The sequence below is a fragment of the Cyrtonyx montezumae genome, unplaced genomic scaffold, assembly GCF_038088225.1.
Source record: "Cyrtonyx montezumae isolate F1298 unplaced genomic scaffold, pur_monq_1.0 scaffold_6, whole genome shotgun sequence".
NCBI lineage: Eukaryota > Metazoa > Chordata > Aves > Galliformes > Odontophoridae > Cyrtonyx > Cyrtonyx montezumae.
In genome coordinates this window covers 6,533,586-6,750,140 of record NW_027072067.1, presented here as the reverse complement: position 1 = coordinate 6,750,140, position 216,555 = coordinate 6,533,586, and the positions used below count along the sequence as shown (strand labels likewise).

Sequence of the window (216,555 nt, the reverse complement as noted above, 5' to 3'; positions counted from 1 at the left end):
ACTGCTAGAGAGGTCAGTGCCAGCTGGAGCTGGTTGAGCAGCAAAGTACACAAACAAATATAAAAATAATTGCTTGAATTTGAAAAGCAGTGGTTCAGCAGCGTGCTGATGCTGCTTCTGCTCAAGGGGGCTTCACCAGACAGGTGAGCTTTGTGAAACTCTGAATATGTGCTGTGCTCTTGAGGTGGTACAAAAGCCTTTCCAGTAAAAATTGTAATCCAGAATATGTCATTCACTCTTTCTTAACAGTCTGTGTGGCTTAACTGACCCCCAGAAAGGACACCAATAAGTAACTATTTAAATGAGAGAGAGGAAGATGAGAAAAGGACAAAGTGAGAGAAGCACTCCTATGTAGAGTTATTCATCTTTAGTGGAAATGATTTACATCATTTTAAAATAGATTACACGTAGCTTTTGCTCTGTTCCTCTATGATAATTGCAAGACTGTTTTCTGAGCACAGTCAGCTGTCTGATCACTGGAACACATCATTTTTGGTTGTCTTTAATATCCAACTTTAAGTGAAGAAGCAGTACAGTTGTGCCTTACCTTTGGAGATTGTTCATGATTGAGAGGTAAGTGAACATGTCCTGAAAGCACTGAGGCCTGGACACATTTCAGGCTATGTAGACAAAAGGATGAACCTTCCATTTAAAAGGTACGTACAGCCCATGTAGCACAGTCATCTTTCTTACCCCCTGTAGGCACGCATTAGAAGGAAGAATCACTGACTGGCACAGTGGCTTCATCTCAAGTATCATCATCACAGGCTGAGACTCTCTCTCCTCATCCCTAAATTAGCTTATATTTAACCTAGCTGCTTGGAAGAGAGCAAACATTAATCTGAAAGAGCTGGGAGAAGTACTGGACATGTTACTGCCACTGAACTTAGAAAATACAAGTAGAAACAATAATTTGCTACAAATACAAGATCACTTGATCAGTTCTAGATCCAGTGGAGCTTAGTGGGGTTTCATTCTTTCAAATTTGCCTTCTTATTTAGGAAAAGAAAAGCTGAGAAAATGCAGAGTAGTGAAAGAAAAGCATAACCTAAAAACAGAGATGTTGCAAAGGACAAATTAAAGAATCTGGGGAAGGCAACATCTCACCAGATGAGAAAGCAGCAGAGGAGTTGCAGGGCATCTCTCCTCCTTGTATTGGAAAAGCGATCGAAGGAAGTGATATGCATTCATCCCTTGAGGAAATATTTATGTGTTGCTGGTTTTGCTTTCCTGCAAAAAATGACTGCAAGAGCTCTGTCAGCTGTAGCAGCAGTGAAGTTCAGCTCCCTCCATGCACTCGGCCCCGACCAGCTGTGCCTGTGCAGGGCCAGCCATGGGAAGCACAGCAGATACAAAACGCTCAATATCACTGTTTGATAGAGCAAATTCTCAGCTACAAAACACTATCTTCCAACATAGTCACCACTGTGAGCTCTGCATTTTCACCAGTGATGAACCACCACCCAGGCTGGGAACTGTGCCTCCTCCACAGCAGCCAAGCAGAGCCCTTAGAGCAAGGGTTTCTCTGGGCCACGAGGTTCAGCCTCCATCACACATTTACAAGCAGGCATTTTCTTTTTGTAATTTTAACTTCTATATGAGGAATAGATTCACTCCTATGTACTCAAAATACAGTTTGAAACCGATAAAAAATAGTTTTCTGTAGAGGTAGATGCACATGCATTCATACAAATAGAAATTCGCATTGCAGCATCAAAAAGGAGTGTGGCATCTAGATTAGGCACATAAATATGGTGGTACTTTGTGCTTGCTTGGTTATTTAAACAGCAGAAGAGCAAATTCCCTCCAGCTCCAGCATAGATGTTCTTTAAGAGGCTGTTCTACTTCTGTAAGAAACAATAAACTGAAGAGAACAAGATGATTTCGTATTTTACTTTAAAGCCAAGTAGAACATAAAACGAGTATTTCTCCCGGAAGAGGTTTTTTGGGTTTAACTAATTCACTGCAGTAAAACAAAGGAGAAATAGATAATCTTTTGTGTCCTGTGGGAGCTTGTGTACTCAGGTCAGCTCCTCCAGAGTGCTGAGCTGGCAGGGAGAGTATCTGGAACCAGAGAGAGTAAAACAAGAGGGTTGCAAGGCTTTCACCAAAGGAAAGAGCACTGCAGGCACTCTGCATGCTGACATGGTCCCGCAGCACTTGTTTGCTGTACTTACTTGAAAACCTAAAAGAAATGGAGCTTAAAGGAAACTCCATGTGATAACTTTGCTCACACGGTCTGTAGTGGCATTTCCATCCTGGCATTTCAGCCTCCCGTATTCAAAGATGGCTCTGATGTGGGAGTTTCAGCAAGGTCCAAGTGAGGTTTTTAAAGCAAAAAGGCCTGAGTTGTCTTATTCTGGCATACACTTAACTCTTGCAACAAAACCCAGCACCCCCGGGAGATCGGCGAACACTTATCCTTCCCTTCCTTCTGCTCTGCCCCCGGTGTTCCCAAACAGAGAGCTGTGGTTGAGCAGAAGCCACTGCAGAGCCAGAGACTCTTTGAGGCTGCAGGGAGAGCTCTCTGGTCCTCATGCTTTCAGGCAGGAGAACACTGCGTTCAGAATCCAGAAGTGCAGCCAACCCAAACCGTACGTATCACCCCGCGACGAATGCTGGAACAAACAACAAACCAGGCCCCATGCCTGCATCCGATTCACCCGCTGCTTTCACTTGCCCAGGATTGCCCTCCAAGGATCCCTTCCTTCCCACCCATTTCCTTCCTGGCTCATGCTGCTGCACACACCTTCCAACCCGGACCGGTACACACTCACGTTGGATCCTGATCCTGTTCTCAGTGATGCTTTGTTCAGAGCCACTCTGGGGGATATCAGTACCGTGATCGCACACGAAGCTGCTAGATACAGTGCCATTAAACCAGCGCATCCCATAGGCAGTGTGCCAAAACAGACATGCATCTCACCTCTGCTCCAAAAGGCTGCCCTGAACTCCTTGCAGCCCATGAGGCTGAGGACACTCCAAGGTGCTGCTGTGCTCCAGCATGTTGGCTGGGAATGAAGGGAAGGAATCCGTGAAGACAGAGGCTGGCATCTGGCTGCCTCCCAGAGGGAGCAGCATCCCCAAGGGCACTGTCGTGCAGCTGCATGGGATGAAGGCACTAATGACAAAGTTCCTTCCTAACCATTCTATTTGCTGCTATTAAGTGTGTAAGATCCATCACTGCTCCCCTGCTACTGCTGCCAGAGTTATCTGGAAACCTATCTATAGCTCCAGGTCAGGAATTTCAATTGGCAGTAGATAGAATTGGAGGTGAAAAGAATGAGTAAATGAGGACGTTTCCCTGGCTCTTACAAAACCCCTGCCTTACTTAGAATGGGATGTGTTGTCACTCCCGGAGCAGGTACACATGGAGCACAGCAGCTCCAGTTCCTTACACTCCCTGTAGTTTCCTTAGGTTCACAGACAGGGACATGCTTTCTCTTTGCAAAGCCCTGCTTGCTCTGCACAGTGCCTTGCCTTAGCAGCCACTATCCATGGCTTTTCCTGTGAGCATTTTACCAGTTTTATATATCAGTAACCTTATCAGAAAGCAGCAAAACAGCTAAGAAAGCCTCGGTCTCTCCATCCAACACAGATCAAGAAATTCTAGCTGACAGGAGTTGGATCTGGCCTCTATTTAGCGAGCATCGCATTATAGCACAGCAATCATTTTTCTCCTGCTCTCTGTAAAGTGGGAAGCAAAGTCACCATCATTCTCTTCACAACGTGAGGGATCAAGGAGCTCATTTCCAAATTGCTGCAATAAAACACAATTGGCAGGCAGGAAGAGAATGAGAATTAAAAAATAAAAAAAAGAAAAAGAACATACGAGGAGCATGAAGAAGGAACAAATGGCACTTAGAAGCAAGGCATGGCACTTGGCTACCTGAGCTGCACAGAGGGCTGGGGAGGGGGAGCGCGATGCCCCTCCCCTTTCACACACCGACAGCTCCTTCTCACTGCCTCAGCCGGGCTATAAATAAAAGTGTCCTGTCATCATCTTCTCTGATCCGCCCCCTCTGTTCTCCTTCAGGCTGGCTCTGCCTTCCCTGTGCTAAGCCAGCCCAAGGGGATGCTCAGTCCCTCGAGGTTGCCCCCCTCGAGCCAGAAATGCCTCATGTCCTGGGGATGGGGGCCGGGAAACCACTGGCTGAATGTGGAATATTGGAGCTGTGCTCAGGTGAGGCTCAGCACACCCTCAGAACACAGCACAGCTGTGCCTGGTGCTTTCAGGTGGGGGTGCAGCCTGCCCCATGTGGTCAGCTAGCACCGTCATCTCCAGTCTGCTTCATCTTCTCTTTTTTCCTTTTTCTTTCTTTCTTAGAAAACAAAGCAAATTTTATGTAGGCACAGTGTGGATCCCCCTTGCTTCAACCTCAAACTCCAGATTTTTACTGGGGTCAGAAGAAAAATGTTCTTCATGAGGCACACATGACTCAGCCCCATGCTGTTGCCTAACCCTGTGAGGGAAGCTCCCTTCTTGCTGCAAGAGGCAGAATTGCTTGGTGCCACTTGGATGGAGCTCTGGCTGTCAAGCTTCTAGTCCTTAAATAACACAACAATACCAGGGAAATGGCAAGAGACGAAGACTAATGTGCCCCTCTTTGTCCCCATTTGCCTTCTAATTTGCTATCTTGTCCGTGCAGAATACAAACCCTTCTGGGCAAAGGCTCTTTGTTCCCATGCAGTGCAGTAACACAATGGGACCCGAACATGCCTACAGAAGTTGCTCTGATATATTTGTATTACTCAGTATGTCATCCTGGGGGTTGTTGACATTTGTATTTCTGTTTTTAACACAAGAATTCAGAAAAGGGACCATAAAAGTGTAGAACCACCTCAGAATGCATTTTTAAACCATTTTTCATTTCACACATCCCAATCTTCCTAGCACATGGAAGAGCACAAGGAAGCTGGGGTCAGAAGCAAAGCCTTTCAGGTTCTCTTCCAGCAGACACCAAACAATGTAACTCCCTTTTTTTCTAGATGGCTGCATCTGCCTGGCATGGGCTTGATTTATATCAGGCATTAGAGCAGCGTGCTCAGGAGCTTGCTAACCTTCCAAAAGCCCTTTAGTGCATCAGCTCTATCCATACACATATCTGTGTTTCTTTCTTTAGACCTTTCTTTTTCTTCCTTGCGAGAATGCAATACTTTTGGCACAGGCTGAAACTATTATTCCAGTTATTGTGGGCAAATAAGTGTGATGGACAACATGAATAACACATACCAAGCATGTCACTGAGTCAGAGGTCACTGAGGACACACTGGAGATGCCTCTGCTGGGTCCCACAGCAGCACTCAGCAGTTGGTACTGGGTCTAAAATTTTACTTTTCATCTCAGACAAAACTTAGAGCTCTGTTATACTGAAGGAATTAGAAACCATGTGCCATGTTATGGTTTGTACACCGGGACAGAGAACAGAGGAGCTTCTGAGCTCCATGGAAGTCCACATTGGTGCACAAGCCTTTCTGGAGCTGCAGGTCACATAAAAACCAAGTGACAAAAAATGAGCCATCCCTTCTTTGCTCTTTTGCAATTTGCTAGAGGATGCGGTTCTGGGGTTTATTTTTAAAGAGATAGAAACATGCTTTAGTTGGAAGTGTTTCACTCTTAAGTCCTTGTTCCAGTGTCTCACACCTTTAATAGCTTGCCCCTGAAGTGCCCGTTGCATAGATGAAGTGATCAGGATAGTAGCTCGGGGTCTGGGAACAGGCAGGTTTGACTTTTTGTAGTTCCAGTCTTCTTTCTGAAGATAAGAGCACGAATTTTGGCTTAGGTACATAAAGGTGTAAAAGGCAAAGTTCAACGGTTTGCAATGAAAATGGGAAATTTTGGTTAGATGTTAGGAAGAAACTCATTACTCAGGGAGAGGTGAGGCTCTGGCACTGCTGCCCAGAGCTGTGGGTGCCCCATTCCTGGGGGGGCTGAGGCCATGGGTGGGCCGTGGGCAGCCTGAGCTGGGGGGGCAACCAGCCCATAGCAGGGCTTGGGTGGACTTCCAAGATCCCTGCTGACCCAAGGCACTCTGTGATGCTATCAAAGTTTGCTAATGGCACAAAGATGGTGGAAATCTCAGAAAACAAACAAATAAACAAACAAGATTTCATAGATCTGCTAGAGGGAAGAGAGGCAGGATTGCTGCATGTGCAGCTATAAATACCAGAGGTCACAGACAACACAATTTTATAATTAAACACACTGCAGCATCACCAGACCCAAGCTGAACAGGCACAGCGTGACATCAGAATGATGGCACACGTGGAGAGGGTGACTGAGAGGGATTCTCCCAGTGCTGAACACAGTCCTGGAGAGTCCTTACACTGTCACACTGCCGTTAGTTTTCCAGATAAGTGAATCCTTTCTCTCCCTTCCTCAGCACTCACAGCTCCTGCAGTGACACATGTTGCTGTTCCTGCAGGAACAGCCCCATCATTCACTGTGTTGCCCTGGATTCCAATTTCTGTGTGTTTGAGTGCCACTTTAAATGCATTAATGCCCATTTTCATCTCTTTGCTATTGAAACTGAAAGTATTTTTTGTGTTGCCTTGAATTAGAAATGAGGACACCATGAATCCTAAACAGTGACAGGCCAATATTCTCCTCCACAAATGCAGTTTTTCATACAAACACAGACACCTTTCTAAACAATGTTATTTTTTTAAAGCAAACACAGATGACCCTCAGCAACATCGCTCTTCCACTGAACTTCAGTTGCAGAGCACTTTTATAATGGTCATATCTGGGAAAGCTGTCATCCTGTCACATCAGGGACCGCGGTCCATCACTCCCTAAATCATTCTGACACAGCTGACAAGAAATGTCCATTTTGTTGTTATTATTTCTGTATTTTTAGAGAATCAGCTATTTGGCCTTTCGAACCAATACACTCTGGAATTCTGTGTCCAGCCTGAGTTTCTGCAGATAACCCGTAGGAAAATAATCCAACTCTAAGATTGTGACAGTGCCATGCTGCCTTCAAACGCTGATATTCCTACTTCACTCCCAGCACACAGACCCCTAGCCTGAGGGAAAAGCAGAGTAATGGCATTTGCCATTGAGCCAACACTCTGGCCCTGACACTCCTTGCTATGGGTCCCCATTTCGTCTAACTAAAACTTACTCTAACGTCAGGTAACCCCTTCTGACTTCAGAAAACAGCCATTCCCTTGGTGGAACCCATTCCACCTCTGGCCAAACCCACCCAGGCCCAGCACTGGGCACTGCCTGCATCCAGAAGCAGCACACTTGGGCATGCAAAGCCCTGGGTCAAGTGAGTCCTGGGGATTTGGATCTGCGTAATGAAGAAGAGGATTGAACCCATGTGATACTGGCATCTGCTTTAGACACTTTCACGAGAGGCACATTGGATTTGCTTTATCCCTTCAAAGCAGCAACAGGAAGACATTTCTAAGAAAATGGGAAAGCATCAGTGTGCTGTTTCAGTGTGATTACTCCATTAAAGACATACTGTAAAACATTATTATACCACACCTAGCATTGACTTTAGAAATGGGGGAAGAAATGCTAATATGCCACAAATCTGACACAAAAATGATCTCTCAGGCAAAAATACAGAGGTAATTGCAATAATAATATAGTGTCTGGTTGTCTCTGTGCTGATGGAAATTGGGGGAAATTAATGAAAGAGAGTGAAAATGAACTAAAGAGCTATTTGCTGTCAAAGAACAAGGGAAATGTGATGAGAGACGGGCAGCACTGCTAGGAGAGGCAGCACCCGTGTTGTAATGATGTGGTACTATCACATCAGTTGGCAATTTTTATGAGATAAGCTTTGCTGCAAGGAAACAGTACCATGAAACAGAGCAGTGGCACTGGGCTCCTGTGAGCCTCAGGTCAGCTGAAGTCACGGTGTAAATCTCCGATTAGCTGGGGCTTGAGAGGGGGCAGAAATTATCTCATGCTGAAAGATCAAACGAAGATACGTGGTCAGATCCTCCACTAACTTAACAGAGCTGTGACTAAATTCATTTATATCTACAGCCCAGGAGCTGCCTGCTGCCCAACTCTACAAATAAAGATGGTTTTGGGCTGAGTGCTGCAGTCCCCCGGTGTGGTTTTAAATGGCTTATTACAACACATCATTGCATTAAGCCATCTTAACTTTAACCTTTTGACTTCTTCTCTTCATGCAATGGATTTGTGAGAGTGCTGTATGCATATATAATTCTAGATGCTCTGCAACATCATCAATTTGTTCATTTAGCAAAGGGCAGTGCCTGAAGGGTGCACACACATGGGCTGATACCACAGTGCTCACTGCACTCACCTGGCGGGGCCTCGTGTTGCTCAGCCTTAGCAGAAAGCCTCACCTGCTCACAGCAGAGCTCTGGAAGGATGAACCAGTTCATACTGGAGTCAGCTCACTCCTGGAGCACTGACTTTTCCAGCCATTACTGTGTGCTGCTCCTCACCCTCATTATCTCCTGCAATAGGCACCTGTCAAAGCCCATCCTATTTCTAGGGAAGAGAATTAATAACTGAATGCTCACCGTGCCTGCTTGCACTATCAATTCCTTTTTTCCTTGCACTGGGCAGCTCCCTTGTTTTTGATTTGCCTTTGCCAGCCCTTCTCTCTGCTGGCATAGTGCTCCATTTTGGGAGGATAGGAAAATTAATAGAAAAGCACTCGCACTGAAAACTGCACTGGGATGATATTAGGTACACCTAATTGACTTGTTAATGAATGCCTCATGCGACAAAATCATTTTGGCTCCAACTCCTCAATCTGTGATTCTCCTTTAGAAAAAAATAGTGACAGGCACCAGTTTAGTTAAGTGCAGAAGGGGGATGGTAGGGAACTCAGAAATAGGCAGCTGCTCCTGGGTAAGCAGCTAATCAGAGAAGAGCCTCACCTGCACAAAGTGCTCGTCCGTTCCATCCACTCGAGGTAGGGCAGATGGGGACAGCTCCTCACCAGGGTGCAGCTTCTCTGAGCTGTCTACCATCAGGGTACCCCATACTGTAGCTGTTATATTTTTCAGCCTCACTTCACTTAAATTTAGTCCCTGTTTAGTCCCTGGACTTGGCTGCTGCCACTTCAGTGGTGTTCTCTGCGCTGAGGCCAATGGGATGGAGTTCAGCAAGAACAAGTGCCAACACTTTGCCACAACCCCAGGCAATGCTACAGGCTAGGGGCGGAGTGGCTGGAAGGCTGTGTGGAGGAAACAGACCTGGAGGCTCAGGAGAAACCTTGTTGTTCTCTACAACTGCCTGACAGGAGGTTGTGGTGAGGTGGGGGTTGGCCTCTTCTCCCACCTAACAGCAATAGGAGGAGAGGGAATGGCCTCAAGTTGAGCCAGGGGAGGTTCAGTTTGAGAATTAGGAAAAACTTCCCCAAAACAGTGGTCAGGCACTGGAACAGGCTGCCCAGGGAGGTGGTGGTGCTACTGTCCCTGGAGATGCTCAAGAAACATGTAGATGTGGCACCGAGGGACATTGTTCAGTGGGCAGTATTAGTGGTAGGTGGATGGTTGGACTAGATGATCTCAGAAATCTTTTCCAACTTTAATGATTCAATGATTCTACAATTCTCTGTTTTCATCATGGCCAGCATATGAAATTTAGCTCTATACAGAAAGCTAGAAATGGACTATTAGCAGCTTAAATCTTATTTGTGCACTAATATGAAGGCATAAGTAGGATTTAGGTGGTGCTTAATCCCTATGCTAGCCCCTCTGCACAGAAGCAAGCTGTGCTCAGAAAAACAGATTTTAGGACAAAGGGAAGACAAGCTTACAGCTCTTTTTGACAAATACTGCCAGTGACTTCTCTGTCTTCAGCTTTGGAAGCTCTTCCTCATTACAAGCAGTGATAGAAGAAGAAGAGAATGAGAATAAGGTTTCTACACATTTTATAATCATAGAATTATTTCAGTTGGAAGGGACACCTAAAGGCCATCTGGTCTCACTCTGCTGCAGTAACAGGGACACTCACAGCTCCCTCAGGTGCTCAGAGCCCATCCAGACTGACCTTGAGTGTCTCTGGGGATGGGGCTCCACCACTTCTCTGGGCAACCTGTGCCAGCGCCTCACCCCCCTTGGAGCAAAGAACTTCCCCCTCATGTCCAATCTGAATCTCCCCTCTTTTAGTTTGGAACCATTTCCCCTTGTCCTGTCACACAAACCCTGCTAAGTTTTATCCAGACAAACTCAGGTGCTGCTGTAGGTTTACTACAAGTCCCCAGCTACCTGTGTTGGCAGCCTCAGAGGAAAGCAGCACTGTGCCCTGGGCCTCTCGTGTTGGTTTTTTAGTACAGGAAACTGATGGTTTCTACTACAACAGCACTTTGACACATGCCCTTTCTCTGGGGGTGCTTTGCTACTGGAAGCATGGCTTGCTTGCACCAGCCTTCAGCCCCTGTGCCATCACCAACGTGATTGTTTTTGTTTCCTGAGATGTTGCCTAAAAATGATATATTTTTTAACAAGTTACCTTATAATCAAACACTTCCTCCTAGAAAATGCTTTGAATAGTTGAAATAACTGAAAAATCTACCTAGCAAAAGAGCTTTTTATTCTAGCTTATGATTCCAGAACACACCAGCAAAGCAGCACAGATTTGTGCTCAACTTTGGTTGACTCATGCGACAGGCAGTGATATGAATCTTCTCTCTTTGGTGTAGCTTGCTGGAGGGATACCACTGCTCCTACAAAAAGACCCAGGAGTGTGATAGGTTGTGGGGAGCTCCAACGAACAAGGCACTGCCTGCGCTGCATGGCTTGTCTGATGCTGACATGAGATACACGTGGTGGTACAGAACAATTCCAATAGCATGGTTTTGAGGAGAGATAAGAACGGGCATTATTAACAGAGGTGAAGTTGATAACCCAGGGGAAACCATCTCATGTCTAACAGTTTGCCACAAGATCGTGAATATTTAGTAATAATTTTAAATATGGATGCATCTGTTCAGCTCAAGTTTATCCTAAAAACTGCTTTAATCCCATAATTTTAAATGCAGATGTCTACTTAGAGCCAGCCATAAAAAGGAGATGGCACAGTGCATCTTTGTGAAACCATTTCTTCTCTTTTGACCATACAGTCACCCTTTTCCTTGCTCAGTACAACAAACTCATGTACCTGAGGGGAGAGAAGAGACCTTTCCTCCTCACTGAGCACCTGAAAGCCCATTTGGCAGCCATACCTCTCCTGGAGGAGGGGAGGCTCTGGGGAGACCTGAGAGCGACCTTTCAGTACCTCAAGGGGCTGTAAGAAGGAAGGGGACACTCTTCAGTGGGGTCTGTGCAACAGGACAATGGGAAAGGGTTTCAAACTAAAGGAGGGGAGATTTAGATAGGACATAAGGATTTACACAAAGGGCAGTGAGGCAATGGGACAGGTTGCACAGAGGTGATGGATACTCCATCCCACGAGACATTCAGGTCAGGCTGGATGGGCTCTGAGCACCTGACAGAGCTGTATATGTGTCCCTGTTTATTACAGGCAAGTGGGACCAGAGGGCCTATAGGAGTTTCTTCCAGCTCAAACAGTTCTGTGATGCTATGACATGCTGAGAAAGGGTGATAGTCCAAAACAAAACCTGAGGGGCTGCATGCCACGAGGGGCTGTTACACAGGCACTGCAGAGGGTGCTGAGGAGCTCCAGCTCAGCCTGAATGCACACACCTCACAACGAAGAGTATATACATAAAAAAAAAAGAAGGCCCTGTTAACCTATGGAAGAAAAAGTCATATTGGACAAAGAAAAAAGAGGTCTAAGGAGAGGTCAGTAGGAATTTTACCACTTGATTTCGAAGCAGCTAGGATGTGGTTTCAAACTGTGAAAACACAAGGAAGGGAAATTCCTCCATTTCCCCCTATTTCAGAAAACAAACCCATTATTTTAACCTGAACCACAGGGCTCTGCTTGGCTGTTTCCTCCTGGCGTTCAGGCTGTTATTGCTGCCAGCAGCCCGCACAGCTCGCCACGCTCTGCATGAATCAAACTAGCATCAGACTGATGCATTTCTTAGTAACGGGCAATTAGATCTATCACAATTATTATTAAACACGCTGCTCGCAGGAAGGATACAGATGGCTGGTGATTACAGCAGGGTTTTACAGATCTTATTCCAACTTTTGTGTAGCAGTGAACTGAAAGTTCCCTGCGAGAGCCCTGGGGCACAAAGGGACTTCTGGCCATGACACCGCACTGCCGAGCCCAAGGACCTGTGGAGCAGCACGTTCCTTCTACAAACCTTAAGAATGTTACAAAATCAGCCAGTATAGCTTGATGAAAAAACAGCTTTTGTTTGTTTTAGTCTGCTGAAAGTCAATTCCAACTAAACTGTGTTTTGAATTATGTGCAGTGCATACAGAAAACTCAGAAGGATAACGCACAAGAAAGCTTCACGCTTTTTAATTGCAGCTGTAAGCTGCACGTCACCAGCTCTTGTTTTTCTTTCCAGTGTATCAGATGCTCCTGCAGAACTCTGCTAAGTCTGCCATTAAAGAAAGCACTAACGGAGGTAATTAAACCTAAAGGACTATTGACATTTGCTAGGAACCACTGCCGGGATTATTGGCAGTGCCGTGCTCAGGTCCCGTTGTACAGTGAGCTGAGAGCAGCAACACCCAAGAGCTGAGCAGCCTGCTCCTGTCTGCAGGGCTGGGCACTGGGCTTCCATGCACACCCATGGCACACTGCGGTGTCACTGCCCCATCGCTGAGCCCCCCCAGTGGTGGCAGAGTGCTCAGATGTCAGCCACACTTTGTGGTGGCACAAACACAAGGCTTCAGGAATTAACACGTCTGGCCTTCAGATAGGCAGTTGCTTTCAGCTTTGCTATGCAGAGCTGGCACAGCTAGCGTGTATTTTTATAGATGCTGCTGATGGAAACATAAAAATAAAGGAGATTGAGCCTAAACAGGCTGTCAGGGTTTGCGTGGCGGGATGGCTGTGATTAACATCCCAACAACATGTTGTTGGTTCTCGCTAGATCAAAGTAGGATAAACCCATATATCTGAAAAAATAAAACCAGTGTCATAATACAACACCAAAACTCCAGCAATTACTCGTTTTCAAGGATGGCACTGCTGAATAATAAAAGATTTATAGACATCCAGTGGAAGTTCTTCAGTTACTGTAATTAGGGGCTGTGAATGTGGCAGTACGGAGATGGGGAGTACCAGTTAGTGCCAGTTAGGAGCTGCCAGCTTTGCAAACAGACCTTGCTTTTGGCCGCAGGTCCTCTCTGCAGGGGCACTTTGTTCAGCAGAACAGCACGCTATTCCAGGATGAGCTCGTTAGCAAGCTCGTACCAATTTGCAAGCAATCATTTGGTGGGTGTGGACACACAAGATGTAGGAAAGGAACTGGCTCTGAAGACTCCAGATGCTTGGAAGATGCCCATGCTGAAATAGCTGGAGCAGGCTGGGCTCCTGCCCATGGCAGAGTAATGAAGCCCCAACGTGCTGCACCCTGCCTGCACCTCAGCTGGCAGCCCCGCATGTGGCATGATGTTATTGCATCTTCCTTGCTGTTTTGCTGTTAGAATGCTATTCTCTTCCCTGCTTGGCACCACAGCAAGAATGAGGCACGTTCTAGAGGAGTTTGTCATCATCTTTGCTCTCAGATTTGTCTCGTCAACGAATGTCATCTTTTTTTATGGCATTTGCTCAGGTTGATGCAATGCGCATATTTTTGAGGGGACCCAGATGTGCCTGGGGAGCACCAGGCCTTGCTCAGATCCCTTCTCAGACAGCACACCAGTTCTTACCTCAGCAAGGCAACTTCTTGTCTTCTTTCTCTATTTAGGTTGATCTTAACTAACATTAGCACCACAATTTGGGCAATGATACGGAAGGCAAGGGGCACTGGTCCCTGAAAGTCAGCCCCTAATCAGGTGAAGCAAGCAGATGGCAGGAGCAGCTGTGGAACACACCTGAGGCACAGGCCCTGCGTGTACAGAGCCGACAGAAGCAGGCAGGCTGCATCTCCCTGCACTGCACTCAGTCCCAGCACATTTGAGCATGGATCTGTGTGGCGGCTGCTCATCAGGCACCTGTCAAAACAGCCCCGCTCTGCGAGACAGGGGACATTTTAGCATGGTATGCTTCTGGAGACTCACATTCAATTTAGAGTAAATGCTTTCAGCTGGTATTTTTCCCATCAAGCAAACGTGCAAATAAGGCTAAAGTAGCATTTCAAAAGGAGGAAAGGTGCTCCAGAGATGCAGGAAAAAGGGTGAACTTGAAGAACATGGAGGCTTGTCAGGACAGCGGCACTAAAATGGAAATTCTTCAGACTGCCACAATTCCCTGAATGATTCTCATGTCTAATTAACCTTTAACTGCATTAATTGGTGCCTGCCCCCTCAGTACTCCCATGCAGAAACAGCTATTAGGAAGCTCCTCCTGTGAGGATGCTGTGGGATGGATGGCCTGTGCAGGGCCAGCCTGGCAGGAAGGCACAGTGCTTACCCACCTCCCCACCCCACCACGCTCTTTCCCTCCTATTTTGCAAGGTGGGAGTCAAAGGAGGAATGCTCCTTCACAGTTCAAATGCACTTTTTGCAGTAAACTTTCATCCTCAAGATGCTTTTCTTTTCTTCTTCTTCCATTTAACATAACCCAGTTCTGCCCTGTTTCTCTCGGGACACGATTTGATGATGTTTTTCTCACAGCTCTTGGGGATTGCTTCTTCAAAAATCACGCAAGATTCTAGTAATTGCGGATGATGGGCAGACTGCAGGAAGCAGCAGTCACGTTGTGGTTTCTCAGCTTGCAAATACACTCCCCATCGTGATGCTGAAGCACACATCTGGGATGGTGGCCCTGTGCTGTTACCTGCTCTGGACTCTCACATCTGCCTTAAGGCCTAACTAGGAAGATGAAAGTTCCATGAGGGCTCTTTCCTTACGGTCATATCTTGTAAGTCACTAATGCAAATGGCTCCAGATGCAGTGTGACAACTGGAAAATAAATGGACCAATCACCTTATGAGCAACTCTAGGCACTGGAATTCCTGAGTCACTCACTGCCTGTGGAAACGTCCCAGCATTTTCACTTTTGCTCAGGGCACCCAGGCCACTATAACACCTCCTCAGGCAACTTTCTGTGTTGAAAACTAAAATTTCCTGAGACTCCCCTATAGCCTCAGTATGTTCTGAGTCAATACTGGGCTGCTTATCAAAGCAAAAATGTGCTGCCCCCTGCAAAGTGTGAAGGCCAATACACAGTGTGCAATCATTCTTACCCAATTCACAAGTCAGCTGGTACTTGCTGTCACCAGTTTCATGCTGAACATTGTCGTCAACTTAGAAACTGAAAGCAACTTCTTCAGCACTGGAAGTGGGACAACATTGTTTTTTCCCAGTTCAGCATCTTCTTGAAAGTTACAGAGCACTGTGGCCCAAGATCATACGAGCACTTGGATACTTATAACAGTGTGAAAGTCCTGACAGATTCTTTCCTACTCTAAGATACTGGGACAACTGATTATTCCTTTTCAGGCTTCTGTACACTAGCTATAGAACATGTGAAATCTCTTCAATCTGAACAGCAAATTCAGAAACTTCCATGTTAGCAAAGCATCATCCTGAAATACAGGAAAATTACTTGTCATTCGCAGGAAAAAGAAGGTCTACTTGACTGAAACAATTTGGGGACTTGGAAATCAGAGTTTTCCAACGCAGCATGCATAGTCTAGCACAGGAACACAGAGCCTCTTTACGTTGCAGGGATTTTCATTCATTTCCTTACCAAGCTGAACATGACTCACCGTTGCTCAGTGCACACTGCACGCACATGCTGAGCTGAAATTAGCTTTTAAAGAAGCTTTCTGCAGGGCAGGGCAGGGCAGTGAAGGGGGAAAAGTACTGAGGGAAAACTTTTTTGAAAGCTACTGCCAGTCAACAATAATTCAATACCTAAGTTCATTTTAAACTTATGGGTGATAATCAAAGTAGTTTGTTCCAGGTGAAGGTTTGTTGCTTGAAGACTGAACCACGTTGCTAAGACACATCCAGGTACCATTCTTTTACATTGTATGTGTTAGCAGAAGCATAAGTTTGTTTGACTGTATTTGAGCAAGCCATCTATGTAAGCTGGCTTTAGCTTCCCAAAACTCTATTTCAGAGACTCCAAACAGAATTCCTCCTTTAGTGTAATCCCATGGTTGTAGATCACACAATATCTGTGTGGGCAGCCAGCAACTGCTTTCTGAAAAGCCAATTTTATCACTATTTCATTTTACAGCAAAAGGTACTCAGTCAGCTCTGTCAAGCTTCCCTGGGCCTGCCAAGTGCCCAGCCAAGTGAAAACACAAAGTGCAAGCCACGTGTAAACCTGGCCATGACCCACATGGACCTAAGAGCAGAAAAAGAGAAATGGTAGGTGTGTAAAAAGGGAAGGTGCTTGTTGACAGGATGTGCAGTCGCTTATATTTAGCAGCTAATGTTCCATGCTGCTAGTGCAAGACCAAGAGAAGTAATGTGGGTGTCAGGTAGGTTAACCACACACTTTGATCTACATTTTCAGCATTGCTGGGCAGCTGCTTCTGGGAAACTCTACCAGGATGCAAAACAGGCAGGAAAACCCAAAACCGTGTGTTAACACAAAGAACAAGAAACAAATGTTGCTGCACTTCTCAGAGGTAAGATCTACTGAAGGGTAGCACTCATCTCTCTGCCTTGGAGCACAGTGCACACTGTAAGCGCCCGCTACACTGATGACTCAATTGTCTTTGTTCAAACCAAATCAGTGAAGAAAGATACTCCATTTCAGAACATCATTGAAAACAATGTAGCCTGCTTTGTTTGTTTCAGAATAAAATAACACTTTTAGCTTTATCACTTGACATGTTCCTTTTCCACTAACAGCCAAAATACTGGAAATGCAGCGTTCTGCACAAGAAGGAAGAGTTTCCCTCATTCTTTCTTAAATAATTTTAAACAGCTTGACAGTCTGCCATACCTCCCCAAATACTCAGTTACATATGCCCACACTACTCATGTAATTCATTTACTGGAAGGACAATCACTGAAACAAAATATATTAGAAGTAAGAAGCTTTTCTTTCTAAGTCTCGTGGCTCTCAGAGATACATATGCAAACCACACCTCTGGGCTCATGAAAATATCCCTTTCTACTGTATTTGCATATTTCTAAGTTGCAGCTCCTCATCCAGCAGGCCCAAACATTCGGGTCTCACTGAGAAGAAAGAGGCATGACCAAAATGAGGCTGACTACAGTTTCACACAGCCAGCACTCTGACAGCAGCCAAACGCAAGCAACGAGGAAAGAGCACTAGATTAGAGGAAACACTGATGCCTCTCCAGAGCCGCATCGGTTTGCAAGCTGGGGCAAACTGAGGTTTAGAATCTGAGAGCGTAGTTATAAAACTAAATGGGGAGGAAAACAGAATTTGGGAGCTCAAGGACCCCTGCCTGGCTTAGCTGACTGCACTTCTGGCATGCCTGCTTACTATCTTAAGACAGCAATTGAGTTCATGTCATCTTTTGCACTTACATATTAAAAAGAAAAAGAAAAAAAGGAAAAAAGAAGGCAGCACTGTTTCCTTGAAGCGTCAGGACACACAAGCTTCATGGATTCACAGAGCTCTGAAGTCATTGCTCCCTGCATTCTTACGTGATAAGCACTCACACTTTGAATAATGCATCACATTCTTCATATCACCTCATATCACAATTCATGATGTTCTTCATATCACTGAATTTCTGTGTGAAGAACTTACACGTGTCCCAAGAGAAGAAAACAATCTGAAGTCTGAACAGTGCCTCAAAAAGGAATGGGGTTAGCTCACTGTATCTGAATACAATGCAACTCCAGCTGCAGTGGATGGAGAGTGCTCCATCAGCTGCACTGGGAACTTCACTGGGCTTTGGATAAAGCCTGCTGGGTAAGTATCACAGAAATATATTCACTGGTGGAGATCATTAATTCTCAGCAATTCTAACAAATTCTGGCTGTATGGAGCAGCTCTTTCTACCAATATCACAAAATGCAGAAGGCTGAAGAGAAAACAAAAGTTAAACCAAACCATTTAAAAAGTGGAGTACTGTGACATTTTATTTCATTTTTATCAGAACTACATGCTTGCTACCACTAGGAACAGACATTCCTCTTTATTTTTTTTTTTATTTTTCATTTTTCTTCCCCTCTTTTTAACCTACATTAAATGCCGACCTAAAGCTTGCTGTGCCTTGGAGATCTGGCTCAGGAGTTAACTGCATGAATTTTTATTTAAATAGATAAGCACTTAAGTTTGAAAATTAGACAAATACAAGCGAACAGGAAAATTAAATTACAAATTCAGTTCATACAAATATGTCTCATTCTAAGCACTAAATCCTGTTAATTAGCTCAGATCTTTAAAAAATTCTTAAAATACTTATGAAACATTATTTACAAAATATATAAATAAATCCCAGGGCACTTTTAAATTAACCAGTACAACAATAAAAAAGTCACCTTTTTGTACTGTGTGTACTAAAAATGTTCTTGTTTATTGATCATATCCCAGTTGGCAGTATAAAACATTTGTTCACTTACATTAAAATGGGTTCAAATAGAAGTAAGGAAGGTATTGGTTTCAAAAGAAAACAAAACAATATTACAAATGCTTAAAATCAGTGAGGCTCCTTAATGTTCTTCCCTGCACAGTTTTGCAGTCATTTTTAGAAGTCCCTTCTACAGTATTTGTCTGGTGAACAGGTCATCTCAAAATAGCAGAGACAAAGTTTTAGCAAAAGGAAATATTCAGTACGTTGCTCACACTTCACAAAGACCTTTTACCAGGAGGGAAAGGACAGCGAACGGAATGTCAGTGGCCAGCACAAGCCTTTACAACATTTAACTTAAGAGGCAGCATTTATAGAACTAATCACAGACTATACACATCCTGCACCGAACAGCAATCAAAAGGACTGGAAAATGTACATTTAGGAAAACAAGAGACCAATGGTTTTCCATTACCTTTGACAAAATTAATGCTTTTCTCCTTGTCTTTTTGTTTTTAAACCAGCATCAACACCACCAACAACTACAACTACCTTTTCCATTAACATAATATATGCCAGATAACTACTGTACGTGAGAAATGTACAATAAAAGGAGAGAAACCACTGAATTTCCTACGCAGACACATGAAAATATAAAGCCATACAGATTTCAAAGTGCCATGAATACCAAATTCAAGTGATGGTTTATAGCATGTACGAAAGAAACTAAATGGAACTTGCTCTACGGGTTGCTGAACCCTTCAGTGATATCTTCAGTTTCCCCTTTAGCTGCTTTGGCGAGAATTTCCATCCATTTCAGCTGCAGCTCTTCATCCTCTGCACTGAAATATAGAGTTTGCTGGGACTGGCAGAGCTTAAAAACATGCTTCATTTCAAACTTTTCACCAGAACCTGGAAAACTGACTTCGTATCCCGGCAGAGGAATTGGACGTGGACCCCGTCCATCCTAAAAGAAGAAGAAAGGGAAAGTGTAAAATTCCTGCAACGAATTCTGCTTGAAGACACTGCCCTACAGCCACAACACAGCCACCAGGCACGTGCTCACCCCCACCACCTCAGCATGATCAGTGATACTGTGCCACTACCACTGAGCCACCACGAGCCCCAGCACTGACTGTGGAGCATAGCAAAGAGGCAAGAGGTGATACTGACTGCTTAACTTAAAACAATAAAAGGGAATGGCTTTTCAGTTTATTCTTCTTATATTCTTCTTATTTAATAGATTCCCATTTGCAATAGGAATACAGCTCCAGCAGTGCAACTATTGGGGATTTTCACCTAAATCTACATAACCTACACATTTTCTTTTACTGAAAACCATTTCAGGTACAGGCAATCACATGCAGCTCCAAATAGCTGCATGCAGGCCCTCCGAACCCTGTGGGACATGTGAAAGTTTGGTTAAAGGTTGACAAGTACGTGGACCTCAACACAGAGCCACAAAGACAACTATGAGAAAAGAGACTTGGAAAAAAGAGAATTTCAAATTTTCTATCAATTGTTGAATCTTCTCAGAAGGTCTCGGGTTGTTTATGATCCCTCTCAGGTTTGCAATGGAAAGTCAAAGCTCGGATTTTCTGCTATCCTTTAAAAGCCAGATTAACTCACAGATGTAGGCAGCAATAACAGCTCTCTAACAGTCACATCCTGAACATAAAGCAACTCCTCTGCTAAGCTGTATGCATGTAGAGAACACGCAGCTTGTTTCACACGATGCCAGCACTTTCAATGTTAGGTCCAAAAGCTGAAGTCCAAACCAGACAGATACCAAACCTCTGAAAGGCGATGTTCTCTTCTTGCAGCTACATGTGTAGCAGCCTGCTCTAGTTCAACATCTGCATCAGAGCTGACAACATTCTCCCATCTCCCCATACTGAATACAGATGACTTAGTACATCTATAAGGGAGCCAGAGCCCTGAGAACAATAGCAATTAAAAATCTGTTTCTCTAACACTTAGGCTAAAGTAATGCGTGTCTCACAGCAGCTCACATCCATGCAAACAAAGACATGAACCAAAGGGGCATGAAGAAAACAGTGAAAAATGCACGTAAAAGATCTATTAAATTAATACAGGCTTCCTGATTTATGTGCTATTTCTTGTTGTTACACAAAAATGTCAGGGCCATATGCTTGAAGACCATGCATTATCTGAGGAGATTTAAAGGCACCTTCACATCAAACACTGAAGAATTCAGTTCCTCTTCTAAGTGCAACTCACTGTGTTTATCGGCATACAGTTTCAAGGTCCTGCATATTCAGAACTCAGCACATACTCAGTAGACTTCTGGAGTCACATCACATGTCTAAGTCCGATCTCTCCGCAGGACTGTGAACATCTCTGGATTTCTTCTGCCACTAAGCCCTTCTGCTCCTTCCTGGAGTCTCAGGGGCCATTCTGAACACACAAGAAATCCAGGCCCTTTAATGAACACACAAGTGGGATGTACAGGCCCTTCTGCTGGATCTCTCCAGAGATAAATGTCATATTCCATTTTAAGAGCCTAGGGGATATGGCTGCTTGAACTGCTTTTAAATATTTCCTAACAGGACACACCAGGGTTGCACAGTATCAGTATTTCATAAGAACAAAACAGAAAAGGGAAAGGAGAGCTTCCCTTTGGGGTAGATTTAAATCATTTTGCTGAGATTTTTTGCACAAAAATCTACTGGATATTTAATAACATCAGTACACTGTGCATTCACCTGACTCTACACAGCATAATAACATAAGAACTTTATTTATTTAGGTACTTAAAGCAGTTTATTTACCGTGCTATTACAATTATTGCAACACTCAGAAAACACAACGTTCAGTTCCTTTCTTTAGAAAGGTCTGTTCCAAGCACCCTCAATACACACAACCCTTCCAACACATCCCTTCGTATTGTGTAAGCCCTCTTACACAAATACACAGAGCACCAGTTACCCAGTGCTGGGACACACTCATTCATCTCCTCTACTTTCAGCAGGTGCAGAAAATCCCCTTGTTTTCTACCCTAGCTCCACTCCTTCCCTACTTATGACCTAAGCTGAAATTTGCACAAATCAGTGAAAGATTCTTCTGACTGGATCATGGACCAAGACATAAAGCTCTGCAGAACTGCAGGAAAAGGACAGGCTTTGTTTTGTGCAGAACCAATTAAAGTTTCAACAAGGTCAACAAATGACCCTCAAAAACCCTTCTTATTTATTAACCCTGAGCTCTACCAAAATCAGCTACTCCCTTATTCTCTAGGAGTAAACCACATTTACATGATAAACACAAGGGTTTTCTTAGGGGGTTATAAAGCACGATTTTCACTTGGGTCAAGCATCTGGCTATGCCAGATTTGTGCTCTGTATTTCTCCAAAATTACTTCTCTAGATAGCTGTGCTTCCTTAAGTCTGCATTCTCAATGCCACACAAGTTAGTGTCAGTGCCTTGCAGCCACCTGTCCACTTTACAGGGCAACAGTCAGCATCTGTGGAAAGAACCTCATTTCAGTAAAACCAGCCATCCTTAAGCTTGAGGTAGTTTTTGCTTACAAGCAAACTCCTATAATTCCACTTGGATAAACATGATGAACAGCTGCACAAATCCAGTCTTGGTCTGAGGACAGATAAAATTGGTATGATTTCCATATCTAAATAAACTGTGAATTTTATCCTCATGCATAAAGCCTTGTACAAAACTTAAACTGTGAACAGCCAGGAGATTAATTCATTCTCTTGGAACACGCATATAAAGCAAAAGAACATAGCTATTGCTTTTTTAAAGCTTGAGAGTCATTTTGCTATTTGCATGAAATCCCTTCTGCAGCGTGCAGAGCAAATACTGTCAGGGCCGCCATTAATGTACCAGAAGTTCCAGACTGTGTTTGGTTTATTCCTCCTTCCCAAGAGGCAACTTTCTTTTATCAAGATAATCCCACAACTTTCACAAATGCTCCTATGGTCACAGTTCATTTCACCAAGACCATTAATATCACTGTTGGCAATATTAATTCCAAAAGGTACCTCTTTGGGGGGGCTGTATTTCTCATGTATTTTGCATAAACTTGAACTGGTGAGAGCATTAGGATAATATTAAGGATTCACTTCATAACTTTTTCCCCTCGGTTGGATGCTGAAGGGAAGCTGAAGAAATTATGTGAATGGGAAAAGCAGTCCTTTGAAGAAAAGGCTCACTGATGTTGTTTATAGTCTCAGCCTGTTCTGCTGATGTCTGATAGTAAATCCAGGCTTGGCTGGTGAATGTAAAACAGATTAACCTTATCCTGTATACTTTCCTGCTGTTCTGTCGTGTAATATATCTCACATCTGAAATAGCCGAGGACACTAACCACAATATTCAACCATCATAAAATCAACAATCAAATGACAAAGGAACACTTTCCCCTAAAATATGGGATCTTACTAATTAAAATCAAAAGTGGCTCAAGATCAAGTTTGGCAGGACAGGGAGCAAAGAATACAGTATATGAAGTGAACAGTATATGAACTTCCTCCAGCTTTCAACTGTGGCTTTGCATGACTGGCAGAAGAGGGTCTAGGGGATTGAGCATCTTTCTGCATGTGCTAAATATAACTGTTTTATGTCCCTTGGGTTATTACTTATGCTGTCCTGAGACAATCAGCTGAGCACTAGGAGAAATTCTCTTTCTAGGTCACACCATGTAAGAGATGTTGGTTTCCTGCAACTTCTAGTTCCAGTCACCTTTAGATAACATACTGCTCCTGAGTAAGGAAGGCCAAAGAGTTTAAACCTCTCTCTCTCTCCTGTTCTTGCCTTCCTTGCCCAAGCTTGTCTGTAAGTTAGGATGAATTAATGTAGAACATGAGAGGTCTGGGAATGGATTTATCTTAATATCTGCTGCAGTCAGGACACTGATTCTTGGCCCTGACATCAGGCCTCACATCAATATTTGATGCTCTCCAAGGAGCAAAAGATATTCTGTCTCAGTTTGCATGGGATATAGGGCTTGCACTGGTGCTTTGCTGATGCATAATTTTCACATCAACTGAGAAGTTTCGCAGTAAATCTTTTCTCTCGGCTTTGCTTTTTAAAGCTTTTTTTGTTTCCCCTGACTGACTCCACAGAGATCTAAAGATTGGTTTTCTTGCATTAGTTTTAGTGTTCTGTCTGAGGCATTTTGCCTTTTCAACTTGTAATTTCAGTCAAGCATCTCCTGGTGACTAGAAGGGAAACCAGGCAGCTCACTGCCTGTGGGATTAATTGGAATTTTAGCCAGGGAGGGCTTTGAATTCCAGATGAAGTCAAGTGGGCTTTGTCTGGTGCTCAAATTCAGGCTTTCACAGTTTCTCAAGCACTACAACATTACACATACTCAGTCAAAACCAGAGGTGTGCTCTCTGACAAGAAGCAAAATGAATGCAGTTCTAAAGACAAGTACTTCTTGCTGAACATTTTCTATATGGTAAACTTTACTTCAAACAGCTTTATAAAATCACCAGTAGTATTTAGTTTTCAAATAATTCCCAGCTACATCCATACGAAGTGATGCTAATCAAAAGAAAACCCCTCCTATCATTAAAGTACAGCAGGAGAATAGTAGGCTGAATGTGGCCCCATTCCCTCTTCCATTCCATCCAGAAGATGGAACAAAGCCATATATAAATATGTCAAATGCCAAAAACAAAACTGGATGTGGGGGATCTCGTATCAGTGTTGTCACTTGACATCTTCAGGAATAAGGAAGCACGATTTGAATCTCTTTGAGTTTATGAATCTACTTACTTCTATCACAAACAAATGCTAGTTAACTTCAGCAGTTCACTGGAAAAAAAAAATAAAAACCTTCATGGATGTCATTTTACCTGACTAATTCCTTGCAGATACAAAACAAGAGGTTCGGTCTTGGGGATGGTCACCCACATTTTGTACCAAGTCTTCCCTTTTTCAAGGAACTGGAGGTAGCTGCTGAAGAGACCGTTTTCAGGTGCTAATAAACTTTGCTTCTGGATGAAGAAAAAAAAGAGAACTGTTTCTATCATGTTTACAGAGCAAAAATACTTAAAATGCTTAGTTTTCCAGAGTCAAACAATACTGAAGGGCATATGCTGTACAGACCATAACCAAAACAAAGTTTAATCATCATTATGTACTATCAAGAAATAGCAGAATTACATGTAAAGAGGCAAAGGCTAAACTGTTGTTCCCGGAGGGCAGGAAGTTAAATGCCACTTCCACGGAGTAAATTGAGAATGACAATTAAGATGATGCAGCTAGTTTCTTGCTTAGCGAAGTAGACTGGGAGATGATTTCAAATTAATGAAAAATGTGCCTCAGCATGAGTGGGTCTCCTTTGTATGTAAGGGACGGTGCTGCTGAGAGTCTGTACAGAACACAGCTCTAGTATCACTGGTAAAGGAGCACAAGCCTAGAAATAAGAAATAATTATTGCTTGGAACCCGCCCTGTAGAGTGCCAGTCTTCCACAACCCACTTTCATAATCCACTTCACTGCACAGCCAACAGTGATCACACTTTACATATCTGAATTGAGTATTTTGGGAAAGGAGAGAGCAAAATAAAAAAAGCTGGTGCCTCTCCAGATTTTAGAATTACTGTGTAGTCAGTGTATTTGGTTCATTCTTTCAGAAGCAGCACACCTCTGCTCTGTGCTTGCTTTAGATTATTGTTGCAGGAGAGACAGGAAATGTTTGCAATTTGGAATAAAAACTGCATGCAAACACTTGTGTTTCTGTCATTCACACCTTCTCAGCACTGGTATTAACAGACAGCCTCGTGCTTGGCTGCAGAGACATAAGCCAAGTCAGTGAGCTCTATGGCAAAAAATAAAAATAAAATCAGAAGAAATGTCTGTCTTTTGATAGAAAGCAAAGCAAAAGAAAATCCTAGTTCACATCAGGCTTTGCACATAAGTCTCCCAAGGATTTCTGCTAATAACATTTGAAAAGTGGCAGTCTCCTCAGATGCTATTAGGTTTGTTAAGAGAGTTTCACGTAAATAGGAGGGAAAGAAAAAGCCTGTCTCTGACCTTTCTTTTTTATATCCATATTTTCTTGCATTTTACCTGATCCTCTGAAGACTTAGCACAAGGCTAGAAGCATGAGCATATAATGGAAAAATGAGTCTTTCTCCTTGGGTTTTTACAGCTTTCTGCTGTAATCTGTCTTCTGAAGTAAAGCCATAGGTCACATTTCACTGGTTTGCTTTTTGGCTTTTCAGATTAACATAGCTCACTGCTGAGCAGGTGTAGGTTTTCACTTCACTGGCAAGCAGCTCCACTGAAACAGTACTGGAAAATTTATAAAGAGATACCACAGACTATATTGAGGGATATAAAGTGTTCTTCATCTGTAGGCACAGCTATTTCATATACATGAAGTTTTTGATGGTGTAAAGCTCTGGATCCAGAATCTTCTCTGTGGAGATGTGAGTTTAAGGAAGGTCAACATGCGTTTGTAGCTCTACTTTGTACTTCTGAGATTCTAGGTGCACTGGGGAGCACAAAGCTGAAAAAGTATCTGAGTAGTAGAGTGCAATTTGGCACACGGTGGTAGTTTTTACCAGTGTGGTGACCTCCTAGACATTTAGTAGCCTGGAAATAAATAGGACATTCTGGGAAGTATGGGGGCAAGGACCAAGGTGGCTTTATTGAAGCAAGTATTCAGTGCAAAAGTTCTGGATGTGCACCAATAGGTTTGTATTCCTTGCATAAAATTGAGCTCTTCTCCATGTAGGTTGCTTCTCCTGAGGAAGTATAACAAGGCTGAAAGGTAGCCTGGAGGCTGTAAGGAGGCTTCAACAAACAGTCTTTTCAGAGCTTCATGTTTTTCAGCACAGGCCACAACTGTTTGCTGACTTTCTATGCAGTATTCAAGCCATGTTAGCACGTGTCAGTACATCACGGGAAGGATGGTGCACAGAGTTAAGATCTACTGCTGTTTCAGTAGCTCTTTCTGGAACCTGATACACTCTCAGAAGAAAAGCTTCTGTGGGTTCACTTTCAATTGAAATGAACGACCCCTTTTATGCATGCAGTGACATCTGGCTGTAATTCAAAGGTAAAATAAATAACAATCTTTTCTTCAAGACGATCCATGAAATGCATTGCACGTAATGGTACTCACAGCTCTTCCCGTAGGCTAAAAAAAGGATTGGTAAGAGAAGGTCCAGTTACTGCATCAGTTTGCCAATATGTTTCTCATCCTCATAAAAGTAAAGGTAAGTTGTACTGCTATCATGGTATAAAAGCTTGGTGGCATCTGTAGCAACTGTGAAGCAACAGCTCACGCAGTAGAACTTGCAGACATTGCATCCCGGAGAAAACAGTCTGCATTCTAGCAGGGTTAAGAACATTTCAGTTAATCCTGAGAGTCTTTCAAAAAGGATCCAATGTTTTTGCATCATCAAGTAAGAAAATGATGTTCCAGTGATATTCTGGCAGGAGTGCAAAAGAACCCCAAATCTTTTTTGCCAAGTTCCACCAACGGTTACTGTGAGAAGCTCAAGGTTGGAAACGCATCGTAACAAGAAACAGGCAGAAGTTTTTCCTGCCTTTTCTTCCTTTGAAAGCTGAAGCTTATCTGCAAAACCTGTTTGCATCCCTATACAATAAACATTCAATGGGGAACACCCCCACTAACAAACAGCATTCTGTTTGCACAAACATTCAAATGTCACTGTAGAAAACAACAAAGTAACCAAGCAATTGGATTTAAGTAAATGCATTTGAATAAATATTAACAGTAGTAACGGTAACCAACACAAGGGCAGCTATCACACCAGAAGTTTCTTAGCTGAACATCTTACCTCTGCAGCTTGTCTTTTCTTCTGTTCTCCTACTGCTTCCACTCCAGGGCTGCACGGGCTTACTGGTAGCTGCAGAAAACACTCTTTACACACTCGATTGTGACGACTATTATCGGCAAGTGGTTTAAACTCGGAGCACTTTGCACAGATCACCTGTATCAGAAGGACAGTGCTGCTGCATCAGTCATTATTAAAACCCCAAAAACTATTGTAAATATAAAATAAAGCTATCAATCTACAATACTTATTTTATTTACTTCCATTAAGAATTAACATTTTTGTGATCCCGTCCCAAGAAACCCATTAAGGAAAACATATGCCTCTTGGGAAATACTTTATGACTGAGTTAAAAAGAGCTTAGGTTTACAAAGCAATTAGTGCTTTACAGTGCCAATCATAAGACAGCACTGGAGTGAAGGTGGCTGGCACCTTCTCATCAGTAGGCAGTTCAGCCTGAAAGAACTGAGGCATCCAAAATTACCAACCATTTTATGAACACAGCCCAATATAATACGCATTACAATTTTTGTCTGATGCCAAATTAACAGCTTTTGATTCCAAGAGCACACAAGGAAACATCAGTCCCACAAAATCGGTGCCTGCAAAGAGTGATGGATCTGCAGCTCTGCAACTTGCTTCCAGACTTAAATCTACTACTTGCTTTTGCACAGCTGCTCCAAGGAGAGAAACTGTCCCCCAGGGTGCAATACAAGGGCAGTCAGATGGATTCAACATCTATTCAGAAATTACTGTATAATAATACACCACAAATGCCCTTCGGTTATAAGTATATGTTATTATATGCTTCAGTGCCACGCTGTAAGAAGGTAACTGCTTTAATTCAGCAAGCGTTAAGTGCAGAGCCGTTCTGCCAAGTTATATAAACAAAAGCAAGCTGGCATTTTTAGAAACATGATAGTCTTTCCTTGAGGCAATTTAACTTCTTTCATTTGCTGCTACTGCCGTGTCAGAAAACATTGCATAACCAACAACTATTTAACAATAAATTATTAATGATGTAATTCTTATCATCTCTCTCCATAGGGGAAAATTGCTATTTCCTTTCTTAAATAATACTCAGTTTTACAGGGGGACGTTTTAAACATACAGAAACATTTTATGATTTTAGCTGTTACTGAAAACAAAACAACAACAGCAACAAAAATGGAACACTGAAAATCCCAGCTGTAGTGTAAAGATGTCTCCTCCACAGTCGTTTTGTTTCGACTGCTGAGACTGAGTATTTTAAACATCTTAGCTATGCATTTACATCTCCTTCCAGCCAAAGAGTTATCTCCACTTCCCAAATGAATATTGGTATTTAAATAACATTACTCTGTACTCGTCACATCAGAAACATTGAACCGTGAAGCTCAAGTCACAGAAGGGAGGTTTCAAGTCACATTACAGAAATCAACCTCATCTTGACTATGGATGCCACTTCGAGAAAAACCTGAGAATTAAGCTGTCAGGGAATGGTGCTGGGAAATGGTGGATAAGTGCCCTCAGTAACCTGGCCCCGCACCTCCAGCACTGATTTTCTCAAACTTTCCAAGCACTTTGGAATCAAGCAACTCTTGGCAATTCTGCTTTAGGAAAAGAAGAGACCATTCATCTTAAATATTGCATATTCAGTTGTTCATCCTAGAAAGGGCTAGCAGGAAGCATGGCCATTTTGTTTCTGCAAATGGTGGGCAACCCATATAACCCCAAGATATATGCATGTTTCCAGAGAATGCACCACCTTTTCTTTTAAGTCACTGATACAGTGTGTGTCTGTAAAACAGCACAGATTATGTCACTTGAAAACAGCAGCAGACATTTGCTCTTTTCTGCCCCACTTCTGAGGCAGTAAAGCAAGTGGAGAGATCTACTCCATCAGTGACCTGCCGAAACAACTTATTTTAGTTCCTGCACTGAAAAAAACAAAAATTATCTTCTATGCTCTCTGCAAAAGAAACTAAAAGCTTCAGTGCATTCTGAAACTTACTGCTCCACACTGCTTGCAGTGGTGCCGCCGCTTAGTGATAGAGTTAAAGCTCTCACTGCAGCTCTTGCAAGCCTGTTTCTCCTTGTCCCGCTTGGACTTGGAAGATTTCCTACAGGAATCACTCTGAAATGAAAAATACAATTGTATCAAGAACAAAATACATATCACCACGTAATTCACAGAGCTCTCACACTGAGAGAGCAAAAATCCTCTTTGGGTTTCACAGTATTCAAGTAATTCTAGAAAAGAATTCAATGTTAACTCTGCTAACGACCAAAGGCTAAGGTGGAAGTGCTGCTTCAGCCACTGGGCTCCTGGTGTGTTACGTGGTGTTACGTGACTACTGATCACTAGGACTAATTCTCCATGGCCAGCATGACACCACTCCTGCATCTTGCAGACTCTCTGAGCCTCTGCCCTGATGTTCCCTGGGTACAGAAGAAAACACAGAATCTTTCTGCAGAGCTATTCCAATCACCCTGGCTTGTAATGGGGACAAAACCACAACTAATTACTTCTAATTGACTGTATCTTTTTGTTTTTACTACATCTACTACAGCAGCTATTGCAGTGTTTCAAACTTTCATACAACACATGAGATGTTTTGTGATTCAGCTTGGTGAAGCACAGTCAGATGGGACTGTCAATTCAGGAAAATCACTATACCCTCATATACACACACATTAATTGTTCAGCCATGCAAAATGCCTGCAAATCCAACACACGCACAAGCAGAGCGAAGAATTTCACTTTTCTTGTAAAGATCCAGAAGTAACCAGTACAACATTGAATTACAACAACTGAACAATGCCTTGGATGACTCACTGGCAAAAACGTTCCCTTTAGACACTGTTAGAGCTCTCCAAGTAAGGCACATAAGGCAACTTGATCTTCTTTTACTGACAAAGAGCAATCTATGGTGTAATGCTTTTTATTTGTATCTCAGAAGTTGGCCAGCCTTCATCTGTTCTTACTCCAATTTTGATGATAGTGCTATTTAATTTTTTATGAGACTGCTTTTCCTTCTACTGACTAGGAACAGATTCCCCTTAAGTTGTTCGATGACTTATCATCAGCACTGCATCACTGGCAAATGCTATTTTCTCCTCTTCTTAAAAGTCAGCACTTGAACTCAGAATAAAAAGCCTTTTGATTCTTATGTTAACAACAATTTCATCCATGTTACTAGAAGTGAAAGAGCATAAATGAAGTCAGCATTTAAACTTGTGAGCAGTTACTATAAGATAACCCTGAAGAATACCAACCCAAAATCAGCTTTTGGCTTTCAATTGATACCTTCACATGCCAGCACAGGAAAAATGCTGAAGCTCCTCTAATATGAACTGAGCAAACTGCTTATGTGAAAATTGGTTTACTTGATTTGAACTTCAACAGGAATAACCATCAGCACATCTATGCATGTTTCTGTAACACATAAATGACTGCAGTTGAATATTTCCTTCCATGGACCTCACATTTGATTTCTCATCAACGTCAAACATTCTGGACAGTGTTCACTTACAGAAATATATGACCCATGTATTTGACAAAGGAAAGAAAGCTGAAAAGCTATTATATTAGGTCTGGTTTATGTTATGACAGCTATGCATTGGGTTTTTACTTCAGACAGATTCTAATTTGTGCCGTAGCATACAGCAAGCTTCTGATACAAATTTCACTAATCAAAAAAGGCCCTGCATGAAGAGCACCCTAGGTGTTTGATAAATAACACCACATTAACAATTCTCAACACTGTGACAATATGGCAAGAATACAGGAGTTTGAAACATTGCTACTGCAGCTGCAAGAAAGATAATAAAAATGAAAATGTATTTTCTTTACAACCTGACTAATTCAAATGAGCAATTCCAGAAGAAAAACATACTGAATACAACTTATTTAACTGCTGACACTGGGAAAGAAGTGAGATGTCCTTTGCCTTCAATTCCTGTGGAAAGAAAGAGACCCTGCTGCACAGGCAGCTGGCCATCCCACCCAGTGATGGCTCAGGAAGTTGATGCCACCACATTCTCTAACTACACAGCATCTGAAAAGAGAGGTTTCTTGTAGTGGAACAGTGAAATGCACTGTAATTCATGAACCCCCTTAGTCAAAACTCACTTTGTATCTGAGTCATTTGTTACTCAAACGACATTATTTACTGTTGATGTGTGTTGAGAGGGAAACTAAAGCAAAGCAGGCCTAGCCCCAGCTGGACTCTCTTGGTACTAATGTACTTGAATAATCATTGGATTTGTCTTTCGTGGTGTCCTGTTATGAAGTCAGTGAAAAAAAAAACACATGAAATCTGTTGTGAGCCAGGATCTAAACCAACTTCTTCTGTCCTGGGCTGTATTGGTCACTCATTCGCATTCAACTCTCTAAACCTAGGCAAACGCTTTCTGGTGGGAAAACAGTATTTACTCCAGAGATAGGTACAACTCACATCTAGGACTGTAATGTTTGCAATGTCAAGGCCTGTGGCTGAAGTGCTTATGAAAGCAGACATCAAATCCTTAGTAGAAGCGGAGAAGAAACACTAGAGAGTCCAATAGGAACAGCAAGAAATGCCATGGGCTCAGCAGACAATGTTCAGTTGTTTATTATTTGCAGTGTATTTCAGTTTGTTCCAACAGTCAGCCTCAATGCTGCACACACAACATACACACAGGCTGATGAAGCTCATGTGGGCAGATACACGGGCACCAAAGGTGTTACCCATCTTTTTTTCTCATATGCTTATACAGCTACGTATTTCCAGCTACAATTTACACATTTGCAGACACCCATAGTGGGAAAGAATATCATCAGGTACTTCCGGAAATGCTGAATATATGTGAGAAATTTATTTAAATTACTTTGTATATTCCACACTTCTGTAATATAACAGAAGTGTTACGCTCGTTTCTCTATATGCCAACGTCATACATGCAAGACAGTCCTCCAATGGGTTGTACCCTCCTTGTGCAAACAAGAAGTTTAGTATTCAGCCATATAAACTGCTAGCAGTGCACTGCAGCAAACAGCCACCACATATTGTACAACAAGCAGACCACAACTTCTGCATTGCTTTTATTGCCTGATTACGATAGCATGCAACACTTAAGGAAACACCAGCACATTCTTCAATAGACTCAGCAAAGCCACAGGAAGGAGGTATCAGTTTGCTGACCACCACTACCACCAAGTGGTTTGCAAGTGGAAGCTATGAAGCTTGGAATGTACTTGCTCTGAAAGTCACTGTAATGTTTCTTTTAAAGGGATGTCATCATTAAAAATTAATGCTTTCTAAAACTGTGACTTAATCTGAATTCATTGCTAGTGCTGACATGATCCATATTTTATTTTATTTTTTTTAGTTTTGAGATGTCGATTAACTCAACTTGTATCTTTATTTCAGGAATTAAAACTTTCTTTAAATATGCAACTTAACAAAAATGGCTTAATGTGTCACAATGCACAATGCAAATCACTGACACAAATATCTGTAATGAATCAGACAGATCTAAATACACATTCTCTAAATACAACTAAAATTTGTTTTTCCCAAAGAAACTTTAGACCAACAGAAGTGTTGGTGTGTTTTTTACCTCTCTACAGCAACCACAACTCAATCAACAGGGCCGCTAATTGTAAAACCGTCCATAAATAAATAAAAAATGCTTGCTGAAAATGTGAAGTGAAAACAAATAATAAATAGCAATGGGTACACTAATGAGTACACTTCCTTCTAATAAACTCTTGCTAGCACAGGTCAGGTTGCTGGCTTGTGTAAAAGTGTTTCACTGGTAGTTTGTAAACTGAAGCAGTAGGTCACAGCCTTGGAGAGAGATTTAGAGCAGCTCCAGGCTAATACATAATATCCTATAGCATGTCTCATTAGTTGTGTTGGTTGTTTTTCTTGTTGTTTCTGTGTTTCTCTGTGAACTTCAGCTGACCCTAAGCATTTCCTGATAACCTATTATTCTCCAAAAATATTTTAGAAGGGGGAGATACGAACACTAAAATAAATAAAATAAAAACTAATGTTTTCTAAAACCACAAATTAATCTGAATTCATTGCTCATTTTGACATGAACCATATATTTTTTTCTTTTAGCTATTATTCGCTGAAAATATTTTAGAAGGGAGAGATACGAACACACACACACACAAGAAAAAGACCTTATTGAGGACTCAATCCTCTTTTTGAAGCAGTGCTTATCTGACTCACAAGCAATCACAGATATTTTAAGAGCAAAATGAGAAATATTTTTTTCTAAGTATACGTCCTCGCCTTTGCAGCAGCCAATCACTGGAAGGCCAGAGATGTACGAAGGCACTATCAAGTACTCCTCAGTATTGGCAGAGATACAGAAGGCATGCTATAAAAGAAATCCTCATCAAAATTTGGTTCTGAAGGTGGAATTCTGACTTGCACAAAATGACAGTTAACCAGTCTGACTTCCTTTTGCTCCTCTCCCCACAAGCATTCAGTATAGCTCCCCTTCAGAACTTAAAGAACACACCACAACCCTACAGCATTAACAATCAGCATCCCTCAAGCATCCCCCGAGGTTCACTGCTGGTGCAGCACACACCCAGAAAAGGAGGATCTCCACTCCCTGATGGTGCAAAGCCCTGCGAATAGCTGGGAGTATAACTCAGGCAGGAAGTTAAGGACAGCACAGCTGCATCAGCCAACAGTGGAATATAAACCAATACCCTGAAACATCTCTGATTTTTTTTCCCGACAGAAAAGAAACATAAAACATCCCACACTACTGAAGTATTAGCTTTGAGTTACTTACCCCTCCAAACGCACCACTGTCTGCTCCTGGCATCGATTCCACAGAGCTCGTACTCGCTATCTGAGGGAAACACAGCGACACGCAACAACTTGAATACGGGCATTCTAAAAATCACAATTTCACTAGCAGAAGCACTGCCAGCTCTCCTATCTCAGGGATATCACTCAGCTCTCTAGAGCATTTCTTGCCACATACTATGAGCCTCCACTCTTCTGAGATCACGCAGCAGTAAAACAGGTCCCTTTCTTTGGAATATTTTTATATATTTAAAAACAACAACAACAGTTTTCCTTGAAATGCTGCAGATGAAAATGAAGTGCAGAGAAACGAGTGTCCCCTTTCTATAGGAACTAAGCCACAAAAGGATCCGAAGCTTCCCGTAAAGATATCTTTAAAAGATCTCAGCAGCAGTAATCTCACTGGTGACCAACTGGCAATGACACTGAATTATTTCCCTCTTGACACGTGGGACTTTGCTACCATTCCTCTTGCATGAATTGTAGAAGTGCCCATACTGAAAGTCTCACTGGATTGCAGTTAGGCAGACTACATAAGAATACACAGTAACCATAAAAAAAACAGAAAATGCAGAGAGAAGAGAGAGCAAGGGAGTGACAGAGCCATGCTCCTTTCCACGGGCTGTGGGTGGGGTTTTTTTTAAAGGAAATCTTAGTGAAAACAATATTACCAGGAACTGTGATTGCTCTATAGGGATAATCTCAAGGATCAAGTCAGAATGTCAGAGATTGTCACAGCCCTATACCTACAAGAAAACGTAAATCTTCTGTAGGTGATCCACAAGAAAAGGTCAACTCTCAATGGTTGTATGGTACTACGTAAGTCAGTAGGGAAAACAAAAGCATGTAAGAATCGCGTGCAAAGGCATGCAGCAGTCACACAACTGAAATTAATCACGAGCACTGTAACATATCAAATGTACAGCCAAGGATGGGAGAAAAGCGATTTGGCAATTTTTCTACAAGCTTATTATAACCAGAGTCCCATTTCTGGTAGCTGTTACAGATCTAGCCTGGAATTCATGAGAGCATCTATATTTTTTGACTCTTGAGAGCGAAAAAGATTATTATCATTTTTTCCTCTGAAGCATGCTGCCCTGTATCCTACCAAGATGATGAGGTATGTATGGCAGATGCTGCTCACAGAAGCATATTGCTACACAGAGTGCTCTCAATTTGTCCAGTTCTTACAGAATTACATCCAGCTCTTTTTAACTGACAGCAATTTCTGGCACATTCAGCTCAACATCAGTTTTCAAAGTTCACTATCCAGATTTGATTATCTCCTAAAAATACAGGTTAGTATTCTGACATAAAAAAAGAAATTAACGTGCATACTATATTCACATCACAGCTATGAGATAAACCAGAATTCTGTCCAGCTTCAGTTTTATGAACAAGTAGAGTATAAACATGAGGCTACACCATTAACACAGAAACAAAATGAAATGGGATTTACAAAGAAAGATAATGGTTACAAAGTCAAACAGACACTGTCTTAACTAGAGAGAAGTATGCCTATTAGTTTTCCTAATAGCAAAAGATTTTTTCCATCAGAGCATCATAGTTCCAAAGGCAGACACAACTTAAGAATACAGACATAAACTGATTATTTTCCAATTTTTTCAGAGTATTTGTAGCTGACAAACAGTTCAAGATCAGTGAGCAATATAGCACATTCTGAAAACAGACTATGGTTGGCCACTGTAAGTGATGTGATCATGGGCTCTGGAGGTTTGTGAAGATCTGTGCTGCCAGTCTGTGACTTAAGCTGGGATGAAAGAAACATCTAACAATATCTAACATCTCTCTAGAGCGCCCTGGGGAATCAGTCAGACAGGAATCCAGCATTACAGAGTTATTGGGGCAGATCAGGGAAGTGGAAGGTCCTATGATTATTATGTACAATGTAAAAGTTGGGGAGGGAAGGGGTAAAAAGATGAGAAGATCCCCAGAGTTCAGTCGCTTCAAGATAAATCCTGTGCTCCAAAATCTTCCAACTTTGACCACCAATGCCATCAAAGTAGGCAGCTCTGCATCAAATCCCCCAAAATTTCCCTCTACCAGACCCTCTCCTTCTAAGACTTTAAGCAATTATGGTTTAGGTTATTAAAATAATTTTGAAGTTAAATGAAGAGATGTTGTCATTATCCTCATGTGACTACTTCCAAAAACAACATCCCTAGCAAACACAGCACAGAGCAATTCACTCCAGTTTCAAGACTATTAAGCCTTTGAGGCTATTCTCCATGCGTGCTTTAAGAGTTTAACCATCTGAAAGTATTGTTAAGGTCCCTATAAAATGCATCTATTTCCTTTCAATTCCTTAGAACTTTCTCAATAATAAGAAAATAAAAAGAAAAAAGAAATTAAAAAAAAAAAACAAAAACAAAAACATCTCTGAGGAGATGGGGGAAGGTAATGAAGGAAATCTCCAAGGCACACAGACATCATTCCAGGCAGCCAACCACTCATAACACTGAAGAATTACACCTGTTATACTAAATGAGCCACTCATCTGGAAAACATGACTGATAGATCTCTTGCACTGAATTACCCTGGGTAATTTATTCCATACCTGCATGGTTGAATAACTATGACTGACATGCATTTGAGAGCCAGAGAAATAGAGCTGACTGTACCGTAATGTAAAACAAAATCAAGAATAAGACGACAGTATTTTAAACTTAGCTGAGTAATTCCAGTTTAACTGTCAGTAAAACTGTTACAGCAAAGAAGAATTAAGCATTCATACTTACTGATGAATCAGGAAGATGCTCCTCTTCTTGAGAAAAAGAGCTATTGAAAGCTCTAAAGGTTTCACTATTCTGTTTGTGCTTTTCAATTGTTGCTTGAATGACCTGAAACAAAAACACAGAGAAGACAAAATGTATTACAAAAGGAGACTTAAAAAAAAATTATATTTAAAAAATATTTAAAAATTATTGTAGGAGAATGTTTAGGATCATTGTTCAATTGAAAATCTTTTTCACTTGCAGAAATGAAAATTGAAATAAAAAAAAATTTATAACAACTGAGAACTGTATTGTTAATTCACCACCATGTACTCAGAAACTAACAATACTACTGGTATTTTTTGTGAGTCAGACTCTAAGAATACAATCTCTTACTCTTCACTTTCTTCTCTCACTGCATTTGAGGACTGCAGAAACCTATTTGAAACCTCTGTGCACTACACTGAGACAGTAATTCAGCAAGGGACGCTGACAGGAGCATGGGATTCTCCATAATCAGCCTTTCCACATGGGACTACTCTGCTTCCTCACACAGCCTCATTTGTACAGGAGTCCCAAAAGATCATTTTAAAATTCAGAAGGTGCTGACTGCATGGTGCCTTCATCCATTTAGTATTGTTTTTGTATTAACCTGAATCCATTCCCTCTTCTCCTCTTCGGTCCTGTTAAAATGAAAGAAAGAAGAATCAGAAAACATCAACATTTTACTTTCAGTATTTTCATTAAGTTTAAGCACTGACATCCTCACAGCTTTATATGCATAAATAATTTTAGCTTTTATATCTCCTATTTTATAAAATTATTAATAGTTATCAACCTTAATTATTACCAAATAAAATAAGTGCCAAAAATGTTTGAATCATTACTACAGCAAAATCTAAAAACACTACTGTAACCATCGTACACACTCAACCAAGCCAGTCAACATGACACTTTAGCACTGACCAACCCTCTTGCACACATAAATGAAACATCTCACAGGCTCATTTTCTGGTTTCAAGCTGTATCACACTAGTCTGACCATATAATCTAGACCAGAAATTTGTATGTAAACATTCACCAAGCTCAAAAGACAGAACAAGCACCATACCTGGCTTGTAGTTCCAGCGATCTCTTCTTTCCTGTTATTGAAAATGTATGAGCCACATTTTGCTTGGCAATTTCTTGGACCTGCAAAAAGAACATGTCGGCTTCTTACTTGTCCTCACCTTCCTCCTGTCATTTTGATGACTTACAAGTATCTTAGTGATTTGAAATGCTTAGCTGAAAGGATCACTCAGAATACAATACAAAGGTGGAAAAAACAAAGGATTGTTTCTATAATTACTCGTCTCACTACAAAAGCTCTGAATCTGCACTATTTCCCTTACAGCAGTAGGGAAAAAGAGGGGCACTATAGTCAGCTAGGTGATGAGAGAAGGCTTTCAATCAAACCACTATTTTCTTACTCACCTTTAGTTTATTACCTGGTAGTAATAAATCTAAAAAAAGAGAACCAAAGCTGGATTTTATAACTGTTTATGTATTTCTATAGAGTCATACTTTTTTTAGATTCAGATGGGAATCTGACACTATACTGGAGAAACAAATCTAAGCATTAAAAAGAGTGAGAAGAGAGACAAACCTGCAGTCCTCCAATGTCCATCTTTTCTCGAACACTGAACTTCTGGCCTATCAGCCTGAGTTTTGGCACACAGTACAGCACCATGCTATTGAACTGTAACAAGGAAAACATTTAAGTTGAAGAGCTGCATGTAGGACACAGCTCGCATTTTGACAGTTTGGGACTTCAGTGTGCCTTACTCTAAAACGTAATTAACAGGGAGAGATTTAAGGCATAAGCTGGAGTCACACATCAGTACTTGAAAGAGGTGGACAGACAGAAACATGTCAGCCACCCACTTCTTCCTCTGACACTACATCCTTACTCTGGTACCAATTCAGCTGTCTTGAAAGCAAAGAAGATTATTCTGTCATTGTCAGAGAAGCTGGCCAACTCAGTGAGTGGGGTGGAACAGCTGAAATGCTCCTGAACGGAGCACAGCACAGAAAGGCAGCCACTGAAAGGCTCTCCTGGCACAGACCCATTTAAGCCTGAGACGTCACTGGCAAAGGTGTGAGCATGGAAGGAGGAAGGAAATACTCAAGGAAAAAGCATCATGAGAAAACTGCTGCTCAGAGGAAGGAATAACTGGGCTCAGTTAATGAAAGCTTCTTCCCTTGTGATTAGAGAGATGGAAATATATCAACTCACAGTACAACTCCAAAAATAAAAGAGCAGCCAAAAAAACTCACCAGGAATAAATACCTATCCTGTGCTGTGCCATTCTTTGCTGAAAGTTTCTGGATGTGTCCTTCTTTAATGAGCTCATTGGCTGGGTTAACAATATCCTCTTCACCACCGAGTCGCTCATAGACTTCCAAAAGTTTGTGCATCTTTTCCTGCAATTATAGAACCATTCAAAATTAAAATCTCTATATGTATTCTACTTGGCCTATCAATCCACAGTATCCTTTTCTGCAGTAAGTGTAAATGAGCAGGAAAGAGAACATTCTTTCACTTCTGATATAGCTTTGTGTTCAAAAATTAATGAATATCTTTTCCACACTCCAATGCTCTTCTCCTGTCTGTCTCAGTCACTCATGTTTCATAACTGGATTACATAATTTAAGAATATTTTTATAACAACATACTGATAAAAATCTATTCAATACTTACAGATAATCAATAATAAATATGTATATCTGGAAGAAACATAGTGAAGTCCAGAAAAGTCACTTGAAGAACTGAAGACTAGCACGTCACTGAACTGTTTTCAAGTTTGAATTAATTAATTCAGCTTCTACTCAACATCTCAAAGTAAGATATCTGCTACAGAAAGATCCCTTCACAGCTTTTGAGAAGTTTCACCTCTTGTACTGTTGCTGGTGCAATGGTAGGTAGGTCTCCTTTAAGAAGCACAATCCATTCTGAATTTACAACCTACGTGTAAAACCTTAGCTCCACAGGGAACCATGGCTGAAGCCCTACACAGATGCCTCTATGGCAAAAATAAGTTTATGAAATAGGCTTAAATACACTTGAAAATAGTTTTCATGTCATTCTGCATCCTTTTATCTTAGTCACAATTCTTTATGAAAGGGGTTAGCTTTTTCTTCTCAGCAAAGCAATATTTATTCTTCATATTTAGTTGACTTAATGTTCAAGTCCCTCTACATGGAATTTAAATGGATAAAAGTAATCCACTTGCAGCTGCTGTATTAAGTAATGCAGCAGCTTTAACAAGTAAAATAACAAAGGTGCATAAATCTTACTATTGAGCAAAAGCATTTGGAAATGTTTGGCTTTCAACCATGTGCTGCACTGATATGCTCCAAACAGCACTGCAAGCAAATGGTCAAAAAGTGAGGACAGATCTATGCAAATACACTCAGAAAATACCACCATAACACATCTGTAAACCACACCTCAATCTACATGCAGATTCAGCTGGATTTCCTCATTCCCATTTGACATGAGCTATTTCACCATAAATGTACACCATGCTCATTTCCGTGCTAGACAATTCATCCTTCAAAACAAACCAAAAAGACAACTAAATAAATAGAACCTTTTAAATAAACACACTGTAAAACAAAATGGAAGGGAGGTGGGGATAGAATCCAACAAGGAAAGCACCTAAGTTCCAAGGGCCAGTTGACTTTTTCAAACAAAGTGGAAATCAGCCGAAGACTCTGCTAATCCAAAGAAAACTGGAGCACGTCAAACTGCTTTATTGGAGGAAAGACTGGGACACTAAGAGCAGGTTCAAAACCTGAGGGTCCAAAGCCTGGACCCTCAGGTCCAGGACCCTCAGCCTTTCCAAAGAGCAGGTCCAAAACCTGCCCGACTTGGAGAAGATATTTTGAAAAGATTGTTATGGAAGCACGGTTTATTCCTTCCACTCCCCCAGCAGGAGGAAGCAGCCAACATGAATGCTAGCTTTTGGGTATTTTGCTACAGCCTTTGCTTTTCTTTCTGTTTGGCTCTGACCCCACGCAGCTGCTCACACCATCCCAGGGCTTTGCAGAGGTGTGTGCAAGACACACCACACAGCTGGGGCTGCTCAGGTCCTGCTCCCTGCACAGGCAGACTGTGAGTGGAGCGGGAATGAGGTGACCATGAAGTCAAACCTGAGTCTTACTTGGATAATTTTCATCTGAGTCCTTGCTCGGGTAAAATCTGTTAATTACAGAAGAAATCAATGTAATGAGACTTCAGGTTCTCATCAGCAAAGAGTAAAAAATAAACATAGCAGCCTTTCCTTTTTGGTGTATTACCAGAAAAGCATCCAAGATGGAAAATAACAACTTGGTGGTTTCGTGTACCTGCTGCCTGGGCAGGTGCTGCAGAAAGGACCCAGCAACATAGTCATTACTTAAGGAGTTGCTCAAGACCCAAAACCAGAAAAATTTCCACTGAAATCTATCTTCATCAAGAGAACACGCAAGACTCAAATAGAAGCAGACAGTTTCAAAACTGTTTTCTCTGAGACATAGTGAAAACAGACAGACACCAGTTAGTTACTTCCCATTACAGCCCCAGGAAAGGCAGACTCGTGGTATCCTGGCTGCCCCAAAGGGCACTGGCAGCAGAGCCATGTGCTGTTGCCCAGCCCTGACAGCATGAACAACTCAAACCACTCCATTTCTAAAACGGAATTAAAATGGGGAAAGAAGCAGTATATGTAAACAAACCAAAATGAGGAAAAAAAATAGGACTGAACTTCATTTTAGCTTTATTATTTCCTATAACATTTCTAGATAAAGACAACGTTTTGAAAGGATAGAATAAGCAAGTAAGGATCTGATACGGAAGGGGATATAAACCTTGTAACCTAGAATGATCACTGAGTGTTAAACCTAACAAGGGGTATTTTAGATCTGTAAGATACAGAAGGTCCTCAGGCATTTGGGTCTGAAAAAAAGAGGCAATATCTGCAACTACTGAGTGATTTATTTTGTTGGCAACACTACAGCAGCTCTATATGTAATACATACATGAACATTCAGCATAAAGGACCTCAATAAAATAAGAAGTCCAGAGTTTGAGTTGTAAGGTTTGGCTTCAACATCTCTATTATCTTAGACTGCCCAACTTGAAGTATAGTTTACCAAGGTTATTACTGACACATTCTAATCTCTACTTTGTGCATTTGAAACATGCCAAAATTCAACTGAAACAACCTCCATGTCGGAAAGTACTTGAGAAACTAAAAACAGCATGGAAATCTGCAAGGACGCCTTATGAATAGGCTGATTTAAGATACTTTCAACATTTTCAATGAAAAGCAAGTAATGATTTTATGAATACCTCCTTCCTCAGTACACTGTCCCCTTAAGAATAGGGAAAGTAACATCTGGGCTGGAAAATCACAGTAACCATAACAGGACAATTTAATGATAAAGAGAACTCAGATATCCAACTGATGTTTGAGGCCCCATCACACCATATTTGAAAATCCTCTCCAGTCTTGCTTTGTGGAGCCTCTGGCAACGGAGAATGAGTAGTTCAAGCAAGCATCTCCATCAAATTACAATTGTATTACACAATTCCTACTCACCATCTTTCTGATGGCAGCATTTGAATGGTTTGCGGCTGTAGATATGAGCTCCAGTGATTCTGTAATAAAGGAAGCATGTTATTACCAGATGTAATCAGAAAAAGGTACAGCATAGCTGTTCTTTTCTTCTCCTGATTAGTGTTCTTCCTGCAGAACTGCTGCTGCAAAAGCAAGGACTGATTACATTCTGTCCTTCCTGAAGGGAAGGCTTATGAACAGAGTTACATACACAGTCACTTTTGCATATTCAACTGGTCCATGGGTATCTATCTAATCATTTGCCATTTCTATCCTAAAATCACACATATGGAAAAAAAAACACAAAAACAAACCAACAAACTACCTACAGCCTAGTTCTTCAAGTCCTCACAAGCATGCTGTAAGAGTTTTCCTAAAACAGAGCTTATGTGCTTATGGTAACATGAACTCTGGTTTAGACTTTTACTGAAAGAATCAAGAACTCCTAGAAACCAACAGAAATACAACTCTCTTGTTTCTCTGTGTTAACAGTCTAACTTGCATTCCTAGGAAGCATATATAGTTATAAAATCATTCATATTTTCCTCTTCCAGCTATTGCAAGGATATCCTCTTGTATTTGTCTTTGGGCATGCATCTGATTAAATAAAAATTCCAGATATTCTACCATTACCAGCTTCAACACTTTGTCACAGTTTACTTGGTAAAACTGCATTTATTGCCAGAGCTGACATAGCAGCTCTTCTCATCTCTAGAATTCCAGAAACCCTTTGTATTAATTTGGTCAACGATTTGATTAATTCAATTCTCCCTTGCTACCATAGCCCCACCTTGAAGCATCTGAACAAATGAAGAAAACTCTTGAAGATTTTACTACGTTCATTAGACAGAGAGGAGTTTACACGTACTTTCAGCATCTTTCCTGTCTGGAGATTCTTCTGGAAGTTTCTTTAAATAGTCCTTCAGCAGAAGCTCATAACGAGGAATCCTTTGCACTGGCTCAAGCATGTGATGCTGCAGTGTCAGGTTTCCACACACCTCCTGTTTCTGTAATGGAGAGAAAACAACTGCAGAAGGCTTTGGTTTTGGTTGTCCTTGGTGTAAAACAGCAACGAAAAATGACTGTATAGTTAGAGGAGCACAAGAAAACTTTCCAAGCTATCAGAACTGACAGGTCTTTGTCTCTGACATTTTCTGCAGATATACAATACTTTATGCTTTACATTTAGTGCATTTCTTCACACACTCAGAAAAGCTCTTCCCTCACACGGCACTCCCTCCCCCCACTGCCCTCAAGGATTAAATAAAATCAGAAACTCCACAGACACACTGCTTGCTAGAGCTCACTGTACCAGCAGCAGATATGCTGCCCACACACCATCTCAGCAGCAGTTACCTCAAACTCTCTCAGTTCACTTGACCAAGAAAGCAGTTTGCTTTGGGACTGATTGCACTAAATATTACCCAATAAGGCACCGAACTGCTCTGTTTATAATAGCACTGAGCATTGCAGTGTACTTACTTTCACAGAATCTCTATGAAGTAAAGTGATATTTCTATTTATAAGGAGTGGGAGGAGAAATGAGAAGCACGGTTGAAAAACAACTAACTTGTGTTTAAGTAGACAGAAAATATCCGCTAATGGCACGATCTCATTCCTGAAGCCTACATCAGCATCTTAACCACACACACACACAACCTTCTCCAGACCATTATTTGTAAGTGAGCTCAACTAAAGCCATGCCTTGGTCTCTTTCAGTGTAAGCAACCCCTCAACATTAACCTCAGTATTCTTCTCCCAGGGAAAGGTGCTTGTTTCACACATGTGTAGTCTTCTACACTAATATCACAGTCAACAACACAATGCTGATTTGCCCCAACCTTGAAGCAAAGCCTGGAGATAAAGAGATTACTGTCTGGTAGAAAAACATTAGCTATCCTTCTGGAAATTTCAAGACATAAATTTGGTTTAAAAGTAAAAAATAAAAAGTAGCATAGTGAACAGTATTTCTGTTTATAGGAGATTAAGTGAATTTATTATCTCTTTGAGTTTTACAACATATTTCCCAGAAAATACAACTGGGATGGAAAGAATCTGAGATTCCAGGAAGCACAGAGACACAGATTTGCACAACTGCCTCAGCTCTGGTTTATATTCCCCAATCCACTTACTAATATAACTTCCATTGTCTTTTTATCCCTGCAGCATGATGAACCCTAACACTGAATCAGAGGGAAGCAGAGGAAGAAGTCAATTCCAGGCTAACGTCAGATGGAATGAATGTGCCAAATGAATCCTCTACAAAAAGCCAGCAATCACAAAGTAACTGTTCCAAATAGAACTTTCACTTTAACGTGATCTCTGAAACTTTACAGAGTTTACATTACAATTCAAATGACTTTGCTGGAGGGAAGATAAACGTTTGTTCTGCATTTAATGAGCTCGTGTAAGAATCTGAAGCACACAAATATGGGCTGGAAAAGTACTTTTGTGATGGCTTAACTAGAAAACTGACAAAAGAAGAGTCCTGATAAACTTAGCAACTATCAAGATTTCACCCCATTAGGTGGATGCAAAGCATACAGAAAGAATGTTTATCTTCAAGGACAGCTAAAGTAAGCTTGACAAGTTGCAGTCATTCACTTACAACTCCTATGTGATTTTTGTTTTCTATTTGCTCTCATTTAATATAATTAATAACTGTGGATGCCTGCGTAAGTACTCTATTAGCAGCTAGGGTAGACATTGCATTCCTGCAGGATCACAGCAGGCTTCTACTGGTATTTTGAAAAGTAAAGCTGAAGGTCACAAGAGGAGTCACATTAATTTAATTCTGGATACTGTGCCAGCTGTCAGAGCTGTATGAACCCTGCAGTACTCATTCTGTGCCACGGAGAGATGTAAAAGACTATGGCAGCTCCACTGAAACATAAATGCAACCGTGAAATTATTTGTATATACAAATAAAACAACCCAAAAACCAGGCTGAAGTTTACTGCATGCTAAACTACCACTTCTGATACACTGTAGACTTCTGTTGTGATTCTAATAAGAGAGGCTACAGAAGTTCCCAGAGTAGAGGGGGAAGGAGGAAACAAAGGACAACTGTTGCAGGAGAAGTACCTGTGGCTCCTGACAGCACAGAGAGTGGTCAGATGAGCTGATAAAGTCTTTTGGGACAAATCTTTGCTGAATTCACTGTAGTCATGACAGAAGCAGAAGGTGCCATGATGCCACAGCTACAATAACATACAGTGAAATGCTGCCACCAGTAGGATTCAGGAACCTCACCCCCTGGTACATCCCCTGCCCTAACACCGCCTGTCAAAGTTCTGCTCAAAAAATGTACGTGGTCTTAGGCAGCTGCTGATGTGTTTTGCAGACTGACAGCTAACAGGAATCATTTATGTTGATGCTGTGCAGTGCAGATACAGAATTTCAGGGAGGGCTGCTCTCTGTGTTGCAGGGAAAACAGTCACTAACCGAATTATTCCACAGAAGGAACACCAGCAGCTTGACACTAAACTGAAGACAACAAAACGCCCATGCACACTGAAAGCACAAATTCTTACAGCACACTACAGAGCCTCTAGAAGAGGCTCAAAGGAGCCCAGCTGTGCCTCTGCTCCCCCTCTCAGTGGGGCCAGGTCAGGCAGGCAGTGCTGGGAGCCCAGCTGGAGTCCCTGGGGGCTGCAGGTGGGTGAGGAGGGTCATGGAGCCCCTTGCAGGGAAGCCAGAGCCCCAGGGGCTCAGCAGCACTGCCTGGGCTCAAATTCCAGCCAACAGATGCACTTAACTACACAGAGCCTCAGCGAGAACAGGCTGGATTTAGATAGAAAAAGGTTAAGAAAAAGCCACATACAGTGAGAGTCTGGTAGAAGAACTTTCCCAGTTCCTGCTGCCTTTCCTCTGCTCTTCCAAGACAGAGCTTCTGTCTGAGCTGGCCAGCCGGCAGCCCTTACCCTCTGCACAGGGCCTCTCCTCTCCCAGCTTGCTGGGATTACTTGATTCCCAACAGCTGGCCAGCCAACAAGCTCCCATTTAGGGCAGCAGCTGTGCTCCCTGCTCACTTTAACCCTTTCCGTGCCAGCTCTCACATCCCCCAAAGGATGGTCCACACTCTCCCAGCACTTGCAGAGCGATGCTTGCAGTCCTGCTCCAGAGTGCTGCATCCTCCTACAGCTGGCCCAGTGCCTCAGAGAGGTCCTACAGACACAGCAGCATAAGCAGAGCTCTTCCTCCTCCTCTCACAGCTTTTTTTAGGAGTATAAATACATGAAAACCCATGCTAAGCACCCTCTGGCAGAGCTGTGGCCCTCCAGCACCGTGCATGACTTAATGAGCCTCAGAAACACCAGATCAACAAAGAGTGCCAAAAACCCCAACAGCTTCCTGCAGCCAGTGCTGCCAGTGATGGTCCAAAGTCAAATGCACCAGCCTTGGAAGGAAAATGTCCATGTTAAAAAAGCAACACTTAAAATTAGTAACAACAAAGAGAAATGTCAAGAAGCTTACAAATATTGAGTATCAGAGCAAGAGGGTGTCCTCACAAGGTAGAACACGAGGCAAGGCAGCCCACTGGAGAAGCACTGAAGTGCTCAAGTAGGACTGTGCTACAAGCACCAACAATTCTTCATTCTGCTGTATAAATGTCAATTAAAAATAATGTACAGCAAAGCTGTCTCATTCTCTCCCTTAAGGAGAGAACTCACCCAATTCTCCTCTCATTCCAAGACACACATAGGTAACAAATACGGAATTCCTGAGTAAGTCCAACATAGACAAAACTGTCAGGCAAATGGCTAAGTTTCATTCTTCCAGTGAGTGGGAGAAAAAGCCAACTATGTGAAAATTCTGTGCTGCGCAGCAAAAAGAGGATGAAAGTTTGCCACTAAAATTGTACTTAGTTCTAAAATAGCATCACCTTGTAACAAAACGCTGTCGTTCTGGAAATAAAAGAAAGAAACGAGGATCCCAAAGCCACATCAAGCTAGTTAACAACATACCTGTATATTCTGAACAACATCTTTGAAAGGAGATGACCTCTGCATACATGTATTCACCATGTCCATTGCCCTGTCAAAGTTCTTCACGTATTCTCCATACATCTTCAAAAAAGGAGCCAGTTTCTGTAGGATGTCTCCTAACCGTGGGTTCATGCTCCTATTGGAAAGAGAATGGTACAAATAGAAATCTGTGAAGAGAGAAGACCTACTGTTGTCTCCCACCCACTCACAGAACCCAAGGAAGACATTTGGGGCTGGGGCCTCCCAGCCCAGCACCACACCAGGCTCCCAAGTGTAGCCCTTGGTTGTGTTTGGTCCCAGGTACTAGCAAGCAGCAGCAGGGAGTTCAGATGAGCCTGGAGACCTGCAAAATCTCCATTAGTGTCAACAGCTCTGCCCAAGTCCACAGTTCCAGGCAAGGAAATTCATTTGCTCTTCTCTGCAGATTTGCATTTTTAGTTAAATTGCACATAGAAGAAAATAACTGCTGTGACTTGCTGGACTCTCGCTACGAGGATACTGTAGTATCCTTGGGGTGCTGTGGCAGCACAGCCACCCTGCACTTCCATTCCCCTCTCAGCAGCACAGCCTGCATCCCTGCCAAGCCACATAAAGCTGAAGTTGTCATTTATGGGGAGATTTCCAGAGGGTCTCTATGGGAGCTAGATGCATAAATGTCACTGACAGCTGCATATCCAACTTTCTCATGCTTCAGTCACCTTGACAGAACCAGCTTAAGATTCTCATCCATTTTTTCCCCAGCCTTCCTCTCTCACTGAACTCCTGACTTGCAGTTTGTTTACACTAGTCCCCTTTAGCCAAGGAACGAGTTCATGCCCTGCCCTGACTTGCAGTCTCTCCAGTTTTCCTTTCCTTTTATTACAGCTGTCCCTGTAGACACAGGTTGAGTGCAAAGGGGCTGACACTTTTTTATCCTTCTAGATATTGATGACCTACGTGAAGACTGGACTCTAGCGAGTGAGATGTGAGCTCTTATCTTGACTTCATCATTTAGGATAGCTGGAAAGGTCAATTTTGTTGACTTTAATATGAAATGAGGTGCAGCATCAGCATTATTAGCACTTTCCACTGCAGGACATTCTGCAGCCAGTCAAGGTTCCAACATCTGCCTTACAACTAACCTTTCTGCCTATCACTCCATCTAAAACTTACTACAGTTGCCACATTTTAATTGGTATACAACCACTATTACTCAAAAACACTATTTTCTTAAAGGAGGTACAGGCACAGTATAACAAATAATATTCATTATCTCACAGAGGAGAAGGACAACAAACTTTTGGGTGAAAACTTGTCCAGTGCTGAAGTATTAAACTACAGCAGAAGCAGCTGCATAACACAATCACAGAATCACAGAATCAGAGGGGTTGGAAGGGACCTCCAGAGATCATCGAGTCCAACCACAGACATGAAGTTGTCCATATTATCTGTCTAGATTTTCCTTAGTTTGGCTGATCAAATGCTAATTTTGTAACAGTTAACGTTATATAACTGCAACATTAAAATATCAAACGGATGTGTGTCATGAAGTCTCCAACATGGCATGCAGAGTCTAGACTGTGATATGATGATGTGTCTTCCTTCTTTGGGAAATAACTGTGTTTTTCAGTATTTCACATTGGGGACAAGACACTTCATCCATAGAGTCAAAATAAACAGTTTGCTTCTTTTCTAGTACTACAATTTCACAGTACTGCAAAACAAGGACAGTGGAAATACAGTAAGAAAAATAGCTCCAGTAGTACTATGGACTGGAAAAAAATTCTCTAGAAATGTTGAGTGCTCAGCTCTATTCCTGTATCCAGAAGCAATAGGAGCTTGAACAGACTCCATGCTAACGTGTTAAACAACAAGCTGCATCAAACAATTGAAAATGCTGGAATACAATTAGATACCAGGGTCACTAAATTCTGAAAACATATTTTAAAAGTAATTGTACTGACAGTTACCCACCATTCCTGTGTAATTCTTGTTTTGAGCTCAGGAAGAAGAAATTGTCCGTGGAAACAATAGATAGAAGAAATATTTGAAAAGATGCCCGTTATCACTTCAGATGAAATACCTGCTTCTGACAACTTAGTGCAAAAAACCTGCATGAGACAAGACAGTACCAACATACAGTTTAAAAAATCCTGAACACAGTGGCATCAGGCTGCAGTATTTTAAAGCTGACTGCCTCAGAACAGGGGCACAACATCTGACTTCTAGCACTCAGTCCCTGAGTATTGTCAGGAGTTTCACAAAACATAAGCCCACTGTCAAATAGGGTCAGACTGATGCATAAGGACTTACTTCCCCATTAGAAATGCCTGGCACAGCTGTAAGTCAAAAAGATTGAAACTACTGCGAAGATGAGACATCGAGTATTTGGGAGTATAAGTTGCAAAGAACAATCAGTCCCTGAAAAGCACTTACTGGTATTTACATGAAGCAAAAGAAACCATGTGATTATTTTGTTTCTCTGTAGGAAAATCACACTGCACTGAGCAAAAGTGAAAGGCACTCCCTAGATTTCTAGGGTCCTGAAACAGCCTTTGCTCATCCAAAGCAAGCACTGGAAAGCTTTCCACAGAGGCTGCAGTGTTGGATGGTGGTACATGGCTCTCTGAAAGCTGCAGCTTCTAACAAGATTTCTAGCAAGGTGACACTTTGCCCACTTTCTTTTTTCTTCAACAGTGTTAATCATCTCCATTTCTATTCCACTTCTACTGCACACTCATGTTCTTCTTTACATAATAATTACATATACCACCTATAGAGATATATATCAAGCATGTTAGAGAGATAACTATAGAAATGCCTGTACTGAGTAGTCATACCAAAGCATTTTATGTAGAAAAACGTTTGGATTCATCATAGCAGTTTTACTTTGTCTCCATGTATAAACTCAATGCAGAAAACAATTAGGAAACATGGTGGGGAAAAACATAATATAAATCACTCTGAGCATGGGGCTGATCCTGACTGCAGTAAAACTTACATCTATTGAATATTACAGAGCAGTCACAGATTTCATTATTTTTCAGTGCCTCCAGTGTCCCTATGATTTCCTCCCTATGTATCCTCTGAAAGAAAAAAGAATGTTTATGGTGGTTTAACATGGGCTGCTGCTTTCCCATTTCTATCTCTGACATCTGAATGCTTGGGCTCCAGCTCAGGGAACCCATATATCAAAAGCTCACTATGGGACCTAATGCATACACCCTAACAAGCAAGCCCCATCTCCCACCACACTATATTTCACACTGTTGGGCTACAGGTTAGAGGCTGAACTGAAGATGTCATTGCTGCTCACAGAAAACAAAAAGTAGCTTATTCAAAATTGAATTACCTGATCCAACAGATGGAGTCTTTTAACATATGCTTCTTCTGTATGGAGCAGTTCGTTTGCAATGTTGAATAGCTTTTGGGGCTCTGTACACTGGGAAGAAAAAAAAAAAGTTACAAATAACAGAATCCATCTGCTCCAGCAAAACTTTCACCAACTGTCCTCCCTCCCATTTTCTCCATGGGCCAAATTCCCTGCCAGTACAGAAGCCCAAAGTGAATGAGCTTAACACATTTCAGAATCTGCTCCACATTTCTCACCAAAGGATCTATTTGTTCTTGAGACATTTTTTAAGCAATTTTCTGAAAGCTGGACAGGACACCACTTTATTTCTTTGTGTTTTTTTTGTTTGTTTGTTTTGTTTTTAGACAGAACCAGAAGCGTTCACTAAAGCTGGAGATTCACCTAGTTTATTCGATAACTGAGACACCAGACTGTAAATTAACAGTTCTTCATTTTTAATTTGGGTCGTGTATATAAAATCCATCAGAAACTAGAAAAGACCTGTTGGGCCACACATTTCACTCCCCAGCCAGTGCAGTTACTCTCTGCTATATGTCTACGAGCTCTGTGCAGCTTCAAACACTCACCAGTCCCAGCAGTGTAACTGAAATTACCTGGCAAAATCTTTCACTGTGCTTATTAAAATAAATAAATAAGGACTAAATCATAAGCTTGAATACAGTTACAAAGCATAAACTTACTTCTACGTTTAGCTAAAACCTACACAGACTCCACAGACTCATACTTTCCTGTGTGCTTAGAAATACTTGAGTTAGGATGACACCAGCTTTAGCTTTCTGACAAACTCAAACTGACGAAAGATACCCTGTAAGGTCTAGACTTCAAATTCCACGCTTATACACAAGCAAATCAAAACTACGTTCCAGACTTGAGGGCTGGTTGGTTTCTGCCCAGGAGTACAACACTGGAAAGGGGCAACAAGGATGGCAAAGGGTAGGAAAACCTTACTGGGCTGGAGCTGGAAAAAAGACAACTGTGACGAGGGTTAGAGAGACATACAAATGGTTAACGGAACAGACAGCATCAGCTTGGCGCATTGTTCACCATTCCTTGCTCTGTAAAACTGAAGTGCATCAAATAAAACTACTGAGGTGTTGCTTCAAGACTGAGAGCTGCTTCCCTGAGCACCACATCTCGGTGTGTGCAGCCCTGGAGCACACAGCACAGCAGGCAGCAAAGGTTCCCACAGGCTCACAAAAGGAGCGGACAAATCGGCAGAGAATGAGTCCAGCTGAAGTCAATTAAAAACAAAGCCTGCTTCTGCTCCAGGAAGCACCTGGGCCCCTCACCAGCACCACTGATTTCTGTCCCCAACACCTATCTCTGTCTGCTTGCCAGTCCCTTGCTAGACACACAACGTGGTTAGAAAGCAGCGGTGAAACGCCCTCTTTAAGCTTCTTCAATGACGTCTTGTTTTGATTATATGCTAAGTCAAAAAGAAACAAATTTAAATTAAAAAACACATTCAGGCAAACTGCTGTGCAACCAAAGACCTCAAAGCCTTTTCAAAGCTAGCCATGAATCCAAGCAAACCAGACCCAAGTCACCCTACATGAAATAAGGTATCATTTAGCCCTAAGTACCCACAGCTCTGTGACAGAAGCAGCACCCAAGGGACTGTGAGGACTTTTGCCAGATTGGAAATGCTGGATTCAGTGAATACTCATATGATAGATGTTACTTTTCTGGGAGAAAAAAGACACAGCACAGTGCTTTGAAGTCATTATGAAGAAACACAACTTATTATAGATTATAATGAAAGACATTGCTGGCCATTAAGATTCCAATAACGGAGATCTCTTGCTGAGAAAGAATTTATTTGCCAGCTTTGCAGAGTCCCTGAATGAAAGGTGCTGGTGTCATCTGGCTGGCACACCAGCTCCCAGCACATCCTCTGATTTGTTTGAATCTTGAATTTGAAAAATAATTGTTTTCAACTAAATACAATTGCTCTCAAAAGTAAATCTTTACATAGCACAGGCACTTTCTAACCTCCTGACCTTCACCATCTGCAGCTGAGTTTATACTTACAGAAATCTTGCTGACATCTGCTCAAACACCAAACCATGGCCGAGCAGAATATCAGCCTGAGCTGAGTGCTGTGTTTTAAAGCAAGATCATCTTCAGCTGCTGCTTCTGCTAGCAGCAGACAGGCATGTCTTTCAGCCTGATCTGCAACTCATTCAGCTTTCAATTGACACAACACTGTACTTAAAATAGTTGATACAGTGCACTATGAGGACAGCCCCGCTCCAGCTCTCCTGTGCTGTGTGCTCCTGGAAGGACAACTTTGACACAGCCAGAGCTGTACTGTACATGTACAGGGCATGTGGACAAGGTATTTCATGGTCTACAGGAAAACTAAGAGTGCGCAAACTGAGATGCAGGTTGCATTCCCTAAGTAACAGCCTTCTGTAAGTCTCTGTTTGTATTTACTCACACAACTACACAGTCTGGCAGGAATCGAAGGAGTTCTGCTTGACTGAAGTAAGCTGGCTTCAGCCTACTGACTCTGGCAACAAAGATGGATGGAGGAAAATCGTCCTCAGGAAACAAAGAAATCAGCAGAGGCACAGCATGCTCAGCCTGAGGAAACCTGGAACTTGAAACACCCTTAACATCACTAATGCTGAAGTGAACCAGTAGCAAGAACTCACTTAAATACTTGATATTGCACCAATTCAAAGCAGACAGGTATCTGAGGCTGTCACCATCTCCAGCCTACTCAGCAACAAGGCCTGTGCTGAGGCAGGTGGCTTTTGTCAAACAGAACACATTCAGCTTATGGTACAAACTGCACGAGATCTGAGCGACCACTACAGGGGAGCAGTGAAGCATAGTTATCTTTGCTAATAAGAGCCCTGCAGAAAAAATGTGCCATTTACAAGGTATGTAAATGACATGGGAAATGAAATACTCAGTTTTCCACTTAAAATGGATTTTAAGCTGCTTTATTCTTTGTAAATGAGCTTCCCTCCTGCTTTGCCCACCGTGACCAATCAGCAAGAGCACAGATGCTCCTGCAGCCCCATATGACAGCCAAAAAACTGCTTCAGGACCCTTTTAGAGCAGCTGAGCTGGAGGAGTGACAAGGAAGATGAGAAAAGGGAAGTGTTGGTGCTTATTTGTGACACAGGAAGCTTACAGCAGTGCTTGGAGCAGCAGTTGCGTGATGCTCTTTCACTTCTGTGTTGAAGGTCCAACAATTCATTTTCAGCTGTATGCGTCCATAAAACATTTTAAAGAAAAAACAAACGCACAACCAGCACCAGCTTCTCATTAAGGGCAGATTCCCACCTGCAGCAGGAGTACACTTGCACCTGCAAACACGCCAATCACAGACACAAAGAGAGTAACAGGAGATGCTGTGTTGTGTAATGAAGGGCCCCAAGCACGTCAGTGCTTCCTGAGAGTGTGCCCAGCTGCCCACTGGGTGCCACACACCAGGAGAAGAGGCTGTGGGCAGTGGCTATCCTCCTGCAGGCTGTAGCTGCCTGGGGCAGGGCAGTGGGCTCTGGCCAACCTGCTACCCTCTGTCCTCTGCAGAAGGTCCCAAAAGGATCATAGACAACTTCCTAAGTGAAAATGTTGAAAGCAATATGGAAAAGTTGTCCTACAGTAGGGCTTCTTTGCAGTACTGAGATCTTACTTTTCTCAGCATATTCAAAAAAAGTGATGATGAGAACATAAGTGATATTTCTTAACAAGCACTCTATGACTAGCCCCACTGTTTTGCTTAGTGAGTAACCTGTGTGGATTCATCTATGGGCTTGGAAAGTATCGCTGATCCAGGAAACAAGACAGAAAGCCCCCAGACAAAGCCCCCCTGCTAACCTGCTGTAAGCCAGCTGATGGACCACATCAGGAGGCCTCCACAAGTTCTCATAAGAAAACAATTACTTTGGCTACGCTCCCTAGTGTCAAATCAGGAAGTGAAGATAATCACTTCACATCCTCTTCAAGGCCAAGTCAAAATCTTTCTTTCCCGAATACACGTGGAGATAATCTTACCCAGAGGTCTGACTTGCAGGACTGCAGGTCACGTTTTCCAACACAAACTGCTCTGTGAAATCAGAAGCACAACTCCAGCAAGGTACAGGCAGAACAGGAACACGTCAGTGACTGTACGAGGCCCAGGGGGGCTCTCCACTATCAGCATTATTTTACGCAGCAGGTTCTCATGAAGCAGGACAGATGGAGAAAGGCATTTTTTTGTGATTATTAATGAGCACATGTTACTCTTAGTGAAAAATATCTGAACAAAAGGACAGGAGAAAGCATTACCCATCTCAGCAGCATCACTCCACCGCTCCCAGGTAGCCAGTGTTCAGCAGAACCTTGGGTAACAGAGGCTGCAGAGCATAACAGCCCCTCAGTCCTGCTTTTGTCATTGCTTTTTTGTACCCATCAAGGCTAACATGTCTCAGTTCTCACAGCTCCTGACATTTTCTGAAACATTATCAAAACTAATAAGCTCCCTTTGTCCATTCTCAGTCTGATAAAAGATTGCTGGAAATCCCAGCAAGCCACTCCTGCGATTTAAAATGTATCTCAATAATCATGTGCTAACAGAGAGATCTGTAAGCTTGCGCTGCAGACTCCCAGAGGAAGCCACATCACGCTGCAGAGCTCAACCTAGACTAAATAAAACAATGCAAGTCATCTATCAGGCAGCATGACTTCACCAGCCATGGGATGTGTGAAAGCTCGGGTGGCAGACAGAGAGCTCTCCAAAGCAGAAAACTAGAGAGGAAAAAAAGCAAATACGATTCTTTTTCTACTAATGTTTATTCATGAACTTCACTTAATGCAATATCCCAGGAATTACCGAGCCGTGGTTAAATCATTCTGCAGCTGTACTTCCCATGCATCCTCCTCCAACTACAACAAAGCTTTCTGGAAAACGTGACTGTTTAATGAGAGCGCTGGTTACCTCCGCCGTGCAGCTGCAGCCGGGTACCGGCAGCGGGAAGGGGGAGGCAGAACAAAGCCCCGACACACAGCCTGCCCTGGGACAGCCCGGGAGGAGGAAGGGGTCTCTCCTGCTCACATACCAACGTGGGCACTCACTGAGCTCTTCCTCCAAGCAGGACTGGCACGCTGCTGTCTGGAAAACTGCCTGTTCCGTGATGTGGACTTGCAGCCTCAGAGCAACCACAGAGCGAGGCAATTTGAGTTGTGCTTTTTGGAAGGCATGGCTCTGTACCCTTACAAACTCACTCTGCAGTGTGCAGATCTGCAACAGAACCAAACAGAGCACACTGTGAGGGTGCTCTGAACATGTTACACCCAAGCTGGCTTCACCAGACCTCGAGGTGGTACACACTGTATCCCCAGAAGAGGGCACAATCCTTACACTGAAGGAGAGGCAGCTTTTCTCTAAGCCTTTATCCCCACATGATCACAAAACTGAGCTTACTTCTGCTGGTCAGAGTCAAAACAGCCTTCTCAAAACTGAAATAAACCCAAAATGCAAGGACAGACCTGAAGTACATCACAGAAATGTCACACCTACCCTCCCATACTAACTGATTTAGATGGGAAGGTTCAATAGGAAGAAAAGGAACACAAGAAAACAGCATTTCATCCTCTAGAGATCTTGCACTTTAATAAATTAACAAGCATGCTGCTGACAAATGTGGCCATGTAACTCTGTGTTTAATCATGGTATTTGACACTACATGGACATTTAGCCTAAGAAACTCTATTTAAAGAAAGCTATGAAAACTCTGATGTCTTAGACCAGTAATTATTTGTAACATTTGTCAGTAAAGCTCTTCTTAATGATACTGTAAAGTGTTCCACTTGGGCTTGCCACAGCTGCTTTTGTACTACATACCTAACTCAAACAGGAAATCTAATGAATAATTACAAGGTCTTTAATCCAGTCATCATTTTCTTGCTGATACATTGCAACTAATGATCTTTTAAATAATATTTTGGTTGCCCAAATACCTATGTACATGCATTATGAAGATAAAATAATTGAATGATTTCGTAGCACATGTGTCTATGTATGAGCAGAACATACACAGGAGGGAAAATGAACAGCAGCAGATCAGAAGCCATGCACTGTGATGATGATGCTTGTGATGTGAGATGTAAATGAGCTTACACTAGCAGAATACTGAAGAGATACCAGATGTTAATGGACACAAGCTAAGTTTTAACAGATGCTATTAAGAATCTCTCCTGCTAATAGCTTTCTGGAAGATCCCCCGCACTGATTTCTTGCCTACAACACACATCTCCTTTGGCAGTGCAGACCCACAGTCCTGCTGGATCCCATCTCATATTGCCATGGATTTACTCCTGTACAAGATGCAGACTGCCTGCCCTGCAGCCATCCTGCCCAGCTGACAGGCTGCTCCTCTGCCATCCCCACCAGCTACCAGGTGAGACTGTGGACCTTCAGGCAGGGAAACAAGATCATCTCCGCTCCATTCACAGCAAGCAGCCAGGTTTGCCAAGCAGACCTGGCTCACATGGCCCCCATTGCTCCCTAGTTTGCAGGATGCTTTATGTCCATTCCAGTCCACAGATGTTAACAAACAGTGACAGGGCTGAGCAATGAGCACCGTGCTCAGGCTCCCTTCTGAATCAGCAGGAGTCAAGGAGATCCTGGAGACCCTGACACCCGAGCTGAACCTCTGCTGTGCTCTGGAGCCTCCAGGATAAAACAACACTAGCTGAATAAATGCACGTTGGTGCAATTAGGATGGAAAGTATTGGTTCATTCACAAGGATACAAACAACTTTCACTTTGACAAGGACTATTTGCCAGAACAAACTCCCAAGTTTTGGGGTCAGGTCACAGCTATTACTGTGATGCCAATGGTATCCATGACACCAAAATCAGCGTTTCTATCCTTCTCTCTGACTGAATTCCCATTGGCATCTGACAGACCTGAGGGAATTTGTCCGAGCCTGTGGTACTTGGCTCTGCCAGCAGGCAGCAACCCCTGCCTCCTGTACACTCAGGCAGCCTCCTCTTCAAGAGATTGATTCTTATTTACACAGCACTCTGATAATATTAAGTCTCACTTTTTTTTTTTTTTTTGGTCTCTGTTAATGGAGACCTCAATGAAAAGATAGGGTGGTAAAACCAGTCAGCCGCAGAAAGTTTGACATTCAATGAATTTGCAAAAGAAGCAGCAGTTAAGTATTGGATGGGCAACACCTGCCCCAGGCAACAATGCTGGTGTTTGAGCCATGTGAAGGGAAGGTGAGTCTAGTCACACAAGCCTGAGCTTGTAATAAAGCACTACAGAATAGAGCAGTGCATTCACTAGAGAAATTCTGGGGCTTTTTTGTACCTTCCTGGAGGTGTGTTTGTATCATCACACTGTCTTCTATTCTTGGAAAAAAGGGGACACCACAGAGCATTAATTGTTCTCTGAAGTTCTAGCTGTCAGCACTGAATGACAGAACTTCAAGCACATCACATCCTCGCATGCAATTTCACCTCAGGATTTGTTCTGTGACCTCAGGAGAAGCACTCAACTCACATGAACTGAGATGTGAACATTACAATTCACTAGCTGCAGATCATGAGTCCTGGTTGTTAGTGCTTATGGTATTGTTCTAAACACAAATCCTGTATGTCAACTGTACTCTCATGATGTCTGAGTGAAATACACCCTCACACACAAACAAAGAAAAAGAAAAAAACAAGGAGTATTTCGCAGATGTTTTGCTCTAAGCATCTTGTTTTCTTCTACTGAAAAGTCTAACTTATTTTTAAACTGAAGTGTCTTGATAAGCAGATAATCAAAGAAATCTGCCACTAATATTAAACAACTGCAGCAAATACACAACAGTGTGGACTCCATTATTCTGCACTGAAAGTATCTACCCTCAAAATAACTTTTTGCACTCAAGAAGGAGTCACACTAAAGGAAGCACAGAATTCTTTTAAAAAATTATATATATATATATATATATATATTAACATACTGCTAGAGGATATTTCAAACATGCACATCCTTCCAGAATATAAGGACCTAACCCTGAAAGAGTCACTATCCTATCAGCCCTCTGCATGTCATGGAGCCCCTCTGCAAACCTGATCTCATAAGAAGGAGCTGAACCTGCACAAATTCAAACAAAAAACACAGGATTCAAGTCTTTACCTACAAATGGTACTCCAGTTTTAACAACTTGTCTCTGTCTCTGATGCACTCTCTTACAAGAAACCTTTTAAATCAAGATTGGAAACCTCTCTAAAAGATACAGTCTAGATCAGGAACAAGCTATGACCTACACTGAGAAGGAAATTAATGTCTGCCATGATCCTCTGAAAGCAAAGAAAAAAATCCCAGACACCACACAAAAGTGATGTGAGGGATCTCTGGACAGTCAGAAATGGGCTTCAGGTAAAAGTAGCAAGCCACCTTACCTTGTTTACATCCATATACTCTAACTTTGGCACTTCTGCTGTTTCTTGTTCCTCACTACTTCCTTCATCAATGTCACTGTCTTCATCCTGCGTGGAGTCCCTCTTTTGCTCTGCAGAGGAAGATTTGCTGCCCTTCTTGTCAGGTTCCATCTCCCCCAGATTTCCAGACACACTGGGCTTCTTCTGTTCCGCACCTTCTTCGCTGGGGAAAGTTTCCCCTGCCACGCTACAAGAAGGGCTGTCAATGCCACTGTCTCTGTTGGGAATTTTACCATTACCGTTCAGTTCTGCAGTTGAGTCTTTATTGCCAAGCTCTCTAGAGGGTTCTTTGCTCACATTCACAGCAGTACAGTCTTCATGGCTTTTGTTATCACCTATGCTTAGCTCTTTAATTTTCATTATGTCTGTGTTAGATAGATCCGCACTGCACAGTACGTCTGGCTCATTTTCATCTGGTTCACTTTTTTCATTTGTTGAAGAGCTGCTGGAAGCTGCCATGTCACAGTCACATGAGCTCGACTGTTTGGATGAGTCCAGGCCTGGTTCCATCTTAAGAGCTAAATTTAGCTGGTTCCTTTGAAGAATATGTACAGGTTGCCTGTGGGTGAAGAGAAGGCACCCCAGTCATTGACCTTAACAATGAGAGGTTTCAAAAGTGCCTCAAAAGAGACTGGGATTGAATATCATTTGTTTCAAGCTGTATTTCTTACAGCCCCCCTGACAATAGCAGGAGGCGTGTGTACAGACAGCACTGTAACAATATTCACCCAAAATTCAGGTAAAAATCACCACTCCTAACCGTAAGTTTAACTGAAAAGGTGACAGTAAAATCCCAAAGCTTTAAGACTCCCCACGTTGTCCTGAAGAACAGTTTGGTTTAAACATTTGGGGCATCAGGCAGGAATCATCTTTTAAAAGAAGCATTCGTTTATGGGTTTGTTTAAACAGGAACTCGCTTTCTTCAACAGAACAAAGCTTCGGGACAAGTTATTTTCTGCCAGAGAGGGGACATTTTTGAAGCACAAGAGTGCATTACTTCTTCCTATCTGAAAGAGACCTTACTAGATCTACCTGGGTGGTAACACACTAAAAGGCACAGTACCTCTGTCTCCATCCCCTCTTTATGAAACCAGTCATTTAAGTCTATCAGCCCAGTTTGGTCTCTGAAGATGATTTTTATGTGTTTATGAAGTGAACTGTTTTTTTATACATCAGCTCCGACCCCATTTAATGTTTCACACATAATGTTTCAAAGGAAACTTCTACATTACAGCATTTCAAAATACACTGACACTGAACTACCCCTGCCTCCAAGAAGTGATGCAACAATAAGTCTGACACTGGTTGAGTCTTAGGCAGAGAATTCAACTATTTTGTATTACAAAAATCCGTGTCCTATAATGCAAAAACAGTCCTGATATCAAGGCAACTCACTTAAAAGCAGACTCACTTGGAAGAACACTTAAATTCAGCAGGCCTTAAACTCCAAGTTACAAACTAACACTTGCTGAAATACATGGTTTCAAAGGTACAAAGACATATTTACCGAATACTTTCAAATTTCTCAATGAGTGTGTTGACTCCTGCTGATATTGGTATTTCGTCCTCTCCAGGTGCTAAGCTCCTTGATGACTTGGGATCAGCTGGTAAAGGCCGAGAAGGTGCAGGAGGAATTCTTTCCTGCCCAGGTTTGAGGTGGACAGGCTTAGGAGGTACTAATAAAGCAGAAGGAAAAAACAGGAGGATAAATCTTCATCTTCTTTATCTTAAACTGGAAAAAAAAAAAAAAAAACAAAACGCAGACACGCAATGCAGAACGAGGAATATCCATTCCTTCAACCCTTTGTGCAGTCCCAAACTACTCCTTATACAAAAGCAAACTGTTGTACACTGAAGAAAAACGTTGGTCCTCTATTTTGCATCTCTCCTGTTGTATAAAACGTGTTAACGAACAGTGCAGCTCGCTGAAATTTACTGCTTCCTTGTTACCAAACAGGATGCACAGCTCGCATTTCGTTTTTGCAAACAGGCTCACCAACTCAACCACGCTACTGAGTTTCCCCTCCCATGACTTTTCAAGACTGTAGCACTCCGTTGAATCTCTTACTTGAAAAAAAAAAAAAAGAAAAGAAAAAAGGCTGAACCAAAACAAACCACCACAGAAACAATCCCACCATGGATTTCAGCACCTTGTATTTGCTTGGCCAAAAAACCCACAAGCAGAACATAATAGCTTTTCTTCCTTTCATTCTCCCTCCCCCATGTCTTCCGTGGTGTAGTCTTCATAAATTTCCTTCCTCTTTTGGTTCTACACTGAGTTTTATACTATATAAATAAAACACATTGTGAGAACTTACACACTCTGCTTAAGAATTCATTAGGAGGCAAAGGTGCACAGTTAAATACGGTATTTAAAAAAAACAGTAATTTAAAGAAATATATATTCAGACCTTACATTGTTTGCAGAGTAAAGGGTTTTGGAAATACGTAAGCAGTAACCCATGGCAACAGGTTCACGTGCTGCTACAGTTTCAGACAGAGAAAGCAGCCTCATAGTAGCAGACTTTACAGTAGAAGGTAGGAAAACTGGCACTGTGACTACTCCCAAATGTGCAGTACTTGGAGCAGCGCTGCCAAACGTTCCCTCCGATCTAAGCTGTTCAAGGAGTTAACACACAAATGAGGAAACTACATATGTGTTTTCTTAAACAATGTTTTCAAGAACAGTGTTATTTCAAGCATTTCCAATGTTTAAATAGTCTGCATGGCACATCAGTATTATGAGGTTAACACTGTAATGAAGCTTTAATTAGCAACTGTTCTGAGTGTAATTTCATGGCTACTTTCTTTAGGAGGCTATAGCTGAGACATATGCTCCCAAGAAGTCAATCCCTGCTGTCCCTGCCCTGTAGAAGGCTGACTGACTGCTTTAGGCTCCAGGTCAGCCTGCTGGTCCTCCCTCTCCTGGCTATGGACAGTCACTGCCTGAGGTCAGTGATAAAGAATGGCTGGAGCCTTTGAGCTCTGCCTACAGTCAACACTAAAACTAAGTTACTGAGGTCATTTCAGCACCAAAGAATAAGATCAAACCTAAGGATCTGAGCTCTAATAGGGCACTTCTTATACGATTGACTGGCCCAGTTTCCAAACATATCTTACACAAAAATAACCATCAAACAGGAAAAAGAAAATAATTTATGCATTATATAGGTGCATCATGCAGAGCAGACAGCTACACAATAACCTACTTTACATTCCCTGTTAGGTTCTTATGAATTTAAAACTGGTTTACAGAACTCAGAAGGTGAACTTCACTGCATCTGTCAAAATATTTACACTAACAATAACACATGTCATTTCTATCTATGTAAACATTTTAAACCTTTCTTTCAAACCTTTCCTATTAACGGACTCCACCTGCACTGTCTGAGACAACACACTGTACACTAAGTTATAAGGTGTAATAAAAGCAAGGAAAATAAGTAGTAGTCTCTTTTGTTAGTTCTGAATTCTGGTATTTACTGAGGTAATTTGGAAGAAAAGATGGATCACCACAGAGGCAAAGTCACTGCCTTTCTTAAACACCTATGTGTTTAAGAGCACACTTGCTTACAAAGCAAAGCTACAGAAGATGCCTACTGAAAAGCTGACACGATGCACCACAAATGTGCAGAATTGTGAGGAAATAGCTTTTCCTGTCACAATATAAGCCAGGCAGTCCCACCTCTCCTCTCAACATGGAGGTATCTAGTTGTAACTCAACAGAGAAGACAAAATAGGCTTTTCAAAATCCACAGATCTGCAAAAAGTGTTCAAACCATCTTGCCAATTTCCACTCTCAAACCCATTAAATGACATAGCAAACATTTGTTACCACTCACCTATTTTACACACATTTAAACTCAAAATCATTTTGAACTCCTACAACAGCAGTGACCAATGGATCCACATACTAAAAAAAAAATAACACCAGATGAGCTCATCTGTACCTGCACTATCCTTGTAAGTACTAAATGAACAGACAATCCTATAAAAACCCAAAGCTGGTGCTTTCAGGTGTGGGTGCAGGACCTGCAGCCACAACCACCATCACTCACCCAGCCCAGCCCAGCCCAGCCCATGGGCAGTGCTGCCATTTGTCTCTCCACACTGATCTCCCCATCTGCCTCGCACCCTCGTGCCACAGACCCATCCGCAGAGCACAGACCTTGGATAAAGCTCCCAGTACCCTCCCTGTGCACAGATAGGTAAGATGCTGGAGAAAAGGAAGAAAGGCAGTTGCAGAGAAGAAAGTTAGTGTCACGGGACACGTTTCAGGTGGTGGCTGAGAGCTGAAGCCATGTGCTGGAATGGCACTTCCCCAGTCTTCCTCCTGTTATGTAGCAACCCAGTGCTGCGTGGAAGAGGCAGCAACCAAGCATGACACAGTCTCTGTTGCAGAAGAAACAAGTGAAGTAACAAGAAGCAGCAAGACAGAAATAGAAAAAGGGAAGAGAAGCTTAATTATCTGGGAGAAGTTACAGACCAGGGTTGGCCCTGGACCTGTAAGAGCAAGGAGTACGGACCCCTCCCTCACCTCACAGCAGGGAGTAAGGACCCCTCCTTTTTGCATGACTAGAGCATCTCAGCCACTGTGTTACTTCAGGCCTCCCAGCCCACAAGCTGTCCATCTCACGAGTACCTCCTCTACAATAATGCCAAGGGTCAGTACACACTTGGTAGGTGACCTGATGAAGGCATTCCTATCAAATCATCCCAGCAATGGTGGACCTGCCAGGGCTTGTAAGGACTTAATCTGCAGTGCTGTGATTTGTACTCCCAGGGTTAACTATCTCTGTTAAGGTCCCTTGACAGAAAGAGATAGAAATACATATCTAGATGATACATACGTACATCTAAATACAGACACTTAAATTTATATAAGTTCCATAACTTGAAATACGCGTGTATATAAATAAATAAAATTATAAATGCAGTTTATGTATCTGTATATGATAAATCAGACTATGAAGAGTTATTCCCTGAGAAGCAAATACAGGCAAAGAAAGAAAAAAGAAAACATGACCTAACAGCACGCAGCCTCAGGTGGGGTTAAAGCAGAGCTGTTTCTAGAGTCTCTGGTAGTGATGCCAGTACGTTCCACTCAAACTAACAAGAAAGAGCCTTGATGAGGAATCCATGTAGCTGCAGGATAAAAGCTTTAGGAAGAAAAGTTCTTGCCTAAAAATACCATCAAAAACTGGAGGAAAGATTTATGTATTTTACAAGGGAATGCATCACACTGTCACAATTACTGTTTTGGACGTGACCACCAAGAGTAAGCAAGGATAGTTTACAAGAGAAATGTCAACCTAAACACAGACAATTTAATAAAAATAATACACTGACAGCAGTTTGTGGAACCGTTTCTGTCCCATGAATAATTTTTTATTTATTATTTTGATTATTTCGCTTTCAGACAGGCAAAAAGTATTCTCCTATCTTTACTTGGTACATAGACTATAGAGGTAAGTTACCAATGAACTATTACCAGGGATAGAAGCTATTTCAAATTTACAAAATCTATGAAAGTGAAGAAAAAAACCTTAACCATCTCCCAACCTTGCAAAGGATCTTACATATGGTTCTCTACTGTTATGTGTAAGTTAACTGTGCAGATACTGTTTAAAGGTGTTTTATTATTAAGATGATAAGTGAAATAATAATACCATTGGAATTTTACGATGAAAAAGTGTCTTTCAGGAAGATGAACTGCACATCTACAATCAAGTCTTGTAACAACACTTAGTAGTTTTGCTAACTTGGCTCACCCTGAGCCATTAGGTCTGATTTTCAAATATTGGGTACTGTGCAACAGATTCCCATGGGAACTCTGACTGGGACTTGTTTCATGTTGGGTTACTTCTACAGTGGCATAAAGAAGCCCAGTTAGCTGGGTTCTGTCAAAAAGAAGAATAGCAAATTAGCTATTCAAGAAAGCATTTTACCTTTGGGTCATCTACTTCACTGAGTCTGGCAGGACTGTGGAATTACCACAGTCCACATACTATTCCTTGAAAGTGACAAGCTTAACTTTTTTTCATTTCTAAAATACATTAATTCTATCTTGGCATTTCACGTTGCTACATATACTTCTTACAATGAATGGAAAAAAAATCCAGGTTTAAATAATAAGCTGTTATAAATGCGTTAAAAAAGCTAATGCTAAAGAATGAAAACAATATTGCTAAATTGAATTTAGATTTCACAGCTATATGAGGTATAATAACAGTAAAGGGAATGTAAATCACTAAGTAAAGCAACCAGTTACTCTTGAATCAACTTCTTCTTGAAGGCTTCCCTAAGATCTCTCTAAAATTGGAAAACTGAAGATAATAAAACCCACCTACTTGTATCCGAACCTTAGAACACAGAATAACTATTTTGCTTTGACTTAAAATTTACAGAAAGTAATTAAAAAATATCATGCATGATAGAAGCTTGCAGAATTGGTAGGAGGTCAAAGCCACTTGCCTTGGGGCTTCTGCAGAGGATGCATTTTGGCCAGTGGAGTTTTGGTTTTGGGCTTCCTTCCAGTTTGATGGATACATTGCGCCGGGCTGATATGCTGCAGTTCCCCACATGCTTCCAACGCTGGATTTGAGTCAATGTGACATTTGATTTGAAAAGGAGAACAAGGGCAACCTAGAAGAAAAAGAAAAAAGGCTGTATTTATTTTCTCCTATTATTCCTGGAGAAAATGTGTGCTACTTCTAGAAGCACATCATTCTCACCATATCCTGAGGAACGGGGGTAGAAAAAGAGCAAGCCATTCACTCACAAGTTATTACAGCCAATCTATCTGGTTTCAATAATCATATCAAAGTATCTGTCTAGTTCTATAGTCACCAGGAATTTCAGTAAAGGTGTATGAAATTAATTTACTTATTTCTTTACTACAAACACTCAAAATAAAAGAGTAAATATAAAAGATAAAGGCAATTTCCAAAAGATTCCTCCAGTCAGAAATACAGGTGCCTCAGCATATAACATCATGCTATCTAGTAAAACAAACTAAAAGCAAGTTATGGTGAATGAGTCCCATGTTCATGGGACTGGTGCAAGCTCTGTTCTTTCAGAGATGTAATCATTCAAGCTGTATTTTATTGCTATTTATTATTCCTCCTTACACAAAATATTAATATTCTCCCAAAAGGCCCCAGACTAAAAGATCCCATTAAGATATGATCCAGTGGGAAAACAGAGAAAGGCATGATGAGTGTTTGCTTGCCTTTTAATTTCACATTCTCAATTCATTTTTGTGGGTACTGTGAAAAACCAATATGTATATTTCCATATGGCAGATACTACTTTTTTTTTTTTTTAAGGGTTTTTGGTCTACAGGAACATCAAATCTTCAAACTACCTTTGATAGTGTATCATATGAGAAGATATAAAAATGGTTTAAAACTGCTTTGGTTTAAAATTGCTCCATATGAACACACAAACATATATGATTTTGGCAGAATGAAGGAGTGGAAAACCTATCAGATCTAGAAATGTGAATACTAATTCATAAATCAATAGCAAAGGAAACATGACAAACATCCCTGTTTTGAAGTGGACTAGTTGAAATGCCCGGCACCTTTCAGGAGACGGAGCTGACCCGCCCCACATCGAAAGGATTCATCTGAAGGGGAAAATCGATCTTAGCCTTCCTGTGATGTGCTCAGAAACACAGCATTAGCCTCACAAATGCAACCTACTCTTGGCTAGATTTATTGTAAGATCAAAAAACTGGAATGACAAACACCTCCATCCGCATCAACCAAACGATCCTGGGTTTACACTAATGGTATTAAATCAGGATGTGATCTTTTGGATAATGACTTTGAAACCTGAGCAGCACAGACCGCTCGGGAAGATTAGCTGATGCTGAAACTTTTGCAGCAGTACAGATTTAAAAAAAAAAAAAAAAAAAGGCATAAAATATTAATGCTGCTGACAAAAATAGATACAGATGACACAAATATATTTACCCATCTCTGCCACCCAAATATACAACCCTGAATTCCTCGGTACAGCTGCCAGTTGTTGGTGCTAAAGCTTCATTAGCATTTCCACTACAGAATCTGCTTTTCAGCAGACTTAAGATCAACTATTAAAACATGCTTCTATTCGAAACCAGACATTTATAAGCACTAGGTTTTATTCAAATATGATTTCACATATCAGGAAAGTGCAGTGAAAGCAGAGTAGACTGTTAGAGCATATTAACAGATTATTTCAAACAAATTATCACAGAAGGAGCTTATGGGGCTGCCCCAGCTCGGCGTACCAAGAGCTGTCCGTGACAACAGCCTTGCTGTGATGTGGCAGCTTTTAGGGAAAGGACAAGTTCCTTCCCTATTCTCAGTAGCTCAGCACTGCAAGAAAGTAACATCACACACAAGAGAAAAACTGTAACTCAAGAAAATAAAAATGGCAGCATGCAGAAGAATGACCGGAGCGTTTCAGCATGGAGTTCATTGCTGATGGTGATTGGGGGTCAATCCAGCAGCTCTGTATTTTCGGCACATGCATTTTGTTTCTAAGAATGACTTGAAAGACACAACTCTCAGTGGATGTTCATACCTACAGTAGCTCTCTCCTACAGCAGAATCCATGCAAAAAATCGTGGCACAAAATCCCCACCAGCAGTAACTCAGCACAGTGGCAAATGCCTTCATTCTGCTTGAAGCAAGGACTGAGCTTGGCTCCAGTCGCTCCAGGACTTGTGTTCAGAGGCATTTCCAAAGCAAATACTTTGCAAAGCTTTACTACTTCTCATTAAAAAAAAAAAAAAAAAGTCAACACATTATCTTCCAAAAATACAATATTTTTGTACCATCTTGTACGTTGCTTATATATGTAACTGCTGAAAATAACACTGCTGTTCACCTACTGTCCGCACTTAACCTATGCACATATTGATGACACATCCAAAGAGCAAGTGGGAGCAAAGCACAAAATAAAACTGATAAGGACTCAAAAAGAAAACTTGGAAAGCCACAAGTTCCTAAAACACGAAATGCAGTGCTGGCCATAAATCAAGAAAAATATGCATGGCTGAAACCACAAAAGTGGCTTTCATTCTTTTTTATTTAATCCAAGCCAAGATGGTTCCCTCTTTTCATCTCTGATGTGGCCCCTAAGGGCTGATTTTTGCACACAAGACAAAAATCCACTTTCTTTACATATTTTTTCAAGTTCTATAAAATGATCTGTGAAAACAAGATTTACTGGATTATTTCCCATGGAATTCTCCGAAAGTACAACCCACATCTGGAGGAGTGTGCCAGGGTGCTCCTGGGAAGGGACACGGAGTGAGAAGATGCATCTCTACCAGAGACCCTGCAGGACGTGGCTGCTCAGAGGCCTCACCCACAGGAAGACCTGGGCAGTGCCCAGTGGGACACAGGAGCACCTCGTGTCAGCACACCTCCTGCTCTCCCTGGAAAATGCTGAATGACCAAGAATTAGAAGGGCTCTACAGACTTGACACACTAGAAAGACAATGATAAACAACACCTACTTTAAAAGTTCACTTTTTATGAGAATTAATATCATCAGGGGATTTTTCCAGACATCTAGAAAGATGAATCTGACTTTATTTCATTGTGTGACATTGCATTTTTTTTATGTATTGATTTTTCTCCCCTTCTTGTGGCAGCTGTAGCAATGCTGAATATATAGTACATACTATGAGCCCCACACCTCCATGGATAGGTTTCACCCCATGTGCTCTGGACACTGGCATGATCTGCTGGGTGGGCTATTTTAGTTTGGCCAAACAGAACAGGCTGCCCAGGGAGGTGGTGGAGTTGCCATCCCTGCAGGTTTTCAAGAACTATGTAGATGTCACACTTGATGACATGATTTACAGGGCATGGTGGTGATGGGTTGATGGTAGGACCAGATGACCTTCATGGTCTTTTCCAACCTTAATTACTCTACGGTTCTAACTAAAGTCCTCCAGCCCCCTGCCATGCCCAAACCACATCAGCCCAGGGACACAGAGGGAACATCAGCTCCATCATGCTGCATGAGGCTGCTTTTGCTCCTCAGGCTCCTTCCTGGACAACAAGAGGTCCCAGCAGCCAGGGTGAGGCCCTTCCCAGCAGCAGCTGACAGCGCTTCCACCGCTGTCGCCCACAAGCTCCTCAGGCTCCCACAGCCTCCAGTTTCCTAATATTTTGCTGAATCAGGCTGACATTGAAGTCAACAGCTCCAAAAGGCAACTCAGTGTAATGTGATCTACCAGGTCCAACTCTAAGAGCACAGGAAGATATTATAATTCTCCACTCTTTTTCAAGCATATAAAAGGGAAACTATTCCAGAGGGAAAAGAGCTGTTATAGCACAGATGCATCTAGTGGTGACTCCACTCCTGACACTGTTTCGCAAAAAGCACATCAAGTGGGTGAGCAGCCAGCAACAGTCTGACCAAAAACTGCCTGTGGGAAAAAAGCTCAAAGACAAACCAACCAAAATACAGGTAATGGCACAAGATGCTTCTGCAGCTAACCGCTCTGTGCCCAGAACTGAGCAGACTTAACAACTCTCCAATATTAACAACTGGAGTTATTCTGACTAGATATTGCAGCTCTTCCCACCTTCTGGCTACAAAGGGAGCATACACAATGACCCCTAGCCTCCCCTAACAGGTTTTCATTATTCCAAGTTCAAACATCTCCGTTTACAACTGAAACAGCCACTCAGGCATTCCCTGACGCTGTTTCTGATAGTGAAGTTCTCTCTTTGTTCCCTCCTTCTTAGCAAAAGCCTTTCAAGGAGGAGAAGCTCACGTTGTCCTTTAAGGCAGAAACCTACTGCTAAAAAGCAAAGGGCTGCAAGGGCAGAGCTAATGTACGCTGTGAATGAGAAAACTGTGCTAAGAGGAGCTCTGTCACAAATTAGAAGGTGCTGATTATGTCTTCCTTGTGTCAGCAGGAATCTGTTGAGTGGTATAATCCTTTGCCCTTCACACTCAGGCAGTGTTACAGACACAGCTGTTTAAGGACGCTCTCAGAGAAACTAAAGCATTCACCACGCTGGACGCAAACAGTTTTGTGAGCCTTCGGTGCAATGAGCTGCAATGAAATTTGTCTTGCAAAGCAAAATAAAGGCATCACCTCTAGCAATGGCATGACATTACCCTGCGTGTTGCAGCTAGTTACCCTCAGATGCTTTGGAGCCCTGCATCCTGCAGCATCCCCTCACTCTCCAATTTCACACTGCCCTGCCTCAGACTTGCTCCTGACCCCCCTGCTGAGCTGGGGGCAGCAATGACCTGTCCCCACACTGCCATCTGGCATATACTTCTTTCTCCTTTCACACTGCTTAATTAACTCCAGGCCCTTCCCTCAAATCCACTAAAAACTCACCTCTTCCTCCTGCCCAGGACCCAGATGAAGCACTGGCAGAGCCTCACGCAGACTCCCCAGGTCTGCCTGCACTGCCTCCTGTCCCCACAGAGCTGCAGGTACTGCCAGCACCACTCACAGCTACACCATGTAGAGCTGCAGGAAAGGCAGCATGCAATGGGGCTGCACTCTTCTATTGAGCTCAATGACATTAACAATGGTTATTGCACATGACATCTTCCTCTGGCATTCCAAAAAGTCAGCCTCAGTAAGAAGAGTGACAGCAAAGCTATCACCATAAGCTTACAAAAACAGAGACAATAAAGAAAACATTATGTTCGAAAGCAAGTGATTTTATATTAATAGAGATATATATCACTTACTTGTATTCAAGCAGAGACGCACGCATTTTTCTTCTTTGCTCAGACTATAAGACAGCCAAAAGAAGGCAGAGTGGTTCCTGCTGCAGCTCTTGTTTCATGGTTTAAAATGCCATGCTCACAGGAACTGGCCTCCCCCATCCCACTTCCTATGATCAGTGTGGTTAGGTGACTCAAAGAATACAAACGTGGCAAGCATGAGCTGAGGCACTTCACTAAGCAGAAGTTAAAGGAGACTGCTGCAATCTGCAGAAATAGGCACTTAGCTTTATGTTTCTGAAACACAACACGCAGGATGCAGATGATTTAGAATCCTGAATCTTTCTAAAGTAGAAAAGAAGACAAAGCCACATGTTTTTAAAAGCTTTCTGTTTATGTGCAGTTCGATATTAAAGTGAGAATGGCAGCAGCATGTCACGGAAACAAAAAACCCCACTGCTCTGCTCTGAATCTCTAAAACTGCTTTTCCAGGAGATGTGTGGCACAGGGCCACTGCTCCAAATGCAGTCACACATAACCTTCCCAAAGGGCTGGCTCAGGGTGTCTGAGGAGCCCTCTGAATGTTACAGCATTAAAGTTTGCTGTGAAACAACCCACAGAAATGACAATCAGTGTAACTCAGCAGGGACAGAGCCGGCTGAAACATTTCTCATTCAGCCCTCCTTCTCTCCCTTTCTGGTTACAGCTCTCGCGACAGAACGCTCTCCTGGGAAATAATGGTCTGTATCCTTATGAGAAAAAAAGCAAAGTTTGTAAACCACTGAAAACTACTGAGTGTCTGAAGAGGGCTATGTGAAATTGCGTAGATGGAGTTTAACTTACAACCACATAAAAACACATCCAGAAGAGAGATTTTCTTCCAGAAAAACAGCTAAACCAAACAGATTTGTGCCTATAAAGCACAGGAAGGCCCAACAAGCCCCTGACCTGAACCGCTGGCATTCTGCTCTCAGGTTCATCATACTTTACCCTCTTCTGACTTCTTTTAAATGCCTTAGGTGAGGAAGTTTCCTTTAGCAGTACCTCAATAACATCCTGAGGGTTACCACTGAACATCACTGTCACAGTATTTTACATAAATTTGCATGATCTCCCACCTTTAGCATCATCAACTTGTTTTCAAAGAGAATCATCGCATGCTAACCCAAATAACTCAGAGCTATGCTTCACTGGCAGCAGTACACACTTTATGCCCCTTGCCTTTCATCATTCGAATCAAAACAGACATGTTATTGAGAAATCAGCTTTTAGCTCTGAGTTCTTCCCTAAAACGCTTTCAAAAGCCGACTGCTGCAGGAGTACAGGTCCTAAAAATTAACTCACTAGGCAGAGCTGCAACATGCGCTAGCCCTGAAGACCCGCAGTCAGAGGTAGGTGCACTGCTTTCACTGCAATTCACAATACTTGTCTGACCACTGAATAGTTCATCATTGTCTGTAGAAGGGGATGAGATTTCACTGTTGATTTATAACCCTTTCCAGTGCTTCTCAATTCTTACAAGTGCTGTTCGGTTAAGAACCCAGCAGCCTGACCTCCCATGAGCCTCGGATGGCATCCTGCTCGTGTGGTGAGGTCACCCAGGCCTGCGGCTGTGGGACGAGCAGCACTGGTGTCCCTGGGGGTCCTGGCCTCACCAGCAGCTCTCACACAGAGCTGACAAACCCCTTAGGTATCAACCATAAATCCCTAAGATTCCTGAGATAAATGCTTGCCCTACATTTATGTGTATATTTTATAAATTATACATGTGCATAAGTCAAGATAAAATCTCCAAGTGACGGAAATGAGGAGTTTCACATGTAATTCTCTCCTACAGCACTACTCCAAATAGGGATCTAAAATACACTGCTACTGAGACCTTCACACTCCTTATGCGACAAAGCAAAGGCAGAAGCACGAGCACACCTCAGAAATCCAGTTGCCAGAACACCACTGCACGCAGCCCCGTGCTGGGGAACATGAGAGGACAGCTCACCAAACAGAAGAGGCACTCAGCTGCAGTTGCAGGCTTTTTGCTCTGGACTCAAGCAGCCATCATCCCATCCCAGCCAGCTCAAAGTAGTAACTTCTAAAAGATTGCTTGGATGTTGCACATTCACACCACAGCAGATCAACAAGATCTGCTGGGTGTAGTTCAGCTTCAAATCAGCTTGCAGCAGACAGAGAAACTTTTAATTTTTCTAGGACAAGTACACTGAACATGTGTTAGCTGTGTGGAAGGCGATTTTTCCCTAGCAAAAAAGAAAACAAGCAGGGGAAAGGCAGCAAGGCTTGGCTCCTGACACTGCTGAGTTAAAGAGGAATGGAAGTGGTGACCAGAAAAGCAATACCGAGAACAGCCTGAAAGAAAATAAAATTGGGCTCTTGTTAAAGGAAAGTAAGAAATGAAACCGAAGCAAAGCACTGCAGAATACCTCCCCCTGTCAGAACTAACAATAGGCACATTAAGCCCAAACACAAAAATATTTTAATTTCCTGTACGAAACAGGATGTGGTGCTGCAGCCAGCGCTCGCTTACCTGGGCTGTCTGAGGTTAGCAGTGGCACAAGCAGCAGTCCTCTGTCCAGCCAGGCTCACACCAGCAGGCAGAGGGGGAGCCAGCAGCCAGGTCATCAGGTGCTGGCCACCCTGCTCCAACATTGGCAAAATAATTCTGAGTCTTAAAATCCTTCACGGGATACAGGAAAGAGCTTTTCAACTTAAAAACACATTTAATTCAAGTGTTGGTGATTACCCAGAGATCAGTCAATTCTTCAGTCTGGCCACAGTTTTGCAAAATTTATACTCAACTTGCTTTTCATACAGGCATACAGAAAGTAGTGCTGCAGGATACTGAACCTACATCTCCATGGCTGGAAGGCAGTGCTAGGAACTTTTGCAATTAATCAAAGTAAAAAGGACAGGCTAACAGAAACTCATTCTTCTGAAGAAAGCATTTGCCTGGCTTTTCCCCCTGGATGGCATAATTGAATTATTCTAGGCTAAAATAATAGGCACAGTAACTTTCTGTGACACCAGGGCCAAAGGTAGAAGAAAAAAAAAACTTAAAAAGATGGATTATTCTATCTAGTAAAGAAAGCAGGTTAACTGACTTTGAGATTGCAGCATAAAGAGTGACAAAGTAAAGGGGTAGCAGCCTGGGGCAGATGTCAGCTGGAGTGACACTAAAAGGGACAAAAGCCCCACGAGCAGCAGCACGTGTCAGGACGTCAGTCACCTTACAGCAAAGGCAAGCTACATCCTCTACAGCAAAGTGGCAGGCAGGGAGAGAGGGGCAGCCAAGCTCATCTCTTCAGTGCACGCCAGCCTTACTTTATTTTTGCCTCCTGAAGCTCAGAGCAACTCATCTGGCTTCAGAACCAGGCTTCAGACTTAATTCCAGCAGCAGGCAAGGTCCAGGTGTCACAAGTTCTGCTTAAGTCACTGCAGGTGTCCACATGGGCTAGGGATAACCAGATTTATGTTCATATATTTCATTACAAGTATAATGAAACCCAGAATTTGTTAATCCATAAAACCTAATTTTGCTTCTCTTTTGCAAGAAGATGGAATATAATGCTTCTCTCTTCCTAATTTATTCCTGACCTACCACTTCCTTCACGCCACGCAGCAGAGCAGCAGCATTTCAGCTTAGCCTCCCCTGCCTGAAGTCTCAAACAGGCTTTCTCATTCCCCTTTTCTGGTTATGAGCTCAGTTCAGCACTGGTCCCCACATGCAGCCTGGCTGCTCCATACACATCACTGGGAGCTATTCCTTAGCCAACTCAGATTCCCCACTCCACTCAGTGCCACCTGATTTCTGCATGCAGTGCCCACAGCCAACACCTCAAAGGTCCCCAGGGGCCCAGCATAGGATGCAGCTGCAACTGCAAACTCATTTTCACCACAGATTTCCCAAATTAATGCTGCCACTGCACTATCCCTAAGCCCTCCCTGACCCCAGAGACCAAACTAAGCCCGCAATGGAGGAAAGCTGGAAGAACAGTTACACGGAGCAACTCTGACTTTCTTCTTTTTGTTTTTCTCTCCCTTGACAGGTAACAGGTTTTTCATTATGTTAAAAGACTCCTGATTTACAAGTACACTGATTATGCAAATCAAAGAGTATATTTCAAGTTAATAACACTCCCGGGAGTTCACATCTGTACTGCTTTAACACAGGAAACACAGCACCAGAGCAATCTATTACTGTAAAAATCCAAAGAGATTTTACACAGGTTAGACACAAACAAATTACCCCAGCCAAAGCCACTCCAATTTGTTCCTCTCAGATTACCTGCATCTGAGTGATTTACTGTCTTGGGGATTCTTTTCCTAGAGCAAAGAGAAAGATGGCAGATCTGCCTTTCAGAGTTATTTATATGGTGGGAAAGAGAAATAGAAGGAAAAGAATTACAGTGCCCACCCTCCAGTGACTTCAGGGCTAACACAAAGAACACAGCCAGGTGCTAAGCACTAATACTGAGACCCCAGCCCTCTTTTAAATCTGTGTCATAGAAAAAAAAAAGAAAAAAATCATCTGTTTTCTCTTCTCCTAGAAGCTTCTTACATTTTTTTGCTAATGACAATAGCAACATGCAAGACTCTTTCACACTGCTCCACTGGAGTGCTTGTGAATCTTCTTAATGGCACACATTACAGTGGATAGATTCTCATTTAGCCAATAAGGAGAGATCATCCTTCACTTAAGATTTAATGACAATATAATGCATCTCCAACAGTGTCCCAATTAACTGCCTTTTTTTTTTTAATCCTGAAATATTTTATTGGTTTTAGTAAACTAATAATTATCATTTAAAAGGCCACTTAGGTCCTACATAAAACCAGGTAAAAAAAAAAGGTGGGGTTTTTTTCGCTAAGGAACTGAGCTTCTCTGGGAGAGGCTAACTTCTCTCCATTACCATAAGGTGCTGTCACTTCATTCTGTGGCATTGAAGCAAAATCAACTTCATTACTGAAAGCTATAGTGAGTATTTTAAAACTGATATGTGATTTTGGTAGCAGAGCTGCTCATTGCAAAACATCTGCAGTAATGCACTTCCAGTAGCTCTTGACAATCATTAATGAAGAGCATATTCCAGCTCTTACTGCCACTTGGCAATGCCCTACTGGAAGTGTACTGCCTCCTCAGAGAACAGCAGGGTCGTGAGTCTTGAGATAGCTCAAACAAAGCAGTCGGCCACCAGAAATCTGAATGCTTAGGTTATCTCCCCCACTTTGAGATTCAACAACAATTCTCATCTCATAACAGGCCTCAAGAGAGGTCTGGCTGTGAAGCTCTGGATGCCATCTCCCAGGGTCTGTGGGCAGCTCACATCTCCTGGGCCTCTGGTCATGGCTATGCAGGATCTCAGCTGACTGGATCAGCAAACCTCAAACGTCTACACTTGCTGCAACTCCCCCCTTTGTTTTCCAGAGGATAACACTTGCATAGAAGAGTCTGATGGTTCCCAATTCCTACCCAATGATACACGAAGTAAGATAAAAAGCTCTGGACATAAATATTGCAACCAGGTATGACAAAAAAACCAACCCTTCAACGTACACACTGGAAGCAAAGTGGCTGAGATAAGGTACCACTTCCAATGCTAACTCACCAAACTGAAGCAGCACTGGGCACACCTAATGTCAAATTTGTCATTGCTTCCATCTCCAAGAGAATATTCTGTATTTTCCAGATGGAAGAACTGAGAGTCAAATGTTATTTTGCTTGCATTAACAGCTTCTTGGCCTAGGTAAGTGCTTTTATAGACTGTGATCTGCAGTCTCTAAGCAAGAGCAGAAAAAAGAACCCAGAAAGGTTAAAGATCCTCCACAGAAACAATACAGGGATAAGTAAACTGGATGAGACTAAAAACCACTGAACCGATTCCAGTATTTTGGATCCCAGAGCAGACAGGACAGTATAAAGCTTCCTTTATATTTACTTCACCCTGGCAAGCACCAAAGAAAGTAGCACCAACTCAAAGTCCTGTAACAAGGACCATGAAAAAAAAGCTACAGTAAAAAAGATCCATTGTTGGTTTTCCCAACAAAACTCTGGCTAATTTACTGTATCTGTACTAACCATTTCTTTTCTCCTGTTATTTATAGTCACATTTTCATCAAATCAGTAGCTACTGACAGGCTGTAAGAACATTCTGTAAGTACCTTGGTGATTATCTGGGACAACAGCTGTAAATCACAAACAATAAAATCCTTGTGACTTACTGCTAAGTCTTTGTCTTCAAGAGAAGAACATACCATACATGATCTCAAAATTGGATTACAACTCCAACACTTTAAAGAAATCTAGGGGGGAAAAAAAATGAAACTCAAGATGAACATTATATATATTACACATTACAATTTCAGAATCAGATCGTTAGCACAAGCTGTTATTCAAATTAATGCCATGGAAACAGTTTACATTCTCTCTTGCTCAGTGATAATCATCAATCCTGAAATAAACTAAGAAAGAGTCCGGTCCATCATTACATGAAATGCAAATGGTATTTTCAAAGGGAAGTATGTGGATGATAAGGATAAATATAAACCATGTTATTTGCTCAGGATACAGCTAAATAATTGTGCTTAAATTTTTATTTAATAAAATAGCATTTACTGTATGGGAGTAATTGATTCAATAATTAGTGGTTTTCAGGTAATTTCTACCTGTCCTTTTATTTATGGAGAATACTGAATGCGTGCAATGTATGCTTGCTGGCAAAGTGAGCCACAAGGGGAGAGGCCAACTGGAAATAACAGAGAGATATAAGAATAAGGGCAATCATCGAAACTTAGAAGCCATGAAGAAATGCACAAAGAAATCTAATAGTAGAAGAAAAAAAAAAAAAGATTATTCAAAGATTATTTCAGATACTGAATGACTCGTAATGAATTTATAATTCTGATCTCTTACTTTACTTGACGTTATGGATAAAAGTGTTTTGTTCTTCCTGTCATTGTTCTCCAGATATATTATTATCTATTGGCATCATCTAGCACAAACTGCTGCAAGTATCACAGCACAAAGAAAAACACCTTTGAATGAGTCACCTTTTGGAACAATAACTTTATACCCAAAGCAATCAACTGAGCTAGCATCAAGCAACAAACAGTGACATATACACCTTTAAATCACCAGTACACTTTGTGCTTCCTTAGCAGCAAACCTGAGACTTCAGAAGCTCTTCAAAAAACACTGACAATTAGAAGAGGTGCAAGAAAGCACACACACAGATGAATTGCAATGAAGCCTGATTAAGCCTTCATGTTTGCTCCAGCCCCCTGGCTGCTCAGCACCCCACAAGTGGCTGACACTGACTGGCAGCACGGTCACTCACTCACCACTGACCTGTGGCAGCAGAAGATGTTTTTGCATCCTAAAACACATTGTGATTGTCACCAAAGTTAGCGCTCAGAAAATGCTTTCAGCTATTATCATTCTGCTTATCATTTCATTGGGGCTGATTAGGAGAAGCTCAGAGCTTAGGCTTCATCCTCCTTAAATCCAAATCTGGCATTCATAAATATATGCAAAGTGTGTATTATCTTCTACCTCCCATGGTAGAGAGTGACTGCTCTCTTTCAAGAAACCCAAAAGGAAGATGACAGCCACAGGCTCCAAGCCCAGGTTCTTGTTCCCCTCTGGGCAGGCACCAAGGTGTGCTCTAACCCCATGGCATTAGCTCAGCAGGAATTGCACCTGCACACCCAACACAAGAGCCGAATCTGAGGAGTCCACAGTGCTTTCCACCTTCCTGAGCACTTGCTGCTCTGTGATCACCACCTAATGTGGGCTTCATCCATCATGGTTTTAACCTTCAGGTCAAAACTCTCCATGACACTGCATATATCCCAGGATGATTTAATCTTTGGAGTTTTGTACATCTTAGTTTCCAGGTATAAAATGGGAAAAATGATACTGTGTTACTGGAGCGTTATGAAAATAAACACACCAGGTTAACGCACAGAGCACAAGATATACCAGAAGAGAACTACTAAATTCTACTATTTCCTTAAGGAAGGAGATGGATTTGATTAAAGAGAAGTATGGCTGGCTGAGATTCCAATATATATATTTTTTGTAATCTTAGAATTCTTTAAATGTCATCTAAAAACATTAATAATACTTAAACTCAATATTGGAAATACATGTAAGGGCATAAAATTCCAATTTATTCAGTGATCTGTTGAAAACACAAATTATAATGTTAAATTAAAATTCCTTAGTTTTGTCATTTGAAAATGATACCATTTAAAAAAATTAAAATAAAAAAAAAATCTACCTGAGAGGCAGACTGCTAGATTCCTAACATCTGAATATGAAGTAACATGGCTACAAATTGAGTGGCTGTGGTGTTCAAAGAGGATGCAAACAAGTCCATTAAGGCATCACCATCTGGACATGGGGGACTGAGAAGCCTCTGTCCTCCCCCCAGGGAGACGCACTGCCTTGTGAGACAATCATTACCTTCATTATTTACATCTCAGCACTGACATTTTACAGACAGATAAAAGACCAGAAGCCCTACCCTTGGGAACAGGAACCTATGAGGACAGAGCAAAGCTGTACGACCAGCACCGGCTCCTGTGCCTCATTTCTCCCCTTGTTTTGGGGAAGGAAAGAGACTGCAAACCTGGGAGCTCTCTCTGGAGTAAGCAGTGATGCGTTGGGAACACCCAGACACTGCAGTGACAGCCACAATGGGAAGCTGTAGTACCTGAAAGTGATTACAGGTATCAGACAGAGAGGACTGCAAAGGAGAGTCAGCCTGTGACTTAGCAGAGTGGAACAAGTAGGCAAAAACCAGCAACAGCATGAAATACCCTGCTCTTACTTAACCTTTACTGGTGACTTTTACTTTCCTTTGCATGATGGCTGTAGAGATGAACATTTTAACTTGCTCATGGGTGGCTCTTTGCACCATTTCAGAGAGATGCACACTGTCAGCTCAATGTGGAACCATCTATTGAGCAAATAATTTTTTCATTCCATTTTCATTAGGTCCAAACCCATATTCCATCTGAGTTGGCATCATAAGATGGATACCAGCAATAAGAGCCCCAGAAAGAAGCAAGCAATGGAAAAAAAAACACAGGCAAACATTTACCATGAAGAAAAAGCACTGGCTTCCTTCCCCTCTGATGCTACAGGTAGGCCAGAGCACCAGAATTTGGGTTCACTCAGAAACTCCCTCCAAGCAGAGGGACCGCCAGTCACTGCAGCCTGACAACGTGCTGCCTCCTCAGAAAACCTGCTGTCACTGCCTGTGTCATCATGGAAAAGAAACAGCCTCAAATTGACACGTTTTGTCTCAAAACTGGGGCAGGCAGCTCACGTGTTAACCACTGCTGAGCTAAACAAATCAGCAGTGCCTCGCTATTCTGCCGTAATGTGACTGCCAACGGTTGCATTCTTGGACTCCTACTTTGCTCTAGCATGTTCCCAGTTTATGTAAAATTAATTTAAAAGGCAGAAAAAAAAGATCTGACAAACAGAAGCATGCCAAAAGCCAGCCCCTTACCTACTTCAGCTGCCATTTTCAGACTACCTAGAAGAAATCCAAGATCCAGCAGCAGAGAATGCCATCCCTCACACTGCAGAAGCAGCATTAATTCCATTTTCTCACTTGACTTAAAGGTTAAACTTGGAAAGAAAACCCATTCCTAGAGATTTTTCAGATGTTCTGTTTTCTAATAAAAATGGAAGTTTTTTCTGTGAACTGAACAGAGGCAAGTCTCACTAAGTGAAAATAAAACTTTCTCAAATGCAGCACCCATCTACAACCAAAAGATCCTGCAGATGTCAAATAACCATTCACACTCATTTCTTCAATGAAGAAACTTTCTAGGTTATTATTACACTAGGAAATATGCCTCAAACAAGACTGCATTCAGTATCCAGGCTGGATGTGGCTTTGAGCAACCTGTTGTAGTGGGAGGTGTCCCTGCCTATAGCAGAGGGGCTGGAACTAGATGATCTTGAAGATCCATCCTAACCCAAACCACTCTGTGATTCTATGACCTACAAATCCATGCACCAAGGCGTAAGGTAAAAAAAAATCTGTTTTCTGTATATGCCTTCACCTTTCTCACAAACAGCCCCACAGAATACATCTGTGAGCTGGATACTTGCTGCTGATACTGTAATTTAAATACAGTGTGTACCTACATCTGCACACATACACATCCCCCTGAGCTGACTCCCAAACCTCCTCCAGCACTCAGTTTACTTAATGCAGTGCTCAGCTCTAAATCCTCACCTTGCAAAGACTTCTTCCGTAGCGTAAAGCCCTGTATGCAAATACAGAAGTCAGAGAGACTTTTGAGAAGGATCACCAAGTTTTAATTAGCTTGCTTTTGTTTATTTTTACAAAGTGCATAACCAAATTTGCTTTTGTCTTTTAATACAGAGGAAGAAACGGGTTAGTATTCACTGTGGATAATTATCTCAAAAAGCTCGGCTCATGTTTCTGCACAATGCTTTCAGAGGTACGCAGACAAATGATAGCAGCTAGTATCAGTACCCTTTCACAATGCCATATTTTGCAGAAGCTATTTATTCTTTGCTTTGTCCTCAACAATGCTTTAAATCAATTGCTGATTTGTCTGGATAATTAACATCCCAAATCCAATTCTTCACAGATGAATTGGAGCGAGTTTGAGTATCAGAGAATGCAGCTATTCATCAGCACAGTCCTCACTCAGTGGGCGCACAATGGCTCAAATTTTACTGCATGTTGAAGATGATGAAATTACCAAGCTTGAAAGGAATGTAATCTATACCATCAAAGAAAGTGTTCATAGCAGTATGATCAGTGAAGGATAAACAAGAAAGCAATATTTTACCATTACGAGAAACAAAAGTACTGATCTGCAAAACCCAACTGCCTACATAATGCACCACTACACTGAGAAACAGTGAGCAGTTAGGTAGAAAACTCCTTATGGACGGAGCTGGATTGATGAAAATGAGAAATCTGGTAACCTTAGGTGGCTATTGTTAGTCCATTCACAACAATCTAATTCTCATTGTTATTATTACAAGCAAACTGGTGGCAAGTTATTTTTAACTCAGCTCTCCAAAAGATGCACTTGAACTCCTCCTGTTTTGACTTCCCCAGTCGAAACACCCGAAAGCTCAGCAGATCTGGCAGTGCAGGACTCATTTTGGGCTACTACTGTGCAGCTTGCAGCCAGCAGCCCCGTAACAACTTCCGATGGCCTGCTGAGTGCCCTGCACGCTGCCTCACTGCCAGCAACAGCACTCACCTTCCACATCCCACAGCTTCATCCCAGCCACGGTGCTGGTTCCTGCCTTCCCTCCGAGTACTCCCAAACGGTGAGCAAGTCCAGAGTTTAACTCCCAGCAAGCACAGACTGGAAAGCTTATCTCCAGCCAATCACACCCAGAGCACAAAGCACAGAACACCTCTCCAGGAAAATGAACTGCTGTGGCCAAAAGACATGGGCAACAGAAGCTTTTGTAGGAAGAAAAGAACTTACTGTTTTGGCTTGTTTTTAAGATAAGTCAACATAGATGGAAAAAAAATAACAGTACCTTTAAGGCAGACAAGCCTTTCTTCAGGTTCCCTTCATTAGCTCTGGCAATGAAAAACCATTTCAATTTCTGTAGGTATTCAGATACTCTTTTTGCTGAAAGCAATTTTCCTGTACATTAAGGATGATTATACCTGCTGCATTTCCCATGACCAAGCTTCTACCTTTTCACCAGCTACACAGGATCATTTGGAGCTACTTTACATGTCGCCATGGATCTGTCATTTTCCCATGTCTTTTTGCCTCACCACTGAAGCCGCTGATGCCATGTTGATAAAATCAGTGACACGTTCAACTTGTGTGCTTGCTCCTCACCTTTCCTTCCCCTGCTTCTCTCAGCTGAGCAACCTGCATGCCCCTCAGGTGCCTGTAGGAAATGGCAGCAATGTGGGCCAGGACAGCAGCCACTGCGTTCAGGAGTTTGATTCTTCATTTGCACAGCATGATCTGAGAGCATGTTGACCCAAACCACACAGTGTATTACACTGCCTTCTAACCACAGATTTCACTCCTTTTCTGTGGGTACGTTCATTTCCATGTATAGAAGGATGAAGGAAAAACAGGATTTACCCTACTTTGAAATATTCTCTTACTCTTCGCTCAGCCTACCTCAAATGTGAAAAAACCCTACCACTGTACTTTGGGCATGCAAGTTCAAGAATAAATCTGGATGTACCACTAGGATAATTTCACTGTCAAATGACTTCTTCAGGATTCCAGATTGTCAGATTGTATTTCTACATTTTAAAATAATAATAGGAAAAAGTTCATTAAACATTTTCATTGGAAAACTTCTCAGAACAGGCACGAGAGGCTGCTGCTCTGAAAACGCATAGGCAGAAATGATTTATTTTCACATAAAAGAGCAATCTCTCAACTCTTTGTTTCAACAGTGCTCGAGGTACAGCTACACTGGAATTTCGCAAACATTTTGTCTTTCTCAACTGCAAAGGTGACACCACATAACCTAATGTGAATCTGCTGCCCTGCCTTGGTCTATCCATGCAGAAAATCATCATCAAATGCAATCATTATAAAAGCAGGAAGACAGGCAAGTTACAGGTTACACAGTAAAGCATGTGCTATCTATTTTTACCTTGAAGTTAAAAAAATAAAAATAAAAGAGAGAGAGAAAGCAAGCATCAAGAGAAAACAGCATTAATAGGAATGTTTGCCTATCTTTTCTTGGTGTTTTCAAGTTAGCTTTCTAAGTACAGACATGCATGAGAGTTCCTCAGGCTCTGTACCTCCACCATAGCTATTTTTCATTTCCCATGAACATTGATGATAATAAGTGTAGTTTGAGCAATTTTAGACAAAGTGAAGCAAAAAAAGAACTCATTCCAACAGTCTGATACTCATCTCCTGAAGCAGACAAGAAAACTAATTATAAACATGAAGCTCAGTGATGAGAAAAAAATTAATTACTGAGAATTACTTTCAATGAGTGCCAATTTACTAATTCTAGCACAATAACCAAAGGCATGAAACAAGCGTTTCCCAAACAGTCTTACCCTCAGATGCACAGCTACTGCTGGAGCAGTGGAAGAGCTTTGGTGCCCTCGGCCCACTTGCACCCACACTGCCCTGGGTGCTAGGAACCCACCACAGGATCTAACAGAAGACACGAATAATGACTGCAGAAAGCCCAGGTAGGGACCCATTCTACACCTCACCCGTTGCAATGCAAAGCTAACACAAACACAAAATACAGTCAGAAAGTCAAAATCTGGTGTGAATATTAGACAGGAGATGCTCCCCAGTACTCTATTACCAAACTAAAAACCACCAACTGTCAGGAATATTCCATCTTTTTCCAGTCTCGGCTCTCCATGACCTAAATATTCACTGATTAGTATTTCTGTGCATTTAACTCTTCAAGGGCCCAATCCTACAAGATCTGAACCTCCTGCCTCTCCATCCTGACTGCTTAAAATGAATGAAGAGCACTACAACGCTCCTTTATAAGGGAAACTTCACACCTCACAGGGCCAGACTGTGAGCTTTGTTAGTCCCCCGCATCTTGTACCTACCTATGTGTTAGTAAATCTGGTTCACGGCAACTGCTATTCATGCTGCTTCCCATGCCAACAATTCCAAAAATGAACAGCTAACAAACTATACTCAACATTCAACAGCAAAAATGGTGATGGAGCACAGGAACAGGCTGCTCAGAGAGGTTGTGCAGTCTCCTTCTCTAGGGATACTCAAGACCCACCAGGACACTTTCCTGCGCAACCTGCTCTGGGGAGTGCACTTTAGCAGAGGGTTGGACTTCATGATCTCCAGAGGTCCCTTCAAACCCCTATGATTCTACATAAAGACCTGTGTTAGAGGGCAGAACTTAAAACAGGTGCTGCCACTGTGACTAGAGATGCAGTTTTATACTAAATCAGATGCAGCTCATCCCTTGCATGGGGAAGCGTGGTGTAAAGCAGGATGCACTCCGATGGGAACCAGTGAGACCAGACCACAGCCCCCAGAAGGCAGAACCGAGCCAGAATGCTTCTCCCACCTCACCACAAAGCACAACACATGGGCAGCCTGCACCCAGCAGAGCCCAGGCAGCACGATGCGTCACAGCACAAATCACCTCTGCAAACAAATCAGCACAGCTTCATCTTCTTACCTTCTCAGACCAAAGTGTCGGTTGTTCAAAGAGAGCAACCCATGTTAAAACCAACCTGCCTTTGATCAACCAAACACGTTGAGACCTACAGTTACTACAGTGAAGCATTTCCTCCAGATGAACCATTGTGGAGGCAAGGGGTTTTTAATGCTACATCTGCATTTTTAGCAGAAACAAAGCTCCAATGGATACCATGCTTAAGTGAAGATGCTTTGTTTGGGTTTCCAGGAATACACAACGGCAGAAACTTTTTGCATTTGCTTTTTTTGTTTGTTTGTTTGTTTTGATTTCTTTGTTTGTTTTTTCCTAAAGGGCGAAAAGGGCAAAGAACAACACTTCTACAAAAACAGGATTCACTTTTAACAACAAATTGTGAATTCACCCATGCTAGTGAATTTATCAGTTTTGGTGGGGGAACAGACAGACATCCTGCATCTTAAAGAATAAAATTAATAAAGTTAAATAATTTTGGACCTGGAATGAAGTGCTTCATGGCAGTCCACATACCAGCACTCCCCACACATCGGGGAAAAAGACCAAGCAGAAGGACTACACTGCAAGCTAGCACCAGTCCCAGGCAGAGCAAATACGGGTTGTTCCAAAAAAGATACTGCAAACAACACGATTGCATTCTGCTCTTGGAAAGCATGAAAGAAAATCTTTTTTTTACCCCACACAGAAACTGACAAAATGAACAGAAACATATATATGTACATATCCTGGTTTGAGGCACCAGTGGCTCTTACTGCTAACTTTACCTGGAGTAAAAAGCGCAATTTCAATTTCCAGGATCCTTAAAAACCAAGAATGCTGCAAACCACTGGGGATGTCAATCTGCCCTACTCCCATTGGACCTTCATACATCTAGAGGGTTTGGATTTCATTACAGCATCAAGGCTGTCTCAAGCCATGGGAATAAGGGGAAGCAATTTATTCTTAGAAGAAAAACAATTATCCTCCTGGTTCACTCAGCAAAGAATTCACTTGACACAATCACTACATTTAACTCCAGTATTGCTAGGTACACAGAGTAGATGAAAAGCAAAGTGAGTAACAGGAGCAACTCAAATCTATTTCTGGTCTGATCTTTTTTTAATTATTCATTTTTTTTTCCTTCCAATGCTATTCTCAAATTCATGACTTTCAAGTTTTTGCCTCTAGCATTTAAAGTAAGTTAAATAAAAGGTATCTAACTTAGAGACTGTTGAAAGCAAGATGCATAACCACAAAAATCTGTATAACCTAACTCCAGCAGATTCTTGCTCTTACTTGTTCTCATCACTGATTTATCTCATTGCTTTGGGCCTCTGGCTCAAATGAAATCTTTTTTCAGATACAAAAGATGTATTTCCAAAAAACTGGATTTTCTGCAGAGTTGCTGCATTTGAAATGATAACATCAAGTAACAGCGAGGAAAAGGGGAAACAATGTCACAGACATGCAGTTCTTCAAAGGACAACTTTCTACTCAGCTCCAGATAATCCCTGTTAAACATTACTTGGAACTCCAGCTCCAGTGTCAGACAGAATTCAGTACTCTTCCAAATTTAAGGAAAAAAAAAGTCATTGTATGACTCATGTAGCAGCAAGTAGAACATCAGGTTGATAGGAACAGATGGGGAAATGTCCAGTTCTTTGTTTTCTCATGTCAGGCAGGCGCAGTAACATGGCAGAGACAAAAGTCATGTTGTATTTGCTTTTCAATTGACTTAATAGTGAAACGTGTTCACAACTCTGCCACAAGAGCAGCTAAGTCCATATGTTCTAGGAAGATGTCAAAGATAATACACTTCACCTCAAGATTCACGTGTGGTAAGGCACAAGAAACAATTGCAATGATTTCTACTTCAATGAATCCAAATTACAGTGTGTTTTTTTCCCTCAAGAAACATGAAGATATTTTAGAAGTATTTCATTACCCTTCTCTACTGACACTGAAATGTCACCTCCATCATCTCCACTGAACACCTACATGTTACTCCATTAAATAAACTATGAATTACACAGCTTGCCATTACAAATAAGAAGCAAATACCTTCCCTCCCACCCTATAAGCCCTACGAAGTTGGCACTAGAGAAAGATCTCCAGATAACTTATTTAGACCCCAACTAAATATCGCCTAAGAAGAGTCCAGAGTTCTGTCACCCCAAAATACGAACCCTAACACACGCATCTAAATTCATGCATATGCCAACAGCTGTGAGAGCAGAGACCACAGCCATTGCCTTTCTGGCACACCCTCTCTTCTTGCACTCCCTCTCTAACCTGGTTTTTCATTCCTTTGAATGCCAGCACTTCAGAAAAGCTTGAAGTGCCCTGTGCAGTCCAACACTCAGCAAGCTGGAAATGTTTGCACAAGGTGAAACTGAAGTGCCTCAGAGAGAGGGAAACTGAAGACAAATTTCCCATCACCCCAGCTAGCATGTCTTCAGCAAGTCCCTGTGAGTGGGGAGGAGCAGCTTGCACCACATCTTGCTAAAACCTCCACACACTTCTCTTGGTGCACTCAGTACCACTTAGCAAAGAAGAGCAACTCCCTTGACCATAATCTGACTTTTTCTTCACAGCCTGTAGGCTTATGCTATATTCCAGCCTTATCTGAACTCAGATGCTTACATGTAACTTTCAGAAGTGACAATGCCACTACTGTGCAGAACCACACAAGAGCTCAGCAGAAGTTTTTGGGGCTGCAACACCAGAATCATGGGAAATGCAGACTCCTAAATGCTGCCTGCAGGTCCTCCTGTCCCTGTTTAGATTCCATCTGAGCTGCACTGTGAATTATATATATTACAGCACTTACCCAAAAAGCCCTTCAGACATAAAGTACACTAAAAGCTGGATAACACTGAGTACTGAACCAACAGGAGCTGTAAGATATTCCCTCAAACATCTCAAAGAATGCAGAAATAAATATTTAGAAAACAACAAAACACACAAGGAGTGGAGGGAGAATCTGATCCAGGTCCCCATGTTGTCATGGTGACTTCACAGCCATTATGTACTTCAGACACATTTAGAGGAAAGCTACATTTTTACCCCTCCCCAACCAAATAATGCAAGGAGAAACAAAAATCCTGACAGCTTGTCACCGGTCAACCAAAGGGCAACACAATTCTTGGATAGGGCACCTCCAAAATGGTTTAATAAATACTCCTATTGCACTGTGATGCATGTACTCAGATAAACATAAAATAAGACATAAGTAGAAAATTAGAACTAATAACATGCCAAATCAGTTTTATCAAGCAAGATGAAGATGCTGTTTCAAATGTTTCTGAGAATGCTTGGATCAGGCAGGTTTCTGCCTTCAGAATATTTAAAGAATCATTACTTACAGCATCATTTCATCTTTCCCTGTTTGCAGGTGCTGTTTGCAAGCAATTGGTTTTCTTTTAACAAGTACTACCAGTTCCACATGCTGCTCGTATCACACAGAGCAATCAAATAGCCTTAGCCCGAACATCAGAAAATCCTCTCAACATCCACACGCAAATGCTACACAAATACGGATTTCAGAAGGCATGCAAAGAGATCATAAAATCAATCCGGCTCATTACAGCAGGAAACACAGCGAGTGCTTTACCAACTGCTCCCAGCGAACACGCACTGCTAAATATTCCCGCTTCCACACCAAGCAGAGGCAAATACACAATGAAGCCAAAGAGCAGGCATCTGTTAAGACACCATTTTCTTCGTGATACCTGAGCAGACACTACCGAGCCCACGGGGAAGCGCGATGCGATGGCAGCGGCTCGCAGGCTTACCAGCAGTGTGCCTGCACGGCCCGGCCGCCCATCTGCCCGCTCCACCTCCGAGCTGGGTCAGGAAACCGCCGCGTCCACTTCGCAGAAGGATCGCTCTGATAGTCCCCACCCTCCAAGTTAATCAATTAATGAAGCACGACTGTTTTCCCTTACTAGGCACCGTACGGACACTAGGTCACTTGAAGGTTGCCCGTTCTTCCCTGCTGTAGGGCCTCCCAAATAACAACCGCCCATCCAAATTCAGCTCTTTTTTTTCTTTTTTTTAAGATTCATTCAAAGCTGCAGGAATACCCTCAGCCCTTGACAATGCCAGCATGCATGATGAAAGAGCAAAAGTAGTTTGGAGGCTGCCGAAAGCCGGCCCCGGGTTTCCATGGCAATAGGCAGAGGGGAGCGAGGGGAGGGGGCTGCAGCGCTGACAGCCCGTGCTGATGGCTGCGTGGGGCCTGGTGGGACTCCAGTGACACCAGCACCACGTCCCTTTCCATTTCAACTGAATCTCGTATGGATGAACGGCACCTCATTACACACAGCACTTGTGAGATGTGATAGTGAACGCTGGCTGAGGCACGTGCTGCTCATGAGCCCTGCGAGGAGGAGCGGAAGAATTGGGAAAGACCTTCTGTACGTACTGGTATTTGCACCAATGGCAATTCCTGTTCAATTGCAACTCAAATTTTGCTGGCAAGGATGAACCTGTTGCAGAGCCAAGACTGTAGCAAGGATGCCTCATTTCAGAAAGGCTCAGTAAGGAGCATCAGCTCATTGCTGCAGCACAGGGAGCAGTGCCGTTGCCATCAAGCATATTCTGAAGTACATCCGTCGGTGATGCTGTTACTGGTGGCAGCAGCCAGGAGAAGCACTGAGTGACCGCAGGGCAGTGCTGGTGCTGTGGTAAGACCCCAGCTCCTTCCCACTGGGTCATTACATTTGTAATAATTACAAATAATGCATCGCAGACTGAAGCCTGGCACTGAAATCCCAACAAAACTATAGCCTAATTGCTGTGGGTTTATGGCATTGGTTAATGTACTAAAAATTAAAAATAAGTTAGAGATAACACACTGTGTCAGCTATACTAGTGTGTATACTGGGCTGAGGTTGGGCTCACATTTATACAGCCTTCACTAAACGCAATTTAAAATGTTGCTGTTAGCATGATGATCTCAGGCAAAATAGAGAAGACAATGAAATGCAAGACAGATGCACATGGCCACCACATGCAGTGACAGCAGTGCAATGTGTTAGAATGGCATAATACTTGCTCTCCAGAGCAACAGCAACTTCCACAGCCATCAGTTCACCATTAACTACTACTAAAGTAACGTATTTCAATTCTGCAGGCTAAGGAGTACTCATTCACTGCCTCTGAGCACACAGGAATTGCTGAAGGTATTTTAATAACAGCTGTTAAATGGAGAGCTTGGCACACCAGCCAGACCTGTTGCCTCAGCACCGCAGCGCAGGCACTGGGACACCCACCAGGCTCTTTGGGATCTGTAAGCACAGCAAACAGCAGCACACCAGCTAAAGGGAATCCGCGGTAACCTCCACTGTATGTTTACTTCTCATTTCCAACAGGCTTATTTAAAAAAGTTAAGCACAGAATGGAGCTGAGCACGACACAAGTGGCCAGTTGCAGCACTGAGCTGAGGTTAAAATATCATGAGAAAAGTGGTGAGCCAGCTGGGCACAAGGCTGGAAAAGCCCAGCCTGGCTGCAGGGAGTTCATGTACAGAAACCTGGGCTGGGGCTGGTCAGAGCACAGGCTCCTGCAGCTGTGGCACCGCTGCATCCCCATAACCACTATTAGCAAAGCATCAAACAAAATCCCCATCTCTAACTCGGAACTAAATCTGCCAACACAAACATAACCAATGGCTTATGACTCCACACAGCCCGAGACCTGCACAGCTCAGCTCTGCTTCAGCCAAGAAGCAACACAGCCACCCTTGGGTCGTACGCCACAGAATAGTACAGAGCGACAGCATGAAGCTCAGCTCATGTGGCTGAATCTTGCACATTCCTGCCTCATCCTGTGCTGCCATTGCTGCCAACTCTCCTTCCTGCCCCTGTCTCATTGCCAACAAGCAAGAGACAGCTCTGGATGGTGTCTGTCTGCAGCACTCCATGTCCCCTGCCCAGTGGGGGCCACAGTCCAATGGCTTCACCGCATGTCCCCTCCTCCTGCGGAGCAGGCTATTTGGTTAGCAAGTTTTTGTAAAGCTGAAAGTAAGGAGAAAAAAAAAAAAGAGAGAGAGAGCAAACAAACAAAAAGCCACATATACTGGAGACCCTGGCTCCATCCATCTGCCTGGTTTGAAACAAGCTCGCAGCCCTTAGAGCGGTGAGGGACAGGCAGCACAACGGCAGAGCCTCTCTTCCTCAGGAAACCAGATTAAAGAGTTGCTGATAGCAGGGAAGCTCAGCCAGCCCAGGGGAATTCAGACGGGAGTAGCTCAGATGTATTATTCTTTTTGTTACAAGGTAGGCTGGCACAGGGAGACAAAGGTTGCAACCGAGGCATAGCAGAAGGCCAAGAAACTACTGCAATAGCTTATATTCTGATTACAAGAAGCCAAAGAAAATATATTTTTATACATGTCTATAAAAATCACATATGTACAGGTATGTCTGGAAATAATAGCAAGGGCATTTCTCAAACAAATAACAAAGCATTACTGCTTCCACACTCTGTAACAGCTAAATAGTGACAGACTCCCACAAGCCTGCATTGCCATGATTAAGTGGCTAGTACCACCGTGCTCCGGCGAAGTAACACGCATCATGCCACGTCTCCTAGTAACAGGGCACGATATCACGTGTGCAAAGCTGAGAAAATAAAAAATAAAAATAAAATAAAAAAAAAACCCAACAGACTTCAGTCTTTTATTGAGAAAGACAAAGTGCAACAAAAATGACAAGCAAATGGCTATTTATTACTCTGTAATCTGCCTGAAGCTTTTTATGAGAATTGTTCACACTCAAAGAAAAGAAGAATTAATCTCCTGGTTGCTGGCGGCCCTTAGATTGCTGATAACCTCTTCCTGGGGAAAAAAAATCAGAGATACAATTAAAAAAAAAAAAAAAAAAAGAGGCCATTGCTAAGGATAAACTAACACTTCATATCACACACACACAGCAAAAGGGGGAACAAGGAGATCCCCAACATCTGTTCACAACTTATTTATTAATCTGGTAACTACATCCACCTGTGAGTGAAACAAAGGAAAGCTGTAAGCCTGCCTAATTGCAACATTCTATATTTGATACAGACTCAGGATGCACGTATGACCTATATGTATCTACATTTGATACACACCTATGTATTAATAGCACCAGTATCACTTGTATCAATTAATAGCATCAGTTGCAGAATCAAGTCACAAAAACACAAAGTGACTCATTCTACCCAAAAAGTAATGCTGTGCTAGAGGCATTTATTTTGCAGATATTAGTAACTTCTAAATAACCACAGAAAAAAATCATACTTGCATCCGAGAGCTACACAAGTACACTGCACAGATACATTACAGTTGCCCACATAAAATAACTAAGAGCCAAAAGGTACAGCAACTCCTTAAAGCAGATTCACAGAGCTATCCAGGGATACACACAGCGACAGCTGGCAGTTTGTAATGTGAATTTTTGTAATTTTCTCCTGATCAAAGATGGCTGTGTTGGCAGAGACAATTCAGGATACTTTTCATGAGCCATTCATTTTTTCCATACACTCTAATCCAGTCCAAGTCACCAGAGATGAGGCTAAAAGTGATTTTGTTCAAGTTATTTTTTAAAAAGCTGATTTTTCAAAACCTTCCTTATGTTTCCAATGTTTAAAAACCTGTCTCTGCTAAGTGCTGGCACTTCCTTTTTGTACAATAGCAGAAAAATTCCTCACATGAGCTCCTAAGGCTTTCAGATGCAACCTAGAAACAAAGGCTGCTTTAAAATATTAATAAAAAAATCCTCATCAAACACTGCCATTTTTTTTCCCTTGAATCTGCAAATATTAGAGTAGTATTTCCAACACTAAAGCATGATTTTGCAACCTGAAGTTTCTTTGGCAGCAGCTGTTCTCCTACTGGGAAGTTCGGGTGCACCAGCTGAACCCCATAGGATCTCTGAGGCTGCTCTCCCAGATTCCTTTTTTGAAGCATAAATGATCTTTGAAGGTTGATACCGAGTGCATTATGCTTGCAACATTCTTTTTATATATGGAAATTAAACTACTGAATGCTGACAATAAGGAGAGCTAGATGCCCTGTCCCTGCAGACACCCAAGATCAGGCTGCATGGGCTCTGAGCACCCAATGGAGCTGGAGGTGTCCCTGTGCAGTGGAGTTGGACCAGATGGCCTTCAAGGGCCCCTTCCAACTCAAATGGGTGTATGACTCTAGATAAATTGTTACTGAACTGTCCAAATCACCTCCATGAACCAAACCTTCACTTTCCTAGCCTTAAGCAAAATGAACAGAAAGTAGTGCCCCGGTCATATGAATTCATGCAACTTATTTTAGACACTTCCCCTTAAGATCTTGCAGTAAAAAAAAGCAAACAACAACAACAACAAAAAAAACGAAGTAGTAACACTTGTCAAGTATAACCAGTGTCAAGAGAAGGTTAAACATCCAAACACATTCAGCTACTGAAAGTTTAGAAGAAAAAATAACAAACACACAAGAAAGAACAATTAGAACAATTCTGCAATGAAACTAGATGCATTGGTCCTTATATAAAGATATTCAATACATCCATTTACACCACATACTTGATAAAGCTTTTAGGTTTCACTGTACACAAACTGTACTTACAGGCAGTGCTGATAATCACCTTCAGCAGCAAACACTGAAGTACAATTACACAGAATGCATCAGAATACAAATGGCCGCACATGCCTTTTTCAATTCTCACTGTATTTATGTGGTCAGCATATGCTTTAGAAGTGAGTAGCACTTCCATGAACTCCCAAACTTGTATGAAATCACTGATGTGAACTTTTATAACCACTTGTAAAACATTTAGAAAAGAGGAACAAAAGTAGAAAGAAGAAACAAGAAAATACAACACACATATTTATTCACAGTTGACTTTGCAATTTCCAGTTCGGGTTTATCAGGACAAAAACCCACGGACTCATTTCCTCCAGTTTCCACTGAAACTCATTATTAAAATAGAGAGTTTTAAATAGACCGTGACTTCACACAAAACACAAAGATAGTCTTTGTACAAGGGAAAACACACTTATGTGCTTTGAATGGTGCACAATGCTGAACAGCTTAGTAAGAGCATGAGCCAGGCCAAGTCTTTGTTAATTTTATATATGCATATATACACATAAAAATTAAATACATATTCAATTGATATACATATACAAGCACATATATGAGAACGACTGTCCAGGAACCTTGACAATCATTCCCTTCAGTAACTAGGAATCTACCAAGAGGTAGTTTGCTGCTCTTACAGTAATTTCTCACAATTAATTTAATGGATCCTCTGTTGCAGAGTGACAGGAATAAATAGTCATTAACAAATAACATGACAGTGAAGAAATCTCTTCCAAAACCTTTACATACTGCTCCTACAGTGGACAGTGCAAGAGAGTGGCACAGCATTACTGCTCAGGTGTGAAGCTCTGCAATCCTCCTGGTGTTACAAAGACAGGCTGAAAAGGGCTCAATCACTTTTCCTTCTTGTGCACAGCTCAGGGTGAAGCACTCTGCCAGCTGCCTGTTGCACCAGTGGGCAGTTTTAATTTCATTATTACTACAAAAGCACCTAACGATCCCAAAGGAAAGCAGAGCACAGTGAGATAGGCACTGAGCATACACTTAGTAAAACAGTCTTTGTTCACAGTCCAAACAGGGAATGCCTGAAAATGAAAGCAGGGAAAGAAGTCCAATGTTGCCAAGGTTTCCCAGTAGGCACAGCTCAAGCAGGCACTCCTGGCCAGGGGTCAGCCACCTGCTCCCCTCCTGCAGCAGCTATCAGGTGAAAAAGTATGTGGGGGCCTGTGCCTTCCCACCCAAAGTAAGTGAAGCACATGTTGGATTCACACAACTCCTCGCTGGCACACAGGCAGCAGGGAAATTTGGATGGGAATCCCCTGCCAAAACACTGGCAGAACATCACTAGTGCTATAGAAATCAAACTGTACATTAGTCAGGCTCCCATGAAAGTAGAATGTACAATTCTGCAGGGAGAAAAAAGCCACACGAAGAAGCACACAGAGAATAGACACCACGGAAAGAACTCAGCACCATAAAGGCATTTTGTGCAAGAAGTAATAAGAACACAGAATTCTGCCATACGGATTCGTTTGTACTGAGTACATTTGCTAAGATCCCTTAAATGATTTAAATCAGTGCTTCCAAGCAAGGATTCAAGGCTTTCAAAGCACTTGCTTCCTCTTCATGCTACACTGGAGCACTTGTTCCACAGCTGTCATTTGAAGTCTTAATGATCCAAAGGCCCTGTCCTGCACCAGTAGAAGTGTTGGACTGACTACCACAACTCTATTAAAAATTGATTCTAAGTACACCCACAGACACATGGGAAGAGACAGCCTGGCTCATGCATACATCTTTATCAAAGTAATATTATGCAGGAACAGAAATGTTTGTAAGAATGCATACGTAAATACGTGATGCTCTAAAGAGACCAATTCTCGTTCTCAAGCACTGGCCATAAAAACACAGTCTGGGCCAAAGCAAAGGAAATGCTCAGCAGACCCTCAGCAATGGGCTTCACTGCCCAGCAACACGCTCCTGTTGGGGCCGCTTTCCTCAGCAGAACACCTAAAGGGAAGCACGGGGCTCCTGCTTCACTTACTCTGTTTTCATATGAATACAAAGACAGCAAAAATAGTGTTAATCAAGTGGTTCTGCAGAAAGCTGCACAGCAACAAAAAGACCATCATTATATTAGCAATTTTTGTATGGACTACTGCTCCTCATTTACGACAAATCTCTTGCATTCGAAACCTTTTCCTGCAGCTTTTGCAAACATCTGTATGTGTGTATGCTTTCACATAAATAAATAAATAAATAAAAAGACTTTCTTTTATGTTCCCTCTTTCACATTTTCTTTCATTTTATGTAAAGAGAAGGGCTACAATTCACTCAATTGCTCATTTCTCTACCAGGCTTAAGAGGTACAAATGACCTAGATTCCTTGCCAGGAACAAGCAGCAGCACACTTGCCTGGCATGGCAAGCCAGTGTATCTTACAAGGCAGAAGTTAGAGCTGTGCTGACATAAAGAAAGAAGAAAAAAAAAAGTACGAGCATTCCTGTTAACTTCTATATTGCATCAGTCAAAAAACAGTGCTCACAAACATCTGTACCATGATGACTGGGACAAGCCTGCAACTTCCAGAGCCTTTATCTTGGATTCTGGAATGTGTTTGATCCTAACTAATCGAGCTTAATGATAATCTTATTATCACAAAAGACTTTTCTTCCCAAAACTCCCAAAGCACTTTATGATACAATACTTGTACTGACACAAAATAACTGATCAATTACAGAAATTGCAATCACCTCCCAGCTGAGATTTAGCAGGGTTTTCCTGAGGGGAGCCAGACAAAAGAAACACAAAGCCACAGGTCGAGTTCCTCGCTGTCGGCCAGCTGCTGCTCTGCAGCAGCAGAGCACTGCTGCTCCCAGGAGCACCACTCAGTGCTCAGACAGACCAACCAGAGATGCCCTGGACCCAAAGCAAGCTCAGTTCCTGCAGTAGGATCTACTTGTGTTCTCCATTTTTTTGTTTGTCTTTGTTTTTTTCCCAGACAGCCATGAAACTACATCCTAGCTTGAGGACTAAAGTTACCAGGCCCCCTTGCCTTCCACCAACTTGCCTATTTTATGGCACCCAGTCCTTCTATTTTGAATGTTGTTCTTCTAAGCACAGCCTCTTGCCTGGGTTTAAATGTCTGGCACGAGATAGTCAAAAGAGTCCTTTGTTCCAGCTTGCTGCCAAGAGGTTTGGATTTGGGTTGGTTATCGTTTGTTTCGTCCATACTAATGACATGCTTTAGACAAACATTTGGCAATGCATTCTTGGCTGGAAAAAACTATTTTCTCGAGGAAATATCTTTCCATATCCATATAAGTGGATAGGAAAGAGAGGAGCCCTGTATGGAAAAGGTGGAAAACTCTGTACTGGTTACAAAACAGAACACAAAGCAAATTGGATCTATTGGATTACAGAAAAAAGCAGGGCTCAAGTGAAGCAAGGAAAGGCGAGGCACAGTATTAAAGAAATTCCCAGGTTTCCCACAGTGAGAAAATGTGTACACCATGAAGTCTAACAAATTACCCATGCCCCTGGGTTATTTGCAACAGTTTTAATCCAGAGTTTCACTAAACCATCATGTGACTGCTGTCCTGACATACTCTTCTCCAACCTGTAAAACACGATTTTCTACACAAGTAAGGTCAAGTTTGTATTAAGCTAATTAATTTGTTGCCCTAGGAACTTTGCAGCCTTCTGGTTGCCTCCCCAATCAGTTCAGACCCTCTTTAGTAAAAAAGAAAATTAAGTTTTATGCCACGCTCCTTGTCCCCATTAGTGGCTCTTGGTACACCTTTAAAAGATTCTGGAGGATGTTTTTCAAGTTTGATCTTAAGGACAAGGGAATCTCCTTCACCTTACAGCAAGCCTTGGGCAGGACAGGGCCCAGGACCTCTGTTACCATTCCCACCAACGTGATGCACTGCACTTCTCCAGAGTCCAGGAAGACCCAGTATTTGCAGCTAAGGCAGCAATAATCTGCTGTAATTTATTAAGTTGAGCTTCAACAGATGTTTAATCAGGGCTGAGGTTTATCATCAATAAATTCATCACGCTCACTTGGCTTTGCTTCTAATTGGGGATGCACAAACTCCCATCACCTCATTTCAAACCTCATTTGAGCATGGTTTAAACTTGAGGCTTAAGCCTGAGAATTGGTTCTTTATGTTTTCTTTATAATTGTTATATATGTATGATTTATAATTGTTTCATGGGGTTTTAAGACAAAGCTGAAGAAAAGAATAACAAAAGGCTGACCACAAGCGATGCAAGAGAATAAAAAAAAAGTGAAGCGAGAAACAAAGGGTTGGATAACAGATGGAGAGGGAAGGGGGAGGGCAGCAGGGAATACCGCAAACGTCCTGTAAACTATTTCATGCCAGCTTAGCTTTGTTGAGATTGGACATGGAATTTCTCCATTTTAATATAAGGCCGAGGTACTGGGGTGAGGAAAGTGGAAGGGAAAGAGATGCAAGATGTGCTTTTAGTCTGTGCACAGAATAAAAGACAAAGCAAAACTGAAATTTAAATTACAAAGGGTAACAATTATTAATTTCAATTCCGCCAACCCTCCAAACACAAGCTGTAATGCTCATCCCATTAAAGAACTTTCCAGGCTGTGCGTATGCCTGCCCACTTCCCATCTGAATGGAGACATCCAGACAGTCAGAGCCCCCCCCAGGCAGACCACAATGCTTTACCAATGATGCACTCTTAGCCCAACTTACAAATGGATCCCACACTGACCCTTTGACTGAGTAAGACAGCATATGAACTACTGCTTGACCTAAAGCCAATACACACTACCTGGAAAATGTAGAATTGTAGCCTTGGAAAAGTTAGTTTGAATCCTGCAACTATAAATAAGATATTGGTCATTTTCTCCATAGTGGAACACTGCAAACCTGGTGCTGAAGGAAGCCTGGAGCAGCTGGAGGCTTCAGCTGCAGCAGATCTGCCTCCAGCCCTGAGAGGCAGCTCTCCAGGACAGCCACCCCACTCTGCTGCTGGGCTGTGCTCCCAGGAGGTGCCTCCAGCCCTGCGTGCAGCCCCACTGCTTCACATTGCAGCTCCAGGATTTCAGGACAAGCGTTCAGCCACGTTACTTGGCTCACAGTCACTACAACTCTTCTATTTTTATCCTTTTTTCTTTTTTTTTTCCCCTCTACCATTACTTAGGAAGAAACCTATCACAATGCTAGGTTAATATCCACGGGCATTTTTTTCCAAATCTTTTCTGCATTCCCTACAAGTTGTTGGGGGTAGGGCAGGGAAAAGCAAGCAGTGGAAACCCACAGGGTGGGCCACGTAGCAAAAATGTGCAGCTCCTAAAAATTAGCAGTAGTGAACAGACAAGCAACACGATCTTTCCAACTGCGCAGACTGAACTAAATTCCTGAGCGAGAGTCCGCTAATGAAAACGACCCATCGATTTTCCCAAGATTAATGGTGGGAGAGATTTCAAACACAGGTGGACTTGCCAGCGTACATACTGCAGTGTCACTAACTGATCGGAGATTTTTGCAGAGGAACTCAATCTTTACATCAAGAATGTACATAAATCCATGAGCCACACTCACACAAATCTATAAGCAGAACTTATGCAAGACTTACTTTAAACATCTGCTAAGCAGATGATTCCCAGATCTTCAGCAAGAAGTATCATTCCTCCTTGCTTCTCATGTAGGGCAGCTTTTTTGCCCATTATTAGTTGTCTGGAGACAGACTAATAAGTTAAATTAGATTAAAATTTACAAAGTACGCAAAGTTTATCAGGTATTTATTTCTTATTCCCTTGAACCAAACAATGAAACAAACAAATAAATAAATAACTGGAACCAAATGTGACGCTATGGAATTTCCCCACAAATTCCTGTTTTTCAAGATACTCAATAGAAATGGCAGCTTCAAAGAGCAAAACAAAACACACGATCCAGCACCATTACCAAACACTGGCACACCGTGAGGAGCACAGAATTCACCTCCATATGTCAGAGTACAGGAAAGTGCTCCAGTGAAACTGTCATGCATAGAAGGAGCCGCCGTGGCTCCTTCAATCCCCATGGATTGCATTAAGTGAAGAGCAACAAGAATGTCAAGTGTCTTAGAGGACGTTCCTTGAACCAGCAGACCAGGTCATGGTCATGCACAGCAATCCTGAGCAGCCGGCGTTCATTTTACTGAGAAATGAACAACAGGTCATTTGTAAACAAAAAAGGAAACACAAATTGACTGCATGGGAAGGCAAAGCCACAGGTACACGTGTTCCATTGGAGAAGAACACAGGCCACTTGCAAGCTGCCTAAGTTACGTTGTTTGAAAGACAGTATCAACCAAATATTAATCTGAATGTTTTTTTTTTTTTGAAAGCACCAGTGAGGCATGTTATCCCAAAACCACAGAGTGATTGATCCCATGGATTAGGCACAACATCTGAGTAGTACATACACCAGAGGGTAAAGAAAAGTACACAAAGAGAGCAAAATCTGCAGCAAACCAAATTACTTAGAAGGGGAAAATATTTCATATAAAATTATGCATTCTACTTTTAAACCAAATACTGACTCTTCTCACACATCCATAAGACTCCTAAATACCATGTGGTTGGAACTGCGATGGTTACTCCCCTCGCTCTACTTAGGAATTCCTTTTTAAGATGAGCAGCAGCAAGAAACCACCACAAGTGGACAAAAGCATTGCTGAGGCCAATGCAGAACAACACGGAGCTGCATTCCCATGCTGCACGGACGAGCCCTGCTTTCACACTCAGCAAGATTATCATTTTTAATATCAGTTCAACAGAAGATGATTATGGTTTCAGATAACAACTTTGTTCAAAGCCTTCTCGTAAATCTCCTAATTTTCTTTTCTCATGACCACTAGAAGAGCACAACTACAGCGTGTAAGCATTTTTGATACATGCATTGCAAATTTCCATACAAAAACATTCTGGAAAATGTTCTGATTCTTTCCTACATGAATCAAGGAATACAGCATTCTTACTACAAGACCACTCATCATCTTTCCATCTTCAAGCATCAAGTGTCATCTGGTGGATTGACACAGAACTGCACTGAAAGTAACCTTTCTTCAGAGCACATTTTAAAAGGAAGTAAAAATAAACAAAGAAGAAATACCATTCACCTACAACCTCAGAGATGCAAATAACACAAGTACAAACCTCTCTCAGGTGCAAGAGTTGACAACAAGAACAGCCCTAAGACTGCCAGAACACACCTAGGTACTCGACTGCCTTACCTAGACGTCAGGAAACTCCAGGTACTTACAGCCCATCAAAAACCTACTAAAAAGCATTCAACCATCAGAAATAAGGTTAAAGTAACCTTGCATGTTATTTAAAACAAAAACATCTGATGTACAAATATGTTTGAAAGCATTCTTTTTCTGGGCCTGTAAGGTGCTGTTTGCCCCCAGCAAAGACTGGAAAGAACTCTCAAATTACTTTTTTTTTTTTTTAATGCAATCTGAGATCTGTAAATAACTAACTGAGGCTGGAACTGAAGCTTGAAAGAAAAGGTTGCCTTTAGTGATATGTCAAAGCTGTTTTTCCTCATGGAGGTTTGGAAGAGGAGGAGGAATTCAAATGCCTTAATCAAGGCCAACGAGTATGCTGCAATGCTCTAAAGAAAAGAGCAAATACTTTCTCAAAGCAAAGCTTCATTCTCCTGTTGTGAATTTTCAGCACATTTCGGTCTCTTTTCTCTGAACCAGCATTGACCTTTGACACCAGGATTAAAAAATGTACATCTCCTTTCTTACAGGTGAACGGATGTAGGGGTGAGAGCAAAAAAGAGTTGAGAGGCTGCAACAAACTGCTACAGAAGCTGAAGGGAAAAACTAAACAAAACACAATAGCCACTGCCAGGATCACTGCCAGAAAATTAACTCTGGTCACAGAGTTAACGCTTTGACTCTACAAGCAACTTCATCCCTCCTGCCCTAACATGAATGCTTTCCTTTGAAGGCACCAATTTTGAAATATGTTATTATTACGCAACTAGCAAGCTTGATAAGCAAACCACGAGACAGACACCTTTGGGAAACATCCCAGTTTCTAGGAAAAAGAAGAGTATAAATCAAGCTACAAAGTACAACAATCAGGTGTATCAGGCAGCCTTTCCAACAACCTTCATCACCCGCTGGGGGAGCCCCTGGCTGCCAAGAGCACTGCAGCTGTTGCGTGGTTTGGGGCCATTGCGATGTCTGCTCACCAGGGAGCAAATGAGCCTGTTTGCCAAGCACAGCAGAAGTGAGCCTCAGTTAAGTTCAAACATAAATCAGAGGCTAGCTGGATGAGCACTGACAAAGCCCATCTTGCATGAGAGCCTCAAGCTGGCCGTATCACTCTGCAGACTGCCATTTGTCCCCAACCCCTGCCAGAGTTTCACCTAACTCTCTTACACCTTCTTCCACACAGAAAAATAGGTTCTCTGTGTCCCAGGGGAACATCTTTCAGCCTTCCCCCAAACCTGGGGCAGAGGGAATCCAATGACTGCAGTGTGTTAAGCAAGGTCCTGGCACTCCTGGAAAAGAGAAGGAAGCAAGTTTCAAACACTAAGATTATTCAGAACAAAATAAACCCTGTTCTTCAGGCAAAGTGCTGTCTTACCAGTAATAAGCTAACCTAGACACAACCCAAGCTTTTGGGTGTCCTTAAAACTAAACTCACGTCCAGCAATATTTTGCAGGCAGTCCAAATTACCCAATTCTTTTCTTCTTCAGACTCTAAATAAAGTCCTCAACTGCCCCAAATGAGGTAAATAAGAGACAGAAAGCTTCAACAGATCAGAGGAAACAAAGCCAATCCTCTTCTCTGACTTTCTCAATAGCTGTCAGAAGTCCAACTGAGCTGACAAAGCCCAAAAAGCATTACCTTAAGGCTCAATTCAAAGGTAGCTGATCCACAGCCAGATTAAGTGCAAGTACTGTATGCTGACATCTAAAGCTTCCGTTGTTTGATTTATACAGTGTAAGTCAGTACTTAAGACAGAGTAAGTTTCTGGGTTTCCCAATTAAACGCTGTAAAGTGATAAAAGTAAAATGTAATCTGCCTAATGGCAGAAAAATCAAGAATCACAGGAGCAGCCCCATATCTCTCAGTAACCTCGTCATCTGCAGCCTGACTGCAAAGGAAAAAAAATAAAAAAGAGGCAGGCGTTAATCAGTATACTGCTCCATGTGCATCCCACTCTTGCTCTGAGGTGAAGATAAGGCCCTGCCATTATTCTAGCAAGATAAAAAGCTCCCAACTTTACTCACATGATAAGAGGAGCCCTCTGCTGTGAGTTGCACGCAGTGCCGGTGCCAGCACCAAGTCATGTTACGGCTCAAGGCCCCAGAATGTCTTAATCCAGAGCCAAGTAAAGCCACTTCAATGTGGTGTCTTCATACCCCATTAGGGATTGCAAACCCTATGTTTAGGGGCATGGAAAGAAGCTGAGAGATTTATGAGAATACAGCATGGCTATATCTAGAGTTTCCTACAACACCCACTTTTTCCAGAAGAGATCTGTGGTCTTCTGAGGATTCAACTAAACAGCAGTTTATCCACCATCAGCAGGCGGGAGCCCACCAAGCACCAGCTCCAGCTAAAGAAATCTTCTGACATCCATCTTACGGATTCCTTAAATACAAACCTTTCTAGTGCTGCCTTTATTGTCAGTGCCAAGTATGCTGTCTGCCAGCACGGTAGTAACTCAGGGTTGCAATGCGAGAAGAGGGAGGGGAGGGAATAAGAAGAGAGAAAAAAAAACAAACACAAAAAACCAACAACAAAACCATTCCTATCAAAACTAGCAATTAGGAGTTTCTTGCAACACACCAGCAGAGGACTGGTCATCAGCAGCAGAAGTGCAGCTGAAAACGTTATTCTTCTGTTAGACTCAGTTTGCTGCCACACAACACCACGGCAGCCTCTGCTACCACGCAGACTGCCTGCAGGATCCCAAGAACTGGCACAGGGCAGACAGTGTTTCACTTCCCTATTTCAAATAAGAGCACTGCAAAGATCCTTACTTTGACAGAACCTAAACCTTCCTATTTTTCAGGATTCAGCACCTTACTTCTCCCACTGCCCCTGGAAGTATATATGCAATCCCCTAGCCTCTCATCATACGCCACAATATATTCAGGGAAATTAAGATACCCTTGACTGCTGCAGTTTTCTCCATCTTCTACGTGGTTTCATACAAAACAAAAGCTCCCAAGTTTGAAGTCTTTCAAGAGGAACCTATGTTCTTCATAAGCAGAATTGCAAGAGGAGCCTCTAACTAATTTCCACTGCAGCCAACTCTCACCCATTCGACAAAGAGGAAAAAAAAAATAAAGTAAGTTTTGTTTCTACATTTATTTTCCCAGTGGAACAGAGGGGTGTAGCACAGAGCAAGAGCACATCCCTCTCATTTCCTGCTGTTACTAACCAAAGTCCATCATACCACCTAGATGATAAAAATCCCCATCAAGGTCATAATTAAAGAGTGGAAAAGACAGCAGAAAAACAACTTAGAATAGCCTGGCTTTTATCTAATGATATTGATATTTTGAAGAAAAAAATTAACTGTTAAACACCCTACATGTTAAACATGACATTATCTCACTATCTGCATCTTCAAAGAGTTTTTAAATAATTAAGGATTACCCAACATCTGGCCACAAAGGAGGGAAAACTGGTGGCATGACCCACAGGAGCCTCTAACCTTGGCTCCTTGTACAGCTGCTACACGTCTCTGGGCACAATTATGACCCCAACTTCAACAAAATAAATAATTATATTCCTGCAAAACTGGGTGTAACTGTAAGGGACTATACTGAACCTCCATGAACTCATAAAATCTGTTTTTCCTGACAAAACTTTGGTAAGTATTTTATGCTCTGCTGTATTCGGTCTGCACAGTATTGGCAGCCAACATTAGAAAGCTTGTGCTTATTTTTGAGGTGTCATCCTAAAACCCATGAAGTTAAAGATGACTGTGCAGAAAGTAGAACATTTCACAATTCTGAATATTCCTGGCTAGATGAGATGGGACTATGGCATGCCCGAGCCTACAGACACCACACATCCTCATTTAATAGTGGGCCAGCTAGCTTGAATTCAGGCGATGACACTTGTTTTCTCATGACAAATCCATCCAACGTTCTGCCAACGTGTACTCCATGAACTCCATTACAGCTACAACTTTCAAAGGCCTCCTAAAAGCAAGCAAACCAAGCAACCCAGCAACAGCCCCCAGCACAACTATGGGCAACAGAGATGGTACCATCTTCCCATGCAGCAGACCCCCAGCTACCCTGGCGATACTTCAGTGCAGCCTGTGCATTCGGCCCCAGCCAGCCAGGTCCCAAGCATCTCCAAGTTCACTTTGCAGAAGAGATCTCCTAAGCTTGGAAGCAGTGTTCAGATTAAAACACCAGTTATTTTTACATGAGTGACAGAGTATCAGGGCAGGAAGAAAGCAAAAGTGTTTGCATTAACGTTCTGGAAGAGTTACTGTGTCTCAAGAAGGTTCAGAAACCATTCTGCCGGACAGAGCACGGGTCTGCTGGATTGCAACAAATGTTTAGAGCAGGTTTGTCAGTGCTGAAGAAACATCCTCAGCCTGGAAGGAAGTCATTATCATGATAGGTCTCAAGAAGGGATGGTGCTGCAATTAAATAAATAGAGAGAAAACTAAGGGATTTATTTCAAACGTCAACAAACCTTGAAAATGTACTGAACTTGATTTTAGCCCCTGAATTTGAGCTATGTGGAGAACAGATTTAATGGGTGTGCCAGAATGGCAAGCAGCAGCTTGTCCCGCTGAGCCCAGCTCCAAGCAGGACACGTATCTCAGTATCCCTAAGCCATGTGCTGCATATTTCAGCCAGCACACAGCACCAAATACTGTCATTATCTAACTGCTACAAACACTTCTAAGCCCTCGAAAACTCTGCTTGCAGAAATCCACAGCGATGCCTGTGCTACAAACCCTCCATAAATCAGACTTTATCAAGACCGCCATTAAATAAATGAAAAAATAACAACACAGAAAAATTGCAGACTTCCAGTTTTTGTTGGTTTTTTGTTTAAACAAACTCGCTCAAATCCTGCAATTGTGAGGTCCAGCATGGGGTTCTTAAAAATAGGTTTATCGAGATTGAAAAGGAGAAAAAAAAAATCAAGACACTGTAGTTCAATCACATCAGCAACACCAGAAGGTTTAAATAAAGAATCTGCATCTACATACCATTCAAAATGGCCAGCTGGGTGCAGGGAACAGGGACAAATTCACAGGCAGTGTGTCAGCTAAAGGCATGGCAGCACTTCTTACAACACTGAAAACCGAAACATCAGGACCAAACCGAGAGAACATCACCTACATCCAGTTTCTGCACATTTCCAACACAGAAAATCAAACCTGTTGGCTACAGTCATTATGAAGAAAAACCTAATTGATTACCTCTTTTATCCTTGACATAATAAGCAGCAGAAAGCACATTAACTTACTACACATAGTTCCATGAACCTATTATCACACCAGCCAAAAGCAGCATTTTAAACAGAACTCTGCATATAAACCTAAAAGTAACTTCACCACCACTGCTGTTTCCAGCCAAGAGTCCCTTTTCCAGAATCATTTGTCAGCTTCTCCTGCTTTTCAAGCGTGTGATATGGCTGATCAGCTCTGGTCCTGACACTAAAAGAAGTCCAGTAGGAATCAATCCCCATGTAAAGTGCTGCCTGCTCAGGCTGCTCAGACAAGGCTCTATCTTGTTCCATCCTCTGTTAATCCCTTTACATGTGACCTCCCCTCACTATCTGGCAGCAGAAGCATGAGGGTAAAAACGTAATACTCCTTCAGGCAGTGTCTTTTAACACCAAAGTTGCTGAAAAGCCAAAAGAAAACCAGAGCACTCAGCTCAATTCGCTGTAAGCGAAGTGACTGTCCTGCATTATTATGGCAGACTGAAAAAGGATGATTTGGATTTTAAGGTCTGTCATACACTTTTGAGCACATTTGCACACTTTTTCCACCACTAGATTTTCACTAAATTTTTCTTTAATGCACTCCAGAAGTTAGATCAATATGAATCACCTATTAACAAACTAAATGCCTCTTAGATGGAGCTTCATCTTTGTTCCCCACTGCTTGAAGCTGTCATTGGTTTTCAGAGCCAGTGCCTCCTCAGACAGCCCCTGAGGGATTTCACATCTGATGTGCACTTCTATGGAATGACAGTGATGACCGGCCTCGTTACTTATCGGATCACCACACCCAGGGCTCTGCATGCTACACCCATGGTCTCCGTGCTCAGCAGTCTGATGTGACAAATAAGGCTGTTGTTTTTTTTCCGTGGCATATGATAAAGGAACTTAAATTCTGGAGAAAAAAAGAAACCAGGGAAAGCAGCAGCACGATGATGCAGATAATGAACTGTGTGTAAATGAGCTACTTAAACTGTGAACGTCTGATCAAAAACCAAAAGTTTTAGAAGGCTGCAAGCACAACTGTGCATTCTTGCAGTGTGGTCAGCAGGCGAACCTGCAGATCAATATCATGCTAGCCCTTCGCAGCAGCAGCTCAGTTTTGATGAACCTTTAAGACATACTGCCAGCCAAGCAGATGCTGCACCAGAAATGCATCTTGGAAAGAGATTTCAGCATGAATATCCTGAAGGCCTACAGGACTACAGAACCACGTGGGGAGAGGAGAGGTAACAGACCAGGAACAGAAGGAAATGGAAAAAGCACGTGGGAGGCTGACTGTTCTCCTCACCAGCAGCAAACAAGGGTTACTCAGATGTCTTGGAGTGGGGCGAAGAGGTAACTGGGAAAGCTCATAAAAATCAACAGGATTTGAGTGTCATCCAATGAAGCCTACGGGGTAAATCAGGAAATGAAGGCTGTACAACTTCACACGTCCGGCCAATCTGGAATGAGCCCTTAGCAGCTGATACCTGAGACTGGGAGATCTGAGCAATGCATGTGCTCTGGGGGACGTAGTGCAAAACAAAGCAAAGTTTAAAAACAGCCAGTGCTCTTTTCAATATCTTAAAGCACATTTCACTATGTCATTTCCAAATTACAGAGATCACCCATGGCTCCTGAGTTTCCAGTCCTACAGTGAACAGAAAACAAGGCAACACCTTAAGGAGGTTCTGTTACCACAGCTCATTCTTTAACACGGTCCTGCACTATTTTTGACAGTGGTTTTCTTCGTAACCCAGCTCAAGGAGGAGGAGGGAAAGAGAAGGAGCCATCAAACCAGTACATGCCATGCTGCAGTTGAAGGTGACTTACCTGCAGCAGGTTTCTTATTTCTTTGGGAGAGTCAATGAGGATTCAAAACGCAGTACTTTGCTGGTGCACACAATAGCTGGGATGAACATCCCCCACCTCCCCGTGTTTGTTGTCAAAACACAATGTTTTAAGCCTTTGAGTATACAAGTAAAACAGTGGAACTGCTCTGGTAATATCTGCTTACCAAGTACAATCAAACTAACAAACCAAGGCCAGACCAGAAACTAAAGCAACAAGTTGTTCATACGTCTCTACATCAGGCAAACACCGATGGTGGACCCCATTCCCCAAGGATACCGTGGCTGTGGCCACCAGCAGAGCGTGAACGCTGAACTAAAACGAAGATCAACCAAACAGCTCCTTTGTCCTCAAGATCCACTTGCACAGTTTCTTTGTCCTAACAAGAAGATGAGCAATTTTTGAAATAACTCTCAGGATTTCCATGGTCTGGGAAGCACACATAAAAAAAACAGTTTCAGTGTCTTCTCTTTCAAGTGAATAGAACAGCATCTGTTCTGCATTCCGTGTGAAGAAACTCCTCTGACTGCACAATCATCAAAACCAAGCAGCTCTAACTCAGACCAACTACCCAATTCCAGCCATTCCAAGGATGAGGCAGGCTTTTATTTGCAGGTTTTTATTCTAAGGAAACTTCACTTTCCCCTGGCTGGTTGTTTGTGAACACTTGTAGCTTCATTAGAAAACTAGGAATGGCAAGACATGTACTGTCTGAAGTTGAAGATGCTTTTAAGAAACTAATTTCTGAACTGCATAATAGCGAGGGGCTGTTGTTCCCCCTCAACTTCCGTATTTGACTCCGCACTTCACAGCTCAGAAGCTGGCTGTAAGAATTTCAATAGCGATTAATAAAACAGATACAGAAGGGCTCAGCAGGCAGCACTGTTTGTTTCTCCACGGGAAACTTCAACCCAGTGAACAACTCCCGCAGCCAGCGCGAGCGATGCACCGAGGTGGCACACCTGGCTCCAGCAGGAAATTGGAAAGCTGAGATTTTCCTCTAGGCAAATTCATCCACCCCCAACCCAGGGCTTTGCAGATATTCAACAAACAGGAAAAAAAAAAGGAAAAAAATTTAAATAGAAAAACCATATACACTACTTCAATGCAAAGGGTAACAGTTCCAACATGTAGCTATCCGCCGTTATAGCCAGGGGCCAGACCTTTAATCAGTGTCAGTAACTGCAGATCCAGCCACGGCTCTGGGAGTTCTGGGCAGAGCCGTGTCAGACTCCAGCATAAACTTGACTGCAGGGGCACAATCCCACTCCTGTCACATTTAACTGGGAACACAATGCACTGCTTGTGTTGGCTTTGTGCCCTCGTGCCAGGTAGAGGATGGCAGAGATGGGCTGCAGAAAGGAAGCTATGTCGGTGCTCAGCCGTGCTGAAGCACCCTGAGGAACCCACCTGTCTGTGCACGTGAGAGAACCAAGCTCACTGCCTTCCTCAGCCTTCTCCAGATCGATGCAGGCAGTGCCAGGCATGCTGCAGGACAAACAGCAGCAACCAGAAAACAAAAGGACAGGAGGCAGAGGTCTGCATGAAATCCACAGAAATTCCTTTTTCGCCTATTCAGTTCTCTACTCTTCTGCACTCTGGAGCATCTTTCTTCTCTGTGATTTCAATAGGTTTAATTTCAAACAAATATTCCTCAGAATCTCTTCCTCCTGCTTTCAATGGTTTCTCCATTTCATACAACCATAAAGGCTGGAAAAGACTAAGATCATCTAGTCCAACCATCCACCCACCACCACCACTGAAACACATCACTAAGTATGACACCTACCCTGCCCTTACTTACCTTTTACTTACCTTTTCTTCTTTGCCACCTCAGTCATCCCTTTGTTCATTTCACTTCAGTTTAGTACAAACATTTTCATTCACTGTTTTGAAGACATGGATGAAATTCCACGTGCGAGCACCTTCAGATCCACACAGGGATGCTGGCAGGTGACATTGCATTGCAAAACTTATTCTGAAATACTGCAGTGCTTGTGGACTGACAACCAAAATACGCTGAACAAGTGATTCGTGCCAAACATGGTGAAACCACACCTGGAACCCTCTTCAGGCCTCCTTTCCCTGCTCCTTCCCCATCCCCAGTGTTTGGTACGGTAACTTTCACCCTGCTCCAACCTCAAGGCCCAGAATGATTGCTGAAGTAGCAAGAATCTCATGAATGTAAATATTTGCTCAGGGTTAAGTTACCAAGAGAGAATTTCTGCTCAGAGACTGCAAGCTCAAAAAGAAAGAATAAAGAGGGGCCAAGAGTTTAAAAAAACTAGCGCCCCGTGTTAAATTCCTTCATTAGAGCTAGACACCTGCCTGCTTTTCAGAAGTCCAAAACAAACCAGAGAAACCTCTGACATCCAAGTGACATTTAGATGCCTCCCCGCCTTCCAAAAAATAGCAGGACTCCTGGGATCTTTGGACTTTTGGAACTAGGAAGGCTTCAAAAATCTCCATATTTGCCATGATGACGTGCAAAGAAGTGTATGCTGCATGCACACCGGACCTGTGTGCTCATCCGAAGGATGCAGGCTGGGTTTCCTGTAACAGGCTGATGCTGAATCAGAGTCCAAAGTCCCAGCGTTTCAGCCTTATACATTAATTAAACAGATAATGAGCATCATGAAGTAATGGCAGGTGCAGCTAGATGCAGCACAGTGGCTCTGTATACCTCAGCAATTCAAAATACTCAAAGCGTTCAACGATAGAAAAATGGCAAATACCACACAAAATCCATTCATTCAGCAGTTCAGCATAAAAACACTCAGTGCTTCCATCTTTATTGAGTCAAAGAATTTCTGAGATGTGTTAAAGCAATCTCTGAGGAAATTCAAAGAATTTCAGAACTGCACTTCAGAAGAATTACATTTCAAAAAGAGAAGCTTCAGGCTTTAATGTATAATTTCAGTCACGTCGCTATTTTTGTCCATACTGCAATTCACGAGGACCTAAAGCATTTAGCAGTCGCTCGCCTCTCGCAGCCGTTTCCTGTGGTCTGCTCCATCCCTCTCTGTTAACGCCTTCAAGATTCTGTCATCCAAGGAAATGCCTTTTCCTACTACTAATAGCAGATTCGAAGACCATGAATCGTACATTATTCCATTCAGTGCCTGATGACAGCTTCTTACTCAGCGTCAAGAGCTCGCCTCAGAAGTGCAATCAATACTTCTAACACTGAAGCGCACTGTGGAAACCCGCGCAGTCTAAAAACTTAGAAATAGCCCATTCTTGCTTTTAAGAACTCTGAGCTCTCCAGAAAGTCACCAGCATCTAAAGAAAGTCATAAAGGCTGTCTCAGTGCCTGACAGATTCCTTCCAGACAGACAAGCTCCTTCCCCAGGCAATCACTGCATGACAGGGCTACAGAGAGGAGCCCAGGAAGGCTGCCAGGCCTCCTTGGGGTGCCGGCCACGCTGAGCCCGCGCTTCCCTGCTCCTCCCACCAATGTGTGTTACATCTCTCAGGCAGTATTAATGCACTCACACGAAAGAAATGTTAAGACAGGCAACTGTTCTACACTGCAGTCTACCATGCTTATGTGCCAGCATGTCAGGCCATGTAACACAAAAGGAAGAAGCAGCCTGCTACTGTCAGAGACACTCCTGAAAGACAGACACCCTGAAGGGGTTTGCAGCACTCCTGGCCCTGAGGCAGGCAGCTCTCTGTTAACACAGCTTCTGGAGGCAATGAGTTCGTGGAACCACCTCGCTGAGCACCCCAAGGAGCATGCAGGGAATCCTATGTGAGATGACTGAGGTTATACCACACAAACTTCCTCCTCTCCCCAGCTCCACTCGGCCCCTCGCAGCAGTTCTGACACCACCACCGCAGTCTGAAGCCAAATCAGTGCATCCCCAAAAGCAAGGAGGTGAGAATACCAATAAATGAAATAGAGTTGCATTTTGCACAAAGACCAAAATAGCAACAAAAAAGTCAGTGACACCAGAAGAAAAAGCAGGAAGTATTTGGAGAAGTAGTGGTCAGGGACCGCAGAGGCAACGTGCTGTAAATACTGTCACTACTGGGAAGCCAGTTCACAACCTTGGGTGCTTCCCACAGAAATACACAGCGACCACTGCCCCTCAAAAATGCAATGGTCGTGCCAGTGTAGGAGTGGAGAGGAGCATCAGCCTCTGCCTCCATTCAGGAGTGCAGGAGAGGATGCCCTGCATGAGTGCTTCTCTGTGCTGGCATAGCCTTCCAACACTGAGATACAGCACGCAGTAACCCAACAATATTGAGTACGGATAACATGCAAAGCCATTGACTGAGGAATAAAACTCAAAAACCAATAAAATTTTAAGATACTGCAAATAGTTAAATGCAGATATGGTAATATGGTTACAACGAACCTCTTCTGGGGTTCTGGCTGGGGAGTGGGGGTAGAGGGAGGGGCAGAACGCTTCCCCTCAAGCACTTCCCAGAGCACCTCCACAACAGTTACACCAACAAAGGCCTTCTCAGGTTTCACTCCTCATAACCCCCAAAGCAGGCAGCTCTTGCCATGACTGAGTCCTGATTACCATATGCTCCAGAGAACACAACGCCGATGTGCAAACATGGAACGCCAATTTCACGGCGGATTTTCGCGGTGGAGGTGTGGGGTGCCATGTCTGGCGGGGCAGGGCTCCGTGCCTAGCAGGGAGCTGGGAAGGAACCTGAGCACTGAGAGCTGAGGGTGGGAGAGCAGCACGGATGGATGGCGGCCACCTCACCGAGACAGCCACTGAGGAGCTCCACCACCTCCCCGCAATCCCTCCCCTCTCTCACTTAGCCTGAGGTAAAGTGAACTCAAGTACATCTCAAATTCTCTCTGTTTCCACGTCTGAAAAATATATGATGTTAATTTTTTACTTAAAGGGAAGTTCAGGGAATTTGGAATGGGAGAGAGATTTTGCAAACGGCACCAACATTCGTCATTAGACAATAATCATAAACCACGGCCTCTGAAAGCAAAACATTTACTTTCACATTAAAATTTGATAACGCCAACAAAAGCAAATACCACAGTAGCTGTTCCTACTTTTAATCTACAACATCACTTATTCCACTCAGGTAAGTTAATACTCACATAGCCAACAACTCAGAGCTCCAACACAACATCCGCAGTCAATCATGCAAAATAGAAGCACTTATTACTCAGTTCTTATCAACCACCTCTCTTTAGTAGTCTCACCATCTTTAAGTTTTTATTATTTAGTAAAAGAAAAATATTTAAATTGCTTACAAATCAACTTGAAGAAGCAAACGAATCTTATTCATAAGCATCTTTAATGTTTACAGCTGTTTTAGTAGGAGCCAGTTTACAGCCGGAGAGGAACAAAGCATTAATCACACCATGCTTACATTAACACATGCTGTCCTTTCAGTTCACATAAGGACTGCACTGGCACACCAACCAAAGGAGGACCATCTGCACTGGCATGACTGCTGTCTGATGGTCTTCATAAGAGTCCTAAATCTCAAGTGGGTACAGACAATTTGAAGGCAATACGTTCACTGCCATCGAGCAGGGTCTGCAGCAGCAGGTACGCTTCAGTCAGGATCAAGAACGTTCACTGTCAAACCGATTTACTCAGGAGGACAGTACTGTTCCCAAGGACAGCCCAAAGAAATTGTTTGGTTTTCATCGAAAACCAGATGGAAATGCGTGAATTTTAGATAGGATTTCAGAGGGCTGCAGTCTCCAAATCACCTCCATCCCACACAGCTTGCTTGAGAACAAAGCTTTCCCTAAAACAAACAACTAAGAACTTAATCATGGAGCCTGGAGTATAAAAACCTAAGGCTCAACTGCAAACAAACAAGCAAAAAGCAGCCACAGAGCCCATCCTGAAGGCACTGCAATGCAAACAATGCACAAATGAAAAATTATCGCCTTGGATTCTGACCTCTCATGCTTTTCCCCCTGGTGTCCCAGGGTCCCAATAACCCACTCTCACCGTAACAGCACTAGGACTCTTCCTTGAGCGTGCTACAGAAGCTCACCCCACACAAGAAGCCACGAGGGAGGACCATCACTGCTCTGTAGAATTAATCACTTCCATTGGCTGGAACAGAAAATCCTTTCCTGCATCTCTCAGAGACTTCAAGACCAAATATGCTTTCAAGTCTCAATGTGCTTTGCACATTACCACCTCCAACCAAGTGGTTATAGGGGACACTCACAAGAACTCTGCAGGTCAGTCTCTCCTGTGGCATTGCCAGACCACACTGGATTTTCCTTAAGGAAAGAGTAACCTATTGCCATCTCCAATCTTTCTTCCCCATCTCTGCAGAGGTTACCCTGCTGGGTTTGTACCTACACATCTGTAAAGAGACAGAGTTCCTCTAGAAAGACAAGGTGCTGGAGCCATTTTTGGTGAGACATGCACTTAAATGCAAGGAGCTGCACTGAGGGTACTCCGATTCCAGCTTCCTCTATTCTGGACCAAGCCTGTGCTCAAGGAGCAGGGCACATCTGATCAAAGTCGCAAGAGCAAGCAAGCTCTATATCTACAGACACCACTTACACCTCACTCCAGCTGCTCTAACTTTGAAAACAGAAATAACTCACTCACCAAAGACAACCACAGACACCAAAACTACATGTTCGTGCAACAGTGGGATATTTATAACACCTATCTACCAGCATCTAACTCGAGACCTTTGGCTTCTTCTGTAACTAATGGAGACAGGCTGCTAACGCGTGCACCCCAGAGCACCTCCTGCAGGCTTCAGTCTGCTCTGCAGAACCCATCTGTAAACCCAGGACGCTGCAGCTTGCTACTGAAGGAGCTCAGGAGATGCCAGAAGTCAGCCTGAGTGTCCCTGGAGCCAGGGCAGAGGGGAAATCTCAGCAGGTCTGCAACTCAACACCATCCTTCTTGGGTTCATCCAACCTACCCATGAGGGAGGGAAGAGGAGAAATTCCGTTGCTGAAATATTAGGATTTTTTCTTCAAAAGAAGGGTCTCCTTTAAATTCAATTTGATTTTATCACTTACCCCTTGTGTTATTAAGCGAAGGAGAAAAACAAACAAAACCAGCTCACTCACGTCAGCCCAAGACATTACGGACACAGCACTCCTTGGTCTGAGTATCATGTGTGTAACTAAAGCATCCTAACAAAGGATGTGAAAACTGGTTTACTGCTGAAGTACAGCCCTCATAAAGAACATACAAAGCAGTAAACCAGTGTTTATCAACGCATGTTCCACGTGCATTGTGCCCACTCCTCTGCGTGGACAACCAGCCCAGTTCTGGTCACACACAATGGCCAATAGCGTCTTTCACTCCTCGGTGCTGCTGCGTTTCAGGCACTGCAAGAAGACGTTCGCCTCCAATTCTTTCCAACTGTAGAGCCATTTTCCTTTGTGTTCAAGTTCCCTCCAGCCTGCACGGGAACTAAGGTACAGCATATCCCTTTAACATACTTTAACCGCTCTCAGTATTTGGAATGGAAAATGTGACTTAGGTACCGAGGTTTAAAAAACAGCTACGATGTATGCAGCCAATTTTCTAAACATGAATCTCATAAGCATTTTTAGGGTTTTTTTTTTCTTTTCTTTTTGCAGGAGAATGTAAAGCTTGGGAGAGACAGCCAGCTCAGCGCAACAGAGCATTACGGCTCAGAGGTTTCCAATTTGCAACTAGAAACGGTTTACATTGTAACTACTAACAGCTCCAAGAGGTATTTAAAAAGGAGAGAGCGGAGCAAAAACTTGGCGTTTCGCGACGCCCTAAATATGGATCGGCAGGAAACAAATTTGATCTCCCCGGTTAATAATAGTCCTAGCCAAAGCAGCGCTTCACAGAACCGGTTTTATGTGGTTTTTCGGAGGACTAAAAATACACGGCCGCGGCTCGGCGCCGCCGGACAGAGCGGGACGCGCCCCGACAACGGTGCGGGAGCGAGCGGGGCGGCCCGGCCTGCAGCTGCGGGCTGCGGCAACGGAGGGAGGGAGAGGCAGAAAGGGCGAGAGCGCTCCCACGCCGCTTCACTCCGGGCCCCCGTCCGCAGAGCCCCCGCCGCCCACCCCCGGGCGCTCCCCGCGGCCCCTGCCCGCCCCCCGCCCCCCGCCCAGGAGAAGGCGGCGGCGCAGCGCGTCCCCGGGGTCCGGCCCGGCGGCGCTGCCTTCAGCCGTGCCCTTACCCGTACCCTCCGGCTCCATGTGCTCCCGCCGCCGCGCTCCGGCGCTCCCCGAGCTCCTGCGAGTTGGGCCGGGCTGAGCGGTTACAAAGGCGGCCGCCGGGAGAAGGGGGTGGGTTTCCTCTCCCTCCCACTGCAGCTGCATCGCGCCATGAGGCGCCTCGAGCCGAGCGGGACGAGGCGCCCCCGAAGGCGGCGGAGGCGGGACGGGCTCCCAGCGCCGAAGCTCCGCACCGCCCGCCCCGGCCCGGCCCAGGCGGACAGCGGGACCCGCGGGCGGGGAGGAGCCGGCTGCCCCGCGGCCAGGTGCGGCTCCCGGCCCGGCCCAGGAGGGGGAGGGGAGCGCCGGCACGGCGCTTGGCTGCGGCCCGCCGGCCCCTCCGCAGGCCTCGGGACGGAGACCCCATCCCTCGCGGCCCGCCGAGCCCCGAGGGGAAAAGAAGGGCACAGAGCTGCGGTGCTGACGGGGCTGCTGCCAGCAGATGGCCCCTCGGACCTCCTCGAGGGCACCGAAGCTCAGTGCCCCCACATGCAGCAGGAAGGGTTTTCCCCGTGTTGCTGGGCAGAGCCCCGGAATCCTGTTCTGTGTACAAAAGAGATAGGGTACGAAGCTTCCGAAGGCCACGGGCAGCCCCACCAGCTGTTGCTGTCACAGCCGAGTCCCTGCGATGCAGCTGCTCAGGCGCACATGGCACGTGGCGAGGTTGAGCTGGAGGAACATTCCACGGCCACAGGCGGTTCCCCACACCACTGTGCGTTTCTTCGCACGCAGGGTGGAGAGCAAAGAGAAGAGGAGCCCTGATGCTGGGTCCTCAAACGGGTCAGCTGCTGCTGGCCTCCCAGGAAACCACCCCGCACCAGTGCTGCTGGAAATAGCCAGGCCAGGACTCTCTGACTGCTCTGTCACCGAGGAATCAGTCAGGTTGGAAAAGACCACAGAGATCATCAACACTGTGCCCGCTAACCACGTCCCTCAGTGCCACCTTTACACATTTCTTGTATGCTTCCAGGGACACTGACTCTGCCATCTCCCTGGGCAGCCCGTGCCAGCTCCTGACAGCTCTGAGAGGAAACTATCCACCCTGAGCCTCCTCTGGCACAACTTGAGGCCATTCCCTCTCAACCTGTTGCTAGTTACACAGGAGAAGAGGCCACCCCCCACTTTGCCACAACTTCCATTCAGGGAGTTGTAGGGAGCAATAAAGTCTCCCCTGAGCCTCCTCCAGACTCAGTCCCAGTTCCCTCAGCTGCTCCCTGGAAGGTTTGTGCTCCAGGCCTTGTCAGGAGCTACAGCAACTGAGTTGTGACACTGCACCTTCACCTGCAGCTGGTTGTCCACCCTGTGCTGGTACAGCACTGCTTGCATGGACAGAGCGACCTTTCTGCCCAAGGTGTGCAGTGGCCAAGATGAGGTCCCGTCCTCAGGTGAGGTGCGTGTTGCAACGATGGCTTTCTGAGAGTTGGGATCTTCAGCCCCTCACTGCAAGAAGTGAGTAATGCTGAGGCCTAAAACTGCATATCACACAATCTATCTGCAACAGAGCAAGACCAAGGAAAACTCCTCACAGTAGCATTTTACCCTCAGGAAAACATTCAGAACAATTCACATATGTATGGGGCTTCAGTCTGTCTCTTATTACCCAGCAGTTGCTCCTTATCTTTCCCCTGAAATGACCAGCTTTGATGTAGGCATCATGCAGTTTTGGGTAACTTTAATATCGTAGAGCAGAAGAATAGTTTTGTGATCAAACTCATAAAAATAGGTTTCTTTGGACTAGTTATTTCAAGAACATAAGGACTAGTTCTAGAGTAAACCCATGAATAAGCTCTAGCTAAACCAGAGGAAGGAAGTGTGAAACAGATCTACCAGTAAGGAGCCAGCACAGATTTCTTGACATTCCTTTGATGAATCCCATCTATTACATTCAAGATCATGCTTGAAAGCTTTAATACACTTATACAAAAGTAACATGCAGCCAGCTGTTTCTGAGACCAAACTGTTTGCATTTATCGCTGTACAGAATGGTCACAGCTCCCTGAAATTAGTCCTGTCCTTCAGCTCAGCAAGGCTGATCATTTCTGAAGGACTTGCTCATCAGAGCAGATCGGAGCTTGCCAGTGATTGTTACACAGTTACCAGACATGGCCACGTTCAGCAGCACAAACAGACTTAACAGTGGTTGGATGTTATCCAAGTTCTTTGCTCCCTGGAAAATGACGTCCTTGCTATAATGTATAGAGCTGAGACAAACAATTGTTTACATTAAGCATATTTGATGTGTCACCATAGGAGCAAATCATTCTTTAAAAGGGTTGTTTTGTTTCCTGTGCATTTCTTTTCTCATCCTACCCAGCGTCTGGGTTTGATTGGTTGCATTTTTTCAAAGACTTCGGGAATTTTTCACCGTAGGTGCTCTCAGCTCTCTCAGTCTGGGCATAGACAGTATTTAATTTACATCTCTGACCAGAATCTGTTGAATTCAATGAGTGATTCTGAAGGGAGTTTACAATTTAAGCAAATATGAAGTTGCGGCCTTTGCTTTTGGCCAGCTAAGAGTGTAACAAAGGGCCAGTGTAAGTTTCTTCACATTAAATAAGCCATTTCTTCAAGTAAGGTAAATAATTTGCAGTCAGAGAGCAATTTCAGTGGATAAGCAACAAAGAAAGGCACGCTCTTTTTTGCAGCTAAGGAGTTGAAGGAATAACGGCTGCCACCAGCAGCAAAAAGCAAAACAGCCACAGAAGTAGTTTTGTAACAGGAAGGTGTTTGCTGGGACGCTTCCTCTGAGTGTTGTATAGTTGCTTTTTTTCCCTTGAATTGAAAAGCATCCAGTCATTTAAAAGTGTGGGGATCGAAGCCTGGGAGTGGGCTCTGGGGCAGAGTCGGAGTAAAAGCACAGAGCTCAACCTTGTACCGACTTGCAGGCTGTAGATCCATCTCTGGCTACATTCAGCCTTTCCTCCGAGCATGACTGTCAGAGCTGCCTCCCCTCAGTCTCTCGTGAAGGAAGTCATAATAGGAACAAGTTTGTCTTGTCAACATTTCTGTCACTTCTGCTGTTCTCAAGCTTTACCTCTAAGCAGTCAAAGCTTCTGTTAAATAGAACATAAACTGATGAGCTGTCTTCTGCCCTGAACTGCATCCTGCTGGAGACCATAAGGTCTTATTAAACCATACTTACACATGCAAACTGCACTTAGTATAACAATCTTCCATCCTTGAAGCACTGGGCAACAACCATTGAGTGTTCCTTTCATCATGAGATATTTTCTGTTGTTTTCAAACCCTTCATGCCTAAAGCACACGTCTGTAAGGCTGAGAGAAAAGGGTTGGTATGTACAGCATAAGCTGTTAGTGAGGTTCATACAAACACTCACCCTGCAAAAGGGAAAAAGTTACCTGTCACAACGCATTAAAATTGTTCTACAAGAAGAGTGCTCTCAACACAAATTAATTCTCCCTCATGGTAGGCTTTGCAGTTAAGCAAGGATTAATATTGCATGTCCAGGAAAGATAAATGTAAAGAGGGTGAAAATAACCTCTCAATCATTTAATAAGACATTGGAGACCAAGGAGCTAAGGCTTTGCAAATACACAGTTTTATCTCATACAAGAGATGTGTGTTGTGTTCCCTTCCAGATGATGTAATCCTCAGGGTGACCCTCATGTGCTTTTGCCATCATATGACACTCCTCTACTGAATATACAAAGTTCCTTTGTGTACAGTTTCCTTATTTATAACTCTCAGAATTTTGATAGAGCTTTTTTTCTTTTCTTCTCCTTGAAGAGACCACTTTTAATCTGAAGATGAAGATTTGGAGATGAATATAACTTGTCTTTCGATTATTTACACAATCTCACTCCCACAAATCTGAAATGGAGCTTTCAATTACAGAGAAAGAAGTACTGCTTTATTTCTCATTCACAGTGAGATTAAACCAGCAATCGCAATAGAAATTTAAAATTCATGGCAGCACTGAGGCTGATTCTGATGGTTTCGCTTTATATTTACAAAAAGCTGTGAATAAATGATTCATCAAAGGTGGCTTTTGAGGGGAAATACTTTTGAGATGAACCCCTCTGAGGTAGGGTGGTTTGTTTTGGGGTTTTTTTTTAATGATACCTTAGGCATAATCAAGTTAATTCCACATTCACCAACACCAGTTACCAGAGCAGCTAGGAATCCAGAGAAAAAAAAACAAAAAAAAACAAGAACAGAGCAGCAGAGAGACAAAAATAAGGAACTGCAGATAAGAGTAAAGTAGCCTGACACCAAGACACGGGTCTTGCAGCAGCTTGTATGCACAGGCATTTAGCAGAGTGCAATAGTCGGTCTTTAATCCCTGCTTCATAAATGACTTCCATTTGTACTAGGGACTGCAGTCCTTAGCACTGAGCCACCTCAAATCCTGGACTTTCTAATCTCAGTGGTGTTCTTTATACACCAATGTGATGGGTTTTATCACATAAATCGATCGAGGTCTTCTGGAAGGTAGAATACATAACAGTTGTGCTCTGGACTCTCAGAGCAAAAGTAGGTTTGTTTCATAGATAAGCTGTGATCACAGTGTGTCACCTTCTCTTTCCAAAACCTGATCTTCATGAGAACAAAAATTATTCTTCTTGGAGTCCCCAAGGAGGACAACAGAGCCATTATTCATCTTTTAAATGCTGTGCTGGGGAAAACAACAATCCTGGTGCCTTTACTCTGGTATCAGCGATCTGCAAGAACGCTGGATTCTCTTGCTTTATTTATCCTCTCTCTTCTGTGTCTCCGAGCATGAAACGAGGGTAGTGCCCTGGATCAGTAGTGGACTCTGGGCATCCCGACCAGGACAGTTACACTTCATCTGCAACTGTCCGCACTCACAGGAGCTGATGATGAGGAGGAGGTGTTACTGACCTCTTCAGCTAAAAGCCAACACGTGTGGCAGCCAGCAGACTCTTGGTCTGTCAGTGAGTGTGTCTGTTTGCTAGCCACAACCGGAATACCAAGGTAAAATTAAGACAGAACGCAGTAGTGTTGCAGAAACCTCTGTGCATATATTAGGTTGTGTTTACGGTGGTTCTGCGTTTGTATTTTTAGCCTACTGAAAGGCGTACGCTCGCCAGACACGTATATGCATCTGCAACATTCGGGATGAACTTGGTGACCCAGAGGGTCCTTTCAGTCCCATGTTTGTAATTTATTTTGTATCACGTTGTAAAGTAAATGAGGAGTTAAAGCTTGTCACTGTTTGATTAACTGTTTCCAAACAAAACTGACTTTTATACTACCTCAAGAACAAGATATGCTTTATGAATGTAATCATCTGACATGGCACAGATACACTGAGGTTGATATAGGAACATAAACTCCATTACTCAAAAGGAAAAGGACAGAGGTACCTGACTTGAGCAAGACTTGGATGAAGCCTTTTGAGGAATTATTAGCCAGGAAGTAAGTAATGTAAATAGCATCGTAGATTGCTATCCTCAGATTTTCAGTAATGTAGAATCAGTGGAACAGAGATTCCATCAATCTTTGCTTTGGTAAGTTAGGTATTAAGACTGGAACCTCTGGAACAGGGAAAGAAATACTTCTTTCCCACACAAAGTTAGATTAGAAGTTTACTCCAGTTTCAAAGACACTAGGAATGTTGACGTTTAAGATCTGCCCTGATGGTCCAGCAGACTTAGCCTAGCTTTTCATCAGGAAGAGAGAATTATAGCACTTGATTTCTGTCATCCTGGTCAGTATTAATCTGGGTGCAGAAACCAATGCTGATTTAATTTGAGTTTTACTAATGGCATTCTCATAATGTTACCCAAGTACTACAAATCAATTACTTCAGTATTTGTTTAACTTAGGGGCGACCCTGCCAATAAGATAAAGCCAAATTGTTTAAAATTTCTTTACTTAAAAAAACCAACAAAAACATCAGAATGGTTAGTACAATATTTATAAAATTAATATATTTTTATTAATTTAAAAATAGAATCTTTGACCCTTCAAGTGATTACTAAGGTTTTCATACAAAAACACTTCAACCATCCTGTATAAAACTTTCAAACTGGCCATCACCACTTGCTCTTCTCACAGACCTAGACCATGCATTATCAGTTGTGATGAAGCTTGGCCTTAATCTTCTGTGTAAATGAGAAGCCTCTTTCTTCAACCTCTTTGAAGAAAGAACTGAACCATTCAAAGAAGAAAAGATGGCAGAATGAGAGCAAACCACTGAATGTAGGTCTTTCTGTTTATTTATCAAATTCTACTGAAGAGAGCTTGGGGACGGTGTTTCCCCACATCTGCATGCACCTCCATATCTTACCACAATTCAGTAGTGATTAAGTGTCCTCCCTTTCTTGCCTTCATACCTTAACGCTCCCCAATGAAGCCTATGTTTTTATTCAGTCTTACAGACAGGCTGGTTGGCACTGGGAACTGTTTTTACTGGATGGTAAAAACATCTATCAGATGAATTCACTTACATGAAGAATGACAGGAGCTAGAAAGGTACACCATGAATTTCCATCCAGAACCATCAGCCTGTTTCTTCGTTACTTTTCAGAGCAGTTGATCGTGTTGAGATCAGACACTGGAATGCCCTGTAGTCATTGAAAGAAGGGCAGAGAATACCCGTAACAAAGGAAATTGCTATTGAAGGCATGATAGGTACGAGACAGAAGTGGAAACAAAGTGCCAGAGCACGTCACATTACATAAACAAAGCTACCCCACCTTTGGATGGCTGAGTGCATGGGACAGCCCTGAGCTGGCAGGAATGTCTTTCCCAAAGCGCCGAAGCAAGGTAGACAGAAACAGCAAGAAACAGCCAAAGAGGAGATGGAAGAGTCAGGAGTTCTCCATTGTCTTTTAACAAAAAGTAGTTTGGGGTGGTGTGGAGCCCGGTGACCTTCTCCCATCAGCTCTAAATCTCCTTCTGATCAACTGCAAAGCAGGAACAGCTTCCTGGTTCCCTGACTCCTTAAAAATAGCGTGAGATCCCAAACCATGATGGCATGAAAAGGAAGACAGCCAAAGCATGACTACCTCTATACAACTACACATTGAGCTTCATTCTGTCTGCCATGCGCATGTGGCCATGCTGTCCATGAGGAAATGAGATTTATGGTTTATTTCAGTAGCTCTTGCTTTGTTCCTTCTCTTTACAACGGGGACCCAACGTTTGCTGCAAGGGCATCAGCACTGCTTGCCTAACTGTTACCTGTCATGAAGGCCCTGCACAGATGGGGATGCTGGGAAGAAGCAAGCAGGAAACACGTCCAAGTGTTGTTTTATGTGCCATTTGGAAACAGTGCTATCAAACCTCTGATGGAGGAGAGGTCAAGGGGCGATGCAGGCTGAGCTCCCGCTGCATGAAGCCTGTTCAACTAACGTGCAGCCCACAGCCCGTTCCTACGAGGCAGGACAATCAGCAGGCAGGGCAGGCTCCTGGTCATGGCAGGTCCAGCACAAGCCCCAAGTCCTTGGCTATGTGGCATAGTGACAAGATGGCAGGCGCACAAGAACCAAGCTGAGTTACCAGAGGGATTAAAAAAGTAGGGAAAAAACCTCTTAGAACTTGTGGTTCCATTTATTGTCTATCATGTGATTCTTAGGGTAATCAGTTGCAGCAATGGCAACCATTCATAAAGCTTTATGTTCCAAACCTGCCAAGCCTGTCAGAAGAGCAAGAAATGCATTCAAGATGAGCTGTGAAAAGCCACGGGGAACACTGGCAAAGCTAAAGAGGGGAAGGAAGGAAGGGGAGTGGGAGCAGGGGATGAATTCTTGAGGCAAAAGTCAAACCTTTCAGCGTGGAACAAACGTGATGACTTTTGCTTTGCCATCAGCGCACGTTTTCTGTGCAGGCAGCCAAGGAGAGCGGGCAGCCCCGAGGAGCCGCCCGGTGCTGCACTGCCATCTAGTGCTCTCTTCGCAGACCTTCCCCAAAATTAACTCGCTGCAAGCGACGGCATCTGACGTTCAGGCATACTGAGCGCATCCCTTTCACACTTTCTGCCCTCTAGTTATGAATGGAATTCTGTCACGGAGAGCTACCAGCTCGATAAGGAGCTTATCGCAGGAACATACCACAAATCTGCAAATAAAGAGTTAATGAGAATGAAACGACCCTTTATAATGCTGCAGAGAACCAAGGAGAAGAAAAGAATTACTGTAGGACATCCAGTCCTTTCCCAGCAAGCCGCAGTGAACTTACTCAAGGTTTTCCTTTTGAAACTCTGCAATGTTCTGCAGCCAAGGCCTCAAAAACAGCTCCTGGCACTACATTTAAGCATTGGTACTTCGACTTCTATGGTGCTTTTTTTTTTTTTTTTTTTTTGCTTTTTTTTTTTTTTTTCTTTTCCTGTTGCTGCTTTTTCACTATCCTAGTAAGTGGAAGGGAACCCTTGGAAAAATAGGGAGATTTATCTTCCATTCTTGGTCCCTCTGCCCCTCCTCTTTGACCACAGTCACAGAGCTGAGATGACAGAGATATTCCAGGCACTTCAGCAATTCTCTAATGAACGGAGCCTGGACTGGAAATGTGGTACTTACAGCACCAATGCCACAAAGAAGAAAAACAGATCAAACCTTCATTGGTGGCCAGACTTGGTAGAGAATATGATTTAATAGGCACCTTCATATTGGCCAGGTCCTCCACCCATTCCGCACACACTGGCCCGCCAGTACAAGTTTTAAGTCATCTGTCCAGACGTAAACTTTGATATGCTGGGCACCCAGAATAACAATAAAAGCACAGTCAGCAATGGACAAGGAGCCAGCAGTGCTGCCAGGCCTCGGGAAGCAGGTGTCCCCGAGCAGGGACTCACACTCTCTTGTGCTAGACTCCTGAAGCTACCTTCTTCACCTTCCTTAAACCAGTTTCAGACTGGTTCACAATGTTCCAGTATAAACTAATGCACATGAAAATAGTTGTATTTTGGGTCAGGTGTGTAGGAGGTCTTCAAGCAAACTTAGTTCTCTTAATACAACACTAAAGGAACAAAAAAAAGTTTAATCCATGTTTGAAAGCGACCTAACCTGGGGCTAGTCAAATTTATCTGCTTAAACTTGATGCTCACATTCAGATAAGCAAACCCATATTTAAATGGACTCAGACATTAATTAGAAGTACCACCTCGATGTGCTTCAATAGCAATCTATGAACCTCAGCTGAAGACGGCTGCTGTACCCCAGGAAACGTGCATGAAATATTCTGAGTGCGCACACACGACGTGACTGACCAAAGAGCACACTGCTTTCTGCACCTTCTCATCTTACACTGCTCCTTCTTTCTGAAATCTCAAGTGCCTTTTCCTATCCCAACGGTGAATAAATGCGGGAGCCGGTCCCTTTAAGACAGAGCAGTGCACGCTCTGCAGTCTGTACTACCAGACTGCACTAATTTGCCAGCTGCTTTTTTGGAATTGAGCTGTTCCTAGGCTTCATGCCAAAAAATCCCTGCCCACAGCAGCTCCAGCTGCTCCAAGTTGCTCACACAGTCCAACCCAATCCATTGCTGCCATTTTTTCTAGCTGCCTCCTCCATGTTCTTGCATACCTCCCTCTCTTCCTCACCCCCACAAATACACTGGAGTTAGCCCTCATCTTTGAGGTATTTGGGACAGGAGCAGTGGCTGCTTTTGCTGCTGTTCTTATGCCTCCGTGAAAGCAACATCTCCTGTGCAGCAACACAGGTGCAAGCTGCCTTCAGAGGAGCAGTGAAGACCTCCTACAAATGATGCAGAGATGTAAGAAGAAATATTCACTGCTCCTTTACTAGGTGATGCTCTGTCAGGTCTTCTCAGAAGAGAGCTCTGATCCCCACAGATGTGAAGAAGCAGCACAAGATAAAGTCACACTACTCCTCAGGAAGCAGTCTGTTAGGTTAAACAGTTTTCTTTTCTCTCTTCTCTCTCTACTGCTGCTCCAATACAGTTCCTAAATCAGGAGCTTAACAAAACCTCAAACTCTGAAGCCCACTGCTGGTGCAGCACGTTCAGGCCTGCAGCCTCACTGCCTGCCTCTAGGCAGTGTCAGACCTGAAGGCCAACGACCCCATCAGGGAGAACAGATGAATGGCAGTCAGGCAGCTGGGTCTGGAACAAGCGGCTTTAATCCAGCCTGGCCCGTACTGCTCAGCAGATGCAGTGCTTCAGCTCCTGCTCAGCTGGGCAGCTGCTTCCTCCTGCACCACGGTACGGTCAGACACGCTGACGTTAGGAACCTGCCCAGTTCCTTGACTGGTTTTACAGACTGAAGCATTTGGAGACAGGAAAGGGAGACTAACTCCCGACTTCTTGCCATCAGATGTGAAGCATGGCAAACCTCCGGCACGCGGGGCTGTGCCAGCAGTGCTGAGCTAACCAGCAGCAGCTGAGGCCACGCAGGCAACCTCCAGTGCCACCAGGCTCCCTGGCCCTGGCTGTTTCAGTCACGCTTCAGCTCTCTGCTGTTTGATTCAAGTATTTGCACTAATCAAGAAGTTTCCCTAAGCATGAAAAGCATGCATAGGCTGGAGATAGCTGATAGCTAAGAATTCTGTCTCCATGGGAAAGACAAAACCACAAGGAACTTGCCTTCACAAAACCTGATTTTTGAAAGCCATTACTAAATAACCGCACAAACACTACCTAAAATAAATGAATTCTTTCCCCATCCTAATAAGGCACAAGTTCTGGCTGTTCTTTAGATATTTAAAGACCTCCTCTTGAAACAACAGGTTCATCAGTCTTCTCCCTGGGACAGATAGTGCTACGTGGTCAGAACTGGGTGGGCTTTGAGGCACCTCCCAACCCACACTGTCCTGTGATGCTATGAGTAACGACTCACCGTTCATTCAGATGCAATAGGAAGCTAATGTTCTACATCAAATACTCTACTCTTTATCTCTTGGTGAAGCTGCACTAATGTGAATTCTGGGGTGGAAGCCATACAGGGCAAAGACCAGACACATCTGAGATTAGCAGAAGCTGCCTGCTTACTCACTGTAATTGGGAGAAAGGAAAAAAAACTGTCTTAGTCAGGAACAGTCTACTCACTGGAAATTATTATAGTGCATACACTTAATAAATTAATATATAAAACTGTCATTAAATACATATATAAGGTTTTAATTATTGTTTAAATTTTCAGGTTTTCCCCAGGATGATCAGAACTACAGTGCTGCAGCTTGGCACTGGCTTTACATCAGAAGTAGTCTATTTTAATATCCATAAACAGACCCAGAATCTTTCTCTTCCTTATTTTTTTTTAACTGCATTTCTGATACCTACGTTTTGACATCTTACAGCCACTTCACGTGACAGCTCTCAAATCAAAACTTACGAGAAGCATGCCCCAACATCACAGGGCTGGATATGGTACAGTGCTGCGGATTCCTCTATGAAATCAAGTCTCAGATTACCTTGGAGATCCCATGTGTAGCACCTAAGGGAAAATAAGTCCACTCTGCAGCGCTGGTAACTCCTTTGTGTGGAATCTGCCTTTGCACTGAGAGGCAGCAATCCACATCCTCTACTGAAAGGACTGCAACACACATGGAAAAGTGAAAGGAAAAAGACAAAATCATCTCTTGAGTGGTTTGTACATGAGTGTTTTTCCCACCCACTACTGATGAATGCTTACTTGCTCAATACAGAACTCAAAGCTACCAGATTTATTAGCTGCCTTGCTTGTTCTTGAGCTCACATAACAGACCTTTAAAGGTTCCTGTTGTTTTCAGTAGGTATTCAGGCTGCAAAAATACCTTTACCTGGTGCTGTACATCAATGTGTGTCATCAGCCTTCACAAACACAGCAATGTAAATATATTCTTTAAAATGTGACTTCTGGAACTGAATGTTACCATTTATCCAGAGGGATCTCCAAGAGCATGTGTGTCAGTTTGCCTTGCCCTTATCCCACAAAGCGACAAACACAGCAACTTGCAGGAGTGTTCCTCTTCATCTTTAGGCATCTAAGTTCTTCTGAAATGCTCCCCTGACAATGTTGGCAGCTTTTTTCAGGCCTAGAAACAAGCGATGCTTCCGAGTTCCTGAATCCACGGCAAGCAAGGGTGTTATGTCAGAGCTGCTAGGATCCTTTCCCCCAAACTAAATACAGCAACACCTGTAGCTGGAACTTCATTGGTGAGCCACCATCCCCCCTCAGCAGAAGCGACATCCCCCTGCAGGCACTGAATTTTTTCTACACAGAAAACAGACAAAGAAATTGATGCTTCAATTTAGGTCCATTCACCAAGCGAGCTTTTAAGCTGAATATTCTACTTCCATTGTTTTATTTTCCTAAGAAAGCATTTTTAATTACACTGCCTCAGCACTGAAACAGGTCTGTTCTTGTCCTTCTGTCACTTGCGTGCATGCACATTGATGTCTCTCCCTCAAATCTAACTGCGGATACAGCTCCCACTACAGCAAGAGCAGAACTACTCCAGGAGCACACACAATTCAACAAGCTTTTTTGAGGCTTCATTAGAAATTCTGCCACTCTCGAGCTCTCTGCTGAGCTGGTGTAACGAAGCCAATGGCTACCAGGTACACAGACAGTGTAAGAATCCCACCTGGGGAAGTAAGAGTTAAGCAGTATGAAATCACATTTAGTGTTCCTACAAGCCAGTATCAGTGAATCGCTCCAGGGATATCCTTCTGTACACACAGCAAACCTCAGCCACACGCCCAGACTTCAGACTCCCTTCCTGGTTTGTTTGTTTGTGGGTTGTTGGGTAAATCCACCAGCTGAACGTTTTCTTACTGTGTTTTGAAGAGTACACGGGCACAAATGTGCCATCCCAGGACCAGGTGCTGCCACAAGCACCAGCCCTACCCTTCCCACGCCGGTGACAAACACGTGTGAGCCCTTTCCTCTGCTGCTGCCAGTGTTTGCCTGCTATCAGTGGAACAGATTAAACCCATCTCCCCCAGAGCCAATCCAGGGAACAGTTGTGAAGCTGCACTGAGATACAAGCACAAAGAATTAATTCTGTAGTCTCACAGCAAACTTAGCTGTAAGTTCTCCATATCCCTCATATTCATTTAGTCCCACAGTGACAACAGTTTAGGAAAGCTGACAAACAAGCACGGTGCCTTCTTAAAAATACAAGACAGCAATAAGCACAAGTGGAAAACGTGACTCCTTTTCTCTTTTATTGACACTGCCAATGTGACTACCTTTACGCAGGCAGATTGCTTTCCTACATTAACACTTTTGGTATTAATTTGGAAGTAACATTTTGCCCTCTATGCCTCCTAAGGTTACCCAATTAACACACAATTAGACTTTTAAGAATCAGTTCCCACGTCTGTCTCTTTAACAACCACTTTGTTCAGATCTGGGTAAAGGTTACTTGGCAAGAATACATGCATAGGACATTAAATGGAGACCAATCCACCACTAAAAGGTAATGCACATAGAACATAATACAGTACTTGGACATCATTTCAAATAAATACCCACATACAAATGTAGTAATTTTAAATGCAACAATATTTCTTATGAATCAATACTGTAACAGAAGATGGAAATATAAGTCCCCACATCTAGGAATAATATGCTTTTTTTTCTTTTTTTCCAGCAAACAGAAATCTTTTCCCATCGTCAATATTATTTCAATTTGTTCTTCTTTTTGAGGAGGGGGAAGGCCCCCCCCCAGCAAGTACCAATTTAATCGTTCGCATCAGCCTCAGCAAACAGTACCAGGCAGGCAGGTACAGCTTGCTGATGCACTGCTCCGTTTCTGTTTCCTGAAATTACAATGATTAGATAGAACATGCAAGAGGAGATATTAATGTTCCGTTGTTCACATTTGCAAACAATACTATGGTTAACTGCATCCACCACCATACGAAGCTAACATAACAGCAATATTCCCGATACGTTCTCTGTACTGTTACCACAAATGTGTTCATACATCTTGCTCGTTTGTTCAGCAGGAGTCCATCTGGTTCCCAGACTGTATTCGGGTTTGTTTCGGTTGTGTTTTTCTCTCTTTCCTCTCTTCCCCTGAATTTGTTAAGGATTTGCACGATGAAATATCATTGACTAACAGAATTTTTTACAATTCCTCGAATATATAATCTCTAGCACAGTAAGACTACCCATTAAAAACGTGCGAAAGGGGAGTTCACTTTGCACTTATTGCTCCACGGCTCTACTACACCCCAAAACAGCCATTCCATTTCCTCCTGTATAGACGAAGCCATCCTAAGATTCTCCCTTAAAATGATTAAAGGCACTACTGGCAGTAATTAATGACAGAAGGCGCTGATAGATAACACCCTATCATTGACAATTTTAGAATTTTTCTTTCTAAATGTACCACAATTTGGCACAATACAAATGAAAAAGTAACAAAACAATTCCAATTTGGAATTTCACTGGTACAGTTGTATAAAATTCTGTTAATCAATAATACTTCAACTTCCTAAAACCCAGGAATTCTGGAATTCATAGGTAACACTACTTTTATATTTTTCAAGTGCCTATTACTGTTTTAACCAGAGCAAAGTCAAGTTTTCTTCTTGTTACATTGAACTATTCCTAAGAATAATAATATAATATGAAAAAAACCCCAGAATTTGAATACCCTGGATTTCTTAATGAACATGGCAGTTAAAAAAAAAAAATCAGTAATTTAAACATATAAAGCTTAACATTTCATAATAATAAAAAGCTGCTGAAGCACAGCACACACATAGTTTAGCAGAGCTCCTGTTCTGTGTTGAAACTCTTTTCTAAACACATCTAGAGCAAAAAAAAAATCTCTCTGCCACATGCTGATGTAGAAATCAACCATCAGAAGTCGAAGTCGGAGAGGAACTATGAGCACAAACCACCGCATTATATAAACTCTTCTACATAAGGAATTAAAGAAGCTAAAGGAAAATATCAAAATATCAAAAGTGCACAGGTTTAACCATCAGTTGAAAAATGAGCATCTGCAATGAAATAAGAAACTCCCCCATCCAAACATTTCTAGTAGATCATAAACTAACGTGGTGATCGTTAACATTTGAAGTAGGTTTCTTCAGCACTTGTAAGTTTTCTTACTGCAGCAGCACTTATAGGTAAAGCTTGTTTGTTTTATAGCTTGAGACATAAAGGAAAGTTTCGGGTAGTAGAGAGGGCAAGGTGTTTTCAAAAGTTAGGATCGGGGCAGTGGTTTGCATTCTTTGTGCAACGGGCTACCACTTTTAACCATAAGGGAAGAGGCTAAGAAATGCTGTTGCACTGTTGGAAAGGCCTTCTCCATGGACTATTCTACAGCTGAAAAATGGAAAAAAATAAAATGGCATTAGAAAAAAAATCAGTGCTTACTTCTCAAAGAACTGACAATTAACACAATGTGCTGCGAAAGATCCATAGCAGGTTAGTTGGAGGGAGTCTGTTAGCTTGCTGGGGTTGAAGCAGCAAATTTAGCTCAAAGATGCTCTCCAAGCTGATGAAACAGTGCTTTGTGAGTTCAGCCTGGAAGCAAGAGCTTTGCAGAAAGAAAGTTTCTTACAAGTACTGAATAACGCTTTGCTGTTCAAGCACGAGTTAACAGCAACCAGTGTGCAAGAAACATTTTCAGTGAAGCTTTAGGCTTTCTGGAAACATGCAGGTCAGTGTCATGCAGGCCAACGCAGAGAGCATCACTCAGAAGAGCCTGCTTGCAGAGGTAGGTGATGGCTTAAGAAATGTGTCATGCTTTAGCCCAACCCATTGGAAGTGATATGAAAGACTTACAGCAGAAATACATTTCAAGAAATGGTTAATTGGGAATTACAAGCCTCAACCTTATACATAATCATCATCTAAAAATACAGACAGCAGGATCGAGTCACCTTTACCACCACGGCTCGTTTCTTTTTTCTGATATTATAACAGATGCCAGGAGTTTAACCATGACTTCAACAAGATCAAATAGCAGTGAGGTTTGTCTTTTAATTTATAGATCCACAGAAATGAGAGAAGGTGGAAATGATTTCTAGGACTGACAGCAGAATTGTTCATACTTGGAACTGAAAAGTGTGAGCCAAGACCAATAGTAATAGTCACCATCTGATAACATGGAAACCTTTCTATCAAGTTTCAGCTAATTTGAAAGCAATTAATTTCTCAATTTTACTTGTTTAGCCATTGGTATTTTGTGAAAACACTGCAATCAGAGACACGGACCCAGTGAAAAATGTGTTAAAGCTCCCTGCCATCATGGAAGCAAGCTTCTGTTTCTAATGGGGCAGAGACAGCTAGCACACAGATGCCTGCTTTAGCAAGTCTTTTTAGATTACACTTAATGCAGGGATGAGTAGAATAAAGGCCTTTTGGAAGATTGTGCAGCAAAGAGGAGAAAAGCAGGACTGAAAATCGTTAAAAGATGCCTTGCTTCTGAAATATCAAACCTGCTACTTAGCACTATTAAAGCTCAAATTCAGGAGAATTCAGTGTTTTCTAAAGAAAAGTAACATCGGATGCACAGGGCCTATCTTCTAAGGGCAGAATTGCTGTTTGTGTCAACTTCTCAGCAGCGCTGGTGGAGCAGCACATCAGGATTAACAAAGCTGGGTTTTTCCCCACCTCTCAATAGTGGGAAATGCAATTCTGGCATTTCACTGCGGCATCCTGGTGCTCCTCAGCTCTGCAGCGAGCTTTCCACAACTGCATTTGTTTGAGGTCCCACTGTATGAGTTTCAAGGACTTTTAGCTTTTTTCCTTCTCGTATCTGGGAAGCCAAAATCCCAAGCGGTTTCCCCTCGCTGGGAAAACAGGCCGTGCTCCTTACTACCTTCTATTAGTACTGTGATATCTCCTGACTACTTACAGGCAGAGCGGCACCGCGCAGGAAGCAAGCTGCTGAGGGCCTGCGAGGAGGGCAGCGGGACGGGGCTCCACAGCGCTGTCAGAACGGCTTTACGGAGTGCAATCATAACTCAAAGCCACGACACAACACAGCTGTGTGCTGACAGCCCCGCGCCGCTCTGAAGCACCACTACAGGCATACAAAATTAATTGAAAGAGTACAAAATGAACAGGGCTTTACACTGGAGTTGAGTTTGAGGCTAGGCACTTGAAAACCGTTCTGAAGGAAAAAGGAAGCGTGCCTTGTTGTGCTCCAGGTTATGCACAGTTTTAGAAACAACTTTTTCGGTCTTGATCTTCCACGCAGGCACCAATTATGAAGTACACTTCTGTATTTTCAAACGTTTTTAAATTAAGTGGCTAAAAAGGCCTCTTAGGAGTTCGACAGCAGACAAAGCTTTGTTTGTTTTTAAAGATTAATACGTATCCTAAGCTACGTCATAAATATTTATTAGTGGGTGATCTGCTTCAATTTCCTGTGCCTATAACGTAGAGCCCTGCGGAACATGCTCTTGCGTAAGGAATGCAATATCTTCTGTGTATTTAAAAAATGATCAGAGCTCTGAAGCATTATCCTGTTCGGATTAACACTGAAAGCTGAGAAAAACAATAGTAGACCACAGTCACATTAATTCTACACAGATACGCTGTGTGGCTACAGTGATGCATAAACAGATCCCTTCCGAGGTGTCGTGCTGCCAGGAGCAGCGGGACACTACGAAGATCCTTTCAGCACACGGGACTTCCAGAGCATAACTTCAAGTGGAACTGGCTACCGGGTAGGATCCCAACTCTCAAACGTTTAGCTTTTATGCCAGATGGGGGTAAATATTGCATATTTTTAATATAAATGTGCAAGTTTCTTCTGGTTAACCCTCTGAAGGGAGGGAAGCAGAGTGTACGTAACATATCCTACCACGTTCCTAGCTTTTATGGCCTGTAAAAGCTTCAATAAGTGGTGATGTAACTGCAAGCTCTTGACATCTGCCATAACAGGCAAGTTAATTAATTTTGGTTCCAGTTTCAAAACATCCTCTGTTTTCAAGACATAACTCTAATCTGAACACTTGCTTTTCACCACTTCTAGCCACAGCAGCAAGGGAGGTGTTCTGCTCGTTTCTGTCTGCGAAAGCATTTGTTAAGGTATGCTGCAACCCTGGAGAAAGGATCACATTTGTGCTATACAAACTACAGTTAGTAACACCAGATAGGATATACCAGGTGTACTCAACACTTACCATAAACAGCAAAACCCACACACGTTAATTGTGGAAAAAGCTACCTCCTTTCCACTATTAACTGGTTAATACCATCCCCGTACTTATGAATTAGTTACAGTTAAGACCACCATAATACAATTTGTATTACCTGGTTTAACACCTTACTAGTACAAGTCAACTCACCGCGACATTAGATAGTGGGGATTTACGCTGACAATTACAGCATAAAATAAGATGCATAATAAGGTTTTTCTACACACCTCTCCTAGTCACAACAGATTTTATACTTTTCGCTACAAAACACCTGGTTATTAAGGACAGACCCTTCAGGCCTGTCTCCACAAGAGCGAATATGACTTACAGTAGGGTTACTGCTCTTGGCTTTGGAAGCAGATTTTGTGCGCACCCTTTTGGACTGCTCGTGGTCCAGCTCCAAGTGCTCCAGGCGCTGGGTCAGTGCCAGCTTCTGCTGGATTGCCATCCGGAGCAAGGAGTTCAGAGTCTTCTTCTCATCTTCAGCTGCTGCAAGCTGCCGCTGCATTTCATCCAGCTGTGTGACATACTCGTCACATCTGCAACGAAATATATCAATCTTTAGCAACTTCCATCTGTAAAACACGAATCCCTCGTGCCCACCAGGTATCAGCACAGTCTGATGATTTTGTGCTTGCCTGCATACAGTTTTAAAGAGGAACTTCAGTCAACTTGTGGAAATCACAACTACTTTCAGTTGTTTTTTTTTTTACAATAGTTTTCACCATCAAAATTAATTTTGACCCAATTAAACAGAACCAGGTGTCACAGGGAACCCCTCAGAGGAGACTCATACGAATGGCTGCTTAGAAGCTACACAGCTTGCACGGTGCACCACAAACCACTGAAGACATATCCATCTTCACATGCACATTTACTGCACACAGAAGGATTACAAATATGGGTAGAAAGATAATAATCACAGGTACCAGCTGGAACGTACAATGGCCACATCTGTAAAACACAACTACCTCACAAAAGCAAAGATATCTGCAAGGTTCCTTTTAATGTCAGAATGGAAAAGCCCCAGAGGTTATGGACATTACAGTCATACATCTTGCAGCTGTACCAGTCCTCCCTGCTCTCTTATGGATGGTGGCACCTGACACCAGCTTCAAATGAGGACAGGGCTGCAGGAACACGTGGCTCATAGCATCACTGCTCACCCTGTGCCCTACTGCCCTAGTTAGTTAGAAATGCATTTCCTCCATCTGCAGGTAGGAACAAGGCGCAGAGTGAAGACAGAAGGCCAAGGCTTTTGGGCTCCCTCCAGTTTTGAAATGCTCTTGTGACATTCAAAGTGAAAAGCACCAAACCTCATCACTTCTGACAAACCTGATAGCATGGACCAATGCTTGTCAGGCTCCAGAAGCCATAAAGTAGTTGGCACGTGAGCTGAGCTGTAATTAAAGCTGTGAATTTGACTGCAGTTACTGCAGTAAGTCACTCACACGCTCACTGTGCTTTGTATGCAGTGCAAAGGTTTAAAATATCCAATGATTGTTCTGAAAAACGAGGCATTCAGCATGTCACATGCCTCCATCACCTCTTCCATACAACTCTATGAAGGCAGTTTTTCCTTCCTGTGCAACAAAAGGGAGTGTTATCAACAGCATACAAACAGCTGCAGCTTTTACAGTAACTGATCTTTTGTGTGTGAGAGGACGTGGGGGAGGCAGGAACCCCAACTGCTATGGCTGCACACCTCTGTGCACCCTGAATCTGTTTTCCTGACCTTTACGTGAGATGAAACGGTACAGCCTCAAAAGCAAAGCTCATCCTGGTGCCCTTGGACAGGGGAACAATACATCATGCAAAACACTGCAACAGTTCCTTTGAACCAAACAGGTGAGGACTGAAACGTGGATGGAAGAGCTAGATGGATGCAGACACTGTGGTCCGGGACGTGCTCTGCTTCAGCCCTCCTGCTGCTCGCTCTCCTCCCATGTGTTCCTCACACAAGGAGCTAGCTTCCCCAGGCACTGCACACACCTGCTGCTTTGCAGATACAACAATTAAACATCCTTCCTTTTCACAGTCTCATTTGCCACGTGCTGAGCTACCTCCCAGCTGTATACTCAATGCAGAATCACTAGAAGATCAGATACCTCTGTTCTAAAAACAAGTTTGAAAATATAATAGAGCTCTCATGCTTTAAAGAATGTGAAATTAGGGTAAGGCCATGGTGCATTCACACATCCACAGGTGGATACCCAACAGAACCTTTTGATGTTGCCTATTTTCTTGGGACTGGCAATTAACAACAGATCAAAGAGCTTAAGGAAATACCCCCTAAGTTCTAAAAAACACCACCAACAAAAGCAAATATCTACACAGAGGAAATAGGAGTTTTGAACATTAAATATTATGATGGGAAAAAGCAAAATCCTCTGATAGTATTCAATGTCAGAATTTTGACAGCTGTAATGAGTTGGCTTATTCTCAAAAGCTGCAAATCACTACTTCTGACAAGTGCCAGTTTTTCCTTACGTCCACATAATTTTCCTTTAAGCTTTAGCACATACCATACTTGGTACCAGCTGAACTCACTACTGACTCAAGATCTCTCTGCAAATATGTGACACAACCAGAGGCACCTGGATGTAATCATACTTCTCCCCCCTCCTCTGCAGTCACTGTGAGGCCCAGAACACCATTTCCAGAGAGGTGTGACTGAAGGAGGCTTCCTGAGCATCAGCTGCTCTCACTGCTACATGGAGAGATTAAGCTGTCAGCCTATGTAAGAAATTAGGGCACGGAAGATTTAAACTCAGCATTTTTCACCTTCATTAAAAACTTGGAAATGTGCTAGTAGAGCAGCAGTTAAAATGAGATGTAAATGAACACTGAGTGAGTTCAGCTGTAAGGGATCTACAGCCACCTGCTTCCAAACTGATTCTTTATATTATAAATTAATATTAAAGACAGAATTTTAATGCCTTCCCTCCTTCCCCTTCCCTCTCAGAATGCAGCCCTTCTGCTCTACGTTAGCAGCAGATGCAGGTGAGCTCCATGGACACCACAAGGACCAGGGACAAGGACAAGGTTTACAGCTTACACTATTTAGATTGTTAACTGCAAGGGCGAGGTTTAGATAAAGACTCATCACAAGCTCACCACAAAAAGACAGAAAACTGAGGGTTGCCATCGCATAAGGACACCAGAAAACAGCCAAACCTTAGCATTACAGAATCGTTAAGGTTGGAAAAGACTGCTAAGATCATCCAGTCCACCCTTCAAGCCATCACACCACCATGCCCACCACAGCAAGCCTTCAGGAGCTACCACTCACAACTATCATCCCACCCAGCCTATCCGAGCTGGTCTCTCCGCAGCTGGGTACTGCAGCTGCTCTGAACCTCCGCTGATAAGAACTCCCGCAGGGAGATCATAAACTTGTATGGCAAATTCCCTCTTCTAGAATTCAAAAGGAAACTTTTTTTTCCCCAATTCTACTATAGAGGACAAAACTAATGATCCTATGCCACTAAATTAGAAGTAATTTCTAAGCCATCACCCAGGCAGGACATTTTTCCTATATCCTCACTGTAGGGGGTAAAAAAGGATGAAGACCTAATCCTGAACTCTGTATTCCTCTCAACACAAAAATACCTAACAACCAATAACTGCCTGAAAGACCACAGACACAAATAACTGCTGCCATGGTACTCTCTACATAAGGTATCTTATAAAGTAATCCACTTTACAATTTGATTAAAAACAAAGGGGCAGACAAGCTACATGCCAAGAGCCTGTGTCATCTTTATTCTGAATATCTACAGCATGGGGAGATCCCTCTCCTCAACATTCAGCACTGCTGGACTTCAAACAAAGCACCGGTGCACACAGGAACTGGTTGGGTGGAAAGACAGCTGAGACAAGACAGGGAACTCACTGCTGCAACACAGGACTGGGGTCTGTCTACAAGGAACACCTTCACCAAGGCTGTGCTGACATACCCAGCATTCCCTGCATCAGGCATTTTAATTGCCATACTACAGGGTCTGGAGTAGGCCCAGTAGTGTAAGGAACATGACTGTTTAGGACAGTTCTGCTGGAAAGGACCTAGAAAGGATCATCCAGTCCAACTGCTTGACCACTTCAGAGCTAACCACAAGTTAAGTCACGGAGTCCAGCATGAAGCCCCCTCAGCTATAATCCTCAGTCCTGTGAGGGCTGCACTGTTCTCTGAATGAATTTCAGCTCCTTTATATTCTGCAGCCCTTGATGACCAAGAACACAAGAATACTTTCCCAAATACTTTGGATACTTGGAAAAAAAACCCAACAATCTGACACGGTTTATTCATTCAAAAAACTCTCCCCACTAACAAAGAGCAGCTATTTTCTTGTAGCCATGGCTTTGCTTCTTCACCATACTTGCTAGCTTGTAATTTTGTCTCATATTACATCCTGCCACTCTTTGTGGTACAATCTAACATTTGCCACTGGTTCCTCATTGCTAAGTTGTTGCCAAGCTCCTCTCGCCCTTTATTTACTGCTTGTAAAGCAGTGGGGCATGGGGACAGCCATTAGTTACATTTGTTCTGTGCCTGTAAAAGCCTTGGGCTTCTGCTGGATTTCTTCATGTTTTATCTTTATTCTAGAGGTATGAGTAACGCCTGTTCTCTCATTGTCCTTGCTTGTTCTCAGGCACTGCAAAAGAAACAGAAAACGTGAACAGCAAACTGCAGAATGCTGTTTTTCTGCAGAGGTGAAGATCAGAGAATCACAGAGGTCGGAAGAGACCTCTGGAGATCACCACATCCAACCTCCCTGCTAAAGTGAGTTCCCTGAGTAGGTTCAGTCAGTTCTCCCTTACTATCACAGAATAGCTCTGGGAACTTCAACAAGGACTCAGCCAGTGCCCTCAGATGTTTATTCCACATTTAGATTCATCGCTCCTGGGAAGTGGCAGCCTCAGTCCCTGTCTGTTGACTTTAGAGGGAGGCCTCGACAACTCACTTTGGTACAACCTAGTTCTTTTTTCTATGATTAATAGCACTGAGATGAATCTCACCCTTACAGGGATCAGGAAGACAGACAGAAACCACAGTAATTTATTTTGTGTGATAGCTTTTAAGAAACATTACTTTGAGAAGTATTCTTTCGAACAGCTGCTTCAGATAACAGGTAAAGTGCAGGAACCAGTGGCATCCATGAAAGAGAAAGAAGTACCTGCTCACAGCTTGTAGTGCAGCTGAAGGCTGCCCCCTCATGAGTCCTTGCACCCTAACAGACATGCACCAGGCCTTGCTGCTCATTTATATTTTACCTGTTAGCAAGTGTAAACCTATTCAGAAAAATAAAGCAAAAAATGATTTTCAACTTCTCTTTGAGCATTTTAACAAAGAAATGATTGCATTTTTTTTTCTTTCCTTTCCTGGTGAATCTAACAACAAAACGTTTTGATTTGCAATACAATGACTGCAATAGCTGCTACCCTCTAATTAAGCAGATGAATTGCATTTCCAGCTGTACTGGTCAGATTTTAACCCAGCCCCCAGTGCTTTCAGCCCATTTCCATTTGTACATACAACAGGGAGAGGTGTGTTGATTAAGAAAATCTAGACTTCAACAGCACAGCTACCAAATGCACTTCCACAGTATGCATATCCTGATTTATTTCTTTGTGTGACAGCTTAATTTTAGGCTTCTGGCATTGTCCAGAATGCCCCAATGGTCTCTCAATTGCTCCTTTAATGCTGGAAGCTATTAATCTGTGTTTTGCAAGCCTTCCTTTGTCTCCACCCTCAGGTCTTACTGCATTTTCATTACTTATAAAAAAAAATAGCTGGCAGTATTGTCATGTTAGTAGGCTTACTCTGGTTTAAAGAGGAAATTAGGTCAGTTATTCTATTCACACCCAACCTTCAGCTCACATGTATTGTTACAGCTCTCTCACATCCTACAAAACTGTCGCTTTCCTGTGGAATGTATGCAGCCGTCTGCTTCATCCCACAGTCAAACATAAGACATGAAATGGGTATGGTGGGGTAAGGAACCCTCCAACCCACCGCTTGTTATGCATCTCTGCTGACAGGAACCTCTTGGCCAGAGCAGGATCAAGACTTACAGAGCTTGATAGGTGCTCCATTAGCAGTTTGTAGTAGTGGAAAAATAAACTGAGCTGTTAATACCTTCATATTTAAACACCTAAAATCCACCTTCAAAAACTGTTCTGGAGTCATCTTTGCCCAAGCACGCAGGAATACCCTTTCCCTGCCTTACCTGAAATGAAGACTTCTATGAAACAGCCACTGCAGAGAAACGCACACAGCCAACTATCAGGCTACCAGCCCTCCCTAACAAGAGGTCAAGGAGGAAAGGGGTGACAGAGCCCTGTCTGCAGCAGAAAGCTTTGAGAGCAATTGTGGCACCTGAAACACTGGGCACACAGTGAGCAAGAAGCAATTCTTCATGCTGTCTACAACAGGCTGGAGGTGAAGTACAAAGGCCCAGTGCTTACCTGACCAGCAACACAAGCACTCACAAGATGAAAGGCTCAGTGGAGGAGGTCTTCACTCATTCCATCCTCTGCTTTTTGAGTCCTGCTTTGCTCTCGGCCCTTTATTGCTTTTGCTATGGTTACTACATAGAACAGAAGTTCAGAAATGCCAACTTCATTGAGGCAGGGGAGTTGGCTGTGCATTCCCAGACAGTGCCCATTCCTGCCTTTAATCACACCCAGCTCCCACAAGAACTCTGACACTGAGCTCTTGAGCCTCTTGCTTTAACAAAAACTCCTGTTCTGCCTTCCTCATACTGAGGAATCCTTTCCAGTAGGACAAAATCGACCTCTAGACGACAGCACACAGAAACAAGGCAGGAAAAGAACGACTCCTCTGGTATTTCTCTGACAATTCTTCCTCTCCAAACCACATTCACACAAATCCACTGAGGCAGCAGAAATAAATGTAGGAGAACACAGACAGCTAACTGTCTGCATCTAGGAAAGTAAATGAAAGCCAATAGTGTATGTTTTCCTTTCCTCTCAGCTTCAAGCAATCTACAACTAACAAACAGATTGCAATTTCTGCTAGATCACACTCCAGAAAAGGAGAGCAGGACAAATGCAGGCTGTGCAGGGCTCTGCTTTCTCAAGCATAATGAGGTGCCACAAGTCCATCTTCAGTTTCCTTAGTTTACATTTCTCCTTTTCATGCTTACTCATACACAAAGATATTGCTGAGAAAGACAGAATCACCAGGATGCCTGTGGTCACTCAGGGGACATTCACGGTGCTGCTGAACCACCTCCACAAAGAAAGGCACAGAAAAGCCTCAGGAATCGTTACAAACATCTCTTAAAAGCAAGTGTTAAGTTAATTAACCAGCAGCCTTTATAGTCTCTCTTTTCTCCCTCTCCTTCAGGCAGTGCTGTTATGTACAGGCACAGGAACACTGTTAGGGATGTCACTGTGAATGCCACCAAGCTGGGACAGGCAACTTTTAGATGAAGCCTTTTCTTTATTTCTCACTGGTTTTTGTTGTTTGCTTTTTGTTGGTTTGCTTCGGTTTCCAGGATTATCTGCACACAGGAGGCAACTGCACATTCCTTGGCTGTGAAGCAGAGCTGGATTCCATAATAAGAGTTTGCTACTTCAACGTTTCTCAAGCAGAAACATGCCAATTTTTGAAGACATCAATAGAATGGCAGTAAGCATCATGCAAATTAAAATGCATTTCTCACTTGTACAGCACGTGACGTGTCAGCAAGTATGTTTAGCCTGCTAATGCCACAAAGCACAACTACAGAGCAGAAGCAAGCTCTGACAACCCTGTTCAGTTCACAGCAGTAAATGACATCAGAGATGCCAACTCCAGAGCAGACAACCTAAGAATGTACATTTGTGTTTGCCAGCACCTTTGTTTTGTTTTTCTTGATTGCTACAGGTCAAGCAGAGTGACATCTACATTTGAAGAAGCAGCACTTATTTGGCATTGATAAATGTCAGCTCTCAGGGCTAAGGACTTCAAGAGCCAGGGATGGTGGTCAGTAGGGACAATAACCCAAATTACTTAAACAAGCCCATATCAAATTCCTGTTTTTGAAGCAGCACACTGTAACCCTAGCTTTTTCCTAGTCAATAAGGACACATTGCAGACAAACACTGTAAGCAATGAATGTGGAAAAGGGCACCCCACCCAGCTACTTGCTGCTCGTGGGCAGGATGCTCAGCTGTTCCCCCACGCAAGCAAGGAATGACAAACTTTGCAGAGTTCAGATGTTCTTTACCTTGTAGCAAACATTGCTCTCAGGGAAGAAAAGGTAGCAGCATCTTCTTTCAAAGCCTTCAGCTCATTTCGCAGCTTCATCATCGTCTCCGTAACCATAGCTTTCTCATTTTCATACTTGCTTTTTAGGTTGGCAAGGGCTACCTCTGCAGTCTATCATTTGCCAGGAAGAACAGAAACGTAGCAGTTAGTGGAACACTTCTCCAAGTGGTTGGCTAAGAGCCTTCGAATTGCTATTCATGTAATTAGGCACTGACTTAGTACTGGGATGTTAAACTTCTGGTCAACTTCTGAACAGATTAAACAGTTTCACCTTTGAGCACTGGAAACAGATGGCACATAGGGGGCTCCTACTCCCACTAACATGCAGCAGTATCTAGGGATTCATGGAGCAACACCTAGCCCTAACTACTGAAATAAAAGTAAGCATCACATACCTCAACATAACAAAAGCGTTTAGTATGTCCGTACTTACACACATTCACCCAGAGCTTGGAGCATTATGCTCATCTTACATTATGCTATGACTTTATGTTAAGATACAGTGAAAAAGAAAGCTGAAAGTATATACATACTTCTTAAGCAATGCCATACTTGTATTACTTTAGAGCAGACAGTGGAGCACGTCACACTGTCTTAGTGGTGGTTATTTTCACTGCTGCCCTGCACTATGGCACAGTCCAACCACCAAAGACTGATTTTACCTTCCAGCCTTGTTATTTTTATCACATTCCTGTATCACATGCTCATCTTGGAAACCTTTATTTTACTTTGCAATTTGAGAGAGGACATAAGCTTAAGAAGTCTTCCAAATAGAAAATAAGTTATTTCTTCATTTTAGGTTCCTTACATTAAACACAATCTGATATGATTCAGATAGGTAGCTTCACTCTATCTAAATAAAAACTCTCATGAGCATGTGACAGCCAGAAACCAGTTACAGCTCCAGTGCTCAGCTTCACAGTAGTGCAGCTGCATACCTCTCCTGAACAGCCTGCCTCTTCTCAGCCTGGTTCCCTTCAGATATCAGAAAAGCTCCACTGAGTTTAAGTAACAGCAGTATGCCCTCAAAGATAAATTCTGCTGTATTTATGACCTGAGACCGTAACCATCACATCTGTAAGACCCACTGACCTGTTTGTTGGCCTTGAGCACAGTTCTCAGAGTTGCTATCTGCTCTCTCTTGGTGCTCAGCAAGGACTTCAACTTCAGGATTTCTTCCATGAGAGCTTCCTTGTCTTTGTCCACCACTGGCCCAAGTTCTTGAGTGGCAACACGCTGCCTGGACAGCTCAGTTGTTCTGTCCACAGCAGCTTGCAGGTGTTTGATCTGATCACGGATGATAGCGATCAAGTTGTAAATGTTCATCGGTTCCTTCCGAGGATCTGACACAGGAGATGGCAGAGATGACACTGGAGATGGGCTGCTGTCACCACTGCCATTCTCTGCCTTTCCTAGGTCAATAGTTAACAGCCCTTTAGAGAGAAGAATAGGAGACCTCCTTCCCTTGGCCTCTGGGCTACTGCGTCCTCCTTTGCCTTCTTTGTAGTAATCCAGCATCACTCTGTTTGGAGTTTCATTGTTGCACATGCAGACATGGTGATACAAGTTGGCCAGCTCCTCACTGAAGGTGACCAGTTCATCCTGGGCCACACTGAGGCTGCCCTGTGTTTCTCCAGCAACGTCACTGACTTTCTTCAGCTCCTTTTCCAGTCTGGACACTTGCTCTCTATCATGCCTACTGGATTTTTCTAATGAGGCAATCTTTTCCGTGAGAGCTTGGCTCTCAGTCTCATACCTGCTCTTCTCTTCCTCATACTTAGACTCACATTCTTTGTATTTGGCCTGAACGTTTTTGAGTTCTTCTTTCAGGTCAGTAATCTCTGCCACAGCCACTTTGTATTTGCACTCCAGGATCTCTGGTCCATTGATGTCAACTTCGTAATAATCTCCATCTTCATGGCTGTCTCGGTCCTTCTCGTTGTCCAGGGCAGACTGGCGCTCCTTGCTGACTTGGAGCTTCTTCATTGCATTCAGATTTTCAGTAAGTCTGCCAACTTTCTCATGCTGCTCTGAGAGGGCCCCCCGTGTGTTTTCCAGCTGTTTCTGGGATTCCTGGAGCGTTGTTAACAAATTCACCTTTTCTCTTTCCATCTGAAACACAGGAACAGAGACAGCTACGTAAAGGAAACTATTTCACTTCAGTGGTTTTATTATAAGAGACAGCAACTTGCTGAGGTCCATATGGTTACAGAAACCTGAGCACCTGCACATTATTGAAAAGGATATTTCATGTACTCCAAAAAAAAAAAAAAAAAAAAAAAGGAAAATAACAACAAAGAATTTTCCAAGCTGTGTTTCTCCCCAGATCTCCATTTTCACTCCAAAGTGATCACTTTCTTTGTAAATAAAATATCCTCTCAGCTGAAGATAAGATAAAGTTTACTGTTAGAATACAAATTGTCATGTAAATCTAAGACAACAAGCAGTTACCCCAAGTGGGAGCTCAGAGTTCCATTACATTATTTTCTGAATTGGATTAAGTGAATGTTATCACAAACAGAGGACATGACAGAATGCAAAGCCTCAGAAATAGTGGAAGTTTAGAAGATTTCCTGAGAAAGTTCTCAATTTGAAAGAAATTCATTTTTTTTCTACTGTGGCTTTTTCTTCTAAATGACCTTAAAACTTTTCTAGGCAACACAGATACGTACTTTGTTTCAAGCTCTGCAAGCTCCCAAAAGAACGTGCACAGAACACAGGAACATTTGGCACCAATTAAGAATCCGTAGTGTTAGAAATAATTACTGAAAACAGTCATAGTTGTACAAAACTGTTTTTGATGAAGGTGACTGGATTAACCATCAGTTTTTTAACAAAACACTTCATAGTTAAAGTTTCTTGCTACAAGAGACATAGAGGACTCAGCACATATTGCGTTCTGACATTCCTCCAAACAAAACATGACCAAATTAAGCTTCTTTGAGTAATTGTTAAAAAATACCAGAATATAGATTTTATGCCACTAAATATTTAACACCCTCCAGTCCTAAAGCACACGTCCAACCAGCTAGTTCTGTGCTTTAATAAAAAATATTAAAAAAGAGGGTTTGTCGCTTACATACATTAACTGCACTGCATATTTTATGTGCAGCCCAAAACAATACCTCTTCCACTCTGAACAAACTACAGCATTTATTTGTAAGTACAGAGTTGTTCAGAGAACATGTTTACCTGCACAAGCTGCTGTTTCAGCTTCTGGATTTCAGAAATGTTTAATTCACTCAGAAGATCTGAAACCAGACTCGGGGCCGGGGGGAAGCCTTCATTTTTCTTGGGGGTTGACGTACTGTTCTTGCCATTGCTGTGTTTGCTGAGGCAATTTTGTTCGAATCCATTGATGATTTCATCATTATTGGGCTCCGTGGCTTCATCACTGAACTTCAGACCATCCAAAGAGATGTTCAGGTGACTGTTGTACATGGAGTCATTGATGTTCATATAGTGAGACAGCTCCTTACGAAGATTGTTCTTCTGCTCTCGCTCCGTCTTCAAGGTCTCCAAGGCCTCTTCGAGCTGACGTTCAGAGATCTCCTTCAGCCGGATGGCATCTTCCAGTTGGCTGTTGAGAAATTCTGTCTCCTCCTCAAGTCTTTTGATTTCATGTTTCAGACCTTCGAACTCCACCTGAAAATATACAAATAGGAGAAAGAAAAAAAAAAACTGCTAGTAAAATTGTCTGCTTGGAAAAGCACCAAAGACTTCTACTTCTGAATGTTTGATTTCACTGAATGCTGTGAGAACAATTCCTTCTCTGAGGCCTTGCTGCTGCACTGTAACTGTAACCACTGCCCACTTACCTTCACCAACATCATAGACTGAAATTTCTAAGCAAACTGTCAACTGAATAGATTGACTCCAACTTAATTAAGATAGCTGGAAGATGTAATGTGTGATACAGAAACATCACAAGACAGGCTTTCCTAGCACATTATGCAAACTTCTCTCATGTTTGATTAACAGATTCTCTGATCAGCCTTCCTATAAATTTTGTCTCAACATTTCTGAAACAGAGACTCCCAAAGTTATGCTTCTGATTCTCTCCTGTGTTGCTTAATATGCCAATGGGCTTAAAACTAGTGGGATGCACCTAGCAATCAAACTCTGCTTTCGTAAACTCAAAATACAAAGTCCTATTATTTCTATCATCATTGTTTCTGCACATCATTGAGAGGGCTACAACTCACACAGCTACATGACGTCTTATGGGATGCTGTAAGTTTTTACCTGTAAGACTGAATGTTTTAAACCACTCTTGCACTGAAATTATGAACACAAACATTAAGTGTAAGCTTTTGAATCCCTTGAAAATAGAAGATTAAAAGAATATCCTTTCTTACCTTGAAAAAAGAAAACATGTTAAATTAAATGTCTACTTTCAGCTAACTATGAAAGGATCTTCATGTGCCAATATGCACAAGTACTGAAACATAATTTAAAGAACAGGATCCAATCATGTTAATTCAGTTTGGCAACTTAAGCCTGGGAAAACTCCTTCTAGTTATGCTAGTGGAATAATTAATGCTTAATACAATTCACCAAGTAGGATAATGGCAAGGTATAAAATGGAATAATGCACTGCCATGTAAAAAATTAGCTCTAGGTTCTAAATACGCCCAGTGAGCTCAAATATCTGAGACTGCAGAATATTTTCAAAGGCTCCAGAATACAAAAAAGGAGTCAGTAATTACTAGTAACTGACAAGATAGCATCTGAGGTTAGACTTGGCTCAACCCAGAGTGACAGCATTCTTGAATACATTTTAGAACGTGAACACAGAGCTGGGAACTTTCACCTGCTACTCCTAAAAGAATAAAGGAGACAAAAATAGTAAAAATTAAAACAAACCAGCTGTATAGACCAGAATTTACCAGATAACTATCTATTCCAGTCTGCATGTAGAGCATAACTGCTCCTTCATCCCTACCACGTGATGTCAAGGCACTCCAGTCAGCTTAATTAGACCAAGTATAGGCAGGTGAGAACAGGCACAAGCTGGAACCTTCCTCTCAGTGAGGTCAAAGGGGTAAACACTGATAAAGGCTCACGTGGAAATAAGTGAAGTACATTCAACCTCCCTTGGTAGAGCAGCTTTCAGTCAGAACACAGGAGGAGAATTAATTTAAAAAAAAATCTAAAGTTTTAAATCTAACAAGCTTTTACTAAATATTTACAGATGCTATTAAAACTACAGCTGTCCTCCAAATCTTTTCCTTTCAGGATTATTATGCCATTTTCTCAACCGGACATTGAATTTTGTTTAAACAATACAATGAACTATTGATAGGATGAATAGGGACTTGAAGTATAAAAATAGAAAGACTTTGGGTAATAGTAGGTGAATCAAGACAAAGACCATGTTTATTTTAATTATCTCCACAAACGACAATTCAGGGAAATTCCTGAGTTGTTCCAAAAATGCAGTTTTCTTCTCCAAGATCACGATGATGCCCAACTGTGCAATTAAACACACCTTTTCAGATAAGGTCTGATAGTACAGAGAAACTGTGTCTGAAGTTCATATTAAATTGAAGTAGCCAGAAGACAGAAAGAAGAACAGGACTGGTCAGGTCTAACTCTAAGCAGCAATATAGATTTATGTTCAGAAATACATCCGGTTATGGACACAGTAGAGAAAAATGGATAGTAAGAAAGAAAAGTGCAGAAAAAAAGATTGAACCAAGTAACAAAGCACAGCTGGAAAAACTCTACTTCCAACAAAGAAAAAGGCAGCCATGGAAGGACTTGGACCTTAAAACAGAAGCAACACAGCCTCACAACCATGCAGAAACACAGTCAGAAAGGGCTCCAGCATTTTTGGAACAACTCTTCGTTGTTTCTGAGCTTTTAGTCTCAAAAGTAATATACAAATGGAAAAGAAATGTCTGTTCAAACAAGGAGATGGGAAGCAGGCTGTGACACAGGAATTAACTAGTGCTATGAGAGCAATGCTCAGTACTTTGAAACACTTGCCTGATTTTGCTTCAGGACAGACACCTGTTTCTGGAGGCAGATGTTTTCTTCTTCAAGCTCCGTGTAATCTTGCAGCAAACGGGCTTCTCGGAATTTATACTCCTTAATATCATCTCGCAGGCGGGCCCTCTGGATCTCCACATTCTGGTTGGCCTGGAAAAACAAACCCCAAAGTGAGGGTGATCTGGTCTGCCATAACATTTCAAATTTTCATTTTTAATTCTGTGCACTGATCGATTAGATTCTATTAAAACAGAAACTCTTCCCCCAGTAAATGAAATTACAGAAAACGCAGTCACATATGCTGTCGCTAGGTTTTGTTTTCTTACCTCTCTTACAAATTCTTGTTCCACCTTGGACTTGAAAGTTAGTAAGTAAGCAGGTAAATCAGCATTCATACCTATGTCGTCTCACTGACTGTAAGCAACAGGCTAAAGTTTGCCTTTAGTCAAGTCAACACCTGCCTCCATCACCACTTAAATGAGAAGGGGCTTTCACAAGAGGAGATTCAGACAACTCCAGACAATTCAATTATTTATATTACAGTCCTCATCAGATTCCCTTAGTGTTCTCTATATTGTTAGAAGCAAGGAAGTCAGCAATAGTGGGCAAGCTAAGGTCCAAGTCCCCTTGTGAGTGTGCAGCAGGAACACACAGCAATAATAAAGCGCAGGTATCACCTGGCACTTACAGAGAACTGTGAGATAAAGGAAATGTTTGTAGTGGGAGAGTATGCCAAGATTGAATCTGGCATGTTTTGAACATAACCTCAGAACTACCTGCAACCGTGAGACAAATTCATTTATAGTTGCCTCTCATATCAGAGAGACATTAAACTATATAAACTTGCCTGCTTAGTGTTAGCATTGAAGAAAAGAGCACTATTTCCCAGCACACTGAGAAGCAAAAATAAACATTAATCACTGAAAGGAGACACTGAAGTACAATAATAATGCAAGTGCAATGCTGCCAAGCATGCATCACATTTCTCTACTGATTCTCAACCACAGCAGTGCATACTCTAGACAGCTCACCCCGTACAGATGCTTTTTGCTTTGAGGTTAGAGATTGTTCCTGCAGAACCAAACCTAGGCCAAGACTCACTCTGTGACCCCACCTGAAGCTAGCCTGGCAGAATCACTCAGATTCCAGCAAAAAAGAATAAAAATCTGGAGTCCAAAAAAACCTTCACTGCACAGTCTAGGTTCAGAACCAAAGCAGTGTAATTATTTACCCAGTTGGATGGTCCTGAAGTTTCCAAGTTTCTGTGAGCTGGTATCAGCTCTACCTTTGCACAAGCTCAGAGCTACAGCGAGCCACACTGCGGCAGCTGAAGGCTACAGACTGACGTGAGTTCGTGTCCTAAATTCCTCTTTGAGAGCTGAGACCTCTCACCTTTGGCAGAAGGAACCTCCAGCCTGATAATCCCAACTGTTTAACTGTTAAGACTGCAAAAGGCTCTTGCATCGGCCCAAGTTTCACACAAATTAGGAGCTCTTCTCTGTAATTCTCCCCACTCCTGAGCAAGGGAAATGCAGCAGCAGACCTCCCACAGAGCTGCTCTCCCCAAACACCATTCAGGTCGCTTTGCTTCTGTTTGCCCATGGATGACCTCATCTTTGCAGAGGTCAGTGCCTGGAAAAATTATTGGAGCCATTCTTGTTTGGATAAAGAAGGGTTTCTGGCCAATCCTGTCTGTTTAATTCAGAGCAGCACTAAGAGCTCATTATTTAATGTGTAAGTATTGTTGTGCTCTGTCTAGCACATGGAAAGAAAAAAAAAGCTCATTCTGTTTCAATTCATACAGGAAGGGCAGATTTAAAAATAGCTCTCTGTTTCCTGAGCAGAAAAGGAAGATGTAACCAAGATTTACTGTCTGTTTAGCTGACCGTACCTTCACTCTGCTCTAAGCATTTTCTTGTCACATAAACGTGCACACTTGCAAGCTGCAAGGTTAGATCAGTACAGTGCTATTTCACATAACTGATCAAACATCAGCATTTCTTTCCTGTGGAGAAGAAAAAGCTACTGCCTACTTCTTTAAACAGATTTTTACATTATCCATACGCCAAACAGCATTCATGTACTTGAAGACAGACATGTGTACATTGCACATGTCCTCACAACTGTTCTTTTACATTCCTCAAGTGCACAGAAAAGGTGAGCTGATGCAGAGATGAGTTCAAACCAGAACCTTCCTGTGATAACAGTGTTTGTTGTTGCTTCAGTGCCTTGGTGGATCCTTTCTTCCCTCGTGCCTCATATAACACAACTAGGAGAGATGATGAAGCCAGAGACAAGGGCATGCCTGGCTAGGCTCTTGGCTATACAAAAGGTCTTATCTCCACCCTAAGCAATTACTACAGCACTTACAAAGCACCACTATCACTATGTGGATGCTGATGGCCACAAAACTCTGCTGAGCGTTTGCCCACCTGACAAACCTTCTTAACTAGTTAACCCAGAGAACATTTCCCATACACAAAAGCATCCATCCAACCTGCCCAAGGAGAGCATGGATCACAAAACTAGATCCTGAAGTGATGACACCTATGGCCACGTACCACCCTGCTGCTGTTGCTGGAGAGTTTGTCTTTGGCATTTTCTTCTTCTCAGCTTTGACTCAGTGGAGTCCTCAGTGGAGCCCTTTTAGCAGCACTGGTGCCAGAAACAGCAGGCCCTTGCAACAAATGAAGGACTTGATCTGCCTTGCCTGTGTATCAAGAGCATAACTACTTCCTCTCCCCACTGCCAGAGTGACCTACGTATATTCCGTTAGCGGGAGGAAAAGAAATAAGTAATCCAGCATCTCCTAGCAAAGTTATTACACTGCATCATAAAAATTGGGAATACTGATCCTCAGAACGGTCTGGGATGTAGAAGACTCCTGGAAAAGTCAAACTCAGTCTGCCTGATAGACCAAAAATCTTTTCCTCCTCACTTTTGAGCCACAGGCTCTTAAATAACTTGCTTATATTATAGGCATAAAACCAAATGCTGGTACTTGGGAGAAAAAAAAAGAAAAAAAATTCCATCAGGTCCAAGGGTTTACAATACAAGAACAAAAGGGCTGGAACCTGGATACTCATTACAACAAAGACCCCTTTATGGCATGGCTGCTCACACAGGCCAGGGCCATCTCAGGCCTCCTCTCTGCTTCCTCACATGCTGGAGCTACAGCAGCATCTCCTTTTTAAAGTGTTGCCCATTCTATTCTCTAAAACAGAATTATTTACTATGACTTGCAACTATTCAAGTATTTATTTCCCTTTTCTTAACAGCCTCACAATCACACCAGAACAGCAGCAGAACCCAGTTCCTCTTTTTAGAGGCAGAGAAATGCCAAGGCCACCTCACCTGGCTCCACCTTCTCTGCCTCCAGCCACACACACAACTGTTACTGCATGGATTCTGCACCCAGAACCTGTGTCCTCTTCAAATGCTGCCAGGAAAACTAAGATGTTTTCAGAAGTGCTTTACAACACGGATACATTCAAAAGAAACATCACAAAGGAGACCACAAGCAGTACACAAAGTGTCTGTTTGCATTAGTAGGACTACATGTTTTCAAGAATCTATAGAAAATGTTTCTGCTGTCTTGTTTTGTTGCGCACTGAAGAGAAACAGCTATTAGGCTAAACCTGTAGTTGAGATTCCTCGTAACAATTCATGGGGTGACATGGTCAACCTGCTGAAAAGCTGTTAAAGTAGGCCTTGGTGTGACTGCTGACAGAGGCTGATGCAAACAGGGAAAGGAAAGAGGAAGGCAGAGCACTGCGGTCACTCAGAAGCAGAACAGTGTTCTGTGTGTTTTCGAAAGTGAGGCCAAGCTTTAATCCCACTTCATAAAGAAAAAATTACTAAGTCAAGAAAAGCCCTAAGAGAGATGACTCACATCCCACTCAAAGCCTCACTTCCCAGGTGCCTCTGTGAAATAGGATTTCAGTTTGGGAATAGGAATAAAAAAATCCTGCAGTCACATGCAGACTGAAGTACCCAAAAAGCTCAAAGCCCACCAGGGCACCTCTTGTCCCCAGTGCTCTCACAGGAGCTCCAGCAATGAGCAGAGGCTGCTCAGCCATGTATCTCAGAAACAAGCCTCCTAACTACATACTGGGAACACGTGTGTTGGCTTTTTGGGTCGTTCTGCAACGAGAGCTTACAACACATGGATAATTGAATTAGTCTTTCCTCCTTCAAGGTTTACCTGCACTTGGGCCAGCTGTGCCAACCTTATGCATTAGGAGCTGTTTCAGTGAGTGAATCTGACCTTCCTTCCACACACAAGTCGCTGGGTTTTGTTTTATTTGGGCTAGGAAACAAGCTCTGAAGAGCTCTAATTCACACGAGACACTCCAGTCTTTCCAAGCACAGACAGGCTGAACTCTGTGAAAAATATCCTTCAGGGAACAAAAATCATGAGTGCTAAGAAAGATGAGAGGTGTAACTCACAATGCATTTATCCTCCCATGGAAAGAAGAGAAATAAAGGACAGTAGCAGACCTCTCTCTGAAGTGCTAATGGAAGACATACAGCTACATTTAAACTGGTAGCAAAAACATACAAGTACCAAAGTTGTCCTCTCATAACATAATGAAGCATCTTAGCATGGCATGTCTGAGACTTTCTTTAGCTGTGATTAGTAGGGTAGTGCTCCAGCACTAATGCACTTAGCTCATCTTTTTTTGGCAAACCATTAAAGTTTTGCAAAGTTGTGACATTAAGGATGGTTTACAACACCAAGGAAATGCACTGCCATTGGAACTTCTTTTCTGCACAATATTAGAGAAACCCGAGTTCAGTTTCTGTTAGCACAGCATATCCTGGAGCAGTTTGACTCTCTTAGAGCTGCTCAGTCAGCACTCAGCCTTGCTGCAGCATGCATATCCTGTTACTTATTGCACATTTTGCAACCAACCTGTTCAAAGCTCCAAGCCCTGTCCAGCTGGGTAACAGGATGGTTAATGTCCACAGCTGGTGGCCCAGGGCACCTCAGCTCTGGGCCCCAGCTCAGCATGGGAAGCTGGCTGGAAAACACTGCCCCAAAGTTGATGATAGCATTATGAATGGCACTGTGTAACATTATTATTACAGTCTCCCCTTTCCTGCACTGGACTGCTCGCTAAGAGCAGTTAAACTCCAGCTGCTTTTCAAATCTCAAATCTAAATGCTTGGCAGCTTTCCATGTCCTTCACTGCCATGAAGAACATGCTTAACCCTTTGGGGGCCAGCTAACAGACCAGGGAGCTGTCATCTCTACCCTGCTACAGCTCCGAGGAAGAGCTGTAAAGCACAGACAGCCAGAGCAGACCCACAGCCGGACACAGGCAGGACTGCCACTGTTCTGCTGCCCTGTTCAAAGCAACAGAGGTGAGCCTGGAGCCATGGCAGTGCAAGGAGCCTGTGCAGAAGGCAATGGGACACTGACACAGCCCAGGGCCCCTCACTGGGCCCTGAGGAATCTCTTGTTCCTCACCCAGTTCAAACAGAGCTTAGCATTTTCATAATCCACTTCTAGCCCACTGATAACTTCTAATGCTTGTCTCCTCAATCAAGTTGTTTTTGCTTTTTGATTTCAGCCTTCTGTTAATCACAATAATCAGTGGCCAAAACACCCCCACTTCAGTGACACTGGAGGGCTGCTCCATGCTATGCTCTGTGCCATTCACATCTACAGCTCTACTCTGCTGCTGTGCCCCACTGCACGCCCGCGCTAAGCTGGCCTGGCCAGAAGTGTCCACAAACCACATATTTTCAATGATCCAAAGCACAAGCTTCTCCTGTTAATTAAAGCCTTCCATCCTCTCTTACAAGGTCTGTAGGAGGCCTGCTTATGTTCTTACTCACAACTCTTACTCTAGTATTAAAGGCCTGCTTTAGAGTTTCCATTAGCTGTTCCCAGCAGTGACACCATCGGGCAGATTCATACCAGATTCGCTCCAGAAGTCTACACATTTAAGCACTGGACTCCACAGATCTGTCAGCCTTGAAAGAATTCACAATTAAAATAGTATTAACAAAATGTTGAAGTCAGCTATCAAAAGACTAGAGGATCCCTGCTGCCTTAATGTGGCCATAGTTAATTTATATGCAAAGCAGGAGATAAAAGCCTGGGCTAAATTTATGCTCCTGATGTTAGTGGCCTACTTCTACGAGATGCCACACCTCCTGGATGTGGAAAGTGCTTACTTCACGCTACCTAATCCTACTGAGATACAATCACCTCAAAACCACTGGCTCAGAACTCCACTGCTGCTTCAAACAGTTTTAATGGAGTAAATCCCAAAGGACTTATTTCCCTAAATTAATGATAACACTTTATAAGCAGCAAAGGTAACACGAAAGATTTTGCTCATGTGTAGATTATGGAAGTGGTAATTCCTTATACAAAACACAACAAAATAGAGGAAAATTTGGTAATATTATAAAATACCTATAGAGGCCTTAAGGATATTGGGTAAAATATATGGGTCATCACTTGCCCTTGGGAGCAGCAGCCTTGCCCCTGCTCTCTGGGGCAGTCGCAAACACTCAAGCATTCAGCAGCATCAAGGAGCCGTGCCACTGATGGATACAGTAAGCACTGTACTGCAATTCTGGATAAAAACACTTTCTTAACCCTTGTTTTTCCTGTGCAGCATGTGCTGATGGCACAGTCCCACCAGGCTTTGGTCATGGTCATCATTTGGCTGCAGGATCATCCAGCATTCCCAGATCAAAGTGTTCAGGCACAAGGACTACACCAATGTCTTTAGTGCATTTTTTTAAACCACAGGCAGAACTTCTGGTAAGAGGGGGATCGATTCCAGGCAGATGAAAAGCAAGGATGATGTCGAGGGACATCAGCATACACATAACCTTCATTGCTGCTGCACTGCAGGCTGTGCTTTTGATTTGCACGTGATGAACTGTGAGTTAGCAGCAGCAGCAGAAGGACTCAGGCAGCTCAGATATTCTTTCAGCAGTCTTGTTTACCACTTAGCAGGGCAGACTTTAATAACATTCAGATGACTTAATACAATTACTTCACATGACTAAATTATGAAGTCTCCTTCCCTTCTCCCAGTTGAACTTCTAACAGCGTGTCACAGCTAGCTCGTATCTTAGAGAAATAAACAGATGTGGGGACACAGCAATTGGATCTTCATCAAGCAGTGACTTAATGATGTTTCCAGAGATTTCCTTCATCCCTCTCTGCTGTTATCTTACAGCTACAGCAGGCGTCAAAAAGCCCCAAACCACCGAGTCAGTTGTTCTGAGAGTATTCCAGCCACAGCAGCCCTTTCCTTGCAGGACACGCTTCAGATGGATCAGCAGAATACAATATGCTGAAGTGACATCCCTGTAATTAGCAAGATACTGCTTGGCCTGAAACCAATTCACAAACTGTGTGCTCTGTGCCTGTTATACAGTCACTGACCTATAGTCAATCTTTGACCACTTAAGAGTGGTACACTACCCTCTTTCTATAAAAAGGATTATTTTCTTAAGAAGTGTTATGAGAAATCACACTAATGGTGTGCGAACTGCAAGAAGTAGAGGAACTCAAATGGCTGAGATCAAATAGCTCTGTTAGAATAACTACCAGAAAATACTGATGTAAGACACACAAAGGGCATGTCTCCATTCTTCTTTACTAGATTCTCTTCTGGAAGGCAAAACACCATGACAGCAGAAACGGCGGCATCCCACTCTTAGAAGCAGATGTCTGTGCCTGTGCTGACACTGCCAATTATATTGCTAGTAACTCGTAAATTGTCCCAACAAATACTGCTCCTGGAGCTACTGTCTGTTTTCACATTGGCCACATAACTGCAACGTTATGATCTTCCTTAGCTATTCTCAAAAACTAGATCCAAACCACTTATTTAACATGTTGAAATTGGTCATTTTTTTCCAGTTCCTGCAGCTGGGATAACAGAAAACCAAGGATACCTCTCCGGCTTCCAGACCTAAGCTACCCCACACACAGAAGCTTGGATTTCAGTGCTCAAGACTACTAAGAAGCTGGTAGTTCAGTATTTTCCCTTCAGACCTGGCTACATCACAAACAGCTCAGAGCAATATGAGTCTGACATACAGAGGGCACGCAGCTTTGAGTCAGGGTTGGTGCTAACTGCTCTGCTTTTCTCTCACTTGCTCTTTCAGAACAGCAGAAGGCAGCTCCCTGTGGGCACAAATGCTAACAAGTAGTAGGGGTTAATGAGGTAGCTACACTTACTAATGAAACAGAAGAAGAGAAAATTCGTGATGCCATTTAACAATTCGTCCCCCCCCTTCATCTGCAAATGACCTAGTGCACTCTGATGGGGACCTGGGAGGTACATGTGATGCCTCACCATCCTAAACTTCTTTCACCTACAAAGAGGTCAAAAAGGAATACCAGTAAAATACATCCAAACTAAACCTGAAAACCAAAACATGGGGTAAAAAACGGAATGTGAGTTTGTGGCAGCAGCAGGAGTAGAGCAGTGCTATTTATAATACTACAGGCACATCCCCTGGGCTGTGCTCTCTGCTTCTCCCTGAACCACGTTCTATCACAAGTCATGTTCCTAAAACCAACTGCATGAGACGTGAAAATAAACAACTGAATTACTACAGGATTAAAGTAAAGATTTTTTCCCCCCAAGCATACTGCAGTACTGCTTTGAGGTACAGTGTAGTAACAGCTCTTTCCTTTTTATCAAAAAGAAACAATCTGACTCAAACAAACCTTGCTTGGAAATACTGCCAAGGGCCACCTACTTTAATGGAAGCAGTGCCAAGCACCAGCAAAACAAAGCAACCTCCCTGCTTCTGCCTCCTAAAATCACGCTACCATCAAACCCCAGCGGAAATTGTCACTCTCCATGGAAAAAAGAACAAGCTTCTTTAATTAACGTTTTGTAAAGCAACTTCAAACCATTGTTTCACTGATTAGAGCAGTTCCAGCAACTCCTTTAATTGTGCTTATTGATTTTTGATCTGTTAGAAGATTACAGCTGTGTACACCAGACTTCTTCCCTCCACTGCTGCTGCCCTAAAGCCCCGGGCAGACCCAAGGTCATAATGAAGGTCACAAGGAGCCACCACAACAGGGAAGGGCTCAGCCTGCTATTACTGCAGTGCTGATGGGCACAGAGCAATTTAATTATAATACAACAATGAAAAGATCCCCGGCAAGCCTGCCACCAGGTTAATTCCCAAACAATAGGCTAATGCTGGAATCTTAACTGCCAATTGAAACTGAAAAGCATACCTACACAGCGTCAGAAGGACAAGAAATTTATCAGCGTTTCTGTAAAACCTGAAATCTGGAGATATACGGTGCTCAAATGGAGTCTTCCAACTCCCTGATTTCCAGCATCAATTCATTTCTGAGTCTCTAGGCAGCAGCCATTACAGCACGAGAAACGCTGCTGGTAACATCCTTCTGCTGAACATCTCAGTGGGCAACAACAATAGCGGAATCACGAGCAGATGCCTCCTGGAATACATCCAAAGCACATCAACTGCATTTCCACATTTCCCCCTCTTTAGAATGGGTTTTTATTCTGTTTCAAGTGGATATAAAATGACATGCGTGACTACTTTTTTGTAAAAAAAAAAAAAAAAAAAAAACCCGCTAAATTCTCATAATTGTTTTTTAATAAAAGAGGAAGCTGTCAGTATAAAAACCACCATCAATGAAAATAAAAAGGTGGGAAGAGAGCAGCTGTCATCTGAAGCCACACACGATGTGCTGGGCCAGCAGTGCTGCTCTCACACTGCTACTGCTGTGCTGAGCTTCCTGCATGGACAAAAGACACTCAACGGCTGTGTACACTTGCCCAGACACCCCTACTCAGGCTTCAGCCACAGAACATCCTCAGCACATCAGAGGACAAGAAATCCAGTCCTGCCCACTACATTTCATGCATTCAAGTTCCTCCAAGGAAGCACTACTACTTTGCTTTTAGAAATGGAGCTTCACCTATTTGCAAACAGCTACTTTTACACTTTTTTACACTTGGTGCATGTTCAGCTGATTTCCAGCCACATCTCACTTCAGCAGTGATTCTTCAGATATGTTTTAGCATTATTTAAATGTGCATCTGTATTCACAGTTCTAAAAATCAGAAACAAATCAAGGAATGTCATCTATATATATTATTTAGAGTGTTATATCTGGACTCAGAAGGGACCTAAAACTCACAGGTGAGAAGTCAGCTCTGCAAGAGGGAGTCAGTCCCCTGTGCACAGCAGGGCCAGAGAAGTGCCCTGTCTAGATTATCCTTCAGTTTGACACACATTTTCTTGTTAATGACTAATCAGAAAAAGATGGCATATAATGCAAGAAAATGAAAGACAAGTTGATGTTGAAGAAACTTCCTTAAGTGCGAGCTACTGGTGATAGGTGGACAGTTGGACTAGATGATCTTGTAGATCTCTTCCAACCCTGGTGATTCTATGATTCTAGGAACTTCAGAAAAAGACTTTGTTTTCTATCTTTAAAGGACTAAAATCCAACATATGTTGCTAAGAACTTGTTTCTTTTTAAAGGTGCTATTTAGCACTTTGACATTACTTGTCACATCAGCTGTCCTCAACTAATGCAGAAAAATACACAAAAAATGTATTTCCTTCTTTAGTTTACATAATCACAACACCTTTTGCTTCCCTGAGAAAGAACTGCTCTTATATTTTTCATCTTCTGCATACTTGGGCACGGCTGCCTCATGATTTAACAACCCAATCAGTCAGCTATGAAATCTTTTTTGGTGCCACTAAAATACAGCAGGCATGAAAGATCAGGAAGACGTGGCAATTAGCAATTGCTCAGAAGCAATTACTCCTCCCAGTGACTCTTCCAGACCACAGGAACTGCTGAGCTAGCTAATAACAGCAGCAGAACTCATCATCTGTAACCACCCTGCTGACCTGTCTCAACAGATCATTCACCAGAAAAGTGTCAAAACCACTTCTGCCTGCTCCAGCAAATCCAGGTGTACCACACATCTCTCTAAAGCCAATTTGCTTTTTTGAGAGCGTCCTGAGAGGACCTGAAAGGAATGACAGCATCCTAAATGTCCTAAACTGATCCAAGACAACATCTGCTTTCATACCACATCACTATCGATGGAAGCAACTCGAGGAGCTGCTGTCTGGATCATTTAACCAACTCCCAATGCCACTGTGAAAGACTACAGAGATTTTTTTTCCCAAAAGCTTCAACCACAATGAAATTCTGTATCCTATCAGGTAGTTACATACCAGGTAGCAGATAAAAACTTCTCCAGCCAGCCTGTGCTAGCGAGTATCTGTTAGAACTAAAACAGAGATTCAGCACCATTAGTTTCCTGCCTTTTCAGCCTTCTTATAGCTTTTTTTTTAAAAACCCAAACAAACAAAACCAACAAAACACCTCTTCCTGCAGCCAGAAGACGTTATCAAACATTTTCCACATTGCTCCTCTGGATTAAATCCAGGACAGTAGCAATAGAAATAAAGTCTCCTATTTCCCCCAACATCTTGCAAGTCAGGTCTCTTGATAGGCAGTAATATAGGACTTCCAAAACACACATTATAAAGGATAGATCCATCTATAAATAACCTCCATAACAAGATGGAGAAGAGCCACAGTTTTTCTCTCCTGAGTAGTCAGAGAAACTGAAGAAAGGAATTTCCCTTTCCTCTCTGTGGTTTAAAATAGTAGATCATATTCCACTTTCAGCCCAGCACTTTCGTGCTGTTGGACTTTAAAAGCATTCTTTGCAGCAGAAGATGCACAGAATTTCTTTGGACTAACGTCAACATGAAACTTAGCTAGAGGTAAGTATTGCTACTGGGACTAGGGAACACCACAGTGTTCACCTTGCTCACTCACTAGCTTAGAAAAGTGATGATGTTCTCAATTTTTCCCACAGAATATTTCCAGACTTGTTCGCTTCTATATCTCTAAATCATCAAAAAAGGTTTGTGTGCATCCTCCTCAACAATACCAGTGGAACAACTCTTTGGATTTCTGTCACTTTTTGATGCACTGTACCAAAGAAAAGCCACATTCCTCAGGGCTGGCACGCAGCCTTGGATTTGTTGCAGTACAAGAGAACCCTGGCATCTCTGTACACACACCCTGTCTCGTTGTTCAATACAAGTAATCAGAAGAAAACTCAAACCAAAATGCAACATACAAACGGGCATCTTAAAAGAAAGAATCCCACAACGCACACGGCCAGTTGGCCCAGGTATTTTCATTTTCACACTAAAGTTTCCATGTTCATTCTCTGGTCCTTCTCCCCTTTTCAACTCCACCACAATTTTTTATTATCAACTGATTAAACAGCTAGGATTTAAAAAAGGGAAGGGAATATGAAAGAACACACTGAGACGAATGACACAAAGCAATATGCAGTCACTGACTGTCAAAGTCACCTGCAGAGAAATGCATAACTGCAAGGGTTGCCATGTATCATATTAAGTTTTGATTACACATTTTTTGAATTTAAACATTTTTTTAAGCTGAGTTCAGTTTTAGAGTTTAGAATCAATCACGATGTTGATCATCACCAATTTATATTCAAGCAACTAAACACATTTCAGCAGAAGAGAGCTTAAAAAGCGTGTGATGTGAGAGTGCACAAGCAGAGCGGTTGAGGTGGAAGGACAAAGCACAAGGAACACTAACAGCAGCTCATCCAAAGGTTATGTAAAGGAAAACGCAGTTCCAGGCAGATATGCCTGAGTAGCTGAAATATGACCGTATCCAGAAGGAAAATCACCTTTGAGTGCAGTGACTCACTGAGCTGGATCGAAATCTGCTGATCAGCGTGCTCAGAGCAGCACTCGGTATCCATTACAGACACAATGCCACCTCTGGGGTGGGGAGCTTGTAAGCTCTTCATGAAAGTTAGGAAATAAAGACATGAGTAGTGTGTGCCTGCAACAACTGGTTGCTTGCCTATGCAGAGCACACGGATTGATTCCAGTTTTATTATCCCACAGCCAGGACCCACAGAATTAAAGTATATCTAGACTGGCCTGCTTGAGGACCTCTGACACTCCCCCCTGAAATCACCAACCCCCAGTCTACTTCTCTATTGCATTCCGAAGTGAGGTACAACTGAACCCCACAAAAGTAAGCTACACTTTCCAGAAAGACTCAGCATAAGACTTCTCATTTCCTCGTGAATTTCACTACCAAATATTATCCATGCATTTGCTTCTGTCCTCTAAAGAAGCAAAATCACTTTTAATTTTCAATTTCACCATGTGAAATGCATCAAGATTAAGATGTGAGCTCTTCAGGCAGGAAAACCTACAGCTGATTGTCCCAGGGCCAGGAGAGGCTAGCACAAAGTGCTTCAAAGGAAGGTGCAAAGAAATCTGATGAGTAATAACTGTGGATTGTTTACCACATCCATTCGCGGACTACTCATTCGATATTTAAGCAATGATTTGAGCTTTTAAAACAATCTTTTCCTCTATCAGTAGCACTGACAGTCCTATAGATTTTATAAGCATTTATGTTGTTCAATCAACATCTCCATGATTACTTCAAACCAGGAACAGGTAGTGTCAATCCTAAAGCAATAAAAGTGAAAGACACCTTGAGAAAATAAGTTAATCAGCCTTTTAAAAGTAAAAAGCATTTTCATGAGGGAAATATAAAACTTTACTGCTACTCCAGTGGAGTTCAGCATTATGTTTTGTTTCCATATCCTTCTAAGTTAGGTGGAAAAGCAATGAACAGAAGAAGCTATGCCCCAAATATTTTTCTGCAAGAAGTTCTGTATGGAGAGTCGGGCAGAAAAAGTACACACCAGGTTTCTCTGTATTTGGCCTACACAGGTTCCTCTACCTTCTAAGGCAGTAGCTCTCTGATTGTGAGTACCAATGTACAGAATGCACAGTAATACAGTGGCTGGGACACACGGCCACGCTGCTATCAAATGACCTGGAACACAATCCAGAGCTTCTTGCAGAACTAGGAGTTACCTGAACAAGGTAAAGGCAATTTGTACTGACTCAGAATCACTGTGGCTGTGACAGGATGGTTCAGTGGATGGCACCAGAAATCTGTATTTACCATATTGCTGAATTAACAGCTTGGGCTGAAATGGGTGCCTTGCTGAAATCTCAGGAGACACAAACCATTTTATCAGTGTGAAGCAGGTACTGATCAGCTCAACAATCCTTCTCATCTTGGTTACACAGCACACAAAAACACAGCCACAATACCAACTGTGACGCACATTCTTCACTTTCACTTACCTCTTTCAGTTCCTGTGCAACAGAATTAAGGCGTTCATTTTCAGACTGGGTGTTGGCAAGGACATTTCTGAGCTGCTTCAACTCTGTCTGCAGCTCCATAACTTTCTTCATGTAGTACTCTTCCTTGGTAGCTGATTCTTGAATCAAGGTCTCCTCTCTGCTCTCTCCATCTGCTGCTACCTTCTTGTGATTGGTATGAGCCTGCCCAAAAGCCTAGGAAAGAAAGAAAGAAAAACCTTCTGTTAGTAAACCTACAGCTTTGCATAAATAGTCTCCACTTTTTGAACAGTTGGAACTATTTACCCCACATTTTTCACATATAAAACAATGCAACTTCTTCCCTATACTCTCCCTCTTCTAGGATTAGACATTTCAAGGCTATCAAGTGGCAAACACAGACCTCTTGAAAGTAGCATGCAGCACCCAATCAGTGGTTTATGTTGCATAGTATTCTTAAATAGAAAACCACAAAAACTCTTGTAGAAGGGAACAACCCTTTGACTTAAGCCTGAGATTACAGCAAGACTTTGGTTTTCAACACGACAGTTGTGAGATGACCAAAAACTTCCACACGTGTGTATTCTGTATAGTGGGTCAGACTCACTCTACAAAGACTGAATCACTGACAACAACCTGTTCCTTTCTTAAGCACATCTTCCTCTTCTGATGCAGCTACAGCAAGGAAGCCTACCACCATCCTCAGTTGCTCACCATTGGAGATGACTGTCCCTTAAAACCTGCCAACGCATTGTTTCCAGTCAGAAGTGAGCCAGGCTAGCACACTGCTCCATAACCAGGTTAAGCTAACCTGGGTCAGCTTGGATGAAGTAGGTCAGCGTGTGCTCACCCTGACAGCTCTGCTCACTGTGCTCAAAGCTTTCATCCCTAGCAGTGTGACAGTGAAGGGACTTAGAGGCAGGTCAGAGATCTAACCTCTTCAGCAAAGCATGCACCCTTTCAGATCTGACTTGTGCTGTGCGTGTATGTGTTCGGTTTTGTTTTTTATACTTGCTTGATTCTTGGGATTCATTTTGTTTGGAACTCTACCAGGCAATACTCCAGCATCAGCATTGAGCATGCTCGTACAGATGGACACCCTGGCCTCTGGGCTGCAGCATTTAAGAACTCCCATTGGTGGCTTTCATTAACAAAAGTTATAAAGCAAAGAGTTTAATATTTTAGGTAAGTATGTACATGTAACAGTTTGCCTGGCAGACAGATCAAAGTCAGTGAGACTAACGAGCTCTACCTTCACACTGCAGTACACGTGTGTATCACAAGCCAGACTAAGATGCATATGGAGCCATCAAGCATCACAGCATCAGGTTTGCTGCTGTCCCAATAGGAGGTTTTCATGACCACCATTAACACCAGGCATTAAGCCAGGTTAAGGACAGATCACCATTTCATAAAACTCATTGTTAGTCAAGTGCTACATTTTCAGTTAATTGTATTTTGCTTGCTCTTCAGAAATACACTGTCAATGCACCAAAAAAATCTGCTTTGAACAGAAGCAGATTTCAGTACTTTATTACTTCCAAGTATTAGACCAGATGTATTAATGATAATTACTGAATAAACCAAGGCTGAAACAGATTAAAGGTAGGCATAGCCAGCATACTTGATCGAGACACCTACATACTGCTCCTATCAAATAGAACTTTATTTCAGGTAAGCAAATCAGAGAAACAGGAGACAAATATCACTGAAGAATTATATAGTCAGATTCACTGAGATGACCCAAGGGAAATTAAAAAGCGTGGCATTTCAGACAGAAAGTAAAGCACCATCTGTGCAAGCCCTTGTCAAATGAGTTTCAGCAAAGCAGCTTAAAAGCCTAATACCTAAGACCTCCATAAATGTTAAAGGGATAGCAGAAACATAAAACATGCTATCATTCTTCCATAAAGAATTAATGTGTATTTTCTATAGACATACACTTATTTCAGCTCTGTGAGATGGGGAAAGGGACTCTGGGCTTCCATTTGCCTGATGAAGTGGCATCATTTTCTTGTGGGTAGAGTGCCACAGCAGAGCACACTGCAGGATCAGAGTACTCACAGCCACATCTGATCAGCTAGACGGCACAGAGTCTGAGCGTGATTCAATCAAGTAACTCAGCAGCTCCTCTAGAGGAAACAAATTCTTGAGAATAACAACTAATTTACTCTTACATCTTTTGATGCAGATGCTAAGCTTTGGTCTCTCTCACAACTGAAGAGGATTTCATCATTATGCAGAAGCCACTGCTGCCAGAGACCACTGGAACACAGAAACTGGCATAGCAGATGAGATTTCTTTTTAATCCAATATTCTGCCTATAAAGGCTCGTGCCAGACGCTTCAGAGAAAGGTGCAAGAAACTCCATAATCTCACAGAGCTTGAGAATGCCTTAAGCCTTGAAGCAGAGGGTTTAATGGAAGTTTAGTTACGTTTGTAAAACATGTTTTTATGCATTATTGGCCCCTAACATCCTACAGCAGTAAGCTCTGTATGTTGAATCATACTCTTAGAAGATAACTTTTTGGCATGGACAAGTTTGTCACATTGCAATAAAAAAGAACAACTGTTTGTAGGAGATTTGAGAGTATTGCTGTTCTTCTATGACACTTCTATCTATTCTCCAGTGATGCTGAGGTGAAGCTGTCATAACTTTTATACTTAAAATGTCCATGCCTTACTTGTCCATGCCACTTGGACTCCCATATTAGAAAGTGCCTTTTATTATGACTTGTCCTGAACGGCAAACTATCTGAACCAAACGGGAACTGCCAATGCCAACTTGCTCTGACCAACTGCAGAAATACGCCCAGTCAGTGACTACCTCTACCAAAGGATGTCAGTGCTCTTCGTGGGCCACAGTTATTCCTGAAAAGTAAGGCAGTTATTTGCTCTCATGCAGGAAGCCTGTACTGTCAGGCTGCACAAGATAGCAGGCACCTTTGTTAGAGCAGCAGCCAGCAGAGCAGGCAGCCTGGAACAACTCCATCTGAGTAGCTTTATAAAGGAACAATTCAAAACCACCACCCTTTTAACCATGCTTCATTATCTCTCCTGTATGTACTTAGAAAGAACCCAATGCATTCATGTTACCAGCCATTCTCATAATTGTAACGGCCTGTGCAGAACAGGAAATTTAACTTTAACAGAATTGCCCGAAATTACAGGGCAGTGCAATTACCTCCCATGGCTACAGGCCAGGTCTGTTCAAAATCAAGCTATTAGAAGGAAAAATGACTTAACTGACATGCACAAAGCCCATAAACCTTCACATACCCAGAGGTCCTGTGCCTACCCAGCTCCTTTTGCTTTGTTTTAGGGTGACAGAAAACAAAGAAATATAGTTTATGTCTTTTTTACCAGACTTTTTAAAGCCCTCTCTTACCAGAGAGAAACATCCCTCATGTCACAACCATGCCTTATTGGAGTCATCGCCCTTTGGCTGGACTGACATTTGTCAACATCTGCTCTGAAGGATGAATTAAAATAAGTTTTGTTGCTTTAATAGAATATATTTAATATATTTAATGCCCTTTCTGATGTCAGTGGGATGGCAGTAGAGGTTGAACCTTCCCACCAGCACCCTGTTATATTTTGTTGCTGTGCAAGAGATGGCAGCAAAGGGACAGTCTGACAGAATGTTGTCTGACAAGGAAGCATGTATGAAGGAAAGAGGTGTTGTTGAGTCCCTCCATGTGGAAAAATGGCACTCACTGACATTTGTTGAGACTTACTGAATGTTTGTAGAGATCAGACAGCAGATGTGAGCACAGCAGTGATAACAGTGACTGTGGATCCCCTCTGCTGGTACAGATTTTTACAAGCATGGCATGCAGGCTTTTGTTCATCACTGGTAAAAATGCATAGCGGATGGTGGTGACCATGTGGAAAAATAGTATGTTGTAACTGAGAATTTGTTCTACCAAACAGTGTCATTGTGCTCTGAGTATGCATTGTTGTGTCCACAAAAATAAACAGGAAGCATTACTTTTGAGCTACCTATGTGTATGTGGCCCAAGGCAACTCTTGAATCAATGTGGCCGAGGCAAGACAAAAGGTTGGACACCCATGCTTTAAGGTTTGTATCACTGCTCAGCTCTGGATGAACACAAAAATACATCTCAGCTGATATGCTCGCAGTCATGCCCACAGGGCAGCAAGGAGCACCATGCTGAGCCCTTAGAAATGCACCAAATTATTCTGAAAGGCAAAATGGGACTAAATAGTAAGACAGTTCCTAATAATGCACTGCTGAAGCTGTGGATCAATAGAAATCCTGTCAAGTTGTCTCTTGTGAAGCTGCCATGCCCCATCAGTCACATGCATGCACGCATGCGGTCATTCAGCCAGCCTTCCCCAGCACCCTAGGGAATGCTGGCTGAAGCCTAATTAGGGCAGCACTGAAGCAACTGGGAGTTTTACTGTAATGAGCTGATAAAGGTGTACCAAAATAACAACCATCGATTGTAATGCTATTAAATCAAATCTCATGTTTGTCAGCATTACTTACATCAGCAGACTCAAGGCAATTAGAAGACATTCACTACGGCATTCTTGAAGATCCTAGAAAAACTAATTGTCGAACATTGAGGAGACTTCTGCAAATCTAATCTTCAGCTAACAATGTCTTTGAACTCAAGGACTCAAAACACTCCACAGTAATTACAAACGGGAAAAAGAATTTGGATAAGAAACAGACAAGGCAGACTCACCCCAAAAAGCTCAGATGTTACATCAAGTGATCCAACCCAGATCACTTCAAATGGAGCGTTGGATCGAACTCCATTTAGATTGGGTTTAAAGAACCAATTCCAAAAGACACACAGTAAGACATGAAGTTTCATCTAAACTCAATGGTTACACGTTTGTCAGTATATTTCATGGGAGCAGGGCTCTGAGAAGTATTCCCAATGCCTTAAAGATTAGGAGTACTAGCTGAGGTATTAAGTACTTCTTAAAAAGGTAGGTAAGATTTTAAGCCAAACCTCTTTCATGCAGAGGTGATCACTGATCATGTGAAACATGAGGAATCCCTGAAACAATCTACTCAAAGAGTTCCAGATGCTGTGCTCCCATCGCAACAGCCACCGTGATACAGGAGATACAAAACCTGGACTCAGCCATGCCCAAAATCCAAGCAAAACTCTCCGTTCAGTGGAAATTCAGAACTGTGCAGCTTTGTTTGCAGTTCAGATCCGTTAGTCCACAGCTCTATTCAGCCAAATCATGCTGGATATGCTTCCCCGCCTTCTGAGGCTTCCTGAACAACCCCACTGAGAACAAGATATTCACTGACTACCTGGAGCCTGGGTAGTTTATCAAACCAAGTCTGACAGCCAAAGCAAACCCATTATCACCTCAAATCTGCTACCGACTTCTGCTAAGAAGTACTGTCCCCAGAAGCCTGCCGGGTTTGGGCATTTCAGTTGCACAGTGACTGTTCAGGCATCGGACACACCCAGATCTGCCTCCACAGGCCTATGCTTCATCTGCAGCCATCTTCATCTAGTACACAAGTCTAGGCACATGCTGAAGAAGTATGGGAAAGAGAAGAAAGCATCAGAGCTGCTAAGAGCAGTGGTGCTGCCAAGGGAAGAGTCACTGAAAAACCCCTGGAGATGTTACAGAGAAACGAAGGGCAGAAGCAGCACCTCCTTCAATCAAAGTGATGGGGGTTTCCAGCGTGTAAGCGAGCACTCAAGAAGGCTGAAAAAAGCAACAGATATCATGGTGAAGGAGCTTCGTAAGATAAACAGCACGTATTTACGTGTCACCACTGGTGTACCAAAGTATACTGAAGCAATGCAAAGATTAAAAAAAAAATAAAAAGCTTATCAAGAATGCATTATTTGAAGGATGAAGAATAAAAAGAAGGAAAACATTAACGGAGCTCAGGACTCCACAACACAAATCAGCATCTGGACAGTATGTGTCATCCTTGGAACACGTGCAATTTGACTTCTTCAGACAAAGAAGTCCTTCTTCAAGAAAGAAGTCTTTTCTAACAAGCCAAAAAACTTGAATAAACAATTAAACGTGTCATGCAGAAAATTCATTTTGCTAGTAGAATTCTTCAGTCTGAAACAAGTCAAAATGACTTTTTTTTAAATGAAAACTCCATCTCTTTTCTTTGATCAGAACGTCACATTCCAACATAAATAAATAAGAATAAACAAAAGGGAAAATGGGCACATTTGAAACACTGCAAACACCAGGAACAAGGGTCAGATCTTCAAAGAGATGCAAGGACTCACTGAACCAGTCTATATGCAGCCTAGAGCCAAGTATGGTGCCTTGGTTATCCTTTAAAGACAGCAACAGAGAGCTCACTAACACCTCTTCATACATGGGATGTTAAGTGGCCTTTTGGTTCTCTTTAAATCTTTCTGCTTTTCCATCCCTCCAAAGCAAGCACACAGCTCGTTCTTTGAATATATGGTTCTCAGTGTACAAAGGACTCTTCACAACACAACACACGAAACTCCACATATAGCAGTAAATCGTTTTTAACACTTCTGAACAAATGCTAGACAGATATTTTCATCCTCTAAGTGACTTCAGCACTGTGCTCACTGACTCCACCAGCCGTGGGAGGGAGCTGGAGATATCCCATCTCCTCTTGGGCACATGAAGACTGGAGCTCACGAGAGGAAGCTCTCTCAATTTCAATACATCCTCCTTCAGTCTGACATTCTGGGGGGTTATCGTGCTTCCCTTTCTCAGCATCTTGGAAATGTCAAACTTTTATTCAATGGACCCAAGCCTTAAGCTTTTTTTTCCAGAACTTTCTTCTTCACCACAGAAGAAAAGAACAAGAGATGCTCTGGTGAGCAGGACACCTTCCACTGAAGAACATTTTTGCTACTAATTTTTCATCCCATGTACCAGCTCTGTTTCCTTAAATTAAAACAAGTAAACAGGCAAAGAAAGAGAATGAGAGGGCAAAATACAGGTAAACCATCAATTTTTTTTTTCCCAAGAACAGATCCTCTTAGTTTGCAGATTTCTAACTTGGCAATCACAGCTGTTGAGCAGATAGTCAAAGTCACTGTGGGTTCATTTATTTATTTAGCATTACAATAATTACTAAAATTGTGGGTGTTCCACATACAATCAATGTACATATGCAGTGCTGAGAAACAGGTCAACATCAAAACAAAAACAAAAAAAAAAACCTGGCAATGTTGCTTCCTAGTTCAGCAGTGAGCAGAACTAGGACTTGATTCATCTGGGATGTCCAAACCACAGGCTCTAAAGGCAGAAAGACCTATGGGTGTCAAGCTCTGATTTCTGAGACAGAGTGCTACATGCAAGCAAGGGTCCCTGCGTCCAAGTGAGAGAAGTACATTGAGTGGTACTGGCACCAGCCAGATTTCCAGCACTGCTAAAAATCAAGAATCCATGCAAGACCTTGGACTTCCAAAACCATCACTGCCTACAAAGATATGTTTAAGCAGGGTTTAGCTACAGAAAGCCTCCCAGTGAAAGGCTTTATGAACAAAAGTCAAGGTTTGCCCCAAATGACTATAAATTCTTACCAAAGAAAACTAAATATCAAAACTGTAGAATCAGAATTGCTCAGGTTGGAAACTATACTACCTTAACTCTAACAACCACTGCTAAGTCATGTCCCTGAGCACCACATGCAGATGGAGTTTAAACACATTCAGGAATGGTGACTCAACTACATCCCTGGGATGCCTATTCTAGAGCTTAACAATCCTTTCTGTAAAGAAGCTTTCCCTGATATCTAACCTAAACCTCCCCTGACACAACTTGAGGCTATTTCCCCTCTTACAAAACCCTTGAACAAGACTGATGGGATAGAAAGACTCCAAACCTTGGAGAACACATTCAGGTTTGACAATTACAGAGAGATACAAATCTGGAACGAAGTGTATTTCTCAGCTCACTGAATCCAGCTGTGAGGAAAACCTGCTGCTATTGGGATTTTGCATACCACAGCACAACAATGAGAGCAAGCAACAAACAATACTGTGGTACCAGAAGACTTAACAGCTGCCATCCAGCTCAATTCGGCCTGTCTCTACCACAGACCTGGCTACGACATTAAAATCTTGCTTACGGAGACCCCAAATCATCTTACTGCTGAAGTAAATGTGAGTTACATTTTTCAGCCTTTCTGGAACTGGCCAGATTTCACCCGCTAGGCTTTTACTGAGGGCCACAGCTTTCCATGCCCATTTACAGTACAGCTGCCATGGGAACATGACCACCCCAACCTGCACAGCCCAGGCACCCACATGGATGGGTCAGGTGCTGCCTGCTTCAACATAGGTTTTCAAAAGAAAAATATAAACCCAAGCATTTCATAATTCACACAATCCAGCACCTACAAGCTCCAGCTCGCTTCAGAGATGACAAAACTCTGAAAGTGCTATTACTGCAGTTTTCAAAATTACATACTTTAGAGGCCAAGACTTAATTGCCCCCACCATAGAGTGTGTAAATCCAGAGGTATCCAATCTCCCTTTGTTCCCAGAACTCCTCTGTACAAATGTTCTTTGTTCTGTTGGTTACTTTCACTCACATAAATACAGAGCTAGGACAGCAGACACAGCTGCATGCATTTCCTGCTTTTCATACTGAACTTTGAGGATGCTCTCCAACAACCTAGCATGATACCAAAGGCTGTCAAAGACCTGTTGAAGTGCTGTCAGTTATCTGTAACTGAAAAATGTAAATAGGAAAGAAAAATCAAAACAGCAAAGAAAAATAAATGGTAGCCCCAAGTGAATGTTTAACCATCAACCCTTCAACTGAAGAGAGTCAACATGCTGGTAATGTATTTGCAGTAGAGAAACTTATGTTTTATATTCAGTTTGGAATGAAAGTGATACGTGTTTCTCAAGGAACCACAAATCTGCATTTTTCAAAGTGCAACAGATAAACAAAAAACAAGTATCTCAAAAACATTAATAGCACAGTGCAGCACATTGTTGTAGGGCATAGAATCGGGTCACCGAGATGAAAATACCAACAAGACATTGGCCACTTTAGCACACAAAATACAGCAACAACTTCAAAACTTACAAGCAAAGATCAATATATTTTGGAAAAGTTACAGAAGTTCAGGCACTGCAGCATAAGATGTCCTCTAAGCATTGGGGATTATTGTAACATGATTCTGCACCTTCCTCATGCCTTTTTTTTTTTTTTTCCACCACTGGCCATTGGCAGAAACATGCTGGGCTAAACAGAGGACAGATCTGATTCACTTTAACAGTGCTTTATTAGACAGGATCTTTCATGGCTCTAACACCAGTACTACCACTGCATACCTAAACGTGAGAAATGCTTTAATCAAGCACCCACCATGCTGTAACAGCCCTGTGATGACAACTGCAGCACAAAGGGCACTGTCTGCACGGCAGCCTCCTGCTCAGTTCCCTCTCTGTCTAGCCCCGCTCTAACTTTGGGCTTCAGGGGACTTTGTCCCTTTCGAAGCACAGACCACAGCTTTCCTGAAGAGTTACATGTAAACCCACTTGCAATCTGAGTTCAAATCAGGCTCTCAAATTTATTCTGAAGAGCATTCCTCATCAGGAAAGCTGGCCAGGTCACAAACCAGCTAGAATTTCATTTGCAAGCAGTTTGCAAATGGCACCAAGTCATACTGGTGTTCTCCTCCCCCAGAGTAAAAGTCCCACGTTTTCAAATTTAGCTCCTAGCAACTTCATTTGCATTATCAATATCTATCTCATCAACATTACACTAATCAGGATATGTTAATATGCGTCAGAAGAATAATTAGCACTAAAAACCACTCGAATTCTCATTTCTGCACTGTCAGCTTCTGCACTTAATTGCAAAATTTTAGCACCAATTCAGCATGTAATTTTTTCTGCTCCTCAGACTCAAAATATAAGACACTTTCAAGTGGCTTCAACGAGAATTGCACATTTTTTGAAATAACAAATTCATTATAACCGTAACAATCTGAAACAGCAATAGCTGTTAGTAATAGTGTAAAAGTAGTGCTCTAAAGAGGTTTAAGGAAGTAGCAAGTTTAATAGAAGTTGAAGTTGTACTCCTCTGGTGCCACACATTCACATACTTTCATTTTAGATTTTCATGTAAGTGGTCATATATGCACCCTTCAGTTAATTGACCAGCACTCGCCTAACAGCTTCTCAGCAATGTCCTCTAATGAATGTGCCAGACACGTAACAGAAGCCAAAAGCTGTGGTGACACAGGTGCTTTCATGTGCTCCCATCCCATGAACACAACCATGCTGGGAGTACGACATAACCCCGTGCTCCCACTGATTTAGTCCCTCTCAGTGCCCTCCTTCTCCATCTCCTCCCACTGCCTCACCCACACAACCAGCTGCACCAAGGCCCACAGCAGTGGCTCATCTGCATTAGTTGGGTCTCCTGCCCTGGTGCTGCGTGAGCCGTAGGACAAGGACAGCACAGGCACTGCGTGGCACTGCTAACTGTTGTGCACCAGGCCACCCACGGCCCTTCCCCAGCACCATGCAGCCATGGTGTGACACTCTAGCAATGTCATGATGCAAAACAGACTGTACTAAGGGAAGCAAAAGAAGGGAAGGCGGGTATTTTTCTGACAATGGAGCTCTTTCACTTGGCTGATGGCAGCACTGGCACAACGGAGGGAACAGCTGTCCTCTGAGATACAGGGACAGTACGGCAGAGGAGAAGTGGGCTGTACAGCTTCCCGGTCCCAAACCCACAGCCAAGTAGTGCCAGGGTGCAGCCAAGCTCCTGGCTTGCTGAGCTTACGGGCTCCTGCTCCTCCTGCCTGCAGCCCTCGGCATCACCAGACACGTACCAGATTTAACAAGGCTTCAGTTCAGCAGGAAGAAATGCAAACGCCTGAGAAGATCAGTGTTCTCCCTCAAAGATTAAACGGCCATTCCATAGATGATTTAGAGGGGCTTTTTTTTTTTTTTTTAAACGGTAAAAACACACTGGAGCCTATATTTAGAATACACTGCTTTGGTACACTGCTGCTAGGATGAAAAGTGTTGATGATAAAAGCCTAATTTAGCCTGTCAGCTTAGTTAGCCAGACACTTGCAGAGTTCTGAGGGCTAAATGCAACCATGTCTAAATCAATAGTTAAGCAACAAATCTGCTGTACTGGACACAGCTGGGAAGGGGCTGCACAGCCACCTCATCACCCTCGCTAAATATTCCATTGATATGATCCACAAAATAAACAAATAAGCTTAAGGGATAAAATATAAGCTCAGAAAAGGCAGTGGAAATTGCTCAGAGCAATTTAGGACACACGCCATTGTACTTGACTTCTTTTGTTCAAACATAAACGTTCTTTTGTGATTCAGTGCAGGATCCCCCGAAGGTGTGAATCAAGGGGGGTAAGCATGCCAAAGGAGTTATTCGAGCAGTTTGGCTTCAGGTGTGGAAACTGCTGAAGCAGCTGAGATTCGGATTGCTTCTGAAGTGAATTCACATGAAAAGGTGTTACCGTGACATCCCTCGAGTCAGAAGATTTAGACATGCTCACAAGACCCAGCACGAGGAGTACCAGCAGCATTAGTTCCTCCTGACAGCCCTCCTCGTCCTCGCAGATGGCAGCTCAGGTGTGGCAAGACCTGCAGCCCCAGCAGTGAGTCAGCCGGGGAATTCTCTCCCATTTCAGTGTTACCTTTTTGCTTCCTCACTCAGCAATAAGGTATGGATCAGAACCCATAAGCAAACAACAATATGTTAGAATCAGGTCCACCTTATTAAATAAAGGCAAAAACCACACAGCAAGAGCAAGCAGAAGGCATGCTATCTTCATAACACGCCGATTCCCAGTTATGGAAATCAAAACTGACAGCTACATGGAGAAAAAAAGAAAAAAATACATATAAACATATATATAAACACAGTGTAGAATTATAGCAAAAAAAAAAAAACCAAAAAACAGCACGATGAAAATGCAAGAAAGGAAAGCATAACCTGGCTGCTTTACAATGCAAAAAGTGTAAGAGCTAGATACCTTAAGACTAGAAAACTGTGATCGACATCTGCTCCTACAGAAAGAAATTTGTTTGGTCACCTGTAGCTGTGCTCTTTTGGCACTGAATCCACACTAGTCCCAGACATTCAAACTACTTTAAGTTCTCACGATATGGATACCCGTGTCAAACCCATCCCAAGATAAGGTATCAAATAGCACTTACTTAAAGATGCTTAACTCAAGATGAAATTCCTTGGGCTCTCCCATTCTGCTATCCCACTGTTGTAACTCGATCATTATGCTAAGCAGATACAATACAAGAAGGACAGTTGGCTGCCCTGTTATTTCAGCATCTCTATAGCTTGCCATACCACAGAGTAGTCTCAACTGTATTACAGGAATAGAGCGACATTTTTGTTTGAGCATAAAGCCAAAAATAAGCACCAATTATTTTAGACTACTGCTATGTTCACCAAGTATCTTTCTGAAATGATACCTATGGACCCACGGGCTATGCAAGCTGGACTTTTTAAAAACCTTTCCCCATCATTTCTTATCATAGGTAACAACAGGCAGGCTTCAGACAAGCAAGCACGACACCACTGTGAGCACTGCTGCAGTCAGGAGCCTTCATCACAAACGCAGTCCTGCAGGCCAGACTGCACATGATCTGCCTGGCACCACAAACAGATTTGCCTCCAAATGGGTCAGGCTGTCATGCATAATTCATAGTAGCTCCCCCATGACTTGTTTAGATTAAACCAGACGTTGCTAGCCAATCGCTCCACGCTATTAGAAAGCACTGTAAAATGGTCACTGATTAGCGGCACTGTGTGCTTCTGTGTTAGTTTCCCAAGGGCTGCAATAGACTGTATTAGCTAAAACACCACACTAAAGTGGTAAGTAATTAAACATTTTTCAGAAAAGGCTTTTGGATTTCATACAGAGTAAGAGACTTCAGGAGTGTTAAGTGTCTCTGACACAGCAGAGGAAAAAATAACCACAGCTCATGTTAACAAATCCATGCTGGACTTCAGTAGCTCAGCTCTATTTCCTAAGTGAAGAGCTGCATGGCCAACATTTGGATGAGACTGCAGAAGATCTCCATTTGGTACATTCACATAACACTGGGGAATTCACTCTGCACCTCAGACTGCTGTGCCTCTCTGAAGATAACAGTGCAAGTGAAGTGATAGGCAATTTACTCCAACTTTCTGCCTTACACAGAACATCTTTATGCTCCTTCACATCCTGGAAATCCTATTCTCACACAAAGAAACGAGTGTCACAGCCCATTTTTCATGAAGGAACCAGACACAAAGAGGTTAAAGAGCATATCCAAGGTTAAACATCAGTCAGCACGAGGGAAGGCATAAACTCCAACTCTGCCCAGCCTCCTGAACACAACCTTCAAAATCACTGCTCTGTTAGAAAATACCGACACTGAGAATTTATTCCAGCTGCCATACCTTATCACACAGTGTTATCTAAATATCCGGCCACGCTTGGTCACCACATCACTGAGCAGAGCACAGCACTCAAAAAAAAGGTGATATGGAAGATATCTGTGCTGAAGTACCAAACAGCATCACACCAAAGGAAATTAAAACACTTCTAAAAAGATCTCAGAAGAAAAATACAGCAAAAGGATTCACCTGTGTGCCTTGTGTGGGGTGTCACAACTGAGCAGATAAAAGAGCAAGGAAAGGACAAGAGGAGGAGGATAGGAAGGGGAGGGATGGAAAAGTCTATGTTCATTACACAAGTTGTCTTCAAAAACCTGAATATATTTCAAATACATTGCTTAAAGTTTAGGCTTGGGGCTAAGCTGTCTGCACAGATACACACGTATACTTACTTAAGTAACAGTAACTGATCACGCATATACATCCAAAGGTCAAACAAAACAAGGCAAGAAATGAACGCACGCATGAGTCCTAAGCCAAGTCTGTGTGCCTGCCGAGTAAAACAATGTTACTGCTGCAGAGGTGAAACAGTTTCTCAAGATCTGTCAATAAAACCATTAACATGCAACATGTGGCAATCCACATTAGGATGCAAGCCAAAAAAAAAAAAAAAAAACCAAACTTGAAATAGATCAAGAAATTCAGCCAAAAAAAATACTTTCCTTCATAAATAAGCACATACTCACCTGCTGTGTGACCTAATTCAATCCCACTGTTGCTTTTTGGGTCTTTCTCACCATACTTTCCAGATGACATTTAACAAAAGCAAGTGTAGAGTCTTGCACCTAGGGAGGAATAATTGCATGCACCAGTACAGGCTGAGGGATGAGCTGCTGGAGAGGAGCTCTGCAGAGAGAGACCTGGGTGTCCTGGTGGACGACAGGTTGACCATGAGCCAGCGGTGTGCCTTCGTGGCCAGGAGGGCCAATGGCATTCTGGGGTGCATTAAAAAGAGCGTGGCCAGCAGGTCAAGGGAGGTGATCCTCCCCCTCTACTCTGCCCTGGTGAGGCCTCATCTGGAGTACTGTGTCCAGTTCTGGGCTCCCCAGTATAAAAAAGACAGGGATCTCTTGGAAGGAGTCCAGCACAGGGCCACAAAGATGGTGAAGGGCCTGGAGGATCTCCCCTGTGAACTGGGTCTATTTAGACTTGAGAAAAGAAGACAGAGGGGACCTGATCCAGATTTATAAATATCTGAGGTGTGGGGGACAAAGTGGCGAGGCCAGACTCTTTTCAGCAGTGTGTGGAGACAGGACAAGGGGGAATGGACAGAAACTGCAGCTCAGGAGGTGTGCACGAACACGAATGTGTGCAAGAACACAAATGTGTGCAAGAACTTCTTCACAGTGAGGGTGATGGAGCACTGGCACAGGCTGCACAGGGGGGTTGTGGGGTCTCCTTCTCTGGAGATATTCAAGACCCACATGGACGCCTACCTGTGTGACCTGGTGTTGGGAACCTGCTGTGGCAGGGGGGTTGGACTCGATTTCTGGAGGTCCCTTCCAACCCTATGATTCTATGATACTTGTTCATCAAATCTTACACTGCAGAACAGAGAATTACATCAGGAGGATGGTATCTCTTCAGAGGTCAAAAAGCTGGACAATAATAGGATGAAACCAGCCTCATTAAAGCTAGATCACCAGCAAAAGCGTAACCTCAACGAGCTGTGCTAGAAAAGAATGGGCCAAGAGGAACAGATACAAAACCCCATCTGTGCTGGACACGCTGTGCTCAGGCTCTGCCTCTCCCCTAACCTGGTCACTCTGAGCAGACCCAAAAACTTCACTTGTCCTGTCCCAAAACATCAGAATTTTCCAATCTTCATCTCAATTTCATTGCTCCCGAAGCTTAAAGGAAAACATCCATCTCCTCTCAAAAACCCACAAAACACCACCCCCACAAACAGGAACCAAAAACCCCTGCCCGTAAAACTGCTCACTAATATTAGGTGTAGAGTTTTTAGTTTTGTATTTCCCTGGCATGCTTCTATTTCAGCTTTCCTTGGACAATTACTTTAATAAAAAGTCATCCTCTCAAGTGCAAGAGGTTTCTGAAAGCAGGACTGCTGCAGCCCCATAGAGCACGCTGGCAGCAGAACCCTGCAGCTCCTGCCCGGCACAGCAGGCTACGGCCAACTGCCTCACGCAGAGGTGCGAGCCTTGCGAACAGCCTGCGGCCTACGTGCCCAACTGCATGCTTCCCTCCTTTAACCTTTTCATAATAGGACACGAGTGTCTCTCATGCTCATTTCTGCTCAACTGAAGCCCGCGTTGGCCTGGGAGCCTCTCCTCAGGGGGCCGAGCCACCCCAGCCATGCGTTTCTCCTCATTCCTGGGCCATGCATCCAGCAACACAGTGCTGAAATGTCAGGCAACGAGGGGCAGCCTTTAATAAATGCCACGCTGCCCTTTTTTCCCCGCACTGACATGCTGCTAGATGAAGCTAATTGAACTCAAAAGATGAGCCAACATGAGGCATTAACCCTTGCTTTCACTCACTCAGATGTTCAGCACTGTGCACAGCCCACTGTCCCGGGCATGCTGTGGGAGAGACAAGAAACAGGCATGTGTATTCTTCTAAATAACATATTAAAGAGAAGGGGAATTAGTTTGAAACTCATTGAAAAAACAGGAAAGCAGGCACAGATGGGAGAAAGGTGATCTAACAGACAGCTTATCTGGAAATAATCCCGTGCCTTTCTCAGCAGTTTGAAGAGCGGTGACGTGTGCGCATGCCATACGAGAGCAGTCTTACATACAGGCTGTCGCTAAGCACACCACAGGGATGCTTGGCTTGCAGCTTGACAGCATTCTAGTGCTTGTATTCCAGCTCTTTGTCTCATGTAAATCAAGCAGCAGAAGCTCCCCTTCTAGTGGAATACCATTAGACACTCCTTTATAAGGGCTCCATCTACCAAAATTACATAGAATCCAAGCCACCAACAGAAAAAAAAACAAAAAACAACAGTCAATCAAGACGCCTGTCCTTAATTTTCTTTTCCCTTTTTAAAAGGATAAACAGCATTAGACCAAAAATCATCAAGAGATTTTTCTTCAGTAGTTCTCTACAGCAACTCAACTCAGGGCTCTGTATCAAACACACTCAGGAACAGCACACAACCCAATCCTCTACACCAGCACTTGTAGGTGGCCTCTCCCACTGGGGTCAGTAAGCCACCAGCCCAGCCTGCATGCATTGCTGCCCTCTGACTTCCAAGAGGAGAAGCTAAGAATTAAAAGCTAGGGGCTGAGTCACAGAGCATTTCATTCATTACTGTGTCCTGCAGAGAGGGAGGGACCCCAGCACAGCACCCTGCCATGAAGATGTGAATGGCAAGAGAGTTTCATTACTCAGCTAGTGGTACAAATCAGAACACACATCTTTCTAAAATGCAATCTCTGTTGCTCGTGCACACCCAACTACTGACATCAAAACACATCTACTGACAGCATGGAACATTTCCTCAGTTCTGGTCCAGAGATGCATGTTCCCTCCTCCCTCTCTGGGGGGATGAGTAGGACAGCACTCCCACCATCAGAGCCACATCAGAACCTGCAGCTCCACCACCATTAAAGCCACCCAGCAAGCTGCTGCCTCTGAAGCCTGCCTGCAGTAAGCAGCTAACCAGCAGCTGCTCTGTGCTTCTCAGCAACAGGATCAGGAACCTAGCCAATTTTTTTCTTTTTCTTTTTTTTTTGAGAAAAGTTACCATAACTGTAGCATGGAAGGAAAATTAGAAGGTTCCAAATGCTTCTTGCTGAGCTTAAATTACAGAGCCATGAGGAGCGGGCATGTGCTTCATTTTAAACAAAGCAAAAGACAGCACAGGGCAGGTAGAAGGATGAAGGGCAGTATTATACAAGTCCACAGCATCCTCCTTTCAGGAGGATTTCAGGCCTGATGGGCAAAGGGGAAAAAGAAAAAACACAACCAAAAAACTCTACCTCTCTGTCCGGAGGCATTCTTCTCCCCTCTGCATCATAACAGATCAAAAAGCAACTGGACACGTGACTGCTTCAAGCAGATCTCTGCACTTGAGGACCACAGTTCAAGACCAGGCCTCAAAGAAAAGAAAGATGCTGCTACAGATGAAGATGCACAAGATAAGGAGTTAATGCTACCTACCATCAGCACCATTATTAGTCTACATTAGTGCTCTGCCACAAACTTTAAGCAGTAACTAAAGCCCTTTAAGAGTCCTGAGAAAACACGTGATGAATATTCAAAGGGCATAATGTACAACAGAAATCTGAGGAAAAGCTTAGCCCTTCTTACAACGTTGAGCTTTAAGTAAAAAGCTAACAAAACCATACTGAAATTACACACTTCACAGAGGACAATGGAAGGCTTATAAACGCATGCCTGAGCCTCTGTTATAAACATACTGGACAGATTCATGGAAAATACAACTTTCAGCAAGTGCTATTAAGCATGACAATGCCAATCGCTGTTCAGCAAGCACCTGATCAGCTAGGCCCTGGAAACGGAGTAAACATGTATGGAGGTACCACTGCTCATGGCATTGCATTTCTTGTCTTCACCTTCAGCCCACAGACGCTAACTACCATTCAATATCACGACCAACAACATTCTTCTTCCCTGCATGCACCTTTGTTCTCTTATGTTTAGCCTTAAGTATCCCACCATTATACCATTCCCACAGTCAAGCTTTTGTTACCACTAAAAACTCGTGCAAGGAAATCAAGCAAATTTAGAACTTTTATATGCGTGCAATTGCAATTAATCTTTAAATTTAGGAGGAGCTATCCTTAAATAACACAGCAAGAAGATGCATCACATACTTCACATACACTGAAATTAAAATAATTCTTCACACATTCACATCAGAATAAAAACAAACCATCTTTTTGTCTATATTTGGATACCTGCAAGCAGGCAGACTGCAGCATGAAGCACATGCCATGCAAACGTGTGGCCACGCTGGCCTCCAGCAGCACATACCCCTGTGCAGCCTCCCACCTCCAGACCAGCACAGCTACCTCTGGAGCCCAGCCCAAGCACAGACTGCAGCCAGACACTGCAGGGGTATCGGTGCAGCCACAGGGATCTCAACTCCCCATCTGTTTCTCACCGTTGTGAAAGCTCCACAAGTTTGGGAGCAGGCCTATTCTCCCACATCCAAATATCCCCAGGGGTCTACTATAAACCTTAAAGAAGTCTGCAGAAGGGGATTCACAAACACCAGTTCACCACTGAACTCAATAAATACACAAATTCTGGATTGTCTTGTTACAGAATGCTGTAGTTAAATTTTGCAGACTTGAGAGCACGGAGGAGGAATAGTCCTTCTGGAGCATCACAAACCCACAGCAGAACTCACTTCTTGTTAGGCATCTGTCACCAAAGAGATCATAACTGTCAGGAAATCAAGTGATATTGCAGAAAGTCAGTATCCAACTCCTAAGCTACTCCCACTAATGCCTGCAGAATCCTTCAACATGATGGATTTACATAACAATAACATCTCACTCTCACACTAGAAAGATTACTTATTAAGTATGAACACAACCTGCTTATGTAACCAGTGCTTAATTGCAGAGTACCATGAGTCAATGAAGAATCCAAACTGGCACAGAGAGAACTGCTCCCCAGCTCAGCATCCTTTTCCAAGAAGTCAAACCAGACCTCTCACCTCCTCTGCCCCATCCCAGCACTGGCAATTAGAGAAGTGAGATGTCTATTGTTTTAACAGGGAGCAGGTTTGGTTATTTAAAGATGAGAAGGTGCAGCTTTCACACACTTTTTAATTACTGGTAACTCAAGTACTATCCACACGCACTGAGTTAAGAACTAAAACCTTCTTCCACTCCCTTCAGTACCAAGCTTTGTTTTTTAGAGAGATATAAACACATACACACAAACTGTAGTTAATGTGAATAAGCATCTCATTGCATGAGAAATCCCCCTGACTAAATAGTGCTTTCCTGCTGAACGGGCACTATGCACTCAAGGCACAACAAGAGGAAGTCAACCACATCCTGCAAAGCTTATATGACATAAAGCACTTTACTCTGCTGCATGTTGAACTGGCTGGTGACTTCCTCTGATGGAGCAGTAAGAGCTGTCTTGGTGAACAAACCCTGGCCCACAAGGTGTCAGAAACAGGTACTGTGAGTTGTCAGCACCAGAATGAACCATGAAGTGCTTTGAGAGGGGAAGGGGGGAGAAAATCTCAGATGAATTACATAAAATACCTAGGCATGCTTTTTAGGTACACTTTTCATCACCAAAGCAGCAAGAGAAATCAATAACTATAGTAAGTGCAAATGTTAAAATTACCTGTGCTCACATGACCTTTGCTGCTCATTTACCTCATATAGAGAGCTTCATAAAAAGCTAACCTACTGTACCTCAGCTTCCCAGTGGTCTTCAGCCATGCTGACGCACAGAACAGCTCAATGCATATATTCATACCTACCTTTAGCAGCTACTGCTGCACTACAAAAGTGGATTTGCTATTTTAGTAAGCAGGTTTTAATGAAAAGACCACATCTGAACTACACATTTGTACTTCGCTTCTGACAAAGGTCTACTGAATTTCATCCAGCTACAGCTACAACAACTTTTGTGCCCAGCTAGTGGAATAATTAAAGCAGACTCCCAATGAGTCTCTTGATTGCACTGTACAATTTTTGCTTGCAGTCTGCCTCCAGGGTCCACACCGAGCTGCAGCATACTGTTACCACTGCCTGCTATGGTTGTGTATTGTTCAGAAGTAAAAGGCAAACACAAGCATGTTCAGGTCTTTATTTGAAGTTTTGAATAAAAAATGAGAAGGAAAGGAAGGCAGAAAGGCAAACAAACAGCTTCTTTCTCCTAACGTGATGTCCATCATCAGACAGTAGAGAGGAACTGCCAGCTCACCAGTGCACGCCATTTCAGTGCACTGTGCTCCTGCACGCTCCTGCAGCTGCAGGGATGGCATGGCTGCCAGGGCACTTGCCACAGTGCTCTGATGTCTAGCTGCTATTAGCAGTGCCAGCAATGACAAGCTTTTTTCCATAATTAAAATGAGAGGGTACGTATGTATTTTACTCTGCATGCCTCCAAAAGATGTGTTCTGTAGGAAATAAGAGGGTTAGGAAAGGGGAACTACAAAGCTCAGAAGGAAGCAAAGCATCAGTGCATTGCTTACGAACACAAGCAAACAGGAAGCGAGGGCTTCCTTTGCAGCTCTGTCTCACCAGAGACTGCCATGAAGGCAGAGAGGAAGCAGTAGCACCACATGACATCCCAAATGCATGGCCACTACCTCTGCACAGCCCAGCCAGTACCGCAGCACTCGCTGCAGACTCAAGCAATGCCTGTCAAAGAAGTAAAATAAGCTTGGAGACATAAAGAGCACGGGATTTTGCTAAAACACTGCACACAACTCATGCTGAAGCAACTACAAATCCAGCCCCTCCATGCAGACCTGCTCCAAGCTCTGCTCCAGGTACCCAAGAAGGCTGTACCCAGCGCAGTCATCCTGTGACATGTATTGCCCTGCAGCCATTCCACAGTGCCTAAATCACCAAGTTCTTATTACACTGTCAGCAAAACCACAAACGACACTTCTTTCTTCTCAAAGACAGCTTATCATAATTTACATCCATTTCTATTTTCACCTTCTGAGCAGGCCCAGAACCTCCAAAGCCCAGACTGTGCCATGAGCTGCCCTGGCACCTCTGCGTAGACTTGTTTCACATGCCAGAGTGTTTTAATAACTAGAGATCATCTGCAGTTGCTACCACCACAAGGCTTCCTGCTTGCTTTTTATTTCTTGGTAATAGCTAGAAGTAAAAACTTATCCTACAGTATCAATTAAACAACTTCATTGTAACAGTTCCACATTCATTTTCCTCATTTGTGTACACTCCTGTATTTCCAGATACCCATTTTCCAACAGGGGTATGACCATTGGGCAACCATCCATGCTGTGTGTGCACCTCAGCCTGTCCCTCAGAGTCTCTGATAAAGATCCAATGCTCTGCACTGAGGAGGTTACTCAGTTCCTGTTGTCACACAGTGAGCCACAGCCAACCAACCACACCTCACACCTCTGGGCTTCACTGATCAGCATTTGGTTCTCCAGTGATTACAAGCAACTGCAGATCTCCAGGGTTTTGAATAATAGAAGATATTAATATATGGCTTTTATCAACGTTAACATAAGCCCACTCTTATTTCCCTAAAACCAAGACTTCATCACCTTGAGATGTCAGGGCGTCAAAAGGCAATACCAAATTCAACGGGAAGCCAGAACAAAAGGTGTCCATAACATTAACCACCTTAACTTTTGTAAACAAAACTTGATGCCATTTTAAAAGCATGGCTAGCCTGCTTTCGCTGTTTGTGAAGGTTTAATGGATGTCAAAGCCACACATTAACCAGCTGTGCCACAGTATGAGAGAAAGGCATTTTTCCTTTGCTTACAGAGTAACTCCAGAATGTCTCTGAAGCACTTTAAAGACCTTTGTAGTTAACTATTGACCAACTGCATTCTTGCCAACTCAGCAATAATTGCTCGCTCCAAACCACAGCATAAGAACACAGACTTTCTTGTTCCCAACATCTCCCCTGTATTTCACATTGAGGACTAACGTTCTGCTTTCATTTACAGAAACACAAGTGGAAGGGGCTCAAGATTTAGACCAATAAACATAAGCACAAACGATATCAGAAAAGATACCTGGTCTCCAGGCAGATGAAATACAGGCAGACTGTATTTGTAACATAGGAACAAACAAGTACCCAGCACTCCTGAAATCCTTCCCAGATCTGCAAACGTGCCATACTGGCATGACTCTGTGCCACTTCTTTGTGCCATTGCTAGTTTCAGTAAAACAAATTAAATACATCCAGGAAGCTTCACTTGACGTAAATGCTAACGTTCTGTTTTCCCCATGGTCAGTCCTAAAAACCTGAATTCATTGAATATATTCTGCATTCATCAGCTCTTAATGATTTTAATACACTTTGTGTGTTTTTTATAAAAAAGTTACCACTCGCAGGCTGCAAAGGCAGAGTCCTGGGGCTATGCACTACAGCTTTCCATTAGAAGTATTCATTCTTTAGTGTTTACCACTCTTCTACCTGTGTTTAAAATACTGAGCATACTTTAGGAATCTCCAAATGACTTAAACCATGTTGCTTTACAGAATCTTAAGGCTCCTTTGGCCAATAATTTTCCTTTACTTAACTCTACATTCAGCACGGTCTTGGGAACGTTCAACGCATCCATTAAGCACATGCACAGCTTTTCCTGACAAAGCTTTATTTTATCACACACACAAACAAAAACTTTGCCATTGGAAATACAAAGGAATCTTCGGCAGCACAAAGCTGGCAGCAAAAGCAAAGCTGAAGCAGTGTGAAGTCATCTGCCACAGACAATGTCCAGCTTGTGCTCCACACGCAGGAAGCCTGTGACAGGAGCCTGCATCAGCCACAATGAGATCAGCAGCCAAATATAACCCAGAAGACAGCCTCCCCACTTCTGTGTGTCCTCCTGCCTGACAGTACAACAAAATGGCATGGGCCCAAATGGATTACATTAAGGAATTAAAGCTTATTGTTATCTTATGTATCCTGCCTGAGCCAGGAGGGAACGGTCGCTAGAAAAAAAACAGGTCAGAGTAAGAATAAGAGGTGAGCAGCCAGAGAAGCTGGAAGCTAGACTGCAAAACACAACAACACACAGACAGGTGCAACATGTGTGAAACAGAAGATTTTACTAGTTGGTATAACATTTCTATTTATGAAAATAACTACGGCACAAATCATCTCCTGGAACAGCAATCACAAGCACACAAAGCCTTTCCATAGCACTCCTGCAGTCTTAAGCCTCTATTAGTGAGGAGAAAAAAAAGGTGACAGCCAAGTTAGCATGGAAACAAGAAGAAAGTAAATTAAAAACAATTAACTCATCGAAATTCCATGACAGAGGCCACACAGTCTTGACTATAGGAGGAATGAAATCGTGCATGCCAGTACAAATTCAACCAGTGCTACCATTATTTCTGGCAGCCAATTTTTGGATCTCCACATTTACAGAGGAGGGCATGTCTCCCACAGGTTCAGTCCCATAAACACAAAGGGCAAACAACAGAACTGACTTCTGACACTTTGGCTGGAAATGATGGTCTTTGCTCAAATTGCACTGAATGCTATTAACTAAAACTGATGAGAAAAAACAGATCTCATTTCTCAGAACAACTGGTCTATTTCTCAACCAAGTAAGAGAAGGTAGCATAGCAGAATTCTATTTTTTTTAGGTACTGCACCCTTCACACACAAGACGCCAATGGAAAGAAGTCATCTTCTCAATGACTTCAAGTTTCCTTATTGGCTTTTTAAATAAAAGACAGAGCTCTGACATGTCATGGAATGAGCATTATTCACGCATTAAGAGTTCAAGTCCCAAAATTTACTCACCATATTTCCTCCATAAGGATGCAGCTCCACACAAGACACATTGCAGACTTGTCCTCATGCAAGTAAACACCAGATCATACTTCTAAGATTGAGTACATCTTTCATCTGATGGGCTTTTATGTCAAACAAATGCCACCAGGAGTGGAAAGGATGACGTTGTTTCCACTCCTGGCAAAACAGTGCCACCTTCATTGCTCAAAGCTGACAGCAGCTCGCCACGAGAATGTGATTTAAGGACAGGCAGGAACTCACGTGCTCCAGTCCATGCGTGTGAATGCTCAGAATTAGGGCCTGGTTTCAGCAGATTGTGGAAGAAAGGGAAGAGGACTGAATGGTAAACCTCTCTTATAACAAGTGAGGCACAGTCTAAGCTTCCATCTGAGAGCAACTGCTGCTCAAAAGAAACTGAAGCCTGTTCAGATATTTCACGATTCTCAAAAAGAGCAATTTCAAATACAGAGTTTGCATGCAGAAGTGTCTCAGCTATATCACAACAGATGTAAACTTTGCCAAGATAAGGGAAGTAAATGAATCTCATGACTTGCAAGACAGACCTGCTAATAGAAAGCAGAGGCTCCTTGCCAAGCCACTGTACCACAGCAAGGCCCAGCATCTGCAATCAGCACACATGCAGACTGGAAGTAATGTGAGAAACCCAAAATGACCTGTCAATGTGGTCTATTCCTGACTTTGAAAAAAAAAACTTGAGAGGAATAGTTACTTAAAAGCAAATCAAAAACTTTTCAGGAAGAGAGCCAGTAGCACACCCTTGGTGGTGATTCAGGAGCAAGCAATAGCAGTGTCAAAACAGCTTTCCTTGAGACCACAGCTTAGTTGTGCACATTCACAGGCTAGTAAAGATCGACCATGATAATTTGAAACAAATGACTAGGATGATAGTAGGATAGGCTGGAACCACCAAACCCTTCAAAACCCATTCAATAGATGTACAAGACACACAAAGAGCAATTTAACTACGGTCAGAAATAAACACATAGGTCACTGCAGGAACTTCCAGAAGAGTGTTTTGACAGTCTTTGCCTTGGAAATCCTAAGTCCAGCTCTGAAACCTGAAATGAAACTGGTACCAAAGAATGCAAGTAGCAAAAGAGGCGTTGAAGCAGCATGATGGATTTACACACATGAAGCTGAAACAAAACTACAAAAACAACCCCGCACAAGAAAGAAGGGGATCAAGCTTTTGCAATCTGTTCAAGAATATCAAAGACAAAGAAACTTGAATCATTTACACTGCTGCTTTATTCCAAAGATATTCAGAAATTACATTCAGAAATTAAAGCTAAATCAAGTCCATAAGTTCTGGAGTCTATGAAAGCAGATCACAGACTGAGCTCCAGAAATAGCTGCTGGTAGAATGCATCTATTTATAGCTGAATTCAAACAAAAACGTAACTTGTATTCCAAGAAAGAATTAATTTGCAGCTAAGGAGACCAAGAACTCACACATGCATTTAATGAACTGATTTCTCACCCCACTCCAGAGAAATTATAAAACAATTACATGCATTCCATCAGTTCAGGAGATAAGAATCCCATTTCTGCTGCCCTGCCCCGTGAGTAATGGTTTCCAATCACACACTTCGGTTGGAAGTTGTACTCGTGCACATTCAGTGCAATTATACATCCCTCTCATAAGGTGTGCAGAACTCTGTGGTTTGCATGGCAGAAAGGAAGCACAGCCAAGATGATAAACAAAAATCCTGACCACAAATGGCAGATCCCAAATTGCTTGTTAAACAATATGAGCCAGAACTGTATACACAAAAACTCCAACTGTGCACACAAAAAGTCCAATGAAAGTGGAAAGGGCTACATTCAGACTCTCCTTTTTAAACACCAGTAAAGAAAGGATGGTGAAATATTGTTTAAAAATAAGAAGGGAGTGTTTTTCTTCCTCTGAATCAATCTAATTTCAGTTTCCTGTACTCTGACTTCATCAGACCCCGATTTTGGTAGGACAGGGGACTGCAGGTTTGCAGAGCAGCAGAAGCATGGAGGGATGTTTACATTCCTAAGCAGTGCTCTCACTGACATTCATACCCACTAAAAAAAGCAAACATTATCAACTTCTAAAAATGCATACAACTTCATTTTGGGTTTCGGACATCTTAGGAAACTTCAGTTTTTAACTGCAGCAAGGGCCAATTCAAAGATCTCTTTTCATGAGCACTGCCAGCCAGCTCTGTTTTGTTGGTGTTTCTGTTTTTCAAGACAAGGGATGCCTGCTGAAAGCTCCTTAACATATCTTCAGCCAGAGGCTGCCCATGTGGGTGCAGTCTGCTGTTCAAATACTTGCTACAGATGGTCACTGCTAACTGAAAACTTATTGCAGTTTAATTCTCCCAGAACTTTTGCAAACACTTTTTAACTGAAGTTCTAAACCCACTTTTAGAAAGAACAAAATGCAGGATCTGTAACCGTTAATTATCATCCCAACATCTCTATTAAAGGCTCATCTGCCTGAAGGGATGACACCTTTGAACCCATCTGCCAGCATCCCAGCAAGAACCAGTCCTGCATGCTGGCAGGACCTCACTGTGTAAGGAGTTATTTGGTCACGGAACTTGTACATGCACACAGAGCTGAAATACAGGTTTGATACTTGTAGCCCTATTACAGGCATCCGTACATCTAGTCATAAACAGGAGAAAAACATCCTTCACGTGGTATTGAATAATATGACAATTTCAGTTCCTACAGCTGGAATTCTCAGAGTGATTTTTTCCCTAAGGAATTTCCATCTGAAAACGTGAAATAAAAGCACCCTTCTGGACAGTTTTTACACGAGCACACACAGTGATGGAACTAGGCACCAATTTGTGCCACCATTCTTGCACTCTCCCTCCCTACCACTCAATTGCATTTGTATCTCAAAACCTTCTAAAAGCGAAACCACCCATTTACACAGAAACAAACTCTCGATTGCAGCTTGCACTACTGACCAAACAGTTTGCCTGAAGAGACACTTAAAAGCCTGGTGTTAGCCAGTGCTCAGAAGGCAGCCTCCTCCTTCCCTGAGTGTGAAACTGGTTTCATACCACGTTTATTAATCCAGATCAGCAATACTGAAAGAGAGGTCAAGAGTTAACCGCCCTGCTCACCGCTTTGTTATAGCTGCTGTGTCACATCAAGTATCAGTAATTTAGGGAACAGTTTGATGCAGTTGTCCTGATTCAAAACAAACAAACAAAAAAACCCAATCATGCTGCCAGGACTGTTTTCTTCACCATATGTTTATGCTTGCACACAATTGCAGGAAAATTCTTCTCCCAAATGTCCCATGACGGGAGCACAGATAATAGACTGCAGTGAGCAAAAATTTTATCCAAGTTTCAAACCAAGAGCCTGACAAGGAGTCTGTAAACAATTCAGCTACCTCTCCATGTGCTTCATGGGAGATTTCTGAGTAGGACCTACACAGACAGGCTGAAAAGTGAGTTCCCTCAGTGGACAAAGCACCCAGCCCATTGTTACACACTGCTGGTTGGACAGCGGCCCAAACAATAAGCTGTTTTTAGAAAACCAGGGATTCATCCTCTTATGTGGCATGAGGGAGGGATTTAGCCTTAATTTAGCACCATTTAGAAAAGATTACCCTTTAATTACAATAGGAGTTGGCAGCCATGAAGAGCCCTGATCCTTCATGCTTTGGGTGTGCAGTGGCAGCCAGGTGGAAGCGGCCATTCTGCCACGTCCCCTGCAGCTGCCCTGCTCCACTGTCAGCAGAGGCCAAGGAAGGACACAAACCTTGCACTCATTGGTGTGCAAATCAGCAAGAGTCTGTGGTGCTGAGGGGCAGAGAAGCTGCTACGATGCACAGGGAGGAGCCACAGCACTGTGATGGCCTCAGATGTAGAGAAATCTGAGGGCTGACACCAGTGCTGGCTCAATGCAGAGCCCTTACTAGTTGGGGAGGGGATCACGTGTAGGAGATGCTGATTTCTTCCACCTTGGTGTCAGCCTCTACAGGTAAGCAGGAATGATCTCTCCATGCTATTCCCCAGGGTCAGGAGCAAGCACCAGGCTTTGGGCCATGATTCTGGGCAGCTGCACAGCATGCAAGAGGTGCAGGATTGCCAGATCTCTGCCAAGATCCAGTAGTGCAGAGCCACTCAGGAGCCTGTTGCAAGTACCACCTAAATTGGAGCAAACCTAGTACTCTTCCAGGACAGGGTCCAGGAAAATTTAGTTCTTGCTCAAGCAGACATTGCTGCAGCCGTGAGGCCTGGCTTACATCTGTGCTCAAACTATGAACTGGAACACCCCCAGTTTAAGCTGGCATTAGGCATCCCAGAGCTATTGCAGAGTTTAATACACTCATTTTTGTTTTTTAAAAGCTCAATGAAATGTGGCAATTTGTGTGTGCAAACAAGGCTTTAAGCCAAGGCTCAGCCCTCCTCCCCTCCACTTCTCCCACAGCTCACCATTCCTGGCAGCCTCGGGGCTGAAAGGTGATGCCACTGCCTGAGCCACCAGAACATGCTGGGAACCAGGGAAAGGATCCTCAGCACAGAGGCTGGGGCTGGAGAAGAGAGCTGGTCTGGAAGGAGCCACAAGAACTACTAATATCAAGAGAGAAAGCAAATCTTCTGAGGAGGCAAAGCATCTGTCCACTGGAAAAAATAAGAGAACAAAGTCAAGACACTGAGATAGAGTAACTGCAGCACCTGGTAGGTCAATGAAACCAACATGAGAGGGACTGCAACCCAGCTGAGGACAGAAAACACAAGCTGGGGAGAGGGACAACATCAAGGGCACGAAGAAACAGGAGTCAGAAGAAAAGACAGAAGTACTGGCTACAAGCACATGTAGGCCTTCAGGTATGAACTGGCAGTCAACACTCCTTACCCTCTCTGTGTGGTAACTGTTTTCAACATCTTAGCCTGTGCTGGTCTCCAAGGTAAAGATTCAAAAGTGCAGCCTGCAGCAGACGTGCAGTAACAGTCCTTAAGAATATCACACATTAACCAAATCTGTTCAAGACTTAAGTCTTCACATAGGACAGGGAAATCAGGAAATCACCCTAGCAGGGACAAGAAACAGTGCAGTCTGAACCTCAGCAGCACATGAAACTAGATAAGTGTAATTCTAACATGCACAAGCAGAACACTTCTGACTTTCAGCTGAAGCAGACGATACAGAGGAGCAAATGGATGACCAAACTCGGATTTCAGAAAATAAGCACAGACTAGTTTGAAATATCCTGGATTATTTGAAAACAACTTGAAAAACTGGCATTTACCCATGGCATTTTTCCCTAAAGACTTAAGTTCCCTGTAACATTAAGTAGCCTGGCATTGCACTGAGCCCTCAAAATACCTGAAATGATACCTTAGAGGAACAACTGGGATTTTGACTTGCTTAGGTCTATATTATTTTTTTGTTTTGTTTTTAATGAGGGATAGATTTTGCAGTTACATATTCTGAGTATTTGTGTAATATTATCTAGCTGAACACACCACTGCAAAGTACCACATTCCTGGCATGCTGATAAAGTTCATCACTCTATCACGAATGAGAAGCAGTTCCTTATGCTCTGGTGCAAGGGCCTGGATGCCAAATTGCTGCCAGCAGTTGAATGAAAGCATCTAACAGCATTTAAGAGGTAATGTGCTAAGAGACGTGTTATGTGCAGATGGAGAGTGGGTCTGGAAGGAAACCAGACCCCAGATATTCCATACATATTTAATGCAGCCCCACACCACAGGCACGGAAGACACTGAGACGTTTACAGTGCCATGAGGTGTGTTAAGCCACACCTCTGTGTTCAGCTTTATGTTTTGTTGTAGCACATCTCTGTTCACACGTGCCCTACTCTGGTCGCATAAAGGTGCAATTGTTCTCAATAATACTTCCCCAATTTCAGGAAAGCAAGCAAGAGTTGGTAACTCTGAAGAAAGTTTTAGAGCTATGTTCTTCAGCCACTACTTCTGGTTTCTCCTTCTGCTTTTCAGAAGGAAACACGTGGCTCTTCCTAAGGGCACAATAAATAATTAGCATGCTACTTACCCCATCTATTCTTCAGGTATTATTATTCCTCTGTGCATTCATTGCCACACTGCTCTTCTCTTTATTCTCTAATGTAACATCAGATATGCCTTTACAGGACCAATGTCTTAAGCACAATTAATTCAGAAACAAATAACCATCTAAACACAGTATCAAGAGAAGCAGAAAGGCTTATTTTGTGTAGAGTGACATACTAGGGCAGATTAGGTTTATTTTTTAAGAGTGCAAGTAAGAATTCTGTGCCTATCCATGCAAGAGTTTATTTCACATTCATAGCTGTAAGTTGAAAAGGAATGTTCTGTTCGCTGAATTAGAAATGAAAATGTTTCAGGCACACAAAGATCTCAAAGACAAAGAGGCCAAGAAAGGGAGTAATAGGTATTCTAGCCGTCTCCAAAGATATTATTCCTCAGATGTAACTTTCCTGTTATTATGGCTTTCTGCACTCTGGGAATTTCAGATCACTAGATCAGTAAGTCTAATGGGAAGCCATTACAATTGCACTCTGCTGCAACACAAGATCCCAAGGCAGAATCGAGGCTGTTTTTACAACTGGAAGAGTTAATCCAACACTGTACACTGGACTACACCCACGTGCACACAGACTCCAAATACTGGCCTGTTCTTGGCAGCTCTGGCTACCTTTTAGAAGTAAAAGTTAGTGTTAGAACCTTACTGAGCTAACACATAATGGAACAAAGCTCAGATCTGGACAAGCTCACATCTTGTGGAGGCTGTACCTCCTTGCACATCAGCGCCTGCTGAAGATGAAGGCCATACTCTTCATACAAAGCCTAATACTGTGCGCAGCAGCACAAAGCTAACACATGACTAACACAGCATGGTACTATGTAGCAAATAAAGAAGCCCAGGGCAGGAGAAATACTTCCATCAAATTCATCATTTTCTATGGAGATGACCCTGTCATAATGGGAGCAGGACAAGAAAATACACTCCTTGTGAAGTACACAGAGATACAGTGTCAACCTTCATACTATTTCAGGCCTACTGAGAGTAAACACAGGACAGGCCTGTTCTGACAGTAAGGGTTCACACAGCTCCCTGATGAAGACGAGGAACCCCAGACATCAGGGCTGATAACACTCTTTGAGGCTGGTTCTCAATTCCCAGAGCAAAAACCTTAAAGCCAAACAGAAGCCCCACAGGGGCTTTGCCAGCTCCAAAGGTCTCCCCCCCAGATGAGTCAAACTTCAAGACAAGTTCCCCAGCTGCAGTCCCACACATCAGGGGTATGAGAGGAATGAATGCCTTACTATGTTCACTGCAAAGGGTAACAATGGGAAGGTCAGAGGGAACACTGGACCAATTTTGATGTTAACAGGCTTTATGTCATGCTAAAGAGGTTCTTTTGCTTCAGTCCCAATAACTCATTTATACTTTAGGACAGTTGGCCACACAAGCTAGATTAGAACCAGCAGCCACAAACAACTGTAGTAGCAAATGTAAATCCAGACAGCTTTCATTCAAAGCAGATGCACCCACAGATATTAGCAGTTCTCTCCTATCATTACATATCTTACTGTACTCCTATCCTTTGGTTTGTATTTGTTTCCCAAGTCAAACAAGTAGGAATCTTTACAAAGAGACTTCTCTTCCTTACCTCCTTCCATAGAGACTATAACCAGCTTGATTTCTTAGGAAGTCCAGGAGTAGCAGTCTCAAACATGAAACTGGCTAGAAAACTATCATCAATTAACCTCAGCACGTATCCATGGATAGCACATAGAACACCTTAACAGCTAAGATTTCCTCTAAAAAGCACTGGCATGCTCTGATGCACATCTTACACGTCATCTCTCAGTGGCACTCTTACCTTGCTAAAAACTCAGAAAGGAAGAGTCAAAAGCCAAGGTTCATACTTCAAGTCTGATTCTAGTGGACACGGACAGTCCTGGGTACACATTTTCTCTCTAAGACACCACCCTGCTCTCCTTCACTGGGGGCCCAAGGACAAGAATGTATGATTGCATATGGTCAAATAATCCAGGAATACAACAGCAAAATACATTTTCTCCTACTCCACAGAAGTTACCAAACTCTCATTAAGGGTGGTGATAACTCATTCAAATCATCCAAGGACTTGATCAGCAGCATGCAAGGATTGAGGGTAAAACAATACAGAATATACAAGGATATGAACTTCAAAACTCCTGTAAATAAGAGTAATTAGTAGGATTACTGAAGAAAGGGGGGGAAAAAGTGTGGGAATAAACACACAAAGCCTGTTAAAGGCCAGACACTGACGGAAGAGGACCCATCTCTGCATTCCTTTCCTAAGAGGTAATGTTGCAAGTGTCACAGCAGCCAGCATTCCTTCAGTCCTCTCAAAACCCAGTCGAACAACTAACATAGCTCACACTCTCCATTTGTTCAGCTACTTAATACTTCAGCACTCCCTAAAAATAAAAAGGAGGAGGAGAATCATAAAGATGAATTCAGTTTTCAGATCCGCAACGCAAACTATGGGACATAGTAAGTACAACATGTAAAACAATCAAAAAAGAAGTAGTAAAAGAAGCAGAATAACAGAATCGCAGAATAGTTGAGATTGAAAGGGAAGTCTGGAGATCATCTATTCCAACCCCAGCTTACAGCATAGCCAACAACAGCGGGTTGCTTAGGACACTGGCCAGTTCAGCTTTAAATGCTCCAAAGATGGAGACTCCATCACCACCTCTAAGAAAAGAGAAGAAAATTTGAAAATAAGCATGGCACGTTGGGCTCGTGGTTAAATATGTATGTGCTATGCTTCAGTCTTCATTTTTAGACTGTTCTGTAGCAATACAAACACACTAGAGGCTGGAGCTAAACAACTCCATAGCTGGAATTGTTCCAAGTGACTCAAATGTGCTCTTAAAATATTTCTGTGATTACTGAAGGATCATAGAACAAGACTCCATTGTAACCAGGCTGGGGGAGAGGGGGGAAAATTCAGAACACCTCCACTCCCCAAACAGCATTCTAATTTAGCCAGTTAAGTGCAACCCATCTCATTTCCCAGGGATTAGTTTGGATATTTTGGCTTCAGCCCACCTTTAAATAACTTCCTGAAGTGGACTCACAATAAAGAACATTGGCTGCACTCGTTCAAAGAAGGTACTAATTGCCTTTAAAAATAAAAAAAAGAAATGACAAAAATAGCTGCCTTATATTTTGCCTGTTGTGTCTGAGCCCAACATAGCTGAAACGAAGCCACTCACAAAGCTATAGGAGGGAGCTAGCAGAGGCCATGCTCAATACCCTCAAATCACAAGAGCTAAGAAGAGCTGCACACACGTGCATGCACCTACCAAAGATTATTTGTAGGCTGCACATCCTGAGGCTTTCTCATCCATCACTGCTTAACACCACTGTGATGTAAATCTTGAATATTCCCTCACACTGGAGGCACTGCTTGCTTATTGCAGCTTTGGCCAGCCACACGCTGCTGTATGGCAGCTACCCAGAGGAATATCCCCACAGCACTGCTGTCACGTGCCACGTGGCACCCAGCACATCACAGCACCCAGCATGAGCACCCCATGAGTCACCCCAGCACCTGATCAAGAAAAGCATGCACAAACATCGAGTGGCTAACCTACTGCAAGGTCACTGTCATCTCTTCTACCACTGACAAACTGAGGCTGTCTTGTACAGACAAACTTCCACATGAAGATGGCTAGCAGGGAGAGCTGCAGGACAGTGAAACCACAGAAAGCCCTGAGGAGGAAGGGAAACATAAGGACCACCGAGTCCAACTCCTGGCTCCACAAAGGAGAAATGGAATAGCTCCATAGCCTGGATACGACTTACCCCTGGGCAGAACACCTCCCTGCTAGCACTGTGCCTCAGAGCAGACTGGGACACAGCTCAGCATTTCCTTTCTAAGCTAATGGTGTATATGCTTCTACATGTGGCATCGCTGCAGTGTTGGTGCAGTAAACACAGACACTACAAATATATGTATAAACAATTACTAGGTGGGATCTCCTATTCCATAGAGAAGGAAGAATATACACATGCACACACACAAAAAAATGGTCCACACACACAGATGAAAGCAACAGTTGCACTCAACAACTCCTAAACTTTTGGGAAAGATAAGACAGGCTTGTACCAGAGTAGTAACATTACATTTCAAATAAACCTCCCAGTATTTCATACACTTTATTGTAAGCTTTCACTTCTGAAGATCTTTCTGTACAAATCCTTGATGAAAAGAGCACGGAGAAACTTTATAAAGGTTATATAAAGTACTCTGCTCTCCAAATTCAGTGATTTCACAATCAACAATAATAAAAAACAAATCCAAACTCCCAAGGGCTTAGAAAGGAACATATGACCTAAGATGAAGGCGGCTGGAGCTGGCTGAAGCCTTAAATCAAGCAACTGCAGCTTCTCCTTGTTACGGGTTGGGGTGAGGAGCAGGGACAGAGTGGCCTGCCACCCACACAGCACCCAGCTCAGATAACCCCTTTTCCATTCCAAGCTGAGTGAGAGCATGATTCGTTCATACGCAATATGTGCGGTGAAAGGCTGGAGGGGGAAAGGCAAAGCATTTGTTGAGGAAAAGTGCAAAAAATACTGCTGTGTGTATGTAACTTCATTCTAACTTCTGAACACAAAAGAATTTTAAAACTGAATTACCAAAAGGATGGATATTAAATTAAGATATTGACTTTGTCAGAGTGGATCTGAATGAAAGGGACAAACCTACATGAAATGGCAAGTGTGCAATGACAGTAAGGCAAGGAGAGAGGCAGCTCCAGATCCACCTGGCTCACTCAGGGAAAGATGCCTTTAAAAAAAAGATGCAATGGAGGTCTCTCAGGAAAGATTATTCAGAAAGCAGGAACAAAATCTGCATAAACATCCTCTTCAACAAATTCAAAGAGGAAAAAGAGAAAGCAAAAGTTACAAGAGAAGGGAGAAACATCCTCCTCCTCCATTGTGGCTCCAGGAAGGAAGCTGCTGCCAAACACTGTGATCACTGTGCTCACTGCCAGCAGTCACTTACAGGTAAGAGCCCAGTCCATAGCTCATCTCTTAATTTCCCCTTCTTACCCTTTTCCTCTCACTCAACCAGCAGCAGTCAAGATCTGAGTAGAAGTCTGATCCACACATCCTTTCATTGTACATAAAGAAGTCAACAATCACAACATCCCTTAAAACACATTTTCATAATTAAAAAAAGCATCATATTGAAGGCCTTATCTTCTTGTATTTAGCTACTGCACACACAAAAAAAAAGAAAGACCACTTCATTTAGAATTCTCACAGTGCTAGAATTCACCAGATTTCACTGGACGTGTGCATATGTACACACAGAAGTGAGTAACAAAAATAGAAGTGCCTGCCTCCCAACACAAGGTACTCGAGGTATATCTATTCTTTATGAACTTCTCACATAAAACAAAACTCTGTGTCATGCTAGTTGTGTGCCATGAGGAAATATGCATTCACAATGATTAGATCTGATGTGTTCAAAGAGAACGTCTGAATGCAGTTCAACAACATCGTGTTATATTAGCCAGGTCTATCAGCTCAGTGTTTAATGGCCTGCACTGCCATTAATAGGAGAGAAGGTGCTCATCTCGTGGACTGTATTTAAGGTCATTTTATTGGGAATTGAATAAGCTAAGTTTTGCTCAGAAATAGATCTTTGGAATTTCAGGGTGCATTTCCTTTCTCACGAGGGTGAAAAGAATTAGGAATTCAATCTCTAAACAGAATTAAAGAAGGAATGAATTTTAATCCAAGATTAAACTCCAGCAGTAAAGCATAAAATCTAAAATCCCTTCCCTTTGGCTTACTTTCTTGCAAACTTAATGAGGAAAACATTTTTAACAGGCTCATCGACACAGTAAGGAAACTTGTGATGCTGTGTACTGATGCAAGAGGATGGTTTGAAAATGAAGTTTGCTGTTTCAAAAAGCAAATAAGCTACTCCTGTGCCAGCAGGCTTTTGGCTGCTTCCAAAAGGAGAGAGTTCAACACTCTTCCACTGGTTTAAATTTATTTAAAACAGCTGTGTTCTCAGAACAGCCATTCCCACTTCCTGTCCATTAAAACATTCCCAACCCATTTAAATTAAAGGAGGGAGAAAAACAAGACAAAAATCTGACGCTGCAACGGCAGAACAGAATCCAATTGTTCTGAGGGTGTCTCACTGAGCTTCCACGCTGCAGCACGGCTCTCCCACCAAACACCAAGGCACAACTCCAAGGAAACACTCGCACATCCAGGGTAGAAAGGTCACTGCTATCCTGGTCATTAGATTGCAGTGCCCATCTGCATTCCCTTCAAATCTCCCACATTTTAAATATTTAGACCACAACACAGCCTATACATTTTTGCTGTTTTCAGAAGCGTTGCAACATGGGCTCTTTGAAAGCACAAGCTTTCACTCACCTTAAACTCAAAGCAGCTACAGAGTTGAGGGCACAATGTTGCATACATATTTGTTTATGTTAGGGGTTTAAGATTAGAAACATCTGTACAAGGTTAGATGCTCAGTTAACACTTCATACATGCAAACACAGAACTATATTAGGAGTATCAGAGATCTTAACTATCTGGCATTTACAACCCAACTACTGCAGTCATGGAATTTTTCCTATTCCAGATAAAAGAAGAAAATGCTGGGGCAGCTCAGGGACTTTCTAGTCTTTGTAGCTGCACAGAGAAACAAACCAAGCGAATTCCTGATTTCTCCTGCCTCTACCCTGAGCTCCAAAAAGACTATAAGCACACTATAGGCATTTTTTTTAATAGGCACAATTCCTGATATTTTGGCATTTAACTCTGGCAGTATTGCCAATACACATTCAGCACCCAAGGACAAGAATTCACTAGCTTGGAAAACTGTTTCCAGACTACACCAGGGGTTGTTTCTCTGTCCTGAGCAGGTTTCCTACACAAGTAAGGGCACAGACCTGCTCTGCACATCCAGAACAAGCCGAGCACATGGCAGAAAAGAGGTCTGTGGTGCATTAACTCCCTCTTGCTTCCATCAGCTTTTCTGGCAATGCTCTCTTAACTCACCTGTGAGTCAGTCCTACTGGAATGCTCTCTAATATCACTGAAGTCCCAGAGAATCTTGTCACAGCTGAGTAATCAGATGTTGGAGAGATCTGACTAATAATTAGGAAAAATGAATTATAATTCTGCTCTCATTAGCTCAACATGACCTTGAGTTGACATGAGTGGAGAGATGAGTGCCCTTGTACCCACCTGAAAAAGCTTTGGTCACAAAAACGCCAGGAGGGAAACAGCTGTTATATCCTAGCACAAGCAGACCAGAAAAAAAAAACACCAATGTTTGCCAAAAGTGATTATGGATTGAATTAATGGCACAAAAATCCAAAAAGTTTGGACTCATAATAGAATTCTTACTCAAAATATGGATGGAAATAAAACGTGACACAAAACTAAAAATAAATGCAGCGTAATACTCCCAGCCACACTCCCCTTTATCTTATCTTTTTTCCCCATCAGAAAAAAAAAGCTCCACACAAGCACTCAAACAACGCTAAACAAACCTGGCTTGGCAAGGGGATATTCCAATTTAACAAAACATTCTGCTTCTCAAACAGTTGAAGTTAATTCATTCACACTATTGAGATGTCGATTTGATGTAGCTATACAGTATGCAAAAGATCCCACTTTGGCACCACGCTCACTTGTTATGTACACAGGAGACAGGTTTTAACATGACAGGACCTCGTTCATCTTGGAAGCCAACCAGCCATCCAGATTTTAAAACAACCATCCATATCGTTGGGAAGGAGCAGAAAGCTGCCTGACAAAGGCTTGAGCACTCAGATTTATTTAAGATTACAAAGCTTATCACACCATTGTCATTGGGAGAAAAGAAAACCAGGGTATTTTTCTGGAGGACGAGGCCAGGTCAGAGCCTTCTTAACGCACTGACGCTTCAGAGGGTGGACAAAGGTTTCCATTTTCTTACACATTTCGTCACACTAAAAACGTTGCTGTATTCAAAATGCAAATTGTGTTCTTAAAGCTCTGTGCTCCCAGCGCAGCTGTAAGATGAGGGAGAATATCCTTGTCGTACTGCTGAGTGGCAGAATGAAAATGTGCAAAATGGACTTCTGCAATGAGAAATGTTGAAGGTTGAGCCACAGATGTTGGAAGAGAAAAGTTAATCACATGGAAAAAAATAGTATTTGAGGAGGGAAAATATTCCACGTCTCATTGTATCGCTGTTAATGACACAAGATGCTATGTCATACACAAGGCTACAAATCTGAGGGAGATAAAATCTGAGCTGGAAGTGAAGAAATCAATCACCATTCCTCAATTCAGGAGAGGTGATTTAGGTTAAAAATGACGGCCAGATTTTTAAACAATGGCTGTTTGGTTTTAACCCTTTCTTGGTTACAAACAAATACTTCACAACAGTCTCGCCAAAGTGAGCGGAGTGGGAATGCTGACAGGAAAATTGCCCTGGGATGAAGCTGTGCAGTCTACCTCCTCCGTGCAACAGGACACACTCCAAACACATATCGTTCACTGATCTCAGAAAGGGACCAAAAAATCAATGCAACAAAATCTGTGTGTAGGAAGTGATAAAACCTAGCTGGTGTGGGCAGGTGAGAGGGCAGTTTAAATGTCTGTTAAGTTTGTGTCTGTACTGGAGAATTAAGCTTATCCATCCATCAAGTCAATATACTTTCTTGCCTAGAAACCAGAGCTAACCTACACGGTTAGCTGTGCTCAGCACTGCACGGCAGGGCACGCAGACACACTGAGCAAATTCCCTGCAACACTTCACTGCCCACAGGGCAGTGCTGCGCCGTTTGCTTCACAAGCACGCTACGACACAGGCTGTGTGCTGGCAGCAATTAAAGGGTAAAAACAAAGATTACAGAGACAAAGGACTGCAGCACTCCACAGGGCCGCGCAGTGCACCACAAGACACGCTGCTCGTTTCTGCACAAGCTGGGTAGGCCCTAATATGGCACGGCTGCTCCCCGGCCCAAGTGCCAAATACGGCACGGGCTGAGGAGACGCCGGATCCAGCCCAGCACCCGGCTCCAGCTGGGATAGGGTCAAAATTCCCAGTTCAGCTCGTAGGCATGCACGCAGTGCCCTGAGCCGAGCAGTTTTCTCCGTAAATGACCAGGGCTCCAGTTCCCTGCTCCTCCTGAGCTCCAGTGATGAGTCTGCCTGCTTCAGGGCAGGGGACAGCTCTGGGTGCCAGCTGCACCTTGGGCTCATCCTGGAAAGGGTGTCCCAGCAGGCAGAGCAGGGAATGGGGGAGGACAAAGTGGAGGAAAAGCATGAGATTGAAAGGAGGAAGAAAAGGACTGGAATGCAAGGAAAACAGGAAAAAGTCACAGTTCTCAGCTATTACAGCTAAACTCAGCTACAATCCGAAATGGAGACTCCTGCTTTCATTTGAATGGCAACATTTATTTATGTCATTTCCCCCCTGCTAAGGTTTTGTGGATCATCTTTCAAACCCATGCTATATTCCACTGTTGCTCAGTTACAGATCTGAACAAACCATTCCCTGCAGTCTGCCAAACGCAGAGAAAGAGAGCAAATGAATGCCCGGAGGATGAATCACCCTCTGGAAGTCATCTTATGGCCCCACACTGCTACAGATTAGTCACAACCTCACATACAGTAGAGTGAAAGAGGAAATGGTGAATCCATTAACTCCAGGACAGAACACAGTGCTGTAACTGCTGTTCCCACCCCTCGCCCCCTTCCTAGGGAAAACAGGCAATTTTCCAAACCCTTAGAATTTTCTTTCAGATTAGAAGAAATATGTTCTTCGACTCAAAGGGATAAATTAGGTATTAACACCCCTGAAACGAGTGAGCTCGTTCCAGCAGGGTTTGAAACGGCAAGCAGGAGCTGTGGTTTGAAACGAGCCAACTGCGGGGATCGCCGCAGTGGTTTCCAGAAAACCGTTCTGAAGCAAAACGCTGGGAGTGGGTTGGAGGCTTCCAGCTGCAGGCAGCAGGTCTGCCACAGCGAGGAGGGACAAGCTTCCACTGGAACAAAGGGGACAGCGGCACACACAGCCCTGCTCAGGCAGCGGTGCCCACCAGAACCCCTTTGGGCTCATCCAAGCCCTTAGCAAAACTACTTGGCAGCCCCGACCTCAGTGCACGGCCCCAAATCTGCCGAGCCTCAGCCCTGATGTGCCTCAGTCCCTGAGTGCAGTTCCCCACGTGCCCTCCACCAGCACAGTTAATGCCAAGTGTTGCTGCGCTTCCAGGGAAAAAACAGCAGATGGGACTGCTGCTGCCAAGCTTTTGTCTCATGAAACCTTGAATTTCATCGATTGCACAGAATTCAAAACAAACCAATGTTTGCTGGACGGTCAGGGACACCAATCGTTCTCTGCCAAGGTGCAGACAAGCATCACAAACAAAAATAAAACATCACAGCTTCACAGTTCATCGAGGCCCAGCTCTCAGCTGAGCCTACAGGGACTTCAGGAAAGCCACTGCTTAGGTAATAAGCTTTTTTTTTTTTAACTCCATTTTATCCAAAGTCCTTAACTATTCACCCAAACATTTGCTGATGTTCTATTTAAAGTAGCATGCTTTGTACTTCACAGCAGAAAGCACAAGAAGGAGGTTGGGCGTTCTCATGAGGAAATCACATCAAGAACAGTATTTCCAGCTTTCAACAAGAGCAAAAAAAGCAGCACTGGCAAAGAAAAAGAAGCTGAAAACAAGAAGCCTTACAGGTTTCTCATTCCTAGGAAAGCAAGAAAAACTGGAATGCTTGACTTCTCAGGCTTTGCTTTCTCAAAAACGCAGATTTGTAAGAAAGGTACCTTTTCCAAAACACAGCAGCACGGACCCACACCACTCCAGACAGCGGACTGAAATTTCACATGGCTGTATTCTTAACATAAACCAATTGTTATCCATCAAAATATAAGGAGTTTGTTTTCTGAGGGAGTGCCCTGCATACCCCAACCACAGGTTTGTCCAGTTTCACACCAGAGAGCGACTCCGGCCTCTCCTTCCATTTCAAGTGTGGCAGCTGTTAGAGTGTGTCTGAGTAATAATCGCCACGAAAGCCACAAGTTCACCACCGTATCTTCCATCAGAATGTTTGAGACTGGTAATGAGCTCCCCAGCAATCTGAAGCTGTGCTTTATTGTACATGTATGTGCAGACATACACCCCCCCCCCCCCAACAGGGTTGATTTGGGAAAATAAAACAAAAGGAAATCTCACGTACATTTTACGCACCAAGTCCTTCTGTTTCAACAGTTGGCTGGCTGCAACGTTACATCTCACTAGGGTCCTTCCCTTTCAACACAGATCAATATAACCACTGAATATTTGTCAGGAGGAGGCTGCAGAGGTGTGCCCAGGGCCATAGAAGTATTGCTGCTGACCATCATCATCTACCACATGAAGTCCTGAACAAGGAGGCGTTGCACCATGGGCACAGCAGACTGAGCCCCAGCCTACCATTGGCTTATTACCACTTTAACCCTTGTTCCTATGCAGTAAGTGAGCATAGCAATACAGCAGCGTGATAGGTAAAATGAAGTCAATAAACCTGATAACTATCTTATATGTAAGGTATACTGCATTTTTTCCAATGCAAAAAGGAACAATTTCTCCTTCGCTTTCGAACATACATAGTTAAAATGTTAAACCAGTATGGATCGAGTATCAACGCATCCCATTTACTGTTACATATGTAAGTGAATTAACCAAAGCAGAAGCACCCTGGGTGATTACAGACCTTGCACACTCCACTCGAGCAATACATTCAAACAAGCAGTACAAATATTACAGCCTGGGAACATATCACCTCCACTGCAGAATATGCCCCACTTCACCTTAATGAGCAATGAGGCAGCTCAAGATTTCATTTGCATGTTTCTTTCGGAGACAGCTTCTAAGCCTATCCAGGAGCCCTCTACAGAGAGATTGTGTCATGGAACAAAGTCAATACACGATCCTTAAAGGCAAAAAACAGTAACAAGAGCTACTGCTACCCTACAGAGGAATGAGCAGTCGTGTACCGCTCACTGCTTTCTCTCCAGGCATTCCTTTGTCATCCCCAAAGATAATTTATGTTAACCAAAGATTTGTTTAACATGTTCCCTTTATCTTTCCCTCCCTATAAAAACAAACCCAAACACTATTTGCAGTACTGTTCTGAGGCACTCAATGCCTACAGTACCTTTGCATTGGCTTGCTCATCACAGTACGCTTGGACATTCTGACAGCTACATAACACTCCTACTATCCATCTGCTTTTATTACAAGGTACATTTGATGCTTTCTGAAGAGCACAACTTCAAGTCATCATATACAACAGAAAAAAGGTGTTAGGAAACCAAAGAAAGGCAGGCCACATTTTGAAGAAGCTGAAGTAGTGTAAGAGAATAAACTAGGACACCAGTGGCATCGGTGCTCTTAACTGTCATTGTAAGCTTTCCACCCACCCCCTCTCCCTTAAAACATATACGACAAAGAAGGGGTAGGCATTAACTGTGACGTACTGACACATGCTTTTACAATTTCAAGACAGCCAGAGTCTACTTGCACTCTTTTACATTATTACAGAAATAAATAATTCATAACATAATCATGCTCCTGCTTTTCGAGGGATTTAAATGCAAGTCTACCATCACCAATACTGCATAACCATCTAATTTGAAAGTAGCTTTGGGCCGCAGCCAGTTTCATATCTAACCAAATAGTTAGCTATAAATCTAAGTCGCATCTCAAAAGCAACTCTAAAGTACTAAGCAAAGCAGATAAGCTTCTTTTTCAAGCTAACCCCTCAAGCCACATTGTCCTACAAATCATCAGGATGCCAGTAAGTGAACTCCCATCACTTCTGTGAGATTGAGCACACAAAAAGCTGATCCTATGTACCTTCCCAGTGAGTACAGCAACCTTGGCTCAGGCAGGTAGGCAGCCCTATAATTTCCAATTAGCATCCTTGCAGACAAAGGCTCACAGGATGGTTTCTCAGCTGAAGGCAGCCTACAGAAACAACTCTTTATTGCTTTATTGCTTCTCCTAGAGGGGACGAATAACAATCAAAACCATAGACTCATAACATGATGTAGTATATCAGTGGGAGTCAGTATCTGATTTCTCTAAATTGGGAAAGAAACAATATGTATTTCTAAAACATAACGCTTAGTTTGGAACCAATTTCTTTTCACAAAAATAAGTGTGGGACTGAAATAACTAGTAAGTTTATCTGGGAAGACAGTTTCTACTTCAGCCTAGGTATCTCGCATGAAAACAACAGAAGTGTGGCACAATTACCCTGAGACGTACAAGATGCAAGGCAGCACGTGAACAGGTAAGGACAAATTTGGGGAAAAGTCCACAATTCTCCAAGGACTGTGACTGAAGTGAGTTTGGTGAGGACAGCCTCAGTGCAAGGACAGGCCAGCTCCCCACTGTCACCAGGATGATCTCAATGGCAAATGTATGCATGCAGGTAGCTTTGCAAAACAGGTCCAGCTCTAAGGATGACACATACACTCCCCAAAGGGATAAAACCATGGAGGTTACAGCTAGGAAACTGCTGCAATTGAACACAGAAGGGCACGAGGGAGAAGCTGGCCAGAAAGTTGTGCAAGATCTGACAGCTGCAGCAGAAAAGCCTGTACTTTCAGCAACCTCTATTAGAAAGTTCCCACGCTCAGAGCCCATTTACCTACAGTATGAACAGGGCCACAATGTGAGATGCTTCATAACATTAAACAAATTAAAGTATACCCAAATCTACAACACCAAGTAGGACAGGAAATTTTGCTGTGTCTACACATAACACGGTTTTATGCTATTGATGTCTCTAGACATAGCGGAGAGGAACAGAACAAGACTTAAGGAGACTGCAGTGACTGTATTTCAAAAGGCTGCATGAAGTCCCAGTTAAAAAGAACGAGACTGAAAGCACCTCTCTTCAGATAGCATCCCTGGAGCAACCTCACACAACCTAAGGTGCAATCCTTTCAAACTGCATCTTGCTACATGGCAAGTCCTGCATGGAAGGTGCTTCTCAACGTGCCTGGGAAAGGCAAGAAGTTATACAAACAACAAAGATAAACTTCTCCTTTGACAACACGCCTCGTGCATCTGCTGAAGGTTTACAAGTTGTAATGAAGAGCAGATTCCTCCCAGGCATCACAAGAAAGCAAGAGAAGCAATGTTTCGTCCTGTGTAGCATGACTAGTAGAGTCCTCAGATTGTTCCCAGAATTGTTCGCCTCCCAGGTTTTGACTTAATTACAACAGGACATGCACACACAAAGTAAATTCGCCAGAATATTAAAAGCAAGAAGAATGAATCATTGCTCATCCTGTCATTCTTTTTTTTTTTTTTTTTTGTTCTTCCCAAATCTCTTCAAGCTTCTGAAATGTTGTAGCTCTAAAAGAACAAGCAGCAACTGCCTTCCAGCTGTTTCCCACCTGAAGGACTAAACTCATGAGGCCCACAGCCAGGCCAGGGTGTGAGGCATCACCTGTGACTGAGCCACTGTAGCATCACCCCACATTCAGGCTCCAGCTCAGCAAGGTCATACCAGTCATTAATCCCTCCCATCATTCTCCCATCCCACCTACCATGGGGCTTACTGATTTTCCTCTCCCTTTAGGTCCAACTCTATCATTCCTCCTTTTCAAAGCTGCTTCTCACCCCCTTGTCTTTCATGTAGCACCTCCACTTCCAAGGGCTGATGATGCCAACACATTCGTTCCCCCCAGTATTCATACTGCTGGAACCAAGTCAGCTCCAATTGGCCTTGGTCAGAGAATCTTAGGATCATTTGAGTTGGAGGGGATCTCTAAGGGACATCTAATGCAACTCCCCTGTGATGAATAGGGAGGTTCAGCCTGCATTTGGTTAGTAAGACTATAGAGATTAAATTCAAAATTAAAATTAACCTCCTCCACTTATGCTTGTTTTGCTGTTATTATGTTAACAGAAGTCCACCAGAGACACAGGATATGGGCAGTGAGGGTGTTCACAGGTTCATCTGAATTGGTACAAATCCATTTGTATTTACTTTCCCTTTGACATAGGGTAATTACTCCAAATCCACCTCCAACCGACGCCAGCTACACCAAAGACCAACAGCACCTTGGCCAAACGCAACCACATGCATTTTAAGCGGCATCAGACCTTCTGCAGACAAGGCAAGGCCTACATCAGCCCCAAAGCGGGGCACGGTGCGCCTGCACGGAAACGTCCACCAAAACAACCGGAGCGTGGGCAGAGCCGCGGGCTGCGCGGCACGGAGCGCCCAGCAGGCGTCCGCGGCTCCGGAGCAGCCAGCCCGGGCACGGGCTCTCCCTGAAGCGGAGGAGATCTGCTGTAAGAGAAACGCGTGCGTGCTGCGGACACTGCAGCATCTCCACCGCCCGCGAGACAAAAGCCCCGAGCCCACGGCCCGGCCCCGGGGAGCGGCGCCCACCGCATCCCACCCGCAGCCCCGGAAGAGGCGGGGAGCCGTCCTGCCCGGCCTCACCTCCTTCAGCTGCTCCATCTCGGCGCGGATGGTCTCGTACTCCAGCTCCAGCTCCTCGTACTGCTGCTTCAGCTGCTGCTTCTCCTCCAGCACGGCCAGCCCGTACTCCGCCGCCTGGATCTTCTCGCGGGTGGTCTCGCCCAGCTCCTGGAAGAGCCGCTTGATCTCGCTCCGCAGCCACTCGGGCTCCGACTCCATCACCAGCCGGGCGTACTCCTCCTCCTCCATGCCCAGCGACATGTCGGCAGCCGGCGGGCGGAAAGGCGAACGCGCAGCCCCGCTCCTAGCAGCGCCGCGCCCCGCGCCCGGCCACGGCTCCCCGTCCGCCGGCAGAGCCCGCTCGGGCGGCCATCCACGGGCGCGGCGCCGCGCTGCGGAGCGCCCCTACCCCGCGCCGCCGCCGCCGCGAAACTCGCCCCGAGCGCCGACCGCAGTGAAATCATTCAAAGGGAACGGCCGGCACGGCGCCGCGCGGCGCTCTGGGAAATGTAGTCCGCCCGCGACGCCGCCGCGCGGGGGGCGCCGCCCGCGGGACTGCGGCACCCACAGTGCACCGCGGCGGCGCTTGGACGGGGGGCGGGGCGGACCTCTGCCGGGCTCGGGGCGGCCGCGCCCCGCGGGGTGCGGGTGCGGAGCGAGGTGGAGTGCCCGGGAAGGCGGCCGGAGGTCGGGCACGGCCTCTCGCAGAGCGGAGCGCTCCGCGGGGCCGCTGCCGGAGGGAGAACCCCGCGCGGAGCCGCCCCGGGCAGCAGTGCCGGCCGCGGGAAGGCGGAGCCGGGCATGGCGCTTCGTGCGCGACGCTGTTTTGTCAGATCGGCCCTCTGCTGCCATCTGGCACGCGGCAGCGTGTCCTGGAATCCTGCGGGAACGCTCAACCTCTGCCGCCGTCCCAGGACGTCCGTCCATCTCTGTTACCCTGGGCCGGCGTCATGACACAGGAAGCATTACTTTCGGAGCAGCCCTCATAGTTCAGAGTTTTACAAAAAGTCGGCAGTTGACGGTTGCCTTGTAGTTGCAGCAATACCCGTGCTACAAAAAAAAAACCCTGAACGCAGCTATTAACAGCCCAGCCCGCAGGCAGCAGTACCACGGGTGAAACCCAACCGAGCACAGTTGAAACAGAATGTTCACCACCGCACGCATGTCCCGGCTGTCTGGGTCCTCACTTGCAAGATGGTTGGAGGTCAGGAGGCTTCAAAAGCAGTTGAAAATAAAAAGGCAGTTCCTTCTTACAGGAGATCCAATAGCAGGCTGTGCTGGGACAGGATCATGGATACCATGGCATGGTTTGTGGCTTACGAGAATGAAAGTACACTCAGCATTGAAAGAATGCAAGGTGAGCATGAAATATGCTGATGCCTGACATGCACAGGTGACCTGCACGTATCTTGTTTGTTTATGGGGTTTCACATCTCCAGAGCAGATGTTCCACCGCGTTCTCTATCCACCAACAGGAGAAAAAAGCACCATGTTCCCTAGCATTACAAAGAGCTTGGCCAGTAGGACGAAGGAGGTGATCCTGCCCCTCTACTCTGCCCTGGTGAGACCCCATCTGGAGTACTGGGTCCAGTTCTGGGCTCCCAAGGAGAGAAAGACAAGGAACTGCTGAGAGAGTCCAGCAGAGGACCGCAGAGACAATGAGAGGCCTGGAGCATCCAGAGAGATCCAGAGATCTCTCCCAACCCCTACAATTCTATGGTTCTGTGATCACTCTGAGAAGAGCACATCTGAGGGAGAAGATGCTCATGCAGCACAGAACTACTTGACAGAAGTAGTGAGAAGTATTGTGGCAAGTTCAGCTGGCACAGACAGATGTGAGGCACTAACACCTGGGCAACTGTTTGAAAAAGGAGTTGCCAAGCTGTTAGGAAAGAGCCGTCAGCTGTTGCTGCAGATTATACCACTGTGCAAATGGTAGGCAAAGATCAGTGGCAAAGACAGAGTGAGTAGGCACAGTAACTGGGATCCTTATTCCTCAGCCATGAGCGGAACTGATTGCAAAAGCATGCTGAAGGCAGAAGAGAGCCACTTCTCTTAGTGGGACCACTGTATGTCGGAGCAGCTCCATAATGTCAGCGTGAATGTGCCCCACTATACGCCCAGGAGAGGAGCTGGCTGCTTCACCTGGCTCCCCTGCTGCTCCACTCCTTCAGCACAGTTTCTTCCAGTGTAAAAAATAATTGGTAACGAACTGGCAAGCAAATGCCAAACACAATAACAACAATTACATGCTTGAGCACTCCACAAGGTCTAGTACACGAGGCACCACCTTTGCACATAGCTGCAGGGTTTTTTCAACGTGCTTTCTACTTCTGTCTGCACTCATCATGCTTGTCCTGGTACACGTGAGCCCTTATCCCTTTAACAACCTGCTCCATGGCTGAATTTTGCTTGTGAGCCACGTGACTGCCTCAGTCTTTTTCTCATCATGGTCTTGGCAGCACCTGGAGCTCCTGGTGCCTCATGTGCAGGATGGATTTGTCCCAGGAGCACTGATGCTAAATGCAAATGGTTTCCTGGATCTAAGCAGCAGTTTGATGTTCTCAGCCCATAGCATGTGTGTGTAAATTCTTTCACCTGTTTATCTTCAAAATCCCTTGGGAAAGGTTTGGGATTTTGTTGTTTTTTTTTTTTCCTGTTTGTTTATTTTTTGATAGCAGCTAAGTATCTAGTTGGCCTACACAGCCCCGTTCTGTGCGACGCTGTCAGCATGATCTCCTGTCATCTGGCAGTGGTGGCACAGCAGCAGTCCCCTGGCAGTGGTGGCCCCACAGTGGGCTGGCTGGTAGGCACACCACTGCCTCTGGGATCTGTCTCGCCTCAACCCTCTGCTTTCCATCTTCCACAGAAAGCTGAGAACCTGAGACATTTTTTCATCTTTTTTTTTTTAAGGAATGTGCTGTGTTGGCAAATTCTTGTATTACACCCCAAAGGGATCCACTAAAATCCAGGTAGTTACTTCATAATGATCTTTGCAGATTTGGATGCAAAGAAGTGCCTCTGGCAGGTGTCATCAGTGGGAGAAGGTGTGTCTGATGGTGAAAAAAAGCAGGCAGGCAGAGGCAGAGTGTCACTGAGGTTCTCTTCAAGTTGGTGAAGTTTCCTCAAAGTTACTTTTAATCCCTCTATTTGAGTGTCGCCAGGAGTTAACCTGCTCTAGCCTATGCACTGGGAAGCTGAAAAAATAGGAGGAGTAAATTGACAAAATCCCCTTCTTCCAAACCAAACCAGAGATCATTTTTCCCAAGTGAGAAAAAGACAAGCATTTTCTCTTGCATTCTCTTCCTCACTCTGTCTTTAAATATTAGGATGTCTTTTGAAATCTTTGGTATTTTATCATTTTCTTTTGTCTTCCCCTTATCAGGAGCACTCAATATCACATGTTCACAACTGATTAGTTCACATTTATAATAAATACTGGGTTTCCAGCAGTAACTGTGAATATAGCTATTTCAAAAGCATTTCTGGGCAGTCTAGGAAACAAGAGCAGCCTGCCAAAGCTGAGGCTCTTGTGATCATTCCAGGTAATGATGTAGCATAACGAAAACATGAAATGACTGAATGAGCACAGCCCAGCCTGTTCCCATAGGCCACAGCTTATTTCCTTATCTGTGCACTGTCTCTAAACTCCATCAGTGCAAAGGCCTAACTGTCACGCCACCAACGCAAGGCTTCATGGCCAAATGTACTTTGAATTTTCTGACAAACTCTGCTGAATGAATGTGGAAAACCAACCTAATCTGAAGCTAAAACTGGGACAACTGTAGATTAAAAAAAAAAAAAAAAAAACCAACCAAAAAACACCTTTCTTTGTTCTTGTGTACCACGTAAGGCGGTACAACACATCATTTCATTCTCCTTTTATACACAAGTGTAATATATATTCTGTGCTGTGTCCAGGTGTGTGTATACGGAGGGGCCACCACAAATTCGGGGTTAGGATTATTCGTACAGAGCAGCAGATAATTCTCCTCACTGTCCTTCTGTTTGGCCTGGGGGAAGACTGCTGTTGAAGGAAGAAAATGCAGGAGGGAGGGAAGAGTGGGGATAACCTCTGAGGTTGTTTCCTAGGGTGAGTGATGATCATAAACTATCACATGAGGCTGGTCACATTTCAGCCTGCCCTTAGTCTGGGAGCTTTGTGTATGGACAAGTTAACAAATTACCATTGTCTCCTGTCTCATCCCATTTTCTATATAAGAAAAAAATAAAATGAATTTAGTGGGGAAAAAAAAAAACAACTTTAATGCAGGGTTGGTAATTGGGTGAGGTGCAGTAATGACCTTTCTTAACCAAAAGACATTTCAAAATAAGAACCTGAAAGGCTGGGGTGGTTTGGGAACATTCATACTGGAGACTGAAAAGTCCAGACATTCCCTGGGAGCTGATAAACTGGGGAGAAGCAGGTGAGCTGCTGGCAGAAAGCTGCGGGAGGGAATGTCTGCATGCAAGGAACAAGCAGAGGAATTATGGATGCTTATGGCAAAATGCAATTCTTAGGATGTCTCGGCACTGGGAGAAAAAATGTAACTTAGCTTTCAACATTTGACAGAATGCCTTGGCTAGATTTGGGGAGCACACAGCACATGCACAGCTTGCTCCGTGACCCAAGTGCTGAGGTGCCCAGGCTGATCAGTGCTGGCCTATTACCAGGAGCTGCAGAGGAGGGATGGTTGGGGGGTCCAAGTAACAACGTGCCTGGCACACCATCTGCCAGGTGTAGCAGGGACCACATGTTCCAGTTACTTCCTTACTTTTCCTTCCTTACTTACATTGTTCCACAATGGAACAAGCTAGAGAGGAAAGATTTTTTCCACAAATATTTTCCTTTTTCCTCCTTAAAAGCAAACCTAACTGTCCCTCACAGCCACCTGCAGCTTCACGATGTGCACCTCTTACTTTCAGCATTTCTCTTCTTTGGTCTCATTCAATGAGAAAGCCTCTTCAGTGCACAATGATGTGCTTAGGTAAACCAGAGACAACTCTCCAGGACCACAGCTCTGGCTTTTGGTCAGCACAGAGGTGCTGGGAAGTGCTGTGCCTCCAGGGCTGGTTGTGGACTCCTGGCCTGGCTGCTGTGCAGTGTGTGGAGCTGCTGCTGTGCCAGCACTGCAGGCCCACCTGCCAAGGCAGCAGTCTGACATGGCTTCACCAGGCCTATGCAAAGGGCCAGGTCAGCCCAAACAACCGTGCTACCCCTTCCCAACTCACCTGTGGGAAAGGACTGTGTTTATGCTTCACCCCACTGCCTGTGTGCAGGAAAGCATTCCCTTTAAAACCACGTCCATTTGCCTGATTGACAAGCAGTAAATGAGCTGCCATTGCTCGGTCTATTTTGATGAGGTAAACACACCTGTGTTTGGATTTAAGCCAGACCTGTTTCATTTTAGATAAATCATCTAGGCACATGTTTAAACTGAAGCAAAACAAGAATCCAAAGAGCAATGTACCAGTATATCAAAAAAGACCACTGCAATGCTATTTTTCTTTTTTGTTCCCCTCCATCTTCATATTGTAACTTGAAAGGGTCTCCTCAAGTTCTAGAGGTTGTTCACAAAGGAATAATACTATATGCAGTATGGACTTGACTGGTACAGATTTGCTTTCCGCTGTATAAGAAATATTTCTACTTACTTTCACCAGTGTGAGAAAAGGTATTCACGTATTTCTCATAAGCTCTGAAATGAGACAAACATGACCAGAGCTTGCTCTTGGCTGCAGACAGAAGCAGCAGGAACTTCATGGCAGTTGGCTGAATTACACCAAATGTATATTGCATGGGTGGAATCGGTGCATTGGCCCCAGAGTGGACCCGGCGATAACACCGATGGGTCACAGCAGATTTGGTGCTGCTGAAGAGCACCTGAGCCACCACTGCCTTGTGCTGGAACTCCAGCTCTGGTCCAGGCACCTCCTGCTCCATCATTTTTTCCTGAAGAGCTAATCTAGAAAGAAGAGCTAGGAAGCATTTCTGCAAACAGGTGATTTCTTCACCGCTAGAATGTCTTCCTGGCAATGCCAGTTTTCCTAACACAGAGCAGGTCTCAGATTACTGCCCCAGAGCCTAAGGATTGCATCAGATCCACTTGCAATTCAAGACCAGGCTCATGAGAAAGTCACTTTCAACTGTTTCTCTCTACTTCTAAGTGAGCGCACTTCTGTGCACCTCAGGTCTCAGCCAGAACTTGATCTACTGTGAATGACTTGGTTTCACTCAGTAAGTGACACACACATTTTAAAGCAGAGCACTTTCCAACCCCTGTTATCAAAGCTATGCTGCGGGTTACACCTCCTGCTGGGTGAAACACATGCCCACTGCACTGCTAGGTAGATAAGCAGGGTACAGAAGACTGCAGTTCCTTCTCTACTCTTTTATTTTTTTTCTTAACACAGCATTCCTCATTACCAAATCTCTAGATTAGATAAAGGAAAAAATCTGTGGAATTAATTGCATTAATAAAAAAGCTCATCAACTAAATAATTCACTGGAAGTCTGAGCTCATTGTCTTCTGAGTATGTCCTATAAGCATCAATTATAAGAACATCAAGTTTAAATACAAATCCGAAGTGAAGTTATTTCATTTTGGACAGAGGAAGCAGCTTATCGGTGGAGGCAGACAGAGAGCTCACAGCACACACACAAATAGCTGCAGCACAGGCAGCTCACGGACTGCAGCAGCACAAAGGAAGCAGGGCGTGATCCAGCACTACATTAATCAGTGCTTTCAGCACAGAGCTGTTATGGAACAGGCAGGTAGGTGTTTGGGTTATTTTTTTAATGTTGTTTCCACTTATGTATTTTAGGAATTCACTGACATCTGCTATATATTTATATTTGCACTGATTTCCAATAGCTGGAATTCCAATAGAGCTATTTTAAATATAACTAACGTTTCATCCAAGCAATGTGCATTATTAAGGTCAATTTCTGCACCTGCTAATTGAGGCAGGGCTCAAATTTTTGGAAATATCATTATGTGGATTGAAGATTGTAATCATAAGTTCCTATTTTGTATCTATGGTTAGAAATAAACAGATTTGTACCTTGGTCTTTGTTCTTTTATGTTTGTATTGCTGTGCTTCAGCTGTCAGATATCGCTGCCTTTCTGGAACTGATTAAAAATGTCTGCTTTCAAAACAAAAACAACAGCAATCTGATAAAACCTCAAATAATAATAATAAAAAGGCAACCCCAGGCAAGTGAAAAACATCAGACATCAAAAAATAATAAAGATAAGAGTAAAGCATTGATATGGGCAGCACTGAAACGCCTCACTGCTCGGTTCAGAGCTCCCATGGATGGGACGAGGAAAACAAGGATGGAGAGCACCAAGTTAGTTGTTCCTTGTTAACTGCAATCACATAAACAACTAGACCTTAATGGGATACTTTCTACTTAAAAAAAATAAATAAATAGGGATGCATAAAAGTACATCCTTATGTCCAGCAGTCAAATTCTTTGCCCATGTAAGAATAATTAATTACACAGTAAGTAAGATAAAAGCAAACACGCCACGGACTTTCATAGGAGTCTTTGTGGGAGCAGACAGCTGTGTTCACAGCAGCTGCCCCAGGCTGGCCACTCCTACAGGACAGTCCCCATTTCTTCTGATAGTTGATTATGGTTCCCCATACGATGCTGAGCTGTCAGAAATGCATAAAAAGAGAAATCCATTGACAGCACAGCCTGCATTCATTTGTAGTGAAATACGGTTTTCTGAGCAAGCTGTCTTGCAAAGGGCATGACTGTGAGAGGGAGAGAAGAGTAGCAAGGAAATAAAACAGGAAAACAAGAAACGAACCAGAATGGGAGAGTTGGATCCAAATATTCTGCTGTACTCCTTTTTGCCTCCTTCCCTGGCTTGAGGCTGCCATTACTTCACTTACAGGAGGCTGAGTCATTATGGGAGCCACCAGCATCAGAGGAAACAGGCACAGCTACACGTGTGCACTCCACACTTACATCCAGCATAGTAGTCTTCTGTAAGAGGATTAAAATGCAGCGTGCCTAGGTCAAAAGGTAACCAAAAAAAGAGAACTGGACTCTTGCTTTCTTCCTCTGTCAGGAAAGACTGTGGGCTGGCCAAAATATTAAGTCACATCTTTCATAGCTGGAAAAAGGCTTGCGGTTGGAGGGGGAGATCTGGAAGCCAGAGACAGCCTAATGGGAAACCACAACCAAAGAACCACAGCCCACTATCACTGTTATGAAGCAAATGTACAGTATTACACAGGTAATGTCACTCACTATGTAGCACAAATGAAAGAAATGTGTATGGTCCTGTACTTGAACAGAATAGCAGCTGTTCTTACAGGTGCTAGTGAATTCAAATGGTAATCACAGCCCATCGTTACAATGAAGTCCTCTAGCTAAGAGTTACTGTAAACGAAAATCCATCATATCCAATGCCCAGTAT

The 216,555-nt window shown here is 43.1% G+C and overlaps 2 protein-coding genes across 6 annotated transcripts; both read right to left on the bottom strand.

Moving 5' to 3' along the window:
• Nucleotides 1-18,026: 18,026 nt before the first annotated feature.
• FGD3 (FYVE, RhoGEF and PH domain containing 3) lies at nt 18,027-116,301 on the bottom strand. Of its 3 annotated transcripts, none has more exons than XM_065749770.1 (19): nt 116,166-116,301; nt 65,715-65,885; nt 60,748-60,916; nt 59,202-59,799; nt 50,783-50,872; nt 49,405-49,541; nt 47,431-47,587; nt 43,332-43,470; nt 42,446-42,504; nt 39,138-39,284; nt 38,467-38,559; nt 37,933-38,012; nt 37,474-37,504; nt 36,846-36,947; nt 34,070-34,129; nt 29,280-29,402; nt 27,290-27,442; nt 24,329-24,469; nt 18,027-19,455 (listed from the first exon to the last, which is right to left on the bottom strand). In XM_065749770.1, exons 1-19 carry the CDS (start codon nt 116,299-116,301, stop codon nt 19,231-19,233), a joined length of 2,811 nt encoding a protein of 936 aa, XP_065605842.1. In that variant the 3' UTR covers nt 18,027-19,230. The 3 variants fall into 3 exon arrangements, 2 of the variants coding, with proteins under 2 accessions (XP_065605842.1, XP_065605843.1); XM_065749771.1 differs by having other exon boundaries at nt 116,160-116,253; XR_010622999.1 differs by lacking the exon at nt 18,027-19,455 and adding an exon at nt 25,548-26,528 and having other exon boundaries at nt 24,431-24,469.
• Nucleotides 116,302-130,115: 13,814 nt separating this feature from the next.
• BICD2 (BICD cargo adaptor 2) lies at nt 130,116-208,586 on the bottom strand. Of its 3 annotated transcripts, none has more exons than XM_065749773.1 (8): nt 208,139-208,586; nt 162,741-162,953; nt 148,506-148,658; nt 145,707-146,159; nt 143,607-144,626; nt 142,474-142,625; nt 134,565-134,775; nt 130,116-131,408 (listed from the first exon to the last, which is right to left on the bottom strand). In XM_065749773.1, the coding sequence occupies exons 1-8, from the start codon at nt 208,376-208,378 to the stop codon at nt 131,403-131,405; spliced, it is 2,448 nt and encodes an 815-aa protein (XP_065605845.1). In that variant the 5' UTR covers nt 208,379-208,586; the 3' UTR covers nt 130,116-131,402. The 3 variants fall into 3 exon arrangements, with proteins under 3 accessions (XP_065605845.1, XP_065605846.1, XP_065605844.1); XM_065749774.1 differs by having other exon boundaries at nt 134,610-134,775; XM_065749772.1 differs by lacking the exon at nt 130,116-131,408 and having other exon boundaries at nt 133,938-134,775.
• Nucleotides 208,587-216,555: the final 7,969 nt, after the last annotated feature.

What these genes read in the sequence shown, in the direction of transcription:
- FGD3 (XM_065749770.1), bottom strand. Translation starts at nt 116,301, where the DNA reads ATGCAGCTGCAGTGGGAGGGAGAGGAAACCCACCCCCTTCTCCCGGCG. An exon ending in TCCTCTGCAGAAGCCCCAAG is followed by an intron (nt 60,917 to 65,714) that starts GCAAGTGGCTTT and finishes CTGCTTTATTAG; the next exon opens with TACCTCCTAAGCCTGTCCAC. An exon ending in GACTCCATCTGTTGGATCAG is followed by an intron (nt 49,542 to 50,782) that starts GTAATTCAATTT and finishes TGTCTCATGCAG; the next exon opens with GTTTTTTGCACTAAGTTGTC.
- BICD2 (XM_065749772.1), bottom strand. Translation starts at nt 208,378, where the DNA reads ATGTCGCTGGGCATGGAGGAGGAGGAGTACGCCCGGCTGGTGATGGAG. An exon ending in AGATGGAGCAGCTGAAGGAG is followed by an intron (nt 162,954 to 208,138) that starts GTGAGGCCGGGC and finishes TTTCTTTCCTAG; the next exon opens with GCTTTTGGGCAGGCTCATAC. An exon ending in TTGCACAGGAACTGAAAGAG is followed by an intron (nt 148,659 to 162,740) that starts GTAAGTGAAAGT and finishes TTGTTTTTCCAG; the next exon opens with GCCAACCAGAATGTGGAGAT.